Source organism: Trachypithecus francoisi, unplaced genomic scaffold (assembly GCF_009764315.1).
Source record: "Trachypithecus francoisi isolate TF-2019V2 unplaced genomic scaffold, Tfra_2.0 Lachesis_group0, whole genome shotgun sequence".
Taxonomy (NCBI): Eukaryota; Metazoa; Chordata; class Mammalia; order Primates; family Cercopithecidae; genus Trachypithecus; species Trachypithecus francoisi.
This window is the reverse complement of record NW_022681453.1, coordinates 116,329,352-116,617,709: the sequence shown is the minus strand read 5'-3', so window position 1 is coordinate 116,617,709 and position 288,358 is coordinate 116,329,352. Positions and strand designations below refer to the sequence as shown.

Here is a 288,358-nt window from a genome sequence, read left to right as displayed (position 1 = left end):
ATTCTTCCTTCTAATCCCCTCAAATGTTGATCATTAAAAACACTGTAATGTGAAATACTTTGTAACATGCATGCGTTTACTATATACTTAGTCTTTTTTTTTTTTTTGAGACAGAGTCTTGCCCTGTCAGCCATGCTAGAGTGCAGTGGCACGATCTTGGCTCACTGCCAGCTCTGCTTCCCGGGTTCCCGCCATTCTCCTGCCTCAGCCTCCTGAGTAGCTGGGACTACAGGCGCCCACCACAACACCTGACTAATTTTTTGTATTTTTATTAGAGACGGGGTTTCACCATGTCAGCCAGGATGGTCTCGATCTCCTGACCTCATGATTCACCCGCTTTGGCCTCCCAAAGTGCTGGGATTACAGGTGTGAGCCACTGCACCTGGCCTACTATATACTTAGTCTAAGGATAACATCACAATCTGAAGCTTTAAGTTGGTGAGCAGAAATACAATTTAAAATCATAAGCTGGTCAATAATTTGTTCTTCTGAAAAAATGGTGTCTTTGGTTTCACACAACATGTTCTTTTTCCAGATCGTTTATTTCTGAATACTCTTAATATAAAGTATACATGGTATGATCTCATTTATTTACTATCTCCTCACCTCAGTGAACATAGACATACATGTTACACATATAAGAGCTATAGAAGGGTATATATGAGTTTTAACAGTAGTTGTCTCTGGAGGTAGGTGCTGTGGTTTCAATGTCCCCCTCAAAACTCATGCTGAAATTTAATTGCCATTGTGATGGTATTAAGAGGTGGAACCTTTAAGAGGTGATTAGGCCATAAGATCTCTGCCTTCACAGATTCATTGTTATTATCATGAGAGTGGGCTTGTTATAAAAGCCAGTTCAGCCCCTTCTTGCTCACTGGCTTTCATCTTCTCTTGCCCTTCTGCCTTCCACCATGGGATGCAGCACGAAAGCCCTCACTAGATCCCAGTGCCATGCTCTTGGACTTCTCAGCCTCCAAACTTGTAAGTCAAATAAGCTTCTTCTTTTTTTTTTTTTTTTTTTCTTGAGACAGAATCTCACTCTGTTGCCCAGGCTGGAGGGCAGTGGCATGATCTCAGCTCACTGCAATCTCTGCCTCCTGGGTTCAAGTGATTCTCCTGCCTCAGCCTCCTGAGTAACTAGGACTACAGGTGCACACCACCACACCCAGCTAATTTTTGTATTTTCAGTAGAGATGGGGTTTTGCCATGTTAGCCAGGCTGGTCTCGAACTCCTGACCTCAGGTGATCGTCCCGCCTCAGCCTCCTAAAGTGGTGGGATTACAGGCATAAGCCACCATGCCAGGTCAGTTTATTTTCTTTATAAATTACTCAGTCTGTGGTATTCTGTTATAGCTACACAAAATGGACTAAGATAGTAGGTTTGCGAGTTTTCTGGTTATTTTTGCTTATAAGTTTCCGATTTTTCTGTAATAAGAAAACAAATTGTTTTTAACAACAAGAGGAGAGTTGTGGTTAAAATGTGTAAATCTGAGAAATACTGGAAGTATCCAGAGAATATCTAAGCCTTGCTCCTTGCCATGCCATTTTCTATGTGATTAGTGTAGTCTAAGATGCAAATCTGAATGTGTTACTCTCCTGCTTTGTGTCAATCTGCTCCAAAGGTATTTTAGTGTCACTGTTCATACTTACTGTGTGCAACTCAGTCATCTTTCAGTTCCCAGTGACAGAAATCTCATTCAAAATAACTGAGAAAAAATGAGGAATCTGTTGGCTCATGCAACTGAAAAGCCCAGGAATGGCTTTAGTCAGGCTAGATCTAGGAGTTCAAAGATGGCATTAAGGCATTGTCTTCCTGATCCACCCCTTGGTTCTGTTTTTTTCATGTTGGTTCTATTTCTAGACAGGCTCCACTCATGTGAAGGCAACATAGCCATTGGTTTCTTCAGGTCCACATGGTCCTTAGAATTCAAGATCCCTGAGGAAATGAGAAGACTTCAATTGGCCTGGTGTGAACTGGGTGCTCATCCTTGAGGCCAATCACCGTGGAATGGAATGAGGAGCACCACAGAAGGGAAAGGAGTATTTCTTAAAGGGATTCTAGTCAGACAGTGACTTGCCACCTGTATCCCTCTCTAGACTCTTCTCTTTCCCAGCTGTACCTTAACTAGCTTCAGTTTCAGGGGATGCCATGATCACTCTGTTGTCTTATTTTGCACATCTTGCTGCACTGGCCCAGAATTCCCCTATTCTTCACTTGGCTAATACCCACTCATTCTTCAAGATCTAGCTCATGATACTTCTATGGGATGCCTTTCCTGACCTTCCTAATCTGGGCTGGGTATTCACTTATGTGATCTCATAAGCATGTCACAGATACTCGACATTACACAACACCATTGCCACTGTTTGCATGAATACTTGTCTCTCTTACTAAACTAGCTTTTTGAGTTTTGTGATTGCACAATGCTTAGCACATAGTAATCACTCCACAAATGTTTGTTGAATGACTGAAAGATAATATTTGTGTTGTTACGACCCTGTTTTGCTTCTCCCATTTAAAAGATGCTTCAGGATGGACGTGGCGGTTCACATCTATAATCCACAGCTTTGGGAGGCCAAGGCAAGAGGATCACTTGAGCCCAGGAGTTCAAAGCCAACATGGGCAACATAGGGAGACCCCATCTTTATGAAAATTATAAAAATTAACTGGATATGGTAGCATGCAATTGTAGTCCCAGCTACTTGGGAGGCTGAGGTGGGAGGATCACTTGAGTCCGGGAGGTCAAGGCTGCAGTGAGCCGTGATCGTACCACCGTACCCCAGCCTGAGTGACAGAGTGAGGAGACCCCCATCTCAAAATAATACATAAAATAAATAGAAGTTGCTACAAAAATCTTGACTTTTTATTTAGGAGTAAGACATAATCTATCCAAACAAAACATCACATAACACATGTAAGTTACTAAATTTGTGACATGAAATGCGAATAATATTAAAATTGAATTATGCTAAGTATCATTGGCCTTTGAATATGTTATAGTCCTATTTGAAGCATTGGTGGATCTGATTAACTAGGGCAGGGGTTCTTAACCTACAATCCACAGACCTCTAAGGGATTCACGGATATAATTCAGAAGATACATGAACTTGGACGGGAAAAATTAACTTTAATTTCACTAGCCTAAAACTAAAATTTAGTATTTCCTTCAATGACAAGTGCAGACAGCAATCCACAGTTGTACTAGCAGTAACTGACTTTGTCAACAGGAATCAGGTATTTCCATGTTACATCACAGTTGGTGCAGAGATCTATGTTTTATGCTACTTCAACATCATAGCAGTTATTACATCCACTCGTAGATCTGGCTACACCTATAACTACCGTACACCTATAACTACCACATAACAAATTAACTTATTTTGGTAGCTTACACTCAGTGTAATTGGTTTCCTTTGTAACCCCATGCATTTCCTTTTCTGCAATTAAAAACATTATTCTGGCTGGGCACGGTGGCTCATGCCCATAATCCCAGAACTTTGGGAGGCCGAGGCAGGTGGATCACCCGATGTCAGGAGTTCAAGACCAGCCTGGGCCAACATGGCGAAACCCTGTCTCTACTAAAAATACAAAAATTAGCTGGGCATGGTGGCATGCGCCTGTAATCCCAGCTACTTGGGAGGCTGAGGCAGGAGGATCGCTTGAACGTCAGGAGGCGGAAGTTGCAGTGAGCTGAGATTTTGCCACTGCACTCTAGCCTGGGCGACACAGTGAGGGAGACTCCATCTCAAAAGAAAAAACAAAAAACAAAAAACAAAAAGACAGTAACAACAAAAACAAAAAAACCCATTATTCTGAGGCGTCATGACACAAAAAATTAAAGTCATCTGGGAAATCACTGAAAATGAAATAAGTATGATGATCTGACCCCCCTGAAATTTAACTTTTCTTTCTCTCTTTCTGTCATGTTAAGAAGAGATCATAGGCCTTTTGGACAATCCTAAAACTATAAACCTCAGAAAATATGTCCTCTCTCAGACTGAAATATCGTCTGATTGGAAAAGCCACGAAATTAGTCTCAAGGGGTCTGTCTGCTCAGTTGGACAAATGAAATAAATGCATTGGGACCTACTCAGAAACTCACAACTAACTGCTTTAGCCATTGGTTTAAGGGCTTGCCAAAGAAGGCAAATTTAAATTCATCTCCTTGTGTAGTTATCTGCATGACATCCACTAGAACAGGATTTTAGTTATCAACACTCTTACAGCACGCTGTATAAAGTTATGAGAACTTTTCTAATGTTTGGTGATAAGGATCTGACAAAGAGGTAAATTCCTCATTGGAATTTTTGTTCCCTAGGAATTTCTCCTTGATATTGGTCTTGATTCCAATAAGAAACAGATGGTTCTTTATATTAAGATATTATGAGGAGATACTACAAAAGTATAGGTATAGGCCACCCACAGAGGAAGCACAGTAGCTTCTGAAACTCCAGGCTAGTAGCAGCAGAACAGACATCATCCTTGGCCAGAAAGGAAGAGTGCAGGGACTGGCAACCTGGAAAGCAGGGAAAGGGTTTGAGAGAAGTGACCTTTGGCTGCTAAGGCAGCCCCCCAACCCTAGGAGAAGAGCTGAGAATAGGCACCCTACCATCCTCTGATCTCTGGCCAGGACACTCCTTGGCCAAACCCACTCAGAAGCCAGGAGGCATAGGAGCCCACTGCTGTGGTCCATTTGGGTCAGCTTTGGGGGCAAGGGCAGAGTAGAGTGGGAGGGGAAAACAAGAGATACCCAGCATACATAGCAATTTGCTGCCGTAGCACTTCACACACTATTTAATGGTGCAAGAGGGTAGAATTGTATTTTTATTCATGGTTGTGCCTAGTAAAATTCTGGTACATGGTAAGTGCTCAGTATTACTGAGTGAATGAACAAAGACCTGAAATACTGCTGAAACAGTAAAAGCAAATTACTACACAATTAGGAGGAATTATTTTCAGACATAGGATATTTAAAACATCACTCAAATACTGGAGCATGATTCAGCAATAAATTCTATTACATAAACCAGGTAGATAAATGTCACAGCTTTAAAATATAGTTAAGTAGAGTTGATCCTTGCTATTCGTGGATTCTGTATTTGTGAATTTGCCTAACCTAAAATTTTGTGGTACAGCAAAAAACTTGCTGTACATATATCCTCAGCTGAGGTTGAACAAGGCCATGTTCCAGCTTTCATACTATAAATGTGTCCTTTTTACTCTAATGCCATGGTTTTTGCATTTCTGTTCTTTTTTTTGATTTCACTGTTTAAAATGGCCCCCAAGCCTAGAGCTAAGGGCAAAAAGCTGTTCCTAAGGGCAAAAAGGCTGTTGTGTGCCTTATGAAGCTTATGTGTCAGATAAGCTTCATTCAGGCATGAGTTACAGTGTTGTTGGTCATGACTTCAAGGTAAATGAATCGACTATATTAAATAAGGTGTCTTTAAACAGACATTTACATGTTGACTGCTTGATGAAAATGTGACCAGTGGTTTGCAGAAATCTAGCCTTGTATTTCCCCTAGGTTCTGTATTTGCTAATTCAGTGTTCGCAGTGACTTTATAGAACATAACTACCTTGAATAATGAGAATCAACCATACTTGCTGTTTTCCAGTTCCTAATAAAGATTTAAAAAAAATTCAATTTACAAAAGACACAAGTTGATTTTTCTTGTCAGAAGCTAATTGATCCTCATGATGTAAAACCAGAAAGAGGGGGGAAACACCAAAATTCATCACCGCTGAATAATTTCCATGTGATATATTAAAATGTATTACTTCCTGACTAGTATTCAACTAAATCTATATTATTTCAATTAAAGTTATCTAGGCCATATGGTTTGAAAATTTAAAGATCCAGTAAGAGGGAAAAGGAAAAATACCTTATTTAATACATTGACTTTAAGAACAATCATATATGCATTATTCTTACTATCTGAACTTAGCCTCTGGTTAAATCCAATCCTGCTTAGGCCAACTGATACCCTCTACAATAAGCCCTACATGATCAAAAAGCTTCATGCTTCTACTTACAGCAGAATAGCGAATGTGAAGTTCTTAAAAAAAAACAAAAAAACAAAAAAACCCACCATTCTATTAACAATTATAAACAATTTTCCATGCTCTGATACAAGAATATTTAATGTTAGCCAAGAAAGATAGCCATCTATTCCACTGAGGATTGTAATAGAGGCAGCCTTTTGATTTTTGTATTTGTTTAAAGTATACAACTTGAATAGTAAAATAGAAACTGAGCTGAAAATTCGAATTCACTTTCTAACCATAGTAAGAATGATATTTCCCCCCAGGGATCACCAAATATTTATAAAAATTTGTACTAACATTCTGTAAGAATCCACACATATCAGTAAGAAGCTGACTTTCCTGTTGGCCATGCTCCAAATGTCTTTAAGACTAGACAAAGTACATGTATTATAAAAAATTTCAGGATAAACATTGAGTGCCTGGGTATTATCACAGTAATAGTAAAGGTTAATGAAATAATTTTTATTTCTGAAAAACACCATGTTTATATCCCAAAATAGGTATCAATGTTACTGGTGATAAAGAAACCCAGAAGCCAATATTATATATACATGCTTACTGTGGAAATGAAGTAGTAGAGCTCTGCAAATGGGAGGGGAAAATACCCAGGCACTTCACCAATGAACATTTGTTAAAAAAAACTCTTAAAGTGATTGCAGCCTTGACATAGTTGCATTAACATCAAATAGCCACATTTCTGTCCATTTACAGGGACTACTATAAAGAAGCAATCAAGCTATGTTTAATAAAATGTGTCAATGATACATAAAACGTATTTTTCACAATTAGAAAAATTTAACATCTTTAATTCAAACACTCAGATGAGAAACAGACTAAAGCAAAGACTGACATACACTACCTATTTCAACCACAAAGCAAAATGCTCTCACTGTGACTGAAGGAAAATCATTTAATATTCATTATTAGTTTATAAAAGTATAACTCCAAGGAATGATTATGCTCATAAGTAAACAAGAGTTTTCAAAGACTTGTAACTAAGATGTATAAGACATAAAGTCAAACTGCAAAACTAGTTCAAAGCAATTAGAGTCCGATAGTTCTTACATTTTATTATCTTTATTTTAAATTTGATATTTTAGAATAGGAAATTATCTTTCACAGCAATGCCTCCTGGTCTGATAATACAGTATCTCATTTCTGAATGTAAAGATTTAAAATAAATCAAAATGAACATTAAGGCGTACAAAGCTACTTTAAGTCTGCTCTTATTTAATAAAGATCAGTTTTTGCTCATATTCAAAATACATGGAATGTTGGCACAAAACTAAAGCTGCTGTAGAAAGATCACAGATGTTCTGTGGGTTACTGAAACTTCCATTTCTCTAAAAACATACCCTTACATGGTCTTAATTTTATGAATTTAAGTGTTGAGAAATATCTAAATAATAAGTAACAATTAAAATAAAATGTTTTATTTGCAAATTATGTACAGAATACACTTTACGTTACGACAATGAAATGGGGAGGGAAGTGGGAGAGCCATCACTTTCCAACACATGCTGTTCACTTTCTCTGTTGGAGATGACCATCTTTCTCTGAGTCAGACGTACAAATCAGTGTGGATTTCCTACATTGGAAAAAGAATTTAGCTAAACCAGAAGTGTTGCTGCATTGTTACTAGTTGGCTTGTTTCCACAAAATAGTTTTGAATTCTGCTAACTCAGAATCTTAAATCTGGTATAACTTTATAATGAAAAATAAAAGAACTATCAAGAACAATGAGTTTACGCATCTTAAAGAAACTGTGAAATGGCTACATAACTATGCATAATGTGAAATGTTGGAGTTTCTTTGTTCCTTTTAAAGTTATTTTTGATTAGTCTAACAGTAAAAAGCCATAAAACTATCAAAAATTGCCATTAATGTAAATTTAACTGTGGAAAGTACATCTTTGATAACTGTCAAAATGAATAAGATCTACTTACTGTAAAATTATCAAATGGATAAAACATATTCATGGCTTTAAACTGTACCAATAATAGTGCCAATATTCTATAAAATGAAGGACTGAATATAACTGCTTGAATGTCAAATATATTTCAGTAAATAGATTTAAAGAATGCTACAAATGCCATGTGTTCAATATGGTAATCAGCCAACATAGAAAATCCAACCTTTTGTACTTATTCATTCAGTCCCAAAATTAGTCAGATTATGATTTTTCATGTGAAGATTTAGGTGTTTCTCCATCATTTTCCTCTTCCTCCTCCTCTTCACAATCCCCATCTGTTTGCTGTTCCAGTTCCTCTTTTGTTATCATTTCAAAATCATTTCCATTTCCACTACTGTGTTGGGATCGATCATCTTCCCTCCTGTCACTGTCCGTGTCTGAATGCCGTTCTCCCCCTGAGCCTTCTGTTCCATGATTTCCTGGTCCTACTTTCCCCTCCTCATCTTCCTTTTTCTCACTGTCTGACTTTTCCTCACTGTCGGACTTCTGTTGCTTTTTGGTTTCAGACTTCTCATCTTTCTTTAAGTCTGCTTTTGGTCCTTTGTATTCATGTGTGTACAGAGGCCGGAAGGAGTCAATGAAACCCACATCAGCAGTCAGATTTGGCAAGAACCAAAAATGGTGCCTTCCTCCAGTTATGAGCCAAATGATGAGAAATAGAATGCATCGAGCTGTGGGGAGAAAAATTTCTCTAATTGAGTAATTCAAACGTTGCCTCAGAAGGGAGTATTTGTTAATAAAAAGCTGGGAAAAGTTTTATTACCTGCACATTTCATACACCTTAAATATGAATATTTAAATCCTGATTAGTGCTGAGCGTGGTGGCTAAACCTCTAATCCCAGCTACGTGGGAGGATTACTTGCGCCCAGGAGCTCGAGGCTGCAGTGAGCTACAGTAAGCTATAATTACACCACTGCATGCTTGAAAACAAAACAAAAAAATTCCTGACTAGTTTAGCAGCTATCGCAGTATTCTAGGGGCACAGCATGTTGCTCTGAACTTGAGGTCACAATGCAATAACGTCACTCTGAAAAAAATTACTTCTTTTTTCCATCTGGGTGTTGTTTCATGGATATACACTTCTGATTTATGCACTTTGTGATATTATGCTTCAATACACATAGCAATCAGTTGGGAATTTAAGTATTCATAAGATCATGGTGTAGGAAAAGAATAAAATAAAGAGATGAAAAGGTGTTTAGGAAGGAAGCCTTTAAGAAGGAAAAGCAGGGCTACATCCTACTTTCCAAGGCTCTAGGCCCTTTTGCCTTTGTAAGGAACTTACTCCACAAAAAATATTAAAATTATATTTTCTATACATTTATGACTATTTTCTATACATTTGTATAAACATGAATAAAATACCATATAGGTTTGCTAGTACATACATGTATATACATTACTACTTCTGATTTAAAAGAAATAAAAATGAAAATATTTCTGTGGACCCCTATATGTATCTTGGTCCAAGGCATGTGTTTACTATGCCTAAAGGATAAATTAGCCCTGGATAAGGAATCCCAGTATTAAAAAGTTTCCATCTTTTAATCCTTGTTGTCTTATTTATTTATTGAGGACAAGGTCTTGCTCTGTCACCTAGGCTGGAGTGCAGTGGTGCAATCATGACTCGCTGCAGTCTCAACCTCCTGGGCTCAAGCAATCCTCCCACCTCAGCCTCCAAGTAGCAGGTACATGCCACCGTGGCTCCGCCAATTTTTGTATTTTTTGTAGAGATGGGGTCTTGCCATGTTGCGCAGTCTGGTCTTGAACTCCTGGGCTCAAACTCCCAAAGTGCTGGGATTACAGGTATGTACCTATCATCCATTTATCTAATCTCTTCCTCTCTCTCATCTGTCTTTTCTCCCTCTCTCTCTACCTACCTACCTATCTACTTTCATAGACAGGTTCTTGATATGTTGTCCAGGCCAGTCTTGAACTCCTGGCTTTAAGTGATCCTCTCACCTCAGCCTCCCGAGTAGTTGGGATCACAGTTGTGAGCCACTGAACCTGACCTTTTTATTTTATTGATTAGGTAAATTATTTAATTTTTGCTTAAAGACCAATCCTCTCAGTATTAGGAAAAATACAATGTTAAAGAAAGCAAGATCACTTAAACACGTAAGGTTTATTCTTTTATTTTATAACACTGTATTTTGACAAAACTGTAGAAAAATGGAATTTGAATTTTAAATTTTTTAGTAATGAGTTATTACAAACCCCAATATTTAGTTTTCTCTGAATTTACCAATTATGTAGAGCTGAGTGATTTTTCCTGTTTTTTAAAAGGTCATGATAATTATGTGACTGTTACAGACTAATCAATTATGATAGGATTTTTGGTTTTGTTTTCTTCAGACAATTCTGTCACTGTTTTCATATAAAGGCTGAAATAAGCTAATCTATGTGTCTTCCATTATTTTGCTTTGTATAAATGGAAGAAAATTGTTATAACTGTCTTGACTTTTAAAAATAGCTATTTTTATTTTCACAAGAATATAAATATTCTGAAAGACTCCTGTACATATTAGAATCTTTCGTGGTATAAACAGAAAAGGTAAATATGCTTAAGATTATGATTTAAGAATAAATTCCACTGATAAACAGAGATAATGAATTTAAGGAGGCTGTACATTTTTTTCTCCAATTATGATGCAATGATAGGTTTTACAGGATTGAAAGGCAGATGGTTCATAATATGAAATCTTGTATCAAACCAAAGAAAAAGCAATACAGAAATGGCACAATTAAACCTAATTTCTTATCACATACAAATGGTACGGCAGAATGCTCATGTTTTACAGTTTTTCGCTATGTGGCACTACATTACCAAGAGTGAAAAGGGAAGAATTATGGGGAAGCTGTGACATGTACTATAATAACATTCCTACACTAAAAGTGACAGATTTTAGAAAACTGCCAAAGGTCTTATTTTAAATGGCATTATTAACAATGCATATTCAAAGAAACGCCAAATATAATTTTGACCAATACATAATATTTCAAGACCCTGACTCTTAAAAAAAAAAATCAGCTTGGCATGGCAACATGCTCCTATAGCCCCAGCTACTCAGGAAACTGAGGTGGGAGGGCTGCTTGAGCCCAGGAGTTTGAGGGTACAGTGAGCTATGATTCATTCTGTCATGGTACTTTACCCTGGGCAACAGGGCAAGACCCTGTCTCCAAAAAATGAACATATATATAAATATAGATATAAATATATATATTAATAAAATATATATAAAGACTTCAAAGATAATATAAAAGAAATAGCTAATTATTTGAAAGTATATTTGGAATTGCATTTTCTAAGAGAATCAACATAAAAGGTTGGTTTGTTTCCTGGTATAATTCAGAAGACTATTTGGTTCATAATGAATATTTAAATCCACAGCATATTTACAATGAAAATTTATTTAAAGAGACTACTGAAGAAACAATATTTTAAACAGCAAAACTATATAATAACCATAAATTATTGTGTAACACTGGTTTAATTTAAAAATAAGCAAGTAGAGTAGTTCTATTCAGTGGAGCTAAACCTTTGCTGAAAATTTCCAAGGAGTTTCTAAATTTCAGGAATTTGAAAGGCAAAAAGCACCAATTTTATTATGTCTAATATCAGATCAAAGTTTATGACTTTTCCTTCTTGATGCAGGTATTACACTGACACTAAATTCAAACAGGCTTAGATATTATTTCTTGGCCACAAATGTGCCCGTGTTCCATGCAAAAACAGCAGGGGATTTTTCTGCTGCTAGAGAAAGGAGGCTGGGCACGGTGGCTCACACCTGTAATCCCAACACTTTGGGAGGCCAAGAAGGGCAGATCACCTGAGGTCAGGAATTCGACACTAGCCTGGCCAACACGGTAAAACCCTATCTCTACTAAAAATACAAAAATTAGCCGGATGTGGTGGTATATCAGCTCACTACAATCTCCACCTCCTGGGTTCAAGCCATTCTCCTGCCTCAGCCTCCGAAGTAACTGGGATTACAGGCTCATGCCACCAAACCAGCTAAATTTTTGTATTTTTAGTAGAGATGGGGTTTCACCATGTTGGCCAGGATGGCCTCGATTTCCTGACCTTGTGATCCGCCCACCTCGGCCTCCCAAAGTGCTGGGATTACAGGTGTGAGCCACTCTGCCCGGCCCTATATTGCTTTTTAACTATGAAAGATGGCTGGGTGTGGTGATAATTTTATAATCCCAGCACTTTGGGGGGTCAATGCTGGAGGATCAGTTGAAGTCAGGAGTTTGAGACCAGCCTGGGCAGAGTGATACCCTATCTCCCCCACAAAAAGCCAGGGATGATGCTATGCACCAGTAGTCCTAGCTACTTGGGAGGCTGAGGCAGGAGGATTGCTTGAGCCCAGGAATTCAAGGCTGTAGTGAGCTATGATCTCACCACTGCACTTCAGCCTGGGTGACAGAGCAAGACACTGCCTCTAAATGAATCAACTATGAAAGACCCCAATCATCTAGAAATGTGGAAAATTCATTTACTTAGGTTTTCCTATTTGATTTTTAAAACATTAACTCCTTACTGCATCTAATATTTTGGTACCTGGGTGAGAATTAATGATTTTTCCCCAAATGGCAAACCAATTGTTTAGAATAATTTATTAAATATATGCATAGATTATTTGGGTGTTTCGTTTGTTCTAAGTCAAAATTAAAAAATGTTTTACTGGAAGTATTATGTCTAATAAATGATCTACCATTGCAAAAATATTAAAAGCCTTTGCCGTTACTAATTCTTAAAGCACATCTATTTGCAGATTAAGATATAATAATGTATGGTATATTTCAAAATAACTAAGTAAATTTCAAATGTGTCACAATAAATGATAGGCAAGAAAGGTGAGGGATATGCTAATTATGTTAATTAGCTTGAATTAAACATTCCACATTGTACACATACACCAAAACATCACATTGTACCCCATAAATGTATAATTACGATTTGTCAATAAAAAATCTTAATAATTAAAAAAAAATTTTAAAGATGTATTAAATCCTTTTTCTGCAGACAGAACAGATCTTATCAAGCCTGAGTTTTGAGATTTGACTCAGAATGTAGGACCATATACTTCTTGATTTCCCTCCATTAATTTTTCTTAAGCTTTACTGAAGTTCCAAATTATAGTCCAACTGCTCAGTAGCAACCTTCTTGAGGTCAATTTTATGACAACAATACTTACCAACAGCAAGGAGAAGAATACTGGCTACAAAACAGCCTGCACCCACACTGAGGTAATAAACACCTACTCTCATTTCTGCTGGCCAAAGTGGGAAGAGGGTGGCTGCTATTACTGCAATCACTGGAACAAGAAATGACAAAGTTAAACTTTTAGAATAAAAACTTAAATGGTATGGCTGCAATAACAGAAACAAATCCCTAGGGGAAAAACTAAGAAACATAAACACATTGAAATACAAAATTGCCATTTTTATAGGTAAAAAATGGTCAATTATGAGGAATTTCATATTGTTCAACCTAACATTTTATACTGTTCTTAAACTAGGTTAGGAGTTTTTATTAGTGTAAATTACATATAATTAGAAAAAAAAGTGCTATGTAGAAATTCAAAACTGTTACCTCCTTAATTTATCAACTGCCCCCATTTTCAAGCTATATCTACCTTATTTAAAAAAAATTAAGATATCTGCCTACTGAGTAAGGGAGCTAAAAGAAACAACAGAACAACAAACCCAACAAAAAATGATTCCCAAGACCCCTCTCTGGAGATTCTTCTTCTGGGGTGGAGCACTGACATCCACAGACTGAAAAAGATTCCCCAAGTGATTTTACTACAGCTGTTTTTTGGTACTTAGGGAAACTGTTTACAAGAATCTCCAGTTTTTTTGCAAGTAAAGTGAGGATACAAGAAATAAGTATAAGAAATCAGAAGCCTGGTTATTAGGTCTTTAGAGTAAGACCAGGATTAAAATTCTAGCTCCATCACTAATAAGCTATGTAACCCTGGGCAAGTTACTTAACTCTTTGAGACTAAGTTACCTTATATTTAATAAGTGTCTGTTCCTATTTTTCAAAGGTTGTTGAGGATGAAATGATATATTGTATGCAAAATATTTAGCAAAGTGACTAATACTCTATTATAAAAGAGTTATTTTGCTTTTTGAAACAGGGTCTTCCTCTGCCACCCAGGCTGGAGTGCAGTGGCATGCTCTCGGTTCACCACAGCCTCGACCTCCCAAGCTTAGGTGATCCTCCCACCTCAGCCTTCTAAGTAGTTGGGACTACAGGTGTGAACCACCACACCTGGCTAATTTTTTGTAGAAACGAGGTTTCGCCATGTTGCCCAGGCTGGTTTCAAACTCTTGGATTCAAGCCTTCTCCCTGCCTTGGCCTCCTAAAGTGTTAGGATTACAGGTGTGAGCCACTGAGCCCAGCCTAAAAGAGTTATTTTGAATGGGATCCTACGATATCATATTGACCAAGCTTATTTTAACTACTACCTATTTTTTTTTTCTATTTGTTAAATCATTCTTTCCCCACAAAACCTCCTGGAATATACACCGTTAAAAAAACAAATCAACGGTAATCCCAGCACTCGGAGACAACGAGGCAAGTGCCCAGGAGATCGAGACCAGCCTGGACAACATGTTGAAACCCCATCTCTACCAAAAAAATACAAAAATTAGCTGGGTGTGGTGGAGTGTGTCTATAGTTCCAGCTATTTAGTAGACTGATGTGGGAGGATCACCTGACCCCAGCAAGTCGGGCTGAAGTGAGCCATGATTGTGCCACTGCATTCCAGCCTGGGTGACAGGAATGAGACCCTGTCACAAACAAACAAATCAAAAGGTATAGATAAGTCTTCATCTAATTCTTATTCCACTTCCCAGAGGTTAAGTACTATTAAGCTTACCTGTATTCCCAGAGACTACCTATATATAATTAACTAGTTACAGAGACTTTTTTTCTAAATAAGTAAATGAGCTTATATTATTCTTACTCTTCTGTAACTTTCTTTTTTTTTTTTTTATCTCTTCTAGGTATAATACCCTTGCACATGTACATTTGTGCAACTGTGATTACAGCATAGGGTAAATTCCTTAAAGTGGAATTTATTAGGTCAAATGGTATAAAGCATTTCAAATTTGAAAGATATTTGCTAGATTATACTCAGGTATAGTCTAAAGGATTTGGAAAAAAACAGATAATGTGTCAATGCACACACTTCGTGCAACTGTATGGGAACAGCCATGGAATAAATTCCTAGAATTGCTGGGTCATTGCAGACACATATAAAATTTCAGAGATACTGACAAACTGTCCTTCACAAAAACTAAAACACTAGACATACCTATCAACTGAGAGTGTTGATTTTTTTCTAAGACCTTTAATGTCAAGGTTTGCAAGCCTCTTAATCACTACAGCTTTAATTTGCATATATTATGAGTGTGATTAAGTATCACTCATGATGACTGGTCACTGTATTTATCTGTTAACTACTTTAACCATTTTTCTATCAGTTTGTAAAGATCTTTGTTTTAATGTGTCTCAAATATTTTCCTTAGTTTATTATTTACCTTCTGACTTTAAAGTATTTTTAAAATGACAACTATTTTATGTTAAATTTAGGAACATTTTCTTTTATAGTATCTGCATATTGTTTTCTAAATTTTAGATTGCACTTTAAAGCTACTAACATCTCACTACTTACCAAGAATTAATCCCATGACAAATGTTTTAAAGTGAACTGGGTCATAGATCCATACATACACCTAGAAGAATCAAGAAACCTCAGTGCTTAAAAGTTCTAATGTCACATTAGAAAGTAACGCTTAATTCTACATTTTAGGTCCCCTAAAGCAGTCATCAACCTCTTAACGTATGAGAAGTACTTTCTAAGGTAATAAATTTCAAATATCTTTCCTTCAGCAGTAGTGGTTCTTCTGGCACTAGAAAATGATTATAGGAAAACTATAAATTCTATAAAGCACTTAAGTAAATTTGTATATTCTCACATACATTTAAAAATTTGTTTGGCCAGGCTTGGTGGCTCACGCCTATAATCCCAGCACTTTGGAGGCCAAGGCAGGTGGATCACTGGAGGTCAGGAGTTCGAGACCAGCCTGGCCAACATGGTGAAACCCTGTCTCTACTAAAAATACAAAAATTAGGCAGGTGTGGTGGTGGACGCTTGTAATCCCAGCTACTCGGGAGGCTGAGGCAGGAGAATTGCTTGAACCCGGGAGTCAGAGGTTGCAGTGAGCTGAGATCACACCACTGCACTCCAGCCTGGGTGACACAGCAAGACTCTGTCTTGGGGGGAAAAAAAAATTGTTAATGTGTGCAAATCATTATTTATTCAAACAAAACACCCAGCAACTGTCAACCTTAATTTGTCCCTAATGTAATGATGAACCAGTTTGGGATAAAAGCACAGTTAAGATAGATTCCAGCCAGGCCCTATCACAGATCCAGTATCTCTCAACTCCACCCTTTTCTCTCCTGATAAGACACAAAGAACAATTATTAAAGATCATGCTTGGTGAACATAGTTTCTATGACTGTAATAATTTCATTGCCCACTCTTCCATGGAGGGCCCATAAGCTGGGCACCACTACGTCAAAGCTTATGAAGTAGTGGTTCCTTCCTTTTATCAGGCTATTATTTTATACAACGGAAATTTACTTCATTCAGATCGGAACTCATTTGATCATTCATCCACAAAACTCAGTTTTATTTCTTAGTTACTATAAATAACAGTACTCTTCCCATGGGTGCTTGCTTTTCAGGATAGCAAGCACCCATGCTTTTGCTCAGGCTGCTTCCTTCCCCAATAGACCTAAACTCCTTCCTGGTACACCTGGCAATCTGCCAGTCATCTAAGCTCAAGTGTCCTTTAGACCCTTCTTATCCTTCCTGACTAAATTAACTGTTCCTAATTTGTGCTCTTGCACCATTAAATGCTTACCACACTGTACTATACTAACATGTTTAAGTGCCTGTATCTTTGCTAGATCATAAGAGATTTTATCCTATTTATCAAGCTATTCCCAACACCTATAAAAATGTTTGGCACATAGCTGATGCTCAATGTTTAAGTGAGGGCATTTGAGCCTTCACATTAAGAAAGACCAAAGGTTTTCTTTTTTTTTCCCCCGAGATGGAGTCTCGCACTGTCGCCCAGGCCAGAGTGCAGTGGCGCAATCTCGGCTCACTGCAAGCACCACCTCCCAGGTTCACGCCATTCTCCTGCCTCAGCCTCCCGAGTAGCTGGTACTACAGGCACCCGCCACCACACCCGGCTAATTTTTTGTATTTTTTAGTAAAGACGGGGTTTCACCATGTGAGCCAGGATGGTCTCAATCTCCTGACCTCGTGATCCGCCCGACTCAGCCTCCCAGAGTGCTGGGATTACAGGCATGAGCTGCCGCGCCTGGCCAAGAAAGACCTACAGTTTTCTATTATAATGATTCTTAACCAGGGGTTCACATCAGAGTCACCTGAGGAAAGTTTATTATAAATATATAATCCTCCCCCACAATCCCACTCTAGATAGTCTCATGCAAGTAAGAATTTCAAACACACAGCCTAGGAGCCAAGACTTTATAGATGTTACTTTTGTATAGGTATAGCAGGAACGGATATCCTAAAATTCGTAACAGTTCAATGCCCAGTATATAACTCATGTTTATGTACTGGTGAAGTGACTGAATTAAGCAGTCTTTATGGAAGGCTACCACCATACAAATCTTCCATTACAAATGATAAGCACAAAGCATCAAGTAATGTTAAAAATTTTAAGCCCCTCAAGTGATGTGTCTGACTTACATTCTGTAAGAGATAGAGACTTGTAGGTATCTCCTATTCTGCTCTTTTTTTCTTTGATAATAATGGAAACCCTACATTTTAGCTAGGCAAATAATCACCCTGTATAAAAAGTGCATTTCCAAGATTTTACTTCTTGTATGCATGACCATGTGACTATGTTCTGGTCAATGGAATTCAAGCAGAAATGAAATTGCCAGCTTTCTGGACAGTGTCCTTAAAGTGGTCTCCTTAAAGAGGAGACATATTCTTCACCCTCCTTTCCTCTTTTCGATGTAGATATAAGGTTGGCAGTCATTTTGGACCATGAGGTAACCTTAGCTAGAAGCCTCAGATAGAGGAGATAAGAAGAGCTGGGATCCACCATGGAGCTGACATATCTGTACAGCTTACCTATAGATTTCACTGATGAGAAAGAAATATGCATCTATTTTGTATTAAGATGCTTTTCTTTCAGGTTTCGGCCAGGCGTGGTGGCTCACGCCTGTAATCCCAGCACTTTGGGAGGCCGAGGCGGGTGGATCACCACCAGGTCAGGAGATGGAGACCATCCTGGCTAATACAGTGAAACCCCGTCTCTACTAAAAATACAAAAAAAATTAGCCAGGCGTGGTGGCGGGCGCCTGTAGTCCCAGCTGCTCGGGAGGCTGAGGCAGGAAAATGGCGTGAACCTGGGAGGTGGAGCTTGCAGTGAGCTGAGATTGCGCCACTGCACTCTAGCCTGGGCGACGGAGCAAGACTCTGTCTCAAAAAAAAAAAAAAAAAAAAGAAAGATGTTTTTATTTCAGATTTCCTGTCACTCACAGTCAAATCTGACTTTTAAAAATCTAAATCAAGCCGGGCGCGGTGGCTCAAGCCTGTAATCCCAGCACTTTGGGAGGCCGAGACGGGCGGATCACGAGGTCAGGAGATCGAGACCATCCTGGCTAACACTGTGAAACCCCGTCTCTACTAAAAAATACAAAAAACTAGCCGGGCGAGGTGGCGGGCGCCTGTAGTCCCAGCTACTGGGGAGGCTGAGGCAGGAGAATGGCGTGAACCCGGGAGGCGGAGCTTGCAGTGAGCTGAGATCCGGCCATTGCACTCCAGCCCTGGCGACAGAGTGAGACTCCGTCTCAAAAAAAAAAAAAAAAAAAAAAAAAAATCTAAATCAGAGAAATTATTGACTTTTAAAAATAGAGTAGCTTTTATATATTTAAGTACATGATAAGATTTCTCAAAATTTTTCCTTTTATTAGTGAAGGCATCAAACATGTTTCTAAAAACTCCTATAGAAAACTGAACTTCTAGTTATAGGCTTACTCTCACCTCATTTCCATCCAGAAAAACTTGATCATCATGTGGCTCAAGTTTGAATTTTTTCTTAGTTTCCTTCTTTTTAGGAGTTCCTGGAGTTTCCTCCTATGAAAACACAAGTTGAATAGAAGAAATAATACTTACAAGCAAGCAAGAAATAACGTTCATACAGTCAAAAAATTTTCACTGACTATTTGTAACACAGAAATAAGAATTCTCAACCATGGTATTTATAATAACTCTAATATAGTTATCTCAGGTGGGTATTGCATAATATTTAAATATGCTCATAGGCCAGTAATGATCATGTGCACATAATGATTTTTAAATTTTTACTTAATTTTAGATTAACTCACCTTTTTGGGTTCTTCCTTTTCACCATCCTTTTTTTTCTCTTTTTCTTTTTTTGTCTTCTCATCCTTTATATTTTCTTTCTTGCTCTTTTTATCTTCTTCTTTTCCACTTTCAGCTTTTCCTTTATCTTTTTCTTTCTTTATGTCTTTATCATATTTCATTTTCATTACTTTTAGGGCCCGGTGAAAAAACTGCTTCTTTAAAAGCCTTTGGGAAAAACAGGTATGGCATTACACTCCCAATATAGATATAGACCAAAAAGCAAAAATATCAAGACCTGAATAAAATAAGCAAAGGAAGACATAAATTAGCAAACATAAGAGAAATTACAACTAGTATGCCCGTGAAAAAGTAGTCAACGCTACCACTAAATCAAAAAACTTTACAGTTAATTATATAAAAGTTGTCAAAACTCAGTGATATTCAATATAATTTTCATTTTTAATAAAAGATGTAACTTAATTATAAAAGACATTATAGGTTTGAGATTATCCGTCTAAAGACTCTTTCTGGGTTCATTTAGAGTAATCAAGACTCAGCTTCACTTTATGTTAAGTCTCAAATGCAAGAGCTGACATAATAAAGAATGGAGAAAATAAACAGTTTAAGAAATGTTAACAGATTAAAAGTGATGATTTGATTGATCCAAATAATGTCTTTTCAGCTCTCTTCGTGTTCTTTTTTCTCCAAGTACTTTACAATTCAGTCTGCCACTGTAATGATTATCTTCAATTAAGTAATGATTAAATATGCTAAGGTGAGATTTTTGGACTCTTTCTGAAAAGGACTTGCACAGCATCAAATTGAAAAATGTGCAATATATTTGGCAAAACATGATGCATTCCTGATTTCACTACTTTCTCTCTAAATAGATTGTTCTCTTTTTAGCAGTTATTATTATATTTCATACTCTCATCTTAGGGCCTTCACACCAGCTGTTCCCTTTCCTTAGAATGTTCTTCCCCCAAATAAGCATGTTCTTTTGTTTCATTCCCTCACTTTCTTCATTTTCTCTCAACCACAACTACTCTGTTTAAAACCTAAGCCCACCTTCCCATTCTCTCGTTTCCTGTTATCCTATCCATAGCACTTATCTTCTAACTCACTATATAATTTGTTATAGTTGTTTGCTCCTTCACTAGACAGTAAACTTCTTAAGAGAGAGATCCTTGCTTTATTCATTTTTTATCTTACCCCAAATTAAGTCAACCTTGCTTGGTAGTTTCTCTTTAACCTTATAATCCTACTCAAGAAACTGGGTTGCCCTTATTTTTGTCATCTAAAAGTCACTTTTTCAAATCTCATGTTCTAGTTTCAGAATTCCTGACTGGTTTCTTCATTCCTGCTTTGATAATGTACAACTACCACAATACGATCTAGAAGCTAGGTCTCACCACCACCACCGGTGCCTGCTAATGGTGACTATCTAGCTACCTTTCTACTTACACCTCACTGGTGCCTGCTCCAGCACCATCGCAGCACTTATTAACTAGATGCTTTCTTCCTGCCCAGATAACCACTTCTTTTTGTCATTGTGTTCAGTCCCCTCAAGCACCTGTGTTTTACCTGCCTGGCTGGGCTTCCATCTGCTCCCCAATTAGGTCCAGCCTATGAGCACTTCCACAAAGCTAATTTCTAGGTCTCCTCATTTGGCCCACACTACTTATTCAGAAGACCTATTTTTAAATTCTGCAAATATGATTGTGCATATAATTGTGCAAATGTTCAAAGTGCCCCCTAAAATACTAATCGTATCTGCTATGAATACATATACATATATAAACAAACAAGAATCTGAAATGAGACCTTAATGATTAACTACTTAGGAGTACAAAGTGGGATTTAAGAATAGTAGTGGGATATTTGAAAATGAATTGCAGTCTTGTAGTTTTTACTCTTCTTCAGAATGTCTTACAAAAAAATCTGCAATGAAAATATATTCTACTTTTCTTTGTGCACTTATGTGATTTCCAGATTTCCTATCAGGAACATTTATTACCACTACAAATGAAAATAAAAATACATCCTGTTTATCATATGTTAATTGAAAAACCAGCATTTTATAATGCAGTTCATATACATGTCCACATATTAAGAGTACATGTGCACACATACAGGTACCTGAAGTATATATTCTCAAATGGTAATGTGGCTATCTATGAAGCAACATTATTAGTAATTTGGATTTTCTTCTAAATCATTTGCAACATTTCCCATTTTCTTAAATTTACTTTATTGGAAAAAATTATTCTTAATAAAGAAATAATTTTAAAAACAAACAATGCAACTTTAGTAGAAAAAAGCCTTTTCCGCCAGGCGTGGTGGCTCACGCCTGTAATCCCAGCACTTTGGGAAGCTGAGGAGGGTGGATCACAAGGTCAGGAGATCGAGACCATCCTGGCTAACACGGTGAAATCCCATTTCTACTAAAAATACAAAAAATTAGCCGGGCGTGGTGGCAGGTGCCTGTAGTCCCAGCTGCTCGGGAGGCTGAAGCAGGAGAATGGTGTGAACCTGGGTGGCGGGGGCTTGCAGTGAGCCGAGATCGCGCCACTGCACTCCAGCCTCGTGACAGAGCAAGACTCCATCTCAAAAAAAAAAAAAAGAAAAAAGCCTTTTCCCTGATGAGTAGATACAGAACGCAATAGAAACAGCAGGATCATCTGCTTCTGTCAACTTTCCTGCACTGCTGCCCACCCCCATGAAAGAAAACTAGACTATTAACTTTCAATTAAATTGTGTTGAAAATAATTTCACAATTAGGTCAAAAGGTGAGACTGACATTAACATCCCTATAATATCAGAGCCTCCATTTGGCTTTAAACACATGGTACAGAACACATTACTAACATAAAGCTCTCTGACATTTTTACAGAACTACTCAAACTTTCCTATCTTGGTGTGTTCTATGCCCTTTGCTTGGAATGAATTTCCTTTATTCTCTTGTTTGTTGGGTAATCACCTATTTATGTTTCAAAATTTACTTAAAACATTTTCTTTGTGATGTCATTCTTCGTAGTTTCACCATCTCTCTCTTCCTTATAGAACACACCCATTGTAATTAGTTATAAATCTTCCCTAACAGATCAGAGGATGTTCTGATGTAGGGACCAAGTCACAGTCATGATTGTATTCCTGGAGCCTAGAATATTTGTTGAGTAAGTGGTTTTAAAACAGCTCTAAAAAGTTTTAACAATTGCTTCTGTATTTTTTCCCCTCAACTCCATCTTTTTTCAGATTTAACAAACATTTATTAAATGCCAGACATGTTGGGGACTTTCACCAATGTGGCAAAGGTGGGTTTTTATTAAGTGCTCACACTGTGGTAATTGTTATGGAGTTACAATAAAGTATAAAACAGTCTTACAATTGCTTTCAGATTTAGCTGGGAGGAGATTTAAAAAAAAATAACACATATGTTATTCTAAAATAGTTAAGGGCCAGACTGGGAGGTACTAATGTGATAAACTCAGACCTTTAGATACAAAGGCTGATGAAGGCTGGAGGGCCTCGGGAAGAGTACATGGTAGAGGAAGGACTTGAGGGATTTGTTTGTGATTTTGAGAGGCACATGGGACAGAGGAAAGAGAACCATTTAGGCAAAGTGGCAAGTTATCATAGGAGTAAGACCAGAAGAGAAGATGAGTGTGGCATGTGCACAAGACCGAGGACGACATAACTGGATTGGGGGTCAGCGATACAAAGTCTTGTGGAGACTTAACCTAATATGTATGAGTTCATTCATGATATAGCCCATAAAAAGGTATAGATCACATTAGAAAAGATTGTTTTATCATCCTACATTTTCCTATTTTGTTTTTCCTCAGACTCCCTCATGCCACTTAGCTGCTTCAGAAAAACTGACAGTATTGGAGGATGCCAGAAAGAGAAAAAAAGAAACTGGACAAGAGTCCCTTTGTGATTTTGTCTGCTACTGGGCAGCAACTCATGAGGACTGGCCAACAAGACTCTACGGTTGTGTAAGAAGTGGCTCTGGAGACCTTAAAGTTATGCTACTCTCATTTATCTTAGTGCAGAAAGGACTCAATCTGACGTCAGTGGGAAGAGCATATACAATGAAAATCGAGTATCTTTGGATACTCTCTGTACTCAGGTCTTTTGAGCTTTTCAAATAACAAAGTACCAAGGCTCCTAAAAAGCCAAAAAACGTGGATTCACACTGGCCACTCTACTCAGAGATTTGGGCTTACAGATCTAATAGCTCCATTAAATGCATCTTCATTTTGTTGGAGGAGACAGTATTTGTATTTTTAGTAGAGACAGGGTTTCACTGTGTTAGCCAGGATGGTCTCCATCTCCTGACCTCGTGATCCGCCTGCCTCAGTCTCCCAAAGTGCTAAGATTACAGGCGTGAGCTACTGCGCCCGGCTGAAACCTATTGTTTCTAAAAGGTCTGTTAGTAACCTCTAGTCTTTGGCAACTAAGAATTTTAAGAAATATTCAATAATTCTTTGACTTGACAGCTTAAGAAACCAGGTGGTGAAATAGTGGTTTTTAAGAGGGTTCTCAGGTGGCTGATACTTTAGGTGCCATTAAATAAAATATTAGTACACATTAAATAATCTAAAATCCCCAAAGATAAGCTTTAGTGTTATGAAAACAAAATTTAGTTAACATATATTAAGAAAATGCTTAGTATTAAGTAAACCAAGAAAAAAAGAAAAAAATGGAAAGAAAAACCAGCATACTTCTTTCCAAAAGGAAGGTGACTTTATCTTTTAGGTAAACCACTCACCATCAAAAGTTTTTTCAAAACAGAAAAAAATCTATTACGAAAAATATATGATACATTACTGAATTAGCTGTATTTCATCTTGAAATTCTCAGAAAAAGACAAGGTAGATGTTGCAGCTGCCTTGATTTTAGAATACTACATTAGCAAACACTGAACCAAATAGGAAAGGGTATGCTGCTTATGGCTCAGAGTGCAGGCACTAAAAAAATAGCGGTAACACAGCTAATAGGAATTCCTGCAAGTTTTGAAAAAAAGACTCCCCAACCAATTTGCTCTATAAAAGAAAGAACTTCCTTTTCTACTGTAGGCACTGGTATATGATTTTTGTTGCTGACCCTTCAGTAGGGCTCACAAATATATAAAAGTAATAAAACATAAATAAAAATTATACACAGTTAAAAGTATAATAGTCTAATACCAAACACATTTCCAAAGGTACTAAAGAAATCAGGTTACATGTGAAAACTATATTTGAGTTATGCTGTAGTATCACTACATTTAATGATGTAAGGAGCTTCAGGATACGAATAAAATTTAAAATTATTATGTTATTCTTCATTAAGAAATAAACAGTACCTGTTACAGTAGTCAACCACAGACTCCCTGGTTGTAAATAAAGCTTCCTCTCCCTTCTTGGCCTTTGCCCACTTTGAATCCAAAAGACAATCCACTGCTTTTGAAGCTGAAGAAAAAATTCATTATTTTAAATTTAGTATACATGGGAATTTACGTCTATCTAAATAATATTTTACAAAGTGAAATTTCAACACTCTGGCAACAAAAAAGAAAACCAAACTCAACAGAAAATTAAATCTAACATGATCATGATTAATAGTTCCCCAAAACCTCAACTTGTGAAATATATTAAGTATCTTTTAAAAGTAATGTTGGGAAATAATGGCATTCAGAAATATCAACTAAAGCAAGATAAATTAATGGGGAAATATTCAAAAATTTAAAATATCTGTACGTAACTATCACTCTTATTAATCACAAGGATATGTAGATAAACCAAAATATTCTATGCTCCCTGCAAGTAATAAAAATTCTCATCAAGTTTTACTCTAATACACTGAGGAAGAAGCTCTGTCAACAATCTACTGCTGTCACAAGAAACAGCTAAACATACTATCTGAAGAGATTAGCACATCTACTTTTTTAAAGTTGTAATGAATGTCAAATCATTAATAACACTAAAGAGATAGACAATAAAGGAATTTTCCTCTCTACTGGCAATTTAGTTTTTTTTTTCTTCTAAGAGACAGGTTCTTGCTCTGTCACCCAGGCTGGAGTACAGTGGTGGGATCATAGTTAACTTCAGCCTCTAACTCCTGGGCTCAAGCCATCCTCTCACTTCAGAGGCACATGCCATCATACTCATCTAATTTTTTTTTGTAGAGATGGGGTCTCACTGTGTTGCATAGGCTGGTCTTGAACTCCTGGCCTCAAGTAATCCTCTTGCCTTGGCTTCCCAAAGTGTTGGGACTATAGGTGTGAGCCACGACACCCAGCTGCAATTCACTTTTAATTGATGAGAAAGGCAAACTCAACCCCTACTTAGAAGCTCTAGTGTTATAAATGACATCAGCTTATAATGACATTGTTCGGGGGAAAACAGCCAAAGCTCTTAGTTCCAAGTACACATACTATCTAAACAAAAGGTAGTATTTTAAAACACTGAAAATAAATCCTATTTAAAAAAATTTCCAACAATAGTTATTAGAAAACATGTTTTTTTATTATAGACATTTTCAATCATAAAAGGAAAGAACAGAATAATCAACTGCCATATGCCCATCACCAGAACAATCACATTTGGAAAGCACTTTTAAAACTTCTACATATCCCAAATGTAGGTTAACTTCACAAGATATGTACACTAATATGATTTTACTGATATAATCCTACCAATAAAATAATCAACCCGGTGACCCATCATATTGGTGGACTTTGTTGGACAGTTGAATCGAAGATACTTGGCCACAGCCTTCTCTTCTTTAGATGGTTCACCAACTTCCTGCAACATATGAATATTAATTTAGTATAATCATTTACTTGAGAAATCCATGCGCTGAAGAATAATTTACAAATCTATTTTATGAATCTTTTCAAGTGGAGTACAGGCTTTGCTTTCAAGCTTTCCCTGGAGCAGAACTGATAATGTGTTCAAAAGACAAAATGGAGATTTAAAGAAACTACATTTTTCAAATATAAGTTGATAGAGGCAAAGCCTTTCTGCTTCTCGGCTTCGACTATGAGGCATTTGAGTTGTTTTTTCCACAATGGTAACTACTTTGTACCAGCTCACTTTCATTCTTATATGGTCTTTTTTTTTTTTTTTGAGATGGAGTCTTACTCAGTCGCCCAGGCTGGAGTGCAGTGGTGCGATCTAAGTTCACTGCAACCTCTGCCTCCTGAGTTCAAGCGATTCTCCCGCCTCAGCCTCCTGAGTAGCTGGGATTACAGGTGCCTGCCACCATGCCCACCTAATTTTTGTAGTTTTAGTAGTGACAGGGTTTCGCCAGGTGATCTTGAACTTCTGACCTCAAGTGATCTGCTGGCCTCAGCGTCCCAAAGTGCTGGGATTACAGGCATGAGCCACCGCTGCTGGCCTATAGTCTCTTTTTATAAGCCACAAGGCAGTAATTAAAAAGATAAGATGTTGCCAGTAGTGAGTACCCAAATGTCAAAGTAAGTAGAAACAAATGTCATAAATAAATGTTAAAATAACAGCCAAAGATAGGTACCCTGAACAATGGACAACAGATCGCAGGAGGAGTTCTCAGATTAATCAATGACAGCTGCCCCAGTGTGGTAGCCATAAGAACTACTGAGACAATGACAATTTGTATTCTCTTTGCTTTCCCACTGTGGTTGCAGATACCAGACACTCCTGGGACTATCTTTCTCCTCTTCTCCAGTAAGGATGAGGCAAAAATAAAAAATGCAAAAAGAGATATTACTATCTCATTTGAAGAAGTGATTAACAGAAGTGCACTGACAAAGAGTCATTTTGGAAAGGCTGTTTTAGTCCTTCTCTGCTTTCTTTCTTCTGTACCTTTTCCCAAATTTTCTATTATTTTCTTTATTGTTTCTCATTCCCTATCTTCCCTGTATTCCCTTTCGTTCTGAAGTTCTTTGACAATTCCTCCTGTGAACTTATTTTCCCTGCTCACGTACTGAAGACAATGAAGGCTGTCTATCTTTGTATACATCTTATGTATAAACTTTCAAAAGTTGTCTTATTGCTGTAAGCTACTGAAACAAATGCACTGTTCTTAATTACTGTCTTTAATTACACGCTTAAGCATAATACACAGAACATTCAATATTTCCAGCAACATATAATCTAAATGTGAATGATTTCAGGAAGGTCTGCTTCTTTAAAGAATAAAATGCCAAATAATAGTAAAAAAATTATCTGGCAAGAATCTAAGATGCCAAGAATTAATGCTAAACACAGTTGTTTCAAGCGAAAAAAATCTAATGATGCAAAATAGAAAAAAGAATCTATCCAACTTATCTATGTCAGGTTTTTCCAAAGTTAAGATAAGTGTGAATTCAGTTACGTTTGAGGAAAATAAAGAACAATCAACAAACGTTTAATTTTATCCCAAAAAGGAATAATGTGTTAGATGAAGTGGAGGTTTGTGTTTTGATTACTGAGTCTCCTGGCAGCTACTTCTCTCATTTCTTCCTTCGTATTTCCCAAGTCCTCTACTTCCAGTAGCCAATTACCTGTGTAAGATCATACCAGGTATACAATTTCTACAGTCTGCAACTACCAGCTGTGGGCTATTTGTGGAAATAAAAATTAAAAGCCCAAACCACTCAACCCAAAAGAAGACTACTGTAAAAATCAAGTATTTATGAAATTAAAACTTTTATATATGAAAATATGTGTCACAAAAAGTAGAATCTTCTTTTTTTGTTTGTTTGGTTTTTTTGAGACACAGTCTTGCTCTGTCGCCCAGGCTGGAGTACAATGGTGCTATCTCAGCTCACTGCAACCTCCACCTCCTGGGTTCAAGTGATTCTCGTGCCTTAGCCTCCCGAGTAGCTGGGATTACAGGTGCCCACCACCATATCTGGCTAATTTTTTGTAGAGATGGGATTTTACCATGTTGGCCAGGCTGGTCTCGAATTCCTGACCTAGGTGATCTGCATGCCTCAGCCTCCCAAAGTGCCACGATTACAGGCATGAGCCACCACACCCAGCCAAAAAGTAGAATCTTAAAAAATGGCAAATTAAAAATTTAACACTCCAAGTTCAGGAATATCTACAAGATTCATAACGATTTATTTGAGGTCTGACTACAAAATATACTTTCTGATATAATAAAAGGTAAAAATTCCTCATTAAAATTTTTGAAACCATACTAAAATATATTAATATATGTTGGTATCAGGTATATTAAATGGTAATATTTAATTCTGTTTGTAAAATACACTACACTTCGCAGAGCCTCAATTAGTAAATAATATTCTACATATCCATACATCTGAAAAATACTATAAAAGTTGAAAATACTACTATAAATGGTTTATAAAAACCAATTCTATTATATAATCACACCACACGTGCTCAATTTTTTCCTCATCTGATACATCTGTTGTCAACTTAAAGCTGATCTAATTAAATAACTTGTTACTGGGAGGTGCTTGATTAAAAATTGTGGGGGAGAAGTCTGAATAAACGTGACCTGTTCTTTCGGACTTACAGAGTACTTACCCTATCATCTTTGGATGCTACAGTTAACAGCATAGATTTGCAAGACATTATATGTACACTCTATTACATAACTATTAGAAGCAGTAATTATTATTTCACGAAAAGAGAGGCAGAAAAAATATTTTTGAAATACACGAAGTAGGATGGGTTGGGTGGCTCATGCCTGTTATCCCAGTACTTTGGGAGGCTGAGGCAGGCAGACTGCTTGAGCCCAGAAGACCAGGCTTGAGACCAGCCTGGGCAACATGGTGAAACTCCTTCTCTACTAAAAAAAAAAAAAAAGAAAAAAAGAAAAAAAGAAAAAAAGAAAAAGGTGGTGCACATGTGTCGTTCCAGCTACTCAGGAGGCTGAGGTAGGAAGACCATCTGAGCCCTGGGAGGTTGAGGCTGCAGTGAACCAAGATCATGCCACTGCACTCCAGCCTTGGCAACAAAGTAAAAGCACACAAAGTAGGAGTGAGATTATCAATGTGGACAGGAACACTGGAAGAGGAAGCTAAATTTTGAAAGATGAACCAGTTTTGGGTAAATTGATTGAAAAGCCATAAATATTGTGGCTGAGAATGACACAAAATTGGCTGTAGTAGAGACAAACTAGGAAGTATTGGCAGATTAAGTGTGTAAAAGTAGAATAAAGAGTCATCAAGGTAGGTGAGGAAATTTCTACTTTATCCTGTAAGCAGGAGAAAGACCACTAGTAGTTTCTGAATAGGACATAATTAGAAAAATGATTTAGACATGATTTTGGTGGCTGTGTGTAGGATGAACTGGAAAAAAATGCATAAGGCAGGGAAACGGATGGAAGACTACTGTAATATCCAAGTAAATTGTGGTGTGATACCAGATTATAAGTGGGAAAGAAATGTAGATATTTGAAACGTTTCAAATGTAGAACAGATAGAACTCAATGATAAAGGATAAACAAAATGGCTAGGTAAAGATGTCAGATTTCTTTTTTTTTTTTTTTTTTGAGACGGAGTCTCACTCTGTTGCCCAGGCTGGAGTGCAGTGGCCGGATCTCAGCTCACTGCAAGCTCCGCCTCCCAGGTTTACGCCATTCTCTCGCCTCAGCCTCCCGAGTAGCTGGGACTACAGGCGCCCGCCATCTCGCCCGGCTAATTTTTTGTATTTTTTTTAGTAGAGATGGGGTTTCACAGTGTTAGCCAGGATGGTCTCGATCTCCTGACCTCGTGATCCGCCCGTCTCGGCCTCCCAAAGTGCTGGGATTACAGGCTTGAGCCACCGCGCCCGGCCTAGATGTCAGATTTCTAACTTTATCAACAGAAAGGAAATTTGGGAGGAAGGTAATTGTAGAGAAAGACCATATCAAATTTAGGCATGTTACATATATACTCATACTAACACTACTATTCTTGAATACAGACATAAATATACTAATCTACTTACTGCTGCTAGAGGCATCACATGTAAAATCTGATTAAATATTAGGATACATAAAAATTGAGAATTACATATTATGCAATAGGGAATCTGATATGTATGCACAAAATTAAAAAATCTCATTTTAACAATTAATTTCAAGTTCACCAAACTCTTCCAAAACTGCATCCTGTCCTTTGTAAAGGCACTACCAAGTGGCAATGAAAGGAAGAGAAAACACAGACTTGGATAATCTCTCCCAACCAGACACAGAATTAACTTGTTTATTGATACTTTCTTAAAGTATTGCAATTTATTAACTTATGATAACTTATCCATATTGTAGACTGCCTTCAATGCAACAATATAGTTTGTACCACTGCTTGGGCTTTGAAGCCAGGAAGACCGATTGCTGTAGAAGAGTACCATGAGAGGCAGGGGCTCAGCGGCTCATCCCTGTAATCCCCACCACTTTGGGAAGCCGAGGTGGGCTGCCTGAAACCAGGAGTTTAAGACCAGCCTGGGTAACAAAGTGATACTCCATCTCTACAAAAACTTTAAAAAAATTAGCTAGGTGAGGTGGTGCACACCTGTAGCCCCAGCTAGTTGGGAGGTTGCAACCAGAGGATCACTTGAGCCCAGGAGTTTGAGTCTCTAGTGAGCTATGATGCCATCACTGCATTCCAGCCTGGGCACCAGAGTGAGATCTTGTCTCTTTAAAAAAAAAAAAAAAAAAAAGATAAGAAAAGAAAAAAGAGTACCATGAGAACATGAACTGGATAGTTGGGATTACAAGCACAAGCCACCATATCCAACATGCATGGAGTCTTCACTTTCACTGTTCTCCTGATGCAGCATAAGGGGGTACAAAAGTTTTACCTTCTTTCTGTTTATACGCTGGACCACAGTACCTCCCCTCTTTTTCTTTTGATGTAAACAGAATATTTTTATAACTTTCCTAGAAGACTTCTAACAAAGTGAAGGCCTTTTGGGAATAGTAGCACCCACTAATAAAGAGAAACCAACCCATCAATCTTCAAATGAATGGAGAGAACTTCTTAGTTCAATGAATGAACACAACTGTCTTAAAATGAGGAAGCTAAGAGTCAATAAATTTAGGCTGGACCGCTTTTCCTTTCTTTGCACCCAATACCAATACTTTGGGTGTTGTAACTTAAAATCCAAAATTATTTAAATTGGAAGTTTGGTTAGAACACTCTTACAAAATTCTTTAATAAATACTATGTTTTACTTTAAAATACAGCAACACATTAAAATACTATGATAAAATAGAGTTTGCCATTTCTAAGTTATTTTAGTCAATATTTAACCTTTTTGAGAAAAAAATAAAAGATCAAGAGTAAATATGACACGGGCATTAATCTTACAGAATTTGTGATACAGAGGAACTTTTAAAAATTACTACATCCAATAAAAATTAGCTTAGCTGATCTGTCAACCATGAACTGAGCAAAAAAGAAAAAGGCTTGGTTCAAGCAGCATAAAATATTTGTGAAAAATACAAATAGGAGTTTAACAATAAAATCTGAAAGATGGAGGGGACCTTAATCATTAGTAACACAGTGTGCTATAGAAATAAAGCTGTACAAGAGTATCTAGACAACAGCAGTGCCCTTCTGTAATAGCTCCAACTCCCTTCTATTGTATTCTTTCCTTAGCAATGGGTTTGCTAAACTGCAAAACCCTCCATTAAGTCTTTGGGGGGAGTTTTCTGATTTAGGACTGGCTTCCTGAGTTCCTTCTCTTCAGAATATTCGGAGTCAGACATCAGACCTGTATAGCTGGCTATATAGTCCTAAATTTTCTCTTTTCTTCCCTGTCCTGAAATTAAGCATATAAGCCCATAATATCTTAAGGTTTTATTGCTTGCCAGGAAGACAGATGGGTGCAACAACAATAACTAATGGAGGGTTATAAAAGTTCTAAGAATTAGCCATTTAAATGTCTCAAAACTCAACGGGATATTTTACATATAAGCAGAATACTGAATGGGACGATTCTCTTTAGCAAGGACAAGTCATGTTAAGTCTTTACGTTGTACAATTCAATAATAAAGAAGTCAGGATTAAAGTATTTCAGAGCAACTTATTTTTTATCTATTGTGACATGGAAAGAGTATTCAGTTGGGAATCAGAAGACCTGGTCTAAATCTGGTTTTACTATCTTGATTGATGATCCTGGATTAAGTCACAAAACCTCACTGGACCTCAGTTTATCTGAAAAACGAGGGTGTTGGGTAAGATCAGTAAGCTGTAGGATCACTACTCTGCTTTCATGTAAGACTGAATTCATGAAAAAGGCTTCCAAACAAACCCTACTAGATCCTTTCAAACTCTAAAATTTCTTGATACCAGGATTGTAAATCAACTACTGGTATGCAGCAGCACATTGTTCATCTATATGTAGTTACTGTATGAGTACATGTAGCTCACTTCTGGTTTTCAGTGACCAGTAATGTGAGTCCAAGAAGGAAATGTGACAACAGTCCTCTTGCTAGAAACTTCAGTGGGACACGAGAATCTGAAATTACACTGAATTACACAGAAAAAGCAAATTAGCTACTTTTTTTTTTAAAACCCTGAACTTATCGGTTTGTATCAAACATTTCTCCCCAATGTGCAAACTACAATTAAAGATCACTGAATCACTAAACGTAAACATCTTTCTGAACATAAAACACCAAGCAACAAATGACAGAAACTCAGCTGATATTACAGACTTTTTTGCCTAAAAATTCCACAACAGGATCTTTTTTGTAAGTTAAACTCTGAACTTTTCATTACATTTGATCTTTTTATCACAAGTGATTATAGAGCTTCTGATTATCTGGAATGATAAAACTGAGGTATTTTCTAGGCTAGTATATTTTCATAAGTGTGTTAGGCTGCATAAAAGCAGTACTCTAAGATCTCTCACAAACATTTTACACAGCCATGTAGAAAATTTCAAGGACAGAAAAATAAATGTCACTTAATTTTGTGTATGCCAAGTAGGTTTTTAATAATTGATCCTCAAATAATAGAAAGTAAACAGCTATACTCTACATAACTCCTAACCTAACAGTTTATTTACTGAATAGAGGGTTGCTAATCTTTCTTCAGTATATCAAAGAGTACTTAACAAAAAACAAAATAACAATCCAATCTAAATCCTTCATCCTGGGTAAGGAGTAGAATAGAAGGGAGGGGTTATGTGCCAAATACTTTTAATAACTTTTAATAAATAAGTGGACTCACCTATTATTTTCACAGCAACCTTAAAGTTTTTCTTTTTTCTTTCTTTTTTTTTTTTGAGGTAAATATCCCTTCTTACACATGCAGAAAGTGAGGTAAAAATTAACTTGCTCAAAGTTACTCAGCCAATAATTGGTGGAGCTGGGGTACAAACAGGCAGTCTGGCTCAAGTTTGAGCTCTCTGCCACTGTCACATTACTCCACAGCCTCTGTTTAATATAAGATCACAACTAAAATAAGAGCAGCTATTCAAAAGGTGAATTATATAACCCTTAAAACAATATTAAAAAGCAACTGGAATTGTAAAACAATGTGTATTGAAGGGCATAAAATTGTGCTGTCAAGTGTAAATCTAAGAAGTTCTGTAAGTACAAATCTGACAGACAATTTCAATACACAATCTAATAAAATATTGTATGCCCACGTCAGAGGAATAACACTAACTCTTGAAAGATTAAGAACAGTATAATTAGAAACTTCTACTGATCTTAAGACCTAGTCTGATCTGTCTGAACTTGAAATCTGCCTCTTTCTAATTCCCTTCCGTACCCTATTCGGAACTACTTTATTTCTGCCAAATTCCAAAATTCCAAATTTATTGATCACGTGTGTCTTTTTCACAGCACTTAAAAAGTTTCCAGAAGAACTTTAACTTGTATAGCTCAAAACACCTGTAGTGTAGGCCAATAAATCGATAAACTTGAAAAAAAACAAAAAACAAAAAGACGGGATAAAATGGAAGAAAGAAAAAATCATTCTAAGCAATGAAACAGGAACAGAAAGGCAATGATGAGTGTAACAATTTATGATTATAGTAACAATTTACTACATGTGATCAATTTATGAGGCCTTATGAAGGTTTCTCAGCACATCAGCTGATGAGACGACTAATAAATATCCTGAGTCCAAGATGTTCTACATAATTAATCCTCTTGGCAAAGAACAAGAACCAGGGAAAATCGCAAGGAAGAAATGCACAAATGACATGCATGTGGAGTGAGGCAGGGATGTCATGTAGGTTACTACGAGGATGACATACTGGCATGTGAAGGGTTTCTGGGCGCCACCAGCTCGTTGAAGCACCAACGAGGTTGTGGTTGTTTACACCACGTCGCCTGGAAAAAAGCTGGCAAGCTTCAAGTGGACTATTAAGTTAATAATATTGAGGGGAAAGAAGAGCAACGCAACTGAACATCTGGATGAGCAGATCGCTGCCTAGGCTCGGAGGCAGCTGACTTAAGTCCAGATCATTCTCCCTTACGGTCTATGCGCACAAAGGACCAGCTGCTTTAGGTCAGTCTGCCGCCTCCTGCTACCCCAATTACCGTGGCCTTAATTTCAGGACAGCTAAGGCCAGAGGATGGGGTGAAGGCAGGGGAGGAGCCCTGGGAAGGCTCAATGTCTGCGCCCCGGAGGAGGCTGACCTCCCAGGTCAGGCCCCGGACGGCGCGACCACAGGAACTCGGAGCCCACAGCCGCTCCCCCGCAGCCGGATTCCGAGCGCGGCGCCTCCCTCCTTACCCTGCTGCTCCACCACCACCTCTGTCTCTGTCTCCGCCGTCGCCAACACCGCCCCCCCCCAGGCCCCTCACAACGACGCAGTCTGCAGCCAGCTGCCTCGCGGCGAAACTCCACCCCACCCCACCTCGCCCTTGCTTTCGCTCGCCCTTTTAGGGGCTTTCCCCGCTCCTTCCACTTTCCATCGCGCTTAAGCCCCCTGCCCAGAGCTCGGCTTTGCTACCTGGATCCGCTTCTTGTGTCTCCTGCGTTCCGCCATGTTGGCCGCTCCGCCCGGTTCCCTCTGACGTGGAACGAGGAGGGGGGCGGTGGAAACCTCGCGAGAGCGCGCCCCTAGGCCCGTTATGTAACCCGCCGGCTGGCGCCCGGGGAGTGAGTAGGTCGGCTGGCCGGCTGGGCCTGCGGTCCTTAGCGGTGCTTTCTCTGCCCTCTTCCCTCCGCTCCTGTTGTGTGGGAAATGGAGAATCGTTAGGACCTGGGGGAAGCAGAGAAGTGGATCAGAGAACAGGAGGGCTGGGAAGAGACCTGGTTTCTCAAACCTGACTGAGCATCTGAATCACCTGAGAAGCTATTAAAATGCAGTTTCCCCGACCCCACCCCCTCAGAGTCAGAGACTGTGCGTTTAGGGTGCGGCCTTTCTCAGAGGGATCGACTGAGACCTACTGAATTCTAGAAGTCTTTACCTGAGGCAGTTCCTGCAATGTACTGTATATTTCATGACATTCCAGGTAAAAGATGACACGACCGAGACCGCTGAGTGGCAGAGATACGAACTGACTTGGCTAAGGCTCCACAGGTGGTAGATGGCAGAGCCAAGACCTGAGCCAATTATCTTTTCCCCTGCACTGTGCGCGGTAATACAGCTCGTTTAAAACAAGCTGGAGTCTCCATTCCGTTTTCCGCGTTGCTTCTCACAACTCACCGTTAGAATCCAGAAGTAAGAGAACCCAGGGAAGCGTAAGGAAGATGAATAGGACAAAGATTCTAAAAAGGTGGGAAGGAAGAAGGCTGCAGTCTATTTCAGGTCTGGTGAATTTCAATCACTGTAGCCTTTATTATTTTGGAGCCACCTATATCAAAAGACAAGGAGCTTAAATTGCTGATAAGTGCTTAGATAGAAATTCCCATGACTGACTTTATGGAAACTTTAAAGCGTTTTTAATTGTAGAAAATTGGGAAAATTCAGAAAAGAAAGATGTTCTTTCTTTCTTGTCTTCTTTTTTTTTTTTTTGAGACTGAGTCTCCCTCTGTATTGCCCAAGCTGGAGTGCAGTGGCTCAATCTCGGCTCACTGCATCACCGAACTCCTCAACTGATCTCCCTCTTCAGCCTCCTGAGTAGCTGGGACTACAGGCATGCACCACCACACCTGGCTAATTTTACTTTTTTTTTTGTGGAGATGGAGTTTTCTTATGTTTACGAGGCCGGTCTTGAACTCCTGGGCTCAAACAATCCACCTGTCTCTGTCTCCTAAGTAACTGGAACTACAGGCGTGAGCCATTGTGACCGTTCAGTTTATTTTCTTATAGTATTTATTCCGACTTTGTGTGTGTGTGCATGTGTGTTTGTATTTTTTCCTGTTTCCCAAATTGAGATCATATGCAATATGGCAGCTGCTTTTTTCATTTAATGTTAGGTTGTAAACGTTTATTATACCATTGAACATTTTTTCCAGGTTTCCCATATTATATATCTAACCTAAGAGCAATTAAATGTGTAAGTAAGGCAAATTGCAGCATCTTGATGCCTAATTTTTTAATAAAGTAAGATTGCTGAAATTTTTTTCTTTTGGACTATGCAGTTCTGGTCTCAAGAGAGTCATTTAATTCCTTTCTTCTCTATAATCTATAATTTGGGTGTGTGTATAGTCAGAGATGGGGTGAGAAAGAAGTAATTATTCTTGCCAATTAACCCAAAACATGATATAGAAAACGAAATGTCTTTATTTCCTTCAATCCCTCTACCCACCTAGAATGATCAATCTGTTTTGTGCTGTTTTATGTGGAGAACACTGGACCATTTTATATAGACCTGGTCTATAAATGAAAATATTATTGCATTCAGTAGGTATTGAGTGCCTACTAGATAGATGTCAAATGTTAGGTTAGGACTATGGTGGGAAATAAAAATCCTTTATGGACAATGACTCACCCTCAAGTTACTGCCTTACTATTTTCTTCAGCAGAGCTTTAATTTAGTGTCCTCTTGTTCTCACCATCATTCACTCCTTAAGACTACAACAATTTACCTCCACCATCCAGTAAGAATTATTTTACCTTCTCTCAGCTAGCATCTTACTCAGTATTTGACAATGTTGACTGTTCTTCTTTACTTCTTTTCCTTCTTTGGCATGTATATCAACTTCTTTCCGATTTCTCGTTGGCTTCTCTCCTTTTACCCAATTCTCAAATGTTCCTGGCCATCGTTTTTATGTGTTCACCTTCCTCTTGTCTCTTCTATTTGTGCATTCTGTTTACAGATTAATTCCAGAATATTGCATTCATGTTTAATTCCAGATTTCTTTTGAATATTTCCACTGGATGTCCAACTAAAAATCACCATTTCCCCAGCAAAACCTGCCTCTTTTATTATAAAACCCAAATAACCGCATCGTTGTTCACTCAAATACTAATGCTAGAAGCCTTGGATGTATCCCAACCATGCCTTTCTGCCAGTCAGTAACCAATCCTGTTGATTCTACAGCTGAGATGTTTGGAATTTTTCCCTCCCTCATCATTCCCAACGCCATTGCCTTGTTCAAATCTTCATCATTACCTATGTGAACTAGTATTGCAATGGCCTCCTAATTGTTCTCCTCAATTCTATGCTCTTTATACTCCAGACCTTCTATTCCTTTGTTAAAAATCCTTCCATGACTCCTCATTGTGTATAGCAGCATGAATGATGGCTAATGTTCACACATATAACCTCAGATTTCTGGGTCAAATTTTCGGTCTCCTTTCCATTTAATATTTATATAAAAATAGCTCAAATCATCTTCCCAGCACACCATCTGTATCACTGATGGTGGTAGTAAGGAGTTTCTCCTAGCCACTTCTAGTTCCAACTTGGTTTTGAATTTGCAATTTTACTCTTATTATTTGACTGTTATTTCTCTCCCAAACGAGGATTTTTTTGTTGTTGTTGTTGCTGAAGACAGTTTCTTGCTCTGTCACCTAGGTAGGAATGCAGTGGTGCAATTTTGGCTCACTGCAACCTCCGCCTCCCGGTTCAAGGGATTCTCCCACCTCAGCCTCCTGAATAGCTGGGACCACAGGTCATGCCAACACGCCCACCTAAATTTTTAAATTTTTTGTAAAGACGGGTTTCTCCATGTTGCCCAGGCTGGTTTCTAACTCCTGGGCTCAAGCAGTCTGCCTGCCTCAGCCTCTCAAAGTGCTGTGACTACAGGCATGAGCCACCACACTTGGCCCCTGTTTTCTTTTGCCAAAGCAAAACTATTAGTTACAAGAGACTTTACTGGAGGTTTTTGAGGAAATGAGTTATATTTATTCATTTATTAAACAAATGTTTATTGAGGGCTTATTATGTGCCAGTCCACGTTCTAGACACTGAGGATATACTAGTGTTCAGGAGGCAAACATCCTGCCCTTGTGGAGCTTATATTTTGGGAAGAAGAGAACAGACTGTAAAACACAAGAAAGCAGATTATGTGGTACAATTGTCCATCAGTATCGGCTGGGGATTACTTGCAGGACCCCTGTCAAAAACCTGAAACAGTGAATGACAGTGAGTAAATCAGGATTAGTTCTAGATTTTTGATGCTTAAATCTGCAGATGCTTAAGTTCCTCATATAAAATGATACAGTATTTGCATATAACCTATGCACATTCTCCTGTATACTTTAGATCATCTCTAGATTACTTATAGTACCTAATACAATGTAAATGCTATGTAAATAGTTTTTATACTATATAACTTTAAAATTTGTATTTTTATTGTGGTATTGTTATTTTCTGTTAATTTTTTTCCCCAAGTATTTTCAATCGGTTGAATCAGCAGATGTGGACCCTCGGATAGGGAGGGCCCCGTATATGTTAAAAGCCTTAGGAGAGAAACAAAGCAGGGTAAAGGGACTGCTTGCAGTGGGAAGGAGGGGGTAATTGTAAGTTAAATGGTCAGGGCAGTCCTCTTTGAGGACATTCACTTTGACCAAAAAAGGCATGAAGAAGAAGAGGGAGCAAGTCCAGTGGGTATCCTAGGAAACCGTACTTAAAGTGGAGTGAAGAGCATTTACAAAAGTCCAGAGGTGGGAGAGTGCAGGTGTGTTTGAGGAATAAATGGTATGGAGGTCAGTAGCTGAAGCAGATTCAATAGAGGAAGGGGAGTAGGGGATAAGATCAGAGGGAAATGGAGCTAGATTGTATAGGGTTTTGTAGGCCATAAAATGAAGGCTTCAGAGGGTGTGTCACGATGGATTAGGGTTAGAAAAATGGCTTAAAATGACTTCTATTTAGAAAGGATCCTGATTGCTGTGTTGTGAATAGACTGTGAGAGGAGATACAGGGATAGAAGTGGGGATTTAGTAGGTTATTGTGGCAAACAGGTGAGAGATGATGGTGGCTTAGACTTGGGTGTTTGCTATAGAGGCAGTGGGATGTCTTAGATTCTGGTTATATTTTGAAGGTAGAGTCAATGAGATTCTGAATATGAGGGAAAGAGAGGAATCAAGGATAACTCCAAGATTTTTGGTTTTACCAACCAGAAGAAGGGAATTGTAACTTACTAAAATGAGAAACATAAGAGTGAAAGAAGTTTGGCATGAGAATATAGAAATTTGGTTTTTAGTGTGTTAATGTGAACAAGCCTAATGGACATCCAAGAGGAAATGTGGGTTGCACAGCCAACTATATGAGAAGTAAAGTTCAGGGAGAAGTCTTGGCTGGAGGTATAAATTTGGGAGTTGAATGGAATCAGAATATATCACCTCCCAAATATGCCACTTTGGCATAAGGATAATTTTCATCTGAAGGCAATTGAGAAAATCAGACACAGCAAGAGCTCTCTGTCCTTATCTGCCTAAAAGAGCATAAATTCTCACAAAGGTGTCCCCATTCTTCTCCCATACCAAGACAAGGAAAATACCCCTTATCACCAGAAATGGAGACAGCACCAAGATGAGTCTGCACAAAGAAACCTTACTATCATCCTTATCTACCATTAGTTTCCCCTGTATTTTTACCTTCTCACAGTTTACCACCTCTATAAGCCCAAACCCCCTTTTCTTTCTTTAGTTACTTCTCCTCAATTTATCACCCTTCGTTAAGATGGCATATAAGCCCCGAAGTCTAACCACTTCTTTGATTTTTCACTTATTTTCCATGAAGCCTTCATGAATGGTAACAATATTAACATCAAGTAAAATTGGTATGCTTTTCTTCTGTTAATCTGTCTTTTGTCAGTTTAATTCATAGGCCTCAGGTATAGAACCTAACAAGATAGGGAAATGTTTTTCTTCCCCTACAGTTATCAGTGCATAGATGGTATTTAAGTCCAAGAACTTGAGGGATCACTTGCCTCCCCCCACCCTCCAGAACATCTCACAGGCTTCTGCTTTTCATCCCACCTCTCTAATCCTTTCTTCTCAATCTTTCTTTCTGGGTTCTCCTCTTCCACTCTTCCTTCCAATGTTAGAATGCTGATAGCTTTCCTATCTATTTATATGCTTTAATCCATAACATAGAGCCCACAACTTAAATAAGGAATATTAGGTATTGCTATCTAGGAGTTCCTTGGCCATCCCTGTAGGCCCTCCTCATGTCCTTTCCTACTGCTTCTGACTGCCTGCCTACTTTTCTTCACTCACTCTAGAATACTGCCCACCCTTCTGAATCTCTTCTCCTTGCCCCTGGGCTGTCACTTCTCCCTAGGGTTGCCTCTGAAATTCAGAATTTTCCTTGCTTTATACAGTAGACAAATTGGGCTCTTTATTCTCTATTGGATTCCTTTGGACATGTTTTTGTAAATTAAGAGATTCAATACCATGTTGTACTAAACAAAGCATTCTCCAATCTAGATCTCTTTCTGGAGGACTGATGAATAGGTAGGAACTTGAAAAATTCAGTTTCCTGGGAACTTCCATCTCAGTAAGTGGAAGGGGATAATATAGAAATGTATTCCTATTGATCAGACTTATGTAAGCTGGGAGCTGATAGGTTTCGTTTTTTGTTCTAAGTAATACTTTCTCTGGGTCCATTTTATATGTTAAACATATATATGTGACAAAATCGGAAAATTCTGGGGAACTAGAGCAAATAACAGACAGACATTTTTTGGATGTCGTTTGTATAAAAGCATATTAGAATATGTAGTTAATGTTAGTGATTTAATGTTATCACAAAGAAAAAATAAATTTAAAATAGATCTAATATAAAATGCAATGTCTAATATTATTTAAGAGGTAAATTAATATTTTAAAATAAGTTGATATTTCCACTCAAGAAATGGCGTAAATTTAGCCAGGCATGGTGGCATGTGCCTGTAGTCCCAGCTACAGGGAGGCTGAGGTGGGAATATTGCTTGATCCCAGGAGTTTGAGGCTGCAGTGAGCTGTGTTTGTGTCACTGCACTCCAGCCTGGGGGACAAAGCAAAACTTTGTCTCTTAAGAAAAGAAAAAATATAAATGGCATAAATAAGACAATAAGTATATACCATTGAAAAATAAACACAAGCACTGTTTTGAAAAAGTGTAACAAATTTTAACTTGCTAATATTAGACTAAGAATATATAAAAACAGTCACTTCATCTTCTTAATTAAAATGGTAATTATTTTGTCATTTTGAACAGAAAAGGTAGTGTGAAGGACCATGTGCCACGTTGGGCCTGCCTGAATAACTGCCAGACCCTACAGGACTAACCAGCTCGGGGAATCTCTACCTTTGGAGAGCCAGGAGGCCACCATGACAACTTTGAGTTCAGTAGATTCCTAGGGGAGCTGTGATCCAATTGCCAGGAAGCCAGGATCAGAAAGTTCTTGCCAGCACTGCTACCATTGCCTCCTACTCTCACAAAGATCAAGACTGCACGCTAGAGTGATGCTGTGGAAAAACCATCTCTATGACCTTGCTGGGCAGCAGCAGCGGGAAGATGGCCTCCTCTTCACATCTGTCCTCCTGATATTCTACCAGTGCATCTAATTAGAACTGGAACTCTAGTTGAGGGAGTCTGGGAAATGAAGACTAGCTTTCCATCTTTTGCTGTGTGCCAGTTGACCATATCTAATATCACTGTCTTCTTTCTTAGGGTAACCACTTCACTCCTACCTTTTCGCCTTCCTAAAGAACCACTGTGAGACCACTCTTCTCCTGTCACTCCCCTACCTCACCATGTATGCTTCCACACCCACGTTGTTTTCTTTTTTCTTTTTTTTCTTTTTTTTTGCTTCTCCTTCCCACCTGGCCTATCCTTCAAGGGTCAGGTTAACATGTTACCCCCACAATGGAAGCTTCTCTGACTTATTTCTTCAGCAAACTCAATTGACCCTTTTTCTGGGCTCCTACAACATTTTGTAAAAATCACTGCTATAGTACATATAATTGACATCATAAGTTGTTGTTTTTCTTTCTGCCAGACTGTGAGCCTTTCAAAGGCAGGTACTATGTTTTAGTTTTCTGTTCTCAATGTCTAGTCCAGGGTCTGGCTCAGAATGAATAAATGTTGATGGAGTGAATAATAAATGATGAAAATGGCATAATCTTAATCCTCTGGAGCTTTAGTAAGTGAGGGAAACGTATTTATAAGGCAGACAAAATTCTACTGGGAAGTCTTCATCATATCCCAAAGGCTCTATTTTCTATATAGTCCTCTGTGGAATTTAGAGACAACCAATTTGACAAGAGGCTCCCCTAGATTTGGTTGAGGAAGCCCTTCCCTGTGAAAGAAGAGAGATTCTGTGAATTAGTCATTTGCCTAGTTTCTTGTAAGTGTGGACTTACCTGAGAACAGAGACATGTAAGCATCCACCTCTCAACCTATCTCCAATCTAGCAATTTGAGAGGAAGTATAGGGTTTGGCAAAGCTAAATCTCCAAAACGAAAACCTCTTGGGCAAGTAAAGGCAGCTAAACCTCATAAGTTGTTAGTATATGCAGACTTTGTTTCTGTGCAAGCCCATCTATTAAGATGGACAGGCATGATGGCTCATGCCTGTAATCCCAGCTTCTTGGGAGGTTGAAGTGGGAGAATCTTGGTTGAGCCTAGGAGTTCAAGCTATGATCGTGCCAGTGCACTCCAGCCTGGATGACAGCAAGATCCTGTCTCGAAAACAAAAACAGAAGATGGAAAGGGGAGTGGGATGGCAAAGGTCAAGAAGGAAGATTCAGCACAGAATCCAGGGAACAGAAGTTATGAGGGCCAAGGAAACCAGGACTTCCAGACCTGGACCTCACTTGCCGATTGGGAGAAAAGTCCTCAAACCTATTCCTTCTTACACTGGCCTCAGATGATTTTCTGACAACTCTTATGCTCATGTGCTGTTGTTCAGCTGGTGTTTGATAATGTGAATGTCTCTGAAACGAAAAGAACAATAGGCCAGTAAACCTTATAGCCTGGATATTTTATCTTTTAGGTAAATATTTAAATAATTTGGCAGAGGCTGTTGTAAGTAGTAATTATGGGTCTATCCCTAAATTAAGGCTACTAGTTATTCAGTTATTTTTCCTTGAGTATTTATATAAGAAACTACTAAACTATAACATTTTCTAATATTCCGTGACATATAAGATGTTCCACTTCCTGTGGCTCCAGTTATTCTATTTTGTTTGTTTGTTTGTTTTTATTGTACATATTGCCTCTAGGTTATACAAGTTTTTTCCTTCCCCTGGTAAATGAAATCACTATATTTAAAGTGATATATTGGTATATTTTAGGGCAAACAGCAAAATAATAATAATAATAATAATAGGTTCCTTACCTAAGCTATACCTCCTAAGGAAAGGGATTTGGGGGTCTTGATTTTTCATCTGCCAAGTAGAAAACCTTCTATCCATTTTCACCCAGGAATTGACAATCTGAAGGTCACTGTATTTGGTGCTCAAATGTCATAATGAAACAGTCCCCAGCCGAGATCTCTTCAGATTATTGCAAGGGCAAACCAGGATTACTGAAATATTTTCACATACAATTGTTATATTGACCTTCAACTTCTGATAATAAAATAAATGCTGAAATTTTAGAGTGTGCTTTTAAGAAATGCCTGACTAAGCCTACATTTGACTAATCAAAGGATAAGTTTACTTGTCCAGTTTTAAATTCAAGAATGAATATAATTTTTGTAATTAATATGTATTTTCACACTCTCTACAAACCAATATTGTAATAAGTGAATTTTGCTGTCATAGTTTTTATATTTATTTTTATTTTTCCCAACTTGTCCTTTTGAAATGCTTTCAGACTTATTGAGAAAGTTGCAAAAACTAATATGAAGGATTTTCACATACTCTTTACCTAGCTTCTACAAATGTTATATAACTATAGTACCATTTTTGAAACAGGAAATTAACTTAGTATTAGTAAGTGATCTATAGACCTTATTCAGATTTTGTTAGTTGTCCCATTAGTGGACTTTTTCTGTTCAAGATCCAGTCCAAGCTCACCAGTTGCATTTCGTTTTCATGGTTCCTTGGTCTCCTTTAATCAGAGACAGTTCCTTAGTTTTTCTCTTTCATAACTTTGACTCTTTGAAGAGTACTGGCCAGTTATTTTGCAGAATGTTCTTCGATTTATGTTTGATATTTCCCGATGATTTAATTCAGGTTATACATTTTGTCAAGAATATCATAGAAGCGACATTGTACCCTTCTCGGTGTGTCTTGTCAGGAGGAATGTGGTTGATGTGTCTCATCATTGGTAATGAGGCACTTTGATCACTGAGTTAAGATGGCATCTGGCAGGTTTCACTGCTGTAAAGTTACTGTCTTTCCTTTGAAATTAATATGCATCTTATGAGGGGATACTTTGAAACTATGTAAATATTCTGTTTTTCATTATACTTTTGTCTATTAATTTTAACATCAATTAATTATCTCTGCCTGACATTATTACTGTGGTGTTTACCAAATTGTGATTTTCTATTTCTGTCATTCCTTCTACATTTATTGAGATACTACTGTATGGAAGAGTTTATTTACTCATTTACTTATTAAATTATCAATTTGGCCTGATCCTCTAGAGACTATCAGAAGTGGTTTGTGAGTGAGAGTCAACATGGTGACCTTTGTGTACTGCGCTTTCCAGCTCACCCCATGAAACCTGCTCCCTTTTGTGATAACTGTGCAGCTAGATGATTTTGGGGGTGAGGGATGGGATGGGGGTGCAGTGTCTGGAAGAGAGCTTGTGTAGTTTTGTGGAGAGAACCTAAGGAACATCCATCTACCATGGTTCTGTTGGCATCCAATGATTTATACCAGGGGTGAACAGCTTTCCAAGAAAAAGACTTTGAATTCTGTGAAAGCATATAAAACATGGTTTGATGGACTAGTGTGGTCCTCATGGGGGCAAGAGTTTTGGAAAGAACAGTGTGGGACATAAGAGGAAGGAGCACTCTGTAAGAGAAGGAGGAGCCCAGCCTGGCAAGTTAGACCCAGAAATAGAGCAAGGGCGTCAGCAAGGAGATTTTAAAATCTAAAATCTCACCAAGGAGATTTTAGATTGTTGCTATAGAATTTACCTCAACACAGACTTCTAGCAGTAAGTATTACCCTTGGCAAAAGTCATTTAGCGTATTAATTAAAGGAACTGTGAGAGTAAATGGTCTGATACATTAGATCCACACAACCTTACTGTGGGACCCCGTACTGCTGTACCTGAGTGTAATCTAGATGGAGTATTGTCCTTTTCATTTTGTAAGGTCAACTGTTTGGATCTGTAGCCTCAAGGACATTTCAGTTCCAGCTTTACCAGTACAGCTGCAGGACTGTAGCTCATTGACACTAGATGTAGCTCTAGGCATTGTTGAGTTTCCACTCCACCAGTAGACGGGATAGCCATGGGCTCAGGAGTTGTTTCAGTTCTGAGTGATACTTCTATGGAACCACCTGCCGCAGAGGCTGTGGAGTCCTAGTTCAGCTCACCAGAATGAGAAATAATGACAATGACTGGCTCAGAGGCACATGTAATATCCCTGAAGTTTTTAGCAAATTGATCTCTCAGAAAAAAAGGCCCTTGCCGGATGACAGCCCTTTGGCCTTGGACTTCCCAGCCTCCAGAACTGTGAACCAATAAATTTCTGTTCATTATAATTAAAAAAAAAAATGGATCTCTTACATACAGTTAAGCAAGTAGGAAGGAAGGTACTATTGAGGCTTAGATATTAATATTATGTTAAACAATTTTAAATTGGGAGACCATTAGGCTGGAGTGGCTTCAAGCAGGTTAAGTTCCTATATAAGTAAACTGAAGCCCAATATGAGTGTGAGGCACTCATATTGCTGGAAGAGTGTAAATGGATGCAATCTCCAGAAAATGCAATTTTGCAACATCTGTGAAAATTTTAATTACATAAGCCCATTGGCCCAGAATTCTACTTGCACGAATGTGTCCTACAGATATGCCTGTACCCATAATGAAATTGTATATGCCTTACATGATAAAAAGATTGTAAAGAGACTGAAAAAGTCTGTCAGCTGGCTAAATGAGACTGGTTAAATAAATCATGATAGGTACATATAATGGAATGTCATACAACATTTTAAAACAGTGAGGAAGCTCTATAAGTACTGTTGTGAAATAATCTCTAGATATTTTAGGTGAAAAATTTCCAATGTAGTAGGTTAACATTTGCAATAAAAAAAGAGGTTAAAAAGAATATATGTACATTTTTGCTTGTTACAGAAAGGGATTTAGTGGCAGGAGGACAAAGTCGGAACAGAGGTTTTTCACTGTGTACCTTCTTGAGCCACGCATGTAACCATATGCCCTAATTTTTTTAACTACAAAATTTAAATTACAAAATAAACACACAAAAAACCCGATGCAACAGCAGCAGCCACAGTGGCTGAAGATGAGAGGACTCCTGTGCCAGCCAAGGTGGAAGCAGAAATTACTCCCCAGTCCCCACTGACTGCAGGAACAGGAGGGCCACACACCCATTTGGTGGCCACAACACTGAAAGCTGAGACAGCAGGACTGGTCTGGACCTGAGGAGTCAAAGACAACACTTGCAGCCAGGCCTGGCACTTGCGCAGGGGCAAAATGTCCCAAGCTAGAGGAAATGGATAAGAATTGCATACACATCACCTGTATTGGGAATGAACAAATGTGTTCTGAATATTTGGAAAAAGCAGACTTTCTAGGGGTAGGGAGTTCTAAAGCTTTGGTGCACTTGAATGGATAAACTTCCCAGAGCAGAGTTTTCCAAGCATGGCTCCCTGTGGTTCACCTCTACCAAGCTTAACCTACCTTCTGCTTAGGCAGAGTGAAGAGGCACCTCAGCATAACTCAGATCACAATGGAAACATCTCATTTCTTAAAAGCTGTCAAGGAATTGGTGTGAGGTTTAAAAACGTCTCTGAGCTTGATAGAAAGAAGGTAGGCAGTGATATAGTTCATGCTCCCTTTCCTCCGGACACTTATCATTTTCCTTTCTCAACCTGGTTTGATATTACGATTTCTTTTGCTTCATTTATTAAGTTCTCTTACAGTACTTGTTCACAATTGAGTGAAGAGCTGTTCTCTGCTCATAACCTTGGAAATGGGGGAGTGTTTCGGAAATGACACAACAGAGCATTAAGCCGTGAAACAAGAAAGGGCACTTCAGATAGAATTACAACAATCATTTGAGAATCTCACTGAAAGCTAAAAAAAAGCCACACACATAGAGGAGTGGTTTTAAATTTTTTTTTTTTTTTGTACTTTGTTGAGTTTCCTGCTTTCAGTTTTCCTAACTTAGCCACAGAAAGTGTAGGCATGAAAAACATATTGGCTGGATTTCCTATAAGACTTTCGCTTTTTAGAAAACAAGGAAACAAACTCAGATTTTGTCATTCTAGCACCTAAGGCATAGTTCTTGCCTCTTTTCATTACTACACACACTCACATACACCACATACACACACATACACATACACGCACACACATATGTTTGTGTTTGGATAGATAGAGATATATGTCATAGACTATTAACTGCTAGGGATCTTATAGATCATAAGTTGATGTCTTCTTTCAGAGATTAGAAAATGAAGGATTAAACAAGTAAAATGAGTAGAATGACCCAGTTGGAATTTAAATCTAGATTTTCTAGCTCCTAGTGAAGGGCTCCTTCACTTGCGAAGCCCTGCCAACGGGCTTGTAAAGTCCCTCTCCTTTTAAGGAGTGTTCCCTTGAACTTAGTACAGTATTATGGTTTCTTGATGGTTCAGACAAGTCCTTGACATGGTGTTCCTTTGGCAGGCACATGGGAACAGAATGGTGTAGCAGTTGCTGTATTATCTCTAGTAGCATGTGACAAAAGAGCTGTTTTGGACATTCAAGCATTCATCTTTTTCCTGAATATCATTTACTCATGCATGTAGAACCTGTGTTAGGTTCTGAGGTGCAAAGATACTTAAAAGAATATTTACAATAAGATCCCAGAGGGGAAGAGAGAGGAATGAGCGAGCATTGGATATACACCAAAATATTAACCACAGTGGAATTAAAGGCTACACTTTCCCATCTCTCTCTCTCTTTTTTTTTTTTTTTTGTTAATCTTAAATGTCTACATTCTGTATAATGAACATTCATTGCTTTTAGAATTTAAAAAACTTGGCCGGGCATGATGGCTCACACCTGTAATCCCAGCACTTTGGGAGGACGAGGCGGGCGAATCACCAGGTCAGGAGATCGAGACCATCCTGGCTAACACAGTGAAACTCCATCTCTACAAAAAATTAGCCAGGCGTGGTGGTGGGCACCTGTAGTCCCAGCTACTCAGGAGGCTGAGGCAGGAGAATGGCATGAACCCGGGAGGTGGAGCTTGCAGTGAGCCGAGATCGCGCCACTGCACTCCAACCTGGGTGACAGAGCGAGATTCTGTTTCAAAAAAAAAAAAAAAATTAGAAAACTTATTTTTAATTTTAAAAATTGACTAAGACACGCTATGATTTAAATATATTTGTCCCTTCAAAATTCAAATGTTGAAACTTAACCCCCAAGTGGATGGTATTCAAAGGTGGGACCTTTGGAAGATGATTAGATCCTTGGGAGGCCTGAAATCATATGTCTGTATTTTTTGGTTACCTCATTCAATAAATTCCACTTATGATTTAGGCCAGTTTGAATTGGGTTTTGTAATAGTGTGTATGTGTATAAGTCAGGATCCTAGCAGTACACAAATGGCACACTTAATGACGTAACTGAGGAGATAGTGAAGGACCACACACAGATACAGGGATTAAGAGAAACCCATGAGAACTATAAATATGAGGGAGCCTTCTCATCCCTAGGCCTGAAAGGACAAAGGGAAAAACTGGTTTCCCAGAATGTAAAACTTGGGAAGAGATGTGGCTGTAGCTTCAGGAGAGGGCTACCTGACAGGAGCTGTGGCCTCCATGAGCAAAGCAGCCTGGGAAAGCAGGAAGGGGACCAAGAAATCAACACTCCCTCCCCTGTTTCCTCCCACTCCTCAAACTCCTCTTGGTGGTTCCATTGGCTGACCTTGAGTGGAAGTTAGAGAGAAGGGAGGCCATTTGAACAGTCTATTGAAGTTAGCCTCTTGGACACTGAGCATGATGGAGAGGGTGAAGAGAGGATCTGGAGGGGCCATTGAGAACATTCATCATCCTGTGATTCTAATACAGTCACGCATTGCTTAACAACAGGGATGTGTTCTGAGAAATGCCTTCTTGGGAGACACGTCATTGTGTGCACACCATAGTATACTTACACAGACCTAGAAGGTGTGGCCTATTATACACCTAGGCTACGTGCTACAGCCTGTTGCTCCCAGGTCACAAACCTGTATAATATGTTACTAAACTGAATACTGTAGACAGTTGTAACACAGCAGTATTTGTGTATCTAAACACATCTAAACATAGAAAAGGGACAGTAAAAGTACAGTATTATAGTTTTATGGGACTAACGTCGCATATGCAGTCTGTCATTGACTAAAATATCATTAAGTGGTGCGTGACCGTTTTTTTTTACAAAGTACCCTGGTATACTAAAAAACAGTTGATAAAGAAATGACTATAATGATCATTACAACAGAGTGATTACCTTAAATTATTAAGTCACTCAATCCCACTTATTGAGCATTCATTGTTTTGAGCACTTTGAAATAGTGCAAGGAATTTAGAAGTTATATTTGCTCATCTCAGGCGGATAACAACCAAAAAGGGTACATAAATCCTGGAATAAAGACTTTTTTCCCCATATACTCCCAGGACTAAAAATGTTGCCTTTTAGTCCTGTTTAGAATTGTCTTTTGGATTTGCTGATAAACCCTCTTATGTCTGTATGACTTATACAATCAGATATTGGCTGATGCATTCAGATCCCTGTGCTGTGAATCTTTATTTATTTGCTTTCTCAATTAAATGAATGGTTTTGGTGACAAACCACTGGTGTTAACACAAACAGCTAAGCTGATCATTTAGGAAAAGCTCAACATTAAAGGATTCTAAGTCTGTTGTTAGGCTATGGCAGTAACTCCAATCTCATTAACAGTTAACCACTCAATCTCAATCATCACCTAATTCATAAGAAAAAAACTACCATAAATAAAAAGTTCTTGACTGGGGGCAGTTGCTCATGCCTATAATCCCAGAAATTTGAGAGACCAAGGCAAGAGGATTGCTTGAGCCCAGGGGTTCAAGACCAGCCTGGGTAACATGGAGAGACTCCTTCTCTTGGCCGGGCGCCGTGGCTTAAGCCTGTAATCCCAGCACTTTGGGAGGCCAAGACGGGCGGATCACGAGGTCAGGAGATCGAGACCATCCTGGCTAACATGGTGAAACCCCGTCTCTACTAAAAAAAAAAAATACAAAAAATTAGCCGGGCGAGATGGCGGGCGCCTGTAGTCCTAGCTACTCGGGAGGCTGAGGCGAGAGAATGGCGTAAACCCGGGAGGCGGAGCTTGCAGTGAGCTGAGATCCGGCCACTGCACTCCAGCCTGGGCGACAGAGCCAGACTCCGTCTCAAAAAAAAAAAAAAAAAAAAAAAAAAAAAGAGACTCCTTCTCCACAAAAAATGCAAAAATTACCTGGGCCATGGTGGTGCATGCCTGTGGTCCCAGCTACTTTTGAGGCTGAGGTGGGAGGTGGGAGGATTGCTTGAGCCTAGGAGGTGGAGGTTGCAGTGAGCGCCATTGCACTCCAGCCTGGGTGGCAGAGTGAGACCCTGTCTAAAAAAACAAAAACAAAAACAAAAACCACACACATGTTCTTTCTGCTGTTTGGAAGGAAGCTATTTCTATTTATTCGGTGTTTGGGGACCTAAATATGTGTCTGAAAAGAAAATGTTGCTGTACTACAGAACGTGATTGAAGTCCTGAAAATATCAGGAAACTGCTCTCATTTGTTATTTGCCAAATTGTGCTAGTGCTTTCTGTAAACACTTGTAATCTCTGTTTTTGCAGGTGAAAGAAGACTGAAGCTGAGTTCTATTATCAAAGCAAAGTGCTGTACTGTATTTGAAATAACTCTAGCAAATACTGTGCTTCCTGCATAGAACCTGTTGGATTACTCACACAAATGTCAAAGAACAGGTTGACATTTTAGCAAGTGATCAACCTGGCCCATATAGTTTTTACACTTTGCAGGGTTCAGAGAGCAGTCGAATGTTGTTTTTAGCCTATGATCCAAAGCAGCTAATGACAGAATCTACCTTAGAACATAAACAGGCTTCTGATTTATAACACAAGGCTAAACATTGCCTTGTAGATATTGTGTGATGTGTCCAGTTACATTAAAGAAATAGCTTTGCAACAGTGTGGAGTCAAGACTTAGGCTTAAAACAGAGAATATGAGGATTGAGATAAGTCCAGAGAAGCACCAGGATGGAGTGCAGATGCAAGAGAAAAGCTATGTCAATGCCATATTATAAATATAGCTCATAGACAGCATATCCTAGTGTGTGTCTGAAGAGGCCTGTGCCCTTGAGGAAAGGGGAGATTATGACCTTGTCCCCCAGTGTCATTTGCATAAATTCCTAGAGACCTTGGGGCAGTGAGTAGGAGATTGGTTGAGATGATCATTATAGGAAAATTGAATAACTTAACGTATGGATATCTTACTGTTACAGGAAATGCTTAGGAAGTGAGGTACTCTGAATTTAGAATGTGATGGCCTAAGGGATTCGGAGTCAAGAAGCAGGACATGGGATGAAGATACATCCGCTGTCAAGCTGGTCATTACGACAGGGAGAAATATCCTTCCACAGATTGAGATTGGTGAGACTTCCAAGAGTTGAATGATGGTCCCATTGGACGAAATTCTTTGGGGTGAGTTTGCTTGTGTGGGAAAGACAGAACTCAGAGCCCTAATTTAGGCAAACTGCAAGATGGGTTCAGCAGGAGAAAGTGGCTGGAAATGGAGAGGGACCAGGAGCCAAGTGGGTGACTATCTGCCAGGCGCTCTCCTGAGGGTACGCATCTTCCCTTGTGGTGTGACTAGAAAGAGGGATTCCAAAGCATGGTCCCTTCTCCTCCACCTGGCACACATCAATGCTTCCCTCTTTTCCTGTGAGCCAAGATAGAAGGTCTGGTCCAGAATGGACGACATGGGTGGAGGGGTGAGTCAGTATTGCTTTTCATTTTGGTGACTGGACTCAGTTTAAAAGATGGATGTCTTAGGGCAGTAGATAGCATGGTTTTCCTAGCTTTGTTGTCACAGGTGATAGAAGCTGGACCATAAGTTAGGGTCACAGCTCCCTTGATTCTCCTTCTTTGTTCTCCTTCCTCTTTCACAACTCTCTGTCCTAGGTACTTTTAGTCAGGCTACAGATGGAATTTTGGGCATTTGCTCTAGAGAGAATTTTCCTGGGTAGCTTTTGTGTTAAACAGACTTCATTACGCATTTTTCTTTGCTTGGGGCCTCTCTCTCCTGACACAGATGCACGGGTCCCTTGTAGCCCACAGCCCCTAGTGTCACACATTAGTGGCACAGGCTAGGTTTTGACATTGGTTTCATGTACCCAGTGAAGATCACTTTCTCTAAAACAGTTTAATGGCAGGACGTATATGGTTATGAGCACGGAGGCCTCCAGTGCTGGAGCATCCGTTGCTGATCCCCAGAAGGGAGACATACTCTCTTTTTGTGTTTCCAAAGGCATACTCTTAGGAGGCAGATGGAAAGATATGCAGTTAAGAAGTAGGGTTTTTAGGTTCTGTTAACACCTGGTTTATTACCTTTTCTGGAACTTTCTCACCCTTTCTGCAGTGAAATAGGCTATTTCTCTATGTAGGAGTACACCTGTGGGGGAAAAAATGTGTGGAAACCTAACTGTTCCCAAAAAAGGAGCATGAAAAGAAGGACATCTAAGATTGCTGAATACTTTTTAGAGGACAAAGAACTTAGAATGTTGAGAAGGGACTTACAGAGAACGGGCTGATAAAAGACTTGAGCGTCATCTAGTATTTACCCTTTTTTCCTCAAACTTGAGTTAGCTGAATACACACACACACACACACACACACACACACACGAGTATTGCTGCTTATGATAAATGCTCTAATCAACAAAATTTACTGGATCATAAGCTCTGCAAAGGTAGGGCCTGTGGTGTTCTCCTTTTATGCTTAGCCTGTAGCACCAGGCCTGGCACATAGATTCTTAGTAAATATCTACTGAGTGAATGAATTGTTGAACAGCTCGTACTGAAGAACTGATTCTGATAATCTGTGGAATACTTCAAAAGAGAATGAATACAACACATATACTAAAAGAGGAGGCAGTCTGCAGCCACTGCCACCTCCGCCACCACCAGCTACGCTGGTGAGCATCCCCAGGCAGCTCGTTGGAAGTAGTTTTCAACCATATCCAGCCCTTGCCAAATACATCCTATTTGTCACACATCCAATGTGAGGTCCCTTCAGCTATAAGGTGGGCACCATGGTGGAGAAGTTTGACTGTCTCTACTGCAGGGACCCCTTGCAGAGGAAAAAGTATGTGCACAAGGGTGACTACCACTGCTGCCTGAAATGCTTTGACAAGTTCTGTGCCAACATCTGCATGGAATGCTGCAAGCCCGTCCGTGTGGACTCCAAGGAGGTGCACTATAAAAACTGCTTCTGGCATGACCCCTGCTTCCACTGTGCCAAGTGCCTTCACTCCTTGGCCAATGAGACCTTTGTGGCCAAGGACAACCAAGATCCTGTGCAACAAGTTCGCCACTCAGGAGGACTCTCCCAAGTGTAAGGGATGCTTCAAGCCCTTTGTGGCAGGAGATTAAAAATGGAGTACAAGGGGACCATCTCGCACAAAGACTGTAGCAACTGCAAGCAAGTCATGGGGACTGGAAGCTTCTTCTCTAAAGGGAAGGACTTCTACTGTGTGACTTGCCATGAGACCAAGTTTGCTAAGTATTGCGTGAAGTGCAACAAGGCCATCATCGCATCTGGGGGAGTCACTTACCAGGATGAGCCCTGGCATGCTGAGTGCTTTGTGTGTGTTACCTGCTCTAAGAAGCTGACTGGGCAGCGTTTCACTGCTGTGGAGGACCAGTAACACTGCGTGGATTGCTACAAGAACTTTGTGGCCAAGAAGTGTGCTGGATTCAAGCACTCCATCACTGGGTTTGGTAAATGCTCCAGTGTGGTGGCCTATGAAGGACCATCCTGGCACTACTGCTGCTTCCACTGCAAAAAATGCTCCGTGAATCTGGCCAACAAGCACTTTGTTTTCCAGAAGGAGCAAGTATATTGCCCTGACTGTGCCAAAGAGTTGTAAACTGACAGGGGCTCCTGCCCTGTAAAATGGAATTTGAATTTTGTTCTTTGTGTCCTTACTCTCTGCCCTATACCATCAGTGGGGAAGAGTGGGCTTTCCCCTCCTTAAAGGTCTCCTCCTGTCTTTTCTCTCATTTGACGGTATTACTCAAATAAGGGCACACAGTGATCATATTAGGATTTAGCAAAAAGCAACCCTGCAGCAAAGTGAATTTCTGTCCAGCTGCAACTAAAAACCTAAAACGTAGGCAGATTGACTCTTCTGCATGTTTCTCATAGAGCAGAAAAGTGCTAGTCATTTAGCCACTTAGTGATGTAAGCAAGAAGCAGATGAAATAAAGACCCCACTGAGATGCCTCTTGCGACTCAGCTGGGACCTACCGTGTAGTCATGCGACATGCAAGAGTTGCAGTGGCTGCTTCATCTCGCCGCTCACCCTCTTCCGTGAGCAGGAAAAGAACTTACTGACGTGCATGGTTTAACTTCCTCAAAACTCTAACCTTCCTTCTGTTCTTTTGTGCTTTCAAATGACTAATATGCACTTCCAGAAAATTAACATTTGAACTTAGCTGTAATTCTAAACTGACCTTTCCCCGTACAAATGTTTTATTTCCCCATGAGGCATGTTTTCTGAGCATTCCTACCATAAAGCATGGAACATGCAGGTGATTTGGGAAGTGTAGGTAGATCTGAGAAAACGAACCTGTTTCAGAGGAACACTGTCACAGCAAATACTTCTGGAAACTTAACAAAACTAACCCTGCCATCCTTTTTATTGTTTTTAATTAGGAATATTTTTGTTTTAATTGATAGCAAAATAGTTTATAGGTTTGGAAACTTCCATGAAAATATTCTGTTTATTTTATTTTATTTTTATTATTATTTTTTTGAGATGGAACCTCACTCTGTCGCCCAGGCTGCAGTACAGTGGCATATTCTCAGCTCACTGCAACCTTCACCTCCCAGGTTCAAGCAATTCTCCTGTCTCAGCCTCCTGAGTAGCTGGGACTACAGGCCTGTGCCACCACACCTGGCTAATTTTTGAATTTTTAGTAGAGATGGGGTTTCAACATATTGGTCAGGCTGGTCTTGAACTCCTAACCTCAAGTGATCCACCCACCTAGGCCTCCCAAAATGTTGGGATTACAGGTATGAGCCACCGTGACTGGCCTGCATGAAAATATTTTAGCCCTTTCAGATGTTCCTGTAGTGTTGAAATTCATCCTACAGAAGTACTGCGAAACTCTACAGGGGGAGTTGAGCAGGTGCCAGGGCTCTCATCAACATGGATATGACATTACAGAGCAGTGGCGAGTTGAATCCCTTGTAACGCAGTTGTCTGCTCTTTGTTCATGTGTTGATGAGGACCACAAAGTCCCTTCTACTGTGATTCCTAGGAATTTTCCTCAAGAGGAAATGCGGATTTCCACCTACCACTTACCTGAAATACAGGATCACCTACTTACTGTACTCCACATTATATAAATGTAGTATAATGAGACAATATCAAAAGTAAGCAGGTAATGACAATGTGTACTAACATTCTTGTAGGAGTGGTTAGAGAAGCTGATGCTTCATTTCTACATTTTGTCAATAGCTATTATCATCTAATGTTTCAGTGTATCCTTACGGAAATAAAGCAGCACATGAATTTAAAAAAAGAGGAGGATTAGTCCAGGAACTACAGAATGATTAACTTACTTTTATACTGTAAAAAAGTTAGTATCCCCATGATGTTTCCCCAAAATAGTTTGAAAATAATTAGAAGACTTATGAATTATAGTGTGCGTCTCTCCCCTCTTACCACGGACTGACAGCTAACATATCGACATACCTCATTTTACTGTGCTTTGCAGATATGGCATGTCTTACAAATGGAGGGTTTGTGGGAACCCTGAGTTGAGTAAATCTGTTGGCACCATTTTCCCAACATCATATGCTCACTTTGTTAGCATGTTTTTAGCAATATTTTTAAATTAAGGTATGTACACTTTAAAAGAGATAATGCTATTGCACACTTAAACTACGGTATAGTATAAACATAACTGTTATATGTACTGGGAAACCAGAAAATTCCATGATTGCAGTGGTCTGAAACTGAACCTCAAATATCTCTGAGGTATGCCTGTATATTAAAAAGGTGGGAAGAATTTTTTTTTTACAGTAACCAGGTGTTTGATGCTTTTGTTTTGTTTGATGAGAATAACTTCTAGCGCTATGAAACAAATAGCTATTTAATTCAACAATCAGTTTAGTAAACTTTGTAACCCTAGCTAGCAAAATAAAGTCACCTATTAGGAAATGAGCCAAAGAGGAAGGTGAACTATTTTTAAAATGTAGTTTAAAATGTATATATAGTTTAAAAATCTAAAAGCATTCATATTTTTTCAAAATGGCATTCAATGATGGTCAGGTAAACTATTTCCTTTATTAGGGAGATGAGTTTCTCACACCTGCACAATGACATCCTGTGGCTATTATCAGACATATCGGAGACCTTGGACCTTGTGTTGACTTATGTGGAGGATTCCCTTTCCAGAGGATAAGCTGGATACGTACAGTAAATTGACTGCAACTCTCTATAAAACAGATCTTTCACATATCTGTAGTAAAATAACAGTGTACATATTTACCATAATGAGAAACTGCATTTGCTTGAAGTATAATACATTTTTAGTATTAGTGGGCAGAGTAAAATATTCCATATATTTTAAATAACTAATGGAAATAATTTAATGGAATTAAAAATTTTTCATGTATTTAAAAATATACTGTTGTTTTGTTTTGTTTTGTTTTTGAGACAGAGTCTTGCTGTGTTGCCCAGTCTGGAGTGCAGTGGCATGATCTTGGCTCACTGCAACCTCTGCCTCCCAGGTTCAAGTTATTCTCCTGCCTCAGCCTCCCGAGTAGCTGGGATTACAGGCATGAGCCACCATGCCTAGCCCTATACTGTTTTTTAAACATTGGTATCCATACTTACTCTATAACTCTTATAGCTATATGTTGGCTGTTTAGTAAACAGATTTTTAAACACTTTTATTATGGAAAACCTCAAATATATACAAAAGTAGAGTGAACAGAATAGTGAAACTCATGTAGTCAAAATCCAGCTTCAATAAGTATCAACTTATGACTGAACTTATTTCATCCATAGTCCCAATGATCTACCTACACCCTACCTGCTCAATGGATTTTTGGAAGCAAATCCTTGTCATGATATTACTGGGAGAAACACTCTTTCTTGGGACTCTTTTGTTTCTACACATTTTGCTGGGTGGACCAAGAGACTGCAAGGCCCTAACTATTCTTTTACCAGAACCATTTCTCAAGGTTGATTATGCAGCTGGTAACCTTAAAAAATAGGTAATCCTTCCTTCCACACCCATCATCACCCCCAAACAAAGAGCAGGCTTGCTTACTGCTTGCTATGAAATTGGTGGTTTCCCCAAGTTGTGTTCCTCAGCTGTGCAACAAACCCAGTGTATGGGCAGGTAGCCTCTGGGCCCCTCTGTATTGCTCCTGTAGCACCTGGGGGCAAAAGGAACCAATACACTTATGCTGATGTTCATGCTGCTACTGTGTCATAAGTAATAACGTTCTTTGTCTCTGACCCAAGAGGCTCATGTGTTTTGCCAGTCTCCATAAAATAAAAACAGGCTAATTTATTAGGTTGGAGGCAGAATCAAATCTAATCCCAGACACAACAAATTTTAGTATATATTTTTAAAAAATAAGAAGTCTTTTAAAAAAGCCCACAATGCTATCGTATTTCAGTATATATTTTTAAAAAATAAGAAGACTTTTTAAAAAGCCCACAATACTATCCTATTTTAAACAACAGTAATTTTTAATATCATTGAATATCCCAAATTGTGTTCAGATTTCCCTGTTTCATTTATTACAGTGTATTTGAAAAAGGATTTAAATAAGTTTCATGATTATATTGGGTGATTTAAATTAAAAAAATTTTATTTTAGTAAAATGTATTTAAAATTTGTAATTTTAACATACAAGTTGGTGGTATTAATTATATTCAAAATTTTGTACAACCATCACCACTATTTCCAAAACTTTTACATCTGGGTGATTTGAATCCTAAGTTTTTTTTTTTTGAGACGGAGTGTCACTGTGTCACCCAGGCTAGAGTGCAGTGGTGAGATCTCCGCTCACTGCAATCTCCACCTCCCAGGTTCATGCCATTCTCCTGCCTCAGCCTCCCAAGCAGCTGGGACTACAAGCGCCCGCCACCATGCTTGGCTAATTTTTTTTTTGTATTTTTAGTAGAAACAGGGTTTCACTGTGCTAGCCAGGATGGTCTCCATCTCCTGACCTTGTGATCCGCCCACCTCGGCCTCCCAAAGTGCTGGGATTACAGGCGTGAGCCACCGTGGCTGGCCAAGTAACTTTCTTTTAATCTACAGGTTTTCCTTTTCCCATTCTGTTTGTCCTTGCATTTATTTGTTGGAGAAAATCAGGTCATTTCTACTATAGTTTCCCACAATTTGGAGTTCTACTATTTTTATAACTGCAGTGATGTTTAACATGTTCCTTTGTTCCCTGTATTTCCTGTAAATTGGTTTTTTGATCTATAGGTTTATTCAGACTCAGGTTAATTTTTTTTGGTAAGACTTTCATTCATATGGGATTTCATGGATTTCCATCAGATGGCACATAATATCTGGTTATTTCTCTTTTCGAGATGTTAGCAGTCATTTATGATTATTGCCTAGATTACTTACATTTTAGGGGTGCATAATGGTGATATTCAAATTCTATTATTTCTCCTTAATAGCTATAATACTTCCCTAAAGGAAACAGCTGCATAGTACTTCATTGTATGGATATTTACTCAATCAGTCTTAACATATTTTGTAAGTCATTGTACCCTATTTGTCAAACATAATTTTATTGTGATGATTTTCCAATGAGAGAAGTTTTTGTTGTTTCTTTTTTATTCATAAAGAGTACAGAGTACGCTTCAAGTCTAAAGTGGCATTTGAGAAAAAGTTAAAAACTATTCCTATATGATAATGTAAATAAAAATCCTCACCCTCCAAAATAATCTGTTGTAAAGTGTCCCTTTTGTTAAAAGGTACCCAGGAGTCTTTAATCTGGGAAGAAGGCAATCTTGGGAGGGACAAGCAATTTCAGGTTTATTTTCTTCCAATGAAGAGTACCGAGAGCTGGGGAGGGCCTCCTTTGCATGTGTTCTTCTGGTTCTTTTTTAAATGCATGGATCTAAAATTAAGCACAGTGGTTTTTTCTGGTGATAGTACATGCCAAGATGGCATATCGGAACATTTTCCTTAGAGCAACATTGAGACATATCTGTGCAAATCAATCAATTACCAACTCAATGGACTTATTTAGCAGGAATACGAAACTCAAAAGTCATCATAGTGATTGAACCTCATTATCACTTTGCCACTAAAAATACTAAGCATTTCTTTTTATTCCTCACCACAGCATCTGTAACTCACACCTGGCATTTTGTGAAACTTCTGTATGCTGGGTAGTATAGCAGGTGAAATGTCACATGACCAGTTCTTCGGTACACTGAGGATCAGATGAATAAAAAGAGGGAAAGAGGAAGTGAAGCATTTTTCAAGTTATTTTTAGTAAAAATCTTGCCACTCATTATTCATTGGTTTATTGCCATCTTAAATAACTTATAAAAAAAGACATATTTTTGAAATATGGGAGGATTTTCTCTCTGTCCATGTCTCTCTCTCAGCAAAGGGACCAAGAGAGTAAAGTAACAATTCACAAATATATGTGATGGTTTGATACAGTTTTTAATGTCAGAAGAAAAACCTGTTGTCTTAGTAAAAATGAAAGAAATGGAAGCTTAACTAAATTAGGCTTGCAGGAAAACGGTATTTCAAAAGTCCACCTTCCAAATCAAAAAGTGAATGTGGTTAGCGTGCAATTTGTGTTTACTAAATGCAACTTAATTTGTTTGTTTTAGTACTCCACTATTGTGAAATAAATTACTTCAAAACGTACTGGCTGAAAACAACACATGTTTATTATCTCACAGTTTCTGTGGGTCAGAAATCCAGAGTGGCTTAGCTGGGGGCCTCTGGCTCAGGATCTCTCATGAGCTGCCATCATGGGCTGGAGCTGAGGCACCTTCAAGTTTCCTTACATGGCTGTTGGCAGCCTCAGAAGATCCATTTCCAAGTTCATGTGGAGCTCTCCACAGGGCTGCCTGGAGACAAAGAATCTGGCTTCCTCAAGAGTGAGAAATCCAGAGAGAGAGATAGAGCGAGCACCCAAGACAGAAGCCACAAAAGTGACATCCCATCCATCACGCCTTCTGTGTTCTGTTCGTTAGAAAAGCCTCAATACCCCCAGCCCACCCTCAAACGGAGTAGATCACACAAGGGCTTGAAGACCAGGATGCAGGTATCTTTGTGGGCTGCTTACCAGAATTTTTTCATTTTAAATAGAAAATACATTCTCATGGTTTAAAATTCAAAATGTACAAGAATGTATATAGTAAGAAGACTTCTTCATATCCCTGTCAGTCAGTCCCCTCCTTGAGCAAATTGTCATCATTTTCTTGTTTATCCTTTCAGAGACATTCTGTTAAACATCAAGTTGAATACGTGGGATTCCACAGGGTGTGAGCAGAGAGCACTCCACCTTGCCAGCTCAAACCTGCTTTGCAGAGATAACTCTTCCCCACCCCTTGGATGAAATCTTAAGTGGGTACTACGACTTTTCACCTCCCTCTCAGATAATAAGCAGTCCTCCAGTCACTTTCAGTCATAACATAGTTTTATTTCATAAATAAAATACCTAGTCCTGAGTAATAGTCAAACTCGATTTTTTATTTTTATTTTTTTGAGATAGAGTCCTGCTCTGTCGCCCAGGCTGGAGTGCAGTGGCACGATCTCAGCTTACTGTAGCCTCCGCTTCCCGGGTTCGAGCAATTCTCCTGCCTCAGCCTCCTGAGTAGCTGGAACTACATTCACGCGCCACCATGCCTAGCTAATTTTCTTTTGTATTTTTAGTAGAGATGGGGTTTCACCATGTTGGCCAAGCTGGTCTTGATCTTCTGACCTCATGATCTGCCCGCCTTGGCCTCCCAAAGTGATGGGACTACAGGCGTGAGCCACTACACCTGGCCAAAACTCGAAAATATGAGGTTAAAGCTTCTCCCCTTCCCTAGCTTGTGCCTGCTTCAGGCTAGAAATCTGGATTGAGAAAAGTTGGAGCCGTGGTCAGCTTCTCCATTTCTGTTCCGTACTTCTCCCCGTTCTCTTCTGCCTCTTTGTGGTTGCCTTTATCTCTCTCAGGGTTTGGGAATGGAAAATGAGTGAAGAAAGGGAGGGAGCTCTTTTTTCAGTTTCAGCTCTTTTGGTTTCTTCAGAGATTTCTTCAGGGAAACATCCATCTGCAGCTTTCTTGATGTTTGCAAATCTCCCCTTCATTAGCATTTGCTCCTAAAGATGCATCTCCAGTCATTTGGTGCTGGAATCATTCAGCCCTGACAGGGAGACCCCTTGGGCAAGTCTCCTCCGTGACAGCTCCAGGAAGGCTGAGTTTCTCTCCTCATTCTCCATCCATTCCTGGGAAATCCTCACACATCCCTTGTAATATCCTAGGCTCGTTGGAAAACTGGCTAAGACTATTCTTCCTCCTTGAGAGCTTTCAGTTTCTCATACTATCTCGCTCAATTCCTTTAGGAGTTATTGTATCCTGGGGACAAAAAATGCTCATTGTATCACTCCAGGAATTAGAATCCAAAAGAGGGGATGTATCTGCTGGTTGGTCAAATGCTTGTCTTATAGGAAATGAAAGAGTTTTCTTGTAGAACATACTTCCCACATGCTGAGAGACCTTTTAAGACAAAATAATTATAGTAATTAATTCTATGATTTTTTTTCATTAACTCAGCATTAAACACACATGTCAGAGAGGCTGAGGTAATTTCAGGCATGGAGCATCTATTAATATATAGTTTGGGGAGGTCACAGTTGTAGGATGTGGTGGGCTTTTTCTTTCTCTCAGAATCATACTATTTACAGATGTAAAACAGGGTATCAAGGTGGCTCTAACCAGGGGTAGCTGAGCAATAGGGGAATTACTGAGGGGGAGAAAAGTGGATGGCGAGGTCAGGATGGTAATAGTGGTGGCATGTGAGGAGGAGCACAAATGACATAGGTCTTTGGCTTTGGCTCTGAAGGCAATGGGGAGCTATTTTAGAATCTTGAGCAGAAGAGTGACACGATCCATCTTATATATTAAAAGGACCACTTTTTACTGTTTTGTGAATCAACTCTGGGTGGGCAAGGGGAGAAGCAAGGAGAGCAGTTAGAAGAGAATGCACAATTTCTCAAAGATTTAGAACCAGAAATACCATTTGATCCAGCAGTCCCAATCCTGGGTATTTACCCAAAGGAATATAAATCATTCTATTACAAAGATACATGCACACATATGTTCACTGCAGCACTATTCACAATAGCAAAGACATGGAATCAACCCAAATGCCCATCAGTGATAGACTGGATAAAGAAAATGTGGTACATATACACCATGGAATACTATGCAGCCATAAAAGGGAACAAGATCATGTCTTTTGTAGGGACATGGATGGAGCTGGAAGCCATTATCCTCAGGAAACTAATGCAGGAACAGAAAACCAAACACCGCAAGTTCTCACTTATAAGTGGGAGCTGAACAATGTGAACACATGGACACAGGGAGGGGAACAACACATACTGGGGCCTGTCAAGGGATGGGTTGTGGGGAGGGAGAGCATCAGGATAAATAGCTAATGCATGCTGGGCTTAATACCCAGGTGATGAGTTGATAGGTGCAGCAAACCACCATGGCACACTTTTACCTATGTAACAAACCTGCACATGTACCCCATAACTTAAAATTAAAATTAAAAAAAAGAAGGCCATTACAGTCATCCAATGAGAGATGATGGTGCCTGAGACCAGGATGGAGTAGTGGAGGTGGTGAGAAGTGGTGTGCTGAGGTTGGCTAGCTCACAAGAGCCAATTATTAAATGTTTAGGAAGTTTGCAAGCCAGTTGTTAAATACATCATTATTAAAAATTAAGTCAAAGCATCACATTAAATAAACTATGCTCAACAAAAGTAATACATGCTTAAGACTCATCACTTTTTAATTGTTTTTACCTAATTTTTACTATTATTATTACTTCTACTCCTGACGCTATTTACACCTATTACATCTGAGACTGTATCTGGTAGAAATACTCCAAAGTGGGACACTGCTGTGCGTCTCTCCCCATTTCAGGATAGTCACCCCCAAGTGTCATGGGCCCGGAGCGAGGAGGGCAGCACTCCCAAGTGAGATGATGATTCCTTGGAGGGTGACAGTATTCAGTGACATTAGGAGTTTGTCAGCCATGGTGGGAATAATTTACACCACAGAAATTGGAGATACTACAAATTGGGGCTCATTTTGTTTTTGAAGAGAACTACTTGTTAAACACTTACCAGTGCATCCTTGCTTATCATCTTCCCAGTTATATCTAGGAATGTGTACCACCATCCCATCCAATGTTTTCAGGGTCCCTCACTTCTATTATGTCCTCAACCACAGAGGGAAAACAACTTAATAAAGAAGTTAAGTAAGTATTATTTATATTACAACATGATAAAAGTAACATATTTGTATTAAGCTTCATGCCATTAATACATAGTTAGTTATATAAAATCACCATACCTGTGATTGAATTTTTAGTGCTGGCCCTAGCTTTAATCCCATAGTTCCTCGAAGATGCTCTTCTGTGAGTAATGGCAAAGTTTCTCCATCAATTGCATGATCTTTAAATACCTTCATAAATACAAAAGGTGTTAACTTTTTCTGAATGTCTTTTTTTTAAAAAAGTTCTTTTGCCACCTAGGTATTGTAGTTTTGGAGAAAACATTAAGACTGCTTGAGGATGACAGAAAAATTTGTAAAACCTTTTTTTAGTTGCTCTCTTTTCTGTGCTCAGTAGCACACTGCTTGCGCTCTTTAACAACCCTTGGAATCAACTGTAATTATCTGTTTATAGAACTCAGTTCCAACCAGGAATAGTGATTATTTGAGGGCCAGGTCCATGTCTCATTGACCAATGTAACCCTAATACAGAGGCTGGCCTATGGTAAGAATATGTAAAATAAATATTGCTGAATAAATGAATGAATGAGTAAATGCTCTAAGTAAAGGAATGTGGGTAAAACCTGTCACGGATAAATTTCATCTCTCACATTTACAGCTGTGGTATCTGCTGGCCATGCCTTAGATGCATGGTAAAGGCAGGAGAGGGAAATGCTGCTGGGAGCTTTCCCTGGCAGACCTTTCCCGCAGGTCTGTTCGTCCTGACATTGCAGTGGACTTCGCATGCCATCCTTCCTCCGAAAGCCAGGAAGTGGACTTCGCATGCCATCCTTCCTCCGAAAGCCAGGAAGGCTGCTGGTGAACAAAGATTCCAGGCAGATAGAGGGATACAAAATCTAGGCAGATTGATAGGACCATAATTTCATGATCTTCAACTTCAACTTGCCTGGAAATCCTTCCATATTCACTATTGAGCTTTCTCTCCCTTCTACTTCAAGCTAGCTCCACCCTCATCAAACTTTAGACTTTGTAGGCAGAGCCCTCCCTCATTTTCAGCAGATCATAGCGCTTCCTAACTAAAAAAAAAAAAAAAAAAACACAAAACAAAACAAAACAAAAAAACACAGTAGATAAGAACTCCCTCTAATTGTGACCAATGAACCAAAAACCTTTATTTTCTCCCACTGTCATGATACAATGGAAGAGAGGTCTCTCCACCATTTAAAGGCGATCTCTCCACATATACTGTGGGTCCTCACCCCTTGCACTTCCAGAGGGGATAGATAATCCCCTCTTTTCTCTTCAGTCTCTCCTCTTCTGCTGGCTCTTTCCCACTGGCATTTAAATAAGTCTCCACCATCATTAAACAAATAAAAATAATGAAAATATTCAAACTCCATTTCCAAATACTGTCTCATGTCTCTTACTCCCTTCACAGCCAGATTTCTCCAAAGGGTTTCGACGCTCCCTGCTTTCACGTTCTCATTTTCCAGTCATTCTGCAGTCTCAGGGCATCTGAGCTCTGCCCCAGCCATTCCATTAAGCCTGCTTTCCTCAGGCTTCCTGGTGCCTCTGTCGTACCAAACATGCAGTCATTTTGCAGCTGTTCTATTTCTGAAGTTCCTGGCTGCATCTGACATTGTTGACTGTGCCTTCATGAACAGTGCTCTTCCTTTCCGTCGTGAGGCTGCTCCCTCCTGGCTACTCCTGTTCTCTCCTTCAAGGTCACCTTTGCCAGCTCCTTTTTCTTTGTCCATTTTCATAGGTTAGGGTTTCTTAGTCTTCTGACTCAGGTCCCCTTTGGCCTTCCTGATGAATTTCAGCTTCACTCGGCTTCAGTAACAGGCTGTATATGCTGAAGGCTCCCTAACTTGAATCTTTAACTCAGAAGCTAAGTCGTGCCAATGTGGCCTGTTACATAGTTTTCGTTGTGCTGTGACAGGGCAGCACTGAATTCCAATGCAGAGCCCCACAATTACTTTGTTCCCCCACCCACAAAAGCACATATTCTCTCTCCATACCACGTGGCCACTTCTGGGGGATGGCAGAGGGGTGGTGTGGGCAATTCAAGACTATCTTTCTTACCCCCTTCAGTGCCTCTTTCAGTGACGTGAAGTTAAAACCAGGTACTGTGGGCTGGGCACAGTGGCTCATGCCTGTAATCCCAGCACTTTGGGAGTCCGAGGTTGGTGGATCACTTGAAGTCAGGAGTTCGAGACAAGCCTGGCCAACATGGTGAAACCTAGTCTCTACTAAATGTACACAAATTAGCCGGGGGTGGTGGTGGTGGTGGGCATTTGTAGTCCCAGCTACTTGGGAGGCTGAGGCAGGAGAATGGTGTGAACCTGGGAGGCGGAGCTTGCAGTGAGCTGAGATTGCACTACTGCACTCCACCCTGGGCGATAGAGCGAGACTCCGTCTCAAAACAACAACAACAACAACAACAACAACAAACAAACAGGTACTGTGATCGCTCACCTGATTTTTCGTTCTTATGAAGGTGTTTTGCGTGTGTGGATTTGGCCATCTTGCCCTGCCTCCTCAGGTTGTGTTCTTATCTGCCTGCCCCCACTGCTCCCACCCTGGATACAGCTCCATTATTGCTCATCGGAAGAGGCTTCCCCTCTGTCTTATCCTCTTCAACTTGTTTTCATAAAAGCAACCTGAGTGACCTTTCTGCAATATAAAGCTAATCATGCTGCTACCTACTTAAAACCTGACTACCTCCGGGATAAAGTCACAATCCTTCACTGGGTCTTCAGGGCTCTGTGACCTGGCCCTGTCTACCTCTCCAGTCTTGTCTTGCTGTCCTCACTTCTCCCACCTTGGCCCTGGCCCTCTGTAGCACTGAGAACTACTCTCAGAGTCCCAACCATATTAAAGTTTTCTCTGGCTTCTGGCCCTTACCTGGAAATTCTTCCTTTACCTCCCTCCCACCTCACCTCTCCTCTTGACTTTCAGGTCTCACTTTAGAGCCTCTTCCTTTAGGAGGCCATGAGTCCCTCGTATGTGATCCCCCCATGCTCTGTACCCGCCTTTCACAACGCACTGGTATGGATGGGAGATCACTCACTCGTGCCCTCTTCTGGACTATGAGTGCCACAAGAAGAGGAACCCCATCGGCCTTGTTTCCACTGTGCTCCAAGCCTCAGAGGGCATGACTCAGGACCAACTGAAAAGTAGAATCTTCTTGGAAAGCTCCTGTACTGGGAACCTTGTGTTCTAATAGATTTTAGTCTTTTACAAACTATATGTATGTATATAATTTTTTCCCACAAAATGCACCAGAGTGGAGAAAGGACTGAAACGTCCAACTCAAAACGTACTCTCCAGAGCCAATCCCAGTATTCATCTATGCAAATGTCACACCTCTGATTGTCCTTTGGCCTGGTAATTAAGACTGACCAACTATGATGCCTATTGCTAGAATGGACAACTGCTAAGGAATTCAGAAGGTGATTCAGCAGGAATATCTCCATGCTCTGAAACTTGTGGTCTTTGCTTTAGTTTCTACTACAGAAAACACCAAAGACATCTAAGGCCACCCTGTCCCCTGTCACCAGAACTTGCTGCTGGCCATTTCCAATCCATCTCACACCATTTGGAATTGATTGTGCTACTTCTCTATCTTTGTAAAAAGAAGTTTCACTTATTTTGTGTTGAGAATTACAAGTGGGAGAAAGGCATTATGTCTTCCACTGTACAGCGTCCATCCCAAACTGGTCAGTGCACTGCTCCACAGTGGCCAGGACACTCAGGAGCCACTGGTCCATGGCGTCCAGACGAGGATCAGAGAGCACTGGGGAGAGGGGGTCATGGGCCATGGCAGATTTTAAAGCAGACTTTAGCACACCATTCTTTAGGTAGTTTCGTCTGTTCCAGGTAGAAACCTGAGTGATGCCACACTGATAGAGAGAGGCAAGAATGCTTCTTTCATCCAGCAAGGGGTTCCCAAAGCTTTTGTTGTTATCAAGAAGGAGGAGCATACTAGCACCCTCATTATCTTGAAAGTTCTTATAGTAATGGCAGTCAGCATTGTCAATCAGGTAATTAAAGACAGCTGTGTTAATGCTGCCCAAGAGGCACAGGCCAAAGTCATAAAGGGACGTTTTCTTCACAGCCTCAGAGAGGCTCTCATCATACTCCCATCCGGCTTGCCTTTTCGGTAAGTCCTGGCCCACGGATGTCGGTGTTTCTAGAGAGGGCACACATGTGGAAGCCAAAGTGTGACAGATTTTTCCATTGTGCCTCCATCAGCACAAGCTGGTTCTGTTTCTCAGCAGTAATAACACTTCCCATAAAAACAAGTATTATTTCCTACAGTTCGGAAGGGGCTCAACAGCTGCTCCATGGGAACAGGCTTCATCTCTGTCTGAAGATGAACAAATCTGCCCACCATCAACAGGGTTCTGGGACAACCACAATCCTGTCCAAGTGAAAGGCCGCTGCCTTTGCACTGTGTCTATCATAACCGGCATATGGTTCCCTTCCACTACATAGGCTTGGCTATAGTACTTAGGTTTGAAAACAACTTTCTGTTTCCTTTCAAGGATCAGTAAGCCTTTCAACTGTGTCCCTTTATAACCCACATCAGCTTTGATAACTTGCTTGGTGGCCATGGCATGCATGATTGCCCCCAGCTCTGGTATCTCTTCACAGTACACTTCCTGGGGATCCACCCATTGGGCTGTAATCTCCCAGGAAGACTGCAAGGTGTGGTCCAACTTGGATGACAGCTCCATCTGCAAGCCAGCCCTCATTCGGTGAAAAGTCCTCAGGTGATCAAGTGGTGAAACGCCCCTTGGCAGCTGATGTATCTAAGTTGTCAATCAGGAAAACTTTGGTGAAGATAAAGATGACAAGGAGAATTGCTAACAGCATGATTCGCTGCTTTAGCTTCATGTTGACCTCTCTGATTCTCCCCGACCCACTCTCTGACTCACTTGTCAAGGAGAGCCGGTGGTAATGGTTAGTAAGGAGATTCCATCATTATACACATTGGTCCATTTGTGGATGCACCTTCCACAGTTCCTGTTGGGCCCTAGGCTCGCTCGTGGCTGCCCATGCGGTGCAAAGCAGCATGGCTCCCAAGGAGGGGCAGCCCCAGGCTGCGCTGATCCCCCCAGCCACTGCTGCCACCACTGCAGGCCCCACCATTCCCTGGCCCCCTCTCTCAGCACTGAACCAGCTGTCCCCCACAAACTGCATTAAGTAATTATTTCTTTTCCTATTTTAATTAAGCAAATTATAGAAAATGGCTAATGTAAATTAAAGAGCCAACTGCAGTGGCTCACACCTGTAATTTCAGTTACTTGGGAGGCTAAGGCTGGAGGATCAGTTGAGCCCAGGAGTTTGAGACAAGCCTGGGCAACATAGTAGACCCCCATCTCTTTTAAAAACATTAACTGGGTGTGGTGGTATGCACCTGACAATTTGTGAGCATCCAAAGGAGGAACCACGTGGGTAAATTTTCAAGCAGAGGTAGGTTGGCAGCCAGGGACTGAAATATGTGAGGACCTAACCTTCAGCCATGGTGGATGTACTCAGGGCCTGGGGTGAGGACACAGACATGTCCCTGTCACTCAGATGTACCCCTTTCTTTCTCACCAGAGCAGTTTGGGCCATGTGTATGATATAAATGTGCATATATTTTCAGTAACTTCAGTTCTTTTTAGAGAGAGGATATTTTATCTGCTGAGTCCTCTGAACTAGACATTTACTTGGAACGAAATATGTTGCAGGGTCTCCTGATTGTTCCTTAACAGCTGAGCCACCAATCCTCTCTCTACACCTATTTAAAAGAGTTCATTTGCACTCAGGGCTTTGAGTTTTAGTTTTTATTTTTTTTTCTGCTGAATTTCTTTTTCTACTTACAGGAGATGAGTGGTGAGAGCTTGCTGAGTAGGCATCTAAGGCAGAGATGGGGAGTAAGAGGATAGCTGGGGGACAGTGGGTTTAACGCCAGCTAATCCCAGCACCTTGGTCCAACTCATTTAAAGAAAGGGGATATGGGACTGGGCGTGGTGGCTCATGCCTGTAATCCCAGCACTTTGGGAGGCCGAGATGGGCGGATCATGAGGTCAGGAGTTTGAGACCAGCCTGGCCAACATGATGAAACCCTGTCTCTACTAAAAATACAAAAAATCAGCCGGGCATGGTGGTGGTGTGTGTCTGTAGTCCCATTACTCGGGAGGCTGAGGTGGGAGAATTGCTTGAACCCAGGAGGCGGAAGTTGCAGTGAGCGGAGATCACACCATTGCACTCCAGTCTGGGCGACAGCAAGACTCCGTCTCAAAAAAAAAAAGTGGTGGGGCCATGAGTAACACCTGATGGGACATTTTAGACAAGGGTCCTTGTGAGAGTGGGGTGCAAGCAGTGCTGCTTCAGGGCTGTTGCATCCAGAGGGCGTCCCCCCATTTCTGTATAAAATAACGTCACAGAGCATAGCCGGCGGGGGTGGGGGGGGGCAGGCACAGCAGAGCAGTAACATCTTTCAGTTGATGCCACCTGCTGTCACTTGGAGGGAGTATACTTTAATGGTGAAACTAAAGCAGAACTTGATCCTAAACAAATTTGAGACATATCTAGGGATAATTGGTACCACTTCTTGGGGTGGGGAAGAGGGTGCTGACATCCTGTCAGTGAGAGATAATGAGTCAGCAGAGCGAGTTTGGAGTCCTCTTGTTTATGTGACTTCTGTGTACCCACAGGGGACATTTGGGATTTTAAACTATGAAAAGCATGTAATATTATTTATTGCAAGAGCTATTATTATAAATTGCACTTTTCTGACTATGGATCACTAATAATAATCAGCGTTCAAATTCAGTGTGCCAGATCTCAGCAATCACATGCTTATTAAATAAGGGGTTGCTCTTCTGGTTGTTATCAGAATTTAACAACTTAATTGAACCTGTGGTTGACATGGCACTTGAAGTGGTATAGATAAATTTTAAAAGTGGCTTATCCATGACTAATGACTAACTTAAAAAAATAAGGTTATAACCACTGAACAGGGGAGAGTAGGCCAAAAACTTTTTATCAGGTTACACAAAAGACAAAAACGGGTGACTTGAAGAAGACAACTTGCTGATCATAAGTAACTTGAAGTTTGGCCCTCTCTTGGGTGTAATAAAGAAATTTGTGTGTATTGAGTACTTACAAGGTGCCATGCACTCTGATGCTCACAAAAATCCTCTGAAAATGTATTATTATGATTATCTTCATTTTACAGATAAAACAACTGAGGCACAGAGAGGAGAGGCAACTTGTCCTAGGCCACACAGCCAGAAAATAGAAAAGCCAGGATTTGAATTTGTACTTTCTGGCTTCAGAAGCTATACTCTTAGTAACTACTTTATATAGCTTTACTGTAAGTCCCATAAATGGAATTAAAAAAATAATAATAAAAAGAAAAAGAGTTAACAGCATCTCACTGTAGACAAACATTTCTTTTTTTTTTTTTTTGAGACGGAGTCTCGCTCTGTCGCCCAGGCTGGAGTGCAGTGGCCGGATCTCAGCTCACTGCAAGCTCCGCCTCCCGGGTTTACGCCATTCTCCCGCCTCAGCCTCCCGAGTAGCTGGGACTACAGGCCCCCGCCACCACGCCCGGCTAGTTTTTTGTATTTTTTTTAGTAGAGACGGGGTTTCACCATGTTAGCCAGGATGGTCTCGATCTCCTGACCTCGTGATCCGCCCGTCTCGGCCTCCCAAAGTGCTGGGATTACAGCCTTGAGCCACCGCGCCCGGCCCGTAGACAAACATTTCACAAAACAGACCTGGAAAACAATCAGCTCTAGTATGAGTTAATTATGATGTAGTTAAACCTTAATGTCCTTTTCTTGCTTGCTTTTCCTTTAACATGCAAACCAAAGATAATGATACTAGATTTAGTAGGCATTTTATTGCTTCAAATTGTATTATTAAATAACTCAAAGAAGTAAACTATACGCATGAAAATGTAGCATTGACATAAACGTCAACATTTTACCAACCTATGACTTTTGTCATAAATTTTTCAATACTAGTGAGGCTGCTTTGTTTCTAACCGCCCTGATACTTCATTATAGTTTTTTAAAATGGTATTTTACACCAGATTGAATATGTTGTATGCATTTTTATATATTGTCCCAGAATAAATACAGAATTTAAAATAATGAATTTCCTACTTTTCAGATATTGCCTTCTTGTCCTTTTTAGAAAGAAGTATATATTCCTGTTACTTACAGTGAGTAACCTAAACTTCTTACCCAAAAGTCTGTGCTCAAAAAATGTTTGCTGTATGGATAAGTGGGAAATGTAGTTGTTATTTCCCCTGCTTTTTGGATGTTCAGCTTCTGAACCTTCTTCTAATTTTGGAAGAATTCCTACTTCTTAGGAGTCTTGATAGGAAAGAAGCTAAAGACAGACGATGGCTTTCCCAGCCTCCCCCGATGCTGGGCTGTGGGTGTATGACCCAAGTTCCACCAATCTGAGACCTGTCCCAGGGTAGACACTGGCACACAAAAGAGAGATTAGCAGGAATCCTTTCTGGAGGCACAGTGCAAGTTTGACCTAATTCATTATGCAGGAAAGATATTTTCAAACTGTTTTGCTTGCATGGAAATACTTAAACATTAAGTCACCTGAGCGTAGTCTGAACAACCTGGAAGGCTGCTAATGAAGCTGTGCACGTCATCCACGGTCCACTTCTGAATATCTTCATCCAACGAAGGATTCCCCCCAGTTGTAACCAATGCATGTGTTCCTTTAAAATGGAAAGAAATTGTGGCATAAAATACATACAGGTTTATGTATAGTTACATTAATTTCCTTGCGTTCTATCACCCCAGAGTGGTCTCAATTTGCAAACTCCTTACAAGATATTAAGAGTTACTAGGAGATGTTTTCTAAAAGCTTCAGCTGCCTTCTTTCTTTTCTTTCTCTGAAAAGATCTTTACTGATAGCATTTATTGTAAGCAATACTTCAAATAGTTCCGGGTTTGCACCAGCTTCTCTCAGATTCCAACAGAAATGCCCCATGGATTCTATTCTCCAGATTAATGTTACTATGTTCTTGTGATAGGTGATTATCATGGTCTCAAGATGAGACAAGAATTTAGCTACATTTTCATCAAAATGGAAAATTAACACTTTGTAGGGAAGCAGTTGGTGTGGTGGCTGTATTACATACCCTTCACAATCCCTGTGTCTTCAAATACTTTTTATCTAAAAGAGTTCTAGAAAACTATTCAGTGTGTGTTTCTGGCATGAAGTGCGTTAGTGTTTTTAAATTTGAAAGTATCAACAGTATTGGACACTGAAAGGTAATATTTCTGCTTAATTGCCTGTTTTTTCCCTATACTTAAATACCGGGGAGGTAGAATTCACACTTTGAAGCAAGAAGCCTCTCTGCTTTGTGCTGAAGAAATGAACACTAAATTACATTAAAATCTTAAATTAAAATTTTATTATGTTTCCCAAGATATTTACCTTCCCAGCCTTTGTTGAAAATTCTCTATATAGCAAAATATAAACAGAGGCTAGTTTCATTGATATGGCTTATTAGCACTGATGGAATAAAATGATGCTAAGAAAAGGTAATTCCAAGCAGGGTTAAGAAAAAGAAAGATAAAAAGAGGCAGGATGGTTACACATTATTATGTAGTAACCTATGGACTTGGCAACCTGTAGTTAATGAGGATCTGCCATTGGCCCCTGGACACCCACCTAGCAGAGACGGCCGAGGAACTGGGGGGCAAACCCCATTCTTTTCATCACAGGTTGCAAAGATCTGCTCTGAAGCCTCCTCTTTCCCATCGTCCCAGGTCTTTGCTTTCAGCATAACCGTGTGAGACCCCCAGGGTTTCCTATGGGTGGGCTCGGGCTCTCCACAGGTGTTGTCAAGAGCTGTCATTGGTGTTTCATTCGCTTCACTTGACTTCTGGTTGCTGGATGCCTCACTTTCTGGGTCTTTTGCATAATGATCCTCTTCATAGGGAACTGCATGAGTCTGACCTAGGATTTTTTCCTCTGCTTGACTTTTGGAACTCTCAGCATCACTGTCTGGAGCTTTTTGATTCCCTGTACTTTTCTTGAGTCGACGACATCTCTGTCCCCAGCTCTCCTCAAAGTGTGGTGCAGTTGCCACTAGCGTGGGGTTTCCCTGAAGGTTCCTGAGGGTGCTTCTGTGAAAATGCAGGTCACCGGCAGGGAGCATGCTCCTGCCATGGTAGGGAGCGGGGGCAGCTGGGACACCGGAGCCATAGAGGAAGGGTATCCCTAGGCCTGCTAGTCCCTTGGGATTAATTTTTTCCATTCTCCTTTGCTGGTAAATAGCATACATTTCCATTTCTGTCCTAAAAACAGAACAATATATTTATACAGCCCAAGAACACCATTATAAATGTAATTTTAAGGACCCCTTCCCTTCCCTAAAACAGTCCTCACACTGTTCATCTGAAGTTTGTTTGATGGAAACATGAATCCCCCACAAGGCCACTGGGAAGGAGAGTTTTGGGTAAGATCGGAAGCTTTGTCTGAGTCTCACAATGGAAGTCCAAAGGCCAGTCTTTAGAGTGTTACCTCTAATCAGATGAGGCAAATTTAGCAGGGATGGAGCTTATGCAGCACAGCTAGTTCCTTGCCAGAGATTAATCCTCAAAAAACCTAATGTACTGGGAAGAGGTTTTCAACCCCTGCAAAATAATCTTAGAGAGACTCAAGAAAGACAATTAGACAATGCAAGTCTCAATATTAATAAATAAATGCAAGTGGCTGAGGAAGAGGGGAGGGAAAGGCTCGGTGGTTTTGCTTACTTCACTGCTTTTTGGTCCTCAACTGAACCCCTTTGGATTCAGCGATGAGAAAGTTGACTCTCTGCTTTCTCTTACCCTGGGGCCATACCCTATTCATTGTTACACTTTTCTTTCTCCCGGGCACTACAGCTGAAGGCCACTGTTGGGCTGACTTGGGGTTGTCTGAGCTCTGATGGCATAATCTGAAGTCAGGTTGGCAAACTTGGCTCCTATCTTTGCGCAAGATTGAAGTCATTTAAGACAGTAATGCCAATATGAATTTCAGAGGAGTTGTAGGCATTTTAATTATGGGACACTGAGAGTCTATTGCAATCTGTGTACTAATACTACTGTTAGCTTCACTGTGTGATTTCTTTTTTCTTTTTTTTTTTTTTGAGACGGAGTCTTGCTCTGTTGCCCAGGCTAGAGTGTAGTGGCGCAATCTCGGTTTACTGCTACCTCCACCTCCCAGGTTCAAGCAATTCTCTGCCTCAGCCTCCTGAGTAGCTGGGATTACAGGCACCTGCTACCACGCCTGGCTAATTTTTTTGTATTTTTAGTAGAGATGGTGTTTCACCGTCTTGGCCAGGCTGGTCTTGAACTCCTGACCTCATGATCCACCCACCTTGGCCTCCCAAAGTTCTGGGATTACAGGCCTGAGTCACTGTGCCCGGCCATGATTTCTAATCTTGCTTTTGTCCTTAACCAACCTGCATGCATGTTTGTATTCGTTTCTTTCTCTCTCTTTTTTTTTTTTTTAAGTGAAAGCAAGTTTATTAGGAAGGTAAAGGAATAGATAATGGTTATTCCTCAGGCAGAGCAGACTATGTTTCTTTTTGTAATCTGCCTGAAATACTTTATGTAAGTAATTTGTGTGTGTGTATTTATTTGTTATATATATTCACCTATTCATTTGTTATATGAATATAACAAGTGAATAAATGAGCAAATGAATGAATAAAGAATAAATAAAACAACATTGCCAAATTACCTGGCAGTATGATGCCTTTGAATCATTTCATTCCTTCTGGCCACTGCCTTTATGGATTCAGGTGGTAAAATGCCCCAACCTTAAAAAAGAAAACCACCATCCCACCCCACAAATAAATTAAAAACATGCATTTGAAAATAATAAAATAAAATATAACAATGTAAAACAGTATCTGAAAAAAACAAACAAACCCGCAATTGCACACAGTTTTGGAAATGGTATCAGATCATTGCTGTTCGGTATCTTAGTGTCACATTGGTGATAGCACGACAAATACCAGATAATTTTTTGTTCTTTAATTGTTGGTCTCATGACTGGTGGTATTTTCCTGCCATACTTTAATAGGAAAAAGATGAAGTGATTTGTGAATCTCGTGATCTGTGCCTTTTTTGGTCTTTTAAAAGTATATGTAATTTTTGGGTACAACGTGATGTTTTGATGTATGTATATATTGTGGAATGATTAATTAAAGCTAATTACCATATGCCTCACCTCAACTATTTATCATCTTTTGTGGTCAGAAGATTTACAATCTTTTTTTTTCTTTTTTTTTTTTGAGACAGAGTCTTGCTCTTTTATCCAGGCTGAAGTGCAGTGGTACGATCTCAGCTCACTAAAACCTCCACCTCCTAGGTTCAAGTGATTCTCCTGCCTCAGCCTCCCGAGTAGCTGGGATTACAGGCATGTGCCACCACACCCAGCTAATTTTTGTATTTTTAGTAGAAACGGAGTTTCACCATGTTGGCCAGGCTGGTCTCGATCTCCTGACCTCATGATCTGCCCATCTCGGCCTCCCAAAGTGCTGGGATTACAGGTGTGAGCCACCGCACCCAGTCAGAAACAAGTTTTTATACTCACTTTCCACCAAGCCAGTAGAGCTCATTAAATTTCTACTAATAATTTATCTTGAAAGAAATCATACTAGATCTTTTTTAAAAATGAGGTTCTTTGTTATCTGTAAAATCTAGGAGTTAGATGAAGTGATCACCAGGAATCCTTCGAACCATAAAGCTCTAGTTTTTTTGTAGTTCAATGGCTTCGAGATACTCTCTTTTAGACAGCTGGCATGCACGAAGCTACCAATTCGTGGCATACTGCCCATGGACACAGAGAAAGTCTGTGCAAGAAGTCCAGTCTAGACAGCACAATACTAACCGCCTGGATTTTAGAACCCTCTGAGGTCTATCCTCAAGAAACCTCCTCCTATACTTTCTCTTTCCCAAATAGGCAACATCAAACTTAATGTTAGTTCAGTTGCATAATTACTGCTACCTAACATCCCTGTTTTGTAAATAGATCCCTGTCTTAGTTTCTATTTTGCTAACTTACTTAGTAGCTCAGTTTTTGTAGGACTGAGGCCTTATCTTGTTTTCTCTTACACTTCAGCCTTGAGGTGGGAGACGTGACCTAAGTCCAGGCTAGAGTGCAATGGCATGGCCTTGGCTCACTGCAACCTCCCCCTCGCAGGTACAAGTGATTCTCCTGACTCAGTCTCCCAAGTAGCTGGGATTACAGGCATGTGACACCACACCCGGCTAATTTTTGTATTTTTAGTGCAGACGGGGTTTCACCATGTTGACCAGGCTGGTCTTAAACTTCTGACCTCGTGATCTGCCCGCCTTCGCCTCCCAAAGTGCTAGGATTATAGGCATGAGCCACCACGCTTGGCCTGCAGTGCAGCTGTTTTACTAGACTATTGGCCTGCTGTCTGTAATCATGGACCACAGATTACTGGGTGATTGCTGCCAGGTGGCCTCCATCCAGGATCTGCTGTTGGACTGTCTCCTTTGGTCCTTGAACCAATTCACTGGGTGGGCCCAGTTCCAGATCTGGCCCTTGCCTGGATGCTTGCTCTCGTTGCAGTTAAATGGATTCGTGACCTGTGGTAGAAACAAGCTCAAATCCAGGCAGGCCAGTCTCTTCACTGATCCAGGCATGAATCCTATTTCTTTTTGTGTCAGGCTTTCCCTTCACATTGCTCCCATCTATTAAGAGGTGCTGGAATTGTGGAGCAGAGATAAGCATAAGCTTATGAATATAGTTTTGCAGGGAGAGAAGATACACCAATTTGAGCTTCAACATTGTGAGGAAATTCTCACCTCCTAGTCTCTCCTGAGCCCTCACAAGTCATGTTTTCACCAACACGACTCTACTGAAATTGCTCTATCAAAATCTCTGATGACCTCCACATAGCACTAAAATAATGATATATTCTCAGTTTTCATCTTACTTGCTCTGCAAATGGCACACTTGACACAGTTGCTCACTCTCTCCTTAAAAGAGTCCAATATAAAATGATTGTAAATCTTCTGACCACAAAAAGTGTTAAATATGGCCGGGCTTGGTGACTCACACCTGTAATCCCAGGGCTTTGGGAGGTCAGGGCAGGTGGATCACTTGAGGTCAGGAGTTCCCGACCAGCATGGCCAACAGGGTGAAACCCTGTCTCTACTAATAATATAAAAATTAGCTGGGCGTGGTGGTGCACGCCTGTAATCCCAGCTACTTGGGAGGCTGAGGCAGGAGAATCGCTTGAACCGGGGAGGCGGAGGTTGCAGTGAGCCAAGATTGTGCCATTGCACTCCAGCCTGGGCAACAAGAGCAAAACTCCATCTTAAACAAACAACAACAACAAAAAAAGGTGATAAATATGTGAGATAAGGCATATAGTAATTAGCTTGATGTAAACATTCCACACTTCCTTCCTGTGGCCTCCAGGCCACCATGCTTTCCTGGGTTTCTTGCTACCTCACTGGTTCCCCTCGCTTGTTTTACTTCTCCCATGCTTGCTCTTCCTCATCTCTGGACTCTGTTAGTGGGTCCAGAGATGCTCCTTTTGACTCTTATATCTACACTCTCTCCGTAGGTGATCTTATCTAGCCTCATATATGCTGATTACTTCCAAAATTATATCCCCAAGTTGTCCTCAGAAGTTCTCCCTGCACTTCAGCTGCCTTCCTGACCTCTCCACTTGAGTGTCTATTAGACATCTCAGATGTAATATGAGCAGGCTGAGCCTCTGATCTCTCTCTCTCCGCAAGAACTCTGTTCTTTCCCAAGTAGCTGGGATTACAGGCATGTGACACCACACCCGGCTAATTTTTGTATTTTTAGTGCAGACGGGGTTTCACCATGTTGACCAGGCTGGTCTCAAACTTCTGACCTCGTGATCTGCCCGCCTTCGCCTCCCAAAGTGCTAGGATTATAGGCATGAGCCACCACGCTGGCCTGCAGTGCAGCTGTTTTTTCATGACCAACGATCTACTCTGACCCCAAATTCTTTTCTCATTTAATGGACATACTTTTGGTTGGGTTTGCCCTCTGGGATCAATGTTTGTACTCAACTCAATGAGTAGCAACTCCATCTTTCCAACTACTCACACCAAAATTTTTGATGTCATTCTTAGTATCTCTTTCTTCCACCTTCCACATACACACTGTGAGAAAATCCTGTTGTTTCTACAATCAAAATAATTACAGAATTTAACCACTTCTTATTATTCCTACTGCCACCATCCATGACCAAGCTGTCATAATCTTTTAGCTATTCTAATAGCCTGCTAATTCCCATCAGTTTATTTCCAGAACTCTGATCCCATCAGGTTTGTCCCCACCTCAGAAGCCAGAATTATTCTGGTAACATTTCAGTCAGACCCTGTTGCTCTTTTGCTCAAACCCCTTGACGGCTTCCGTTTTCACTCAGAATAAGAGCCAAATTCTCACTATGACCGTCAGGCCCATGTAAACTGCCTTAAGCCCCATTAATTCTCAGATCTAATCTCCTCATAACTTTATCAGTTCCTCATGTGTAAGATAAGACAAATAGAGGCCGGGCATGGTGGCTCAAGCCTGTAATCCCAGCACTTTGGGAGGCTGAGACGGGCAGATCACAAGGTCAGGAGATCGAGACCATCCTAGCGAACACGGTGAAACCCCGTCTCTACTAAAAAAATACAAAAAACTAGCCGGGCGAGGTGGCAGGCGCCTGTAGTCCCAGCTACTCAGGAGGCTGAGGCAGGAGAATGGTGTGAACCCGGGAGGCGGAGCTTGCAGTGAGCTGAGATCCGGCCACTGCACTCCAGCCTGGGCGACAGAGCGAGACTCCGTCTCAAAAAAAAAAAAAAAAAAAAAGATAAGACAAATAGTAATACTGCAGTTCTTCATGTTATTCATGAATAAATTGACACTTAGAGGAGTTAAGCAGCTTACACTTGGTCACACAGTGGTAGCACCATGATCTGAACCTCGGTGGTGACGACAGAGACTACAGACACAACCACCACACAGTCCTGCCTCCAAAATTTAGCAGTAAAATGATGGCAAACTTAATGCATCCATCTAGTTCAAAATGACTCCACAGATGAGAGCCAAACTTCTGTTGCTCATACCTGGGTAGATCCGACTGGACAACACATTTGGCATATTTGTGTTTGGTAGAACAGAGGATCCAAATTGGGAAGGAACGCAAAACTGTCTTGGGTCAGTTGGAGCTACAGTGGAAGGCAATACATCTCTGAGAACAAAAAGATATAAAATAAAATAGGTAAAATGAGGTCGGAGTACACAATTTCCATGGCTGAGACAATGAGATTTTGCTATTGCCGTATGGGATTCTATCATCTCTTCCGAAAATGAAACACAAAAGTCCTGGAGTCTTTATGAGTTTATGGAGAAATATGGTGGAAAGATCAGGAAGTACTCTACTAATGCAGGATTGACCCAGCTGACAACAAAACGAGAAAGCAGGAAAGGAAAGTTTTAGGGATGTCTGGAAAAAAATATTTAAGTAAGTCAACACTGCTCTCTGATTTTTCATGACCAACGACTACTCTGACCCCAAATTCTTTTCTCATTTAATGGACATACTTTTGGTTGGGTTTGCCATCTGGGATCAATGTTTGAGTACCTGGGTGGACAACTTATTTTTCTAAACTTCAGTGGTCTCTAGAAGTTCCACTTTATTGTTCACACTCCATAAACAAGAATAAATGATGAGTTCTGCTTTCTCTCCTGAATGTCAAAATATTCTTAAAAAAAAAAAAGAGGGGGGGAAAGTTAGGTTATTTCCAGAGTTTGCAACCCAAATACTTATAATTTACTTTTTATTGAAAAGAAAGAATTGTTTCTTCACAGGAAATCCAGGGTACCCAGTTACTATGGACTTGTTTCCCCTCCCCTCCAAAAAATTAGCATGTTGAAGCCTTAACCACTAATGTGACTGCACTTGGAATAGGGCCTTCAAGGAGGTAATTTTGATTAAATGATACTATAAAGGTGGGGCCCTAATCCGATAGTACTAGTGTCCTTTTAAGAACAAGAGATACCAGGGATCCCTTTCTGCAAATGCACACTAGGAAGTGCTATGTGAGGATACAGTGAGCAGGTGTCTGCCTGTAAGCCAGAAAGAGAGACCTCACCAGACACCAACCCTGCAGCACCTTGATCTTGGACTTCCAGTTCCAGAACCAAGAAATAAATTTCAGTTGTTTAGACCATCCAGTCTGTAGTATTTTATTATTTTTATTTATGTATGTATTTATGTATTTACTTATTTGAGACGGAGTTTTACTTTTGTTGCCCAGGCTGGAGTGCAATGGCATGGTATCAGCTCACCACAACCTCCACCTCCTGGGTTCAAGCGATTCTCCTGCCTCAGCCTCCTGAGTAGCTGGAATTACAGGCCTGTGTAACCATGTCTGGCTAATTTTTTGTATTTTTACTAGAGATGGGGTTTCTCCACGTTGGTCAGGCTGGTCTCGAACTCCTGATATCTAATCTGCCCACCTTGACCTCCCAAAGTGCTGTGATTACAGGCGTGAGCCACTGTGCCCGGCCGTCTGCAGCATTTTATTATGGCAGCCCTATAAGACTAATACTCCAGTGTTTGCACAATGACTGTCACATAGTGAGTGCTCATTAGTTATTTGCTGAGTGAGTAGGTCAAGCGGGCCTCAGAGGAGAAATGACAGCAGATGTCCTGAAGGTGAGGCCAGCAGGTCAAGACCTGACTTGAATTACTGCACCACAGTTCACTCAAATAACATTAGGCAATAAAACAACACTGGACTTAACATCATTCCAAAACGTAATGATTGTCCAGGTGGTTCTTTGATCAAACTATGATATTGAAGAGAAATACCTGTCCACAGTTGGAGGCCCAAATGGTGAGGGAATCAGTGGGATCGTCTGCTGCCCTGTTGGTGTCAATAAAGGGTTCACAGCCATCACCAAGTTTGTCATCAATATCTCTCGCCACTGGTGGAGTTCTAAAAAGAACCAGACAGACACTTCAACAAATAACTCTACTTTTTGTGAACTATTTGAATTATTCTTGAGCACAATAAAAGCCTTTTGTATTTTCACACTTGGGAAGACTAGCTACACCAAGCTTTTCGTTACACAAAAACCCCACATATAATTGTAGAACTCAGTGTTTTATCAGTATGCCCTTGGAATTTGTTGCAGGGTTCACAGGTAATACCATACCAAACTGCAAGCGATAATAAAATTAAACCAGCCTTGCAAGATTCCAGAAATACCAATGTCCTTTCTTTTTTTTTTGAGATGGAGTTTCAATTTTTGCCCAGGCTGGAGTGCAATGGTGCAATCTTGTCTCACTGCAACCTCTGCCTCTGGGGTTCAAGCGATTCTCCTTCCTCAGCCTCTGGAGCAGCTGGGATTACAGGCATGTGCCACCATGTCCAGATAATTTTGTATTTTTAGTAGAGATGGGGTTTCACTATGTTGGCCAGGCTGGTCTTGAACTCCTGACTGCAGGTGATCCACCCGCCTCAGCCTCCCAAAGTGCTGGGATTACAGGTGTGAGCCACCGTGCCTGGCCCCAACTTCCTTTCTTACTTTGATTCTTACTTTTCCAGAGGTACAAACTTACTTTGAGTCTTACATTTCCAGAGGTACAAATGCATAAATTCTCCCAATGTTCAATCTTTGGAAAAATATTCCTATTTAGTTGATAAGATTTAACACTAGAAAAGGAGGGAGGAGAATATTTTTAATGTCTAAAAATATATCTAATTAGAATGGATACAGAGTGCATGGGACTGTATTTAATTAGAACGAGTGACCAAATTATAGCCAAATTTACATAAATACAAATATTTATATGCTTTACCTTCAGAAACTAGTGATTAGAAAAAAGGACTACTTTTAAAGGGATGACGTTTTTCCTGACATTTCTTCTTTAATATCCTTTGAATGATTTTAAATACAAAAACAAGTACTAGTTAAACAGGTCATTTAAGCTTCTCCTTCATTCTCAACTCCCACTTTTTAAAAAATCTGGGAGCTCTGAGACAGACAGTAGAACAATGATTACCTGGGAAAGGTAGTGGGATGGAAGGAGGAAGGGAGGATGGTTAATGGGTACAAAAATATAGTTAGATAGAATGAATAAGATCTAGCATTTGATAGCACAACAGGATGACTAGAGTAAACAATAATGTATTGTACATTCAAAAATACTATAGGGCCGGGTGCAGTGGCTCATGCCTGTAATCCCAGCATTTTGGGAGGCTGAGGTGGGTGGATCATTTGAGGTCAGGAGTTCAAGATCAGCCTGGCCAACATGGTGAGACCCTGTCTCTACTAAAAATACAAAAATTAGCTGGGCATGGTGGCAGGCGCCTGTAATCCCAGCTACTCGGGAGGCGGAGGCAGGAGAATTGCTTGAATCTGGGAAATGGAGGTTGCAGTGAGCTGAGATCATATCACTGCACTCCAGCCTGAGTGACAGAGCAAGACTCCATCTCAAAAATAAATAAACAAAGAAAAATAAAATAAAAATAAGTATAATTGGATTGTTTGTAACACAAAGAAATGATAAATACTTGAGGTGATGGATACACCATTTACATTGATGTGGTTATTATGTACTGTATTCCCATATTAAAATATCTCATGTGTCCCCATAAATATATACACCTATGAACCTATGAAAATTAAAAATGAAAAATAAATAAAGGTTTGTTGTTGTTGTTGTTGTTTGAGACGGAGTCTTGCTTGCCTCCCAAAGTGCTGGGATTACAGGAGTGAGCCACTGCACCTGGCCAATAATTGGGTTTTCTTATCATTTTTTAAAAATCTGAGATACCTGCAACTATGTTTGAAGAAAAAGATATTAGGAAGAAAATGTTTTGCTTTTCAAAGTAGTGACCTTTCTTTCCTTGTGTGTATATTTAATTGTGTGTTTGATTTAATTTTTAAAATAGAGGTTAATTCATTCACACGGTTCAAATACTAAAAATATAATGGTATTTAAATATACAATCACTTTATTAGCTTCTTATTCAGACCTAACCCCACTGATCAAATTGGAAATCCAAGTCCAGGGACCACCTGACATCGGCTTTTGCCATTCATACATACATATTAAAGTTCTTTATCTCCATTTATTTTCACTGTATTTCTATGAGGTCAGTATACTTTTCTCTCTGATAGTGGTCTCAGAGAGTTTAGTTACCATGGCACAATCAGGATTAGAATAAAAAATCTCTGCTAGGTGCCTGTAAGCCATGGAGGATGCCAGCAGAGAACACAGGCTGGGTCAGAGGTGGGCCGGGCTCACAACTCTGGCGAGGACCCTGGCCCGCGACTTGAAATCTTAGGTACTCCCCATGGGATTCGGTGCACAGCCACCTTCTTCCCTCTAGACCATTTACAACAGAACAACGGGGGACATCTCTTGGTGTTGCATTTTGAAAAATTGTTGAATTTTGATTTGTGTCATGAATTGATGGTCTCTAGCAGAAGTTTGAGTGAGATAGAATTTTTGATGTTACAGGCTGTATTTTGTGTTTTGTTTTGTTTTTTGAGACAAAGTCTCACTCTTTTGCCCAGGCTGGAGTGCAATCGCATGATCCTGTCTCACTGCAACCTCTGCCTCCCGGGTTCAAGCAATTCTCCTGCCTTAGCCTCCCCAGTAGCTGAGATTACAGGTGCGTACCACCACACTCGGCTAAATTTTTGTATTTTTAGTAGAAACGGGGTTTCACCATGTTGGCCAGGCTGGTCTCAAACTCCTGACCTCAAGCGATCCACCCACCTCAGCCTCCCATAGCGCTAGGATTAGAGGTGTGAGCCACCACGCCTGGCCTATAGGCTCTATTTTGTACAGCAGTTATCTAGAACTTACCTGTCTAGCATAAAAGAAACTTTACCCATTGGACAACAATTCTTCATTTCCATCACCCCCTAGCCTCTGGCAACCACTATAATATTTTCTGCTTCTATGAGTTGTACTATTTTAGACACCTCAGAGAAGAATCATGCAGTATTGTCCTGCTGTGACTGGCTTTTTCACTTAGCATAATGTCCTTCAGGTCCATCCATTGTGCATGTCAAAATTTGTTAAGGGGGTAAATTTCATGTTGAGTGTTCTTACCACAAAATCAAACAAACAAAAACAAAGGGACACAAGAAAACTTTAGGAAGTGTTGGCTATGTCTGTTACCTTGATTAAGTGATGGCTTCATGGATTATGCATATGACAAAACTCATCAAATTGTACACATTAAATATGTGCAGTTCTTTTATATCAAATTTTCCTCAGTAAGGCTATTTAAGAATATATAGGGCTCAGGCTGGGTGCAGTGGCTTACGCCTGTAATCCTAGCACTTTGGGAGGCCGAGGTGGGTGGATCATCTGAGATCAGGAGTTCGAGACCAGCCTGGCCAACATGGTAAAACCCCGTCTCTACTAAAAATACAAAAATTAGCCAGGGGTGGTGCCTGCAGTCCCAGCTATTTGGGAGGCTGAGGCAGGGGAATTACTTGAACTCAGGAGGCAGAGGTTGCGGTGAGCCAAGATCGCATCACTGCACCCCAGCCTAGGCGACAGAGGGAGACTGTGTCTCAAAAAAAAAGAAAATTACATAAATACATGGCTCAGCTTGTATCCTATGTGATGTCTGAGACAAGTTAGGAAGAAGGAGAAGGAAAAAGGAAGAAAGAGAGGAGGAAGAATTCCTTAGAGGTTCACCACCTCTCTTCCTCATACATGTTACCTTTGGGAAAAGCCGTGGAGATGAATCACCGAAAGGAGATGAGATTGTCTTACTTTGGAATCCCCAAAGGAGGCCCTAGGACAATAACTTAAGTACAGTAGTTCATTTGGGAGGTAATCCCAGGAAGCCCGTGTGAGGGAGCAGAAAAGCAAGACCAGGAAGGGAAAAGTCAATAAAGGGTGAGTGAATTAATGTGTGGGTTTTCACTGTGGGCAACTGGTGCTCAACCCTGCTGGGAGCCCTCTAAGAAACCTACGGTACACATCTCAGAATTGTCCCCATGAAGGGCAAAGAGTTGGCCCATCAACTTCTGTTGGCCACTGGTTGAGGGCACAGTTCTCCTTTGCATATGGGTTATGCTTGAGCTAGACACAACAAGCTCCTGTGGTACAGGACAAAACCTTCAGACTGAGAAACAGGGAGATGCAGGTGCTTCAGATGGGAAATGACTTCCATGGTTGCAGGTGAACTCAGAAGGAGGCCAAGAAGATGTAAGGTAGGGCAGCAACAGTGACTAGTGCTATTGAGGCAATGTGGCAGCCTTCTAATGTCATTCCACTAGTTAATTGGCACAAATGCCTTTCTTCTGAAATACCAGGTTTGCCAGGCTTGGACATATCTATATGAGGCCCTGTAGGGTCCATTGTCTGCAACAAAACAGCAGGATTTTTTTTTTTTTTTTTTTTTTTTTTTTTTACCATTAGTCACAGTTATGTGAAATAAGTGGGAGAACTCAGTGTTATTTGGCCAATGGGAAAGGACCAGTGTTATCTAATGTATCATCAAAGCTATCCTTGCTACCATATCTGTTCTTGATTCTGTGGTTCTTGGGTCTGGCTTGCTTTCTTTTTACAATGCCACAGGGGTGGTTCATTGTTTTTTAATCACTCCACCAAATTTTAATCTAAAACACAAGCTATTCCGAGTGCCTGCAGAAATGTCCACATGTCATGGAAGTCCCTGGGCAAGACGATGAGTCATTGGCATCAGCAGATCCTGTGTGTTACAGTTTTGGCCTCCACTTGGCTTCCTTAGTTTCTTTTAATCCTTGTACTTACGAACTAGTACTTATTTACTTATCACTATCATATCGATGGATGCCCGAATTTTCCTTAAAGAAAAGGATGGCCTAGTTTCTTTTGCATCTGTTATCATGCACATACCTCAAATTACATAGTTTTAACTTTCATTTTTCAGAGAAGTTTTAGGTTCACAGCAAAATAGAGTGGACAGTACAGAGTGTTTTCATATCCTCCTCCAACATACACATGCACAGCTTCCCCACTATCAACATCCTGCATTAGAGTGTACATTTGTTACAATCAGTTAAGCTACACTGATGCATCATTGCCATCCAAAATTCATCGTTTACGTGTGGATTCACTCTTGATGTTGGACATTCTATGGTTCTGACAAATGTAGAATGGCATTTATCCACCATTATAGTATCATACAGAATAGTTGCACTGCCCAAAATATAATTTTGTAGCAAATAAAATCAGAATACTTTTAAGGCAACGTTCTAAGGTTGATCTGATCTTTCACTTCATCAGTCAGGTAGATACTTGAAACTCCAAATTTGTGTTGCCTTAAAACCATTGTTTTGAGGGTACTGAGTCATATGATCAAGCATGAGTCTTTAAATGTGAACTTTCATATTTTCAGGGCATCCCTTTCTATTTTAGACACACGTGGAAAAATTGTAAACTAAGGTCACTTTGCAGTAGCAGATGAAATGCTCCAGTAAAAGTGCAGACTGGAATATAAATTTTCAGTGCAGAGCGTGTCTGGTAATCCCAAAGTGAGGGAGTGCAGTGGTGCTTAGGTCTGCATTCAGGCTGGATTTCTCTGACCCAGAGCTCTAATCCTGGATGCCCAGCACATTAGGAGGATGAGGACTCCTTAATCTCTGTCTTCAGACTCTTACCCTCAACAAACCCCTCCAGGCAGCACATAGACGATTTACCTAGTGCTAATTCTGTCTCAACTGATTAGGGCAGTAGTAGTAAGACATGAACTTCATGAACTAAAGCCCTTGCCAAATCAGCATATATTCACAGAATGATTTCCCAGTGCCCAGGAGCCAGGTGCCAATTTTATTATATTTGTCTGTTATTGGCTATACTGTGATCACTCATTAAAATCAGTGCAATTTGAGTTTAGAAAATCCTGGATTTGAGCAATTGTATGTAGAATATTTATGGTATATATGATGCATGCTTTCTGGTTACATACACTAAAATGAAATAACTTTTCAGTAACTGCTATATCTGGTAAGTTTTTGTGTGCGAAATATAGATCAGTAGAATTAAATGTTTCCACAGTTCTGGGATAAATAAATGTAAGACAAACACATGTAAATTCTCAAATTAAAATGAGAGCAATTTTTACAATTCAGGCCTGGCTTCTTCTGAGTTTTCTTGGCCTTCTCTTAGGCAGTACCCCAACAACTCCAAAGTAATTCCTTCTACTTATGTTTTGCAGAGGTCTTTGTAGCCCATCTCCTCCAACTCTGCTCTGAGCACAACCCAAATAGGCCTTCTCCTGGGTCTCTCCATATCTTGCTCCCCTACCCATCTCTGCCAAGGACAGAGGAGAACTTTAGAAAGACAGTTCATACTGAAGCATTTGGCAGTGCCACTAAAATGTATTTCACTTTTCCTAAAGGCATAAGCTTTAGTACTTTTCTAACTGCATTTCACCACAGCACATACCCTGGAAAGCACTGAAGACAGTGGGTTATGTGCTGGCTGCTCTCACTTCTTATTTCTTTTTACTCTGGAAGCTCATTTTCATTAGATCCATCCATGCCTTCTTGAAATGTCAGCTTCTAGGCACAATTACAAATATCGTAACGAAAAAGGTAAACCTGTGTCATCATTAAATAAGTCGAAATTATGTAATTTCTACTGGACTCAACCTAATTTATGTGCAACTACAGTTTGTATAAATTATGTTCGCTGTCTTCAAAAGATTGTGAAGCAAAGTCCATTATACAGAAATCTGTAGAGACTACAGTGAAATTCTAGCCATACTCATATAACAGAACTGAATAGTAGGTATTTTAGGTAGTCTTAAAGAATGAATTAAGGAATATCAATATAGATTTTGTTTCATGATTATCATTGATTGTTCCTCAATGTTTTTCTGAAATTTTCTACTCTGACATTTCATGGTTCATACATCACGACAATTTTTGGAATATAGATATCTGCAGCAATAGGGGACCATTGAAATAATAATGTATAGTAAATATACAGCAGTAACACATAGAGGAAGGTACTTAAATCTCTTTGAAGATAATAAAACAACAGTAAATTTAGATACAACTTTGAACTGACTTTATCTTAAATACACTTCATTTTACTTTCACTTAAAAAACTCCAAAAACTAAGACCAGGCAGTGTTTATTTGGCAGGAGTGGTATATCATCTGTACTCGTTAGTATCTTCAGTTAAGTAGGAATTTATTAGCTCACATATTGTTAGTAATAGAGCTAATAAAGTGTACACATAAACCTAAGCATTTCTTTTAAGATAAAGATGTCCTTTTATTTTATGTGTACATTTTACTCAGAGTAACTAGCCTCAATTAGACTAATCAATGCGTGGAGTTATATACTTACATCCTCTACGAAGACTTCTTGTCTTTGATATTACAGATGGAAGAACCATACAAAGACTTTCTGGCCTCCAACTTCAGAAGCTCCGCTGGCTGCAGGTTGAAAAGTACATCTGACAACTCTTTCAAAAACAGTCTTAATTCAGTTTAACCTTGCTTTAAATACAAATTCAACTAAGTTGATTAGTCCTATTTCATGACAGAAACTTTGCCCTCTGATATCCTCTACAGATAGGCTAAAAGATGTTAAGCCTAAGGAAAGTGCCCTGCAAGGTACATAAACCTGTCTCAGGGCTTAGCCTTTAGTGTAATCCTTCCTTAGCCTTTAAGATGCTTTGTGGGCATTCACTTAATACCACCGTTCAACTTGACACAAAAGAAAAATACTATGCCAAGAAGTAATAAGCTTTTCTTTGATGGAACAATATAGCCTATTCCATATTTCCAACAGGTTTCAAGTGGAAACATTTCTTTTGCAAGGAGGAAAAAACCTAAGTTATTTTCCACAGAGCTGAAATATTTGATGAAAGATGGCAGTCTATTTTAAAAGAAGCTTCTATAATGGAAAACTGTACTTTAATTCTCACAGGCAGTGAGAAAAGCTTCACTGTCCGTGTGAGAGCTGTGATCTATATGGGAGGGAAAACACAGAATTTTGAAAATGTGACCTGTTATATTTGCTAGAGAAACATTTTTGGCTTGAAAAAGAACATCCATATTTTTTGATTCCTAGTAATTTACTAGTGGGAAGTACAAAATGAGAATTGAATATAAGAAATTTAAGTTGTGTTACAAGTAATGCTTTAGGCTTCCAGTTTGAAGGTAACCTGCTTTGTTGACACACATTTTTATCATTGGCTGTTGAACTCATTAAAATAGCACATAGAACTGATTGTATTTATTCCAGGGTTATTGTTGATAAAGCTGTGGTCAACAGCAGGGACTTAGATGACCAACAGATTCAATAAGCCTCAGCACCACCACTCATTAGCTGTATGGCCTGGCCAAGTTACTGAACTTCTCTGAGCCTTAGTTTCCTCATCTCAGAAGAGCCCTTCTTGGGAAAGGGAAGGCAACAAGGTAGACAAAATGTTTGAATAGTTCTCACTAAACCTCAGCCATTATGTTAGGTAACTGTATTGCACGGAGTCCTCTGTTGAGCATCCACGGGAGAAATTTTTCTCAGCTGGTAGTACTAGGGACAATTGTTTTGTCGTTGTCATTGTTGTTGTTTTTCTGAAAAATAAGGCCAAAATAAAACCTCAGGAATCATGTAACTAGTGTGTTGCATTCTTTGTGTTGGTTAGTAGGAAGCTCAGGACCTGCCTTTAGGCATGCATTTTATTGTATTTTTATTTATTTATTTATTTTTGAGACAAGTTCTTGCTCTGTCACCCAGGCTAGAGTGCAGTGGCACAATCATGGCCCACTGTAGCCTCTACTACCCCATACTCAAGCAATCCTCCCACCTCAGCCTCCAAGTAGCTGGGACCACTGGTGCACAACCACACGCCTGGCTAATATTTTTTCTGTATTTTTTTGTAGAGACAGGCTTTCGCCATGTTGCCTAGGCTGGTCTTGAACTCCCGGACTCTAGCAATCCACCCACCTTGGCCTCCCAACATGCTGGGATTATAGGCATGAGCCACTATGCCCAGCCTAGACATGCATTTTAAAACCATAAATTATCTATGGCTTCATCTTATTTTTCTTAACATTATTTTCCTTTTTCCCTAATTTTCGTTAAACTGTTTTTCTTGTGTTGTATAAGCATTTTGAAGTCTCTCATAAATTTCTTGGCATTTATATTATTAATGCATATAGTTTTTGTTTGTGTGTTTGTTTGTTTTCTGAGACAGAGTCTTGCTCTCTCGCCCAGGCTGGAGTGCAGTGGCGCGATCTCAGCTCACTGCTAGCTCCACCTCCCGGGTTCATGCCATTCTCCTGCCTCAGCCTCCAAGTAGCTGGGACTACAGGAGCATGCCACCACGCCGGGCTAATTTTTTTTTTTTTTTTTTTTGGTATTTTTAGTAGAGATGGGGTTTCACCATGTTAGCCAGGATGGTCTTGATCTCCTGATCTCGTGATCTGCCCACCTCAGCCTCCCAAAGTGCTGGGATTACAGGCGTGAGCCACCGCGCCCGGCCCTAATGCATACAGTTTTTTTTTTTGTTTGTTTGTTTTTGAGACGGAGTCACGCTCTGTCGCCCAGGCTGGAGTGCAGTGGCCGGATCTCAGCTCACTGCAAGCTCCGCCTCCCGGGTTTATGCCATTCTCCTGCCTCAGCCTCCTGAGTGGCTGGGACTGCAGGCGTCCGCCACCTCACCCGGCTACTTTTTTGTATTTTTTAGTAGAGACGGGGTTTCACCATGTTCGCCAGGATGGTCTCGATCTCCTGACCTCGTGATCCGCCCGTCTCAGCCTCCCAAAGTGCTGGGATTACAGGCTTGACCACCGCGCCCCGCCCGCATATAGTTTTTTTAAAATCACTCTGGTAGTCTCAAATTAGAAGAGCTTGTATCTGAAAGACTTCTTATATATTGCTTGACAGAAACTTATAAATGTATTGTTTTCACACAAGCAACATCATAAAGAGTAATTAGGTTCGTGCTTGCCCATAAACATCAATCTAACAGTGTAACAGCAGTACCCATTCCAATATAGAGCCACCCATTTATATTCTGTTTCTCTGGAAAATGTGATCAGGGTATCAGTGGGGTTCATTAACGACATTTTCTCCTAACTCAGCCCTGGACAAGTTCCCAAGACCCTCACTTGAGGTTGTTACTCCCCTTACTCCCCACACCAGCTCCTGCTATGAGGGTGGCGCTGAGACTGTGTTAAGGAAGGAACTCTGGCAGGTGGAATGAGGGGAGTAAGAGGCTTCCAGAGTCTGAGGCTCTGACTGGAAGTGGGAGAGAAAAGGTAGGAATTTCCTTGGATTCAGTTAGTGCATACCAGTCTGGCTATGCCGATTGTTAAAATACTGACATTTTCCCACTCTGGTAGGAAAATAGCCACTGTCCTGAGCCCCTAACTGCTCACCCACCCCTGTTGCTACTGGACACCCTCTCCCCTCAGTGCAACATCTAAACGGGTAGTTCCTAACGCAGCGGGCGCAGGCACCTCCTGCTTGGGCACCTCAGCCAGCCTCCAGTTAAACTGGTCAGTTCTGGAGGTGACTGCCCGCTGAATGAGAGAGATCACAGTGCAGAGGAGTGGCAGGCCCACAGGTCTCTGGCTATTTTGGAAATAGTTGGAAGAAGCTCCATCGGAAGAGAGGAACAGGTGACGATAAGCCACCAGCAATGGCCTTGGGGATTATTTGTTAGTCATTCTGGAATGTTGGAATTTGCGCCCTACACTTAGTACAAAGAAAAGCCTTTTTACTTTCCTGCAATTGATCTAGTATCCCTCCAAAATCCTTCTCTCTGGGTAAGAGGTGAAGACTACATTTAGTCAAATCTGGTCAATTCAAACTTATCCAACAATATAAAGAGACAATGTTTTGCAGGTAACATAGTCTCTTCCAAGATGAAATTATCTCTTTTGGATTTTTAATTTATCTCCCTTTCTTCCCCAAGATGACACGTGAGATGACACATGTCCTGGTGATGGGAAAGTGGAGGATGGGGTATTGGAGAGTGTTGAGGGCCCACGTACTGCCCTTTGAGTCTCCTGATGCTGCCTCAGGCTGGGGGCTCTGGCTTCAGATGTAGACATCATCATGGTCTGCTTGCCAGGAGGTCCTCCCGGCTGACTAAGCATCATGTTGTCCCCTGCTGTGACAGGGACACAGTAGAGCTCTGGGGTCTGTCCTGATGCCTATTCATCCCCTGACTTGCATGGTCCTCGCTGTAGCCTTGGGCACAGGTTATTTTTGCCCTGGCCTTGGTAACCCACCCTAGCAAGCTTCCCAGAAACAGCTTCTCCAGAATGACTAACAAATAATCCCCAAGGGCATGCAGGCACTTCTACGTCCCTTCCACACCACACAGAGTCACCCAAGAAAGGTAACTCAGCCTGTCTCTGCCTGGCCTTGGCAACCCTAGGTTGTGCCAGGGCACATTGCTGAGAGGTTTTCTTCCAGGAAGCCACACAAAACGTGGGGCAAGAGCCCTTCTGCACTTAGCTTTTCCCTCTACTCATCTAACACAGCTCCCCTCTTCTGGACTCCAGAGTACCCATGAATGTTCCTGGATTCAAAGAATAGCCCACCTTTCTCCTGACTTGCTGAAACTACTTTATATACAGCTGTGGTCCTGTTTCTAGTCTCGGCTCTCGGTATGTTAACCAGTGGAGATGATCTGAAATTGTTACCCTCTCTCCACAAGGTTTAGTTTTGAAGACAAATGTCTCAACTAAGTAGGTGAAAAAAAAGCAATGTGACTCTCAAAGCCAGGCCACCTCAGTCTCTTTGATGACAGGAATTCTCACCTTCTCCCTCCCTGGGGAATGACCTCATGGTTCCATCTCTGAGTCATCTGAAGCAGCAGATGCCTTTGTGTCTTCACATCTTTAAATTATCTCATCTTTTGGAAAAATGTAAAGTTAGCTTGCAAATTTTATTATGACTTCCATCAGTAACTTCTGTAAATAGAGTAAGGATATATTGAAAAATGAAGATTGATTTAGAACTATTTTATATGATCATTTGTTTTGATATGGGCACACTTTTGACCCACAATGTACTTGAAATGATTTTCTCCTACACTGTGGAGTGCTCGTTTTCTAGGAGATAAACATGTAAATATACAAATGGAATGTAATCGGATTCATTGCAAAGTAACTTTTTTCATGTAAACAAACGACTTCCAAAGAAAGAATAGGAAACATTTCCTCTTCATCTGTACTTCTCTTTCTTTGCCCAGATGTAGATGGTGCTTATTTCACAATCTAAGGAAACTGTGAAAAATTGAAATCTCTATCTCAATGAGATTGTGGTTCACTTTTTAAAAATATAGTAGCATTAAATAAATTATTCTGATATTGTTGTATGTGTTTTGTAATGCTTCTAACAATTAACAGAAGGCTGTATTTGATATAAGTCTTATGTGAATGAAAGCCTGCTTAAGGAAATAATTGACATAGAAATAACAAACAGTTTATAATCAATTGCATATAATCATCTCAATGAAGTATACTGTTGTTATAAAGGCAATTCTATTGAATCAGCTCTATCTCACATAGATTATACAAATGAACAACAATTTGGAAATGGTAAGGTAAGAAAGACAGTCAACAGAGAGGTTTTCATTATCATTTTCCTTAATTGCCTTAATTTAAAATGGTCTCACTTTCATTAATATTCCCTTTTAAAAAAATTGCTAAAATTTAAAAAGCCACAGGCCCTGAGTAACAAAAATAATAGTTAAATTTTCTGCATGGTAAAGTGGTTTTAAAAATCATTTAATTTTAAGTAATGCTGTCTAATGACCACAAAGTGCTGAGCACCATGAGCTCTGTATGCTGAAGACATAGTTCTTGCTTCTAGTTTATAATCTATGCCTTCTTTTTTTTTGTCAAAGGACCCTTGTTTCTGCTATGTGATTCCCTTGTTCTTCCTTCTTCACTACTGAGATAGCACAAAAACTAAGCATGCAAAATAACTGATAAGGTATGGAAAAAGGAAGTTGGCTGAGAAACAGGAAGAAATGACATTTCATTCTCAAATGGGCAAATTTTAATTTAGAAGGATCATCTAAACAATTCCACTTGTAAACTGGCTGTTGTTGGGATTATTTCTTTTAGCATCAAGAATGCAAGATAAAAATTTCTCTGGGGAATCTGAATCTAGGCTTCTGGAATTAAACTTCCAGAATTGAATGCATTTTTATTATGTGGATATTGTCACGGAATTTGTTTCCAAAAATGATTTGCATTTCTCCAAATAAAAACATTCCCCACAAAGCATGATTATGGAAAATGGGAACTGCAATTACCATGCTCTTGTGGCTCAATAAAATATTGAGCTCTTTTGCTGAGCGTCATTATGATTCATGGGTAACGTATTTTCACCGTCATAAGAACACTTGCAGAATTAGGCTAGAATTACCCCATGGACTGCTATTAACCAAAGCTCCAGGATCCAGTGCCAAAAATAAATCCTTGTAATAATAGACCTCAACAGTTGTACAAAGTAGGCTTTCAAACACCAGTTTCTGGAAACTAAATATTAGTTGCTGTAACAAAGGGCCTATCATGCTTAGATATCCAGCCCAGACTAGTTATATAGACAGATTTCCTTTTAATAATATGATAATGTTTACAGAAGTAGCATAATGACACTACTGGTAACATTGTTTTTCTCTGTTTAAACTTTTTTTTTGGTAAAGAGACTCTAGTTTTATAAATATTATCCTATTCACACCCCAAATACCCAGATATTTTACAAAGCAGTAATAGCATTTGAACAAATCCTGAAAAGATACAATAATTGCATTTCATACACTCTGGATTACTGACAAAATCAGAAGTGAACTCTGGGATCTCTCTGACTCTTGATGTGAGCAGTTCTCTTTTTCAAAGCAATCTCAGATGTCATTGTTTTATAACTAAATAATGAATCACTTTTATGAGTGTCACATGGCATGAATATCTTTTCTTTTCTTTTCTTTTTTTTTTTTTGAGACAGTGTCTCGCTCTGTCTCCCAGGCTGAAGTGCAGCTGTGTGATCTCAGCTCACTACAACCTCCACCTTCCAGAGATTCAAGCGATTCTCCTGCTTCAGCTTCCCAAGTAGCTGGGATTACAGGCATGCGCCACCACACCCAGCTAATTTTTGTATTTTTAGTAGAGGCAGGGTTTCTCCATATTGGCCAGGCTGGTCTCCAACTCCTGACCTTGGGTGATCTGCACATCTTGGCCTCCCAAACTGCTGGGATTACAGGTGTGAACCACCGTGCCTAGCCGTCCATTTTTAAAATTGTGATAAGTATATATAACATAAAATTTACCATCTTAATCATTTTTAAGTGTGCAGTTCAGTAGTAAACACATTCACATTTTCACATTTTACGCAGCAGATATCCAGAACTCTTTTTATCTTGCAAAACTGAAACTCTATGCTCATTGAACAACAACTCCCTTTTCCCTCTCCCCACCAGGCCCTGGCAACTGCCATTTTACTTTCTATGAGCTCTACAATTTTGACCACCGTAGGTACCCCCATATAAGTGAATCATACAATATCTGTCCTTTTGTGCCTGGCTTGTTTCAGTTAGCATAATGTCATCAAGGTTCATTCATGCAGTACCATGTGTCAGAATTCCTTTCCTTTTTGAGGCCAAATAAAATTCTATTGTGTGTATATACCACATTTTATCCATTCATGAATCCAGGGGTGGACATTTGTGTTGCTTCTACGTCTTGACTACTGTGAATGCTGCTGCTATGCATGTGAGACATGAGTGCATAGATATCTCTTTGAGATCCTGCTTTTAATTCTTTAGGGTATATACTCAGGAGCAGAATTTCTGGATCATTTTTTAAAGTTTTAATTTTTAAAAATTCCATTTTTTCACTTTGGAGGAACTGCCATACTGTTTTCCACAGGAGTGGCATCATTTTATTTTTTATTTTTATTTTTTGCAGGGATGTTGCTAACATTTATTTCTCTGGATTATCTTTTTTTTTTTTTGTATGCGTTTCTGTCACATATATTTTATAGATACATAAAAGGTAGCAATTACACATAGTAAGTAATAAGTAAATGTCTGTTGTACCAGGATTGGGGGAAATACCCCAAAAGCCCTCCTTTTAGTCCTTTGTCAATTTTCCAGGTTTTTTTTTCTTTTTTTTATACTTTAAGTTCTAGGATACATATGCACAACGTGCAGGTTTGTTACATATGTATACTTGAGGAGTGGCATCATTTTATATTCCTGCCAGCAATGCACAAGTGTTCCAATTTCTCCACATCCTCACCAACACTTGTTATTTTCTGTTGTTGTTGTTTTTAATGATAGCTATTGCGTTGTGTATAAGGGGGTATCTTGTTGTGGTTTTGATTTACACTTCCCTAATGGTTAGTGATGTGGGGCATCTTTTCACGTGCTCATTAGCCATTTGTATCTCTTCTTCGGAGAAACAGCTTTCAAATCCTTTGCCCACTTTAAGATCAGCTTGCATTGTTGACAAAACCTGAGTCCTGTCCTTTTGCTCTCCTCCCGGACAGCATGAGCTTCACCACTCATTCCAACTTCTCCGCCAAATATGGGTCCCTGGGCTCTGCCCAGCCACTCAGCTACGGCGCCCAACCGATCAGAACAGTGGCCAGTGTCTGTGCAGGCGCAGAGGGCTCTGGTTCCCGGATCTCCGCGTCCTGCTCCACCAGCTTCCGGGACGGCTTGGGGTCCGGTGGCCTGGCCACAGGGATGGGTGGGGGGTCTGGCAGGAATGAGGGGGGGCATCCAGAATGAGAAGAAGACCATGCAAAGCCTGAACCACTGCCTGGCCTTCCACGTGGACAGGGTGAGGAGCGTGGAGACTAAGAATTGGAAGCTGGAGAACAAAATTTGGGAGCACCCGGAGAATAACGCACCCCAGGTCAGAGGCTGGGGACATTACTTCAAGACTATTGAGGACCTGAGGGTTCAGATCTTTGCAAATACTGTGGACAATTCTCGCATCGTTCTGCAGATTGACAATGCTCATCTTCCTGCCGATGACCTTAGAGTCAGGTATTAGACAGAGCTGGCCATGTGCCAGTCTGTGGAAAGCAACATCCATGGGCTCTGCAAGGTCATAGATGACACCAATGTCACTTGGTTGCAGCTGGAGACAGAGATTGAGGCTTTCAAGGAGGAGTTGCTCTTCATGAAGAAGGACATGAAGAGAAAGTAAAAAGCCTACAAGCCCAGATTGCCAGCTCTGGGTTGACTGTGGAGGTAGATGCCCCCAAATCTCAGGACCTCAGCAAGATCATGGCAGACAACCAGGCCCAATACGATGAGCTGTCTCAAAAGAACCGAGAGGAACTAGACAAGTACTGGTCCCAGCAGATTGAGAAGAGCACCACAGTGGTCACTGCACAGTCCTCCAAGATCAGAGCTGCTGAGATGACGTTCACGGGGCTGAGATGTACAGTCCAGTCCTTGGAGATCGACCTGGACTCGATGAGATATCTGAAGGTCAGCTTGAAGAACAGCCTGAGGGAGTTGGAGGCCCGCTACACTATGCAGCTCGACAGGGTCCTGCTACACCTGGAGGTGGTCCTGCTGCATCCTAGGCAGAGGGGCAGCATCAGGCCCAGGAGTGTGAGATCGCCACCTACCATGGCCTGTTGGATGACGGGGAGGACTTCGATCTTGGTGATGCCCTGGACAACAGCAACTTCCTGCAAACCATCCAAAAGATAGTGGACAGCAAAGTGGTGTCTGAGATCAATGACACGAAAGTTCTGAGACATTAAGCCAGCAGAAGCAAGGTACCTTTTGGGAGCAGGAGGCCAATAAAAAGTTCAGAGGTCAAAAATAAAAAATAAAATCAAGTTGCTTGCCTTTTTGTTGTTGTTGAATTGCAGAAGTTCTTTGTATATTCTGGATATTAACCATTTATCAGATAAATGATTTGCAAATATTTTTTCCCATTCTATAGGCAGGATTGAAGCCTGGGTGAGAGAATGAGACCTTGAATATAAAAAAAAAAAAAAACTGGACATGGTGGCACATGCCTGTGGTCTCAGCTACTCAGGAGGCTGAGGTGGAAGACTGCCTAGGCCTGGGAAGTCAAGGCTGCAGTGAGTCATGATGACACCACTGCATTCCATCCTGGGCAACAGAACAAGACCCTGTCTCACCAAAAAAGAAAAAAAAAAAAAGTTTAGTCTTCCCCAAGACCAGAAAGAGTCCAAGTTTATCTTCAAGAAACTGAAAGCTACTTGAAAGCATCAATCATTGAGCCTTTTTCTAAGCTGGTTGTTTATACCTTTGAGGGATGATTTAGGATCAACAGCACCACTAAAGTTGGCAAAATAGAATTTGCGTTAGCTGCAAAATATCCTGCATCAGTCATCAGTGCTAAATTTATTGCTCTGTCCATGTATAAAATGGTTCAATGCCTGAGGAGCTCCTTTAAGATCAAGGAGATATGTGTTGTCATCTTTAACCATGAAAACATTTCCAGTGCCCTTCATTCTTTTGAGTAGATCCAGATTTCTATGTGGTTTCATTTTCTTTTGGTTGAAGGAATTTCTTTAATATTTCATGTAATGCCTGTCTGCTTGTGGGGAATTCTTTCAGTTTTTGTCTGTTTGAAAAAAATACCAATTTTTCCTTTATATTTTCACTTGGTGTAGAAGTCTAAATTGACAGGATTTTTCCCCAGTACTTTAAAGGTATTGTTTGGCTGGGCTTATGCCTGTTATGCTAGCATTTTGGAAGGCTGAGGCAGGAGGATCACTTTGATTTCAAGAGCTCAAGACCAGCCTAGGCAACATAGCAAAACCCTGTATCTTAAAAAAAATAAAATAAAATTTAAAATTAGCTGAACGTGGTGGTGTGTGCCTGTTGTCTTAGCTACTTGGGAGGCTGAGCTGGGAAGATCACTTGAGTCCAAAATGTCGAGGCTTCAGTGAACCATGATTGCATCATTGCACTCCAGCCTGGGCAATGGAGTGAGACCCTGTCTCAAAAATTAAAAAATAAAAAACAAAACAAACGTATAATTCCACTGTTTCTTGCTTCATTGTTTCTAGCAAGATGTCTGCTATCATTCTTATCTTTGGCTCACTGTATATAATGTGTCTTTTTATTCCTCTAGCTGCTTTTAAGGTTTTAAAAATTTATCACTGGCGTTAGGCAATTTGATTATAATATGCACTGTTTAGTTTTTTTGCATGTGCTTCTCGTGTCTGGGGCTCACTGAACTTCTTGGTTCTGTGGGTTTATGGTTCTCCTCGATTTAAAAAAAAAATTTGGCCATTCCTGTATCAAGTAATTTTTATTCCTCCTTTTTCCTTTAGGGACTTCAATTACACATATTTAGCTCAGTTGAAGTTATCTCATAGCTAGCTAATGTCGTCTTCTTTGTAAAAAAAACTTTTGGCTGGACACAGTGGCTCATGCCTATAATCCCAGCACTCTGGGAGGCTGAGGGGGGTGGATCACCTGAGGTTGGGAGTTCGAGACCAGCCTGACCAACATGGAGAGGAAACCCCGTCTCTACTAAAAATACAAAATTAGCTGAGTGTGGTGGCGCATGCCTGTAATCCCAGCTACTCCAGAGGCTGAGGCAGGAGAATCGCTTGAACCCAGGAGGCAGAGGTTGCAGTGAGCCAAGATCGCACCACCACACTCCAGCTTGGGCAACAAGAGTGAAACTCTGTCTTGGGGAAAAAAAAAAAAAACAACTTTTTTCTCTCATATATATTTTTACATACTTTCCTTAAAAAAGCGTTTCTATCTTAAATGTGGTACCAAATGTGCAAAACAGAACATCACCCTTACTTGCTCTGGTGATATGAAGAAAGCATTCAAACTACAGCATAGGCGTCTGTATATAAGGTGGAGCTGGGAAGGGTAATGGTTAAAAGCATGGGCTCTGGAGCCAGGCTAGATGGCTCACATCCTGGTTCTTTTCCTTACTAGCTCTGCAATCTTAGCCTCTTTCTGCTTAGGTACTCATCTCTAATATGAAGATGGTATTAGTACCTGCCTCTTAAAATTATGGCAAGGATCTCAGTTTATACATATAAAGAACTTTGAATTGTGACTGATGCATGGTAGACACTCAGTAATCATCAGCTATTGTCACTGCATTTTACAACTACCTTAGCAGGAAGCCCAGATTAACTGAACTAGACTCTCCAGAGAAGGGGTCTGGGATCTGTATTTTTAACAAGTATTCTAGCTAATTCTTATATTCATGCAACTTTAGAAATGCTGACCCAAATAATATTGCTAAAGATTGAATCAAACAAATTAAGGAGCTCTTCCTCTCTGTAGAAGTCTTTTCTCACCTGCACTGCAAGAAAAGAATAATCAGCCGAGTTTTCACTGTATGCAGTAGTTGTGCCACAGCCTTTGAGACATACAGGAAATCACTGTTGCAAATACTTTCCTTTCTTTGAAAGCAACAAAATAAGTAACAAATTATCAACAAACACTAAGTTCAATAGGTAAGATAGAAAATCATGTGTTCACAAAGAACTTTCCTTAATCATCACCCTCTGAAAACAGCTGTTCTATGAATCCCAAATAATAAAAGGAAGGATAGAGGGCATTACTTCTAGGATCCTCTCCCCACCCTTCCCCACAGCCCTCAGCAGCCTCCCAGTAAGTCTGGAGATATATATACAGTTGACATTCCTTGTCACCAACACTTAATCAGTAATCAAATTGTTACGACACACCAAACATTTCACATGCACCATCCTATATTATCTTTATAATAATCCTCTGAGGTAGCCACTATCATTTGCTTCATTCTAGAAATGGAAACTGAAGCTCAAGAGGTCAAGATCCTAGTAGAGGCACAGCCAGAATTTGAACCCAGGCCTATTTGTCTTGAAATTTAGGTGTGTAACCACTATTCTATTCTGCCACTTCCAATGGTATGGTCCTCAGTCAACCACACTCATTTTACCCCACAAGGTAAGCAGTTTGCTTGGGTTTCTAAGACAGTGCATAGCTTGGCCTTTATTAAAACTTCTCAAATAATAAGTTTCAACTAATTGGTATTCCAGTCTCTTCTAAATCTGGTCCGAATACCTCATCCCAACGTTTCCACTCCTCGTTACTGTGAACTTTGTTGCCCTATTCTGCACACAGACCTTGCACATTCTTGACTCTGGGCCCTGCTTCCTCTCAGCTTCTCTGGAAAGCTTTCCCTCTTTCTCACCCAAGTTCCACCCTTCCTTCACGCCTTAGCTCCAATTCTACTCACTATGAAAGCTTCTCTGAGTATCTCAGTAATTTCTCTTATCACTTTATTATACTTACAGCTTCAATCTACAAGATGCACCCCTTAATGAAATATTATTTTGTACTGATCTTTTATTGTTGTCACATGTTATTCTTAATTTCCCAATTAGAATGTATTGGAAATGTGGCAATGTAGAATGTAAGGAAAAGGTTCGTGTCTTATACCGCTGGAATATCCTCCCCATAAAAATGCATACATCCAAAAGTACTTATTGGTGTAGGTCTGTGCTGGGCATTAGGGATAAGCCTGTAAAAGTCTTTGCAAAGGAACAAGACATAAGGTTATTTTTGCCTCCTTCAATGATATGGCACATAATAGGTACTAAAAATAATTAATTAGATTAAGTTTGGGGATATAGTATATAAAAAGAACCACAGAATTTCAGAACTAGAAGAGATCTCAGACCAGGGATTTTCACTAGGGATGAGGTGCCTCCTCGCGTATTTTAGAAACCTAGGGAGGGTTGGGAGACAGAGGCGGGCGGATCACGAGGTCAGGAGATGGAAACCATCCTGGCTAACACGGTGAAACCCCATCTCTACTAAAAACACAAAAAATTAGCTGGGCTTGGTGGCGGGCGCCTGTAGTCCCAGCTACTCGGGAGGCTGAGGCAGGAGAATGGCGTGAACCCGGGAGGCGGAGCTTGCGGTGAGCCAAGATCGCGCCACTGCACTCCAGCCTGGGCGACAGAGCGAGACTCCATCTCACAAAAAAAAAAAAAAAAAAAGAAAAGAAAAAAGAAAGAAAGAAAGAAAGAGGGTTACTTTACTTTCTGGTTGTAAAGTAAACCAGAAGGTTTCTGGTTGGTTGGCTGTTTGGGGAATGTTATGGGATTTGATGTTTGATGGGTGGTCCTGGGATAAAGTATGCCTTGTAGTGTGTAGACTGCCCTGCTCAACGAAGAATTGTATTGCCTCACACAAAATTTTAAGACGATTTTCTGGGAATTCATGGAGATAAATTAGAATTAGCAGAGCTTAGAACGGAACTCCACTTTACATGAAACACAGAGCTTTCTCTTGTGTGATTTTATATACATTGAATTTTCCAGTTATTCAATTCCGATATAAGTTCAGGGGAAATTGTTTTTTTCTGTTCCAAACTTTATTAAGAGTTACTCGTTGCAAAAACATCACATCAGGAAGAGCAATGCCATTTATGCTATTTGAGTCACCACATAAACACACCACATCATTCTATGTTCCTAGACATTCTATGACTCGCTCTCTCTATCTAAAACCTCACAATATACTACTGTGAACAATATAATAACTTAATTCTGATTTCAAAATGTTAAATATTTTGAAAGTCAAAAATATTCCATTGGCCGGGCATTGTGGCTCATGCCTCTTATCTCAGCACTTTGGGAGGCTGAAGCTGAAGCAGTCCTTGAGCCCAGAAATTAGAGACAATCCTGGGCAACATGGTGAGATCCCAGTCTTTACAAAAAATTTAAAAATTAGCCAGGTGTAGTGGTGCACACCTTAGTCCTAGCTACTCAGGAGGCTGAGGCAGGGCAATCACCTGAACCCAGCAGGTGGAGGCTGCAGTAAGCCATGTGTATGCCACTGCATTCTAGCCTGGGTGACAGAGCAGGACTGTCTCAAAAAAATTGAAGAAAAATAAAACACACACATATATATACGTTCCATTGAATATAAATTAAAATATATTGTTATATTAAATATAATTTAAATATATTGAAATGTAATAAAATAGTAAAGTAATATACATAAATTAAATCAAACATTATAAATATAAGCAGGCACAAGTGGCTGACTTTTCTGTCTTTCTGTGTAGTTGTGCTGGAATATTTGCATATTAAAATGCACGACTTTTTAAAGATTACTTTCATTGGTTTTCTCCTTCATATTACAGTTAGGGCATTATATTGATTTTTTTTTTTTTCCACTCTGTCGCCCAGGCTGGAGTGCAGTGGCATGATCTTGGCTCACTGCAGCCTCTCCCTCCTGGGTTCAAGCAGTTCTCCTGCCTCAGCGTCCTAAGTACCTGGGATTACCAGCATGTGCCATCATGCCCAGCTAATTTTTGTATTTTTAGTAGAGATGGGTTTTCACCAGGTTGGCCAGGCTGGTCTCGAACTCCTGACCTCCAGTGATCCGCCCGCCTCACCTTCCCAAAGTGCTAGAATTACAGGCTTGAGCCACCGCACCCGGCCTATATTGATCTTTTAAAGACTTTTTTAAAAAGTAGTTTTAGATCCAAAGCAACATTGAAAGGGTAAGAGATTTCCTTCCCATATGCCCCCAGATCCCCTACATACATAGCCTCTCTCATTATCAACACCGCCCCCTCACCACACACACTAGTATGTTTGTCACAACTGATGAACCTAAATTGTCACATTGTAATCACCCAAAGTCCATAGTTTGCGTTAGGTGTACAGTCTGTGGATTTAGACAAATGTATAATGACATGCATCCATCATTATAGTATCATATAGGGCATTTTTGCTGCCCTAAATGTACTCTGATTTTTTGGAGGTGTGCAGGCAAGTTATATTTTCTATGAATTGTTCTTCAGGATGTTAAGGAGATGCTGCCAAACGTTTGTTATTAGAATAGGGCACTGGGTCCCAATTGGGTAAGAACCACTGCAGGAGGATCAAGCCTGACCTGAAGTCATCAGCGTATGCTTATCCCTGCTACATCCCTTGTTTCACTGCAGTGTTTTTTTGTTTTTGTTTTTTTTCTTACCTTGCTGCCCTCCTTGAGAGTGTTCATGCCCCTGGGTAGAGTCTGTGATCTCTTGAATCTCCAAGTGCCACCTGCAGTACCAGGCATGCTGAAGTGAAATGGCACCATGAGTGATGAGATGGATGCTGAAATGGTGACTACAAAGTGCAATAAAAATATTGGGCAAAGAAAGAGAGAGCTTGCCTTACATGCAGCTTACAATGTAATTTTAGATACTCATAAGGATGTTATCTGGAAAGGATAACAATGACAAAAGAAATAATGCTTTTGGCGTGGGTTCAGTCCTAGGAAGTAGAGTTCAGGCTAAACTTTCATGCTTCCTGTCCTTTCCACGCATGTAAGAATTATATTCAGAAAGGAGGTTTTAAAACTCATCTCCTGAAGGGAGATTCTAATAATTTGTGGGTTTCGGTCAAGGTTTAGGACACAATGAGAGACGAAATGCTTGAAAATATATCTGGGAAGTGTTGAGGGAAACACAGCCTGGCACTTACATTCAGCAAGCACACCACCAGTCCCATCCCCACCCCAGCACAGACACACACAGGAGTCACCATTTTGCACAAAAACTGTGTTTTCATTTCTTTGTAGTGTCCCCTCCTTAGGTCTCTGATCAAAAACGCAGCAGAGATTCACAAAAGTAATAATAACATGTCCTCAACTTTTAGCAGAACAAAATCTCCCTTTATGTAACAGAAACAAACCCTGATCAAAGTTATATGCTTCATGCTACACACTATGGCTGGAAACTCAGGCTCTCTTGACTGGAGAAAGAAACATACTTCAGAGAGAAAGACAAATTCCAGCTGGTCCAACACGCTTGAGAGAAAAAAATAAGAAGTGTGATTTCCTTCAGTTCACCCACATAGGGAGAGCCCTGGGGAGACAGGCAACCAGGCTCCAGCCAATGAGCCAAAACCAGTCTGTGAAGACGGTAAGTCAGACTGGGCATTGTGGCTCATGTCTGTAATCCCAGCACTTTGGGAGGCCAAGGCAGGCAGATCACCTGAGGTCGGGAGTTCCAGATCAGCCTGTACAACATGATGAAACCTGTCTCTACTAAAAATACAAATTAGCCAGGCGTGGCGGCACGTGCCTGTAGTCCCAGCTACTCAGGAGGCTGAGACAGAAGAATCACTTGAACCCAGGAGGCAGAGGTTGCAGTGAGCCAAGATCGCACCACTGCACTCTAGCCTGGGTGACAGAGTGAGACTCCATCTCAAAAAAGAAAAAGAAAAAGAAAAAGAAGATAAGTCAATAAAAAATACAGTATGTCAATTGATTTTTGGGGTGAATTATGAATTCTTATAGGTGTAACAGAAAAAGAAGTAACTTTTCTCTTCTGATCCTAGGATTAATTTTATTTATTTATTTATTTATTTTGAGACAGAGTCTCACTCTGTAACCCAGGCTGGAGTGCAGTGGTGCGGTCTCCGCTCACTGCAACTTCCACTTCCCGGGTTCAAGCCATTCTCCTACCTCAGCCTCCTGAGTAGCTAGGATTACAAGTGCCTGCCACCACACTCGACTAAATTTTGTATTTTCTTTTTAGTAGAGATGGGGTTTCACTATGTTGGCCAGGCTGGTCTCAAACTCCTAACCTCAGGCAATCCGCCCATCCTGGCCTCCCAAAGTGCTGAGATTACAGGTATGAGCCAATGCACCTGGCCAATTCAGTAACTCTTATCACTAGTTCTTCCTACTTTCTATTCTCCCGCTGTTGCCTTTCTAAAGATGTGCTAAGAAAAACAAAAGTGAGGTCTTATCTTTTCCGTATATAAACGCAAAAAAATGGTATTTCTGACTCTACGCCTGCTTCAGAAACCATGGTAACAGTCTTTTTGCCAGGAAGCTGCAGCTGGAGTTTCACCCTTTCTAGACACTGAGGAAAAGGCTGCCCATATCAAGGCCCTAAATCAGAGAAATTCCTCTGATTCGAATCCTTCTCACCATACCTCCTGAGACAACATTCTCATTTTGTGGATGATGTTTTATTTTTGTGAAACTGACAAGCTAACCATATTATATTGGATGTGGAGAGAGGGTGATTATGAAATGTGATATAGTGCCCATTAGAACAACACAAGTTTGAACTGTGTGGGTACACTTATATATCACCCTTGAGACAGCAAGACTAATCCCTCCTCCTTAGCCTATTCTTTTGTTTTTTTAAATTATACTTTAAGTTCTAGGGTAACTGTGCACAACGTGCAGGTTTGTTACATATGCATACATGTGCCATGCTGGTTTGCTGCACCCAATAACTCGTCATTTACATTAGGTATTTCTCCTAATGCTATCCCTCCCCCATTCCCCCAACCCACAACAGGCCCCAGTGTATGATGTTCCCTGCCCTGGGTCCAAGTGTTCTCATTGTTCAATTCCCACCTACGAGTGAGAACATGCGGTGTTTGGTTTTCTGTTCTTGCGATAGCTTGCTCAGAATGATGGTTTCCAGCTTCATCCATGTCTCTACAAAGGACATGAACGCATCCTTTTTTTATGCTCCTTAGCCTATTCTCAATGTGAAGAGGATGAAAACCTTCATGAAGATCCATTTTCCTGTAATGAATAGTAAATGTATTTTCTCTTCCTTACGATATTCTTTTTCTTTTCCTTTTTTTTTTTTTTTTTTTTTTTGAGATGGAGTCTTGCACTGTCGCCCAGGTTGGAGTGCAGAATGATCTCGGCTCACTGCAAGCTCCACCTTCCGGACTCACACCATTCTCCTGCCTCAGCCTCCCAAGTAGCTGGGACTACAGGCTTCTGCCACCACGCCTGGCTAATTTTTTGCATTTTTAGTAGAGACAGGGTTTCACCGTGTTAGCCAGGATGGTCCATCTCCTGACCTCGTGATCTGCCCGCCTCAACATCCCACAGTGCTGGGATTACAGGCATGAGCCACTGCGCCTGGTTGACACTATTTTTTTTTTTAGATGGAGTCTCACTCTGTCACCGAGGCTGGAATGCAGTGGCATGATCTCAGCTCACTGCAACCTCTGCCTCCCGGATTCAAGGAATTCTCCTGTCTCAGCCTCCCAAGTAGCTGGGATTACAGAAGGATGCCATCACATCCGGCTAATTTTTGTATTTTCAGTTGAGACGGGGATTCACCATGTTGGCCAGGCTGGAATGCTTGACACTCTTTAGCTAAGGAATTGTCATTCCATCACTGTCATCATTCTAGCTCTAATACTGGAAGCACTGTGATTAAGGATGCAGCCGTTGTGGCTGGAAGTCTACTTTACATATCTGAAAGGGTAAGGCTTTTTCTTTGTATGCTTGCTCTGGGCGACTCCAAACAGCAGGGATGAAGGTTATGTGAAGTTGTTTTTCACATAGTCGGGGCTTGTGGACACCTGGTTTGCACATAAGTGACCCCCTCAAATTCTTGGAAAAATGGGGTAGTAAATTTTGGGAAATTACAAACTCTTCGAGCATCAAGATGAAAAATTTTGGCTGGGCGAGGTGACTCACACCTGTAATCCCAGCACTTTGGGAGGCTGAGGTGGGTGGATCACCTGAGGTCGGGAATTTGAGACCAGCCTGGCCAAAATGGTGAAACCCAGTCTCTACTAAAAATACAAAAATTAGCCAGGCGTGGTGGCACACGCCTGTAATCCCAACTATTTGGGAGGCTGAGATAGGAGTCATTTGAACCCAGGAGGCAGAGGTTGCAGTGAACTGAGATCACGCCAGGCTGGGCAACAAGAGCAAGACATAGTTGCAAAAAAAAAAAAAGAATTTCAGACAAAAATGTGATGAAGGCTACCCCCAATTTAGGGAGACTGGGGTACCTTGAAGCAAAGACATAACATGTCTTGAAAAATAAAAGAAAAATTAGTCTCGTCCTGGGAGAAGAGCTCCAGGGCAAGAGGGAAGAAATATTCTATTCCCTGACCATATTTTTTTAGATCCCATATCCCAACTTCCTCAAAAGAGCAAGCTATCTTTTGAAAGGGGCCCAAGGAATATAATAGCCAGTGTAAGGTTGGGCCACTGATGTTTGCTGACAAGGGAAAACCTCTTCTTTGGGTTTAAGGACTATTGCAGTGAAAAGAGAGCTAAGAACACTACTATAATGACAGGAAAGTAACAGCCACAAACCAGGCCACCAAGAGCCAACAAGGCAACATTAACCACAGCAGTGCTGAGAAAGCTTCAGGAGCAAGAGTGGGAGGGTGATCTTGGTGCCAACAGGCAAAGAAAGGGAACTTGGGGCCTTGTAACCCAGTGCCTTCCTGGGAAGACAGGGGGTTCAAACAAATGCAATTGTCCCCAAGGATAGGGAGGTCTTGGGCAGGAAGGGCCACCCACTGTTAGGGGTTGAATTGAACCTCCTTTCCCCATTCACATGGGGAAGCCCTAAGACCCAACACCTCAGAATGTGGCCTTATTTGGAGATGGAGTGTTCATAGAAGTAACTGAGTTAAGACGAGTTTATTCGACTGAGCACTAATATGACTGATATCCTTATAAAAAGGAGACAGTTGGAGGCAGATGTGCACACAGGGAGAGCACTTGTGAAGATGAAGACAGAAAGATCAGGGTGATGCATCTACATGTGAAACATGAAAGATGGCCAGCAACCATGACAACATTTCCACCACAGCCATCAGAAGGAACCAACCCTAACACAACCTTGATCTCACACTTCTAGCCCCAGAATGTGAGATAACAGACTTCTGTTGTTTAAGCCATTCTACTTTATGGTTATGGCAGCCCCAGAAAATGAATACACCTGGAAAAGCCCTCAGAGCTCGAGGTATTAGAATGTTTTAGTTGCAATGTTGGGGGACCAAAGCAATGGTGGCCGTCATGATCACAATGAGATTATGCCCTTTAAATTGTGAGCCAGGTGCAGTGGCTCACTCCTGTAATCCCAGCACTTTGGGAGGACGAGGCAGGCAGATCATGAGGTCAGGAAATTAAGACCATCTTGGCCAACATGGTAAAACCCCATCTCTACTAAAAACACAAAAAATTAGCTGGGCGTGGTGGTGTATCCCTGTAATCCCAGCTACTCAGGAGGCTGAGGCAGGAGAATCACTTGAACCAGGGAGGCGGAGGTTGCAGTGAGCCGAGATCGTGCCACTGGACTCCAGCCTGGCAACAGAGCAAGACTCTGTCTCAAAAATAAATAAATAAATAAAAATAAAAAATTGTGTTCACTCCTCAGGCTGTGTTCTGATGAACAACTGGGATGGCCTCCCCACTGAACCCTATGAAATACTATATGCACAAGTATTCATTCACTGGACACTTAAAGACAACTACTACGTGCCCAGGACCTTTTCTTTCTTTTTTTTTTTTGGAGACACAGTCTCGCTCTGTCGCCCAGGCTGGAGTGCAGCGGCCGGATCTCAGCTCACTGCAAGCTCCGCCTCCCGGGTTTACACCATTCTCCTGCCTCAGCCTTCCGAATAGTTGGGACTACAGGCGCCTGCCACCTCGCCCGGCTAGTTTTTTGTATTTTTTAGTAGAGACGGGGTATCACCGTGTTAGCCAGGATGGTCTCGATCTCCTGACCTCGTGATCCGCCCGTCTCGGCCTCCCAAAGTGCTGGGATTACAGGTTTGAGCCACCGCGCCCGGCCGCAACTTTTAAGATTTAAAAAAACAGGACAAGGGCCAGGTGCTGTGGCTCACGCCTGTAATCTCAGCTCTTTGGGAGGCCCAGACAGATGCATCGTCTGAGGTCAGGAGTTCAAGACCAGCTTGGCCAACGTCGTGAAACCCCGTCTCTACTAAAAATACAAAAAAACTTTAGCTGGGAGTGGCGGCAGGCACCTGTAATCCCAGCTACTCGGGAGGCTGAGACGGAAGAATCACTTGAACCCAGTAGGCGGAGGCTGCAGTGGGCCAAGATTGCGCCATTGCACTCCAGCCTGGGCAACAAGAGCAAAACTGTCTCAAAAAATAATTAAAAAAAAAAAAAGATAAAATTTTCTTTAAAAACTCAGTCATGGCTGGGCACAGTAGCTCGCGCCTGTAATCCCAGCACTTTGGGAGGCCGAGATGGGTGGATCATGTGAGGTCAGGAGTTTGAGACCAGCCAGGCCAACATGGTGAAACCCCATCTCTACTAAAATTAAAAATTAGCTGGGCGTGGTGGCGCATGCCTGTAATCCCAGCTACTCAGGAGGCTGAGGAAGGAGAATCGCTTGAACCCAGGAGGCAGAGGTTGCAGTGAGCCGAAGTCACGCCACTGCACTCCAGCCTGGGCAACACAGTGAGACTCCATCTCAAAAAACAAACAACAAAACCTAAAAACAACAAAAACTCAGTCACCTCCTTTGGTATATATATTTCAATGAAAAGATTCATTGAACCTGATCTCCAGCATTGCTGCCCCGGCCCATCCTCCAGATGTAAGGTGGGGTCCAGAGGAGGATGTGCCTTAGCAGATGTCAGGAAACTGGGCACACAAGGTTTCATTTCTTTCAACAACACCTTATGGCTCCTGCATGAAATATTTAATTGAGAGCACTAAATGCTATAGAATTTCCCTTTCAACACTGGAAATCCTGCATAAGACAATCATGAAGGTCATTAAGGTTGCCTTTCCCTTTTTCTTGACTTTTCCTCAGAGGCGAGACTGCAGCAGTGATTCATGGGTCCCTTCAAGCTAGTTTTGTTACTGGACTCCACTACAGCATTTGGAATTCTTGATTCTGAGAAGCATTTTCTCTAGTGTGTGCTTTAGAAATACAAAGGAGGATGGCTGTTGGACATAAGCCTTTAGAAAAATCTATGAATAATTCCAGACGTATACGAAGGGAGACAGAATGGAACAGTAACCCTAAATATATAAATTATGTAGCTACAACCATCAGAAAACTGTGCCCACTCTTGTTTCACCTATACCTTCTAAGACTACAGAAGGTACACCTTTCACCTTCCCCACACTGGAGTATACAGAAGTCAGTGCCAGCTATGGTAATTATTTCATCCACAAATACTTTAGTGTTTCTAAAAGAGAAAGACATAAAAAAATTACCATAAAATTATAACCTAAAACTTTTAACAATGTTTAATATTACCTGTTATCTGTAATCCCAGTACTTTGGGAGGCGAGGCAGGTGGATCACCTGAGATCAGGAGTTCAAGATCCAGCCTGGCCTACGTGGTGAAACTCCATCTCTACTAAAAATACAAAAATCAGCTGGGTGTGGTGGCACACGCCTGTAATCTCAGCCACTCAGGAGGCTGAGGCATGAGAATTGCTTGAACCCGGGAGGCAGAGGTTACCGTGAGCCAAGACTGCGCCACTGCACTTCAGCCTGGGGGACAGAAACTCGGTCTCAAAAAATAATAATTACCTGTTATCCAGTGTTCAAACTTCCCTGATTGCCACATAATTTTTTAAAAATTTGTTTTGAATGAGAATCCAAAAAAGGTCCACAAGTTGCATTTGGCTTATGTGTCTTGAGTTTCTTTTAAGCTATAGGTTTTCTTCTCGCTGCTCTGGTCTTGAAGTATATTGCTTAATAAACAGGTTATCTTTCCAGTTGAGTCTGCCACAGTCTGGTTTGGCTTATCCTACTCCATGGTGTTCCGCAGGCCTCTGTATTTCCTAACACTTGCTTATTAGATTTAGATGCTTGATCTGATTCAGGTTTGAGTTTTTGGCAGAACAGTCTCACGGGTGGTGTTGGATCTTCCATCAGGACGCATGTCATCTTCGGTTATTTCTCTTCCTGTGATGTTAGTGGCTACTGAAAGTCATACCTGTATCTTATTGGAGATTTGCCAAATGATGATATTCTATTATTCTTTGTGTATGTTTGTGTGTGGAGAGGGAGTGAGGGAGAGGGAATGAAATTTCCCTCATTAAATATTTGGTAACCTAGGGTACAGCTCACACTAGAAAGTCAGGTTCAGTGCTTCTTTTCAGAATAATTAATTGGCTTATTAACATCCTTTAAAGATGACCAAGGTGTTTATTTTTAAAATACTATGAATGTATCAATTTTAAATTTATTTAATATGCTTCAATCCATTGTATTAATGTTCAAATTATCCTATCTTTGGCTACCTGCAGCTGTTTCACATTGGTTCTTGTGGCTCAGAAATAAGCTTTTTAATTGCTTCTGGGAAAAGGGCATAGAAACCTTTTCTAGAACTTTTGCTCATAGAACAGTGGTATCCATACTTTTCTGATTGGGAACTCTCTTCAGAAAATATTTTTATACATGAATTCCTTTACATATTTATAAGCTTTATGTATTTATGCACATGAACTGTGATTAAATATGCTATGTATGTGATAAAACACCCCCAAATAGAAATTTTAAATGATGAAATAAACAATGTTTTAGAAATGGTAGCCACGTAGGAGATCACTGGATACAGCTCTCTCAACCAACACAAGACAGCGGGGATAGAAACTCAGCAATGGAAGAGGGCACCCCCTTGCCTGCCCCTGCAACTTTGCCTGGTGAGGAGCCAGGCATCATAGAAGGATCCGGTCTTTTGACCTCTAGCACTGGGGCCTGGAGCACTCAGCCTGGTTTCCTGCCAAGTTTGGCATGAGCACAGCAGAGATTCCTAAAGTGTCCTGGCCCCAGACCAGGTCCTTTCAACATCCAACAATCTGGTGAGCAGGCCCAAGTCGGGTAATGATCATTCAGGAGAGGAGGCACACAGGCTGACCTCATAGGTGGGGAAACAGAATCATATATGTCTTCTCTCTGAGAAGGAAACACCTGAAGTTACAAAAGTGCAGCTTTTTAAAGAAGGGAGTCAGCTTTAATTTAGAATAATAAGGCAAATTTCTGAAAGTGCTTTTTCATCTATGTTAATAAACTAAGCTAAAGGATAAACATGTGTATGACTTAGGGACTAAAGGACCTGAGTGATCTGGTTGAGACAGACTCTCAAAGACTCAAGTAAAGATTTTGCTTCATCACAAGTGGCAGATATCCTCTGTTGTGTTTCTATGACTTTCAGTTTAAAACATGAGGAAAATTGTCAAATTGTTCTGATAATCCATTTAAATTGCAAAGTTTTGTTCTTGCCAGTAACTCTGAAATATGTTTCAAAAATTATGAAACATCAGAAAGGCTGGTGTGAGATGTAATGGTGATTTATGCAAGAAACCTGTCATTATCTCTCTAATGTACGCAAACATAAAAATCAACTCTGATGTTTCCAACAAAAAAGTCTTTTGTTCTTGAAAACAAAAAAACAGCATTTGGTTTTCCAACTGGTGATCACAATTCCCTGCTTCTCTTTTCTAAATGTTTAAAAAGCAAATTTGAATAAAACAAAAATTTCTCTTCTGGCAATTTCTAAGTTTAAATATGCAAACTTTCATCATTTGAATTTGCAATTGTATTAAAGAAAGTTAAGAGCTGGAGGAAACTTAGAGTGGATAATCTTTAAGAGAAAATAGAAAAGTCTAAATGGTTCATCATCTGAAATTTTACCCTCAGGGAGTCTTTTACTTAATCAAGCATTGTTGACCCTGTAAGAATGCAAATAGGCCTGGGAAGCAGAATATCTTGTTGATGATATTTTGTGTGAATCAGTAGTGTCTTCCCCCTGATTGGAAGGACACAGGCAGCGACACTTTGCAACTTTTGGGTGACAGCCTCTTCAACTGATGGGAAATCATCTCAACTACTGATTTTCTTTCTATGCTAGCATTTAAGCCCTGTTTTTGTGATGCCAAGTACCTTTTACTAAGTACAAAATTTGAGCCAGGGGCTGTGTCATGTGCCAATAGTCACAGCTACTCAGGATGCTGAAGTTGGAGGATCCCTTGAGCCCAGGAGTTCAAGTCCAGCCTAGGCAACATACCAAGACTCTGCCTGTCTCTAAAAAAATAATAATAAATAAATAAAAATGGACACATTTTAGGATCTATATTAGAGATCTATTCCAAAAGTTTAGTTCTCAAAATTGGAAACAAAAGGCCCAAGCTGAAACCTAAAGCCCCTTTATGTTATCACAGTCATCCTCACCTGAAAGGAAGGCCGAACAGATCTTCAATCATGTGACACTGATCCACTACTGCTACTGTTTCAGGTATACAATACCTTGGAATTCTAAATGATTGTTCTGCAAACACTCAGCATCACCAATGTATCCAAGAAAGGAGACATAGGAATTACATTATTACAGAAAATCCCCCAATTCATTGGATTTCTAACTGGATGGGGTTCTTAGAAGCTCCCGTGTTGTTAACAGCGCCATGCTCCCTCTGTTATACAAACAAGTAAAAATGGTTCCAAACTATAAAATACTTGTAGGGAGTCCAGCAAGAATTTACCTTTCCTGTGATGACTGCTTCTGTGATTTTTTTTCGAATATAAAGTATCAAACATTTTAAAAAGAGGTTTTTGTGCGTGTACTTCTCCTCTGCTCATCAGAATGTGCCGGGTTTTCCCCTTGGCTGATCCAATCCCATGTATTTTCACCACAAAAAGCAACTTGCTGTGGAAAGTTGGCACAGTACTAGGATTTCAGTCTCTTGGGAGCAAGCTTACCAGTTAATAAATACATTTTATTGAGCATTTGCTTTATGCCCAGTACTGTGTTAAGTAAAACAGGGAACTCTAAGACTTACAAGTACGCAGGTGGTCATTTCATTCAAAGAACTTCTGATGTGGTAGAGAAAGATGAGTTCCACGAAAAAGGACACAACAATCAAACGTCAGTTGGACCATGTGGATCTGGATGAGTGTCTGGGGATACTTTGGAAAGAAGACGGATTTGTGCTGGCTTTTTAAAATTTGTATTTTATGTTTTGAGTATATAATATATTCACATGGTTCCAAATTCCAAGATCTTCCTTCCTTTCTGTCCTTCAACTCCAACTTCTGTCCTCACAGGCAATCAGTGTTACTGCTTTCTTGTATATTTTTAGAGATATTTTATGCATATATAAATAAATGTGAATACATATAACCTACCCCTTTAGAGTTACAAATGGTAGTTATTCTGTGTCTTTAAACATAGGAAAGAAATTAGCGACCTCTCCGAGACTTATTTTATAACGTCTTCCCATTAATGAAGACAACGACCCTATTTTCAAATACCATTGCCTTAGGAGTTAGGATTTCTACATATGAACATTGATAGACATACCTTTTTTTTTCTTTTTTTTTTTTGAGAAAGGGTCCCACTCTGTCACCTAGGCTGCAGTGCAGTGGCGCAAAAAAAAGGTATGTCTATCAATATCTACTACATTAGAAATTAAAACAAATTTTAAAAATATCAACTCATAATAAATCCATTACATGTTGACATTTTTTTTTTTTTTTGAGACAGAGTCTCACTCTGTTGCCCAGGATGGAGTGCAGTGGCATGATCTCAGCTCACTGCAAGCTCTGCCTCCCGGGTTCATGCCATTCTTCTGCCTCAGCCTCCCGAGTAGCTGGGACTACAGGTACCCACCACCACACTCAGCTAATTTTTTTGTATTTTTAGTAGAGATGGGGTTTCACCATATTAGCCAGGATGGTCTCGATCTCCTGATCCTCCCACCTCAGCCTCCCAAAGTGCTGGGATTACAGGTGTGAGCCACTGCGCCCAGCCATAAGTAGCATTTTTTTTAAATAAAAAATAACTATTTAAAAAATTAGTGAGAGGGCCAGGCACGTGGCTCAAACCTGTAATCCCAGCACTTTGGAAGGCTGAGGCAGGTGGATCACGAGGTCAGAGATCAAGATCATCCTGGCCAACATAGTGAAACCCTGCCTCTACTAAAAACACAAAAATTAGCTGGGTATGGTGGCGCATGCCTGTAGTCCCAGCTACTCCAGAGGCTAAAGCAGAATCACTTGAACCTGGGAGGCAGAGGTTGCAGTGAGCCGAGACTGTGCCATTGCACTCCAGCCTGGCGACAGTGAGACTCCATCTCAAAAAAAAAAAAAAAATCAAAATAAAATAAAATAAAATAAAACGGATATGTGCCAAAGATGATAAGGATCATTTGTATATTTAATTGATATTTGTCCCCAAGCCTCAAAGAATGTATGAATACTAGATGTTAAAAATCTTTATTACGACACAGACTGCTCTGAAAACCAACCTACTAGATGACACTTAGAATTGCCCTAGCAATAAATGAAACAGTCCCCTGTGGACACATTTCTTGAATGGCAACACAGTTTCCACTGTTTTCCTGGATGAAAACAGTCATTAAGAGCCCTTTCAGGGCAGAACATGGTTTTCCCTCATGCCCAAGTTACTGGATTAATTTAATCGAATTAAGTAGCAGAAACTCACTACTGTGCATAAATGATACTGCTGCTAGCCAGAATTTGGGAGTGACTGCATTGCTAGAAAAGTTCTAGCTTCATTTAATGTACAAACTATATAAAACCTAGTTAAGAAACAAAAACGTCAGTTGGTTTTTGTTTGTTTGTTTGCTTTTTTGAGACAGACTCTTGCTCTGTCACCCAGGCTGGAGTGCAGTGGCATAATCTCAGCTCATTGCAAGCTCTGTCGCCCGGGTTCACACCACTCTCCTGCCTCAGCCTCCCTAGTAGCTGGGACTACAGGTGCCCGCCACCACACTTGGCTAACTTTTTGTATTTTTAGTAGAGATGGGGTTTCACTGCGTTAGCAGGATGGTCTTGATCTCCTGACCTCGTGATCCACCCGCCTTGGCCTCCAAAAGTCAGCAGGCTTTGATTGTGCATTGGCTCTTGAGATTAACTGCATGTTTTCCTAGTGAGAAAAAATAAAATAAAATATATTGAAAGCCAGAGTAAAATCTCTCCTTGCCCACACTCCACGAGTTATTTTTAATTCCTTCTGTTTCCACTCAATCACGGTTAATTTCATCCCATTAGTTTAGTGCAGAAGTCATGTGACTAATAGGTATAGAACTAGAATTAATCTTTTTTCCATCAATAATTAACCCTGAAACAAAGGGGTAAATGCTTTAATGAAGAAAGTAAAAGGAAAAAAAAGTTTAAACAGTTTTCTTTGGGGAGATATGTCTTAATTTGGGCTTGAAGACTTGCAGGTGATTTGGGGACAGGGAAGAATGAAACAGAAAGAGGAAGAGCCAGTCCCGGATATGTGTCAGAGAGGTAGTTACTCCTAATGGGCAGTGGTGGTTCACTTTCTCTGGGGGTCCCATGAGGAAATATGTAAAAAGCTCTCAAAAGCCGCTCCTGGTGGCTCACACCTGTAATCCCAGCACTTTGGGAGGCCGAGGCAGGCGGATCACGAGGTCAAGAAATGGAGACCACCCTGGTCAACATGGTGAAACCCCGTCTCTACTAAAAATGCAAAAATTAGCTGGGCATTGTGTGCACACAGAGGAAAGGCCATGTGAAGATACAGCGAGAAGGCAGTCGCTGCAAGCTGAGGAGAGAAGCCTTACCTGAAACAAACCCCACCTTGGTCAACAGGCCTTTGATTTTCAGTATTTTATGAGTCCTGATCACACAAATAGCAAGTCATTGCTTGAGGAAATCCATGCTCAAATTTGCCCTTATAATACCACTTAACTAGCAATTAACTGCACAATTATGGAGAATGTGAGTCCAAGATCTTACATTTTCCACAACTGTGATGAATACATTTGTTGTTTAAGCCACCCAGTCAGCCATATTTTGTTACAGCAGCCTGAGCCAGCTAACATACTACCTAAATGAGTTCTGAAAACCGCTCAGGCCTTATCCACATTGATTCTATTCCCCTGTCAGAGAGACATCTCCTCTTCTACAGATGGCCAAGGAATTCCAAATCCTCCACTTTAGGGAGACCTGAACAAAGGTTTTGTTCACATCCAGGTGCCGCTTCAAGGCATGATTCTGCCTTTTAAAATTAATCTCCCTGAGGCAGAAACAATTGGCAGAAATGATTACCCTTTCTTGACTCCATAATCTACCCTGGGACCAATTCAATGACCTGGGAGCTCCTTCTCAGGTCTTTACTAACCTGTTAAGGAGAAGACTACGTGGAATATATCTCACAGGAATTTCACAATTGTTTAATTTGTTTTAATATATTATCTTTCTGGGATAGATATTGGTGAACTTGTGTAATTTTCATAGACAAGAGTTATAATTTTCAAATCTCACGTTTTCCACAAGAGGAAAAATAGTTAGGTAGGAAGTGTTATGGGGCGAATTTGAGCATGGATTTCCTCAAGCAACAACTTGCTATTTGTGGGATCCTCAATATCTATGGGCTGTATGCCTTAATATCTTCTTATATAACATGGAATAATACAGTGCAATGATTAAATGAGATGGTGTATGTCAGCTGCTCATTATAATGTCTGGTATATACAAATGTTGGATTTTTATATCATCATCATATTCCTCATAACCACCATCACAACTATTAGGTAGCTGGCATTTGCTCTAATATTCCCAATCATTAGGGTTATTTATTTATTTATTTATTTTTTGGAGATAGAATCGTGCTCTGTCACCCAGGCTGGAATGCCGTGGCACCATCTCGGCTCACTGCAACCTTCGCCTCCTGGGTTCAAGCAATTCTCCTGCTTCAGCCTCCCAAGTAGCTGAGATTACAGGTGCCTGCCACCACACTCAGCTAATTTTTTTTTGTATTTTTAGTCGAGATGGGGGTCTGCCCATGTTGGCCACGCTGGTCTCAAACTCCTGACTTCAAGTGATCTGCCTGCCTTGCCCTCTCAAAGTGCTGGGATTACAGGTGTGAGTCACCACACTTCACCAGGGCTATTTGAATGCCCATGAGAAGTTCTAGAAATAAGTGCCAGCCGGGCAGGAATAATGGTTTCTCTTTGCTATGGGGCCCTCTCCCTTTTGCACTTCAAGTCCTCTCTGAGGTCCCAAGGTAATACAGGGCAAAGACCAGTCTTCGGTGCAGAATCTTAAGTGCAGCCAATGCCATAGCTTCAGTCCTTCCTGGCCGTGTCCACAACCCTTAACAGTTAGTCCCCTCTAGTCCTCATGCAGCCGTGCATTTTCTTTTTTACACAGTGAGTTATTATAGAAGATAGAATAAGCAGCCTGCCTGTGTGGTATTCAACTCCCATTTCGGAGATGTTCATCCTCAGTTGCCTCTTCTATTGAACTTGTCTCCTTATCGGCAGATTGTAACAAAGAGAGCACATTCGAGTTTTAAAAACCTCCATACACGTCCGGGTGCGGTGGCTCACGCCTGTAACCCCACCACTTTGGCAGGCCGAGGCAAGCAGATCATGAGGTCAGGAGACCATCCTGGCCAACATGGTAAAACCCTGTCTCTACTAAAACTACACAAACTAGCTGGGCGTGGTGGCGCAGCTGGTGTAATCCCAGCTACTGAGGAGGCTGAGGCCAGAGAATAGTTTGAACCAGGGAGTTGAGAAGTTGCAGTCAGCCAAGATCACGCCATTGCACTCCAGCCTGGCAATAGAGGAAGATTGTCTTAAAAAAAAAAAAAAGAAAAAAAAGAAAAGAAAAAGCCTTGATAAGGGGTTTTGATGCTCACAACATTTTCCTCACCTGGATATAACTTCCTATATGCCCTATGCCAAACATCAGGACTCACAAAATCCCGAAAATCAAAGACCTAGCTAAATACATCCTTATTACAAATGCTGCCCAAGGTAGAGGAAAGGCAGAGGAAATCAGAGTTTTAAGGGTACTGTACCTTTTAACTGTAGTCACAGAAAAAGATACCAGCCCAGAGAACTCTGAAGTCTGTGTCCGGAATTGGTGAGTTCTTGGTCTCGCTGACTTCAAGAATGAAGCCATGGATCCTCGCCGTGAGTGTTACAGTTCTTAAAGATGATGTGTCTGGAGTTTCTTCCTCCTGGTGGGTTGGTGGTCTCGCTGACTTCAGGAGTGAAGCTACAGACCTTGGCAGTGAGTGTTACAGTTCATAAAAGTGGCACGTCCGGAGTTGTTCGTCCCTCCCTGTGGGTTCGTGGTCTCACTGGCTTTAAGAGTAAAGCTGCAGACCTTCGCGGGGCCGTGTGGACCCAAAAAGTGAGCAGCAGCAAGATTTATTGTGAAGACTGAAAGAACAAAGCTCCAACTTGCAGGAAAATGACACAACTCCGTTGCTGCTGGGAGAGCAGGCAGCCTGCTTTTATTCCCTTATCTGACCACACCCACATCCTGCTAATTGGTCCATTTTACAGAGAGCTGATTGATCCGTTTTGACAGGGAGCTGATTGGTGCGTTTATAAACCTTTAGCTAGACACAGAGTGCTGATTGGTGTGTTTACAATCCTTTAGCTAGACATAAAGGTTTTCCAAGTCCCCACCCGTCCCAGAAGTCCAGCCAGCTTAACCTCTCCTTAGCACTCCCTGGGGCACTTTGCGGCATCTAGCCTGAGGGAGCTCATCCCAGACCAAGAGAAAAAGAGAGAAAGAGAGAGAGAACCGCCATCGTGGCGAACGACCCGGCCAAGAGGGAACGGCAGTCCACGCACGGGATCCAGCCCCTGATCAAGGCGCCGGCTGCCCCCAATGTGGGGCCCTCCGAGTCCGCGCACTCCGGGAACCCCCGCTGGCCCGCGCACATCCCCAGTTCCCGCCCGCGCCTCTCCCTCCACGCCTCCCTGCGAGCAGAGGGAGTCGGCTCCTCCCTCGGCGAGCCCCGGAGGGGGGCCCCCATAGCGCAGCGGTGAGATGAAGAGCTCCTCGAGTGCGGCCAGAGTGGACACTGAGGCCGAGGAGGCGCCGAGAGCGAGCGAGGGCTGCTAGCACGTTGTCACTTCTCATATCTATCCTCCTCTGGCCTTTAAGCAAGATTCAACATAGCTTATTCCTATTGCATTACTAGCTGCCTTTTAAACCTTCTCACAACAGTCTAGAACAGCTGCATTATACAGGAGCTCAGTGAGACGAGTAATATTTGTATAAGAATGTATATGAATATTACACAGTGCTGGGTTCCAACAGAGCTCATCTGTGATGAAGAAGTCACCCTTTTAAGAGTTTCTAATGTTCCCAAAGCAAGGAACAGAAAAACGGAAAGGCACATGCTTTAATCAAATGCTAAAGAGGTGGAGAAATACATGCTTCACAGTGGTTTTATTTTTGATAGGGAAAAATACGATAGTGATAGGGAAAAAATACGATAGGAAGATAAGGAGAGTGTCACTAGGTTAGCATAGGATTTTGAAGAGCTAAAGTGAAAGAAGACCTTCCAAAGTGGGGATCCCACTTGTCAACCTTGATTCCTCTGATATGTGGTGTGATGAACACAATAAATTATACACTGAATTTCAAGCCTCTTCTAGCAGGTTTTCCCTACTGCAGAGACTACAAAGTTAAAATGACTTTTCCCAGCCTCACTTGAAGCTAGGTTCAGGAAGTGATTTAGATTCTCCTGATCCTTCACATTTATGCAAGCCTTGAATTTGCAACTGAGGTACATAGGGTGACAGACAGGTCACATGACATCCAATTTCCTGATGTCTGTGACTTTGAGCCAGCAGCTGTGACACTACTTCTAGTTTCAACAGGCAGTATCCTCACTATGAAAGGGCCGCAGCTTTCTGGGTAGCACAGTTATGTGGGGTGGCTTTGGGAGTACTTCCTGGAAACACAACTTAGAATCCATTTCTCCATGATTCCATAGCTATTTAATACACGCGGCAATTCTCTTTTACTAAGCTAGCCAGTGATTCCTGGTCTCTGCCAAAGATTGCTGCCAATACCGTGGTGTTATGGGATATTTGGGGTATTGATTTTCTGGCCAGAAACCTCTGTGGCTGGTGGCACCTTGGCCTGAGTTCTTGTCCTGCTTCCAGGAAGAATGAGATATGCAGACAAGTGAAGGGTGAAGAAGATGAAGAGGAGTTTTATTTAGTGTTGGAGACCCACAGTGGGTAGCTCCTCTCTGTAGGCAGGTCATCCTGTTGAATGTTTGGCTCTCAGCAGAGAGGAGGCACTGGAGAAGGTGGCTCCTCTTGGCAGGCCGGTCATCTCTGCAGCTCTCAGCAGAGAGGGTAACTCCTTTCTGCAGCTGGTTGTTGTGTCTGTCTCTCTGCCCTCTTCACCTTCTGGCCGTCCTCTGCCCTGCTCTGGCTGAGCCTAGGGCTTTTACAGACCTCGGAGGGGAGGAAGTGCATGCTAATTGGTCCAGGGGCAGCCATGGGTGGGTCTGGAAGAGGCACTCCAAGTCTCCACTCTAATCCACAGGACTGGCAGCCCAAGCCCCCAGCCTTCAGGCCCTCCCTGGCCTGAACATGGGGCCTTACCAGGGACCTGCCCCCTTCTGCCCAGGAATCAATCTGCCTCCCACTGCCATTCATGGCCCCAACCCCACTCTGAGATCAGAGTACGTGCTGGGACCACAGAGGCACCAGGCAGTGGGAGTCTGGTGCCTGCAGGCTGCAAAGATGCCCAGGTCCTGCACCTGGGAGGGTGGCTGCTCCTGCGAACTTGGAAGGAGTAGGGTTCCTGCTTGTCCCTGGCTCCTGCCTGCTCTGTGGAGCAGGAGGCCTAGCTCTGTAGCCGCAGGTCGGGCAGTTGCTGCAGCACCTGGGCAGGCAGATCCTGCCTACTCCTAGCCCCTCCAAGAGCACAGGGAGGCTCAGATACACAACTGCAGTTTGGGTGGCTGTAGCCCCACTCAGGAGGGCAGGGCTCCCACCAGCTCCATGGAGTGTGCAGTCCCAGCCATGCTTCCCTGCTGTAGCCAGCATCACTGGGATGGCAGAAGGTCCTGGTTGCTACAGGAGGAATGGGATAGACCCCTTGCTGACTTCATCGCAAGGGTACGTGCTCAACTTCTCAATTTGCTTAACGCTTTCCCAACTGGGCAGAGCTCTGTGCCACTCCACAAGGGCTGCTAGGATAAAGGAAAATATAACAGGAGGGTGGTAAGTGACCCTTCATTGTTTGTTTCAAGAATACCCAAGTCAGTTTTGGAATAAAAGATTGAACTCTTTAATTCTTAAAGATTGAACTCTTTAATGAACTGTTCCCCCACTTTCTCTTGTCCAGCCACACTGGCCTTTTCTTTTTCAGATTCACTGTACCCCTCCCTGACGCAGAACCTCAGCCTAGACTAGTCTTTAACTGACCCCTCCTGTTTTCTTAAATCGACCTTCCCATTGAACCTCAGACCTCGGGATGCCTGTATTATGTGCTCGCTGGACAAGTTCTACTGTCTTCATAACATGAATCACAGCCAGAATTAAATAACGACTCATATTTAAGTTGAAAATAGATGTCTGTCCTGCCAGGCAGGAACGTCCATGAGGTCAGAGACCTTGCCTTGCACACTAGTATATCCCCAGTGTCTAACAATGCTTCACACATGGTTGGTGCTCAGTAAGTATACTGAGTGAATGCACTCCGTCTCCCTGCTCCAACGTTGCGGCATCTCTAACTGAACATCTGCCCCCATGATTGCTGCAGCAAGGGAAGACAGCTGCAAAAATTGGGCACTGACTCTTAAATGCTTCTGCCTAGGAGTGTCACACCTCAATTCCACATTTTGATGGCCAAACATCTTGATGGCCAAAGCAAGTCACAAGGCCACCTAAATTCAAAAAGATAATCCAGAGAGAGGAGGAGAATGGCAGGTACTGGTGTGTAACGGTAATGTCTATCGCAGCCTCCTACCCAAGAAACTGACCTAAACATTAAGGTTGGGATAGGACGAAGGGTTGATTGTTCTGTAACTGGTGACTTGAGTTTTACCTCCTAAAATAAGTGCATTGCATTCTTTGCTCTAAGGAATATTTTTTCCATTTCACTCTCACTGTCATATTGTCATGTTCTTTACTGGCTAATGTGCATTCTTTTTTTTCTTTTCTTTTTTTTTTTTTTTTTTTGAGACAGAGTTGTGCTCTTGTTACCAGGCTGGAGTGCGATGGTGCAATCTCGGCTCACTGTAACCTCCACCTCCCAGGTTCAAGCAATTCTCCTGCCTCAGCCTCCCGAGTAGCTGGGATTACTGGTGTGTGCCACCATGCCCAGCTAATTTTGTATTTTTAGTAGAGATGGGGTTTCACCATATTGGTCAGGCTGGTTTCAAACTCCCGCCCACCTGGGCCTCCCAAAGTGCTGGGATTACAGGCGTGAGCCACCGCACCTGGCCGAATGTGCATTCTTATTTTGGCAGTCCTAAGCTCAGGGCTTTACCAGAAATGCCCCTGTGACAATGAACTTTAGGTCAATAACAGAATCTGCTTACCTGGGCAGGCTCTTCGAGTATTCATTTCCTTCACAGGACAAGCAGATTTAGTCCCCTTGTTACATGTGAACCATGGATGTTCTGCTGTTGCTCTCCCTCATTTGCCTTGAAATACAGTTGCTCTTGGAGCTTTGCAGAAAGGGCCTGCCTCAGCATCAGTCACACATTTATGAACATCTGTGACCTATAATGACAGTACCGGGTATTAATAGGTGCAAAGAAATACACCTCATGGCTATTGTCCTTAAGGAACTAACTGCCCAGTTGAGGAAACAAGATGTTAATACCTTAAACATTACTTAAATTCATGGCCATATATGTTTAAATACAGGTCAGTCAATACAAGAATTTCAGAGGTGAGAAAGCTCCACACAGCCAGTTACATAGTCAAAGTCTATGGAGATGTGGGAGGTGAGCTGGCTTGGGGGTGGTAGGACTCAGGTTTTGGAGGCTGGATGGCCCTCCCGAGCCTGGGCTTCTTCCGGGAGAGCCCGGGCTTCTTCTGGGAGAGCCTGGGAGAAGATCAGGGAGGAACAAGAGCACAACACAGACAGTGGAGCGAGAGCACCTACCATCAGCAGCTGGGTGGGGGATGCCGTAGAGCAGCAGGGTAGAAATGCTGAGAGCAGAGCACTTCACCCAACAGTGGCCTTCCCTTTGTCTTTGTCAGGTTATCTCAGTTCTGACCTCAGGTTTTCCCCAGCTCATGATGTAACCAGGCAGCTTAAATTCAAAATGCATTTTAAAACTTTTTTTTGTTTTTTTGAGACAAAGTCTTGCTCTGTTGCCAGGGTGGAGTGCAGTGGCGCAATCTTGGCTCACTATAACCTCCGCCTCCCAGGTTCAAGCCTCCCCAGTTTAAGCAATTCTCCTGCCTCAGCCTCCTGAGTAGCTGGAATTACAGGTAGGTACCACCATGCCCAGCTAATTTTTGTATTTTTAGTAGAGACAGGGTTTTGCCATGTTGGCCAGGCTGGTCTCAAACTCTTGACCTCAAGGGATCCACCCACCTCGGCCTCCCAAAGTGCTGGGATTACAGGTGTGAACCACCGCACCCAGCCTGTATTTTGTTTTTAATTCCACAGGTATTTCAAAAAATCTCTGAGGAGGCTTAGAAGCTGCAGCTATGGCACCAGGAAGCAAGAATCATGCAGAATCCATTCTGAAGACATGGCCTTGGCTATGGCAATTATATTAGGCTTCGAAGGCAGCAGGGGCCAAAGTTCTAGCAGAGAGCCCAGCCTGCCACATCAATGGGGTTAATCGTGCAGAATGTGGTGTCTGCACTCAGTGGTAACAAGGAGAAAATAGAGAATAGAATTATTTTTGTCTCCTTTTGCCCAGTTTTGATTAAAAAGAAATAACTAAGACAAAACATCCATAAAGATGATGTGCTATGAAAGGCTTGAGTTGAAGCAAATTTCTGGGAGTGCTAGGTAACTGTTTTCTTATTCTAGTTCATATTAAGAGAAAACTTTCAGCTTCCCTAAATGCTTTTAATGTATTTAAGCACCTTCAATGTAATTTGTAATTTCTAGACTTGAAATAATTTGCTTGAATTTAGGATTTTTTTTTTTTAGGAAATTGTTAATTCACAAAATGCCTGTTATCCTTTACTTAAGTTGTAAATGACATAGCTAGTACATATTTTCCATGTTTTCATTTTTCTCCAGAAGGTTGTAAAAAGCAAGAACAGCTTTTAGTTCTTTGAGATTGACATTGTGATTTCTCATCTCCTTTTCCCAAAAGACTTAATAAGAAAAAAAAAATTAATTTAAATTGTTTCTGTCAGATTCAGAAAACTGTAAACATAGTAAGTAAGAGTTTTGTTCAGGAAACGCATCTCTTTTACCTTTTGTCTGCTGTGTACCTCTGAATTTCCAAATAACATGCTTATCCTGTTATTTCAGGTTTAGGTATTACCTGTTGTCTTCTTTGTAGGGGAAATGAGGATTTATTTCTGCTACATGTTTGCAAATTTCCCCCTCCCTCAGCATTCCAATGTGGTTATTCCTGAGTTTTAACATATAGTGCTTATATTATTATGGCTATGTAAAAGTTGTTCACAGCTTAACCACAAAATATACCAAAAATGTATAAGTTCACTCATTCAATGTGTACAATTCAATGACTTTAAATATATTCAGAGTTGTGCAGCCATCACCACAATCAATTTTAGGACAATTCCACATTTCTGTGTCTGGCTTCTTTTGCTTAGCATATTTTCAAGGTTTATTCATATTTAGTCATGTATCAATACTTCATTACTTTTTTATGCCTGAATAATATTATTACTGGATCTTTGGAGTGTCTGTTTTCCTCCTGGAAACTCTGTGGCTGGTAGCACCTTTGCCTGAGTTCCGTGGCTGGTAGCACCTTTGCCTGAGTTCAGGAAGAATGAGGTACATAGACAAATGAAGGGTGAAGAAGATGAAGAGGAGCTTTATTTAGTGTTAGAACAGCTCAGAGGAGACACACAGTGGGTAGCTCCCCTCTGTAGGCAGGCAGGTCATCCCCTCAGTGTTCAGCACTCAGAAGAGAGGAGGCCCCAGAGAGAGTAGTTGCTCTCTGCAGGCAGGTCATTTGGTGGTCTCTGCAGATCTCTGAAGTTCTCAGCAGAGAAGGTGGTTCCTCTCTCCAGCTGGTTGTTCCCTCATCTACTCAACTCTGGCTGAGCCCAGGACTTTTATGGGCCTCAGAGGGGTTATTGTTGGAGGATTAGGTAGATTCCAAACCGCACCAACAACTGGGCATGGTGGCTCATACCTGTAATCCCAGCACTTTGGGAGGCCAAGGTGAGTGGATCACTTGAGGTCAGGAGTTCAAGACCAGCCTGGCCAACATGGTGAAATTCCGTCTCTACTAAAAACACAAAAATTAGCCATGTGTGGTGGCAGATGCCTGTAATCCCAGCTACTTGTGAGGCTGAGGCAGGAGAATCACTTGAACCCAGGAGGCAGAGGCTGCAGTGAGCCAGGATCGCACCACTGCACTCCAGCCTAGGCAACAGAGCTAGACTCCATCTCAATAAATAAACAAATAAATAAATAAATAAACAAATACAACAGCAACAAAAACCCACTTCACCATCAACATTTTCATTTTGCCCAGAAACTGCTATCTAGAAGTTCTTCTGTTCTCTGAATGTTCTCTTGACTTGTGAACCATACGTCATCTCACAACACTCTAAGTATAATAGTGATTTGTAAAAGTCCCTTCTTCTCCCCACATTGTCTTTATTTTCTAAGTTTTGTTCTTCTTACTGTTTCTGCACCTCGTTTTTATGTCAGAATTTTTCCTCAAATATCCTGAGATCCTTGGTGCTCCATGCATATGTAGATTATGCATTATACTGGAATGTCTGTACATAAGTAGGGCCTGTCAATCAGTGGATTTCTTTGTAATGTGCTTGGGCAGGGACAGATTCATTTAGCTGAAGGACTTTCAACATTCATTATCTAGGTCTTTTCTCTGAGACTGGCCAGTTTCTTCAGATAGTTGTCATCCACTCTACCTCTGTTATGTGGCAAAGTGGGTAGTTACACTTGGTTGCCAGGGTGTTCTTGGAGGAACAGAAGAGGGAATAGGGAAGGGTTTCATGGCTCAGTTACAGACTTTACTTAAGCTCCTTTCAGATAAGGTACTAAAATATGACCAGTGTCTGAGTCTAGATCTTCTATGTTTCTATGTGTCGTGAAAATAGACATTCTTTTGCCAGATGGGGAAGGGGTAGCCTCCTGGCTGCCCGAAGTGAGAAATAGCATTTAACAATTTAACCTCTTACAAATGTTTCACGAATCATCCCGTGTGCAGCCCTACTCACCCCTTTCTTTCCTTCGGAGTTACCTTGTGCTGTCAATTACTGAGACTTTTGGGATTCTGACATTTAAAAAATTTGTTCTCCCAATCCATACAGGCACTTACCTTTAAAGTCATTTAAACTCATCCTCTTGCTCTCTAGTTTTCAAAGTTGTGTGACATCTATCTAGTTCTCCTTATCCTTGCAGATTTGTGATTTTTTTAAAAAAAAATCTCCTGTTGATTAAATGCGGTTTCAAGAGAAGTGGAGGTAAACACATATTTACCTCTGCCATTGTTTTAGTAGAACTTCCACATCATTCTTTTAATAAATTCCCTTTCTGCTTAAATTAACTAAAAATAGTAGAGTTAACTAAAGTACTACAAAGATATCTACAATAATGCCTTTTTAAGACAAGAGTTATGAATGAGGCTGAACTAAGCTCATCAGACGTAGAACTCAAGATACTGCATGCCACCGGAATGCCTTAGAACTGAGTGACTAAAGCTTTTTTTTTTTTTCCGATTACCTAGGATTTTTATTTTATGCTTATTAAAAATATATTTAGTAGTTAGGCATGGATTTTCTAAAATCATGTCACATTTGTGGATACATAAGAAGGAAGATAAAAGTAGAAATTGATTAATGTGTTCTTAAAACTTTACATTTAGAGTTCTAGGCCTCTAAATCACTTTTTTTTCTTTTTCTTTTTTTTGAGATGGAGTCTTACTCTGTAGCCCAAGCTGGAGTGCAGTGGTGCCATTTCGGCTCACTGCAACCTCTGCCTCCCGGGCTCAAGCAATTCTCATGCCTCAGTCTCACGAGTAGCTGGGACTACAGGTGCACACCGCCACGCCTGGCTAATTTTTTGTGTTTTAGTAGAGATGGGTTTCATCATGTTGCCCAGGGTGGTCTTGAACTCCTGAGCTCAGGATATCTGCCCGCCTCGGCCTCCCAAAGTGCTGGAATTACAGGCATAAGACACCGCACCCAGCCTGAATCACTTTTTAAAAATACACTTAGAAATGTTTTAATCGTGGTAAAAACTACAGAACACAAAATTCATCATCTTAACCATTTTTAAGTATACAGTTCAGTAGTGTTAAATATATTCACTTTGTTGTACAACAGATTCACAAAGACGAACTTTTTCAACTTGCAAAACTGGAACTCTATACCCATCAGACAACTCCCTACTTCCCCTTCCCCCAGCCCCTGGCAACCACAACTGTTACTGTTTCCATGAATTTGACTACTTTAGATACCACATAGAAGAGGTATCATACAGTATTTATCTTATTGTGACTGGCTTATTTCACTTGGCATAATGTCCTCAAGGTTCATTCATGTTGTAACGGGCAACAGAATTTCCTTTCCTTTTTAATGAAGTAAGTCTGTGGAGAAAGAAAAATGCATCTCCCTTTGACAAACAACACTGAAAATATGATTCACTCTGAAACATTACACCAAAAAATTAAAGACTGGCTGGGTGCGGTGGCTCACACCTGTAATTTCAGCACTTTGGGAGGCCGAGGTGGGCGGACCACCTGAGGTTAGGAGTTTGAGACCAGCCTGGCCAACATGGTGAAATCCCGTCTCTACCTAACATACAAAAATTAGCCGGGTGTGGTGGTGGATGCCTGTAATCCCAGCTATTTGGGAGGATGAGGCAGGAGAATCATTTGAACCCAGGAGGCAGAGGTTGCAGTGAGCCGAGATTGCGGCATTGAACTTCAGCCTGGGCGACCGCGAGACTCTGTCTAAAAAAAAAAAAAAAGAAAGAAAAGAAAAGAATTAAAAAAGACCTTTAAAAGCATTTCTCAAAAATGTTAAATTATACAAAACCCAAACCTAAGGATTGAAAAGAAAGATACTCCTTACTTTGTCAAAAGTAATAAATAAAAACAGCTTACATGCAAGAGAAATGACATGTCCAATATGTGTTACTCTTGGGGTTTCATGGCAAACAACCTTAACTATTAAGAATATAGTAAATATGGAAAGTATCTGCTCAATTAATATTGATGAGTTGAATTGAAATTTCAGTCATTTCTTTTTCCTAAGGGCCCTGAAGTGAATGCTTTTGACCCTGGGAGAAGGGACAAGCCTCTAGTTTTTAGCTGCTGTATTGTGGTGGTTGTGCTGTGATCTGCAAATTTTCCCAAATTCCTTTTCCAAGGATTGATTACCTTTATAAAGTCCAGGGCAGGGATAAGGAGGAAGCGGAAGGTTTATTGAAGCTGAGATTTTAAAGATTGACTTGGTATGGGAAGCCTGAGGGCTTACTAAAGTTTTTATATGAAGAGGAATGTCCCAGACATATTTTGAAGAAAATATTATTGTTTTAAATATGAGCATGGTAACCTAGTACTTAACTACTATATATGAAGAAATGTGCAGATGTTTTCCCCTTTTCCTTCAGAAGTCTTCCTTCCTCTGTCATGGTCCTTTCTTGTTGCCTTGTTAGCCTCCTGGTTACTTTCTACTCTCTTGTTCCTCTCCTCTCCTTTGCATCCTCTTCTGTTCCTTGGTTCCTGTGTTTCTTGGCTTCCTGGCTCCCCTGTTCCTTACTGTACTGACCTTCACAGAGAACTGACTGGGCCTCAGAAGCTGGGTGGGGTTTCACCTCGGTAAATTACCACATCCTGGCGCGCCCTCCAGCACTGTTTTCTTAGGACTTGGGGAGTTGGAGTCAGTGCATTTCGGGGGAGGATAAAAAAGTGAAACTATTACTGAGCTAGCTCCCCAGAGAATAGCCTTGTCTAAATCTCTAAATGGTGAAATTGTCTGAAAATGACCATGGAGGTAAATCTTGGGTGGGGGCCAGAAGAGCAGCAAACTGAGAAAGGCCTGGGGTGATGGTGGAATCAGGATGCGGCAGCCAGGGCTGCAGGTCATGTTTAGATATATGAGTTAGCACCCCTTTCCTTCTTCTTTTCCACCTAACCTACCGAGACTCTAGTCAGCTGTGCTGCTGTGCATGGGATAATTGTCTAGTTCCATTGCTGTCTGTTGCTGGGTAAACCAGGGCTGGGCCCTGCTCTAATATGAAAGGAAAATTTTAAAAGAAAAATGGAATGTCCAGTTGTGATTTCCAAAGCAGTGCTCCAAGTCATGGAACATTCCATCCCTCAGGAGTGGAGGCAGGCTCTGCAAGGTCCATTTTTAGGATTCCCTGGGTAAAATGTTTCTTGGACCATTCTGGAACATAATGTTGCAGGAAGAGCTGTTTTATTAGAGAGGAAACCATGAAAACTGTAATTTCAAGAATACCTCTGCTGGGCATGATGGTTCATACCTTTAAGCCCAGCACTTCGGGAGGTTGAGGTGGACGGATCACCTGAGGCCAGAAATTCAAGACCAGCCTGGCTAACGTGGTGAAAATCCATCTCTATGTCAAAACAAAACAAAACACCTCTGTGTATCCCTTTAGTTTAACTCCTTAGCCCTCCCATAAAATATAAGCAAATTTCGGGAGAGATAACAGATCGACCTTTACGAATCCTTTTTAGCTTCAGATCATACCAGACCTCACCCCTAACTTCCACACCCCCCAACCCACATCCCCACCTCCAATGCTAGGCTCTTCCAGCCCTTCCTGCCTGGGAGCTTTTGAGCTTGCTCTGTCTTCTGCCTGGGATGCTCTTCCCTCTCTTAAAAAGCTAACTCCCAGTCCTTCAAAACCCAGGCAATGTCACTCACTGTTCCAAGTCTGTTCTCCAAGGCATGCTTAGTTTACCTGTGGGTTCCCTGACTACCTCCCATCTCTTAGCTCTTGTCCCACTCAGTCAATGGCATACAGGTCCATCTTCCCGCCAGGTTAAGATGCCATCAAAGACAAGAACTGTCTCTTGTTCATCATTGAAACTTTTGCATTTAGAACATTAACTGGCCTACAGTAGATTCTTTAAAACTATTTATGGAATGAATGAATTCTTTACTGCCAACATGTTTCAGTGGGGTGGTGGTGCAGAGTTGGGGGTAGAGAAAATATGAAAATGCAAAGAGAAAAAGGAGCCTGCATGCAAAGGAAAGAGGTGGGGGTCACCTGAAGGCGGAGGTTCCTGAAGGCAAACTCCTCTGAGGACAGCTTTGCAAATGGCCAGTCCCTTTTAAAGGCATGCTAAGTCTTCAGATAACTCTAACTGACAGCTGTAATTTAAGATGTGTTACACACGAGATGTACTTGCCAAAGTCATGCTTGATGACTTATATCTCACACAATGAAATAGGGCAAAATTAAAAACTCAAATTGCTTTGGGTTTGTATTAGTTCCCGGATCCTGGGTTACATCATTCTTACTGTTATGTTAAACATTAACAGCAATAAAAAAACAGAAAAAGAAAGGTGGCGGGGCTGGGGGTTGGGGGCACTCACATAGGGGAGGATATTTTGATTGAACACAGGCTTGACAGAATCTATTTTCTTCTTAGAAATCCTAGAAAACAGAAAACAACAGGAAGATGTCTTATTGGGAAATACCCCCATCAACTTCACCATGAGTCAAACAAGGAAGAACAATTCCTCAGAAGGAGAAACTAAGCCCCAGACTTCATCTGTCAACAAATTTCTCAGGGGCTCCAAAGCTGAAAGCAGAAAAGAGAACAATGACCTTAAAACAACTGATTCACAACCCAGCAACTGGATACAGAAGACAGCCCCCTCAGAGACTGGTAAGCTGCTGGCTGCTGGTGTTTTGCTGTTGTATTTGTTTTGTTTTTACTTCCACATTTAAAACATTTTTATTTTTAATTTTTGTGGGTACATCATAGGTGTATATATTTATGGGGTATATGAGATGTTTCAATACAGGCATGTAATGCCTAATAATCACACTGTGGAGAATGGGATATCCATCCCCTCAAGCATTTATCCTTTGTGTTACAAACAATCCCATTATACTTTTAGTTTTATTTATATATTTATTTGGAGACAGAGTTTTGCTCTTGTCACCCAGCCTGGAGTGCAATGGCATGATCTCAGCTCATAGTAACCTCTGCCTCCCAGGTTCAAGCGATTCTCCTGCCTCAGCCTCCCAAGTAGCTGGAATTACAGGTGCACACCACCATGCCCAGTTAATTTTTGTATTTTTAGTAGAGATGGGGTTTCACTGCCTTGGACGGGCTGGTCTCGAATTCCTGACCTCTGGTGACCCTCCTGCCTTGGCCTCCCAAAGTGCTGGGATTACAGGTGTAAGCCACCATGCCAGGCCTCTTTTAGTTATTTTAAAATGTACAATAATTTAATTGCACATTTAAAAATAACTAAAAGAGCATTAACAGGTTGCTTGTAACACAAAGGATAAATATAGTCACCCTGTTGTGCTATCAAACAGTAGATCTTATATATTCTATATTCTATTTTTTTCTATACCCATTAACCACCCACACCTCCCCCACCAACAACACACACACCCTTCCCAGCCTCTGTATTTCTTCGTTTTTTAGAGTTTTCTTTTTTTTTTTTTTTTTTGAGACGGAGTCTCGCTCTGATGCCCCGGCTGGAGTGCAGTAGCCGGATCTCGGCTCACTGCAAGCTCTGCCTCCCGGGTTCCCGCCATTCTCCTGCCTCAGCCTCCCGAGTAGCTGGGAGTACAGGCGCCCGCCACCTCGCCTGGCTAGTTTTTTGTATTTTTTTAGTAGAGACGGGGTTTCACCGTGTTAGCCAGGATGGTCTCGATCTCCTGACCTCGTGATCCGCCCGTCTCGGCCTCCCAAAGTGCTGGGATTACAGGCTTGAGCCACCGCGCCCGGCCCGTTTTTTAGAGTTTTTTTCTAAGGTGATCTTATGGGTTAAACTAAAGACTTTAAGACTTTTGAGACTAAAGACTCAAACTATGAGTCTCTGTGCTAATCATTTATTATGTTACTTGAATGCTTTAAATGATTCATCATTTTACTTTTAAATTGTTAAAAGCAACATAACACTACAGAAAGGTTTAGGGAAAATACCAAACTTCCTTTCATTATAACACAAATGATCCTCTCTTTAAGATTCTTCTCAGTCTTTTTTTTTCATGTGCATGCATTTATGTTCTATCAGTCAGCAGGTAATCCCTGCGCTAAGTGTTAGAAATACAGCCATGAAAAGGACCAAATGCAGATATAACTTCAGGTGGTGATAAATGATATGAAGAAAAATAATGCAGGCTAAGGAGACAAAGAATGATGGGATGGGGTGCTATTTACATGGGGGTGGAAGAAAGAAGTCTTCGATTTGGAAGCATTTGAACAGCAATCTGAATAAAATCAGCTGTGTTGAATGAATGACTAAAGCCAGCCACTTAGGTATTTGTGGAAATAGCTTTCCAGGCAAAGGGACTACACATGCAAAGGCCCCAGCTAGCACCGAGCCTAGAGTGTTTGAGAGAGAGTCAGGAAGTCGGGGTGCTGAAGCAGGATGGGAGACATGGAGAGGAAGGGGTAGTGGAACACAAGTCAGAGAGGTCGCTGGGGCCAGATTGGCATCTTTTCCACAGCTGTAATAGCTTACAGATAACTTCCTGAGTTTATATGGAGCTGTGATCCTACTTCTGGAACATATTATTATATTGCTCAGTTCCCACTTTGCTACATGATGCTCACATGCATAATTTTCACGGTTGCATAATATTCCATTACATTCGTATGTCTTTATTTTTTTTTTTTGAGGCGGAGTCTTGCTTTGTTGCCCAGGCTGGAGTGCTGTGGCGTGATCTTGGCTCACTGCAAGCTCCACCTCCCGGGTTCACACCATTTTCCTGCCTCAGCCTCCCGAGTAGCTGGGACTACAGGCGCCTGCCACCACACCCAACTAATTTTTTTGTGTGTTTTTAGTAGAGACGGGGTTTCACCGTGTTAGCCAGGATGGTCTCGATCTCCTGACCTTGTGATCCGCCCACCTCAGCCTCCCAAAGTGCCGGGATTACAAGCGTGAGCCACTGCACCCGGCCACATTCATATGTCTTAATTACTCAGTGAGTTCCTTGTTTGTCCTTCAATGAGTATCTTTGGATTTCCTTCTTTCCCACTCCCTGTTTCACTATATTTCAGCTATTTTTAAAGTATAAATTTCTAGAACAGGGATTGCAAATTCCAGGGTTACGAAAATAAATATTGTCAAATCTCTCTCTAAAGTTACGTGTTATGTGCAATGTCATCAATATATTATCTATTAGATTAAAAGTATTTTAAAAACATTTTAAGCATATGCAAAAATAGAATAAAGAATCCCCATGGTCACCTACCTTTAGTAATTATCAGTTAGGCATAGTGGCTCATGCCTGTAATCCCAACACTTTGACAGGCTGAGGCGGGAGGATTGCTTAAGGCCAGTAGTTTAAGACCAGCCTGGGCAATATAGCAAGACTCCGTCTCAGCCGGGTGCGGTGGCTCACGCCTGTAATCCCAACACTTTGGGAGGCCGAGGCAGGCAGATCATGAGGTCAGGAGATCGAGACCATCCTGGCTAATATGGTAAAACCCAGTCTCTACTAAAAATATAAAAGAGTAGCCAGGTATGGTGGCAGGCGCCTGTAATCCCAGCTACTCGGGAGGCTGAGGCAGGAGAATCCCTTGAACCTGGGAGGCGGAGGTTGCAGTGAGCTGAGATCACGCCACTGCACCACTGTACTCCAGTCTGGGTGACACAGTGAGACTCCGTCTCAAACAACAATGACAACAACAACAACAACAAACACTCCGTCTCTAGAAAATAGTTAAAAATTAGCTGGGCATGGTGGTGTGTGCCTGTGGTCCTAGCTACTCTGGAGGCTGAGGTGGGATGATTGCTTGAATCTTAGAGGTTGAAACTGTGGTGAACCATGATTGCACCACTGGACTCCAGGCTGGGTGACAGAGCAAGACCCTCAAAAAAACAAAAACAAAACCAAAAAAACCCTTGGCCGATTTTCTTTCTTTCTTTTCTTTCTTTCTCTCTCTCTCTCTCTCTCTCTCTCTCTCTCTCTCTCTCTCTTTCTTTCTTTTCTTTCTTCTTTCTTTTTTGAGACAGAGTTTCGCACCATCACCCAGGCTGGAGTGCAGCAGTGTGATCTCGGCTCACTGCAACCTCTGCCTCCCGGGTTCAAGTGATTCTTCTGCCTTAGCCTCCCAAGTAGCTGAAACTACAGGCGTGAGCCACCATGCCCAGCTAATATTTTTGTATTTTTAGTAGAGATGGGATTTCACCTTGTGGGCCAGGCTGATCTCAAATTCCTGACCTCAGGTGGTCTGCCTGCCTCGGCCTCCCAAAGTACTGGGATTACAGGCCTGGCCAGGAGCCACCATGCCTAGCCAATTTTATATCATTTATACCTACCCTCCCTTCCATCAGATTGTTTGCCATCAAATGCCAAAAAAATACAGTTTTAGCAGCAAGTTGATTAAATGTATTTTAAGTATGTTTTTATATATAGGAAATTAAAGTCTCTTTAAAAGAAGACATCTCTATCAGAAAATTGTTCATTTTTGTTCTAGAGTGTGATTTAGAGCATCAGGAATGAGGTTAATGAATAAATGTAATCGTGATTAAATTAACAGTGCAAAACCAAGCCAGGGTCATCCCTGCTATGCAACACTGACCACCCAAGCTGCTTAGTTCTTCATTTCTATTTCTCCCAAAATTCAATGGCTCCTGGAGTCATGTTAATTCTGTCCCCAAATAGCTCTCCCACCTGGTTCTTCCTGCCCATTGCTGCTGCCTAGCTCTCATTGTCTCTTGCCTGGACTACAGCAATAGCTTCCTAACTGGTTTTTCTGCTTCTAGTCTTGCTCTCTTGCCAATCTGTCCTCCACACTGCCACAGTGCTCTTTCTAAACCACAGATATGGTGGTGTCTCTCGCCTGCTTAAAATCCTTCACTGAGTTTCTCTCATCTATATTCCCAAGCATGGCCTTCAAGATATTGGTGATCAGTTGGATACTGGATATCTCTTCATGACCTTTGCCTTCTCCCACCTCCCACCACAGCGCCGCCCTCATCCTCTGCGTGTGGCACTCTGATTTACTTATAATTCCCTGGACTGGCCACATTCTTCTCCTCCCCAGCAAGTGGTTCTTTGTGGCTAGAAAGATGTTCCCTCGTGTCACCATCCTCCCCTGCAGCCCTCCCTGACATATCCCTCTCTCATGTCCACCCACCTGGATGACTCCCACTCTTCCTTTAAGGTGCAATCCAGGTACCAGTTTCTCTTGGAAACTTCCCGAGACCCACTTCCTCGACCTGGAATCCCCAGACTTGGGGTACTTATTGTCAGTGAAGTGTGCAACCACACACCCCTGCGTGCCTCTGCTTCTCATCTATATGGTAATGGTGGCTTTCTTGCTGTCTCTCTCATGAAACAGTCAGCTCTTTGAAAACAGGAACTTGTTATCTTGGTTCCTGGTACAGTACCACCCATGTTAACAATGTGTAATAACGTCTTATGAATGTCGAGTGTTTTGGTTGACAAACCTTGACAGATTTCAGCGGAAAGGAACTTAGTGAGAGCACGAAGGACCAAGAGCTTCGTTCGGAGCTAACACAGCTAGGAAAAGGCCTCAATCTCCACAGAGCCGCTCCTGTGTGGTTACTAATGCGCCCCCCATGGGTGCCTCCCACCCCACTCCAGCCTGGCTGCAGCAGCCCTGATTCACCTGTTCTACACAGTGAGCTGTGACATAAGGTATCCTGTGAAGAGAAGGTTTCATATATTTTTTTCTTTTTCTTTTTCTTTTTTTTTGAGACAGAGCCTTACTCTGTCACCCAGGCTGGAGTACAGTGGCGCAATCTCAGCTCACTGCAACCTCCACCTCCCGGGTTCAAGAGATTCTTGTGCCTCAGCCTCCCTACTAGCTGGGACTACAGGCTCCTGCCACTGCTCTTGGCTAATTTGGTTTCATAGGTTTTTTTGTTTTTTTTGAGATGGAGTCTTGCTCTGTTGCCCAGGCTGGAGTACAGTGGGATGATCTCGGCTTACTGCAACCTCTGCCTCTGGGTTCAAGCAGTTCTCCTGCCTCAGCCTCCCAAGTAGCTGGGATTACAGGTGCACGCCAGTATGCCTGGCAAATTTTTGTGTTTTTAATAGAGATGGTGTTTTGCCATGTTGGCCAGGCTGGTTTCGAACTCCTGACCTCAGGTGATCCACCCGTCTCAGCTTTCCAAAGTGCTGGGATTACAGGCATGAGCCACAGTGGCCGGCCGGTTTCACAGATTTTTTAAAAATTGAAATCATGATCTGTGAGGAGATGTCCAGGGGTCTCATAAGTTAGTACTTACTTTTACATTTAAGTGTTTTGATACAGATTTATCATGATGATTTATTTTGGTAATTGAGTAACTGTAAAACCAATATTCATTCATTCAATTGTTTGCTCTTTCAACAAATATTTACCAAGTACCTCTCTGGTAAAAGGACCTGCAGATTACCATGTCCCTGGGAGGTTCCAGTAAGTGTAAATCACTATGCTCTTGAGAAATGAACCAGGCATTTCATAGATGAGTAAACCAAGGCTCAGAAAGATTAAGTGACTTGTTCCTCGAACAGACCCGTGATTTGGACCAGGTCTTCCGACTGCTTACTTGTCAGTCACATCAAACATGACAGAGCACCCAGTAGGATGTGAACTGAGAAGAGATTTCTGTGTCTGTCAGTTTCTAGGTTATTGCTGGTGACCTTTGAGAAACAATTGATTTAGATAGAGGAGTGTAGCAACCAGAAGGTAGAGGGTTAGCTTGCAAATGCGGGGAAGGAGTTGGGCCGGCAAGTGCAAACCACTCTTTCCAAACATTTGACAGTAAAGGAAATGCTTGACAGAGCAGTGTCTTGAGGAGAAAACAGAAGAGTGGGTTTGGTGGGGCTGGAACTTGGGCATGATTGTAGGTTGAGATAAAAAGCTTTTTTTTTTTTTTTTTTTTTTTTGAGACGGAGTCTTGCTCTGCCACCCAGGCTGGAGTGCAGTGGCCGGATCTCAGCTCACTGCAAGCTCCGCCTCCCGGGTTTATGCCATTCTCCTGCCTCAGCCTCCTGAGTAGCTGGGACTACAGGCGCCCGCCTCGTCGCCCGGCTAGTTTTTTGTATTTTTAAGTAGAGACAGGGTTTCACCGTATTAGCCAGGATGGTCTCGATCTCCTGACCTCGTGATCCGCCCGTCTCGGCCTCCCAAAGTGCTGGGATTACAGGCTTGAGCCACCGCGCCCGGCCGATAAAAAGCTTAAAAACAAAAGAGAAACAGCAATAAGATGCAACGCAGAAAAAATTTTTTAAATACAAAAATAAAACACACACACCATAGGCTTTGGAACAAACTATTCTGGATTCAAATTCAGGCTCTGCTTCTTCCTAGTTAATCATTTCTCTAAGTTTCCAAATCTATGAAATGGATTGTGACTCCTTTAGACAAAATGTACTGTACTTTCTGGCACCTAAGAGGCTGTCCCTCCCTGTCTCCTATCCACAACTCTGCTCTGCCCCACCCAAAATTAGGGTTGCCAGAGAAAATAAATGCAATAGTTGAGACATATTATAAAATGATTCCTTGTTGATTTGGAATTTAAATTTAACTGGGCATGCCGTTGATGTTTTTCCTAAATCTGGCAACTCTACCCAAAATTAAATACCTTGTATCCAATGTGCCATAAAAATAGAAGGTGAGAATGAAAGGTTACATGGTGGATGCTGCTGCCTCCTACTGGTGAAATGTGGTAACACCAATCATCCCAACAAGGATGTGTATCTTACATGTCGTTTTCTTAGACCAAACAGGAAGCCACAGGACTGCTGTGGATTAGAGGTGCAGTTTTTATTATCCTGCTAATCATTTGGTCTAAATTTATTACCACCGCAATCCTACTATCTTTTACTTTTCACTGGTACCAATGTATTTCTCATTAGCTATGTGGTCTTACACCTTTTTGTCAGGGTTAATATTACTGCACATTCCAGAACTTGTTATTTCCTATTGGATTTCAATATACATAATCTATATGTTTAAACTTGTATATTTCACTTATAAAACCACTTTAAAATCACTGTCAGTACATGTCTATTCACTTTTCCTTACAAAAGTATGATATATTTTATGTATGTCTTAAATGCTGGCACCTGGCAGGCCATGGTGACTCACACGTGTAATCCCAGCACTTTGGGAGGCTGGGTGGGTGGATCACCTGAGGTCAGGAGTTCAAAACCAGCCTGGCCAAAATGGCGAACCCCCATCTCTACTAAAAATACAAAAATTAGCCGGGCATGGTGGCAGGTGCTTGTAGTTCAGCTACTCGGGAGGCTGAGGCAGGAGAATTGCTTGAACCTGGGAGGTGGAGGTTGCAGTGAGCTGAGACCATGCCACTGCACTCTAACCTGGGCGACAGAGTGAGACTCCATCCCACCCCCCACAAAAAAAGAAAAGCTGGCACGTACAAGTAGGCGAAGAACGAGTACATAACAGGTGCTCAATAAAATGATAGCTTTTATTATTATAGTGCTATGTTTTTTCTTTTTTCTTTTCTTTTCTTTCTTTCTTTTTTTTTTTTTTTTGAGACGCAGTCTCGCTCTGTCACCAGGCTGGAGTGCAGTGGCGTAATCTCAGCTTACTGCAATCTCTGCCTGCTGGGTTCAAGAGATTCCCCTGCCTCAGCCTCCTGAGTAGCTGGGACTACCGGCATGCACCACCACGCCTGGCTAATTTTTTGTATTTTAGTAGAGACAGTGTTTCACCATGTTGGCCAGGATGGTGTCAATCTCCTGACCTCGTGATCCGCCCACCTCAGCCTCCCAAAGTGCTAGGATTACAGGCATGAGGCACCGCGCCCAGCCACTATCATGTTATTATAGTGTTATTACAGAGGAAGCTGGTGAAGGTGCCACAGTAGTCCCTAGTAACAAGAAGGACAAATGAGGCTTTCCAAATGCACTTTCTGGCAGGAGTTGAGAAAAAGCAAAAGCTCTCCCAGGCCTAGTTTCTCTGGATATGTGTTTGCCAATTGAATGGTCTAGGAATGACCGGCAAGAATTCCACTCACCCCATGTAGCCATTTGAAGCTCCTTGATGGTGATTTCAATGCTCTCCCTTCTTCACCTGCTTGGTTTGAGTAGGCAAGTATCTCTGCTTCCTCCCTAGTAGTTGCATTCACCAAAGATATGTGTGCCCTTCAAGTAAGCAAGCATCTCAAAAGCTGGTCTGACAGGTTTACTTCTCACCTAGGAATGCAGCTCTGTCTTCATGCTGAGAAGCCCAGGTCAGGTCATGATAGAAAAGCCACTGAGTTCCTCAGGCTCCTGAAGCAGTGTCTGAGTGCCTGGTGGCAGAAACAGTGGTTAGTTAAGCTTTGTCCCTAGTAAATGGCTCTGCCTCTGAGTTGAGGTTTTTATAAAAGAGCAATTCAGAGTTATGCAGTCTTTTCATTTATCTGATTGTGCTCACTATGCATCCTTAATACATCCATCATTAACAGCAAATTCTTTTTTATGCTTATCACACAGCTAAGCCTCTCAGTTCAGAAATGGAATTGAGATCCAGTATGGAGAAATACGAGCAGTTCCTGCAGAAGTTGGGCAAAAAGGCTGTCAACAAGTGTCTAGATTTGAATAACTGTGGATTAACAACAGCAGACATGAAAGAAATGGGTCTGTATGCAGTGGACTTTGCATAGAGGAAGACAGGGCCTTTCCACTGAGATGAGCAGATAAAACACACTCAGCTACCCACCTAGTAGCCCCAAGTCTGCTAAGTGGTCCCAGACAATTGCAGAAATAGCACCGCTATTTTTTTTTTTTAAAGATAAAGGCCAGGCGTGGTGGCTTACGCCTATAATCCCAGCACTTTGGGAGGCCGAGGTGGGTGAATCACAGGGTTAGGAGTTCAAGACCAGCCTGGCCAAGATGGTGAAACCCTGTCTCTACTAAAAATACAAAATAATTAGCCAGGCGTGGTGGCAGATGCCTATAATCCCAGCTACTCGGGAGGCTGAGGCAGAGAACTGCTTGAACCCGGGAGGCAGAGGTCGCGGTGAGCCAGGATCGCGCCACTGCACTCCAGCCTGGCAACAGATTGAGACTCCTCACACACACACACACAAAAGCAAAGCAAGTTAATTGATCCTTAAGTTTTGAAGACTTCAGCTGAATTTAGGAAAAGAGACTGTATGAAATCTTACAGACACACTCCTGCATTTTCAGACTGCAGTTATTTGGCAGAAATAAAAAACATCCTAAGAAATAGAAAATGTAAACATCACAATTTATCCAATTGTACAGCTGAGGGCTCTTTGCCAAAAGTCAGCATGCCCACCCCTGTCTATTCTCTTACCATATAAAACGATGTCCTGTGTGTATAGGCATTGCATTTTATTTACTGTAAATCCCAAGGCACATACACATATCTGTATTTTCTTCTGTTCACTTCTAGTTGCCTTGCTGCCTTTTCTCCCAGACTTGGAAGAACTGGATATCTCCTGGAATGATTTTGTAGGTGGAACCCTCCATTCTATCACTCAGCAAATGCATCTGGTCAGCAAGTTAAAAATCTTGAGGCTGGGTAGCTGCAGACTTACCACTGATGACGTTCAAGCACTGGGTATGATCAATGCATTTCTTAAAAAATTGATTCGCGGTGGCTCAAGCCTGTAATCCCAGCACTTTGGGAGGCCGAGACGGGCGGATCACGAGGTCAGGAGATCGAGACCATCCTGGCTAACACGGTGAAACCCCATCTCTACTGAAAAATACAAAAAACTAGCCGGGCGAGGTGGTGGGCGCCTGTAGTCCCAGCTACTCGGGAGGCTGAGGCAGGAGAATGGTGTGAACCCGGGAGGCGGAGCTTGCAGTGAGCTGAGATCCGGCCACTGCACTCCAGCCAGGGCGACAGAGCGAGACTCTGTCCCAAAAAAAAAAAAAAAAATTGATTCGGCCGGGCGTCGTGGCTCACGCCTGTAATCCTGACACTTTGGGAAGCTGAGGTCGACAGATTGCCTGAGCTCAGGAGCTCGAGACCAGCCTGGGCAACATAGTGAAACCCTGTCTCTACTAAAATACAAAAAATTAGCCATGTGTGGTGGTAGGTGCCTGTAATCCCAGCTACTTGGGAAGCTGAGGCAGGAGGATTGCTTGAACCCAGGAGGCGGAAGTTGCAGTGAGCCAAGATCATGCCACTGCATACCAGCCTAGATGACAGAGCAAGACTCCATCTCCAAAAAAAAAAAAAGAAGAAGAAGAAGAAGATGGGTTCACTCAATGCACCTTTGCAAGCTGAATCCTCAAGGGCAAACTATCTCTGTTGCCTGCTCCATTGGGGATCATGGTCAAGGGCATTATGCTGTATTGGGCACTTGTATAACTGCTAAAAAGTCATGTAAACCATGTCTAGGTCTGTGCTAAGCTCTGTGGATAGAGAAAAGAACAAGGCTGACCAGGTCCCTGCTTTCTTGTAGTTTATTTATTTATTTATTTATTTGAGATGGAGGCTCACTCTGTTGCCCAGGCTGGAGTGCAGTGGTGCAATCTTGGCTCACTGCAACCTCTGCCTCCCGGGTTCAAGCAGTTCTCCTGCCTCAGCCTTCCAAGTAGCTGGGATTACAGGTGTGCACCACCATATCCGGCTAATTTTTGTATTTTTAGTAGAGATGGAGTTTCACCATGTAGGCCAGGCTGATCTCGAACGCCTGACCTCAGGGAATCCACCCGCCTCAGCCTCCCGAAGTGCTGAGATTATAGACGTGAGCCACCATGTCCGGTCTCATGTAGTTTAAATGGAGGTTACAGTAAAACATGCTCACACTGGGTCTCAGTTACTTCATGTGTAAAATAGAGGAGTTAGAGTAGACAAGAATTAAGTTCTTTTACAATTCCAAAAGAATACTTCTCTCTTCTATTTTCCCACCCACATTTTGAAAAATTAAACAAAACAAGATTTTTAAGTTAATAGTTTAACTAGAACTAGAACCTCCATTAAGTTAGTTTATATATAGAACATATAATTAAATCTGTACAATGTCATTCTACTTATCCAACTGCTGTACCAAAATGCTTGCTGGTTTATTACATGTCTTTGATACTTTTTAATCTTCTTTTGTTGTAAAGTTTCTTATTTTCATGACTTTTTTTAATCCTTTACATCTATTTAAAGATTTCTGTAAAAACAACACATTTTATGCCAAATATCTCCGCTTGTCAGTCCCTCCCTGGAAATGGGGGCAGCTGACATCCCCTGGCCCATGCCTCCTGTAGCTGAGGAGAAACATTACACATCTCAGGTTGGCCAGATCCTACTTCAAATCCTAGTGCTCACCCCGCCCCCCTGGCCTTTTTGTTTTGAGACGGCTTTTCATTCTTGTCACCCAGGCTGGAGTGTAGTGATGCAATCTTGGCTCACTGAAACCTCTGCCTCCCTGGTTCAAGTGATTCTCCTACCTCAGCCTCCCAAGAGCTGGGATTACAAGAGTGCACCACCATGCCCGGCTAATTTTTTGTATTTTTTTGTATTTTAGGCGTGCACCACTATGACTGGCTAATTTTTATAATTATTTTGTATTTTTTGTATTTTTAGTAGATCCTACTTCAAATCCTAGTGTCTATCCCCCAGCCCCCCCTCCTTTTTTTTTGAGATGGCGTTTCATTCTTGTCGCCTAGGCTGGAGTGCAGTGGTACAATCTTGGCTCCCTGGTTCAAGTGATTCTTCTGCCTCAGCCTCCCAAGTAGCTGGGATTACAGGCGTGCACCACCATGCCCAGCTAATTTTTTTGTATTTTTAGTAGAGACAGGGTTTCACCATGCTGGCCAGGCTGGTTTTGAACTCCTGACTTCAAGTGATCTGCCCGCCTTGGCCTCCCAAAGTGCTAGGATTACAGGCATGAACCACCACACCCGGCCCCTACTGCCACTTTTAACTAGCTTTGTGAACATGGACAAATAATTTAACTTTTCTGAGCCTCAGTTTTCTTTTCTTTTCTTTTTTTTTTTTTTTGAGGCAGAGTCTCTCTCTGTCGCCCAGACTGGAGTGCAGTGGCCCGATCTCAGCTCACTGCAAGCTCCGCCTCCCGGGTTTACGCCGTTCTCCTGTCTCAGCCTCCTGTAGCTGGGACTACAGGCGCCCGCCACTGCGCCCGGCTAGTTTTTGGTATTTTTTAGTAGAGACGGGGTTTCACCACGTTAGCCAGGATGGTCTTGATCTCCTGACCTCGTGATCCGCCCGTCTCGGCCTCCCAAAGTGCTGGGATTACAGGCTTGAGCCACCGCGCCCGGCCTCCTCAGTTTTCTTATATCTGAAATAGGGATAACTTCCCTCTCAAAAAATTGTTGCAAGGATTAAACAATTTCTTTAAAGTACCTACTGCATGCCTGGTGCATAATAGGTGCTCAATAACTGATAGTCCTTCTTTCTCCATTCTGTCATCTAAGATCACCTTTCTTTGGGTTTACAAGATCAGTTTAGCCCCACATTAAGCAGCTGGTTATTGTGTAGCAGACTCACAATTTTAACATACCATTACTCACGTGTGAAAAGACAACTTTCTTATTTTCTATGATTAACCTGATCTTTTTCCTGATCCTCCATCCTTAGAAAACAAGAAAATGAAATTTCTGCCTGGGACCTGTTCCAAACTTACCTGGTTGAGGAGGGAATCTGTACTGCTGTTGTTCTGATGTTTGTGCCCTTTTCCTCTCCCAGAGTTATTTCTTCTCTGGAAGGACTTCTGCATCCTCTCCCATCAGGAGGGGCTTACCTATCTATCATCCATACTCTGTCTTCTTCACTCAGTCTTAATGTAGATGGGGTATAGGGAAAATAAATGGTTTCTTGATAAGAGAACATAAATCAAGCCGGGCGCGGTGGCTCAAGCCTGTAATCCCAGCACTTTGGGAGGCTGAGACAAGCGGATCACGAGGTCAGGAGATCGAGACCATCCTGGCTAACACGGTGAAACCCCGTCTCTACTAAAAACTACAAAAAACTAGCCGGGCGACGTGGCGGCGCCTGTAGTCCCAGCTACCCGGGAGGCTGAGACAGGAGAATGGCGTGAACCCGGGAGGCGGAGCTTGCAGTGAGCTGAGATCGGGCCACAGCACTCCAGCCTGGGTGACAGAGCGAGACTCCGTCTCAAAAAAAAAAAAAAAAAAAAACATAAATCAGAAGGCATTTCAAAATTGTTACACCCATTATAATAGTTTAGTACCAGGTGGCAAATGCATGGCACTCCAGTACCATGACCACTGCAGACATAACTAATCAATCATGAGCTCTTTCTCCCTGATCCTGGGAAACACCTCAGAACTATAGAAAGTCACCCCCAATTGACTGGCAAGTGCACACAAAATGATGCCTGTTCATTGCTGGCTTAAGATGCTATAACTGCTGGAGAATATGCATTTTAGCATGGGGTTCCTGGATATCTAAAACCTTAATCCATGGAATGAACAAACAATGGTAGAAGTTCAAACCCAGGGGCGGGTAGTAAAGAGGCTTCTAGATACAGGGGACTTGTCAGAATGCTTAATTATTTGCACATTGAGAAAGTACATTTTCCATGTATGTGTGTACCCCCAAGGCAGGGAAAATCATTCCTAAGGGCTGATCTGTCTGGTCACTTCTCCTATTTTCTCCCAGCCTCCACTCTGCAGCCCTGGGAGCTTTCCTGTGTGTAATGGTTTCAGAAATGTTAGTTTTCATCCCTGTTTCACTGCACCCTTCTTTACCCCTTAAGGCAGCATGGCTGTTATAAGATGCTAGTGCCTGATGCTCTATTATTAGTTTCTCTCTGTAGTGGTCAGTTCAGGTTGCATGTGATATTCCTTTTATATATATATGGGCATGTGATATTCTTGACTTTGGAGAGAGCTTTACTATATATACAGGCATGTGATATTCTTGACGTTGGAGAGAGCTTTACCTCTGTGGCGGCCAGTTATCTGCTTTGCCTCACTTCTATCCCTGGTCAAACTTCTCAGAAATGCTGATGCCAGAGAGGGGGGCTAAGGGAAAGCAGATGAACCACCACAAAGGCAGCTTCCTAAAACCACCCTACCAATAGGTGGATTTTTCTACAACAACAATTGTTTAGCTCATACGCATGACTTCAGAATTTTGGAGGGACTAGAATGACTGTATGTGTAAATCTAGAGAAGCGCGCCCTGCTATGAAGGAACTGGGTTCTTTCCTTCTCTCTGTTCCTCTGTGCCAAACAGGACAGTACCTGGCCCAGTTTCCACACTCCATTAATCATGGTTGTGCTAATTCTGAAATGAATTCCCTGCTTTTCTGACTAGTGACTAACAGAATTTTCGGGCCATTTGCTAATAGGAGAAGCACTTGAGATGATTCCTGAACTTGAAGAGCTAAATTTGTCTTGGAACAGTAAAGTGGGAGGAAATTTGCCCCTGATCCTTCAGAAGTTCCAAAAAGGGAGCAAGATACAAATGCTTGAGCTTGTGGATTGCACCCTCACGTCGGAAGATGGGACATTTCTGGGTAAGTGGAATTTGAAGAGAAAAAAAATTGAAGATGCTCATTGGATAGCTTGGGAATCTAAGTTTGCTGTGTTTTGTCTTATCCTGAATTTAAAGAAGAGTATGTAGGAGGGGAGTGGAGTTTTACGTCACTATATCCCCAGGTGACATAAAACTCCACTCCCCTCCTACATACCCTTCTTATTTGGATTTCTTTTCTAGGTCAACTGCTACCTATGCTGCAAAGTCTTGAAGTACTTGATCTTTCCATTAACAGAGACATTGGTGGCAGTCTGAACAGTATTGCTCAGGGATTAAAAAGCACGTCAAATCTTAAAGTACTGAAGTTACATTCATGTGGATTATCACAAAAGGGTGTCAAAGTATTGGGTGAGTTAACAATGGCTGGATTTAAGATTACAAGTATAAATATATATGATATACATATAAATATATATATTGAAAAGTTACTAGGAAATATAGCAAAATATAAATAGTGGTTGCGCTGGGGAATAAGATTATGGGTAATTGAAATCTCCTTTAGGCTGGGCGCAGTGGCTCACACCTGTAATCCCAGCACTTTGGGAGGCCCAAGCAGGTGGATCACTTGAGATCAGAAGTTTGAAACCAGCCTGGCCAACATGATGAAACCCCATCTCTACTAAAAATACAAAAATTAGTTGGATGTGGTGACACGTGTGCTTGTAATCCCAGCTACTTGGGAGACTGAGGCAGCAGAAATCGCTTTAACTCAGGAATCGAGATTGCAGTGAGCTGATAGGGATGACAGAAGAGACTCCATCTCAAAAAAAATCTTTTTTATATTTTATTTATTTTCTAAATATTTGACAGAGAACATACACTTTCATGATTATAAAAATGAGCCTTTAATATGACTGACTCTGAAAAGACCAGTATATTTTAGGTTGAGATAAACCCTGGGAAAAATAAAGTTTCTTTGCTGCTAGAAGTACTAGGTTTTCTGTTCTGAAAGTGTCAGCATTAGTTTATGCTCCATAGTAGGAAGGAATCGGTATTGATAAAAAGAATGGCTTCAATGGCGTCTGCAGTTAAAACTTATTCCCCTGTATATAGTATCCATATTTACGGAGAATAGGAAATGACATTGAACTTACAGAACCTGTAATATTCACTGGCAGCTTGAATAAGTCTAAAAATCTATGTAAACTCCAATGCTCAAGTGTAATAGGAGAGGATGCTCAAGTGTAGTTGCAGGATTCATGTCAAAACCCTTGGCAATCTACGCAGATCTTAGGGAGCGTGTGTGTGAAATCATGGTCGGGTCCACAGAGGGCCAGATGGTAGGAAGTTTACACTTATTCCTCCTTTTGTCTTTTGTGAACACAGTGTACTCCCTCAGCCTCCCTTACTGCACCACGGCCCCACCCCTGTTCCACACCTTCTTACCACCTTGCAATATGTCAGAATGGTAGTAGAGATGGGGTTTCACCATCTTGGTCAGGCTGGACTTGAACTCCTGACCCCGTGATCCACCCCACTTGGCCTCCCAAAGCCCTGGGATTACAGATGGGAGTCACCATGCCTGGTCCAGTTTTTCTTTTTTTAAGAGATGGATCTCACTATTCTGCCCAGGCTGGACTCGAACTCCGGGGTTCAAGCAATCCTCCCACCTTGGTCTCCCAAGCAGTTGGGACTATAGGTACACCATTGTGTCCAGCTATCAGAATGGGATTCTGACTTTCTTTGTAGATGCTGCTTTTAGGTATTTGGCTGAGCTGAGGAAATTAGATCTTTCCTGCAATAAGGATCTAGGTGGAGGTTTTGAAGACTCGTCGGCTCAGTTGGTCATGCTAAAGCATCTGCAAGTCCTAGATCTTCACCAGTGTTCACTAACAGCAGATGACGTGATGTCACTGAGTAAGTACATATTACAGAGCAAAGGAAAGACTTTTGGAATCTTGGCCTATCTTTGGAAACTTGGAAATTTTAATATGTACACTTATAAATTTACTTTTTATGAAGTTATTGGAAAGATTAATTCCTAAAAGTTCCGTGAATGTCTCAACATAGTACTTGGCATGTATTAAACACCCAGTAAATGTTAGTGAATCTCAATTCCACCTATACATGCCTGTAAATGATAGATTTGGCACTTAGGGAAAATTTTGAATTTATGTTGCTGTTTAGAAATAAATCTCTTAGTGTCACAAAGCTGATTACAAACAGGTTACATACCTGTAACCAAATGCCAACACAAAAGGTATTGAGGATTTCTGAATAACAAGTGAAGTCAAGCCACTCAGATACAAATGAAGTTACAGAAAAAGAGTCAGCGGGGTGGTGCGTGATGGCTATACGTTACCGCTTTAGGCAACTACACTTATTTTCCTACTGCAAACATAGTTCTGTAATTACAACATGTAATATATAAATGCAATTTCCCATAACAAACAGAGCAGGCATAGCCTTGAGATTAAGGGTTTTATCCAGTCTGTGGCCACAGTAAGCCTTCAGTGTACATCCAGAATCTGACCATGGCTCACCATCTAGACCTCCACTACCCTGGTCCAAGCAATGATTATCTTATGCTTAGAGTATTGCAAGAGCCCAAATGGTCTCCCTGTCCTCTATCACTCTGACTTCATTCACTCCCCCTCCTCCTCACTGACTCCACCCTGGCCACAGCCCTTGCTGATTCTCAGACACGCCAGGCATGCTCTGGCCTTGGGCCCTTTGCCCATGCTCTCTCTTTCCAGGTCATGGGCAAGTCCAGGCTAGAGGTATCTCATTTAGCATCTCCCCACTGCTCAAGCACAGGCACCTGCACATGATTGGCACCAAGTAAATGCATGTTGAATATGTGAATGAATGAAGAATGAGTGCACAATGAGAATACAAATAAGTTTTTGGTTGTTTATAGTCCAATTTGGGGAGGAAGACCGTAAGATAGGTTTCTAGGTCTAACACATCTATCTTTTTAAACCTGCTAAATTATCTCTCAGACTCTTCTCTCAATATTTGGGAAAATGAGAAGAGTTCAAGGCTTTCATGAAGATTTAAAAATGACAAAATAATCCCTTTTTGAGCTTTGCATGGAGCATTATGAGTTCTTACCATTGCCTTTACTTATCATAGCCTGAGCGTCATACCTAGGAAGACCTTCACGAGTTATCAGCCCGCCAGATTCCCTTGGTACAACTAAATAACATGAATACCACATCTCATTTTGTTACTCAGGGCTGGAGGACCTCAATTGTTCCCACTGGTATAATGGAGGACTAGGCTTTCCTTACCTAGGTTCACAGCCACTGACATGGGTGAATGGCCCTGGAAAACTAATAATTATTTGATAAGTGTAATGAATTGCATTGTTCTCCTTCTGCTTAATTTTGAAAAGATGGAAATGAAAATACATCCTGCTTTATACTTTATGCTGTTAAATAATTGAACATTCTTTTATCCAATCATTGTAAATCGCTCCAAAGAAATGGAATTATAGATCCTTTAAGCAGTAACTACTGATGAATCCTCTAAAGGTGTGGGACACTGTGCCAGAGGCTGCAGAAAATCCCAGCTATCAGGGAACTTCGGTATGGCAGGGGCAGGAGTAAACCAACACATATTCAAACTGCATGGCGAAATACAAAGTGCTGAGGGGGTTGGAAGAGGGAGAAGTAGTTACACCTGTTGACTTTACAAGTGCCTGCCTGCCTTCCCTGCCTTTCCCCTTTCTTTCCCCGACCTCTCTCCCTCCTCCCACAAACATTTATACCTCTGATGTTTCAGGTACTGATCCCCATTCTGGGAGTGAGATAGTTCCTATAACACAGAGCTTGCCTTCAGTGAGGGAAGACAGAAAACAAATATATCAACAAGAAAATATCACATAATGCTGGGTGCTGTGAAAATAAAATATGGTGATGCGATAGTGACCAAGGGGTTACTTTGGTGTGGGTGACCCTGGAAGGCTTCGAGGAGGTGAGCCAGCCTTGTAGAGATCCAGCATACTGCATTTTCTGCCTTGGTAAGAGTTGGGGCAAAGGCTGGAAAAGCAGCCAAAAGATAGTGAACGGGGGTAATTCCTAGCCGGGCCCCTCAGGACCCAGTGTGGTTACCAACAGGTGTCTGTTCTGATTGCTGTTTTCATTGCCTTACTGGTACTTACATTCTGAGAAAAGAATTATAATTTCAAACATTAATTGAGCAGTTAGTATGTGCCCGGCATTATATCAAGCACTTTATCTTTACCAAGTCACTTTACCTTCCCAATGACCACTGAAATAGAGAAGACTAAGAGTTCTAGAGTTGAGAATGCTAAAGTTCAGAGAGGTTAATTAACTTGTCCAAAATCACACAGTTCTTTAGTAGCAGATCCAAGATCTAGTTCTCTGTCTCCACAGCCTTTGCTCTTCTAGCCTGGAAAGGAGCTTGGAAGCAAGAAAGCCCAAGCAGCATGCTGGGAAGATGGCTGGTTTGCGGTGTGTAAGGGAGGGAGGGTCGGGTTGGGGAGAGCTGTATTGACTGATAGATTAAACAGAGTGTGGGAACCAAACACCTGGAAGACTCTGTGAGATGGTGCCTAAAACATGTCACTGCTGATATTTTTAACAGCCCAGGTCATTCCTTTACTCTCAAATCTTCAAGAACTGGATTTATCAGCCAACAAAAAGATGGGCAGTTCTTCTGAAAACTTACTCAGCAGGCTCCGATTTTTACCAGCATTGAAGTCATTAGTTGTTAACAACTGTGCTTTGGAGAGTGAGACTTTTACAGCTCTCGGTAAGAGATTTCCCAGATCCCTGCAGGAGCCATGCAATAATGTGAGAGGGAGACCTCTTTTTCTCTGCATTTCATTCCAAGGTTCAGCCAAATTTGTGAAGTACTAATTTGTCTTCTTTTTCAGGACATATGCCTTCTTAACAGTGACCTTCTGAAAGTCCAAAAAAAAAATGATTCTAATATGTGCAGGATTTTTTTTATTGTTGTTGTTTGTGTTTTGAGACAGAGTGTCACCCAGGCTGGAGTGCAGTGGCGTGATCTTGGCTCACTGCAGCCTCCGCTTCCCAGGTTTAAGCGATTCTCCTGCCTCAGCCTCGAGAGTAGCTGGGATCACAGACAGGTGCACGTGACCACACCCGACTAATTTTTGTATTTTTAGTAGAGACAGGGTTTCACCATGTTGTCCAGCCTGGTCTCAAACTCCTAACTTCAAGTGATCCACCCTCCTGGGCCTTCCAAAGTGCTGGGGTTATAGGTGTGAGCCACTGTGCCTGGCCATGGTATGTGCAGATTTAACATTTAAAATTTAATGTGTGTACAACCAACCTGGGACCACCACATCCATGGTAACTTGTAATTTTGCGGAAGTGTCAGTATGAGTTGGGATTGCTGTGGATCTGATAGGAAAGTAAGCCATTTACTAGAGTGTGAGCCTAGCTAACTGTCAAGCAATCACTCCCCACAGGATTTATGTGCTCCCTTAGGAATCTGTGTATGCCTTAAGGTCACGGATGTGCCCCAGCCTACATCAGGAACCTACTGAATCTGAAAGTTGGTGACAAAGTTTCCATTTGATGACAAGTGCAGTGTCAGCAAGTAAAGGGAGCTGGCGTTGGGGACCCTGGCACTGTGTGCACAAACTACTGGTTCCCTGGGTGATCGATTTGGAGAAGTGCTACCAAGTGTCTTTGTTTCACAATATCTCCCCTTACTTGCTGACATTGCACTTGTCACCAAATGGGCAGAACTTAACAACTGACATTTATGGAGCATATCCTATGTGCCAGGCCCCTTTCCAAGAACTTTACATGCATTCACCAATTTAACTCTTACAACTGCATAAGGCATGTGCCGTTGTTCCATTTTATATTTTGCAGACAAGGAAACTGAAGCACAGAGATGTTAAGTACATGAGGTAACCTAAGGTCATAAGAGCCAGAGCCAGGATTTGATTTAAGGCAGTCTAATTCCAGATGTTTTGGAGACAGAAAATGTACCATACTCTTCCTCACAGAATAACTGTAATCAGTTTGAGGAAGCTCACAGGCACCCCTTCAAGCATATCTGTAGAGTCTCTGATGGGTCCATGGGCCCTAGAACAGCAGGGCTGAAAGTTACATATCCTGGGACTTTTCCCCATCCAGAGATGTGGACGATGAGATGAATGATGCTGAGGGAGTGCTGGGAGGAGGGCACGGTGAGGACCAAGTCTATGGGAGCTGAGCAAAATACTCGGGCTGAGCAAAATACTCAGGCTGAACAAAATACTCAGGCTGAAAAGGAGGGCAAGAATGCCCTAAATATAGTGTTCTTCAAATTTGGGGGTAAATAACATGCATTTATTTTTATTAATGTATAATAATAAATAGCTACTCATTTTTATGAATTTAATGCATTTATTTCATTAATAATAGCCCTTGTCTGGTTGACAGTACAATTCATTTTTAAGGAAGTGCCAACTGATAAAAAAAAAAAAAAAAAAACACTGGTGAGAAGGTTAGAGAGAAGGACTCTGTTTTTAGCATTATCCAGGAAGCACACAAATCCAACAACTCCAGCCACGTGTATGGGGGCAAAAAAGAGTTAACATAGCAGACTTGATGCTGCTATCCCTGGAAAGGCCTACTGTCAACCAGAAAGACCGACCCTTAGCTGATATCCCAGAACTTAGAATCTGGGGGTGTTCGTACCATTTCCTAACTGATAAGGGTGGTTTACTATGCCTAACCTGTTTGCACAAACAACATGGTTTATGCTGAACATGCGCTTTTCTTTTGTGAGCATGGAATTTTGGTATATGCTGGGTGGAGGGTACCTAGATGACTGACCCCCCAGTAAAGAACTGTGAACTTGGGCCAGGTGCAGTGGCTCACACCTGTAATCCCAGTACTTTGGGAGGGTCTTGCTTTGCTGCCCAGGCTGGAGTGCAGTGGCACTATCATGGCTCACTGTAGCCTTCTCCTGGGCTTAAGCGATCATGCCATCTCAGCCTCCCCAGTAGCTGGGTCTACAGGAATGTGACACCACACCTGGCTAATTTTTGTATTTTTGGTAGAGACGGAGTTTTATCATGTTGCCCAGTCTGGAAAAATACGTTTTTTTAAAGGAACTGTGGCCATTAGAAGGCACAGCTGTTTCTAATTCTAGCTGCACAATCAATGAATCATGATCAACGAGGTATTACACTAAATTATATCATCTGACATAAATTTACTATTCAATTTGAATTAAGCAAATGAAGCAAATATATATTTCTGTGCATTGCTTTTAGAAGAAAAAGTTCCATTTCTCCTTAATGTAGATCTCTGTACCATGAGTAAGGGATTTTCTTACTAGATATTATAAAAGAATGTATATTTTCCCCTCGAACACATTATTCTCTAGAAGGAAGGCAGAATAGTTTAAAGTACAATTAACTTGGGAATAAGATATTCTGGTTAATTTTAACTTTGGGGGCAACTGAGAAGCAGAAAATCTTTTACTTTTCTTTAAAAATCTTTCCAAAGGCCGGGCGCGGTGGCTCAAGCCTGTAATCCCAGCACTTTGGGAGGCCGAGACGGGCGGATCACGAGGTCAGAAGATCGAGACCATCCTGGCTAATACGGTGAAACCCTGTCTCTACTTAAAAATACAAAAAAAACTAGCCGGGCGACGAGGCGGGCGCCTGTGGTCCCAGCTACTCGGGAGGCTGAGGCAGGAGAATGGCGTAAACCCGGGAGGCGGAGCTTGCAGTGAGCTGAGATCTGGCCACTGCACTCCAGCCTGGGTGGCAGAGCGAGACTCCGTCTCAAAAAAAAAAAAAAAAAATCTTTCCAAAATACATTAGTTGCCTTCCTTGCCTGCATTTATTGCAGTGAAGTAAACACAAGTGGGTTTTGGTATTTCAGACTCTTAGGGAGACTTGACCCTATCTCAATCTCAGCAGTGACTGTGCAGTGGAATATGTACCAACCAGGACACATTCTGAAATCTTGACTAGCCGTCCAAGCACTTTGCCTCTTTCTCCTTCCTACATGTGAAATGAAGGAAAGAAACCCCAGTTGGACAGTGAATTCCAATTTATCAAGTTTTGCTTTGCTAAAGTTTCCAATATTTCCCCAAATAAAAACAGACAACAGGCTGGGTGCGGTGGCTCACGCCTGTAATCTCAGCACTTCGGGAGGCCAAGGCTGGTGGATCCCGAGTTAGGAGATCCAGACCATCCTGGCCAACAGGGCGAAACCCCGTCTCTGTTAAAATACAAAAATAATTAGCTGGGTATGGTGGCGCACACATGTAGTCCCAGCTGCTTGAGAGGCTGAGGCAGGGGAATCACTTGAACCCAGGAGGCGGAGGTTGCAGTGAGCCAAGATTGTGCCACTGCGCTCTAGCCTGGTGACAGAGCAAGACTCCATCTCAAAACAAAACAAACAACAACAACAACAACAAAAAACAGACAACATAAATTGAGGCCATAAATTTAAGGCAGAAGAAAATGGCCTCTACAACTTTCTCAACTCCAGTTATATTAATGTGTTGTCCTAGACCAGTTTCCTCAAATCCAAAGCTTATGATCTGTAGGAAAACCTAAATTATTGCTGTTCTTATCGTTATCACTTTTAGCTGAAACCTCTGTTCACCTCTCTGCTCTGGAAGTATTTAACCTTTCTTGGAACAAGTGTGTTGGTGGCAACTTGAAGCTGCTTCTGGAAACACTAAAGCTTTCCATGTCTCTTCGAGTGCTGAGGCTGAGCAGCTGTTCCCTGGTGACAGAGGACATGGTTCTCCTGGGTGTGTATCTACTTGTTCCCAAGCGGTCTTGGCACACAGAGCAGAGGGTGCCCCTGCAAAGCACTGGGTGGGGAGGTGGGGGAGGCACTAGACTTGGGGTGAAGCCCTCTGTGCAGATTGCCTTCTCCCCAATATCTCCCGAGAGTTCTAATTAAAATGAACAAAGGCAATTCTAAAACCACATGACAGTGGGGGGTGTTTCCTAAAAGGATATGGATTTAGATAGAGTGGGGCGGTTCCTGGAAGGCAAACAACTGTTCCACGCCTCCCTGGTCCGTGAGTTTTCCCACTTCAGACATCTACATTTCACCCATCCCCATGGTTCCAGCAGTATTACTTAACTTTTCCTTTAAATTGACTCTTTAATTTAAATGCTTTTATTTAAACAAGAAGCTGATTATCACTGTAACTGAAATGCAGGTATCACTTCTCATAGATATTAGACTGCTGATGGCTTTGATTAGAGACTCCTTCTCTCTATTAGAAAAAGATGAGAGGGGTTAAAGGCATACTGTAGTAACAATCTGACCCTTTTTCCACGTCAGTCTAGAAAGATGGAAAGATAATTGAATAAGGAATAACTTTTGCACTGTGGGATTGAGGCTACCCAAATATTCCCTAAAATCATTCTATGTGGCCGTGCGCGGTGGCTCACACCTGTAATCCCAAGACTTTGGGAGGCCGAGGCTGGCAGATCACTTGAGGTCGGGAGTTCAAGACCAGCCTGACCAACATGGAGAAACCCCATCTCTACTAAAAATACAAAATTAGCAGGGCATGGTGGTGCATGCCTGTAATCCCAGCTATTGGGGGGCTGAGGCAGGAGAATCGCTTGAACCTGGGAGGCAGAGGTTGCGGTGAGCCAAGATTGCACCATTGCACTCCAGCCTGGGCAACAGGAGTGAAACTCCTTCTCAAAAAACAACAACAACAACAACTCATTCTATGCTTCCACTTTCCCATTATAAAACAATAACCAGAGAGTACTCTCTCTGTCTCCTGTCTAGCCTTGTCCTCACACTCCAATCACTATTCAGCCATCAACAGCCAGAATTCCAAAGCAATGAGCACGCCTCCAAATGAAGGGTCAGAATAGTCACTCCAAGTAGTTGTATGTGTGTTTTTAGTGTATATACTAGTCAGTTTTGCTATGACATGGCACATGGGCCTAAAAATCATGTGTTATGCAAGAATTATTCAGTAATAACCACAGGACTTATGGTTGGAAGCACCGCACTCAAATACTTCATCAGTGGCATATTTTAAAAAACAGAAGCCATGAAAAATAGCAATACAGTTTTACATATTAAATAGTTAAGAAATGAGCAGATATTAGACTTTCCCCTGAGAAAGACCTGAAGTTTGTCTGTGGAAGTGGCCTGTCCACACTTCAGTTGGTGGAAAGAGGGTGTGTGGATAGATGAGGGTTGTTGTCCTCATGACGTGTGTACATGTCTACATTTTCTTTTTCTTTCTTTCCTTCCTTCCTTCCTTCCTTCCTTCCTTCCTTCCTTTCTTCCTTCCTTCCCTCCCTCCCTCCTTTCTTTCCCTTCCCTTTCCCTTCCCCTTTCCCTTTCCTTTCCTTTCCCTTGCCTCCCTCCCTCCCTCCCTCCTTTCTTTCTTTCTTTCTTTCTTTTTCTTTCTTTCCTTCCTTCCTTCCTTCCTTCCTTCCTTCCTTCCTTCCTTCCTTCCTTTCTTTCTTTCTTTCCTTCTTTCTCAGAGTTTCACTCTGTCACCCAGGCTGGAGTGCAATGGCATGATCTTGGCTCACTGCAACCTCTACCTGCCAGATTCAAGACATTCTCCTGCCTCAGGCTCCCAAGTAGCTGGGATTACAGGCGCCTACCACCACACCTGGCTAATTTTTGTGTTTTTGGTAGACACGGGGTTTCACCATGTTAGCCAGGCTGGTCTCGAACTCCTGACTTCAGGTGATCCACCTGCCTTGGCCTCCCAAAGTGCTGGGATTGCAGGCGTGAGCCACCATGTCCAGGCTGTTTATTTCTATATGCAGCTCAGTTCAGCTGGGGACAGTCTTATATGTTCACCTAGTGTTTCCTGTGGACAAATCGTGCATAATGCAAACAAGAAATTTGCATTATGCTCAAATTGTTTCCTGACATTTCAGTCTCATTGAAATAAACTTGTGTTTTCAAAACAAGTGTTATAGCAAAAATGATTGTAATTAGAAGATGGAACAAAACATTGTGATTTTAATTTGCATTTCCCTAATGACCAGTGATGTCAAACATCTTTTTATGTGTGTATTTTCATTTCTTAGCTCCTTTGGTGAAATGTCTGTTCTAAATCTCTTGCCTAATTTTAAAAATTGGATTGTTTGTTTTCTTGTTGATGAGTTTGGAGAGCTTTTTAGATTTTTCTGAATACAAGTAAGTCCTTTATCAGAAATATAATTTGCTATTATTTTCTCTGGGTCTGTCCCACTGGCTTTTTCATTCTCTTAATAGTGTTTTTTTTGCAGAGTAAAGCTTTCAGTTTTAATAAAGATCTATCAATTTGTTAATTTGATGAATTTTTTGTATTGTGTCTTAGAGTGTTTTGCAAATCTAATTTCTCAAAAATGTTTTCCATATTTTTTCTTGAAGCTTTGTATTTGCCTTTTATATTTTGACCTATTATCTATTTTGAGTTAATTTTTATACAAGGTATGAGGTATAGGTAGAGATTAATGTGTCTGCATGTCACTGTCCAATTATTGGAGTGCCATTAGTTGAAAAGACTATCCATTCTCCATTGATTTGCCTTTATATTTTTGTCAAAAATCAATTGGCCATATTTGTGATGGCCTACTTCTGGTCTCTCAATTCTGTTCCGTTGATCTCTGTGTCTCTTATTTTACCAATATCATGCTGTTTTGATTGCTGAAACTTTATAGTAAGTCTTGAAATGAAGTAGTATTTCTTTGTTCTTTTTCAAAATTGTTTTGGTTATTCTAGTTACTTGGCATTTCCATATACAGCTAGCATCAGATTGTAAATAGCTATTTTAAAAATCCATCTGGAAATTTGATTGGGATTACATTGAATTTATAGATCAATTCAGGGAGAAATGACATCTTAACAATATTGAGTATTCCAATCCATGAACACAGTCTATCTCTGTATTTAAGTACTCTTTGATTTCTTTCACTGGTGTTTTATAGTTTTTATATTTTGTTAAATTTGTATCTGAGTATTTAATTTTTGTGCTCTTACAAAATATACTGTTTAATTTTAGATTCCCAATGTTATTGCTAGTATGTGGATATACAATTGATTTTTGTATATTGACATTTTACTGCAACCTTGCTAAACTCATTTGTTAGCTGTAGGATATTTTTGGTAGATTCTGTAGTATTTTCTATATAGACAATCATATCATCTATGATTACAGACAGCTTTTTTTTTTTTTTTGAGATGGAGTCTCATTCTGTTGCCAGGCTGGGGTACAGTGGCACCATCTCATCTCACCACAACTTCCGACTCTTGAGTTCAAGTGATTCTCCTGCCTCAGCTTCCTGAGTAACTGGGACTACAGACACTTGCCACCACCCCCAGCTAGTTTTTGTATTTTTAGTAGAGACGGGGTTTCACCATGTTGGCCAGGATGGTCTCGATCTCCTGACCTCGTGATCTGCCCGCCTCGGCCTCCCAAAGTGCTGGGATTACAGACGTGAAACCACAGCACCCAGTCTAGAGACAGTTTTATGTCTTTACCTCCACTGCATATCTTTTATTTCTTTTTCTTGGTTATTTAGCTGGCTAGGATTTCCAATAGATGTTGAACGAGATGAGAGCAGACATTCTTGCCTTGCTTCCACTCTTAGTCCGTAAGCTGAGGAGGAAAGCGTTCCATTTTTCACTATTAAGTATGACGCTAGCTATAGGTTCTTTTGTAGCTACCCTTTATCAGGCTAAAGAATCCTAATTTGCTAAGAGTTCTTGTAATGAATTTTGTCAGATTACTTTTCTGCATCTATTGAGATGAGCATTTAAAAAACTTTATAGTTCATTAATATCATGAGTAATAATATTAATAATAATTAATAATATTAACTGATTTTTAAATGTTAAATCAGCCTGGTCATGATCATTATGTATTATCTTGCTTATATAGCATTGGATGTTATTTGCTAAATTTTTTTGAGGATATTTGTGCCTGTGTTCACAAGGGATAACAGCCTACTGGTTTTCTTATAATGTCTTTGGCTTTGTTATGAGGGTATAGATAGCCTCATACAATGAGTTGGGAAGTGTTCCTTCCTCTTTTATTTTCCAGAAAGATTGGATAAAATTGGTATTATTTCTTCCTCAACTGTTTCACAGAATTCACCACTGAAGCCATCTAAACTTGGAATTTTCTTTGTGGGATATTTTAAATTACCAATTCAATTTTAAAAATAGAGATAGAAAAAAAATAGAGCTAGGACTCTTCCAGTTGTCTATTTCTTCTTTAAGTTTTGATAGTGTCTTTTAAGGAATTGGCCCATTTCATTAGGTTGTTGAATTTATGGAATTAAAGTTGTTTCCTTATTATCCTTTTACTGCCCATTGTGATACTTCCTGTCTCATTCCTGATATTGACAAGTTGTGTTTCTATCTCTTTGTTCTTGACTAGTGTGACCAAAGGTATTAGTTTTCTGTTGCTGTGTAACATGTTAATTTGTGGATTAAAACAATATCCATGTATTTGTTCACAGTTCTTTTTAAAAGCTTATATAAATGTAAGGGGCACCAGTGCAGTTTTGTTCCATGGGTATATTGTAGTGGTGAAGTCTGAAGTGCTGATGTAACCATCACCCGCATGAGTAATGTGGGAAGTAATTTCTCATCCCTCACCCGGCTCACAGTTCTGTAGGTAAGAAGTCTGGCACAGCTTGTGTAGGTTCTCTGGGTAGGGTATTACAACACTGAAATCAAGGTGTCAGCCAGGCTGAGTTCTCATCTGAAGACTCTAGGAATAAATCCACTTTCAAGCTCATTTTTGTTGTCAGAGTCTAGGACCTTGCAGCTGTAGGACTGAGGGTCCTCTTTTCTTGCTAATTCTCAGCTGGGGGCTGCTTTCAGCTACTAGAGGCCAGCCACATTCCTTGATACATGGCCCCTCATTTGCAAGCCTGGAGTGGATTGTCTGTGCCTCTCACACTTTAAATCTCTCTGACTTCTGTAACTTCCTTCCTCTTCTGCCACCAGTAGGAGGAAATTCTCTCTGCTTTCAAAGGGCTCCTGTGATTAGGTTAACTCCATATGGATAGCCTCCCTTTCTTAAAGTCGGGTGTGCCATATAGCCTAAGCTAATCTTGGGAGCAAAATCTATCTCATTCAGTCCTGGGAACACAATGGAAACCTTAAGGTGGCTATTTAGAATTCTGACTATCACAAGGGTTTATTGATGTTGTGAGTCTTCTAAAAAATAAGCTTTTGATTTTTATTTATTTTTCTGAATTAGACACCATTAAATATATTTAAGTTATTTTATTTAATGTTTATAATTAAAATTTGCTTCTTCAATTAGGTTTTTTTTTTTTTTTATTGAGACGGAGTCTCGCTCTGTCACCCAGGCTGGAGTGCAGTGGTGCAGTCTTGGCTCACTGCAAGCTCCGCCTCCCGGGTTCAAGCCATTCTCCTGCCTTAACCTCCCAAGTAGCTGGGACTACAGGTGCCCACCACTATGCCTGGCTAATTTTTGTGTGTATGTGTATTTTTAGTAGAGACAGGGTTTCACCGTGTTAGCCGGGGTGGTCTTGATCTCCTGACTTCATGATCCGCCCGTTTTGGCCTCCCAAAGTGGTGGGATTATAGGCGTGAGCCACCACACCAGGCCTCAATTAGGTCTTTTTTATTTTTGTCTGCATCAAATTTTATTTGCCATGTCTTCAGCCATTGTATATATTTTTTTAATCTTTACTGACAGTTTTTTCTCGGGTCAAATTTATACTTTTACATTTCATCAGGGTATATTTTACAGATCAGGCGTGGTGGCTCACACCTGTAATACCAGCACTTTGGGAGGACGAGGTGGGTGGATCACCTGAGGTCAGGAGTTTGAGACCAGCCTGGCCAACATGGCGAAACCCTGTCTGTAATAAAAGTAAAAAAATTAGCTGGGCATAGTGGCGGGTGCCTGTAATCCCAGCTACTTGGAAGGCTGAGGCAGGAGGATCGCTTGAACTTGGAGTTGGAGGTTGCAGTGAGCTGAGATTGCACCATTGCATTCCAGCCTGGGCAAAGAGCAGACTCTATCTCAAAAAACAAAAACAATAACAGCAACAAAAAACAAGTATTACTATATGTCGTTTTAGCAATTGCCACTTTTATATTTTTTCTAATAGAAACATTAAAAATTTGTTAATCACTAGCTTATGCACATTTTAAAAATAATTAATGGCATTTATTTTTTCACATAGTAAACTATAAAGAGTATATCTATGGCTTATGTTTCCACTACCTAGATTTTTTAAAATGTAATAAATCTAAAATAATAAAATAGGATGAAAGAGAAAAAGCATGCACATTGTCTTTAACACTTAGTTAGGTCTCAAGAATATTGTGAGTAATGTTGCAAGACAGGAAGGAAGAGAGACACACATTGACATGGACACCTAGAGACAGAGTGCAGCTGCTGTGTGCACGGGTGGCTGAGCTCTCAAATTCACTGTGGAATGAAACTGTAGGCAAGTGAAAGTGATGGAGTTGGAACATCCTCCTTGATTGGAAAGCCATGTGTGTGAGGAAAGACTGAAAGACCAGGGCATGTTCAGTCCTAGAGGGATAAAGTTTGAGGGAGACCTGGCTGTTGTCTAACACTGCAGGGCTGACATGAGGAAGAAGGAGCTGAATGTTTCAGCTGACTGATGGGGGCACGGGGTGAAAGACACCAGAAGATAGATTGGGGCCCTGTGGGGGGGCTTCCTCCTGCTAGGAGCTGCTCTATAATGCTGAGGCAAACTTGAAAGAACAGTTCAGGCAGAATTGTGGTGATCATCAGTAGAGAGGCTGTGAAAAGGATTTCTCTCTGATCATTTATTAGGAGGTTGGATAAGGAGACTTCCAAGATCCCTTTCATCTCCAAGATTCTACACAACTCACCTGATCTCTGCAATCCATTCCTGGGTTTGGTTGAAAAGGGAAGCATGTTCTATTTGCCTTGGTTATCTCTCCTGCCTCCTCTTACAGAAGTCTTTATTTCATCAACTTATTTATTTTCTGATCAAATAGCTCAGATTGTACATTAGTCATCATTTTTAAGTGCCATTGTAGGTAGTACCCATATAGGGAAAACTGTCATGTGTATTGGGGTCTCTAAGGTGAATTGGAAATTATCCAGGTATGTTCTGCATATGGAAAGTGCTCATTTAAATAATTGCTGGATGAAGAATGACTGAATGAATGAACAATGAACAATTAAACAGTATAAGCAGCAAGACGATTATTTACAAATGGTCCTTAGTTAAAGCCAACGAGCCATCACTCTTTATATTTAATTAGAGAAAGACTGTAGGAAGAGCTGGGACTCCAGTGGAGCAGAGAGCAGGAACTTGACAAAAAAAATTATTGGATTGGGATTTGGAAAAAGAAATTTAAAAAGCTGTAGATGGGATGTACAGAGAGGAAATCTGTTACCAATTTCAGATGTCCTGAATAAAGCTGCTAATAACAAATCATTACTAATTACTAATCTTGTCATTACTAGTCCTGGAGATAGTGTTATGGGAAATGGGAATAGCCATGGCAGACGGTATTCTTGTATGTTAGCATTTAGAGTGATTTTGTTTTCCAGCATCGGTCATACAGACGGGTCATCTGGCCAAACTGCGAAAGCTGGACCTGAGCTACAATGACAGCATCTGTGATGCAGGGTGGACCATGTTCTGCCAAAACGTGCGGTTCCTCAAAGAGTTAATCGAGCTGGATATTAGCCTTCGACCATCAAATTTTCGAGATTGTGGACAATGGTTTAGACACTTGTTATGTGCTGTGACCAAACTTCCTCAGATCACAGAGATAGGAATGAAAAGATGGATACTCCCAGCTTCACAGGAGGAAGAACTAGAATGCTTTGACCAAGATAAAAAAAGGAGCATTCACTTTGACCATGGTGGGTTTCAGTAAGCTGACTTCCCACATCCTACTAAGCTACAAACCATTCTCCAAAGGAAAAGAACATGAACGAATTCCAGTGTCATGAACTGAATATCAACTTCTGGGCCATTTAATGGGACTTATATTACAAGAGCTTTGTAAATATATGTATATAATATCTAATATAAGCATGCCATTATTCTCTGTCTCATGAAACAAAGACGGCATTTTTCAATGGATTTGTTTTGGATATATAATTAGTTCATTTACTGTTTAGAAGCCTTGCCAAAAGCGTTTAGATTCTGGTACTGCAACTGCTTTTCTCTTGCCCAGAAATGTTGTGCCTCTTCTTTTCCTACAAGTTAAATGTTCTAAATATAAAGGTGTGTGTGAGTGTGTGTGTGTGTGATTCTAATGTGAAAGGCACTAGCTGTCTAAGAGTTTCATGTATCATTACTATCACTATATGTATCTTAATGTGGTCTATGTAGGTTTTTATCAGAAAGCGTACCCTTCTATGGTTTATTATTTTATGTTCTGGTGCCTTTTATCTCAGATACAAACCAGAACAATAATGATAGTCACTGACATATAAATCTTAGTAAAAAGTGTTTGAAAATTTAAAACTCACTGTGAAAAACACATCTTGTTAAAATACATTAAAACTTCTTTTTATTGTTTAAAAAAATTGTTAACATATTGCCTCCAGGCATTTCTTTGAAATGGAATTGGCTCATAAAACTAATTTAGTTCATTAATGACAGTTTTCATGTTGCTCTAAACTATTTTTGAAATCTTTGATTTTCTTTTACTAGAGCATGAAAGTCATTGCATGGCAGAGAGGTTTGTCTACACATTTCTATTCTGACATGCTCTAGTCAAATTATGTTTTGCTTTCTTCTTACTACACTAATAATTAGTATTGCAATCACTGCCTGAAAGACATGCAAATTTAAAATCAACACTATTCCAAATTAAAACGTTTTCAGGATGAGGAGGTTTTGAATGCTGTAAAGGGGATATTTTGGGTTACATCGTATGAAAGAATACCATGAATACCATAAGCATTCCCATGAATTCCATGAGTATCTATGCATATGCAAAAACCTATGCATGAATGTTCATAGCAGCTTTGTTCACAATAGCAAAAAAACTGGAAATGATGAGTGAAAGGTTAAACAAACTGTGGGACTATGAAATACTCCTTCAGCAACAGGAAGGAACAAACCACTGATCCATGCCCCAGTTGGATAGACTTCAAGTGGATTATGCTGAATAAAAAAGCCAATCCCAGTTACACACTGTATGTTTCCATTTATGTGACATTCCTAAAATGACAGTTATGAATCTGGAGAACAGGTTAGGCACTGGGAGAGGAGTAGGCAGTAGGTATGGCTACAGAGGAATAGCACAAGGGAAACTTGTGGCAATGGAACAAATCTGTGTCTTGATTGTGATGGTGCCTACACAAAACTATATGTGACAAAATTGCATAGGATTACACACACACACACACACACACACACACACACAAATGAGTGCAATGTTAATCTTCTGGTTTTGTTATTGTGCTATAGTTATGAAAGAGGTCAGCATTGAGGGAGGCTGAGCAGTGCATGGACCTACCTAAATATTTATTTGGAACTTCCTGTGAATCTATAATTATTTCAGAATAAAAGTTTTAAAAGTAGACTGGCTGGGTGCAGTGGCTTATGCCTGTAATCCCAGCATTTTGGGAGGCCAAGGCGGGTAGATCACTCGATGTCGGGAGTTCGAGACCAGCCTGGCCAACATGATGAAACTCCATTTCTACCAAAGAAATATAAAAGCCAGGCATGGTGGCATGCGCTTGTAGTCCTAGCTACTCAGGAGGCTGAGGTATGAGAATTGCTGGAACCTGGGAAATGGAGGTTGCAGTGACCCAAGATTGCACCACTGTACACCAGCCTGGGCAACAGAGTGAGATCCTGTCTTAAAAAATAATTAAAAATAAATAAAAGTAGGCAAATAGTATAACGAACTCCTGTGTACTCATCACCTTATTCTACAGTTATCAATGTATGGCCAATCTTGTTTCACTTGTACTCCTACCCACTTTCCCCTCCCCCTCCCATATTATTTAGAAGAAATTCCAAGGTGTTATATCATTTTATCCGTAAATATTTCAGTAAAAGTAAGAATCATTTATTTTTACACATAAACATAATTTTATCAATAATTTTAATGTAGTAGGCATCTAATTCCTAGATACTTTGCCTTCTTAATCTGTCTAGGTCCATTACCCCAATTTATCAATTTATAGGATTATTTCTTTTTCCCCTTTCCTGGTTTTCCTTTTACATCCTTCTTTCCTTTCTTATCTTTTGGAGAAGTCTTTCCTTTCTTTCGTGGTTTTAGTAGTTCACCGAATTTCCCAAATCCTTTCCGTACCATTGTTCCACGCCACCACGCCTGAATCTGAAAACAAAATAAACCCATATTCAGCATCGGCTGGTATCACAATGAACTGGAGATTGTTAAATCTCTTTATTCTGATACGTGGTCTTGAAGATGTGGAGAATGGGATGTGATCAGAACTCTAAATTTTATTTTCTATATTTCTCAATTGGCCAGGCATTCAGACAAATTTTTTTAAAAATGCATTTATTGCTTTTATGTGCCAGGGCCTGCTCTAGACTTTTGGGCAACAGCAGAGAAATAACTGTCTCAACTTTATGGAGCTCACATTCCAGTGAGGGAAGAGACAGTAAAAAATAAACACATGAATGTTTAATTTGACAGACGGTGATGAGTGCTATGGAGAGCGACCATGCATGGTGAGGGGATCTGAGTGCCTATGCCCTGCCTTCCTGCTCCTTACTGGGCTGTCTGTGCTCCTGCCTAAAGCCAGCCCTCACTTGTTCCCTGGATCCTATTCCCTCCTACCTACCCAGCAACACCCCTCCTCTAGTAGCAGACTTGTCCAGTGGCTCCCCACTTCTCTCTGAATAGAAGCCAAAGTTCTTATATGGCTTACAAGGCCCTCTCTGATCTGCCTCCCCAATCCTGACCCCTCTAACCTCTTAACTCCCCTTTCCCTGGCTCACTCTGCTCCAGCCATGTAGGCCTCCTCCCTGCTCAGACACACAGGCATAGTTGTGACTCAGGGCCTGTACAGTCGCTGCTTCCTTTGCCTGGAACTCTTCTCAGTATTCAGATGGCTCACCTCTCCGCTGCTTCAAGGGCTTGCTCGATTGTCATTGCTATGGACTGAACTGTGTTGCCCCAAATTCATATGTTGAAGCCCTAATCCCCAGTGTGATGGAAATTGGAAAAGGGGCTTTGGGGAGATGATTAGATTTAGATGAAGTCATAACGGTGGGGCCCTCATGATGAGATTAGTGGCCTTATAGGGAGAGACATCAGAGAGTTAGCACTCTCTAGTGCAATTTCTCTCTGTCTCCGTCTCTCTCTCTCCCTCTCTCTCTCTCTCTCTCTCTCTGTCTCTCTCTTTCTGCCATATGAAGACACAGGGAGAAGTCAGCTTCTACAGGCCAGGAAGAGGGCCTTCACCAGACTCCAATCATGCTGATACTCTGACCTTAGACTTCCGGCCTCCAGAACTGTGAGAAAATACAGTTCCGTTGTTTAAGCCATCTGTTCTACGGTATTTTGTTGTGGCAGCCTAAGCTAAGACTGTCATCTTTTCAATGAGGCCTACTCTGACAATCTTATTTAAATTACCCACTTCCCCACCTCCAAACACTACTGGCAATTTCAGTTCCCCTTAGGGTGACCTTGTTTTTTTTTTTTGTTTTCTTGTTGGTTTTTTTCCCCACAGTAGCACTCTCTAACGTAGTATTTAATTTTATGTTTTATATTTCATGCTTTTATTTCCCTCCTACTAGATTTTAAGTGCTGTGAGGACATAAATATTTGTTTTGTTCACTGATGTATCTCAGTGCTTAGAACAGTGTCTGGTACATAGTAGAAGCTCAATAAATGTTTGTTAAATGAATGAACAAATGAAAGAGGTGGCTGGGGGTATGTATGCTGTTTTATATAAGGTGAATCAAGGAAGGGCTCTCTGATAAGAGGACGTTTAAGCAGAGATGGAACGAAGTGAGGGCCAGAATCTTGCCCGTATCTGAGGGAAGCATCTCTGGGCACAGGAAAAGCCAGTGTTAAGGCCCTGAGCCAGGAGCACGCTTGGTCCTTGGAAGAACACCAGGTATCTGCTTGTGACTGAAGCCCACTGAGAGTAGGAAAGATGAGATGGGTAGTGAAAACAGCAGACTGATCAGGATCCAGGGAACAGCACTACTCTCTAGAGGCAGTTTAGAAATTTATGGGACTTTTTATTGTCTTAAGGTTAAGCAGTCTTCAATTGTGTGGTCTGTACCCTGGTCTACAAAGCCTTTCCAACGGTGTGCAGGCATGGATAGGTTGAAGACAGTCCATTTCCTGAGCTTCAGCTTCCATATGCATCCCTTCCTAAAATCATCCCGAGAACATAACTGCAGATCCCCCATCCCAGTTGCCCCTTTGGTGCTCCACAGAAGAAGGGCATGCCTTGAACCCACCTGAATCTTACTATAGTGCATTGCCCTGGATTCCAAAAATCATTAGGACACACACACACACACACACACACACACACAAGACAATTCAAAGTACAAGTGTTGATGAGAAAATGAATGACTGTAAGGACTGGTTAACCAATCCTTTTGCAAGACAGGTGGTTTCTAATTCTACCTTCAAGAAAAATAAGGGAAACCTAGTTGACATGTCAGCTAAGACCTGCTATCAATTTGGGGGATATAAATCTGGAAGAAGTTCAGAGATGTATGAAGCATTGTTTTTTTAAAATAAAATATTACAGGCAAAAAAAGCTTCTTCCGTTCTCATTAACTCATCTGTGTGAACAAGTTTTCTCAAGGCTTTCATCTACAAAATGAAAAACAGGAGTAGAATCTGTAATAAATCCTGTGTTATTCTAATAATCATCAAGATTTATGCATGAATATATAAACTACACTAAAAAAACCCTCTCATTTTGGTACACTGTTCTAAAAAATCCTATATGTCTAATAATTTTTAAAATTTGTAAGAAATTTTATGTTGTTTTAGGTGATTTTATACTACTAATAGTTATAATGTATATACATTTTTAAATTTTTAAAATTTAATTTATATAAATATTTTTGTTGCCTAGAAGTACAAAAGAACAATCTATGAAAGACATATGTGTATATATATAACCTTAGGATCAATTTTGAGGGGAAAGTAGAATGGAAGTACATGTTTAAGAAGAAAAGATATAAAAATTCTGCCTATAAAATAATAACTTGTTTAAGTATTTGTAAATTGGTGTTGACAAATCATAATGATATTCAGTTTCCACTGGATATAGTTAAAATATTGTTCTAACAGCTCTATTTTAAAATGTCAACATTTAAAATTCACTGGAAATTACATCCTTTGCAATGATTTAAACTTGTGGCCAGCAATATATTAAATATCATTTTAAGAATGTGCAAGAGGGTGCATGGTTTTTCAAAATGCTTTCAGGAAGTATTCAATTAAAACCACAACTTTCATTCTTTCAAGTGTAATCCATCCTGAGCATATACACATTGAAATAATTTTTTATTTTAGTTTTTGAGATAGCTGTCACCCAGGCTGGAGTGCAGTGGCACAATCTAGGATCACTGTAACCCCTGCCTCCTGGGTTCAAGTGATTCTCCTGCCTCAGCCTCCAGAGTAGCTGGGATTACAGGCACACACCACCATGCCCAGCTAATTTTTGTATTTTTAGTAGAGACAGGGTTTCACCATGTTGGTCAGGCTGATCTTGAACTCCTGACCTCAAGTGATCCACCCACCTCAGCCTCCCAAAGTGCTGGGAGTATGGGCATGAGCCACCACACCCAGCCTGAAATATATATTTGTATATAAATTACTTTTCTTTCTCCTTTAAATTGCTACTCAGGGATTATTTCAATTAAAATTATGTGCTTTTGTAGGTTTTTATTATTTCTGAATTTATTTTGGAATGGTAAAAGAGGTATCACAAAAGATTTATCATAAAAGGGAGGACATTAGGTCTGAGAGGGTTGAGGGCTATTGAGAGAGGATTTTACGGACCAAAGACTTGACTCCTACTCTGAGTGAAATGGAGGATTGCCAATTTCAGTGGAGTGATGAGCTCTAGCCCATGTTTTAACAGCATCAGTGCTACTGCTGAGCAGAAGGTATATTGTAGGGGAGCTGGCATGGAAGCAGGGACACCAGTCAAAGGGCTTATGTAGTCATCCGGCTGTGAGGTGATGGGGACTTGGGCCAGTTGGAGAATAAAGAACACTGGCTGAAGTGGAAACATTCCAGAACTGTTCTACATCTCCACGGGCTCAAAGGGCTAGAACAGAATTACAAGGATCTCAGCCCTTTGATCCTAATTAATGGCAGCTCAGAACCCTGGACTCAGCCTCTCATCTATAAATGCTTTCATTTCTAATTTTTAAAATTTATTTTACTGCTTTTGTGAATACAAGCTTTTTTCATTCCAATGAAATAGTCCAAGAATTTGAGGTTGTTTGAAATTTTGAAGTTTTGGTTTCCTTTGCCTATTTGTTGGCTTCTTATTGGACAAAGAAATAAGGGACATAAAAGACAAAAATACTAGGGCTGACATTAAAAAATCTTCTTACCCTTAGCCCTGGTGACATAAAAGTTACTAAGTAATTTCTCTTTTCAGAAGCAGGACAAGGGTGTAAGGAGTTGCTCCATAGGATAATCTGTAATGTGTTTACCATTAGACTCCCTCTAAAGCAACTGTTATCAACAATCTGGGCTGATTTTACCTTTGTTGCCATTATATTCCTATTTCTGTTTTCCTTGAGGTATTTCCATATGACCTCATTGCCTTCAGCACACACTTCTTTTGGGGGTTCTTCCATGGGATTGTCCATCAGTGTCAGAACCTTAAGATTCAGTAGGGAATCCAAATTCTCCGGAAGATGGGTGAGCAAGTTGTCCTCCAGCAGTAATTCTTTCAAAGCTGAAAAGGTTTTTTTTTAAATGGTGGATCCATCTTAGAACAAACAATATTAACTTGTCACCTAATCCTGCCCACATAGATGAAGGATCCAATTCTGCATTTGCAAAAAGAATGAGAGGAAGGATGCACAAGATCCGACAAAACTTTTTCTACCATCTAATAAAAGTTCTAGCTCTGTTTGCTCCTTCCCATAATGAAGAGAAAAGAATTCAGCCTCCAGATAGTCCAAATGCTTTGTTTGTTTAGAGCAACAGTTTTTAGCTGAAACTGACAGCCCACTGGGAAAAATCACTCTCAGACCCTGCTGCTCCTAAGGTCAGCGGGCTATTGATTTTTTTTTTTTGAGACAGAGTCTCTCACTTTGTTGCCCAGGCTGGAGTACAGTGGCATGATCTGGGCTTACTACAACCTCTGCCTCCCAGGTTGAAACGATTCAAGTGCCTCAGCCTCCTGAGTAGCTGGGATACCAGGCACACACCACCACACTTGGTTATTTTATTTTATTTTATTTTTTGAGACGGAGTCTAGCTCTGTCACCCAGGCTGGAGTCCAGTGGCGCAATCTCGGCTCACTGCAACCTCCGCCTCCTGGGTTCAAGTGATTCTCCTGCCTCAACCTCCTGAGTAGCTGGGATTACAGACACCCCAGCTAATTTTTGTATTTTTAGTAGAGATGGGGTTTCACTGTATTGGCTAGTCTGGTCTCGAACTTCTGACCTCATGATCCACCTGCCTTGGCCTCCCAAAGTGCTGGAATTAGAGGCATGAGCCACCGCACCCAGCCTACAACTTCTTTATAACAATTCAAAGTTGTTGAAGCCAGTGTCCATAAATATTAGAGACAGAAAAATAGAAAACACTGAAAATTTTGAGAATATTTCACTCCTCCAGGGACCAAGGACAGGATAAAAGTTTATGGTCAGGAGCATTACTAAGGAGTATTGCATACAACCCCTTGCCTCCAGTTTTTTTTTTTTCCCCCTGAGATGGAGTCTCGCCATCGCCAGGCTGGAGTGCAGTGGTGTGATTTTGGTTCACTACAACCTCTGCCTCCCAGATTCAAGCAATTCGCCTACCTCAGCCTCCCAAGTAGCTGGGATTACAGGCATGTGGCATCACACTCAGCTAATTTTGTATTTTTAGTAGAGATGGGGTTTCACCATGTTGGCCACCATGTTGGCCAGGCTGGTCTTGAACTCCTAACCTCAGGTGATCTGCCCACCTTGGCCTCCCAAAGTGCTGGGATTACAGGCACGAGCACTGCGCCCGGCCTTGCCCCCAATTTTTGAATGTCTTATGAGTAGGCATCAGCTTCCACTCTAATATTTCTTCATTCTTTTTTCATTAAAGAATAGCCATAGTTTGGGCCGGGTGCAATGACTCACGCCTGTAATTCCAACACTTTGGGAGGCTGAGGTGGGCAGATCACGAGGTCAGGAGATCGAGACCATCCTGGCTAACATGGTGAAACCCTGTCCTTACTAAAAATACAAAAAACAAAACAAAACAAAACAAAACAAAAAAAACTAGCCGGGCATGGTGGTGGGCGCCTGTAGTCCCAGCTACTCAGGAGACTGAGGCAGAAGAATGGCGTGAACCCGGGAGGCGGAGTTTGCAGTGAGCCGAGATCTCGCCACTGCACTCCAGCCTGGGCAACAGAGCGAGACTCTGTCTAAAAAAATAAAAAGAAAGAAAAAAATCGCTATAGTTTGAAAACATGTGCATAAGCCTAGGGATTCAGAAAAAAAAAAAAAAGAAACATTTAAAATCTGATCCCAGTGGGTACTCAGCAAAAGCACGTTAAGTGAATGGATGAATGTACAGACAAAGAATGGCTTAGTCTAGTAGAAAATGTTTGGCTGTTTAAATAGGAATCATACATAGTTTTCCAGGTCAATCATGTAGGTCCAAGAAAATCCCTTGCTAATTTCACCACTGTGGGCCAGTACTTTTTCTTTTATTCAAGTGACTCAATGACCTAGATGAAATTTACTGCAGGATCCCAATTCCAAATTCTGGCATACAGTAAGTGTACAGTAAATTCTTGTTGGTAGTGTAATGAATGTATGGGTGAATGCTAATTTTCTTAGCAGTTGCTATTTACTTTTCCATTCTAATAAATGACTTAACTGCCTTTGCAAGACTCTTAGCTATACTAATCAGGACACCTGGCCTCCCCCATGTCACTGAGTGAGCTCTACAAGGAAGTAATGGGATAGACTCAGTTCTCCCAACACCCAGATTGGTCTTTAGCAAAGCAAGAAAGCCATTCGCCATGGGAAATACTGGCCACAAACTCTACTAGGCTGTGAATCTACTAAGTTTCCTCACCTTGTGCTTGGCAAATGGCATCTGGAAGTTGCTTAAGCAAATTGTGCCGGCAATCAAGAACTTCTAGGTTAGGCATTGACCCCAAGGATACGGGCAGGTACTCCAGATGATTGTTCTCTATATATAGCTCTTTAAGACTCTGAAATAACATGAGTATACCATAATAATATACCTTGATTAATTAATTATAGTGACCAGAATCACCTGTGGGTGCCTATGCATTTTTTTTTTTTTTTTTTTTTTTTACTTTCAATGGGGAGATAATGCATTGGGTTAAAGGGAAAAAGCATGTCTAAAGGACCATCATCAAGACATAAAATTATTTTTGAGTAAATCCATTAGACTTGGTTTCCATTTATGCAGGGAAAACAGACTACAGACATCTAGTGCTTATTTGTTTCACCAGAACTTGATGAAAGAATAATTTGAATAATTAACTACATTTATCATTAACTCTTTTTTAATAGCTAATTATCTGTGGCAGTTGCTACAGAATGATAATTGCTTCAACTATCAACGCAATATTGCCTCATGTGAAAGTAGCCAAAATGCACAGGGAATGGGTTTGAATGTATTCAAAATAACTATTTTCAACTTCACTGGGCAAAAATCTAATGTTTGTACATGTACAGGTACAAAGGAAAAGATGATGAAAGGTGTTCTGTGAACACAGGGCAAAGGAATGGAGAATTAGGAATAGACTCCCTGTGTCATAGTGAGAATTACCTATGCTGTACATAGCATTGCATGGCTGGGGGTTATGTGGCAGCCCACGCCTACTTTATCATGGTTAAGAGTGCAGCAGGTCAGACGCGGTGGCTCACACCTGTACCCCAGCACTTTGGGAGGCTGAGAAGGGTGGATCACCTGAGTTCAGGAGTTCGAGACCAGCCTGGCCAACACGGCAAAACCCTGTCTTTACTAAAAATACAAAATTAGCCAGGTGTGGTGGCGGGCGCCTGTAATCCCAGCTATTTGGAAGGCTGAGGCAGGAGAATCACTTGAACCCGGGAGGTGGAGGCTGCAGTGAGCTGAGATTGTGCCATTGCACTCCAGCCTGGGCAACAAGAGTGAAACTCTGTCTAAAAAAAAAAATGTGCAACAACAGGAACATAAAAAAAAAAATAGTTCTTTAAAGGATGAATACATGAAGATACCCTAGTATGGCTACTTTGAATGAAGTTATCCTGTTGCTTTGCAAGTATTCCTCACAGCCCTGTAGATTCAGGAAGCTGGTGCAACATGATTTCCCTTTTCCAAGCAGGGAGAGAGGTCACACTTCCTCTTACAGGAAATCCTGGGCACCAAAATGCAGGCTCCTAGCATGTCACTTGTATGATACTCTTTAACTTCAAAATAGTCCAGTTTTCAGGGGGCTACTCATAGAAAGTGGAAATTAAATGGAAAGAGGTAGATCCAATTTCTGTAACTGAAGCACACCAAATCACACAGTGGAAAGAAGTGTGGCAGGACATATCCAGCAGCAATCACAATGAAATGTTGAAGGGTTGTTCACGGACAGTGGAAACCTCAAAATGTAAAAATGATTGCTTGTTTGAAGCTGGAAATGAAGCTGGAAATCTAGTATGGATGATGCTACATCCAGCCTGTGGAGACCTCATATTTTCTCAGTTTCAGTCAATTTAAGAGGCAGTGGCAGGTGCCTCTTAGCCTGCTCATTTGGGGAGGCTTACCTGCAGTTTCCTAATGTGTTCTGGCACATAGGTAAGTTTGAATCCCTGGTCTTGCCCAATGTATAATTTCTCTAAAGATGCTAAAGAAAGGACTTCCTCCGGAAAGGAAAGGAACTCATTTCCTGTTAGTCCAAGTATCTTCAGTTTTGAAAGTGAGCCCAATTCTGAAGGTAACTAGAAGTATTCCAAAAAGGTAAGTTTCAGGTCAAGATTATTTTTAACAGTCAGCAGAGATAAATTGGGCTTTTGGTTTTGAGGCAGACTGCTAAACAAGTGGAGTAACTTAGCCTCTCCTACTGATGAAAAATTTGTGCACGTATCTGCATTACAGTATTTATACTTTGGATCTAAAGTCTCTGATTTCACTTTTATGCACCACTTTAAACTGGAGCAATTTTTTGTGGCCGGGCGCGGTGGCTTATGCCTTTAATCCCAGCAGTTTGGGAGGCCAAGACCGGTGGATCACCTGAGGTCAGGAGTTCAAGACCAGCCCGGCCAACATGGCAAAACCCTGTCTCTACTAAAAACTACAAAAATTAGCCGGGCGTGGTAGTGGGTGCCTATAATCCCAGCTACTTGTGAGGCCGAGGCAGGAGAATCTCTGGAAGGCAGGAGGCAGAGGTTATAGCGAGCCGAGATTGTGCCACTGCACTCCAGCCTGGGCACCTGAGTGAGAGGCTGTCTCAAAAAAAAAATTTGGAGCAATTTTTAACCTCCGTTCTTGCCATTTATGGACTGTAGTGTGGCAACTGCTTGACACTATTGAAAGAAAAATACTAAAGTCATGTGTAATAATGCAATAATAATATTCATAATAAATTCAGTTACTGGAACTAATACATTTAGTGATATGACTAATAATGCAATAATAATATTCATAATAAATTCAGTTACTGGAACTAATACATTTAGTGATATGACTCTTCATCCTGAAAGGCTTTAATAATTTTGAAACTTCAGTTGAAATCTCAGTTGGAGGCAAACATATATTCACACCATTTAATCAGTGTTCAGTGAACTCCATTATGATCCTATCGTGTCGTGTTCTGCTTTTCAGTGAATAGCCAGGCTTGTGTACCCTATGTGGGAACTGGGTTGGCATTTCACAGAGTGCCACACTTTCAGGGCTGAAAGGCCTTAAGAAGGTTCTCTATTTCAACCTTCTAATACAGTGGTTGCATACATTCTATAGCGAGCCATCCGTTTGTATCTAAACACCACCTCCTGGGAAGAAAAGCTCATTGTCTTCTATGGCTACTTCTAACCATCAGATTTCCCACTTTAGTACAGCCAAAATCAGCTTCACCATTTTATCTGCCTATCGGTTTCTTTCTGGACCATGGGAACCACATGGGAAAAAATGAGATGCCTTATTTTCTTGTAGAAAAAAAAATCCCAGTTATATAGCTCAACAGCTCCTTAACTCATATGTTCCTTTATCTGGCTTAATTCCTAACTGGGAAATCCTTCCCCACAGTTCCCTGCTGGAGCTCATGGACATTCTTCCCGGCCATTCCCTAGTCAGTCACCCGACTTTCATTCTGGCTAGAGCACAGCTGAGCTGCTCCCACCCCACCTCTCTGTCGATAGCTGGAACAGACAGGTCATTGGTGAATGGGCCACTTACAGTTGGAGAAAAAAGAAAGTTAACTGTAGGACAACCTATCTGTAAAAGTTTCACATACTTGGAAAAATAATGCATTTTTCTCTTTTTTGTGTAGAGTAAGGACTCATTTTCCTAAAAATGCTGTAACAGTTTTCCAGTTTTATTTATTTACCTGTATATTTTAATTAGATCAAGTCAGTCTCTGGAGAAACTGATGTTTAAGCTTTCCTCTTTGGCTATTTCAAAATTCTTCATCAAGCACTTAGAGCCCTTCAATACAAAATGCCTGCCTTCTGTGCAGTCCAAAACAATGAAAAAATATTTTTCAATCTAACCATTTTATTATAACCTAGAAATGTCACTCTTGTTGCTGTTTACTTAACTCATAAAGGCTTAGCTTTTCTTTTTCAAAGCACATTGAATGTTCAAAAAATTTTTTCAGAATACTTAAGATCCAGTAGTTAGTTTCATCATAGTCATAGTAAAGTATAATGAGAAGAAATCTAGATGTATAGAATAGAAAATCTGTAGAGCATTAGATGAAGACAATTACTGATGACACTATAATTGACATATAGCCATTTTGGGATCTGGTACATTGTTTTTTTTTGTTTTGTTTTTGTTTTTTTTTTAGATGGAATTTCGCTTTTCTTGCCCAGGCTGGAGTGGCAATTGTATAATCTCAGCTCACTGCAATCTCTGCCTCCTGGGTTCAAGCAATTCTCCTGCCTCAACCTCCCGAGTAGCTGGGATTACAGGTGCCCTCCACCATGCCCGGCTAATTTTTGAATTTTTAGTAGAGATGGGTTTCGCCATGTTGGCCAAACTCCTGACCTCAGTTGATCCACTCGCCTCATCCTCCCAAAGTGTTGTGATTACAGGCGTGAGCCACCGCACCTGGCCTGGTTTTCTCCTTTAATAGAAGTATACTCTACAAATAAAATCCATCTAGGTGCACATTGAAAATCAGATATTTTTGCATGCACACAGGCAAGTAGAAGCTACTGGTCAGGCTTTAAGAGCTAGTAACCCATGGGTTGAGTCTTTGGGGAGGGAGAGATAATGAGCTGGTTTAAAGGCCATGTTTCATTAAGGAGAGAAATGCACTGGAAGGTGGTATTAGCATGAGAGGAAATTGAGAAGGGAGGACAAATGCACACACACACACAAAGCCCATCAGAATAACTGAAGAGGAAAAAGCAATGGTACATAGAGATTGTCATGTTCAATACAGTAATATTTAACATGCCTACATTTCAGTGCAGTTTGACTTGTGGTAAAACTTGGTATTGGATGAAGCTTATTTTTAACAAGCAGTCTGTGTGTGATTCGCTCCTTTGATTTCTTAAAATTTCTCTCAGAACAGGATTTGGTATTATTCATGGCTCAGTATAATGTGTCATCCTTCCCATATGTACTTTATATTTTAAGTCTTTCACTCCAACTGCAGAATGACAGACTTATCCACCAAAAGGAATTTCTTACATCAGCAGTGGAATAGTTCAGTGGAATGGGCTCTCACGGAACCTCAAAAATCCTCCAAGGTGAGTTGCTACATCAGTAGAGATTAAGTCCTAGAATTTCGTCCTGAATCTACAAGCTACCATTAAAATGTTTACTTCCTGAAAGGCAGCTTTAAAACCCCATAGCAATTCAGGGAAAAAAGTTCTAGAAATAAAAAAATCAAATAAAAGATTTTTTAGCAGCTGGCCACAGTGGCTCATGCCTGTAATTCCAGCACTTTGGGAGGCTGAAGTGGGCGGATCACGAGGTCAGGAGTTTGAGACCAGCCTGGTCAATATGGTGAAACCCTGCCTCTACTAAAAATACAAAAATTAGCTGGGTGTGGTAGCAGGCGCCTGTAGTCCCAGCTACTCAGGAGGCTGAGGAAGGAGAATCGCTTGAACCTGGGAGGTGGAGGTTGCAGTGAGCCGAGATGGCACCATTGCATTCCAGTCTGGGCGACAGAGCAACAGTTCATCTCAAAAAAAAAAAAAAAAAAAAAAAAGATTTTTAATAATAAACCTGTAAGGACCAGGACTTTTGTAATGTATGGGGAACACATGAGACTGGTGTCCATGGCCAGGTAAAGCAGACCTATTATTTGATTACAGTTGTTGATGTCCAAATTCCCCTTTTTACTCCCTCTACAGTTGTCTTTTGCTCTTAACAACTGTTTTTTTCTTTTTAAATCAAATATTATAGGACAGGCATGGTGACTCACGCCTGTAATCCCAGCACTTTGTAAGGCCAAAACGGGCAGATCACTTGAAGCCAGGAGTTTGAGACCAGCCTGGCCAACATGGTGAAATCCAGTCTCTATTAGAAATACAAAAGTTAGTTGGGTGTGATGGCACACACCTGTAGTCCCAGCTACTTGGGAGGCTGAGGCAGGAGAATCGCTTGAACCCAGGAGGCAGAGGTTGCAGTGAGCCGAGATAGCACCACTGCACTCCAGCCTGGGTGACAGAGTGAGTGAGACTCCATCTCAAAAATAAATAAATAAAATTAAAATAAATAGAATATTATAAAATAATAAAGAAACATAAACCCATGCATGCCCAACTGCCCAAATCTTTTAATAAACCAAATGAAACACTGCAATTAAGTTCAGCCCCCTTAGGATCTCTTCCCCATTTGCTTTCTTGGTTTTTAAAGGCCCATTCCTACATTGCCCAGTATGGTCTTGAACTTCTGGCCTCTAATGATCCTCCCTCCTTGGCCTCCTAAAGTGCTGGGATTAGAGGAGTGAGCCACCGCACCCAGCTGCTTCTCTATTTTGTTGACTTCCTTCTCTCTTCCCAGAGGCAGCCACCTTCAGGAATTTAGTTTTCTTCCAGTTAGTATTTTATATTTTCATTATATATAAAAATATCCATAAAATATGTGTTGTGTGTATATGTGTGTATGTATATATATATATATATATATATAGTTTTGTGTGATTTTAAAATTTATAAATGGTATCACAATGTTCTGCAATTTAATGTAGAACTTTAGGTTTTCCTTTCAACAAACATCACAATTTTGAGATCTATCCATATTGGCACATACAGTACCAGTTCACTTAAATTACTATATAACTTCATTTTATGAATATATTGAAGTTTATTTGCCCACTCCCCTACTGACATTTAGATTGTCTCCCATAATTTCATGATTATCAACAATGCTAAATGACCATTTTTGAATATGCCACCCTGCACACACGGGACAGTTTCTCTAGGGACAGATCTAGTTTTGCAGTTTCCTATGGATGAAACTTTAGGCTTCTAAGGCTGTATGTATTAGAAACATCTGCTGTTAATGGAAACTCTGTCGGGAGATGGTCTTTGTTAAGAATATAGACCCTGCGCTGGGCGCGGTGGCTCACGCTTGTAATCCCAGCACTTTGGGAGGCCGAGGCGGGGGGATCACGAGGTCAGGAGTTTGAGACCAGCCTGGACAACACAGTGAAACCCCGTCTCTACTAAAAATACAAAAATTAGCTGGGCATGGTGGCAGGTGCCTGTAATCCCAGCTATTCGAAAGGCTGTGGCAGGAGAATCGCTTGAACCCGGGAGGCGGACGTTGCAGTAAGCCGAGATCACCCAACTGCACTCTAGCCTGGGCGACAAAGCTAGACTCCATCTTGGGGGTGGGGAGAATGTAGACCCTGGAGCCTGGCAGCTGTGGGCTGGAATCGCGGCTGTATCACTTACAGGCTGTGTAGCCTTGGCCATGTTAGTTAAGCTCCCTGCCCCTCACTTCCTTCATATATCATTGAGGACACAGTCATTGTGAGAGGTAAACGAGATGATCCATGTAAACACTTAGCTCAGTGACTGGCACATACACCCTCTAAATAAACATTAGCTACTATTATGATTACTGCTGCTATTAGGGAAAAAGAAAGTAATACAAAGTATCACCTTGTTGAATATTTAGTAATCTTGGATTTTCGCCCATAAAGTCAGTTTAAATTTGCTGTTTAGACACTGAACCAACGTAGGGCAGGAAGGACCCTGGATGAGAGCATAGTCACAGCCAGAAAGGGAATCCGTACCTGTCCTATTTTATTGTCATCCAGTCCCAGGACTTCAAGGTTCTTCAGCGCACAGATATGCAGCGGGCAGTGGTCCAGATGGTTCTGGCTTAGGTCCAGGAAGCGCAAGTTGACCAGGCGCCTGACGCAGCCCCGCAGCCTGTGCAGGCCTGTGTTTCCCAGGTAGAGCAGGTGCAGCGAGGTCCACCTGCAAATGAGGTGTGGCACCTTCTCCAGGCGGTTCCCACTCAGCCCTATTTCCATCATCTTCCTGAGCTCGGTGAGGCTTTTCGGGATGGAGTGGAGGAGGTTATGGGATAAATCGAGCACCGACAGTTGGCTACAGTGGCACAGGGACGCGGGCAGAACGGGAAGGTTGTTAGAAGCAACATAGAACTTCTGCAGCCCGGTCAGGTGCCCGATCTCTTCTGGGATGGCACCGATTTTGTTCTCGTCCAGGTCAATGATCTCCAGATTATGGAGAACACAGAGCTCCTGGGGGAAAACTTCAAATTGGTTTCGCTTAAGGTAGATCTCCCTCAGCTTGGTTTGGTTCACTATTTCCTTGGGCAGACATTTCAGGTGGTTTCCGGTCAGTCCCAGCAGCTCGAGATGGTGGAGGTTTTTACAGATGACGACGGGAATTTCCTTCAGGTCGGTCTGGTAGAGCCGGAGCTCGCGCAGGGCGTGGAGGAAGCTGACGATGAGAAGGGAGGAGGAGAAGATGGGGTTGTAGCTCAGGTCCAGTCTCTCCAGGCTGCTCAGCAGCCCCAGCGCCGGGCACAGGCTCCTCAGGTTGTTCTTGTCCAGGTAGAGGACCCTGATGTTCTTCAAACGCTGAATCTCCTGGGGAATTTCTTCAATCTGGTTGTTCTCCAAATGCACTTCTTCTAATTCTGTGAATGTGAAGATTTCCAACGGAATGGCAGTCAAGCTCTGATTAGAGGCATCAGTGAAAAATGTTCTATCATTGACGTGCTGTGGATCATTTCTCTGATGAATTTTAGGTGAATGTTCTACTGATTTTATGTCTTTTGACATTATTGTGAAGAAAAGCTCAAATATTCAAAATCTGAAATACTGTGAAAAGGATGAAAAAAAAAAAATCAGAATTTACCTGCCACCAGACTTGCTATCCTGAAGAAAAATAAAATTAAAACCTAGTTGATTAAACTTACTGCTTGAAACTATGACAGAACATAAAATTTAGGTTTTTGCATTTCATGTTAGAAGAATTAAAGTGTAGACTCCTTCCCCTAACACGTAGACTCACATTAAAAAAAAAAAAGAGAGAGATTAACTTCAATTTTATTTATTGATTAATTTTTGAGACGGAGTTTCGCTCTTGTTGCCCAGGCTGGAGTGCAATGGTGTGATTTCGGCTTACTACAACCTCTGCCTCCTGGGTTCAAGCGATTCCCCTGCTTCAGCCTCCGGAGTAGCTGGGATTACAGGCACCCACCACCATGCCCAGCTAAATTTTTTTTGCAATTTTAGTAGAGACAGGGTTTCACCATGTTGGCCAGGCTGGTCTCAAACTCCCGACCTCAGGTCCACTCGCCTTGGCCTCCCAAAATGCTGGGATTACAGGCATGAGCCGCTGTGCCCAGCCTAATTTCACTTAAAAAAAAAAAAAAGCCTATTCTGAATGTTTCCAGTAGGATGTAGAAGGTTGCAAAAGATTCTTGCTCTTACCATAACACTGAGAAAACACCAGGGAAAAAACCTCATATTTTAAAATGTAGTATTTTTCCCTAAAGCCACCAGAGAGCCGAAGATACAAAGAAAGCAAAAAAACAAAAAACAAAAAACAAACAACAAAAAAACAAAAAACAAACCAAAAAAACCCCCCAAAAACACTATATTCTAGAGCTGCACCAGCCTTTCCTAAATAACTAGAGACCTGTAAGTAGACCCTCTCATGGCTGATGGCATTTGCAGGTTTGAGGACTGTCAGGCAGAGAAACAACTCTTTAATAGGCACAGGCAAAGGAACTTCCGGGAGAAGAATAAACCTGCCAAACTTTTAACAGTCATGTGTAGGCTGGCATAGTGGATTAGAATCTGGAGTAGCCCCAAATGCAAAGTCCGTTCTCCCCACTAACTAGTTCTTCCCATTAGTCTTTGGCTGGCTAAGTGGCCACAGGGAAAATTGCAGGCCGGACTAAAGAACAGAGGTCCTGTAGTTTCACGGCCTTAAGTACTGAAGCCTGGCTGGAAGGAGCTTAACTCTGTCTAAGCGAGACATTTGGAACTGCAGTTAATTGAAATGAACTAAAACCCAACCCAGAAACAAATTAAAGTCTAATAAATGGAGAGACAAATCATGTCCATGGATTAGAATACTCAATAATGTTAAGATGTCAGTATTCCCCCAATTGGATCTATAGTTTTATGTAATGTCAGTCAAAATTTTAGCAAACTTTTTTTTTCTTTTTTGGTAGAAGTTAACAAGCTGATTCTAAAATTTATGTGAAAATGCAAAGGAACTAGGCCGGGCGCGGTGGCTCACGCCTGTAATCCCAGCACTTTGGGAGGCCGAGATGGGCGGATCACAAGGTCAGGAGATCGAGACCACGGTGAAACCACGTCTCTACTAAAAAAAAAATACAAAAAATTAGCCGGGTGCGGTGGCGGGCGCCTGTAGTCCCAGCTACTCCAGAGGCTGTGGCAGGAGAATGGCGGGAACTCGGGAAGCGGAGCTTGCAGTGAGCCGAGATCGCACCACTGCACTCCAGCCTAGGTGACAGAGCGAGACTCCGTCTCAAAAAAAAAAAAAAAAAAAAAATGCAAAGGAACTAAAGATAATCTTTAGTGAAAACAAAATCAGCAGACTTACACTACTAGGCTTATAAATCTTATAAATGCAAGATGTGAATATTGTATTTCAGAAGGGTAAGTCTTTAGTATACACACACACACACACCACACACACACACACAGAGTCTGTGGGGGAAAGGCAGAGAACAACATGACATGATAGTGGCAAGGTTGGCAGTAGCGTCTTTGAACTTCTTTTTAGCATGAAGGCAGTCCTTCTGGAGTATCTGGACTTCTCATCCATTGCAGAGGCCTAGTCCCTAGATGAAGGGGATACATTTCTAGTTCCATACATAATACTACTGTTCCTCAAAACACAACACTATGTGCTTCAGGAGCTTGTTGCTTTATGCCTGGACTCAAAACCAGCTCTGAGACAGTGTTATTTAAATAAAAGGAAATATTTGACACTGATTTTGTTTAAAACTAGCTGTCTCCAACATTTTTGTCATTTAGTCATCAGGCAGATGACTGACATCAGGCAGACATCAGGCAGACATCAGGCAGAATTTATCTAATACTATTTAGTCCTGTAAGGTAAAATCTCCAGTTTCCTACTTGCAAATTTCTGAAAATTCTCCACAGTATGTAGACTGAGGCGATAATACAAATAAAAATAGGGAACACCTAGAACAATGATTATGTACTCTAGGCTTTACTTAAAGTAACCTAATCAATCTTTACAACAATCCTATGCAGGAGGCATCACTGTTAGCCCATTTCACAGATAAAGAAATTGTATAACTGAAAGGGCTCTTCTCAGAACATCGTAGGAAGTGTGAGTAAGAGCAGAGAATTGGACACAACCTCACCTAGAGTTTTAACATCACTCGTTTACAGGAAACCTGGCATTTATTAAAATCATTCTTCTTGGGTGTGAGATTTTAGACTTGATTTTACTGTGCAGCATTACAACAAAGTCACTTGGGAGAAATTTATGTGGATTAGAATTAATATGAGGGTGTCTGGGCTTCCAGACACATGAAATAACTTATTTCTCTTAACATTCATCTTTCTCCATAATAAGACCTGCTTAGAATATCTAATTGTGTGTGTATGTTATCTCACCTTAATCATATATCCCATCAATTTGACGGCCCCCTGAAAGCTATATATACGCCCATATTTCACATTCATTTGTGGATTTAATAAAAGGAGATTGTAAAGCCCAGATTTGCAATAGCTTTGCCAGTAATTCCACCACAGTAAACGAGAATGGGGAAGATTTGGTCTTTATTGGCCATTTTTTCCCTAGGGATTGCTACCCAAATGTGATCTAATTTACTCATTATTACAATCCAATATTATGGTGGGGTGGTTTCTAAATTTAATAATTGTTGCATCTTCATTTGAAGGAGCCAAGATTTGCATAGTTTAACAATTAGCTTTCTTTGTGTAACTCCAACACCTGAGAAAATCATTTAAGAAACTAATCAGCCCTCTCAAATTTACAGTGAGTGTTCATGCTTTTGTTTCCAAGTCCGTCTATGCGCAAACTGGACAGGTAAGACTAGGTTCCTGAGGTCAACATGGTGCGCGACTCTCTCTGTTAGCATAAAAATCCATTTATAGTTAAAAGAATTTCAAGATTTTGCTTAAAACCTCATTCAGCAGATCTATTCCTTCTAAAAACCGGTGAACCACAAACAAACTAAAAGTAACCTTAATTGACTTCAGACTGGAAATTCATGTAATGGTAACAAAGAGTAGCAGAATATGCCACTCCAAAATATGCCACTTTGATATGAGGATTACTTTAAGCTAAAGACACTTGAAAAATGGCAGATGCAAGAAGTGTATTCTAATCTTCCCTTTCCCTCCTTGAAAACAGGAGCTAAAACCTCCCATGAAAAACATGCCTTCCCTATACCAGAAAGAAAATTCTTCAACAGGGAGTCATAGCTGAGAGAATTCTGTACAAATACATCTTGTTAAAAAAAAAATTCCTGGAGGCAGAGCAAGATGGCTGAATAGAACCCTCTAGCAATCATCCCCTCCAACAGGAACACCAAATTGAACAACTATTCACAAAATAAAGCACCTTCATAAGAACCAAAAATCGAGTTTGCAATCACAGTCCCTGGTTTTAACATCATAGCAAGGAAAGAGGCACTGAAGAGGGTAGGAAAGACAGTCCTGGATTGTCAGAACCATCCCTCCTCCATCCCCCAGCAGCAGCCACATGGCACAGAGAGAGAATATGTGTGCTTTGGGGAGGGAGAGAAAAGTGACTGTGGGGCTTTGTAATGGACTTCAGTGCTGCCTGTCACAGTGGAAAGCAATACTGGGTAGAAATTCAGGTGGTGCTCATGGAGGGAGCATTTAGACCAGCCCTAGCCAGAGGGGAATTGTCCATGCCAGTGGGTGGAACCTGAGTTCTGGCTAGCCCCAACATTGTGGGATAAAGTGCTCTGGGGGTTCTAAATAAACTTGAAAGGCAGTCCAGGTCACAAGGACTGCAATTCCTGGGCAAATCTTGATGCTGTGCTGGGCTCTGAGGAATTGCTCTTGAGGTGCTAAATGTACAAGACCCAGTGATCGATGTGTGGTCTGCAAGAAATACATTTCACCTATAAAGACACACATATGCTGAAAATAAAGGAATGGGAAAAGATATTCTATGTGAATGGAGAACAAAAAGAGCAGGAGTAGCTACACATATATTAGACAAAATAGATTTCTAGACAAAATAAATTTCAAGACAAAAGCTATAAAAAAAGACAAAAAAGGTCATTATATAATGATAAAGGGGTTCATTCATCAAGAGGATATAATGATTGTAAATATATATACACCCAACACTGGATCACCTAGTTATGTAAAGCAAATATTACTAGAGATAAAGAAAGAAATAGACTCCAGTATAATAATGGCTGTTGATTTCAGCATTGGACACTTTCAGCATTGGACAGATAAAGACAGAAAATCAACAAAGAAGCATTGGAATTAATCTGCACTATAGATCAAATGGACCTAGATATTTACAGAACATTTCACCCAACAGCTGCAGAATACACATTCTTTTCCTCAGCACATGGATCTTCTCAAGGATAGACCACATTTTAGGTCACAAAACAAGTCTCAAAAATTTCAAAAATATCAAAATCATATTAAATATCTTCTCTGAGCATGGTGGAATAAAACTAGAAAGCAATAACAAGAAGAAATTTGGGAATCATACAATTACGTGGAAATCAAACAACATGCTCCTGAATAACCAGTAGGTCAATGAAAAAAATTAAGAAAATTTAAAAAATTCTTGAAACAAATTAAAATAGAAACACAACATAACAAAAGCTGTGGGATACAGTGAAAGCAGTACTAAGAGGAATGTTTATAGAATTAAGTGCCTACATCAAAAAAGCAGGAAAACTTCAAATAAACAATGTAATGACGCATCTTAAAGAACTAGAAAAGTAAGAGCAAACCAAATTCAAAGTTAGTAGAAGGCTGGAGTGATAGTTCACGCCTGTAATCCCAGCACTTTGGGAGGCTGAGGCAAGTGGATTACCTGAGGTCAGGAGTTCAAGACCAGCTTGGCCAACAAGGTGAAACCCTGTCTCTACTAAAAATACAAAAATTAGCCAGCCGTGGTGGTGTGTGCCTGTAATCCCAGCTACTCAGGAGGCTGAGGCACGAGAATTGCTTGAACCCAGGAGGCAGAGGTTGCAGTGAGCTGAGATCATGCCACTGTACTCCAGCCTGGGCAACAGAGCAAAACACTGTCAAAAAAAAAAAAAAAAAAAAGAAGAAGAAGAAGAAAAGAAATAATAAAAATAAAAGAAAAAGCAGAGGCTAGGTGCAGTGGCTCAAGCCTGTAATCCCAGCACTTTGGGAGGCCGAGACGGGCGGATCACGAGGTCAGGAGATCGACACCATCCTGGCTAACACGGTGAAACCCCATCTCTACCAAAAACTACAAAAAACTAGCCAGGCGACGTGGCGGCGCTTGTAGTCCCAGATACCCGGGAGGCTGAGACAGGAGAATGGCGTGAACCCGGGAGGCGGAGCTTGCAGTGAGCTGAGATCCGGCCACTGCACTCCAGCCTGGGTGACAGAGCGAGACTCTGTCTCAAAAAAAAAAAAAAAAAAAAAAAGAAAAAGCAGAAGAAAAGAAATAAAAATCAGAGCAGAAATAAATGAAATTAAAATAAAGAACAATCCAAAAAATTAATAAAATGATATGAAAAGTTGAAGTTTTCTGAAAAGATGAACAAAATCAATAAACTTCTAGCCAGATTAGGAAAAAAGAGAGAAGACCCAATAAATAAAATTAGAGATGAAAAAGGAGACATTACAACTGATACAGCAGAAATTCCAAGGATCAACTATATTTTAACACACTGGGAAACCTAGAAGAAATGGATAAACTCCTAGATATACACCATTTACCAAGATTGAACCATGAAGAAATCTGAAGCCTGAATAGACCAATAACAAGTAAAAAGATCAAAGTCATAATAAAAAGTTACCCTAGCAAAGAAAAGCCTGGGATCCAATGGCTTCAATGCTGAATTTTATCAAATATTTAAAGAAGAACTAATACCAATCCTACTCAAGCTATTCTGAAAAAATAGAGGAGGAAACACTACTTTCAAATTCATTCTATGAGGCCACTATTACCCTGACACCAAAACCAGATAAAGACACACCAAAAAAAAAAAAAAAAAAAAAAAAAAAAGAAAAGGAAAAGAAAACTATAGGGCAATGTCCCTGATGAACCTTGATGCAAAAATCCTCAACAAAATGCCAGGAAACTGAATTCAACAACACATTAAAAAAATCATTCATCATGACCAAGTGGTATTCATTTCAGGAATGCAAGGATGGCTCAAGATACACAAATCAATCACTGTGATACATCCTATCAACAGAATGAAGGACAAAAACCATGTGATCATTTTAATTGATGCTGAAAAAGCATGTGATAAAATTCAACATCCCTTCATGATAAAAACCTTCAAGAAACTGGGAGTAGATGGAAGATACCTCAATACAATAAAAACCATATATTACAGGCCCATAGGTAGTATTATACCGAATGGGGAATACTGAAAATCTTTTCTCTAGAATCTGGAACAACACAAGGATGCTCACTTTAACTACCATTATTCAATGTAGCACTGGAAGTCTTAGCTACAGTAAGTAGACAAGCGAAAGATATAAAGAGCATCCAAATTGGAAAAGAAGAACTCAAATTATGCTTGTTTGCAGATGATATAATCTTATATTTGGAAAATCCTAAAGACTCCACCAAAAAAATTATTAGAATGGATAAACAAATTCAGTAAAGTTGTAGGATACAAAATCAACATACAAAAATCAGTAGCATTTCTATATGCCAATAGCAAACAATCATAAAAAGAAAATAATCTCATTTACAGTAGCTAAAAATAAAATAAAATACCTAGGAATAAACTCAACCAAAGAAGTAAAAGATCTCTACAGTGAAAACTATAAAACATTGATGTAAGAAATTAAAGAGGACACACACACGCACAAAAGGAAAGATATTTTATGTTCTTGGATTAGAATAATAATTATTGTCAAAATGTCCATTTTATCCAAAGAAATTTACAGATTATATGCAATTCCTATCAAAATACCAAAGACCTTCTTCACTGAAATAGAAAAAACATCCTAAAATTTGTATGAAACCACAAAAGACCCAGCGTAGTCAAAGCTAACCTGAGCAAGAAGAACAAAACTGGAGGAGTTACATTACCTAAATTAAAATTGTATTGCAGAGCTACAGTAACCAAAATAGCATGGTACTGGCATAAAAATAGATACATAGACCAATGGAACAGAATAGAGAACCCAGATATAAATCCATACATCTATGGTGAACTCATTTTTGACAAAGGTATCAGTAACATACATTGGGGAAAAGATAGTTTCTTCAATAATGATTCTGGGAAAACTGGATATCCATATGCAAAAGAATGAAACTAGACTCCTATCTCCTGCCACATACAAAAATCAAACCAAAATGGGTTAAAGGGTCAGGCGCCGTTGCCTCGCGCCTGTAGTCCCAGCACTTGGGAGGCAGAGGCAGGTGGATCACTTGAGGTCAGGAGTTTGAGACTAGCCTGGCCAACATGATGAAACTCTGTCTCTACTAAAAGTGCAAAATTAGCTAGGCATAGTGGTGGGCGTCTGTAATCCCAGCTATTCTGGAGGCTGAGGTGGGAGAATCACTTGAAGCTGGGAGGCAGAGTTTGCAGTGAGCCAAGATCATGCCACTGCACTCCAGCCTGGACCACAGAGGGAGACTGTCTCAAAAAACAAACAAAACAAACAAACAAACACCCAGAGACCCTAGTAGGCACAGACACAAGCGCCTGTATGTTGAGAGGAACACACCAGTGGAGGAGCACACAGGTGGCTGGACATTGAGAGGAACAGAGGAGCAGAAGAGCACACCAACAGGCACCAGCGGACACTGCCAGACCATCCACAGGTAGAACGATGCGTAGACTGAGGGGAATTTGGCCAGAGTAGTCAGCGGAGAGTCCAGGGGAAAGTCCAGGGGACTCCAGGGGAAAATCACCTTTCCACTCCATTCCCTTTCTGGCTCCCCATCTCTGAGAGCCACTTCCACCATTTAATAAACCTTGCATTCATTCTCCGAGCCCATTGTGTGATCCGATTTTACCGGTACAACAAGGCAAGAACCCCAGGATGCAGAAAACCCTCTGTCCTTGCCATAAGACAGAGGGTCTAACTGAGCTGATTAACACAATCCGCCTATAGACAGCAAAACTAAAAGAGCACCCTGTAACACACGCCTACCAGAGCTTCGCTTCAGAAGCTGTAAGCATTCGCTCCTAAACACTGCCTTGGGTTCCGAGCTCAGGTGCCCCACAACCTGCCCATCTGCATGCTCCCCCTAAGGGTTTCAGCAGAGCACCAAGAAGCAAGCCACACTCCCATTGTTACCGGTAGAAGGTGTCCAGGTTCTTGGCGTCTTGAACAAAAGAATTGGGCAAAATGCACAAACAAAGCAAGGAAGGAATGAAGGGATTTATTAAAAATGAAAGTACACTCCACAGTGTGGCAGTGGGCCGAGCACAGGGGCTCAAAGGCCCCGTTACAAATTTTTTGGGAGTTTAAATACCCCTTAGAGGATTCCATTGGTTACTTGGAGTACGCCCTGTGTAAATGAAGAGGATGAAGTAAGGTTACAAAGCCGTTTATGGAGTACACCCTATGCAGAGGATATTTCCTGTTATAGCCGAAGTGTGAATCGGCCTTATGATCCCTACCTCCAGATCCTATTTTCCTGCCTCACCATCACATGCCCTGCAAGGGTGATAAGGAAACTATTACCGTTTCAGTATCAAGGAAATGAAACCTACCAGATCATCACATCTGGACAATGAGACACCAGATCCCTCACCTATCGTGATTCCCTAAGCTACCACCTGATTCCTGTTGACCAACTCCTCTTCCTTACCCCTCCCTAATTCCTGATTTCCTGCAAGTGGTCACATTTCTTTCTTGCTATATAAACCCCTGATTCTAGTTGGTTGGGGAGACAGATTTGAGACTGATTTCCCATCTCCTCGGCTGCAGCACCAGAGAATCGCTTGAATCCCGGAGGCAGAGGTTGCAGTGAGCCGAGACTGTGCTCCTGCTCTCCAGCCTGGGCGGCAGATTGAGAATCGGTCTCAAAAAAAAAAAAAAAGAAATTTCCAAATTGTCTGGAATAAGTATATTAAATTTATTTTTTAAAAGGTTATTAAAAACTACAAGAAAATTTTGTTTGCTTTCATCTGAAATATAATGTTCCTCATGTTAAATCTTGTTCTTCCCTGGCAATTGCCTTCTTCCCTGGCAATTCTCATTGTTTCAGTGACTGGCATTCTGTGCCAGGAGCAGCAGGATCTAGACGCAACCCCTGGCCTTTTAGTAACACATGTAGATCTGGCCCCGACCGCCTCCCGGTTGTCTGTACTGATCTGAGTACATTCAAGTACCTGCGCATGCCCAGAACGCACCAAGCATTCTGCCCTCTGGCAGCCTCCTTCCGGCCATCCAGTTATCACCTCCTTCAAGAAGCCCTCCCTTTGGGGAGGTAGCCCCGCCCTTTGGGAGCACAAAACCCTTTATGCTCCCAAAGCCCTACACCTTTATCATGTGCTGATGCTACTCTCTGCTTCTTCGCTGGCTGGGCAGGCCGGTGAACACTTTGCAGGAGGGGGCTTTGTCATAATCTTCTTTGTAGCCCCCGCCCTAGCTCAGCAGCGGAGCCCCTCAAATCTCGGGAACTCCTCCCTGCAAAGGAGCCAGGACGCCCTCCCTCAGGCTGCCTTTAACCAGGGCAGAGTGACAGAGGACCTCCACAGAGTTAGCGGTCACTGCCTTAGTTAGCAGTTAGGCCTTGGGCCCGGGCAGGCACAGCTGGTGGGACTCGGCGCAGGTTAGCGCGGAACTGGTATAGCCGCCTCACAGCTGCAGGCGGACCGTAAGCGCGCGGGCGGTCGCCATGGCAGCGCAGCCGCCGCGGCCAGTGCGTGAGAGGAGCATGGGGAGCCCCCAAGAGGCCGCCCGTGCGCCGGCCAGGTCCCCGGCTTGGACCCCCACTCAGGCCCGTACTCCGGGCGCGGCCCTGGTGGGCCAGCGCGGTAAGAAGTAGGGAGCCCGTCTGCGCGGCCTGGCCCGGACGAAACGCGCAAGGGACGCCGGGGTCCCACGGCCGGAGTCCTAGCAGCCCGCCAGCCCAAGGCGGCGCGGAGGGAGAGTGCCCCTGGGAACCCCAGCTGTGACCAGAGGTTTGGGGCGCCCCGAAACGAGGGCAGGAGAGGAGTCCCCGCCGTTTGTGCGATAGGTTCTGCAGATGGTGTCTGTCGCCGTGCTCTCGGGATCTCCAGGGTCTCCATCCGGGAGGGTGTGGCTGGGGGGCTCTTCTCAGACCCCTTTTTGTGAAAGTCCCAGAGAGCAGGTCACAGGTGGGCATGAGGGTCTTGATACCGTTTCTGACTTTGCACCTCTGTGCTATCTCCATTTTAAATATTTCTGCGCCCATGAATGATCTTTAGCGAGTTAAGCATACCCTGAAGGGCCACCCCTTGCACGCCATTTCCGTTTTATATGCTTGTTTTAAAGTATGTTTGTGGATACGGAACTGTGTTCGGAGGCTGGCTTAATAGTACTCACTGGATCCAGGAAATGGACAGTGTTAGGCTCTGCCTTTAGCATGAGAGGAAATTTAAGCTGGGATAACAATTTGTTCAAATGTACACACTGCGGATTCTGAGTGGGGCACCCACGTTCTGACTCATGCTCATCTCTTGGATTTCCCAGTGCTTGGCTAAGTATAGAAAAGCATGTTTTGGAGGGATCTGCCTCCTAAATAAGTCCTTTCTCTGGAAATTGTAAAACATGCTGCCAGAGTCGTGGATGAAAAAATGAAATTTGGGTTACAGGTTCTTTACATTTTTCTGCGTAGCTGGGTTATTTCCTAGTTTTTACTTTACAATTTGAAGGCTATTTTCCTTCTAATGTGAATACAGTATAGGAAATCAATTCATTGGTGCCATAAAATCCTGGCATACAGAATACATAGGTGAATTTTAAGTCAAAGGAAGGGTAGCAGAAACTTCTAAATACTGTAAATCTGTGGCTAGCTTGTTAAATAAGAATATTTCCATAATTTTGTTTAGCTGTATTTAGCTCGTAGTCTAAGATTCCTTCATGCCTTCGCGAAAATGAATTGTAGTCTGACACATTTCTGTGCCTTGTTTGTGGTGTGGGCAGCGCTGAATCTCGGAGATTCTCAGGGCAATCTTTCTCTTAATGCCAAGGAAGAGAGTAGGGAAGAAAGAAGCCTACTGGGAGCCCAGCTCCATCTTCTATTTGGGATTTACTTGCTTTGTTTCCTGGGGAGGACGCTAAAGCAGCATTTTGTAGATTGCATTCCAAGTGAGGTTTGTGTTTGTGTGTGTGTGTGTGTGTGTGTGTGTGTTTGAGATGGAGTCTCCTCTGTCGCCCAGGCTGGAGTGCAGTGGCGCGATCTCCGCTCACTGCAATCTTGCAACCTCCACCGCCGGCCTTCAAGCGATTCTGTCGCCTCACCTTCCCAAGTAGCTGGGATTACAGGCACGCGCCACCACACCGGCTAATTTTTGTATTTTTTGGTAGAGACAGGGTTTCACCATGTTGGCCAGGCTGGTCTCGAACTCCTGGCCTCAAGTGATCCACCTGCCTCGGCCTCCCAAAGTGCTGGGATTACACGCATGAGCCACCGCACCCGGCCGGAAATGCAGCATTCTTATCTTCCCTATTCTCAAGCTTAACAGTTTGAAGAGTGTGCACATGTTTTAAATACTCTGAGAAGTGTTGTGTCTCTGTATAGTTTTGTTTATTTTAGGACTTCTCAAACATACTTGATAATAAAACCTATTCTGTTTGGAACTCCTTTGATCATCCTGTAGAACATGAATATTCCACAAAATACAATTTGGGAAATATTGTGCTACAATATCATTTAAATACATGAAAATTTTCCAAAATAGGTGAAGCTTTTTCAATATGTGCATCTATCCACATGACAGAAATTATGCTATTTAAAATTGTCAGAGATTATCTAGTGACATGGGAAAACTGCTTACAATATAACGTTAATTGAAAAAAACAGCATATAAAATTATATCCAAAGATTCCAATTTTGTTTAAAGAATACTTAATATGCATATGAAAGAAAAACTATAGGAAGTATGTATGCCTAGACCTCAATTGTGGTTGTTCTTTGGCAGTGGGATTGCAGAGTAACATGTATTTTCTTTTTTTTTTTTTTTTTTTTTGAGACGGAGTCTTGCTCTGTCGCCCGGGCTGGAGTGCAGTGGCTGGATCTCTGCTCACTGCAAGCTCCGCCTCCCAGGTTCACGCCATTCTCCTGCCTCAGCCTCCCGAGTAGCTGGGACTACAGGCGCCCGCCACCTCGCCCGGCTAGTTTTTTGCATTTTTAGTAGAGATGGGGTTTCACCGTGTTAACCAGGATGGTCTCTATCTCCTGACCTCGTGATCCGCCCATCTCGGCCTCCCAAAGTGCTGGGATTACAGGCTTGAGCCACCGCGCCCAGGCCGTATTTTCTTTTAATATTAGAAATTTCCGGTCGGGCGCAGTGGCTCACCTGTAATCCCAGCACTTTGGGAGGCTGAGGCAGGCTGATCACTTGAGGTCAGGAGTTCAAGACCAGCCTGGCCAACATGGTGAAACCCCGTCTTTATAGCCGGGTGTGGTGGTGTGTGCCTGTAGTCCCAGCTACTTGGGAGGCTGAGGCAGGAGAATCGCTTGAACCCGGGAGGCAGAGGTTGCAGTGAGCTGAGATTGCACTCCTGCCCTCCAGCCTGGGCGGCAGATTGAGAACTGGTCTCAAAAAAAAAAAAAAGAAATTTCCAAATTGTCTGGAATAAGTATATTAAATTTATTTTTAAAAAGGTTATTAAAAACTGTAAGAGTGAGCTGAGATCCGGCCACTGCACTCCAGCCTGGGCGACAGAGCGAGACTCCGTCTTAAAAAAAATAAAAATAAAAATAAAAACTATAAGAAAATTTTGTTTGCTTTCATCTGAAATATAATGTTCCTCATGTTACATCTTGTTCTGCAGATCCGTTTAGCAAACTCATTATTCTTCAGAGTGCAAAGGACACTCAGTAAACAACATTTCTGAGATATAGAGTCTTAGAAGAGAAGCCAGCTCCTAAAAAGCTAGGCTGGTTGAGCAATGAGATCTCAGTGCACAAATTTTTAAAAGACATCCACAAAAGGTAGAAGTATAGAAACAAAAACAGTGGCCTGTGCTTCTAAGAAAAGTAACAGCATAACTTCCACCCCAGGCCGGGCGTGGTGGCTCAAGCCTGTAATCCTAGCACTTTGGGAGGCCGAGACGGGCGGATCACGAGGTCAGGAGATCGAGACCATCCTGACTAACATGGTGAAACCCCGTCTCTACTAAAAACTACAAAAAACTAGCCGGGCGAGGTGGCGGCGCCTGTAGTCCCAGCTACTCGGGAGGCTGAGGCAGGAGAATGGCGTGAACCCGGGAGGCGGAGCTTGCAGTGAGCTGAGATCCGGCCACAGCACTCCAGCCTGGGTGACAGCGCGAGACTCCGTCTCAAAAAAAAAAAAAAAAAAAAAAAAAAACTTCCACCCCAGAAGACGTAGGCCTTGCAGAAGATGCTTTTGAGGTATTACTGAAAACAGTAAGGTCATTAAGGAAAGCTGCATGTATAACAGAAAGGAGATCTCAATTCCTGCTTTGTTTCTGTCTTCTTAAGAACTTAGGGAAAAGTCACCTTTAGAAAGAGGAAATGGAAGGCTGGGTAGGAGAAGAGCTTCTGTGAGCCAGGCCTCGATTTGGTATGAAGAACTGACAGTTACATTCAAACTTGGGATGGTGTAGAGGGTATCCAAGAAGCTTGTGGTAGTAGGTGATTTTTCAGATCCCTTTTGAGTTAGGTTATTAGATAAAATTGTTTTTATATGAAGCTATTTTAAGAAACCTTTTCCTCTGATGGATGCTGAGATACTGAAAAAAAAAAAAAGAAAGAAATGTTGAGTCACTGCAACCCAATAGGGCACAGTGGAAAGAGGTTGTGGAATCAGTTTGATTCTGCACTCTGCCCTTATTAGCTGCATGGTTTAGGAAAAAATATGTAATTTCTTTGGAAGTCATTTTCCTCAGCTACCAGGCCTGGCACATAATGGAGCTTAGTTCTCCCTTAATGTCACTTCCAACGTAGGGTGCTCACTTGAGCCAGTGTCTGCCAAGCCTCAGTGGGTGGTTCAGTGGCCCTAGTTCTCCAAACAGCGTTTTAATTATCTATCCCATTATTTTTCTCTTCTCTTTTTCTAACCTTATTTCTGTTTCCTTTTCTTCCCTACCCCCACTATACACACATACAGCTCATATCTTTGAAATAAGTATAGTTTTTATGGTATTTAAAAAAGTTTCTAGAATAATTTATATGTGATGGAGGATGCATATATTTTTCAGAATCTCCAGAATCTGGTCTCCAGGAACATTATTCTAACCTGTGTATGGAAAAATCCCAGAAAATTAATCCTTTTATATTGCGTATACTCCAAGAAGTGGATGAAGAAATTAAAAAGGGGTAAGAAAGACAAATACTTAATTACATTAATAGTGTTTGCTTATATTCATATGTGTGAAAATCCTAACATATTGAGTGATTTTATAGCCATTTGAAAATGCTTGGTAAAATGGATACACCGTTTGATTCAGGTAAGTAAGCAGACGAGCAACACTGTTAGTAGGTCTTAGAGGTGGTATAGCATTCAGGAAAGATCACTAGACCGGGAGTACCCAAGCTTGGGCTCCAGAGTGATCTTTAACTTCTGTGGGCGGGGTGAATCTTTTTTTTGTGTATGTGGGCGGGGTGAATCTTTTTTTTTTTTTTTTTTCCTGAGACTAGTGTGTCCCTCTGTCGCCCAGGCTAGAGTGCAGTGGCATGATCTTGGCTCACTGCAAACTCTGCCTCCTGGGTTCAAGCAGTTCTCCTGCCTCAGCCTCCTGAGTAGCTGTGATTACAGGCGCCCGCCACCATGCCTGGCTAATTTTTGTATTTTTAGTAGAGACAGGGTTTCCCCATGTTGGCCAGGCTGGTCTTGAACTCCTGACCTCAGGCGATCCGCCCGCCTTGGCCTCCCAAAGTGCTGAGATTAACAGGCGTGACCACCGCGCTTGACCTGAGCTGGGTTTGTCTAAGAAAATCATTGAAGTTTTCAGTGTTATTATCTATAAAGTGGGGATACTGTTTGTGTGAGTGTGAGTGTGTGTGAGAGAGAAATTATATGGAATCTTTTAAAGCACTTTGCAGTCTGCAGAATGTTCAGTAGTTTTAAGTTACCTGTTATAAATATACTATATAAGTCTACTTACTATATGCTTGCTTCCAGTAACTGTTATCTGTGATATGACTATACATGAAGGAAACATACTTTAATTCTTTACTGGGTTTCTATTTCAAAATCTTTTTTTTTTTTTATTTTAACAGGCTAGCAGCAGGAATCACATTAAACATTGCTGGAAACAATCGCTTAGTGCCAGTAGAAAGAGTTACAGGTGAAGATTTTTGGATTCTTTCCAGAATTTTAAAGAATTGTCTGTATATTAATGGTATGTTTCCATAAGAATCAATACCTCCTGCTTTTCATTGATCTGATTTTAAGTATTCTTTATAAGGAATATCAGCTCTATTCATCTGTGCTTCAGGTTTGGATGTTGGATATAACCTTCTAAGTGATGTTGGTGCATACTATGCTGCGAAACTGGTTCAGGTATTATTTTACTACAAAATGTCCTTAGTTCCGTTTATAGTGAAACCAATTAGTCTAATGACACACACATAAAACACTAGTTTTACCCGATGTTAAGGGTTCCGACTCTGTGCTAGAACACTTGAAATATACTGGAAACCCACTGTGAATTTGGTCTCAATGGAGCCAGTAGCTAGAGCTCCTGAGTTCTTTTGCAAACTTGTACACCATGATCAAACATATACACCACATCCATCTTTCAGATTGATCAAAATGAAAGTTTTTCTTTCATTTATATTGTAATTATATTTTGTTTACATGAGAATGATTTTTTTTTTTCCTTAATGGTAGTTGTTTTTGCTAGGATACAGTTTTTCTTGGTTATAAAGATTTTCTTTCGAGGAAAACACTTTTTCAAATAAAGTATATACTGTGTGTGTGCATGTATATATATATATATATATATATATTATATATATATATATATACTGTGTGTATGTATGTAAAACTGATCAGTTTCCAATAATAATAATGTGTAATAGCTTATTTTCTCTTACAGAAACAACTTAATCTCATTTACTTAAACCTCATGTTTAATGATATTGGGCCTGAAGGTGGAGAATTGATTGCTAAAGTGCTACATGTAAGCATTTATGTATTTCAAACTAACATTTTATTTGGAAATTCTAACTTCTGATAGCTTGGAACCAACAGCATCCGATGTTGAAGTGAACTTATTTTAATATTGTAGGAATGCATATTTTTATTATACTTTATTCAAGTGTAGACATTGCATGAACACTTTTGAAGTCATAGTTTTACTAAGATTTAATTCACATACATAAAATCTACCCTTGAAAGTCTTATCGGCCGGGCGCGGTGGCTCAAGCCTGTAATCCCAGCACTTTGGGAGGCCGAGACGGGCGGATCACGAGGTCAGGAGATCGAGACCATCCTGGCGAACACGGTGAAACCCCGTCTCTACTAAAAATACAAAAACTAGCCGGGCGACGTGGCGGGCGCCTGTAGTCCCAGCTACTCGGGAGGCTGAGGCAGGAGAATGGCGTAAACCGGGAGGCGGAGCTTGCAGTGAGCTGAGATCCGGCCACTGCACTCCAGCCTGGGCGACAGAGCGAGACTCCGCCTCAAAAAAAAAAAAAAAAAAAAAAAAAAAAAAGAAAGTCTTCAGTGGTGTTTTAAGTATTAATATATTCACAGAGCTGTGCAAGAATCACTACTATCACTATTTTTAAAACATACTTATCACCCTAAAAAGAAAAGCCCTCAACTCATAAGCAATCCCTCTCCATCTTTTCCACCCCCTACTCTCCAGCCCCTGGCAGTCACTAACCTACTTCATCTCTCTATATATTTGCCTACTGTGGACATTTCATATAAACAGAATCATACAATATATGGCCTTTGTGACTGGCTTAATGTTTTCAAGGTTCATCTTGAAAACCCAGTCACAAAGATTTATGTTTTTTAAAGACTTTTATAGTTTTAGCTCTTTAATTCTTTGATCCATTTTAATTTTTGAATATAGTATGAGGTAGGAGTCCAACTTTATTCTTTTGTATGTGTATATCCACGTGTCCTAACATCATTTGTTAAAAGACTTCTTTCTCCCATTGAATTGTCCTGACAGCTTTGTCCAAAAATCAGTTAACCATCATTACAGGGGTTTATTTCTGTACTCTCAGTTCTGTTCTTTTAATCTGTATGTCTATCCTTATGCCAGTACCACACTATCTTGATTACTATACCTTTGTAGTAGATTTTGAAACGAAGAAGTGTGTCCTTGTTCTTTTTTCAGGATTGTGTTGGCTCCTCTGTGTCGCTTGCATTTCCATATGAATTTTAGGTCAGTTAATCAATTTCTGCAAGAAAAGCATCTGGGATTTTTTTTTATTTTTATTATTTTTATTTATTTTTTTTGAAGATGGAGCTTTGCTCTCCTTGCCCAGGCTGGAATGCAATGGTGCGATCTCAGCTCACGGCAACCTCCGCCTCACAGGTTCAAGCGATTCTCCTGCCTCGGCCTCTCGAGTAGCTCGGATTATAGGCATGCGCCACCATGCCCGGCTAATTTTGTATTTTTAGTACAGATGGGGTTTCTCCACGCTGGTCAGGCTGGTCTCAAACTTCCGACCTTGGATGATCCGCCCACCTCGGCCTCCCAAAGTGCTGGGATTACAGGCATGAGCCACCGCACCTGGCCAGCAGCTGGGATTTTTTTTTTTTTTTTTTTTGAGACGGAGTCTCGCTCTGTCGCCCAGGCTGGAGTGCAGTGGCCGGATCTCAGCTCACTGCAAGCTCCGCCTCCCGGGTTTACACCATTCTCCTGCCTCAGCCTCCCGAGTAGCTGGGACTACAGGCGCCCGCCACTTCACCCGGCTAGTTTTTTCTATTTTTTAGTAGAGACGGCGTTTCACTGTGTTAGCCAGGATGGTCTCGATCTCCTGACCTCGTGATCCGCCCGTCTCGGCCTCCCAAAGTGCTGGGATTATAGGCTTGAGCCACGGCGCCCGGCCGGCAGCTGGGATTTTAATAGGAATTACAGTAAATCTGTAGGTCACCTTGGGGAGTATTGCCATCTTAAGTCTTCCAAACTTTGAACATGAGATGTTTCATTTAAGGCCTTTCATTTCTTTCAGCAATGCTCTGTAGTTTTCAATGTGCAAGTCTTACATTTCTTTTGTTAAATGTATTCCTAACTTTTTTAATTTATTTTTTTGATGCCATTGTAAGTGGAATTGTTGTCCTTAATTTCATTTTTAGGTTGTTCATTGTTAGCACATGGAAATACAGCTGATTTTTTGTATATTGATCTTGTGTCCTGCTATGTTGCTGAACTCTTGTGTTAGTTCTTTTTTTTTTTTTTTTTTTTTTTTTTTGAGGCGGAGTCTTGCTCTGTCGCCCGGACTGGAGTGCAGTGGCCGGATCTCAGCTCACTGCAAGCTCCGCCTCCCGGGTTTACGCCATTCTCCTGCCTCAGCCTCCCGAGTAGCTGGGACTACAGGCGCCCGCCACCTCGCCTGGCTAGTTTTTTGTATTTTTTAGTAGAGACGGGGTTTCACCGTGTTAGCCAGGATGGTCTCGATCTCCTGACCTCGTGATCCGCCCGTCTCAGCCTCCCAAAGTGCTGGGATTACAGGCTTGAGCCACCGCGCCCGGCCTCTTGTGTTAGTTCTAACAGTTTTTTTTGGTGGAATCCTTAGGATTTTCCCTATGCAAGATGGTGTCACATACAAACAGAGTTTCACTTCATTTCCAATTTGTATGGTTTTTCTTTTTGTTTTTCTTGGCTAATTGCCCTGGCTAGAACCTCCAGCACAATGTTAAATAGAAGTGGTGAGAGGACATCCTTTCCTTCTTCCTGATCACAGAGGGGTTTGAATTGTGAAAATTATTTGCACTATTATATGTTTGAAGGGGTGGCCTGCCCCTCCACACCTGTGGGCGTTTCTCGTTAGGTGGAATGAGAGACTTGAGAAAAGAAATGAGACACAGAGACAAAGCATAGAGAAAGAAAAAGTGGGCCTAGGGGACCGGCACTCAGCATACAGAGGACCTGCACTGGCACCGGTCTCTGAGTTCCTTTAGTATTTATTGATAATTATCTTTACCATCTTAGAAAAAGGTAAGTGGCAGGATAATAGGATCATCATAGGGAGAAGGTCAGCAGTAAGACGTATGAATAAAGATCTCTGTGACATGAATAAGTTTAAGGAAAAGTGCTGTGCCTTGATATGCATATGCAAACATCTTCATAAACCTTTTTAGTGCATAAAGAGCAGCATTGCGCTAGCAAGTCCCACCTTTCGCCCTAAGGCAGTTTTCTCCTTTCTCAGTAAACAGAAGGTACAATCGGGTTTTACATGGAGATGTTCCATTGCCCAGGGATGGGCAGGAGACAGATGCTTTTCTCTATCTCAACCGCCAAGAGGCTTCTTTCCTCTTACCCTAGTCCTCCTCAGCACAGACCCTTCACGGGTGTCAGGGTGGGGGACGATCAAAGAGACGACCTCTTTCTCTTCCCACGAGGCCATATTTCAGACTATCACGTGGGGTGAAACCTTGGGCAATACCTAGCTTTCCTAGGCAGAGGTCCCTGTGACTTTTGTCAGTGTACATGTCCCTTGGTACTTGAGATTAAGAGAATGGTGATGACTTTTAACCAGCATACTGCCTCAGGCACTTGTTTAACAAAGCACATCCTGCACAGCCCAAAATCCATTAAACCTTGAGTCACCACAGCACATGTCTCTTGCAAGGACAAGGTTGGGGGTAGGGTCACAGATTAACAGCATCTCAAATACAGAACAAAATGGAGTCTCTTATGTCTACTTCCTTCTATATAGACACAGTAACAGTCTGATCTTTCTTTTCCTCACATATGTCCTAATATTTACTCATTAGAATGATGAAATGTCTGTAATTTTGTGAAACATTTATCACATTATATTACTTTAAAAGTGATATAGGAGGAATGGGGAGTGACTGGTTAATGGAATAGGACTGGCTTCAGGGATGATGAAAATGTTTTGGAACTAGCTACAGGTGATGACTGCACAACACTGAATGTACTAAATGCTACTGAATTGTATACTTAAAAATGGTCAGTTTTATGTTATGTGAATTTCACCTCAATTTAAAAAAGTGAAGTGCTATAATTTTCTTAAGATAAATTTACAGATTTTTCCAGTGAAAGGAAAGTTTATTAATATATGCTTTATTTACTGGTTATTGCTTGGGCATCTGTTTCTTGGGCATTATTTCCACTCAACTGTTAAACTAGATTTTTATCTATTATGGTAGATTGAATGTTACCTTTAAGGAATATATCCTGTTCTGGCTGGGTGTGGTGGCTCATGCCTGTAATCCCAGCACTTTGGGAGGCCGAGGTGGGTGGATCACAAGGTCAGGAAATCGAGACCATCCTGGCTAACACGGTGAAGCCCTGTCTCTACTAAAAATACAAAAAAAAAAAATTAGCCAGGCGTGGTGGCGGGCGCCTGTAGTCCTAGCTACTTGGGAGGCTGAGGCAGGAGAAGGGCGTGAACCTGGGAGGCGGAGTTTGCGTGAGCCGAGATCGCACCACTGCACTCCAGCTTGGGGGACAGAGCGAGATTCAAAAAAAAAAAAAAAAAAGGAATATACCCGGTCTGTCTCCATGAAAATTGGAGGCTGCAAATAGTAATAGTCTCCTAATTCATGTAATGTATAGAATTCTGTGGATTAAAAATTTTTAAATAAAATTTTTTTTTTCCTTTTCAGAAGAATCAGACTCTGAAATACCTAAGAATGACTGGAAACAAAATTGAAAATAAAGGTGGAATGTTTTTTGCTGCAATGCTGCAAATTAATTCATCCTTAGAGAAATTAGATCTGGGTGACTGTGACCTGGTGAGTAAAATGGTTATGAGAAAATCATCCAGATAAGCTAAATGATCAATGACTAATTTTGCCTCTTATGTCTAATATCAGAGAAGAGGTATTTTTCCCCTAGACATAATAGTGCAGATTAATAAAATCAGACTATAGTAAATAACAGAAAAATACTTAATAAAAATATTCCTAAACATCCATCTACATAGCTCATCTTAAACTGTATGGAATTTTTAGAAAAAGATCATGTTCACTTTAATTAAACAAATACTACTTTATTCATATAATTTTTTTACTTTTGAAAATACATGGTTAGGCTGGGTGCAGTGGCTCACGCCTATAATCCCAGCACTTTGGGAGGCCGAGGCAGGTAAAAGACCAGCCTGGCCAACATGGTGAAACCTCGTCTCTACTAAAAATACAGAAATCAGTCGGGGCCTGGTGGCGGGAGCCTGTAATCCCAGTTACGCAGGAGGCTGAGGCAGAAGAATCGCTTGAACCAGAAGGCGGAGGCTGCAGTGAGCTGAGATCATGTCACTGCCCTCCAGCCCCGGGGCGACAGAGCGAGACTGCCTCAAAACAAAAATAAAATACTTTTTAGTAGTTACTTATATTGTAGCACAAAAACTTAAAATGATGATGCTAAAAGCTGCTCTGAAGCTGGGTGACATGACATGTACCTGTAGTCCCAGCTATTTAGGAGGCTGAGGTGGGAGAATCTCTTGAGCCCAGGAGTTTGAGGTTACAGTGCACTACAATCGTGCCTGTGAACATGCACCGTACTCCAGCATGGGCAACATGGTAAGACCCTGTCTCGAAAAATTATTAAAAAATATAAAAGTTGCTTTCAACCTTCACCTGGCCTGATAATGAGAAATGTGTTTTTTTGCATGTCTTCAAATTCCAGGCTTCACTTTCTCTGACATGTTTTCAAATCTTCAGGCCTACACTTGGGAACCTGTTGTATAGCCTCAGGTTAATCAATGTGACATGAAAATAAGATGGGCCAGGGGGCTCTCTGGTTTAATAGATTCTGAAGGATTAACTTTTTATTATATTTTTGGAGACAGAGTCTCACTCTTGTCGCCCAGGCTGGAGTGCAATGACATGATCTCAGCTCACTGCAACCTCCACCTCCCAGGTTCAAGCGATTCTCCTGCCTCAGCCTCCTGAGTAGCTGGGATTACAGGTGCCTACCAACACACCTGGCTAATTTTTTTTTGTATTTTTAGTAGAGATGGGGTTTCATGATGTTGGCTAGGCTGGTCTTGAACTCCTGACCTCAGGTGATCCACCTGCCTCGGTCTCCCAAAGTGCTGGGATTACAGGCGTGAGCCATGGCGCTCGGCCAAGATTAACTTTTTAAGGTGGTAGATGCAGCCAATGTGGTTCTGGGAAAACATTAATTCGGTATTGATCATCTCCACATACCAGTCACTGTGCTGGATACTAACGATACAACAGTGAATCATATGGCCTGTGCCCTTATGAAACTTATATTTTATTTGGGAAAACACCAATAAAGAAATAGAGGAAAGTGCTACAAAAATGACTGAGTACTCTGATAATGGGGAGAAGTAATTCTGCTACAGGATGGTTGCCTAAGACTTGAGGAGGTAATATTTATGAGTTATGAAGGAGAGAAAAAACTGTCATGGAGAGTGTCCATGTCAGAACCTTCCAGGCAGAGCATCCAGATGCACGGACATTAAGCTAGTGCTTAAGTGTGGCATGGGTAGGATTCCTGGTGCAGAGGGAGGTAATTTTCATACTCAAGTATTTATTTTTACAGATGCTTTGTTTGTTTCAAGGGATTATGGTTTTCCATTTATAGCAGTTAACAAAGTTTTATTTTAAAATAAATGTAAGTGAAAAAGTGAGTTGATTTAATGGGAAAGTATTAAGTAAATAGTGTAAAGTAAGTTTGGGCGTGGTAGCTCATGCTTATAATCCCAGCATTTTGGGAGGCCAAGGCAGGCAGACTGCCTGAGCCCAGGAGTTTGAGACCAGCCTTGGCAACATGGGAAAACACCGTCTCTACAAAAAATACAAAAATTAACCAAGCATGGTGTTGCATGCCAGCTACTAGGGAGGCTGAGGTGGGAGGATTGCTTGAGCCCAGCAGGTTAAGGCTGCAGTGAGCTGAGTGTGCCACTGCACTCCAGCCTGGGCGACACAGTGAGCCCCTATCTCAAAAAATAAATAACAAAAATAGTGTTAAATATTTTGCATACTCAGATATGGCAAAAATCACAAGGGAGGTACATGAATAATAAAATAGCAAGTCTCACAGGTTTTAATAACTGAGAAGTCAGAATAGCTGAGCAGACAAAGTTAAGAGTGCCTCAAAGTAAAAGTGGAGAAGCTTATAGAGGCCAGATATGGCAAAGTTGTATGGGTGTAGGTCATGGGTAAGGGGAAGAAGTGGGGGTTGTGTTATAAATGCAAATTATGGAAAAAGCAAATCATAGAAATCTGGAAAAGCTCTGAGGGGTAATGATCTGGCAGTTTTAGATTACTAATTTCTCTGTGGAAAATTAAAGAAGCCATCTGACCACTTAGAAGTCCAGGTGAGAAGTGAGGAGGACTTGGGCTGGGGTGGTGGCCACGGAGATGGACAGGAACAGACTAATTTGAGACATCTTTTGGAGGCAGCAGAAGCTGTAAGACTTAGTGATCAACTGGATGGGAAGGTTAAGAGGAATGGCAGAGTGAGAGGAAGCCCATGGTTTCCGGCATACCAGCTGGGTGTACATGGTGGTGTCCATCACACATATGGGGGAGGACTAGGCCCTTTCAGTCAGATAGAGCAAGAGAGGCCTATGGGATCTGTGAAAAATGTGATTGGTAACCTTTTCCCACCACACACACACTTAAAGTACTAGTATGAATATAAGAGTGCTTGCACAATGAAATGTGTTGCATAAGTAGTATGAGCTCTAGCTGGGATCCACATAGAAGCCTGAGGGGTGAGGAATAAAAACCTAGAGGGAAACACTCAGGAAATGGACATTAAAACATTAAGAAACTCCCCACGCCATGTTTTAGATAGATTTTAGGGCCAGGAGAAAAGAATACAGTAACAATTCATTTTTGAATTTGACCAACTTACAATTCAAAGTGCAAGGAATGCTTAAATTTTAAAAATAATTTTATCAGAATGCAGATAGCTGATCTTGAAATATTTATGTAGCGAGATTATTATATACTTTGTCAGTTTCCTTAATGAATTTACCTGTTTTTAGGGAATGCAAAGTGTGATAGCATTTGCTACAGTACTAACTCAAAACCAAGCAATTAAGGCAATAAACCTAAACCGACCTATACTGTATGGTGAACAGGTATGTATTCAAAGTGATGGTAGTTAATATAACAACATGAATGAAACTAAGGTACAAGTTTATGTCAAGGTACATGAATACACTGTAGTTTTAGAGATATGTGTATTATATCTTGTAAACTACTATTTATAAAAATGTTTATTTAAAGGAAAATTATATCAATTCTTGGTAAGACGTTTATAACTAAATATGCTTTTAGATATTGCTTACTTAAGCAGCAAACATGTCATCTTTTCTCTTGAAACTCAAGTTCTTTTTTTTTTTTTTTTTTTTTGAGGCGGAGTCTCGCTCTGTTGCTCGGACTGGAGTGCAGTGGCCGGATCTCAGCTCACTGCAAGCTCCGCCTCCCGGGTTTACGCCCTTCTCCTGCCTCGGCCTCCCGAGTAGCTGGGTCTACAGGCACCCGCCATCTCTCCCGGCTAGTTTTTGTATTTTTAGTAGAGACGGGGTTTCACCGTGTTGGCCAGGATGGTCTCGATCTCCTGACCTCGTGATCCACCCGTCTCGGCCTCCCAAAGTGCTGGGATTACAGGCTTGAGCCACCGCGCCCGGCCGAAACTCAAGTTCTTAGTGAGTAAACCTGCGAGGGTCAAAGTGGTCAAGATGAAAGCATAAATAATGAAGTGTTTTTTTTTTTTTTTTTTTTTTTGAGACGGAGTCTCACTCTGTTGCCTAGGCTGGAGCACAGTGGCACGATCTCGTCTCACTGCAAGCTCTGCCTCCTGGGTTCACGCCATTCTCCTAATAGTGAAGATTTTAAAGGCCACATTATAAGACCCCAGTGTGAACTGTTTGTTACATTGATGTGGCTGAACCATTACACCTTTGAAATCATGAGTAATAAAAGCAAAATGTGTGTGAAAAGCAGTCTGGAAAGTTTGGACTTGATCCTATCTATAGATAAGCTGCTTGCTGGAGACAGAAAGATGAGTAAAAACATGGTTCCTACTTTCATGACTTCTTGCTCCTTCTGGGTGGCTTTCTTCTCCTATCACTTGTAAACAGCTAGAGAATAAGAACTCACGTTATTATTGGTATAAACAAAAACGTGTATCTAACTATTAGGAAAAGTAAATGGTCTAAGCACTTTATAAAGTTCAATGTTTAAAATGTAATGTTTGGCTGGGCACGGTAGCTCACACCTGTAATCCCAGCACTTTGGGAGGCCGACGCAGGCGGTTTGAGACCAGCCTGGCTAACATGGCAAAACCCAGTCTCTACTAAAAATACAAAAATTAGCCAGGCATGGTGGCAGGCGCCTGTAATCCCAGTTACTTGGGAGGCTGAGGCTGGAGAATCGCTTGAACCCAGGAAGCAGAGGTTGCAGTGAGCTGAGATCTCACCACTGCACTCCAGCCTGGGCGACGGAGCAAGACTTCATCTTCATCTCAATCAATCAATCAATGTCAATGTTTGAATTTTGAACTTTATTTATTTATTTTTTTTGAGATGAGGTCTCACTCTGTCACCCAGGCTGGAGTGCGGTGGCAGGATTTCGGCTTACGGCAGCCTCCACCTTCTGGGCTCAAATGATCCTCCCACCTCAGCCTCCTGAGTAGCTGGGATCACAGGTAAGCACCACCATGCCCAGCTAATTTTTTTGTATTTTTGGTAGAGACAGTGTTTTGTCATGGTGTCCAGGCTGGTCTTGAACTCCTGAGCTTAAGCTGTCTACCTGCCTTGGCCTCCCAAAGTGCTGGGATTACAGGCATCAGCTACCATGCCCAGCCAAACTCTGAACTTTTTAAATGATCAAAGCACTTTAGATAATTTAAAATTATCTACTTCATTGTTCCCCCTCAGTATGAATAACTGAGAATTAACGATATTTTTAAAGTAGTATTCTCATATTCAGAAGTGTATTTTACATTCTTTGCCTACATAGATATCTCCCTTTCAGTTATCTTTGCACTTTTCGGTACCAGAATTTTTGCAGTTTTACATCACCTTGTTTCATGTACGTAAATCCAATCTGTTCAACAAGACCCTCAGAATCTTCAAATAGATTCCTATTTTTAAAATATGTAAAAGACTAGCAAAATACAGCTCAAAGTAGGCATGCAGTGAATTGCTTCACTCATGATTCATTCACACCACAAATATTTGAATGCAACCTTAAACCAGACACAATGCTAGCCAGGTGCTAGAGGTATTAAAGTCAAATAAATTACATAGCACTTGTCTTCAGTGAGTTTTCCATCTAGGTGGAAGGAGCTTGACAAGTCTGGAGAGTGATATGCTTGGGGTGCCATGGGGACATAAGGAGGGTAATCGAAATCAAAGCAGGGGAGGTGAGTGTGATAGGGAGGTTCTCAGATTGAGGACATGACAGGAGATTTGAAGGCTAAATAAAAAATTTCTAGATTGTATCTGTGCAGAAATATGTTTATATATAGGAGATCACATTATAAGCATGATCCCTTTTAAAAATATGTTGAGTGGTGTCATTCCTAAATCCACCTGAGGATGCTTATTATTAAAAGCCCAGGCTCCCTTGTTGCTCTCAGCCTGGTGTTTCTGGCAGCCAGCTAGGTGCTAGCCTGTTTTGTTCTTCTCCAGGACAGCCACTACCTTCTCTATCCCCAAGGCTACGATTCTGCTCTTAAATTGCTGTTCCCAAATACAAACCTGCAAATTAATTACATTTACGGGTTTTACTGTTTTACTACCATGGAGGAATGGGATAACAAAAAGCTGTTAAGATGTTGGACTTTACCTTTAACGCTCATTGGCATTATCCGGGGAGCTTGAAAAATACTGATGCCAGGTGCCATGCTAGACAAATCAAGTCACAAACTCAGTGAATGGGGCTAAAACCCTTTACTATTTCTGACAATAGTTCCTCCCTTAATTAGGATACTCCTGCTTTCAAGCTTTATAGCCTAGAACTACAATCAAGGCCCAAACACAAAAACATAATGAGTTTGTCTTCTGTGCCTGGCACTAGGTAGAGCAATAGTGGAACCCCCTAAGTGTGGTTGGTTTGCATTTTTTTACCTTCCTAGACTACACAGCATCCCTTTAGCATGGCTGGCTTGCATTTTTGAAGATACTAGTCTACATAACATTCCTTTGGGTATATCTTTTCAGTGTCAAAGCAATTTCAACAAATACAGAATTACAGAATATTGAACAATAATAAATGCTTTGTAGTCTGCCTATGGAACACTTATTTTGTGCTAGGCACCTTTTTTCAGTTAACTTATTTCTGTGAGGGAAGCATAATTTCAGCTACTTTACTAAAATGGAAATTGAGGCTCAGCTGGATGAAAATATTTGCCCAAAGTCATATAGCCAGTAAAAGGTAAAGCTAGTATCTGACAGATTCGATTTTTATAAAGCTCATGTACTTTCTGCTATTGCTATGTGGTTTCATTTAAAGTTTTTTTTTAAAGTACCTTTATGTATAACAAGAACACATATAGTTATCTATGTTCATCATCAGCATTTCCAGTGACTTATTATGTTATACAGCAATCATGCAAGAGTACTTCTTGTCACAAAATACTTTGGGCTATTCATTTGAAAATATGCTTTGATTTTGTTAAAAACTTAAAATGCCTGGTAGTCAAATCTTCACTGATGCTATGTATCTTTTGCCTAGAAGCAGCAAGATTGTGGAACTTAAAAAAAGGTCTTTTGATGATCAGAAAATAAGAATAAAACCTCTTAGGAATTTGAGATGAATATAAAAGGGAAGGATCAGATATATCACAGGGTTAATGAGTGTATTCTTAATATAAAATAAAGATTGGGAAATGTCTTTGTATTTTGTCTGAAAACCGTCAAGAGTAGAGATCAAGAGCAAAGTTTAAGAACATAAGGAAGGTACAAGAAAGGTTTAGAGACTTGAAAGATGGATTACAAGCTCAATACATGATGGGACCATTTTTTTTTTCCTTTCGAAATGACTGATTATTGTTCCTTTAAAAACCCAAATTAACCAGCATCTTTTACATCACTTAGGTAGCAGGCACTTGTAAAATATAGTGACTATATTTTACCTTCTGAGAAGGTAAAAAATATCATTTGTGGCAAAGATAATTTTTTTAAGATAGACTAAACAAATGCAAATTGTAGACTAAGTTTTAACCAATATAATCTTTTTTAAAAGCTAATTTAAATAACAGCATATGTCTGATAAACATGCACTACTTCAAAATTATATTTTAGAAATAAGATTTTATCCACTTTTAGGAAGAGTCCACAGTCCATATAGGCCGCATGTTGAAAGAAAATCACTGTCTTGTTGTACTACACATGTGTAAGCATGATATAAAAAACAGTGGTATACAACAGTTATGTGATGCACTGTATCTGAACAGTAGCCTGCGCTACCTTGATGTCAGCTGGTAAGTGATAATTTACACATTAATAATTCAAAGTTAAACCATGGGAATAATCTATATATAAATATTCATGGTAATTGGGATACTTTGTTAGACATTATTTCCAGTGATTAGAAACTGCAACCAACTGTCAACCCTTTGTCCTAAGCTTTAATATTTACTGCTGCTATCTTTTAGTAACATAAATGAGCAATTTAGTTGTGTAAACAAGAATGAAAGCAATATTTTATGGTGAATTTTCATTAACTTTCTTGGAAATCAAGTGATTAAAATAAACCTTTACTAAAACACAAAGTACTGTTTAAGTTTTCAAGCATCTTATCACTATGAATAAAAACACTATTTCATATTTTCAAATATAACTATTTTTCCTTTCCCAGCAACAAAATAACTCATGATGGAATGGTGTATTTGGCTGATGTACTGAAAAGCAACACTACCCTGGAAGTAATAGATCTTTCCTTTAACAGAATAGAAAATGCAGGTGCAAACTATCTCAGTGAAACTCTTACTTCACACAACAGGAGTCTTAAAGCGTTAGTATGGTTTTATATTTAATCAAAATAACAAAAAAGCAAATTTTTAAATACTAACCTCAAACCCCTTAACTCCTAAGATGATGATGAAATACGAAAACTCAGCTTCTAAACTGACATAGTATTAAGTTACAGTAAACATTTAAATTTCTATTTTTCGGCCGGGTGTGGTGGCTCAAGCCTGTAATCCCAGCACTTTGGGAGGCCGAGACGGGCGGATCACGAGGTCAGGAGATCGAGACCATCCTGGCTAACACGGTGAAACCCCGTCTCTACTAAAAAAATACAAAAAACTAGCTGGGTGTGGTGGCAGGCGCCTGTAGTCCCAGCTACTCGGGAGGCTGAGGCAGGAGAATGGCATAAACCCAGGAGGCGGAGCTTGCAGTGAGCTGAGATCCGGCCACTGCACTCCAGCCTGGGCGACAGAGCAAGACTCCGTCTCAAAAAAAAAAAAAAAAAAAAAAAAAAAAAATTTCTATTGTTCAAATGTACTGTCTTTTACAATTAGACTGGTTCTACTAATGATTCCTTCAAATTAATGAGAAAATTTGTATTGCTTATATTATTTATCTTGAATTCTAATAAAAAAATCAGAAGCATTCAATATGATCAAGACTTTTAAAAATAAAAATTAACTAAAGAATAAAATACTTGGATGCATTTATCCAGAAAAATATATCTGCTATTCACCCAAACATTTACTGAAAAATATAAAACAGAAGACTTTCAAAATGAAAAATATAAAACAGAAGACTTTAGGTACTCACTCTAGTGAGTACCTAAAGATCTAATTAGAAAACTAAGTTTCTTGGATTTTAGGAATTAAATGGGTCAGTATTTCTACCACTACATTACAACATACTGAGGAATAATGCTAAGACTACACAAGAAAATGTTTGTAATAAATGTTGCTAATTTTTGTATTCTTTCCTTGTGGAACTATTGGTTTCAGGTTGTCAGTAGTCAGCAACAACATAGAGGGAGAAGGACTTGTTGCTCTTTCACAATCAATGAAAACAAATCTCACATTCTCTCATATCTACATTTGGGGAAACAAATTTGATGAGGCTACGTGTGTAGTAAGTTTTAAGTTTTTTCCTTCACTGAAGGCTTTTTCTGGGATCATCTCTGTAACATCGGATATTATTTACAGGTGCCTCAGAAATGGTTACACAGTGAGACACTGCAGTTTTGATAATTAACATAAGTCCTAAAATTAGCTACTAGAGAGTTTGGTGGTTGAAATAACAAAAGATACTAAAACTATGTATTAGTATTACACATCACTGAATGACACAGTTCGAATTCCTCTAAGGTTAAAAAAAATCATAATTATTGATCAGATGTAGCAAAATTTCTGATCTGCTCCCTAATAATTATACCAAAATATGGAACGGGAGAGATAGAGTACAAGCTATCAAAATATTTGGCATGTTGCTCACATAAATACATATAGCCTTTGATACTAATTTCAAAGCAGAAATAATGGTAACAGTTTTCATTTGGAAAGAATGAGGGGAAAAAGTAGATGTTAAAATTCTCAAAATTTGCAAAAGGACTAACCAAAATTCCACCACTAAAAAGAGTAATAAAACATACAGTATTGTCTAAACCACCCTCCCAAAAAAACCAACCCTTAATTTTAGAAAAACATCCATAATCCTTTAGGTTCTACACACCAGAAGCTGAGTAAGTTGAGTTTGGAACTGGAACTAATGATGAATGACAAGCTAAAGCAAAAACCAACTTGACTTTTAAATCTTTTAATGTTTAAATTTCCATCTTTCTCCATAATGCCAACCTTACTGACAAACCAGTTCAACATGTTTGTATGACTCTGTAACATAGATACTAAGGATCGTGGCTCATGCCTGTAATCCCAGCACTTTGAGAGGCCAAGGCGGGGGGATCACGAGGTCAAGAGATTGAGACCATCCTGGCCAACATGGTGAAACCCTATCTCTACTAAAAGTACAAAAGTACAAAAATTAGCTGGCTGTGGTGGTGCGTGGGCCTGTAGTCCCAGCTACTCGGAGGCTGAGGCAGGAGAATCGCCTGAACCCGAGACAGAGGTTGCAGTGAGCCGTGCCACTGTACTCCAGTTTGGCAACAGACCAAGACTCTGTCTCAAAAAAAAAAAAAAATATATATATATATATATATAATATAAATTCTACAATTAAGAAATAATAGGTCAGCATCCAATTCTATGGAATTGTCTCTCTTAGCCTAAATCTGTAGATTAGATTCAGGGGGGTCATGAACTCTATATAACTGGATGTCCAAATCTGGGATTCCCTTAATTTTTCTGAGGAATGGTAACTAGCTATCAGCAGATTTTTAAGAATGTATACAACAGCCCTCCTATCCAGCTTCCCTACCTATTCCAATTTATGAACATCTGTGGGACTTGAAAATTTTGACCATTAAGAGCTTTGGTCCACAAAATTGGTAGTATAGAAAATTAACTCTGGGAGTCGGCCGGGCGCGGTGGCTCAAACCTGTAATCCCAGCACTTTGGGAGGCCGAGACGGGCGGATCACGAGGTCAGGAGAGCGAGACCATCCTGGCTAACACGGTGAAACCCCGTCTCTCCAAAAAATAGAAAAAACTAGCCGGGCGAGGTGGCGGGCGCCTGTAGTCCCAGCTACTCCGGAGGCTGAGGCAGGAGAATGGCGTAAACCTGGGAGGTGGAGCTTGCAGTGAGCTGAGATCCGGCCACTGCACTCCAGCCCGGGCGACAGAGCAAGACTCCGTCTCAAAAAAAAAAAAAAAAAAAGGCCGGGCGCGGTGGCTCAAGCCTGTAATCCCAGCACTTTGGGAGGCCGAGACGGGCGGATCACGAGGTCAGGAGATCGAGACCATCCTGGCTAATACGGTGAAACCCCGTCTCTACTAAAAAATACAAAAAACTAGCCGGGCGACGAGGCGGGCGCCTGTAGTCCCAGCTACTCGGGAGGCTGAGACAGGAGAATGGCGTGAACCCGGGAGGCGGAGCTTGCAGTGAGCTGAGAGCCGGCCACTGCACTCCAGCCTGGGCAGCAGAGCGAGACTCCGTCTCAAAAAAAAAAAAAAAAAAAAAAAAAAGACTCTGGGAGTCACAAAATGACAAAACATATCTAATACATTAAAAGTTAGAAATAAGTTTTGCAACATTATAATTTCATTCTGTGTAATTAAATGAATAAAAATCTACCTATAATACCTGGAAAATATTAAAATTCAGCAATGTTATTCAGAATATTTTATTTTAAACTACAAATTAGCACAGCTAATTTGAATATTTAAATTTCTTTAAGCACTGTAAATTGAATACATTTTTTCTTAATGATACAGTTTTTTCTTAAAAATCCTAGGCATATTCAGACTTAATTCAAATGGGTCGTCTAAAACCAGACAATACAGATGTGGAGCCATTTGTGGTAGATGGACGTGTATATCTTGCAGAAGTCTCCAATGGTCTTAAAAAGCATTATTATTGGACATCAACTTCTGGAGAATCTTATGACCACTCATCTAATGCAGGTTTTGCTCTTGTTCCAGTAGGTCAGCAGCCATGAAAAAGTAGCTCTAAAATAATTTTCATACATTTGTCTTATTTCACAGAGGTCAATATTCTATGGCCTATTTGTTTTCCTTTATAAATTAAAACAAGTTACTTTTTTCAAATGTGTAAAAGATAATAACTTTGTATAACTGTCTACTGTGAAAAACTGAGTAGGGTAATTTTTTAAAAGAAATTTTACAATATAGACTAAAGTTTTAACTCTGGAGAAAGAGGCCAAGGAACTAGACTAAATTTCTTTTTATAATGAAAATATAACCAAGTAGTGAAATAGCATGCAAGTAAAGGTCATTATAGGTATCTAACTGAAAGTTATTAAGTAGTATTAATAAAAAGGTTTGTGGTAGCAAATTACCAGTGACTTTCAAAGGGTTTCAAAGTTCAGAAGTTGAAAAAGTATTCTACCTATCCTATTTACGTGTTACAGACAGGTATTAATAACAATTTCATAAATACAGGCAAATATATATAAACATATACATACCCCTTTCCCAAGTCAGTGCTGCTAGCTTCTCCCATCCTCCTCTCATAGATAACCACTATCCTGATTTCTAATACCAAAGAATAGTTTTGCCTGTTCTTGACCTTTATATAAATGGAAGCATACAATATACACTCTTTTTGTGTATGACTTCTTTTGTTCAACATTATATTAGTATGATTCATTTATGTTGTTTAATGTAGCAGTAGTCTGTTCACTTTTCATTGCTTTATAGTATTCCTCACATGCTGGGTAGTAGGGAGTCTACTAGATTCTGGAAAGAGTTTGATTTCCCAGGCTACGGTCTCTTCCTGTGTGCTACAGAAGGGACCCACAAGTTCCCATATTCCCCCAAAGGGAGATTCAGAAGATGGCTGAAGGGGAAGCAAGTAGGCTTACCTTGAGCTCACAGTGGGGTGCAGGTGGTAAACCTGTAATCTGACCTAGACTGCTGCCTGAGGCAGAGCTGCAGTTGACAGGGCCCCAGAGAGTTTTCCACATCCAAGAGAACTGAGATGAAGTCAGTTCAGCAAAGGACAACTGGGCTCTGACCAGACTAGGAAAGACTTGGTTACTTATTTTATAAGCTGCTGCCTGCAGCAACAGAGGTCAGTATAATGCCCAGAGAATGGAAGGGCTCAAGAAAGACTCTGTCTACCCTGATGGCCACTGTCTTGTAAGATATGTCTGGACACCACTTTAGAGAGACAAAGGGCAGAAATAAAACAGCATTTCTCCAAAATATTAAGCATTACCTTAAAATCCCTTAAGATATTATAAATTCTATCCCCTTTATATCAGACTAGGTTTTAAACTGGCTAAAACTAAAAGTTAATTTTTTCCAGACTTACCACTGGGTATGGGCTCAAGAGGAAGGACATATAAGTTCCATAGGAAAACTCTCATTTCCTCTGCACATCTAAATTATAAAGAGCAAATCTGCAACCATATTGTATGTATTGTTTCACTTTTCTCTTAGCAATCATCCTTTAAGACCCAGCTCAAAGACTGCTCCATCTTACACTGTTGCAGATCATATTACACTCATCATTTTACAATGTTTCAAATTTGAAAGCAAAAAATAAAGCAGTATGTGCTTTTCACATATTTGGGAAAATAATGATGATTTGTCTTAAATGCTCTCCTTTTCAAACTTTTCTATAGTATTACTTATTTATTATGTCTTCTTAATATCTACTACAACTATATCCATCTGGTTTCTGCTCCCAGTGTTATACTGTACCTGCCTTCTAAAGGATCACCATGCTCCAATTATCCAACCCAATGTTGTCTCAGATTTACATCCTACTTCTCTGTACCATGTGACTGCCAGAAAGCCACTTTTGCCTCTGAAAAATGTGTGCCACCTTGGTTTTCTTCCTTTCTGTTATCACTTTCCATCTTCTTTTCCATCTGTTTAAATGAATTTTCCCCCAAATTCTGTCCTCATCTTTTTTCTCCGATACCATCTTCCAGGGCTGCCTTAATCATTTCTATAAATTATTAGCTGCAAGATCTGTATCTCTAGCTTTAACCTGTCCTGGTTCAGGCCCCACTTCCAACCACTACCAGAAATTTCATGCATATCTCACCACCAATCAAATTCGGTACATCAAAATTGCTTCCCTTCTCTAAACATGCTCCTTGACTTATCTCGATGTCAATGGTATCACTATCTTCTCAATCACCAAGGATCAAAGCTTAGGTGTCCAATTTGGGGCTGCCTGATGACAAGGAAAAGAAAGTGACTCAGCCTGTTTAAGAAAAAGGGGATTTAACATAAGGATACAACAGCCACAATCAATGGCATCCAGGGGCAGAAAATGAATCATGGCTGCATCACCTCAGTAGGATTGCAAAGCCAGAAAGTAAGGCCACTCTTCTGATCTCTTTAAGGCAGTCTCCTGGCTCAGCAAACCTGTTTCATTCCTTAGTTTTGCTCTATAGATCAGGTTTCCCTGCTTACTCATCATTTCCTTTAGACTTTAGCTTGCTTCACTGACTTCGAGGCCAGTTCTGAAATGATCTTTTCATTTATAGGTATATCATTACCTGATTGTCTCAGAATTTCATAGCTCAAATTTGTGAGAAAGAATCTTAACAGCTCAGTCTGGCCTATGAATTGTTTTTCCCTGGTGAAGTGTTTGTTGCTGTGGTCACAAGTATGGAATCATGTGTTACATAAGTGGCTGTCTAATCCCCGCCCTCCAGCAGGCAACTGTGGTTGGCATGTGAGAACATGGGTTACAAACCTGGCTATCTAATCTCACTCCTTCAGCACAGACTATGGGTAGAGGACTATTTCAAGATGGTGTAGGTGTAGTACTGGAGATGCCTCTGACTTCTATCTCCTCTCCACTTAACACTTTCTCTCCATTCTGCCTAGTTCACTCTTCATCAGCTATGTGCAAATTCTTCCATCAGCCATCTCCTTGTTTGCCTATCCAGGTAAGCAATGACCGTTTCTCTGTCCATTTTACTCCTGATGACTGCTCAGCATTTCCTTTCTTGCCTTCCCCTACTATAATACTCAACATCCTGGCTTGTCTTATTGCAAGTTATATTTATGCTTGGCATCTCCACTTGACTGTAAACTTAAGAGTAGTTTATCATCTTTGCAGCTTTATGCATTCTGATTTGAATTTTTTCCCAGCATTTGAAACACTGGCCAGATACTGTTATCCAAATATGTGGATGTTCACATCCATAGTATTTATTTTAGTAAATTTTTCTTGAAATTAAATACTGTATTTACATAGTAATTATCTAATTTCTTAAACAAATACAGATGGTCTCCGACTTATGATTTCTTGACTTTGCAATGTGTGAAACTAATACATATTCGGTATACTCCTTGACTTATGATAAACCCATAAGTCAAGGAGTCTCTGTACAGCAAACCTCTTTTGAATGAACAGAAGCACGAGTTGCAGAGGACAGAAGAGCAGACTATATTATTATCTCAAAAAATTAATGCTGTAATAACTACATATCAATATTGCCCATAAATAATAAGTAAAAATGTAGAATTTAAAGAATTTTACTTGATGGTATTTAAAGTTCTAGGAATTCGGGGGGAAGGAGGAGGGATAGCATTAGGAGGAATACCTAATGTAAATGATGAGTTAATGGGTGCAGCACAGCAATATGGCACATGTATACATATGTAACAAACCTGCACGTTGTGCACATGTACCCTAGAACTTAAAAGTATGTAAAAAAAAAAGTTCTAGGTACTCATATCTAGGTAAAATATTGAAAATTATATTCAAGAGCATCATTTTAAACTGCTTCCCAAAGGTAGAACATCAAGAAATGTTTAAGATAGTAGTTCATGGTTGGGCGCAGTGGCTCACGCCTATAATCCCAGCACTTTGGGAGGCCGTGGGCAGATCACCTGAGGTCAGAAGTTCGAGACCAGCCTGGCCAACAGAGTGAAACCCTATCTCTAACAAAAATTAGCCAGGTGTGGTGGCATGTGCCTGTAGTACCAGCTACTCAGGAGGCTGAGGCAGAATTGCTTGAACCCAGGAGGCGGAGGCTACAGTTAGCCGAGATCACACCACTGCACTCCAGCCTGGGCAACAGAGTGAGACTCTACATGTTTGGTATACATTAAAATCACCTATGGGGCTTCTCCAGCATATATATGCCCTGGGAACTGTCTGATTCAATAGGTGGGGTGGGCCTGGATATTGGTATTTCTTAAACATGTTTCTGATATGCATTAAATGGCAGAACTATTTAGAATACTTTAAAAAACTGGTACATGTACATTATTTCAATTACTCACTTGCACAATTTCTGTAGGACTGAAACAGAGAAATAAACTACTGTTGGAATGGAACTTATAGAACCATTACCTTTCAAAAAAGGTCTTCTAAAATTTGTCTATCAAAATCATCCTGTGAAATTAAACATAAAACAAATGCCATTTAAAAACAGCAAAAAAAATTTTATATAATCTAGGGTTTCTTTTAAAACAGTCTAAAACCTAACATACAGTAGGCATGATCTGATACAAATACAAAACAAAATTAAATTCATTTAGAAAACAGTTTTTCAGTAAGATACTCACCTTCTAAAGACTTCCATAAAAATATGTAATACTTAAATAATTACTAATAGACCTTTCCCAAAACTCTGCGTTGTAACAAATATAAAGTTGGACTTAAAATGGTAGTTATGAGTGTTAGAATGATACCAGATACAACTAAATATATGCATAGTATGATAAATAATAGCATAGCATTAAGAGAAGAATGCCAAAGAAGAGATACCGTCTTCAAGTTTTCTCTGCACATCATTCTGGAAGAGCAGAAAATGATGACAACTCAAGCCATGTCAATTTAAATAAAATTACTTTAGCTAAGAAGCAGAAAATGTGATCAAGAAAAGCTCAATCAATCTTAGCCACTTCAATTATATCAAATAATACTAAAAATAATAAATTTGAAGGCTAATCCATGCAAAGGCAAAATGCTGATTATACCAGAGGAAATTTGGCAACTATTGCCCTTATAGAATTATGACATCATTGTAGCAGTTTTTTGTTCATTAGATGCTTGGATTAATGAAGATATAAATAAATTAAACATAACCTCTCTATTTTAGCAAACTTCCTAAAGAGGCTGAGTCTTTTAATTTTCTTTAATTTCTTCACATTCTAATACAGTCCTATCACATTTAACCCAGAAGAGATTAGGTGAACATTCTAATGCTTTATAAATTTTATTTAAACCCACTATTTTAACTTAATACACATGCATAAATTTCTTAGATAAAATAATCAAATATTAAGTCTGTATCATACAAAGGTGGTATTTCAAACTCTATTCAAATAAGTCAGTCCCATGTCCCACCAGTGGCAATTTATTAGGAAAATAACCTGTGTGCTGTGAAATGGTGAAGATCTCTACAGATTACAAGCATTAAGTATTTTTATTATGTCTTCTAATTGGTTCCTGTGACTTGGGTCCCAAATAGAGAAAATTAATGAATTAAAGAAATCAATACCAATAAAAACCATATTAACTGTACTACAGGTGTAGTTTAAAAGCAGAAAACAAAAGTCACAGCATGGCAGAAATAAGAAATGATGTCATCTCACACTGAAAAATAGCCTTGTGGGGGGAAAAAAGAATAAGAAAGAACGTCACCATGCTGTTTGATCGGCACTATAAAAACTGACTTCGTGGAACTGATAATTTCATATCCAAAGATCAGGCAGTGAAATAAATTAATATGTGGGAAAAGTGGCATGGGGATGAGTGGTACAAATATCAGGATAATAACAAATTTTCTACATTCGATTGGAAGGAGAAGTACCATTGTGAAACTACAACCACAACCAAAAGTTGTCGTTTAATTTATAAAATTAACAAACCCCAAACTTATAGAAAACTCAAATATAAAATATTTAATTAAAGTTGGCTTTCTGCTAACTCAAAATGTTTACTTATAATTGAGGTTAATTTCTTAACTCTTTATGCAATATAATGTACCAAATTTAGAAGCCGAGTGATTTCTAGTATGCATTAAGTTTATATCTAGAAAATTCTTTCTGGAATTTAATATTTATTTTAAAAGTGCATAACAGGCATAAGAGAGGCTTACCAAAATATTTCAAAACTCAAGTACATTTTCCTCATCTCCAATATTTTAGAAACCGAATAAAACATAAACTGAATCAAATTCTGAAACTGTCTTTGACAAGATAAAAACACCAAATATCTACTTAAAATTCATTTTGAAAATATAATCTCAGATAACTCAAACCAAAAGTACTGACCATTGGTTTTCTCCAGAATACTGAGTTCTAAATGAACAAAACTTTATATGCACTTTTCTAGATTTTGAGAAACATTTGTTGTTTCATTAGAAAAGTTACTTCTAACAGAATATATTAATAGAGAAATAGCACAATTCTTATTCAGCACCTAAATTTTCACGAGCGGAAACATGAAATTTTACTTTTTCTCCATAGTTTACGTATTGATCCGTGGGGCTTACAAATAGTAACACACTCTTGGGCTGATACTATCATGGATTTTGCTTAAATTCTGAGGGCAGGAAAATTTTAAAATCCCACAGGTCAAAACTGAATCACATTAACTGGCTGATTAGTAAATCAAGGGCAATTCTAAAATGCAAAATAAAAATGGAATTAAGGCAGCTTTAAAAGAAAATAAAACTCATCCACCCAAAATAGTGCTACATAATTCATTCCTTAAAAAGCTGTGTGGAGTATAGACATAAAAGCCAAAAATAAAAACAAACATTGCAGTTGTGATGCAGCATCAGGTGCTTTTACTTCAGTGAATGAAAAATAATGGTCACAACTCAAATGAATGGGAATTTATGCACCTTATCAGAGATGAATATATGCACCTTACCAGAGATGTTTGCTACCAATGACATCTTAGCAATTCCATATTCCTCACAAAGTCAGTATAATTGTTGTAAAAAAATTAATTGTGGTTCTGAATACCCATTCACAGTTGACCTCAACAATGTATCTGATGTAGGAGACTGAGTATCCGTGACAGGGAGAAGCATGTGATGGTCCTCAGTCCCAAGTGGAAGAGCTAATGGTAAAGTCATATCAGAAGGCTTCACATCCAGAGTTTCTGATAAAGGACTTTTTTGTAAGGAATCTTGTTCATTCAAAGTATGATCCTCTACACTGGAGTCTAGAGTTTTATCTGCACCTACAATGGAAGGAAAAAAAAATCTACATTATCTTTAAAAACAAGAAAGACTAATGTACTTACCATTCCAACCTCCATACCTTTACTCAAGTGGTTTCTCTTTTGTAGATATGCCCTCCTCACTATCTATGTAAATTTAATCTGGGCCTCAAGGTTAAGTTCAAGCACTAACTCCATTAAAAAAAAATGGACTTGATTAAGAATGAAACAGGGTGAGCTATTTTATCTGCTTAATCATACATTTGCAATTTTCATATACTGTCTTGTGGCATCTATCTCTCTTATTACCATTTAACATTCTACTCAGGTATGCCTTGAATCCTCAACCAGACTGTAAATTCTTTGAGAATAAATGTCAAGTCATACTTCTTTAACTCCCTCAAAGTATTAAATAGTGATAAGAAATACTCTATTCATTCACTGAATGTTTTTAATAAGTTGTTCATATTATTCTGTGAGTTCAGAATAGTATGTATGGCACTTTCATATATTTTCAGAGGTGAGAAATTCTGCTTTACTCAAGGGAACAATTAGCACACTGACTAAAGATGTACTTTTGCCTTCAAATTTTCCAACAGCTTTAACATGCTTCCGTTACTCTCAAGTGTTGACATGATTTCGGTTTCACCATCCTTGTTAGGTAGACAAAACTGCTTTCGTAAAATTATAATTATCTGTATTCTTCCCAAACTACTCTTCACTTCAACTAGTCAAGATTTCCTTCTTGTCCCACTGACTCTTTACAATGTTCTCTGCCTGGAAGGAATTCTCTCTTCCCATCTCCATCTTTGAACTCTTCTCCATCCTTCAAGTTCCCTAAAATTAAGTTTTTTTCTAGTACTTACCTCAGAAAAACAGTATCTTCTTTAGCACTTTTGTGTCGATTATGCCCTAAATTTTCCCTTGTAATTATTTATTTGGGTTTCTGGTCCTGCACACCAGGTTGTAAGTGCTTTGAGTACCAGAACTACGCCTTGTTTAACTTCATATTCTCTGAATGTACACTTTGCAGAAATCTAACAAGTGGTTAAATTAATGACTTACTGTAGTTTTCAAATGTTTCTAACTTAATACTTACGATGTTTAAGTATTTACACACCAGAAGGGCCTAGTGTTATTTCTAATAATGACAGAATAAAATGGTAAGCACAGGGAAGCTTTTTCAAGAATTCATTTTAACCAACAGACTCAAGACTTGTTGTCTGGCTTTCCATTTTTATATATTATAGCAGTGTAGGGTTACCTGTTTCCCTATTTCCTCTTAAACATTTCTGGACTAGTGTTCATGATAACAACCCCCCCCCTTTTTTTTTTCATAATAACCGTAGTAAACCCTGAGTTATCCAGACTCCAGTATGGGATACAGTGACACAGTTTGCTTATATGTTCCTTCACGCTTGGGACTGTTATTAAGTCAGATTTTAAAAGGAGGAAATGTTTCAAGTTTTTTTTATAAGAGGCTCAATATGAAAAGAAATCCAAAATGAATGTTTCTGTAAAAAAGCTACTTTCCTCATATGTATAAACCTAGTTTTTGAAATAGACATTTAACTTAAACTGCTTAAATGTACATCTCATCTCAACATTTTAAGGAATAGAACTCATATAAGCACCAAATTAAAAAAAAATAAAACAAAAAAACAAGCATTTACCAGAATGGACTTTTGTTTTGTGCTTCTTTAAATTTTTAATATCTGTGTAAGAATTTCCACATAATTCACAGATAAATGGTCTCTCTCCTGAAAAACAAATTAAAAAGTTTAAATTTCAATATTTTAAAAGCTGCTAGCTAAGACAAAAATATCAATGTTTATGAACACAAGGCAAAAATTATTATAGTGTTTAAATTTGGTTTCAAATTGTCACTTTAATCACCTGGTTATAGTATAGTGAAATTAAAGATTCTATACAACCTAGTCACTCCTTTATACAAAAAATCTGTATCTCAAGAAAAATTGAGCATTTTCATGAACAGAAATGTACTTGCAAACTAAACCTACTCTTGTATTTCTATGAAACATTTAGTGAGTGTCAATTATATTCCAGACACTGGCTAAGAGATAAAGCTGGGGGAAAATAAGTGTAATAATCATGGTTTCTGCTCTCAGGTACCTGACAAATTAGAAAATCCTTAAAAATACTGCCAACATGCTACAATATTACACTTCTTTGGAAATAAGAACTGTTCAGTGCTTTATGGTGTAAACTAAAGCATGTGCAAATATCAAGTCACCAAAAAGTTACTAAATCTCTATTAAGTACTCACATTATTCTAGGTAGGAATTACGAGGAGGAATTTTTAAAAAGAGAATGTTAGAACAGTATTCTTTCAAAATGGCATTTCCCTTTCTTTCAAAATTTTTTACGTTCAATATTTTCTTTATACAATTTACAAACTACTTTTTACGATAAACATGTCAAAATTAAAATTTGTTCCTAAAACTTGCATACTAAACACTGTTTAGTAAGAAAATCTGATGTTATCTTGGTATTACCTATTCCTTTTCATTTCTTGGTATATCTGTGCAATTTAATCCAAATCATTTAAAAACTATTGATTATCTGGCATATTTCTTGGAAAACCAACACAATTCTTTAACAAATTTAATTCATACTCCAAACTAAAAAAAAAAAAACAAAAAAAAAACAAAATAAGCAAATAAGTTGATATTTATACATTAAGATATTGCTATAGGTATAGTATGACTAAATACCATATAGTCCATAATGGCTTAAAAGTCAAGGTTTACATAAAAAGAAATTAAGAGAGAACAAAAAATAATACGTTCTCCCTAAACACAGACCTGTATGGGACCGAAAGTGTTTGTTGAGCTCTCCTGAGGAAATAAAACTTTTCCCACAAATACCACATATGTATGGTTTTTCACCTAGATGGAAAATAAAAGATAGCGAAGTGGTGTACTATACCAATATAATATTTATCAATTACAAATCATCTAAAGTAAGCTTTTCTGAAATATTATTTAAATTAAAACCCCTCTATATTGTACTTTAGAGGTATTTTCAGTGATCCAAATAAATGAATATTAGTAATTATTATATACTGTTCATAAGTTTTCATATGTTAAAACTTTATTCCTAAAAATGTCCCTTCTAGTAGAGATGATTTGGGTATGGAATTTGATTTTTATATGATTAAGAACATGTCAATTCATAAACCCACATATTCTTGCTATCTACTATATTAATAAAGGAGAATAAAAGCATGTAGGGAAGTCTTTTAAAAATGTACCCTAAAAAAGCAGTTTGTTTCCAAACTGCTCTTTTGTGTCTGAATTACTTAATTTGAAAATCTCAGAATATCTGTGTAGGAAAGGTCCTAACAAGTTAAAAACATCAATGTTCAACCCAAACCCACTCCCCAACCCTAACTATAGGAGATGACCTTCAGGAAGCTGAAAAGGTAGTTTTAAAGTCACAAAATGCATCTCAATGCAAGTTTATATATCAAAATTATCTCACTGATTTTAATGTGTAAGTTATATAATTTATTTCACCCACCTTGTATTATTCTAGAAAATAAGTCAGCTTTTATATTTAACCAATATGTGAAAATCATAAACAGCTCATAGAAGTGCAAACACGTATCTAACTACAAAGTTTCCGATCTACTTTGCTAAAGGCCCAAGTCCTCTTTTTCTTTTATTTATAACTTTATTTTAAGCAGTCTCTCCCTGTCAGACTCACCTGTATGTTTTCGAGAATGAGTGATAAGAGAACTAGAGACAGCAAATGCCTTCCCACAGGTATCACATACATAAGGCTTTTCTCCAGTATGCCTACGGACATGGTAGGTCAGTGTGCTGGCTTGAGCAAATCTCTGTCCACACCTATCACAGACATATGGCTTCTCTCCACTATGCTTCCTATTAGTAAATAAATGTAAAGTTAAATAAGTAGAACAATTTGGAGATCAGTCTATATAGCAAGAATTCATGAAATTTTTTACACATTTTATTTTATGTCATCTTAACAGGCCAAGACTATCAGTAGTTGTTTCAGTGTAAACACTTGCAAAAACAAATATTTATTATCAAAACATTAGTTCTGAGATCAGTTCAAAAAGTTTTTCCATGATCTTCATATGGTTGTCAGTGGGCCCCTAATACTGCAGGCAATTATTTCCACGAGTCTAGTCACTCTTTGACTCGTGAAAACTCTCTCCTCAAACCATCAGCATTTTCTCACCCATTGTTACTCTCAGGTGACACCCCCTGCTTCCTATTTCACTGAGAAAAATTCATATAACATGAGGGTAACAGTTCGTCTGGATCCATCAATTCCAATAGTATACTTGAGATCCTACTTAATTATATCAGTTCTGCAATTTCCCCAATCCTACATCATCCATGTTTCTCACTCCATTGGATTATGGTATACAAATATACTGATATCTCCCATATTAAAAAAAAAAAACAAAAATAAACAAAAAAACAAACACCCTTGACCTTACTTGCTCCTCCTTTCTCTGATCCCCTTTACCAAAACCTTGAGACTCCAAGTATTCTACTTCCATTTCTTCTCTACTAGCATCTACTCATGATGCTTTTGTCAAGAGCACTGCTGACTTCCACTTCGCTAAATCCATGTCAATTCTCAGTCTTCATCTTCCTATCATAGAATTTTACAACTGACCACTCCCAACCGGAATAACTTCCTTCACTTAGGATTCCAGGGCAGCCCACTTTCCTGGTTTTCCTCCTCTACTGGCTGCTCCTTCCTCGTTAAGTCTGCTGTTTCTCACCCATCTCTCAGAACCCATAAAGTTAGAGTGCTTCAGGACCATCTTTTGATTTCTTCTGTCCACATTCACCTTCTTGGTGACCTTAGCCAAGGTTATAGCTTTAAATACTGTCATATGCTGATGACTGCCAAACTGGTATCTTCACCTTAAACCAGTCCCCTGAACTGCAGACTTAGATAACCAATTATCTATTGTACATCTCTGTTCAGAAGTGTAAGTCATCTCAGATTTAACATGCTCATAACTGTAATCGTAAATTGCTACACTTCCACTTAAACTGTTCTATCCACAAACCTTCTCTATCTCAGTTAATGGCAACTCCATCTTTATAGGGGTTCAGGCCCAAAACCTCAGAATCATCTTTGACTCTCTTCCAGACTTCACATACAATCAATCTGTCTGCAAATTCTGTGATTTCTAACTTTAAAATATATCCAGAATCTACTACTACTTATTTCTTTCACTGCTGCCACCCTGGCCTGAACCACCATCACCCTTGCTTGGCTTTTATCTATAGATTCCTGTTTACCCTGATTCGACTCTTATAATCCTATACCAGCCAGAATGATCCTCTTAAGTTGCATTCTGGACCATTCTGATCTTATTTCTGGATCAGTCTGACCTTATTTCCTAGTAGTCCCCTGACCCCGCTTATTTCCTATCAACTACTATGGCTTCCTTGTGGTTCCTTGAATGTGTTAATACCGTTTGGTGGAACCACAATTAAAATTCTACTGTCCTGAATTCTAATATAATAGTCTATTCATAAGACTATGGTGATTAAGAGACTAAAAGATCAAACAACTCATTTGGTTTTTTACCTTGCATGAATCTTGAGATTGCTAGAAGTTGCAAACTGTAAGTTGCATACATCACATTTATAGGGTTTTTCTTCACCATGATGCATGCGACTATGGAAGACTAGCTGACATTTCTGAGCAAATCCTTTATCACACAATTCACATTTGTATGGCTTCTCACCTAAAGGAACAATAAAATTTATATTTAGAAAAAAATAGTGTTTTGGTTGCATAAGTCATATAAGAGTTCACCAACAGTACTAGCTTTGTTATTAAGAAAATGTTAACTGCTGGAATTGAAAACAAATACAATCTTTTCCAGACCATTGAAAACACCAGTGGAATTAGAAGAAATTAGTGTTTCTGAATTCAAAATGAGAGAAGTACATACAGCATTTAAAAAAGTACAAATCTAGGGCCAGGCTCGGTGGCTCACGCCTGTAATCCCAGCACTTTGGGAGGCCGAGGCAGGCAGATCTCGAGGTCAGGAGATCGAGACCATCCTGGCTAACACGGTGAAACCCAGTCTCTACTAAAAATATTAAAAAATTAGCTGAGCGTGGTGGCAGGCACCTGTAGTCCCAGCTACTCGGGAGGCTGAGGCAGGAGAATGGTGTGAACTCGGGGGGCGGAGCTTGCAGTGAGCCGAGATCTCACCACTGCACTCCAGCCTGGGCAATAGAGTGAGACTGTCTCAAAAAAAATAAAAATAAATAAATAAATAAATAATAAATAAATAAATGAATAAAAAAGTACAAATCTAAATGTACCAATGGGTGCTCATACTTTACAACCAGAGGACATGCAAAATAAAGGTAACTGTAGAAGTTGAGGGAACACCGTATATGTAATTCCAATGAACATGTTCAGAAGTCAACAAAGTCTAGAAAGTATGTAATAAGTGTTGGCAATATCTGAAAATTGGCCTGAATTGTAATTACATTTTCTCTTTATCAGTTTTAATGTCTTTGTTAAATACTTGGTAGGCTAAATCAACATGCTTATTTGGAGGGAAAATGGTATAAGGAGTTGATGCAATAGGGCTTTAACAGCCATTAAATACTTGATTACAATTACAAACAAATTTTCAACAGTTTAACACTGTTAAATACTTTGATGAATAGAAAAATATACCAACTTCTGATCACAAGTAGTGTGTGCTAAGTACTCTCTATAAAAATACACTATTTTAGTCACAGTATAAAAATAATTTTGTCTCCCCACACACCCGTCTCACCTGTATGAGTTCTTACATGCGTTTTCAGCTGGTTACATTGGGTAAATGCCTTTCCACATAAGTGGCAGACGTAAGGTTTAACTCCTTTATGTATTCTCATGTGCCTTCTCAAACTGCTGGCTTCTGAAAATACTTTCCCACATGTGTTACACATTGGCTTGGCCTTGGAATACCTCTGATCCAGCTCTTCCCCAGAGTTCTCTGTCTCATAAGGACTCTTGACACTCGCTATATTAGACATAGAGTGTTCTTTCAGAGCACAGTTTGGCTGTGATTTTCCACGTTTCCGTTTCACTGTAACAGTCTGCACAATATCTTGTGCTGGAAAAGTATTTTCCACAACTGATGTCAACTCGAGTTCTGAATTATCATTTATTTGTGCAACTTGTTCTACTACAGGTGTGGACAGTTTATTTGCATCTAGGAATAATTCAACAGATGCATTCTCTAAGATGTCACTGGGATATTGCACTGTTTTATTCTGCCCTGTTTTCGGGGAGTTGAAAGGCTTCTTCTTCTTTTTTGTTTGAAATGACTTTTTTGCCAACGCCCCTTGTTTAGGATTTGCCTGAACCGAATCTGTAGATACTTCTGATTTCTCTCGATTATTATAATCTCGCAGAGTGAGAAGACAAGTCTGTTGATTCAATTCAACATTTCCAGTAATACTACATATCTCTGTAGAAGAAGGATTAGCAATAAAAGCAAAATCTTCCATCTTTATTTTGCATTTAGTGACCACCTCTTCCACTTTGAGATAGTCAGCAGCCTGATGAATTTCTTTAACATTCCAACTGTAAGGAAACAAGGCTACATGACAATATTCTGATCAAAGAAAAACTTTTTGAAACAGAGCTGCATATATTCTTCAATGTATTTTAAAGACCTAATGAAGCAGAATGCTGAAAAAGACATCACTAAGAGAAAAATATATTTATAAATTCATTCAGAATAATGTTTAGGTGAAAATCTCCAATTTTACAGAACTTCAAGAGATGAAAGATAATGGCTATTCACAGCTGTCAGTGAACCACTGCAGAAAACTTAAATGTTAAATTTTCTGGCTTTAAAAAACAAAAACAAAAAACTCTAGAACACAAAAATAGCTGATGGCAACTCACTACCTCCTCCATTCATCCTGAGACCTCTTCAGATAGCAACCAACTTTTCTGGATTGGCAAGAGGCAAAAAGAGGCAAAGTCTAATGACACTTGTTTCCTACTGTTTTCTCCTGCTCCCCTGTGAGGGACTTTAATTATGTTTGCCAAACTTTGCTGTGCGTGTGAATCACCCAGGAATCTTGTTAAATATAGATTCAAATTCAGTAAGTCTGTGATGGGGCCTGAGATTCTGCATTTCTTTTTTCTGTTTTGAGATGGGACATTCCTCTGTTGCCCAAGCGGGAGTGCACTGGTATAATGATAACTCACTGCAGCCTTGAACTCCTCGGCTCAAGTGATTCTCCTGCTTCAGCTTCCCAAGTAAGTGGGACCACAAGCATGTGCTACCACGCCTGGATTATTTTTTTTTTTTTTTTTTTTTGTAGAGGCAGGGTCTCGCTATGCTGCCCAGGCTGGTTTCGAACTCCTGGCCTCAAGTGATCCTCCCACCTTGGGCTCCCAAAATGCTAGGATTAATTTGGGCTCCCAAAGTGTGAGCCACCAGCCTGCCTGCATTTCTTAATACACTCCCTGGTGATGCCAATGTTGCTAAGAGGAACAAACTTAGAGGAACAAGGTTTTAGAATATTAAACTCTCTCTAGCAACCCTCTCAACTTTTTTTGGTGATACTCAACCCAAATTAGCTGGAGCGTTTGAGATATGAGAATTACAAAGACTTAAGCCACCGTGTTCAATATTCTAGTCAAATGTTTACTAAGCATCTCCCATGTGTGGTACTAAGATATTAATGAATAAATAGTCTCTGCCCTTCAGAAGTTCACAATGTGGTGAAAGGTTGTTTGATTAATGTAGCACTGGCTCTGGCATTACTAGCTGACTTAATTAGGGTAAGTCAGCATCTTTGGGGGCTTCAGCTTTCTTAGCTGTAAAATTAGAGCTGAGTTGGTATTAACACTAAAAATATGACTGTTATAAGTATTTGAGGATAGAAACACACACACATCCCCCTTACTCTCAAATAATTTTCCTACTTGATTTTTTCCCTAAATATGGTTTATCTTTAGGAAGATGATCTCTTTCTCTCTTTGTTGTAAGTATAAGCCAGAAAAGGGTTTTAATCATAGCTGACAATGTAAATACAGTGCTGGTGACACTATTTTTTTTAAAGGACTAAAATTTGAAATAAAAAATAACTAGTGTCATGAACCTCTAAGATCTCTAAAAGTATCCTGCAGTATCTACAAATCTCTACCCATGTTCTCATCATCTTCTAATTAAACTTGCTTTGCCTCAAGTGCCACCTGTCTGTTTCCCCTTATTTAATTTAGCGTCACAACAGCTTTTCAAAAATTGTCTTTTGGGCTGGGCCACTAAAAAAGATCTTTTGGTCTCCAATTGTGTTTACTGCTCCATAAAATGAACTGCCAAACAGATAACAAGGTCAGGTAGCCTTTAAGACCAATATAAGTTAGCAGGAAGTTATACATTAATTGTTCAAGGCCGGGTGCAGTCACTTACACCTGCAATCCCAGCAATTTGGCAAGCCACCGTGGGCGAATCACCTGAGGTCAGGAGTTGAAGACCAGCCTGGCCAAAACGGTAAAACCCCATCTCTACAAAAAATACAAAAATTAGCCGGGCATGATGGTGGGTGCCTGTAATTCCAGCTACTCGGAAGGCTGAGGCAGGAGAATCCCTTGAACCTGGGAGGTGGAGGTTGCAGTGAGCCAAGATCGTGCCATTGCACTCCAGCCTGGGCAACAGAGACCCTGTCTCAAAAAAAAAAAAAAAAAAAGTTCAACATTGAAATGGTAATTCATACAAACTATTTCATAGACGGCTATAATCTCAGTCACAGTTAAGAGCACCAATCAACATTTACTTCTAACAGATTTGCTTTTGTTTACAAGTATTAGATAACATCTTGTGAACAGTCATTGAAGGTCATTTAATTGCATATTGCCAGGTATATGCCAAAATGCTTTATAAGATTATCCTCAGGACATGCCTATGAAATCTATTATAATCCTCATTTTAAATACAAGTGAAAAATCAGAAGTCCAAAGAAATAAATAACCTGTCCAAGAGCACAGAATGTTAGAACGAAGATTTGACCAAGGTAATCTGGCCCCTGAGCCAACTAATTCTATTATTCTACCTGTTTTCTTAATCACTAAGTTGTAAGCCTTTCTATTTTGGTATAAATCCTCTCTTGCATTTCTAGCTGAACTCGAAGAATTAGCTCCCCAGGCCCCAGGAAAGATATGTACCAAAAGAGACTGAACAAAACACCTGGCTGTTCTTCACATGGTTCTTTGCATGAAGTCTCAAAGAAAAGTGCTCTACTGTGTATTCAAATGAAGATTTTTTTTTTTTGCATAGTTAATTGAGAAAGGGAAACCATTAAATTGAAGGCCAGTCAAAATTCACACTGTTCTTTTCCCTTAATCAACTTATCAAGAACTCACTTGAAGATTTCATTATACCAAAATTTAAAAATAATTCCAAAATAGTATGAAAGTTTACTTTTCTCTCCCTCCCCTCCCCACACTGGATACTTCTTGCACAAGAATGTTTCCTTGTCAAAAGGATTAATGAGCACCCTGATTCTAGATTTTTAAATAAGTATCTTTCCATGATAAGCTGCAATATAAAAGGGAGGGAAAGATTTTGCTTACTGTATACATGCACATCTCTACCGAGATCTGGAAAAGAATGAATTAATATATATCAAAAGGTTAACAGGGGTTACCAGTGGGTAGCAGAATTTCAGGTGTTTCTTTTTTTCTTTTTTCTAATTTTTCTCCAAGAAATGTGGAATTAAAGGGGGAGGACAGGGTAAAGAAGAAAAATAAAGAAATTAATGTTCACAGGGAAGTGAATAAGGATCAAGTAAAACCTTATTTAGCCTCAAGGTAGTTATTACCATCTCATTTTGACAGATGGGGAAACTGAGGCCCAGAGAGATTGCATCATGCTCAAGGAGACATAGCAACTGACAGGAAAGATCTAATTCCAAAGCCTATAATCTTCCTATATCAGAAGATTATGAACAGTCTACTCATGTTCCCACTTTCATAGGAGAGGCAGAAATAAGACAGGGGTAATTTAATCAGTTTCTCTTTGCTTTTATTCCCTCCACCTTTTCCCCTACAATCGGTAAATGTATTAATATTAATCTAATTATATGGTTCATTATATAGGGGAGACACACAGTGACTGCAATATCAGATTCCTCAGAACCCACTTTTTGTTAATGCAGTGATAACAGTAAGCATCTTAGAGAAGCATTCTAGCATCTTTGACCTTACTTCAGTATTAGTACTGGTAGGTTAATAGAGATAACGAGTCAGAATGAGGGAGAGAGACCAGAGGAATACAAGGACCAAAAAGCAATGGGAAACTGGAAGTCACTTAGAATTTTTTGTGTTTGCAGCCTGGCCAACATGGTAAAACCCTGTCTCTACCAAAAAAAAATACAAAAATTAGCCAGGTGTGGTAGTGCACGCCTGTAGTCCCAGCTACTAGGGAGGCTGAGGTGGGAGAATCGCTTGAACCTGGGAGGCAGAGGTTGCAGTAAGCAGAGATTGCACCACTGCACTGCAGCTTGAGTGACAGTGAGTCCGTCTCAGAAATAAAATAAATTCATTGTGTTTAATGTTCACGTTTACGTAAGTGAAATCACAGGCTCTGTTTCAGTAGATGAACGTGTCAGAAATCTTACTGTTTATCATCTGTGGTTTCTGTGCTTATGAAATATTGCCTGCTCATCCTAAATCAATGATACTGATTTCTTTATAAAAACAAACATTGTATGCATAAAATAGTTGAAGATTTTGAGTTCAGAGAATGAAGAGAAAAAATACAAAGCTACTTTTGCTGTGAAGACTACTGACTAGTTTTTATAACTGGAAATAAAATGTGTACTTTACCTGTCAAGATTTAAAGTTCCCGTGTATATAAACTCCAACAGTTTCTGAAATCCATCAGCCTTCACCTGACTCTGATCAAGAAAGACATTGTTCTCAGAAGTGCTTCTGTAGATCGCACCAAAATACTCACTAAAGGAGGCCAGTACATTCCTATGAGCTTTAAACTGGAATTCCCCAATCACTATGGTGCAGTCACAAAGAAAACCTGCTTCCCGCTGTTTGTTCAGTCTCTCTAAAAGGTGCTCACAGTGGTGCGAATACTGCATTTTGATATCAGAATGGAACTCTACCCTTGATCTAAAAGACAAAAAGAAATAGTAAATCAGTAACCAAAGTTTTCATCAACGTTCAGTGAGGGAAGGGACAGAGGACATAACTTTTAACAATTTTAGCCCCCTTGAAAATCCTTATCAAACATATATGGTTAAGAATGAAGGGATGGGTGCCTTTCTATCTTTGGTTCCCTTGACCAACTAACACAATCCTTTGGACATATCAATAAGTGATGGTGAATGGCAACACTTCTACCACCTGAAAAAAGCATCGCAAAACTTGACGCTTTCACATCAGTTGAACCCTCAGATTTTCAAGCTCAGTAGACATACTTATGTTACAAAAAATTTTTTTTAAGCCACTAAGACACGATCTCTTGGGACTGATAGGGGCAGAACAGTACGAGTTTTTAAAAACTGCTCTCAAGTCACCGAAACCTGTTAGTTTCCCCAGTGCAGTTTCTCCAAAACGGGAGGTGGCTGCCCATAGAGCCGGGAATGTGCCGGGCCACGGCTTGTTGTCTATCACTCGCGCCGAGGAGGCCACACCTTCTCCCTTCCCACTCTCTCTACGCGAGGCGGCATCCGAGAGTGACAACCACAGCCAGTCCCTCCTCGGCTTCTGCCGCCCTGCCCTCTGCCCAGCTCCCACTCCCGCGAACTGCCACAGCAGAGGTTGTGGCCCAGGCCACTCCGGGGCTGCCTAACCCAAGCCTTCTACCTGCGCCCGCACCCGTACGGGAATTCCAAGGAGCCTGCCCTCCGATGGCCCAGGTTCTGGAGAGACCGGGAATGGCGGGCTGGGGGTGAAGTAGGAACTCACCGACAGCAATCCAAGTGCGGGAACACAGTTTCTTCACTCTGTCTCCACCATCTTGGGAGGACGTCACCGCGCCACGCTCCGCCCCTCCCTTCCTTCCACGGTGGCGTCATGTCCGGCCCTGTCATCCCGTGGCAGAGCGGGAGGCTCTGGGGCCGTGGGGATCCGGCGCCGGCCAGGGCGGGACAGGATGGTCCACAGAGACCCACTCCCCAGCATGCCAGGGGTCCCTCGAAGCAGCAGGCGTCATGGATACGAGAGCTGAGGGCTCGCTAGCTCGCAGCGCTCCGCCTGTCTTCCTCTTCGCGAGCATTCTGGTGTCGGCAGTCAGCGTCTGGCGCTCTGCCCCGGCTCTGCGCCGAGGCCCGGCCGCACTGCACCGCGGGCGTCTCTCCCGAAGCCAGCTGCGCACTGGATGCGGGGGCTTGTAGTTGCTTGTCTTCTCCCATCATCCTCCCCTTTCTCGGGGCCCCCACCGGTGGAAACTGCTGCATGTGTACTCGGATCTCTGCCATGGGGGATTTTTTAGCTGAGACTCGGCACCCCTTTCTCGCTTACGAACCTGAAAACTCTTGGCACCCCCTGGTTTTTTTGTGCCCCAGCCAACTGTGGCTCAGCTTCCAAGATGCCCTTACCTGGTGACAGGAGTCTGGGATGCACGAAAGCGGAGCAGCTGGGCACAGTGGGCATGCGCAACATTAGAGGAAGGTGGGCTTTATACCGGAAAAGGTTTTCCTGCGTCTGGACTAGAAGATTTTTAATACGATTATTTACATCCACTTCAGACGAAAAAGCAAGTGACATAATACAAAAACGCTCAGGAGGCGACAGGACTAACCACTTTTACACTTTGATCTTTCCTTCTAGGCTGTACAGTATTCTTTATGTATTAGCTGGTGAGTCAAATTCATTTAAAACCCGGGGCACGTGTTCCACGTGGCAAGGCTTCCATAAAAACATTTGGTGAACGAATAAAGTAACATAAAAACTTACAGTTCAAACTCTCAAATTGCTATCAAGATCATGTCTTTTGAAAGACCGATATAAATCTCACTCTAACCAAAAAAAAAAAAGTGATCTCGCTTTCTTTCAAGCTTAGAAAAGAACGCTGTTTCCGCCCGGTTTCGAACCGGGGACCTTTCGCGTGTTAGGCGAACGTGATAACCACTACACTACGGAAACCGCTCCATGGGTTTGTACTTCTATAGTCTTTGATATATATGTGTCAATTCACAATTCTCAAGTTAAAAATGACTTATGCCCAATTGAACAGCGCGAAACCATTTCAAAAGCTTGAATCTGCATGCACTTTCTTCCAAAGCGCCTAGGTACCGCGGTAGAAACCAGGCACTCCCGAGTTGCCCTTCCTTTGGGTGCACCCTGGGAAAGAAGGTTTTATTTATACATCCTTTCCGCAGGTTGAGCTGCTCAGAGTCCGGGGCGAAGCAGGGAACTTTCGTTATTCAGCCGCGAAAAAGCCATCCTTTCAGCTGCTGGTGGAAGGACGTGTAAAATTACTTTTGAATTTCCTCCTTTTGCTTATGAAGACCAAGCAGAGGTTCTAAATTGACTGCTTGTTTTAAAATTCTCTACAGGGTATGCAGAATCAGACACCAGGATGCGTTTATTGACATGCAATGTACTTTTAAATTTTTCCAAACTTGAATTTCCTACGACCTGAGAAACTTCACTTTTTCTCCAAAAAGGCAGGCACGTCCTTCAGTCTAAAAATCAAGAGTAGGGAATGAGGCTTGCAGATTACACCAGAAGGATATAATTCGAATATATATATATGTGCGAGGAACTACTATTTTGTTTTAATTGCGTATATTTTGCTTGGAAATCACAGGAAGAAACACAACAAAGCATTGCCCAGCGTACAGAAAAAATAATAAACGTACTTAAAACTCATTTAAATTCTAGCATTTTTCTCCTTATTTTAGAAGTTTAACGTTTCAGAAGCAGACACTGCCTCCCTTCCTGCGACAACTTTCCCCTTTTAAGTCTCATTTTCCCCCAGTTTCAAGGGCGAATTCTAGAACTCCCCGGAACCGCCACCAGTTAACCAGAATTCAGTGGCTTTGGAAAATAAAACTGCTTTTATAGCTCTTTTGGGTATTTGAGAAATGCACTTGTGAAGTGTTAGAGTTGAATCTTTTGATGGGAAAGTCGGGTTTTCCTGATACTAGGATTCCGGGATTCCAGGGGTTGGGGTGGCCCAGTTCCTGCGAGAAGCAATAGCGGGCGGTGACATGAGGAGCACAGTGCGTCCAGCGAGTCCTTGCGCCTGGGGGCCTTCCGAACCCTCGCCTGCGCCCCAGGATTCGGGCCTCACCGGGCCGTGCCGGGGCCTCTGTGACGCAGCGTTTCAGGCAGTCGGCCCCGGCAGAGCCCGCAGCCAGAGCGGCCCAGAGACTGGAGGCGGCGGCGGCAGCGGCAGCATGAACCACTGCCAGCTTCCGGTGGTGATCGACAACGGCTCGGGAGTGATCAAGGCGGGCCTGGCTGGGAGCCGGGAGCCCCAGTTTATCTACCCGAATATTATCGGCCGCGCCAAGGGCCAGAGCCGCGCGGCCCTGGGCGGGCTAGAACTCTGCGTGGGTGACCAAGCTCAGGACTGGAGGAGCTCGCTGTCCATCAGGTACCTCCTTCTCCCAGCAAGACTGGTGGGGCTGGGGAGGTTGTGGGGGGGTGGGGCTGGGGAGGTTGTGGGGGGGTGGGGCTGGGGAGGTTGTGGGAGGTGGGGCGGGGGAGGTTGGGGGGCGGGGCTGGGGAGGTTGCGGGGGGCAGGGCTGGGGAGGCTGCACGGGGCGGGACTGAGGAGGTTGCGGGGGGCGGGGCTGGGAAGGTGGGGGCGGGGCTGGGGAGGTTGTGGGGTGGGGCTGGGGTTGGGTTGGCTGGGGGCGGGGGGACTGGGGGTGTTGGGGTGGGACAGGGAAGAACCCCAAAGGAGGTGCGCAATGGGGACAGAAAGGATAAGGAAGCAGGGAGCAGGAAAGCCCCAGCCAGCTGAAGTTACTACAAACGCGCGGGTCACAAATCTCCATGGGTACCACACATCTAAAAAATTGAACATTTTGCTCTCTGTGGCTATACAAATGTATTCAAACGTATAAAGTTATCGAACGAATTCATTTAAGAATATTAACTCGGCCGGGCGCGGTGGCTCAAGCCTGTAATCCCAGCACTTTGGGAGGCTGAGACGGGAGGATCATGATGTCAGGAGATCGAGACCATCCTGGCTAACATGGTGAAACCCCGTCTCTACTAAAAAATACAAAAAACTAGCCGGGCGAGGTGGCGGGCGCCTGTAGTCCCAGCTACTCGGGAGGCTGAGGCAGGAGAATGGCGTAAACCCAGGAGGTGGAGCTTGCAGTGAGCTGAGATCCGGCCACTGCACTCCAGCCTGGGCGGCAGAGCGAGACTCCGTCTCAAAAAAAAAAAAAAAAAAAAAAAAAAGAATATTAACTCATGGTTCCTTTTGTCACTTGGGTTATTCTCTTCAATTGACATTTAAACTATACTATAATGTGGACATTTCCCAATTTTTTAAAAGTCATAAACTTCCAAAGGAGAGAGAAAATAGAAAGCAACAAAAATTGCAGAGGTAAGTAGCTGTGCTAATTTTTGCTGACACTTACCTTCTGTGAGAGGCTGTGGCAGTTATTGCCCATAAAGGGATATTGGTAATAAACGCGGGGTATTAACTGATGGTCGAAGACAATAGAACTAGAAAAATAAAAAGCTGTCATTGATCTTAGTGCTCTCCCTACAGTTACCCAGTGGAGCGTGGTCTCATTACTTCATGGGAGGACATGGAGATCATGTGGAAGCATATCTATGACTATAACCTAAAGCTGAAGCTGTGTGATGGCCCAGTCTTGATTACTGAGCCAGCCCTGAACCCACTGGCCAACAGGCAACAGATCGTGGAAGTGTTTTTTGAGCATCTGGGTGTTCCTGCCTTCTATATGTCCATCCAGGCTGTGCTGGCTCTCTTTGCTGCTGGCTTCACTACTGGTCTTGTGCTGGATTCAGGTGCTGGGGTTACCCAGAGTGTGCCCATCTTTGAGGGTTACTGTCTGCCTCATGGTGTGCAGCAATTGGATCTGGCAGGCCTTGACCTCACCAACTACCTCATGGTGCTAATGAAGAACCATGGTATCATGTTGCTTAGTGCTTCAGACAGAAAGATTGTTGAAGACATCAAGGAGACCTTTTGTTATGTGGCAATGAACTACGAAGAGGAAATGGCCAAGAAACCTGATTGTCTAGAGAAAGTTTACCAACTACCTGATGGGCAGGTCGTCAGGCTCCATGACCAGCTCTTTTCTTGTCCAGAGGCCCTCTTCTCTCCGTGTTGTATGAACCTTGAGGCCCCTGGCATTGATAAGATATGCCTCAGCAGCATAATGAAATGTGATACAGGCCTGAGGAATTCCTTCTTTTCCAATATTATCCTTGCTGGGGGATCAACCTCTTTCCCTGGTTTAGACAAGCGGCTAGTTAAGGATATAGCAAAGATGGCTCCTGCCAACACCGCTGTGCAAGTTATAGCTCCCCCAGAAAGGAAAATATCAGTGTGGATGGGAGGTTCTATTCTTGCATCCTTGTCTGCCTTCCAGGACATGTGGATCACTGCTGCAGAATTTAAAGAAGTTGGACCCAACATAGTACACCAAAGATGCTTCTGAAATACAGATAAAATGGTTAGAAGAAAATGTTTTGAGTATATGTGACAGAAACTTTGGATATTATGTGTTTCTGGGAGAAGAGAAAATACTTCAACTATTGGGATGCCAATATTTCTGTTTTATTTCTATAATGGGCTTGGGGATAATAATGATGAAGCTCAAGAACAGGTGTCTATTGAGTAGAACCAAGTTAAAATAATGTTTCCCATAGTGTTTCTTCTATAAGTTGATGTTGGTGAGCTTATATTTCCCTTGGAAGAGAGCATTTGTAGTACAATATGCTATGTGCCAAATGAGTGATAAGATTTAAGCTTATTGAAGTTTAGGGAAAGAAGGTTGCTGTGGTGAGGAAAGAGACTCCATAGCAGAGGTACACCATCATGGAAGGGGTGGCATTGGGATGGAGGGCAGATATCCAGGCAAGCATGCTAAAATGAACAAGTTGCTAAAGATGAGAATGAACAAAGCATATTCAGGGCATGTTTAATAGACTGATTTTGTTTGTTTTTAAAATTTTTATTTATGGATGCATTTATTCATTTAGTTTTAGAGGCAGAGTCTTGCCCTGTCTCCCAGCCTGGAGTGCAGTAGTGCAATCATGGCTCACTGCAGCCTCCAACTCCTGGGTTCTGCCCTCAGCCTCCCAAGTAACTGAATCCACAGGTGTGCACCACCACGCCTAGCTTAGACTGATTTTGTTCAAGTGAAGAGCTCATATAGAGAAGAGCAAGCGCTATGACTAGCAAGGTTAAGTGAAGGCCAGGGACTGAAAGGCTTTAAGTGCTAAATATCCAATATGCAAAGGAGAGAAATTAAAGATTTAAAAGCAGAAACCTTAAGGAAACTATGTTATGATGAATGTGGTGATAGTTTGGAGAATAAATTGAACAGGGAAGGCCCTGGAGATTTGGTGATCAGTTAGAAAGTTACTAGTCCAGATATAAAGTGCCAAGTCTTGTACTCAAGATTATAAGCAATAGGAATTTAAAAAAAGAAATTATGAAAACTGACAAGATGTAGTGCCTACTTAGATATGAAGGGGAAAGAAGGGTTTGAGATAATGTGGGATGCTAAGAGAATGGTAGTGGTGTTGACATATAACTCAAAGCATTTAGCATCTACTCTATGTAAGGTACTGTGCTAAGTGCAATAGTGCTAAAAACAGGAGTCAGATTCTGTCCTTAAAAAACTTTACAACCTGGCAGATGCTATGAAGGAAAAAGGGGATGGGAGAGAGAGAAGGAGGGAGAAAGATGGAAAGAGAGACATTTTACTTTTCTTTTAGATCGAGGACAGACAGCGACAACTCCACGGAGTTTATCCAACTGAACACGAGTAAAACTTTTAAGATCATCTTGTCATTTATATGTAAAACTGCACTATACTGGCCATTATAAAAATTCGCGGCCGGTTGCGGTGGCTCACACCTGTAATCCCAGCACTTTGGGAGGCCAGAGCGGGTGGATCGCTGGGGCCCTCGAGTTCGAGACCAGCTTGGGCAACATGGTGAAACCCCGTCTCTACTAAAAACACAAAAACTAGCCAGGTGTGGTGGCGGGTGCCTGTAATCCCAGCTATTCAGGAGGCTAAGGCACGAGAATCGCTTGAACCCGGGAGGCGGAGGTTGCAGTGAGCCGACATCACGCCACTGCACTCCAGTCTGGGCGAAAGAGCAAGATTCCGTCTCAAAAAAAAAAAAAAAAAAAAAAAATTCGTTACAGTTTATGGTGGATTACTCCCCTCTTTTTCCCTCATCAAAACACAGCACTACTTTACAGCAAGTCAATGATTGAAACGCCTTCCTTTCCTAATAGAAGGGAGACCCAGTCCTTAAGATTAATAATGTAGTAGTTACACTTGATTAAAGTCATCCTCTGCTCAAGGAGGGACTGGAGAAGGCATTCTAAGGAGAAGGGGGCAGGGTAGGAACTCCGACGCATCCCACTGAGCCGAGACCAGATTCTGCTTTAGTCAGTGCTGCCTGGGAATCTATTTTCACAAAGTTCTCCAAAAAATGTAATGATCAAAACTAGGAATCAGTATTCTGTGTCCTGGGCCCTAAAATCTTCCTGTGAATTCCATTTTTAAGGTAGTCGAGGTGAACCGCGTGTGGTCTGCAGAGCATAGAAAAAAGGCCCTCTGATACCTCAAGTTAGTTTCACCTTTAAAGAAGGTCGGAAGTAAAGACGCAAAGCCTTTCTCGGACGTGCGGGAGGTCAGCGTCTTTCCTCATGGCCGGAAATGGAACTTTAATTTCCCGTTCCCCGCCCGCTGCCAGGGTGACTATCACGAGAGCCGCGAGAATAAGCTTGGCCAATCCGCGTGGTTGGCGGCCGCTCCCTTTATAAGCGGACTAGCCCGGCAGTACTCTGGGTTGCGGAGGGTGGGCCTGGGAGGGGTGGCGGCCATTTTTTGTCTAACCCTAACTGAGAAGGGCGTAGGCGCCGTGCTTTTGCTCCCCGCGCGCTGTTTTTCTCGCTGACTTTCAGCGGGCGGAAAAGCCTCGGCCTACCGCCTTCCACCATTCATTCTGGAGCAAACAAAAAATGTCAGCTGCTGGCCCGTTCGCCCCTCCCGGGGACCTGCGGCGGGTCGCCTGCCCAGCCCCCGAACCCCGCCTAGAGGCCGCGGTCGGCCCGGGGCTTCTCCGGAGGCGCCCATTGCCGCCGCGAAGAGTTGGGCTCTGTCAGCCGCGGGTCCCTCGGGGGTGAGGGCGAGGTACAGGCCTTTCAGGCCGCAGGAAGAGGAACGGAGCGGAGTCCCCGCGCGCGGCGCGCTTCCCTGAGCTGTGGGACGTGCACCCAGGACTCGGCTCACACATGCAGTTCGCTTTCGTGCTGGTGGGGGGACGCCGATCGTGCCCATCCGTCACCCCTCGCCTGCAGTGGGGGCTTGTGAATCCCCAAATCTGACCGACTGGGCCGGTGTGCTGCAAATTGTCAGGAGACGTGAAGGCATCTCCAAAGTTGGCCAAAATGAATGGGCAGTGAGCCGAGGTTGCCTGGGGCCGTTCCTGCGTGGGTTCTCCGGTCTTCGGCTTTTTGTTGCCTTTTATGGTTGTATTACAACTTAGTTCCTGCTCTGCAGGTTTTATTGAGGTTTTTGCTTCTCCCAAAGTAGATCTCGACCGGTGCCCTCAATTGGGTGTGGGAGGGCAGTGATTTTTTTTTTTGAGAGATCATTAAGCATTTAATGAATATTTAATTAGAAGATCTAAACGAAAATTCAAGTTGTGTTCCTTTAATGGTCATCAGTTTATGCCGAAGATTACAAATTTCTTTGAAAAATTAGACCTTGGCGATGACCTTGAGCAGTAGGATGTAAATAACCCCCACAAGCTTAGCGTTTCAATAACGGAACACTAGATATAATGAAAGACGGAAAAGAAATTTACAGAGGAATATATTCCACCCCCCCCCCCCCCCGCCTCCCAGCCGGCAGTCTCCCTCAAGAATTGGCTCTGATTTCCTTTAAGAAAATAAGCTGATGGCCCACTAGGTTGAAAGAAACAAACGGGCCATTCTGTCCACTCATCACGACAAGGTAATTCCGTCGCAAATCCATACCTTCAATTCCTTAGGACCCATCTTCTGGGAGTAGTTGCCAAGAGAGATAGCAGCCAGGGATGTGAATATAAAGGCCCACCTTTAGGGTGATAGCCTGAATTCTGATGATTGAAAGGGTCCGTAGTTAAGACCATGTCAGTAAATTTATAAACGTGTATATTTACAGCTTTTTAACCTATTACCTAAAGTAGGTCCCCAGGAATTGTCTAGCAGATACATTTCTTAGCACTATTAGAATTAAGAAATGTAAAAGAACCTCTAGAGTCCACTGTTGCTGGTAATGTTCTCTAAATAAGGAAAAATACTTTTCCAATCAGCATAGTTTTGTGGAAAGTAAGGAATGAAATTCTAGTTACGATTTTGCCAAGAACTTGTCTGGAGTCTTGAGGAAGTCGCTCAGCTTCTGTAAGCCTCACTTTACTCAGGGTGATCTAAGATCCCTTTTTCTTTAATTTGTTTTTTTTGAGACGGAGTCCCACTCTGACACCCAGAGTGTCGCACTGGCCGCATCTTGGCTCACTGCAACCTCCACCTGCTGGGTTCCCAGCGATTTTCTCTCAGCCTCCTGAGTAGCCGGGATTACAGGCACACACCACGATACCCGGCTAATTTTTTCGAACTCCTGGCCTCAGGTGATCCGCCTGCTTCAGCCTCCCAAAGTGTTGGGATTACAGGCGTGAGCCACCATGCGGGGACTAAGACCCCTTTTTCAAGACGGCGGGGATTCCTTGAACTGCAGAGAAATGCATGTCTTTTGTTCTTACTCCATCTAGTGGTACTTTTGCTTCTCCACATTTACAACTTTTGTCGTGGTGCAGGGCCTTGAAGCAAGAATGGCAACAGACTGGGAATATTTTTCTTTCATTTTTAAAAAGAAAATAGTGATTTAATACATTCAATTTAAAAATAAGTGCATAGTTGTTTTCTAGCTCATATTTGAAGTCCTCCCTGTGACATGTCTATTACGAACAGTCCAAAGGACAATTCTTCTTAGTATTATAAACATTCAATATATTTTTTCTTTTTGGTAAAATGATTTAAGTTTTGTAATTCTGGAGTAAAGACGGTCGGTCATCCTGGATGACCATACAGGTCATCCAGTGAGATAATTTATGTGAAAATTTTCTGTACATCATAATTATGGCAAAAGTGACTTCTTACTGCCACAGATTTGAGTGACCCTAGTAGATGAAGAAACTGCTGCTGAGAGGGGTTTTATTTACTTGCCTAAGTTATTTACTTGCGTAAGTTAATTTTTTTGCGGAGTTGTGACCAGAAGCCAGGCTTCCCAACTTCTAGTCCAGTGTTCTGTTCACTGTATTGCACCCTAACGCTTTGTTGGTTAACCTGGGACAGATGGCTAGCATTAACTCCATCATCACTTTCTGGTTTAAAATAAAATAACCCCCTTAATAGTTGTAACCTTGGTTTCCACCCCACATCCACTCCCGCCCCAACACTCTTCGATGTGATTTTGTGCTGTGTGTGTTTCACTTTTTTACAAGTACAGTTGATTCTAGTTATTTGCAGTAGTTACATTCTGTGAAGCCTCAGTGAACACTGAATTAGTGAATACTGAACCATTGCTCCCAGAGGAGTTACAGGATTAGGTTTCTGGGAACATTCAGTCACAACATTTTTGTCAAACAATCAGTACATAATCTTGTGTGTGTTTCTGTTAAAGACATCCTAAAGTATGTTGTTAATTCATTAGCATTGAACTCATATTCAACAACACTATCACTTAAGCCTGAATGAAGCCTAGCTAACACAAGTATTTTTTTCCTGTAAGACACATCACAGCTTTTTTGTGCTTAGGAACGCTAGACAGCACTTAAGCACTATGATTGGGGGTCATTTTAAACAGCACAATGACCAACTAAAAGCACAAAAATATGAAAAACTTGCCATTAATTAGACCAGAAATAGGACACTTGTTTATAGTGTCCTTTTCGGACTACAGGGGCAGAACTGGGAACCTGTGTGTTGGGGAAATGAAACTTCAGGGCTCTGCACATGCCCATGAATGACTGTGAAAGCACTGCAGGTATTGCTTTTGAGATATAAACAATTTTGGTGACTAGGTGAATCCACAAATACAGAATCTACGAATATTGAGGGTTGACTGTACTTCAAGGTCTATGTGACACCTGTATCTGAGAGAGACTATAGGTGTCCACATGGTTCCTGAGGTACTTAGGGCTTCTTTCATGCCTTTTATATGATTTAAGCCAGTGATTCTCAAAGGGATATAGTGAGAGAAAGGTTATATGAAGTTTGCAAATGACGATACTTGTTCTTTTTATTTTCAGTTACTTAGGTTGCATTTCACAAAAAGAAGGGTGTGAGAATTTTATGCTTATGAAGGAAGCGTTAGCTCTAAAAATACTGAGAAACATGCTTTTTCTTTTGTCCTTCAGAATGAGGGGCTTCCTTTGTAAGGTCCGGGGTTGGTTATGGGTTTTGTTTCTGAGGATGACATTGAGTTTTAATTCAGCTTGTCCTGATTCTGCAGTCAAAAATTCCATGTTAGCCTGACTCAAGACTTAAGAGAGAAATAGATAACACAGGCACAAGTGTGTGTACACGTGCACCCACCCTCATACAAAGTGTAAAGAAGGAGTGGTTTTAAACTAAGATGAGAATGAAGTGATGAAAGTTAACTGTCATTCCTTCCATGTTCATTCTTTTAAGGTAATAATGTGTGATGGAAGTAAAAACAGCAAAAATACCCAAGAATTAAGCCAGGATTTGCAAATTTAAATGTCTGCAGAGGACAGAAAGGAAACAAAGAAGTGAATCACACTAGGAATAAGAAAATAGAGACTATAGAGATGGTGGGGAGAATGAGCGTCCCTTTTTAAGGAGGCAGCAGTCTTACAGAAATTGAGCCTAAAATTGTCAATATTGCAAGAGAAGACAAAAATCAGATTTTTATGTCAGCACCACTGATTATAGAATGTTGGTAACTAAATTGAAATCAAATTTAAGTATTATATAAGTGCATAGTAAATAATTTGGCTGGCCTTTGTTCCTGAACCCTGGGAAGTAGCCTCTAAACCCTTAGAATTCACCAAGAATGGTGGGAATGTCTTTTCATGGTAGACCCATTGGACTAGACCCAACAGTTTACACTAACGAGATGATTCATGATTGGGGGTTGGTCAGTCATGTGATTAGAGTGTTGGGGCTTTGGGCCCCGTGATACTAGCCCAACCTCTTGAGAGACTTGGAGCCACATGTCTGAGCCATATGACTAGTGATTCATCTAATCATGCCTGTAATGAAGCCTCAGTAAAAACTCTGGACACACTGAAGCTTGGATGAACGTCTGTGGTTGGCAGTACTCAGTGTGCTAGGAGGAAAGTGTGTCCCTGAGAACATGAGGAGAGGGACCATGGAGCCTTCTTTTTGGGACCCTCCCAGACCTCACTCTATGTGTCTCTCCCTTTGGCTGGTTTTGATTTGAATCCTTTTGCTATAATAAAACCATAATAATAACTGTAATAAACATCTTTTTGCTATAATAAAACTGTAATAAAACCGAAATAACGCTTTCCTGAGTTCTGTAAGTCGTTCTACTGAATTATGAAACTTGAAGGGATAGTGGGAACCCCTCAATTTGTAGTCAGTTTGTCAGATGTAAGGATGGCCTGGGGACCTCCTAGCTTAGGTTGTTGATAGCTGAAGTCATTGCAATGGGCCAGTCAAAAAACCTTTTGAGATAAAATCTGGTGCATTATAGGCTATTAATTTGTGACCTTTGGCCTAGGCAAATTTAAGCATTCCTGAATGCTTTCCCTAGAAGGGTGAGGGTTTGGACCATCCTACCAGTTTAAGGCCTACTCAAAATAAATGTATTTGAGAGGAGTTTACACTGTTGGTATCTTTTATAGGTTTCTGGGAATATCACTAAAGAGAAGTTTCAAAATTAAATTTTAATAATATTCTGAAAGTAGTAATGCTAGTCCTTCACGTATAGGGGTTAGGGTATTTCTTCCAGTGGTTCTGCCTGAGAGGTGGGCCTGTCTTTCATGTCCATTCTGTCAGTCTTTATGGGATGTGAAGAGGGTTCCACCATCACTCAGTGGAAATGAGGCAATTTTTCCCATATTTGTCCTTTACTCTAGTTTATATCTCCCCTCCTAGGTAGGTATCAAAGTATATATGGTCTTCATTTGTGTTGCCTCAAATTCTCATTTCTTCCTTGATATACAAAGGAAACAGGAAGACATGGAAATAAGGGTATTATTGTGGTCCTGTACTTTTACCCTGTTCTAACCTAGCTGAGGGAATCTAGCATAAGTCACCCAACTTTACATTCCGCATGTGTCAACCAGATGTACTAATACTTCCCTTAAAGGGTGGTTGTGGGGAGAATATATGAGTAATGTGTGTGACAGCAACTGGTACTATTAACGAAAGGAGAAGCCTGTCTTACTCTTCCCAAGTAATGATTTTACAGTGCTCTGATGGGTATGTTGTAGTGACTTCAGCAGGAAGTGCTTTTGACTTGGGTATATAGTTAAGAGATAATATGGAGTGGAAGTGCTAATGGTTTGTGAATTTTTAAAATAACACCAATTATGAACTTGATGCACACCTGCAGCTAGAATCTTTCTCTAGATGATGTTTGACTATCTTTTTTTTTTTTTTTGTCTTGGGGCCCTAGGTTTTCTCTTTGGTGATATTTATGTGTGTACTACGGCTGTCTATATAAGTGTTAAAAGGCATAATTATAGTTATTAAAAACAATTTAAGGAAAACAGAAAAATGCAAAAATGAAGACATACAAATACTGAAATTTTTGTATGATCAATGATATTATAACTAAAATGAAAAACATTATACATATCAGTTGCAAAAACAGTTATATTCCCCACAATCTTTTTAAAAAATGTGAGCAGTTTGCTAAAGTGAACTGGGTCATTTATTTTCAACGTTGGAAGAAAAAATTAAAGCTACATTTGAACTGTAATGGCACCAAGGAGTTCAACTTGACCTCGTATGCCAGATTATAATCATCTTTCAAGTGTACAAACAAGGAAGCATAGTTATCAAAGAATGAGAAATACATCTGTTCAAAGACCATTTACTGCTTTAACAAGAGGTGAAAGCTTGCCAGAAATGTATAAACACCTAACCCCGTGCTATTCACAGGCTTAACATGTTCAAAGACTTGGGGGCAGGGGGTGGGGGGTAATTTAAAAATATCTTTGAAGTTGTGGGTATTCATCATCATATCTAATAATGCTTACTTTCTAGAGCCCCTCTCCAAGGAGGGCAAAGCAATTTATCTGACTTATTTTCATGACATCCTTGTGAGATAAGGCAACCACTATTATCTCCCTTTTGCAAATGGAGAAACTGAAACGTTGGGAGGTAAAAATCACTTGAAGAAGGTTAGTAGCAGGCCCAAGAATGTAAACACACACATTTAAGCTTTTAACTGCTATTTTACTTTGCAGAAAACTAAACAAACAAAAAAAATTTTTTAAATCACATTCATTCTCTTTTTAAGTTAAAGAAAAATTAATCATCTATCAACTTTTCCTTGGTAAGGAAAACTGTTTGAATGGCTTTTCACAATAACTAGAATCTTATTATACTGGAATGAATGAACTACTTGCAAAGTTGTGATGTTCATTTAACAAACACTAAATACGTAGTCTGCAACATGTTGTATTGTTCACGAATGTTGAGACTTCAAAGGTGAAATATATTCCTCACCCTTAAAGGTCTTCCTGGAGAGAGAGGAGTCTATAAGCAAATTATATGGTGCTGTCTTAGGTTATTTAAAGTTACTAAATTCTTAATTTTACCCCCAAATCTATTTTTTCCTCCCTTTCCCCATTTCTGTAAATGCCGCTGCTACACCCTATAGCTCAAACCAGTCTTCTGGGCACCATTGCTGATGTCTCATTCTCCCGGCACCTCTCTGTATCCTCTGGTCTATTTTTTTTTTTTTTTTTGAGATTGGGTCTTGCTCTGTTGCCCAGGCTGGAGTGCAGTGGTGTGACATAGCTCACTGCAGCCCTGAGACTGAGGTGGGAGGGTCACTTGGGCCCAGGAGTTAGTACAGAGGCAAATGCTAAGTAATCTGTAATTAATAATGCTACTTTTTTGATTACAAAATTACTGTGACAATATCATTTTAAAAAGGTGAGAAACAGAGGGACTACAGATGTGTACCACCAGCCTAATTTTTAAAATAATTTTTTTGAGAGTCAGGATCTTGCTCTATTGCCCAGGCTGGTCTTGAACTCTTGGCCTCAAGTGATCCTCCCATTTTGGCTTCATTGCCACTACCTTAATCCAGTTTACCATCTTTTTTTTTTTTTTTGAGACAGTGTCTTGCTCTGTTGCCCAGGCTGGAGTGTAGTAGTGTGTTCTTGGCTCACTGCAACCTGTGCCTCACGAGTTCAAGTGATTCTCCTGCCTCAGCCTCCCAAGGAGCTGAGATTACAGGCACGTGCTACAACATCCGGCAATTTTTGTATTTTTAGTAGAGATGGGGTTTCACCATGTTGGCCAGGCTGGTCTTGAATTCCTGACCTCAGGTGATCCACCTGCCTTGGCCTCCCAAATTGCTGGGATTACAGGCGTGAGCCACTGCCCCAGCCCAGTTCACCATCTTCTACAAAGACCTGACAGGTCTTTCTACTTCTTATCTTGCCTCCCATCCATTACCAATTAATTCTTCACAATGAAACTAAAGTGATCTTATTAAAAGGTTAACTAAGCCATGTTTTTTCTCTACACAACCCTTTAGTGACTTCATGTTGCACTGGGAATAAAATCCAAAATTCTTATCCAGGCTTTGTATAATCTGGCCCCCTGCTTACCCCTCTGATATGGTTTGGCTGTGTCCCCACCTAAATCTCAACTTGAATTGTATCGCCCAGAATTCCCATGTGTTGTGGGAGAGACCCAGGGGGAGGTAATTGAATCATGTGGGCCAGTCTTTCCCATGCTATTCTCGTGATAGTGAATAAGTCTCATGAGATCTGATGGGTTTATCAGGGGTTTCCACTTTTGCTTCTTCTCTCATTTTCTCTTGCTGCCACCATGTAAGAAGTGCCTTTTGCCTCCCACCATGATTGAGGCATCCACAGCCATGTGGAACTGTAAGTCCAATAAAATCCCTTTTTCTTCCCAGTCTCGGATATGTCTTTACCAGCGGTGTAAAAACAAACTAATACACTCTCTTCTCTTCTTGCACTGTGCTTCAGCCACACCAGCCTCCTTTGTACCAAACTCTCATCCTGGGTTCTCTGCTTAAATTGCACTCATAGTTCCTGGCCTCTTCTCTCCTCCTCAAGTCTCAACTTAGATACTACCTCCTCAGAATCCTCTCTGACCCCCTTTTGAAGCAGGTTACCCCTCTTCTTGTGGGTTGATTACCTTTATAACATGTTTTCCTAATTTGCAATAAATTATTTGCTTATCTGTGTTCTTCACTGGGCTATAAGGATAGGGGCAGAACCCAATTCATTGAGCTCACTGATGGATCCCAGGTGCCTAGTACATAAGAGGTGCTAAAAAATTGTTTGTTGAATGCTTGATGGAGTGCTGTTGTGGCAGAGAACAGACCAGCTAATTGTAACTATGATTCCACCAGCACAGAGGCAAATGCTAAGTAGATATCTATAATTAATAGTGCTTTCTTTTCTTTTTTTTTTTTGAGACAGAGTCTTGCTCTGTCGCCCAGGCTGGAGTGTAGTGGCCGGATCTCAGCTCACTGCAAGCTCCGCCTCCCGGGTTTACGCCATTCTCCTGCCTCAGCCTCCCGAGTAAGCTGGGACTACAGGCGCCCACCACCTGGCCCGGCTAGTTTTTTTGTATTTTTTAGTAGAGATGGGGTTTCACCATGTTAGCCAGGATGGTCTCGATCTCCTGACCTCGTGATCCGCCCGTCTCGGCCTCCCAAAGTGCTGGGATTGCAGGCTTGAGCCACCGCGCCCGGCCGTAATAGTGCTTTCTAATGTTTTTCAGTTGCAAAATTAATGTGACAATATCACAAAAAGGCGAGAAATAGAAAACAATCACGTTTCAGTAAAATTCAGGTCATTATTTATTACATTTCTTTCCAGTCTCTTTTTATATGTATATTTTACACTTATATGTCAAATTCTGCTTTTTAATTTAGTAATAAATTATAAATATTATTCCATGTTATTACAGAGCCTTCAGAACCATTATTTAATATTGTTCCTAATGTTCCATTTAATGGATATATCATAATCTATGTAACACTTCACCTACTGATGAATATTTAACTTGTTTTCAATTTTTTTACTGCTATTGTGAATAATTATGTGCAGAATTTTTTATGTTTTTAGATTGTTCCTTTACTTAATTACTAAGAGTACATGACTAACCCAAAGGGTAGTATTTGGTTTGAAGGAGAATTGTCCAGACTTGTATAGTACCTCTGGGTAATCTACCTATTTTACTTTCTCTTCTAGAATTTCCCAAAACAGAATTTATCTTGATCACTGTGTATATCTGGTTGTCAACAGGACTAGAGCTGGCCGCAGCTGCAAACCTTGAGTAGCTATGCAGATTGAATCATTCAATCTTTTCCAGAGTCCTTCTACTACTAAAATGAAGGACACATTATATCTTCTCTGTCTTATCTTTTCTCATCTTCTTTCCTGCCTTGCTTTCCCTGCCAAAAGTTTTGAGAAAGCAGGAGGTAAAGATGGCAGGGAGAGAGATAATGGCTAAAAACACAGAGTCTGTTTCTCAGAGTTGTGTGTGTGTGTGTGTGTGTGTGTGTGTAATATTAAGTCATGGGGGTCAAGGGTATCAATGCAGAGGCTGGATACATAGATGATGGTGCCTCTCCTGCATCACACCCTCCTCCTGCATTCAATTGCAGCCATGCATCATAGGTGGGATGGATTGACTCTTGCCTGTATCCAAGGATGGTTCTAATCCCCTCTCTCTTGCCATTATGATTGGTTCTGGGATGGCTTCATCACAACAAAGTGCTGAACTTCAGTTTAATGGCTGAGTGAAGTAAGACTTTCCTACCCTTTAATGGGAATGAAGACGTAAGTAACCAGCGTTGTTCCTATCAGTCACTTGCAACTAAGAGGGAGGCCAGTTTGAGGACAGGGTCAACTCACAAAGAAGGGTAAAGCCCAGGGAAACACAGAGAAAGAGAGGCGGAGTTCTGCCTTTGGACTTTTCAAAATGCGTGAGCTTGCCCTGCCTTTGGACTTTTCAAAGACATGAGCTGATGAATCGCCTTGATTGTTTTAGCCAGTTAGAGTCAGGAGTTTTGTTGCTTCACTCAGAAGTACCTTAACTGATGTAGGAAAATTGGCATGACTGCTATCTGATTGCTATCTTACCAAATAATTGTATTGTGGCACTGTCCTAGAAGAGAGGTTAGGGTGGCTTCTGTCCTAGAAGGAAATGTTCTCTACAACACAGGAGGCATGCCTCAGAGACTTCTGGGACCCGCTCTTCTCCCAGTTTGTACCCCTCCTTCCTGGATACAGTGACAGATGGCGTTGTAAAGATAGGACATGCAGCTCTCAAATGCTATGTTTGCAAGTACATTTTCTCCTATTTGAGACCTTTTGCAACTACCAAATACCATGGACATGGTTTGTGATTATTTGTAATATTAAATAGGAAAGGCACAAGGGCTGTCATTCTGAGGGCAGAACAAATCTTGTTTACAGCTCTATGGTATTCGGGATGTAGGCCCCAAAACTAGGAAGTTGGGGGCCGGGCGCAGTGGATCACTCCTGTGATCCTAGCACTTTGGGAGGCCAAGGTGGGTAGATTACTTGAGGTCAGGAGTTCGAGACCAGCCTGGCCAACGTGATGAAACCCTGTTTCTACTAAAAATACAAAAAAATTAGCTAGTCATGGTGGCACATGCATGTAGTCCCAGTTACTTGGGAGGCTGAGGCAGGAGAATCGCTTGAACTCAGGAGGTGGAGGTTGCAGTGAGGCAAGATTGCGCCACTGCACTCTGGCCTGGGCAACAGCAGAGAGAGACTCTGTCTCAAAAAAAAAAAAAAAAAAAAGGAAGTTGGGACCACAGAGCATGCTTGGAATATTTATTCTCAGAGGTGAAAGACTTTTTCTTTTTTGTGTATGTGTCCAATGTGTAGCTTTTGAGTAATGAGATATACAATAATAAAAACTCCCAGTTCTCTCACCTTTCTCCATCTCCCGCTCCCACGTTTTCTTTTCTCAGCAGTAGCTCTCACCATATTTGGTTGCTTATTACAGACAGATTCATGTGATTGATGTATAACTGATAGGATAACATCTATCTAGTTAAATATTTGTCTTAAAGTTAATCTTTAAAAAGTGACTGTTAAAAAGATAATTAAGTAAATGCTATTTGATAGCTGTCCAAAGTGTCATTCCTGTTATGGAATAGATCTTTCTTTAGTATTCATTGCAACAACCTGACTATAGCAAAAATAGCACTGCGGTTGATAATCCTTCTGAGTGTTTGACTTCCACATTCATAGGTCTCCCCTCTCTATCAGACAGAATGGTGTTCCTTAACCAGGAAGATTGAACTGGGCTCAGTGGCTCACGCCTGTATTCCCAGTACTTTGGGAGGCCGAGGCAGGTGGATCACCTGAGGTCAGGAGTTCGAGAACAGCCTGACCAACATGGTGAAACCCCATCTCTACTAAAAATACAAAAAAATACACATATACACAAAAAAATTAGCTGGGCATGGTGGCACATGCTTGTAATCTCAGCTACTCGGGAGGCTGAGGCAGGAGAATTGCTTGAATCCAGGAGGAGGAGGTTGCAGTGAGCCGAGAGCTTGCCATTGCACTCCAGCCTGGGCAACTCCATCTGAAAAAAAAAAAAAAAGAAAGATTGTTTTACCTGTTCATTAGTGTAATTTTCTCTGGTGCAAGATATGGAATTAAAACAGGGTTACACAGATAGCAAGTATCAAAGAAGAAAAGAGGAAATGGTTTGAATTCACCAGTTCTCTCGACTTTTTCCCACTCATTCTTACCTTCTTCCTGGTGTCAACTCTGATCTTTTTTGGTTGTCCAACCTTTATCTCAGAGATTCCATTGCTGATTTTTTAAATAGGGTACAAAGATCCAGCTATAGTATTTTCAATTTTATAGTATTTATGCCACTATTTTATGAAAGTGTTCTGCAAGGTAATTGTTTATTTTTTCATTCTTCATTTATCCGTTCATCCAATAAAGAATTACTGAGCTCCTGCTACGTGTCAAAATTATGCCAGGTGCTGGGAATGCCAGGCACCAGGGCAACTAAACTTCAGTATCCCCGAAGTTTGGCAGTAAACTAGAAGACAGACAGTGATAAGTAAACTAGTAAATATATAATTCCAGAGTATGAAGGAAATGAACAGGGTTCTATGCCACGATGGGTAGGGGAGGAAGACTTAAATAGTATTTTCAAAAATTCCGGTTTGGACAATACATTGTATAGTCATCATGTCTATTGGTAAGAGTAGTTTTGATGGACTGGGGAGGCAGAAAGCCAGAATGCAGTAGATTGAGAATTGAGTTGTAGGAATTGATGGAGGGATGGAAGACAGAGATAGTTCTTTAGTTTATGAAGGAGAGGAGAGAAATAGGGGAGTTAGCTGACAGGGTAATGAGTTGAGGGAGGGTGCTTTGAATAACCATGTTTATGTGCTGATAGGAAGGGGTCTGAAGAACAAAAAAGGTTGATGACTGGAACTGGAGAAAGGTTTCTAGGAAGGCAGTACAACAGAAGAGGGATTTTCCATAGAAAAGAAAAGAGCAAAAGGGAAGGAAATGGGCCATCAGATACAGGTCATAAGTTTAAAGATTTCATGGTAGGGAGTTAAGGGGGTTCATATCTTATGGCTTCTTTTTTCTTTGAATTAGAGCCCGGGTCATGTGCAAGGGTTTCTCTATTCTTCTAATACTCAAACTACCTTTATTGATTGTTTTAAAGTGATTGTCTTATTTTATTAGTACAAAACACTGGGCCGGGCGCGGTGGCTCAAGCCTGTAATCCCAGCACTTTGGGAGGCCGAGACGGGCGGATCACGAGGTCAGGAGATCGAGACCATCCTGGCTAACACGGTGAAACCCCGTCTCTACTAAAAAATACAAAAAACTAGCCGGGCGAGGTAGCGGGCGCCTGTAGTCCCAGCTACTCGGGAGGCTGAGGCAGGAGAATGGCGTAAACCCCGGAGGCGGAGCTTGCAGTGAGCTGAGATCTGGCCACTGCACTCCAGCCCGGGTGACAGAGCGAGACTCCGTCTCAAAAAAAAAAAAAAAAAAAAACAAAACAAAACACTGTATTATAGTTACTATTACTGAATTTTATATAGGATAAATTGAGGGTAAGCAAGATCTGTGACACACTCCCTTAAGCAGTGCTACCTCTGTCCTTGCAACCTTCCTGCTCCATTTTATTTATTAAACTTCTCTCTTTTTCACTGTTTAGTTGTAGAGTGGGAAGGGATAAGACACAGCCATTCTTCCATTGCACTGAAATTAGAGTATTAGCTTGAGTATCTGACCTGATTCCTCCTTTGGAAGCCCACCCACAGTTTTAATTATAATGGTTGTGTTTTCTAATTTAAAAACCAACTCTTAGCTGGGCACCGTGGCTCATGCGTGTAATCCCAGCATTTTGGGAGGCCAAGGCAGGTGTATCATTTGAGGTCAGGAGTTTGAGACCAGCCTGGCCAACATGGTGAAACCCTATCTCTACTAAAAATACAAAGATTAGCTGGGCTTGGTGGCAGGTGCCTGTAATCCCAGTTAGTAGGGAGGCTGAGGTAGGAGAATCACTTGAACTCAGGAGGCGGAGGTTGTAGTGAGCCAAGATCATACCATTGTACCCCAGCCTGGGTGACAGTGAGAAACTCTGTCTCAAAAAAACAAAAACCAAAAAACAAGCAAACAAAAAACAAACAAAACAACAACAACAACAAACAACTCTTGTTTCAACAAATATGAGTGCAGTAATGGGGAGACTGTGACTTGATATGTGAAATTTGCACTGGCCTAGAGAAATCTGATTTATTGTCCCCACAAGTGGAAAGTGCACTGAATTGAAAGATAGAATATCTGGGCTTAAATCTCAGTTTTGCCATGTAGTTTCTCAGTGACCTTGGGCAATTCACTTAAACTTCAGCCTTTATTTCCTCATCTCTAAAATGAGGCTATTAATATCTGCTCTCTCTAACTCACAAATATTTGTAAAGATTAGATTAGGCAAACCATGTGAAAGTGTACTACTATGCAAATTTAAGGTGTACCACTTACTTCCTCAAAAGAAATATTTAGAGTCATCTCTTCATGTTCTCAGAATGGAAATAAAGGAAATTCATCTATAACCATGAAAGTGATCTGATCCTGATGTTAGAATGAAATCTTGGACGAGATATGAAATACAAAGAATGATCTAGGCTGGGCACGGTGGCTCATGCCTGTGATTTCGGCACTTTTGGAGGCCGAGGCAGGTGGATCACCTGAGGTCAGTAGTTCGAGACCAGCCTGGCCAACATGGTGAAACCTTGTCTCTACTAAAAATACAAAAATTAGCTAGGCTTGGTGGCACATGCCTATAATCCCAGCTACTCAGGAGGCTGAGGCATGAGAATTGCATGAACCCGGGAGGCAGGCTGCAATGGAGATTACAGCACTGCACTTCAGCCTGGGCAACAGAGTAAGACTCTGTCTCAACAACAACAAAAAAGAAAAACAACAACAACAACAAAGACCTAAAGAAGAATTTCAGTCAGTTAGAATTCAACTAACCAGCCGGGCGTGGTGGCTCAAGCCTGTAATCCCAGCACTCTGGGAGGCCAGACGGGCGGATCATGAGGTCAGGAGATCGAGACCATCCTGGCTAACACGGTGAAACCCCGTCTCTACTAAAAACTACAAAAAACTAGCCGGGCGGGGTGGCGGCGCCTGTAGCCCCAGCTACCCGGGAGACTGAGGCAGGAGAATGGCGTGAACCGGGAAGGCGGAGCTTGCAGTGAGCTGAGATCCGGCCACAGCACTCCAGCCTGGGTGACAGAGCGAGACTCCGTCTCAAAAAAAAAAAAAAAAAAGAATTCAACTAACCAAAACACTTAACTAACCAGGATTAATTTTTAAATTTTCTGATTCTAAACCCCCAAAAGAAATATTTTAGATTTATCCTGAGAATATACTGTGGCAATCAGGGCTAAGTATGAGGATGACAGAGGGAGATGGAATGGATGGTGTCCTTGACTTGCTCTGCTGCTATTGTTCTGCTGCTAGTTTGACTTGCTCTGGAATTCCCTGTCCTTAGACTTTTTAATGTCATATTATATATATATATATATATATATTTTTTTTTTTTTGGAGACAGTCTCATTCTGTTGCCCAGGCTGGAGTGCAGTGCTGTGATCTCGGCTCACTGCAACCTCTGCCTCCTGGGTTCAGGTGATTCTCTTGTCTCAGCCTCCCGAGTAGCTGGACTACAGGCATGCACCACACCTGGTTAATTTTTTGTATTTTTAGTAGAGATGAGGTTTTGCCAGGTTGCCCAGGCTGGTCTCAAACTCCTGAGCTCAGGCAATCTGCTCGCCTCAGTCTCCCAGAGTGCTAGGATTACAGGCATGAGCCTCTGCGCCCAGCCTATAAATTTCTTCTTGTTTGTTTGAGACAGGATCTCACTCTTGCCCAGGCTGGAGTAAAGTGGTGCAATTACGACTCACTTGCAGCATCAAACTCCTGGGGTCATAAGATCTTCCTGCCTCTGCCTCCCCGGTAGCTGGGACTACAGGTGCATGCCACCACACGGGGCTATTTTTGTTTTTTATTAGTAGAGATGGGTTCTCGCTATGTTGCCTAGGCTGGTCTTGAACTCCTGGGCTCAAACAATCCTTCAGCCTCAGCCTCCCAAAGTGCTGGGATTATAGGTGTGAACCACCTCGCTTGCCACGTTACATATTTCTTTATCATGTGCGGGTCTTTCAGTTGTGTCTAACTGTTATTATAGTCAAAAGCTTCCTAACCAATACATTAGCCTCTACTAATCTTATGTAAGGTAATCTCAATCTTTTATTGTCATCAAAGATAGGCTACTATGGCAGGTCTTTGAGCTCTTCCCGGCTAGAACTGATACTCAAAGGCCCAGGGCTTCACAGGAGTAGCAGACAGCAAAAAATAGATAAGCAAAAAGTCTGTTTTCTAAAATCAGATTCATGCACCCCACTCGCTCCATAATTCTGCTGACCTCCCAATAGCTGACTCTGGTTACCTGAACTTAGGCATATTTCTGCCCTTTGTTGCTTCTGTTGACTTTCTTGAACTCGGCCATATATTGTCTAAATTGCTGCTTCTACTTGATCTTTCCTGTTTGTCTAGAGTCCCACTTGGAGCTGGCTTCTTGTAAATGGTCCTATCCCATTGTCAACCCCGCCTCAACATGATACACCTTTATTTTTTAACTTCGCCTTAAACCACCTACAGAGGATGAGTCATAATGTTTGCTGACTTGATCATACATGTTTCTTTTTTTTTTTTTTTTTTTTTTTTTTTGAGACGGAGTCTCGTTCTGTCGCCCAGGCTGGAGTGCAGTGGCCGGATCTCAGCTCACTGCAAGCTCCGCCTCCCGGGTTCACGCCATTCTCCTGCCTCAGCCTCCCGAGTAGCTGGGACTACAGGCGCCCGCCACCTTGCCCGGCTAGTTTTTTGTATTTTTTCAGTAGAGACGGGGTTTCACCGTGTTAGCCAGGATGGTCTCGATCTCCTGACCTCGTGATCCGCCCGCCTCGGCCTCCCAAAGTGCTGGGATTACAGGCTTGAGCCACCGCGCCCGGCCGATCATACATGTTTCATCCTTCCCTTTGCTTTCATCTCTGAATCCCTCACAACACCTGTAGCTTAGAAACTACTAGTAACCAGAACCTTGCTGAACTGGAGTCTTTTATCAAATCACACATCACATCATATTTCTTTTTCTGTATGAGCCTTGAGACTGGCTTATTCTAGATCCACCCTCAGTTGCCCGGTTACAAACCTTAGCCACTTCCTATTCTCTTATCCCATCACAGTCTCCAATACATCCCCTGCTCATCTTAACCTAAGTAAAAACTGTTCCATTTTCTCCTACATTCTCAGTTCTATTCAGCCCAGCTTCCCTTTCTCCTTATTTGATAACTGGCATATTGTGCATTTCATACCTAGGAATCCTACTGGTTCTGTGTACAATGAAGCAGGAAATTATTCTGGTGCTATTCTGAAGTCATTGAAAGGTTATAAAGATCTACATGTGGGATAAAATGATATAGAACTATATCAGGGTTAATTAATTTGCCAAATTCCACAGTTGATTATGGCAATGTGAGATTCAACCCTAAGTCTACTTGTCACCAAAGTCTGAACTGCTAATCACCGTAATTCCCATTTCTTTCAAAATGGGGACAAAATAACACTTAACTTGAAAGATTAGCCTTATTCAATTTATGGAAAAACTAAACATACATTTACAATATATCCCACCAATCATACTCCTAGACATCTATCCCAGATAAATGAAAACTTATGTTTGTACCTTTACACAATTGTTCACAGCAGCTTTATTTTTAATAGTTCTAAACTGGAAAAAAAAAAAAGTCCTTCAGTGGGTGACTAATTAAACAAACTATGGTACATCTATACCATGGAATATCTCTCAGCAATAAAAAACAAATGATTGATACATGCAACAGCTTGGGTGCACTTCCAGCATTATGCTAGGTGACACAAACCAATCACACAGGGTCACATACTGAATGATTCAATTCGCATGACATCTTCAAGATAACAACATTGTAGAGATGGAGAACAGATTAGTGGCTGCCAGGGTATAGGGGTGGCGGAGGGAAGGGGGCTGTAACTGTGAAGGGATAGCATGAGGGAGATCTTCCAGGCAATGAAATAGTTTTGTATCTTAATTGAACTGGTGGTTACAGAAATCAACTGGTGTGATCAAATGACAACTACACACACATGTTGTACCAGCGTCAATTCTCTTCTTTTGATATTGTGCTATAATTATGTAAGATGTCCCTTTTAGGGGACATGAGGTGAAGGGTACATGAAACTTCTCTGTACTATGTTTGCAACTTCCTATGAATCTATAGTTATTTCAAAATAAAAAATTGAAAAAAGTAGCCTTATTACTTCTCTTTTTCTCCTTACTCTGTCTTCCCCAATCCACCTTGTCACTCAGTCAGACACCAGGTAATATGAGACCCTGTTTTTTCCTTCTTTTACCCCATTCCCATCGTCTAAGCAGTCTTGAAGTTCTGTCCATTCCATCCCTGTGTAGCATCTCTCCAGTCTGACTGCCTCTCCCCACTTTCTCTGCTCTGGGTCAAACCCCCTAGTCTGACCTTCTGCAATAGCTCCTTGCTGACCTCCTATCTTTCACCCAGCATTTCACCAATGCTGGTGACCTCTTTAAAATATAAGTCAGATCCTATTACTTCTCTGCCCAACAACAGTTGTTTGTTCCTTGACACCTGTGGTTTCGAATCACCTCCTTGCTGCAGCAGACAAGAAACTTCATTCAGTTCCTGTTCTGCATTCCTCTTAGAAGCAATAGAACTGGAGGCTCATCTTCCCATTTTTGGTAGATGAGTAGAAAGTTGGCTCAGCAAGTTAGAGTTAGCCCATCAGAACAGGTGGATGCCAGTTTCTGGGCTGCAGAGACCCTCCCTTTCTATCAAGCCACTTCTCTGACCATGGGACATCCAAGTGCATAGATGCTCCCTGTTCCCTATAGGATTGTAGGGCAGGGTCCCTTTCTACTGCAGTGTTAGCCATGAACATGTGGCCCATCTACACAGGGCCGAAACTGTGGGATAATGAGAGTTCAGGGGATTGCGGACACTCTGCTGCTTCTCTGCTTGTAAGCTTTCCTTTTATAACCTTTTTTTTTTTTACCTTCCCTATGTGACACTAGGCTATATGCCCAGGATGTCTGCCTGACACTTCCTCACCAGACTCACCTGCTGATACCCAGTGAGCCTGTGGTATCCAACAATGATCTGTGGTTTTCAGAAAATGTCCCTTCTCTGCTAGATCATGTGCCATTTAGTTTTCGATTACTTATGCTTTTCTAGATCCTGACTGTGTCCCTCCAAGCAGAAACAGAGCTACTGTGTTTCATTTTACATAACGCCCCTTCATTCTTCTATCACAGGACATCTAACATTGGTTTTAAAATCCAGCTTTGAGATTTGCTTCCCTCTCACCTCCCCAGACTGTGAAGCTTTTTGAAAGATGGGATACCTTGTCTTTTAGCTTTGTATTCCTGAAGCTTGCAAGAACCTCGCACAGGGTTGGTATGTAGTACACATTTGTTAAATGAGCAAATTGTGACATGCATGAGAGCACTTTATGAACAGTAAATGCTATACCAGCCTTAGTTATGATGGCAATATTTTAACGAAGCCAGCAGAATAAATCATAGTGGTTGGAAACAGAACTGTCAATATAGCAAAATCAGTTACCAATTTTAAAAACATCAGCTCCTTGATACACACACAGATACACACACAGACACGTCCTCCAGAGTGCATAGTGTGTAGTTAGCTTTCATACTTGGCCTAACACACTGCAAAGATTAAAGGTCTTTTTCCCTTTTCTTCGCAGACATTCACGTTGGGGGCTTGTTCCGCACAATCCACATATTACGCTTCACATTCGCGTCTCTCGACTACGAGATAGCTGTTACAGGACGTGGTGTGGTGCTTGGCTGTCGACAGAGTTAAATAAATATTTTTTAGAGGGGAAAATACTTTTTCATGTGCAAAAACAACTGAATTTCGGTCACCAAATCATTTCCTCCAGCTCAACACCAGCCACCAGAATAAAGACAGGTCATTCCTCACATTGATTGATCTGAGGCTCAGAGCTCTGTCTCCCTTTCCTAGTGGGAGAGTTAGAACATGGCTGGGTTCTCTGACTCAGATGCATTGCTTTTATGGTAGCTTTTTGCCCTAAAGGGGCTTTCTGTAAATTTGAGCTTAAGTATGTACTATTAGAGGCCTAAAGAAGGCTAAGAGGTAGCTACTCTATTTTTCAAAAGAGTATTAATAGCTAAACGTAAAGTTAAAAACTGACTTTGCCATGAGTGTTTCCAGGGACTTTTATGATAAAACAAATTAACCTATTTGTAAGGTAAATTTTGAAATGGAGTTAAGGTAATTAAAAAAAGACATTACTTACATTTCTTCTCGATTGCGGTAGCTAATATTGTGGGCCAAATGGAACCCAGTAAAACATGATTTGCTTTCAACTTTAATCAAAACTAAGAATAATTACTCATAGCAATTTTTCTGATTTTAGGGAAGAAAGTTTTCTGGTTTATTATGCTTTTTCTTCTCTTTACTTCTCAAATTACTTTATGAATGCTAAATAGCTGAATAAGTAAAAAGAAACTGACTACTGTCATAAAGTCATTTTTTTCCATTTTAAATTTATGATCTGTCAAAACCTCAAGAAGGCTGAAAACTTTTGGCTTAACTATTTTCTTTTTTCTCGACAGTAGATGGCAATATCTGTTCACCTGTAGCACAAAGTTGCCTCACATGAAGAACTGCAGACTTAGATTTTTTTTTTCTCCTACTCTGTAAAGTGAAATCAGCCTATTTAAAATTATAAATTGAAGACAGAAACAGTTTGCATGTTTGTACAATATTACTTTTTAAATGTTGGTTGAAGGAGTACAAAAGTATGTGAGTACTTTTGTACTGTGAAAACTATGCCTTCTTTCACTCCAGGGTAGACAGGCAAGCAGCTCCAGAGAAGGCTGCTGAATGCGGTGAACAAAGAGAACCTGTGGGTAGATGGTCTGTGGCAGGAGCAAGAGAGGTTAAACTAGCAGGTTTTAGTTTGTTCTGTTAAAGTTTATGCTCACATCTTGTTATATACCCATAGAGGTTTTTTTGCTTGTATTTTAAAAAATCCTGAAGTGTGCTTTTTGCCTAGAAATGTGTAAGCTTTTCACATTTTTTTTTATCAATAAATAAAGTAAGAAATAAATAAAACAATGCCAATTTTGAACCCAAGGCTCACATTTACTCTTTCCTTCTCAAAGGAGTAGTGGGGGAAGGGGGAAGACTAGGCTTTGGGAGAGGTTTCTCTTAGATCTGATCCTCTTGTTGATCCCCTCAACCCGAGCAGTTACACTTTATAAAGTGCATTTCTTGTGTTGGTAAGTAATGGCACCACAGTTTCAAAAATTTCAAAAATTACAGGTGAAGGCCTAAGCAAAATAGCTGCTCTACAGGTTAAACAGCTTTACTTTTGTGATACAACAATAAATGAACTTTTTAAAAAAGGCATAAGATATAGTCTTATCCTCCACATCTAACATCATCTATTCCTTTGAAAGCCTAATTATTATAACATTGTGCAGTATGATGAGAGAACATTGGCATATCACCTATAACTCTCTAGCTTTTATTTTTCCATAATGAGTGTTATCCTTCATTGGCATATACCTTTTTTTTTTTTTTTTTGAGACGGAGTCTCGCTCTGTCGCCCAGGCTGGAGTGCAGTGACCGGATCTCAGCTCACTGCAAGCTCCGCCTCCCGGGTTTACGCCATTCTCCTGCCTCAGCCTCCCTAGTAGCTGGGACTACAGGCGCCCGTCACCACGCCCAGCTAGTTTTTTGTATTTTTTCAGTAGAGATGGGGTTTCACCGTGTTAGCCAGGATGGTCTTGATCTCCTGACCTTGTGATCCGCCCGTCTCGGCCTCCCAAAGTGCTGGGATTACAGGCTTGAGCCACCGCGCCCCGCCGGCATATACCTTTAATATGTAACATTTGTTACTAAGTTGATTGTTTATTGGCTATAACTTTTGGTTTTGTATTTCAAAACAAGTCATTTATTTGTCAAAATCATCCCATTGACATTTTGCTCTTTGTAAGACTGTGGATGGGAAGACAGTTCTTTGCAGACAAAACTGCTAGGAGGTAGGACAAGAGTCTACCACTGCATTCCTGAACATCAAACCGGAAATAAAATACAATGAAAAAGAAAAAGTGGGTCACATCTGCTGGTATCAAATAGGTTTAGTTTCCATGACATCATGCTGATTAAGACTTCAAAGGTTTTTATGACACACATTAATATTGGGCTACTTTTCATTAAAAAATGACTGTTTCCTTGTTCCTATAGCTGAGTACCAGTCTCTCAGAATCTGACTATAATCCTTTTGAATTCCTTTATTTTTTATTATTATTTTTTATTTTTAGACAAGAGTCTCACTTTGTTGCCCAGGCTGGAGTGCAGTGGCGCGATCTTGGCTCACTGCCACCTTTGCCTCCTGGGTTTAAATGATTCTCCTGTCTCAGCCACTGGAGTAGCTGGGATTACAGGTCTGTGCTACCGCACCTGGCTATGTTTTGTATTTTTAGTGGAGACGGAGTTTCACCATGCTGGCCAGGCTGGTCTCGAACTCCTGGCCTCAGAGGATCCACCTGCCTCGGCCTCCCAAAGTGCTGGGATTATAGGTGAGAGCCACTACACCCGGAGAAATTTCTGTTTTTTTTTGTTTTGTTTTTTTGAGACGGAGTCTTGCTCTGTCGCCCAGGCTGGAGTGCAGTGGCGCGATCTCGGCTCACTGCAAGCTCGGCCTCCCAGGCCCACGCCATTCTCCTGCCTCAGCCTCTCCAGTAGCTGGGACCACAGGCGCCCGCCACCGGGCCCGGCTAATTTTTTGTATTTTTAGTAGAGATGGGGTTTCACCGTGTTAGCCAGGATGGTCTCGATCTCCTAACCTCATGATCCGCCTGCCTCAGCCTCCCAAAGTTTTTTGTAGTTTTTAGTAGAGACGGGGTTTCACCGTATTAGCCAGGATGGTCTCGATCTCCTGACCTCATGATCCGCCCGTCTCGGCCTCCCAAAGTGCTGGGATTACAGGCTTGAGCCACCACGCCTGGCCGATTTCTGTTTTTTAAAGGATAAAAGTGATTCACTTTAAGTAGTTAGATTTTTTTTCTTTCATAACACTCCTTCTTGCACACTGAAGTAGTTAGATTTTTAAAAATAAATGTTTTGGCCGCGTGCGGTGGCTCACGCCTATAATCCCACCACTTTGGGAGGCCGAGGTAGGTGGATCACCTGAGGTCAGGAGTTCAAGACCCGCCTGGCCAACATGGTGAAATCCTGTCTCTGCTAAAAATACAAAAATTAGCCAGGTGTGATGGTGCATGCCTGTAATCCCAGCTCCTTGGGAGGCTGAAGCAGGAGAATTGCTGGAACCCATGAGGTGGAGGTTGCAGGGAGCCAAGATTGTGCCACTGCACTCCAGCCTGGGTAACAGAGTGAGACTCTTCTCAAAAAAAAAAAAAAAAGGTTTTGAGGAGTCAAGGAGGAATGAGCTGTAAGCTATTTCCAGGTCAGTTTGTGTTGGTGGCTGTTCATTTCAGTAGAAAACTCCTCAGGATTCCAAAGATTTACATTGATACTTGAATTTCTATTAGAGAACAAATCCCATGAAAGTTTGTCTGTCTGACTCTCTCATTATTTAAGAATGCTGCAGCATGTAAGGTTTATTGAATGCAGGTACTGCATAAATAATGTAACCACATTCCATGAAGTTTTGATGGGTTTATGGTCAAATGAAGGGAATTATTTTGGCTATTTCTTGGTGGATGTTTTCCATAAAGTGAGCTTGTGTTTCTCTCATTATTTCGTGTGTGGTGATGGTTTTCGCAGTGGAAGCTTACCTATTTTTAGGATCACTGGACATCTGGCCAGCTTTCCTATTTATAACAAGTTTTTCTTCAGGCAAAGAACCAAATTTCATCATTTCTTTTATCATATTAATATGCCTGTAAATGAATGCATTGTGGAACTACTATTCTTAAGAACATAGTGAATATGTATATCTATGTATTTTTCATCACAGGAAACAGCTTGAATTTCTTGATAACACATGGAACTCTCATTTATCTTGTTTCACAACAGCCTTTTGCTGTTTACCTGGTTTTATGGCCTCTACCATGTACAAAGACCCAAGTGTGAACCTAAGAACAGGCCTTATGTTTGTAAGCTCCCTTGACATCAGAATACATTAAAGGTTTAATTTGACATCAGGCATCTGTAGGCACCTTTGAATAAACAGAGCATGATGGTTGTGAGTGTGAACTGGTAAATCTCGGTAATTTCTCTTCGTTTCTATTCACTCTTATCTCAAATTCTCCAAGGTGGGACATTTATCTTCATGTTTCCAAGGTGTTCAATTAATAAACGAGAAGAATTAAGGCTAATATGATCATTTCATGTCTTAATTTAACTCTTTTAAAGAGACTGCTGGGAGGGAAAAGTACCATTTTCATTAAAAAAATTCCTGGTATTTTTTCATTGTATTTGTCATGTTACAGATTGATTTACATTTCTCTGATGACCAGTGATGATGAGCATTTTTTCAAGTGTCTGTTGGCTGCATAAATGTCTTCTTTTGAGAAGTGTCTGTTCATATCCTTTGCCCACTTTTGGATGGGATTGATTTTTTCTTGTAAATTTGTTTGAGTTCTTTGTAGATTCTGGATATTAGCCCTTTGTCAGATGGGTAGATTGCAAAAGTTTTCTCCCATTCTGTAGGCTGCCTGTTCACTCTGATGGTAGTTTCTTTTGCTGTGCATAAGTTCCTTAGTTTAATTAGATCCCATTTGTCAATTTTGGCTTTTGTTGCCATTTTTTTTGGTGTTCTAGTCATGAAGTCCTTGCCCATGCCTATGTCCTGAATGGTATTGCCTAGGTTTTCTTCGAGGGTTTTTATGGTTTTGGGTCTAATATTTAAGTCTTTAATCCATCTTGAATTAATTTTTGTGTAAGATATAAGGAAGGGATCCAGTTTCAGCTTTCTAAATATGGCTAGCCAGTTTTCCCACCACCATTTATTAAATAGGGAATCCTTTCCCCATTTCTTGTTTTTGTCAGATTTGTCAAAGATCAGATGGTTGTAGATGTGTGGTGTTATTTCTGAGAACTCTGTTCTGTTCCATTGGTCTATATTTCTGTTTTGGTACCAGTACCATGCTGTTTTGGTTACTGTAGCCTTGTAGTATTGTTTGAAGTCAGGTAGCGTGATGCCTCCAGCTATATTCTTTTTGATTAGGATTGTCTTGGCAATGAGGGCTCTTTTTTGGTTCCATATGAACTTTGAAGTCATTTTTTCCAATTCTGTGAAGAAAGTCATTGGTAGCTTGATGGGGATGGCATTGAATCTATAAATTACCTTGGGCAGTATGGCCATTTTCACGATATTGATTCTTCCTATCCATGAGCATGGAATGTTCTTCCAGTTTGTGTTCCCTTTTATTTCGTTGAGCAGTGCTTTGTATTTCTCTTGAAGAGGTCCTTCACATCCCTTATAAGTTGGATTCCTAGGTATTTTATTCTCTTTATAGCAATTGTGAATGGGAGTTCACTCATGATTTGGCTCCCTGTTTGTGTGTTATTGGTGTATAGGAATGCTTGTGATTTTTGCACATTGATTTTTGTATCCTGAGACTTTGCTGAAGTTGCTTATCAGCTTAAGGAGATTTTGGGCTGAGATGATGTGGTTTTCTGAATATATAATCATGTCATCTGCAAACAGGGACAATTTGACTTCCTTTTTCCTAATTGCATACCCTTTATTTCTTTCTCTTGCCTGATTGCCCTGGTCAGAACTTCCAACATTATGTTGAATAGGAATGGTGGGAGAGGGCATCCCTGTCTTGTGCCAGTTTTCAAAGGGAATGCTTCCAGTTTTTGCCCATTCAGTATGATATTGGCTGCAGGTTTGTCATAAATAGCTCTTAATATTTTGAGATACGTTCATCAATACCAAATTTATTGAGAGTTTTTAGCATGAAGGGCTGTTTAATTTTGTCAAAGGCCTTTTCTGCATCTATTGAGATAATCATGTGGTTTTTGTCTTTGGTTCTGTAATGTGATGGATTACATTTATTGATTTGCATATGTTGAACCAGCCTTGCATCCCAGGGATGAAGCCAACTTGATCGTGGTGGATAAGGTTTTTGATATGTTGCTGGATTCGGTTTGTCAGTGTTTTATTGAGGATATTTACGTCGATGTTCATCAGGGATATTGGTCTAAAATTATCTTAGTTTGTTTGGATATGAAATTCTGGGTTGAAAATTCTTTTCTTTAAGAATGTTGACTATTGGCCCCCACTCTCTTCTGGCTTGCAGAGTTTCTGCTGAAAGATCTGCTGTTAGTCTGATGGGCTTCCCTTTGTGGGTAACCCGACCTTTCTCTCTGGCTGCCTTTAGCATTTTTTCCTTCATTTCACCCTTGTTGAATCTGACAATTATGTGTCTTGGGGTTGCTCTTCTCAAGGAGTATCTTTGTGGCATTCTCTGTATTTCCTGAATTTGAATGTTGGCCTGTTTTGCTAGGTTGGGGAAGTTCTGGATAATATCCTGAAGAGTGTTTTCCAGCTTGGTTCCATTCTCCCCGTCACTTTCAGGTACACCAATTCAATGTAGATTTGGTCTTTTCACATAGTCCCATATTTCTTGGAGACTTTGTTCATTTCTTTTTACCTTTTTTCCCTCTAAACTTGTCTTCTTGCTTCATTTCATTCTTTTGATCTTCAATCACTGATACTCTTTCTTCCACTTGGTTGAATCGGCTACTGAAGCTTGTGCGTGCATCGTGTAGTTTTCATGCCATGGTTTTCAGCTCCATCAGGTCATTTAAGATCTTTTCTACACTCTTTATTCTAGTTAGCCATTCATCTAATCTTATTTCAAGGTTTTTAGCTTCCTTGCGATGGGTTCAAACATCCTCCTTTAGCTCGGGGAAGTTTGTTATTACTGACCTTCTGAAGCCTACTTCTGTCAACTCGTTAAAGTCATTCTCCATCCAGCTTTGTTCCATTGCTGGTGAGGAGCTGCAATCCTTTGGAGGATAAGAGATACTCTGGTTTTTAGGATTGTCAGCTTTTCTGTTCTAGTTTCTCTCCATCTTTGTGGTTTTATCTACCTTTTGTCTTTGATGATGGTGACCTACAGATGGGGTTTTGGTGTGGATATCCTTTTTGTTGATGTTGATGCTATTCCTTTCTGTTTGTCAGTTTTCCTTTTAACAGTCAGGTCCCTCAGCTGCAGGTCTGTTGGAGTTTGCTGGAGGTCCACTCCAGATCCTGTTTGCCTGGGTATTACCAGTGGAGGCTGCAGAACAGCAAATATTGCAGAAGAGCAAATTTGTTGCCTGATCCTTCAAAGCTTCATTTCAGAGGGTCACCTGGCTGTATGAGGTGTCAGTCGGCCCCTACTGGGAGGTGTCTCCCAGTTAGAGTACTCAGGGACCCACTTGAGGAGGCAGTCTGTCCGTTCTCAGAGCTCAAATGCTGTGCTGGGAGAACCACTGCTCTCTTTGGAGCTGTCAGACTGGGATGTTTAAGTCTGCCAAAGTTTCTGCTGCCTTTTGTTCAGCTATGCCCTGCCCCCAGAGGTGGAGTCCACAGAGGCAGGCCTCCTTGAGCTGCGGTGGGCTCCACTCAGTTTGAGCTTCCTGACTGCTTTGTATACTCAAGCTTCAGCAATGGTGGATGCTCCTCCCCCAGCCAGGTTGCTGCCTCGCAGTTTGATCTCCGACTGCTGCACTAGCAGTGAGCAAGGCTCTGTGGGCATGGGCCAGGCACAGGATATAATCTCCTGGTGTGCCATTTGCTAACACCATTGGAAAAGCACAGTATTTGGGTGGCAGTGTCCTGATTTTCCCGGCACAGTCTGTCACAGCTTGCCTTGGCTAGGAAAGGGAAATCCCCTGACCCTTTGCGCTTCCTGGGTGAGGCAATGCCTCACCCTGCTTTGGTTCACCCTCCGTTTACTGCACCCACTGTCCAACCAGTCCCAAAGAGATGAACCAGGTACTTCAGTTGGAAATGCAGAAATCATCCATCTTCTGTGTTGATCATGCTGGGAGCTGCAGACCAGAGCCATTCCTATTCGGCCATCTTGGAACAGGCCGGAGATTTCAAATCCTCTGATAGTTTTCTTGTGGAGTCTTTAGGTTTTTCCAAATATGAGGATATCATCTGCAAACAAGGGTGATTTGACTTCTTCCTTTCCAATTTGATGCCCTTTATATCCTTCTCTTGTCTGACTGCTCTAACTAGAACATTCAATACTATGTTAAATAACATAGGATGACAGTGAGCATCCTTGTCTTGTTCCAGATCTTAGAGGAGAGGCTTTCAGTTTTTCCCCATTCAGTATTATACTAGCAGTGGGTCTGTCATATATGGCTTTTATTGTGTTGAGATATATTTCTTTTATCCCCAGTTTTTTTTTTTACCATGAAAATATGTTGAATTTTATCAAATGCTTTTTCAGCATCAATTGAAATGATCACATGGTTTTTATCCTTGATTCTGTTGATTGTATGGTTCTATCCATCATTCAATTGAAATGATCATATGGTTTTTATCCTCAATCTTATATCACATTGATTGATTTGCATATGTTGAACCATCCTTGCATCCCAGAGATAAATCCCACTTGGTCATGATGAATGATCTTTCTAATGCATTGTTGAATTCAGTTTGCTAGTATTTTTTTTTAAGGATTTTTGCATTAATATTCATCGGAGATACTGGGTTTTTTTGGTATGTCTTTGTCTGGTTTTGGTGTCAAGGTAATACTGGCCTTTTAGAATGAATTTTGAGGTATTCCCTCTTCCTCTATGTTTTAGAATAGTTTGAGTAAGATTGGTATTAGTTCTTTAAATATTTGGTAGAATTCGGCAGTGAAACCATGAGGCCTGAACTTTTCTTTACTGGGAGACTTTTTATTACAGTTTTGATCTCATTACTTTTCATTGGTCTATTCAGGTTTTGGACTTCTTCCTGGTTCAATTTTGGTAGGCAGTATGTATCTAGGAATTTGTCCATTTCCTCTACATTTTCAAATTTATTGGCATATAGTTGCTCATAGTAGCCACTAATGATTCTTTGAATGTCTGCAGTATCAGTTGTAATGTCTCCTTTTCATTTCTGATTTTATTTATTTGAATCTTCTCTCTTTTTTTCCTAGTCTGGCTAAAGGTTTGTCAGTTTCATTTAACTTTTCAAAAAAAAGAAAAAAACCCCAGTGTTTTGTTTCATTGATTTTTGCTATTTTTTTAATTTCAGTTTTCTTTTTCTGATCTGATCTTTATTATTTATTATTTGCTTTTTTCTACTAATTTTGGGATTGGTTTGCTCTTGTTTTTCTATTTCTTTAAGATGCATCATTATATTTTTTATTTGAAGTTGTTCTTCTTCTTTTTTTTTTTTTTGAGACAGAGTCTTGCTCTGTCGCCCAGGCTGGAGTGCAATGGCGGGACCTCAGCTCACTGCAAGCTCCGCCTCCCAGGTTCACGCCATTCTCCTGCCTCAGCCTCCCGAGCAGCTGGGACTACAGGCGCCCGCCACCATGCCCGGCTAATTTTTTTGCATTTTTTAGTAGAGACGGGGTTTCACCATGTTAGCCAGGATGGTCTCGATCTCCTGACCTCGTGATCCACCCGTCTCGGCCTCCCAAAGTGCTGGGATTACAGGCTTGAGCCACCACGCCCGGCCTGTTCTTCTTTTTTGATGTACACACATATATCTATAAAATTCCCTCTGAGTATTGTTTTTGTTCTATTCTACAGGTTTTGGCATGTTGTATTTTCATTATCATTTGTTTCAAGAAATTTTCAATTTCCTTCATAATTTTTTGATTGACTAATCATTTGGGAGCATATTGTTTCATTTCTACGTATTTGTATATTTTCTAAAATTCCTCTTTTTAGTTTCTAGGTTTTTTTTTTTTTTTTTTTTTTTTTTTCTGAGTCTCTCTCTGTCACCAGGCTGCTGGAGTGCAGTGGTATGATCTCAGCTCACTGCAATCTCTGCCTCCCGGGTTCAAGTGATTCTCCTGCCTCAGCTTCCTGAATAGCTGGGACTACAGGCGTGTGCCAGAATAGCTGGGACTACAGGCACATGCCACCACACCCAGCTAATTTTTGTATTTTTAGTAGAGATGAGATTTCACCATGTTGGTCAGGATGGTCTTGATCTCTTGATCTTGTCTTCCCCGCCCCTTGGCCTCCCAAAGTGCTGGGATTACAGGCATGAGCCACTACACCTGGCCTAATTTCTAGTTTTATTCCATTGTGGTCAGAGAAGACATTTGACATTTTTTCAATTTTTCTTGAACGTTTAAGTCTTGTTTTGTAACCTAATATATGGTCTATCCTTGAGAATGATACATGTGCTGAGGAAAAGAATGTATTCTGCAGCTCTTGGATGAAATGATCTGTGACTATTAGATCCATTTTGTCTAAAGTGCAGATTAAGTCTGAAGTTTCTTTGTTGATTTTTTTTTCTGGAAGGTTTGTCCAATGCTGAAAGTGGGGTGTTGAAATCTCCAGCTATTATTGTATTGAGGGCTATCTCTCTCTTTAGCTCTAATAATATTTGCTTTATATACCTGGGTGCTCCAGTGTTGTGTGCATATATATTTACAATTGTTATATCCTCTTGTTGAATTGGCCCCTTTATCATTATATAGTGACTTTCTTTGTCTCTTCTTATAGTTTTGTCTTGAAATCTATTTTGTTGGATATAAGTATAGCTACTCCTGCTCTTCTTTGGTTTCCTTGGCATGGAATATCTTTTTCCATCCCTTTATTTTCAGTCTATGTGTTTTTTTTTTTTTTTTTTTTTTTTTGAGGTGGAGTCTCGCTCTGTTGCCCGGGCTGGAGTGCAGTGGCCGGATCTCAGCTCACTGCAAGCTCCGCTTTCCAGGTTCACGCCATTCTCCTGCCTCAGCCTCCTGAGTAGCTGGGACTACAGGCGCCCGCCATCTCGCCCGGCTAGTTTTTTGTATTTTTTTTAGTAGAGACGAGGTTTCACCATGTTAGCCAGGATGGTCTCGATCTGCTGACCTCGTGATCCGCTCGTCTCGGCCTCCCAAAGTGCTGGGATTACAGGCTTGAGCCACCGCGCCCGGCCTCTATGTGTGTTTTTATAGGTGAAGCATGTTTCTTGTAGGCAATAGATCAACAAATCTTATTTTTTAATTCATTTAGCCAGTCTATGTCTTTTGATTGGAGGGTTTGGCCATTTACATTCAATGCTATTATTGAAAAGTAAAGACTTACTTTTGCCATTTTGTTAATTTTTTTTTTTTTTTTTTTTGGTCTTCTTTCTTGTCTTCCTTTGGTGAAAGTGATTTTCTCTGGTGATATGATTTAGTTTCTTACATTTTTTCTGTGTGTCCATTGTATGTTTTTTGATTTGAGGTTATCATGAGGCTTGCAAATACTATCTTATAACTCATTATTTTAATCTGATAATAAATTAACACTGTTTGCATAAACAAACAAGCAAAGAGAAAACTATTAAAAACTCTGTGCCTTAACTTTGTCCCCTCAATTTTTAAGTTTTTTTTTTTTTTTTTTTTTTTGAGACAGGGCCTTGCTCTGTCACCCAGGCTGGAGTGCGGTGGCATGATCTTGGCTTACTGCAACTTCTGCCTCCTGGGTTCAAGCTATTCTCCCGCCTCAACCTAGTGAGTAGCTGGGATTACAGGCGTCTGCTGCCACATCTGGTTAATTTTTGTATTTTTAGTAGAGACGGGATTTCACCATGTTGATCCAGGCTGGTCTCAAACTCCCAACCTCAAATGATCAGCCTGCCTTGACCTCCCGAAGTGCTGGGATTACAGGCATGAGCCACTGCACCCAGCCCCACTGTTAACTTTTTGTGGTTTCTACTTATATCTGATTGTACTATGTCTTGAAAAGTTGTTATAGCTATTATTTTTGAGTGGTTCAGTGTAAACTTTTATTTAGGAAAACAGTAGTCTACACACCACAATTACAGTGTTATAATATTCTGTGTTTTTCTGTGTACTTACCATTACCAGTAAATTTTGTACCTTCAGGTGGTTATTTACTGCTCATTAATGTCCTTTTCTTTCTGATTGAAGTACTCCCTTTAGCATTTCTTATAGGACAGGTCTGGTATGCATGAAATCCCTCAGCTTTTGTTTGTCTGGGAAAGTCTTTATTTCTCCTTCATGTTTGAAGGATATTTTCACTGAATATACTATTCTAGGGTTAAAGGTGTTTTCTTATCAGCGTTTTTTTTTTTTTTTTTTTTTTGAGGTGGAGTCTCGCTCTGTTGCCTGGGCTGGAGTGCAGTGGCTGGATCTCAGCTCACTGCAAGCTCCGCCTTCCCAGTTCACGCTATTCTCCTGCCTCAGCCTCCCGCGTAGCTGGGACTACAGGCGCCCGCCATCTCGCCCGGCTAGTTTTTTGTATTTTTTAGTAGAGACGGGGTTTCACCGTGTTAGCCAGGATGGTCTCGATCTCCTGACCTCGTGATCTGCTCGTCTCGGCCTCCCAAAGTGCTGAGATTACAGGCTTGAGCCACCGCGCCCGGCCTTCTTATCAGCGTTTTAAATATGTGATCCCATTCTCTCTTGGCCTGTAAGGTTTCCACTGAAAAATCTGCTGCCAGACATATTGGAGTTTCATTGTATGTTATTTGCTTCTTTTCTCTTGCTGCTTTTGGATCCTTTCTTTATCCTTGAACCTTTGGGAGTTTGATTATTAAATACCTTGAGGTAGTCTTATTTGGGCTAAATCTGTTTAGTGTTCTAAAATTTTCTTGTACTCGGATATTGGTATCTTTTCTAGGTTTGGGAAGTTCTTTGTTATTATCCCTTTGAATAAACTTTCTATCCCTCTCTCTCTTTCTACCTCATCCTTAAGGCCAATAACTCTTAGATTTGCCCTTTGGAGGTTATTTTCTAGATCCTGTAAGCATGTTTCATTGTTTTTAATCTTTTTTTCTTTTGTCTCCTCTGACTGTGTATTTTCAAGTAGCCTGCCTTCAAGCTCACTAATTGTTTCTTCTACTTGATCAATTCTACTAGTAAAGGACTCTGGTGCATTCTTCAGTATGCCAATTGCATTTGTCAGCTCAAGAATTTCTGCTAGATTCTTTCTGATTATTTCAATCTGTTTGTTAAATTTATGTGATAGAATTCTGAATTCCTTCCCTGTGTTGTCTTAAAGTTTTTTGAGTTTCCCAAACACAGCTATTTTTGTTCTCTGTCTGAAAGGTCACATATCTCTGTTTCTCCACGACTGGTCTCTGGTGGCTTATTTAGTTTATTTGGTGAGGTCATGTTTTCCTGGATGGTGTTGATGCTAGCAATGTTCTTTGGTGTTGAGGTAGAAAGCCCCTAAGGGAAAAATTCTAAACATACATGCATGTGACCACCCCCCGGGCTTACACAAACAACTTATCTAGAAAACCCCTAGCCGTTTGAGGTTGCAACATACATGCATGTGACCACCCCCCGGGCTTACACAGACAACTTATCTGGAAAATCCCCAGCCGTTTGAGGTTGCGAAAAAGGTGGGAACCAACCAGAAACTGCCGAATGTTCAACTTTAAATGTTAACCAATAATAAGCTTGTAACTACTGTTTCTCTGTGACTTGTTTGTACCTCGCTATAAAAGAAACCCTAAAACAGCAGCTGGGGTCTCTCTCTTTACCTGCCATTGTATAAAGCAGAGAGGTCCGGGTTCGAACTTGTAATAAAGCGATTCCGGCTATTTGGCTTTGACTCTGGTGGTCACTTATTGGGGTCTCGCAACTTTGGGCACAACATTTGGGGGCTCGTCCAGGATTCCTCTAAGCCCACCAGACCCCAGGTCAATGGGTCGTTGCTGTGAGCAGATTCGGTAAGTCGGCCGGCTTGAGTCTCTGTGTTGTCTGTAGTCTCTGTGTCGTCTGGAAAAATCCCGCGGGGTCTGTATCGGTGGCACCCGTCTGGGGCTCTGTATTTATTAGCCCATCTGTTTCTGATCGGGAGCTAAACCCAAGACACGCTGGCGACTATTGTTATGTTAATTACTTAACTTACTTTCATTTTTCAGGACCTACTTGGCAAGGAAAAAAAAAGAGTACAATACTTCTGGCTTTACTCTTTTCTATATCTCTCTTTTCTCTATCTCTAGGATTCTACTACCATGGGTAATAGCCAGAGTACTCCACTCTCCATTCTTATAAATAACTTTAAAGATGTTAAGGCAAGGGGCCATGACCTTAGCATAGAACTCAGAAAAGGGAAATTGGTAACTTTCTGCCGCTTGGAATGGCCCACCTTCGGTGTAGGGTGGCCAGCTGAGGGGACCTTCTGTCTCCCCATTATCATTAAGGTAAAATCAAAAATTTTCCTGCCAGGGCAGTCAGGACATCCTGATCAGATCCCTTACATCCTGGTGTGGCAAGACCTTGTGGAAAACCCACCCCCTTGGCTAACTCCTTTTGTGCTGACGCCAGAGCCATGTAGGGCTCTGGTCATACAGTCGACAGAACACCCCCGTAGGCCAAAAACACCATCCGCTCCCCCACCCCCTGTGTTAGAAGACAGTCAGGATCCCCTGCTTTTAGAACCCCCGCCTTATCATCCCCCTCCTGGCCCTCAGCCCCCAGCCCCCCCAGGGGACCTCGAAGAGCTGGAAGCAGCAGCTGCTGCTGCAGCTGGGGCCGTCGAAAGTGAAAGTAACTCTGGGGGGCTGGCGGGGCGGACGCGCTCAACGGGAAATAAGCTCACGCCCCCTGATTCCACTGTGGCTCTCCCCCTGAGGGAAATAGGACCCACCGATGACATGGGCAACCCTAGACTCCAGTACTGGCCATTCTCCACTAGTGACCTGTACAATTGGAAAACCCAGAATGTTCAGTTTTCTGATAACCCTAAAGATTTAACAGCTCTTTTAGACAGTGTTATGTTTAACCATCAACAAACCTGGGATGATTGTCAACAACTCCTCAGAATTTTGTTCACAACAGAGGAACGAGAAAGAATACAGGTAGAGGCCAGAAAACTGGTTCTGGGAGATGACGGCCAACCTACCGCCAACTCTGACCTCATTAATGCTGCCTTTCCCTTGACCAGACCTGCATGGGACTACAACACGGCAGAAGGTAGGGGAAGGCTACTCGTTTATTGCCAGACTCTAATGGCGGGTCTCCGGGCTGCCGCTCGCAAGCCCACCAATTTGGCCAAGGTATATTCCATGTTACAGGGAAAAACAGAAAGCCCAGCTACCTATCTAGAAAGATTGATGGAAGCCTTTAGACAGTTTACCCCCATGGACCCGGAGGCACCCGAAAACCAGGCAGCTGTTGTTATGTCTTTTGTAAATCAGGCAGCTCCGGACATTAAAAAGAAACTCCAAAAATTAGAAGATCTAGAGGGAAAACAAGTCCAGGACCTCCTCCGAATCACCCAAAAAGTATACAATAATAGAGATCTCCCAGAAGAGAGACAGATTAGGGCCACTGAAAAAATGACCAAAGTCTTAGCCGCAGTAGTTCAGAAAGAACAGTTACAGTCAGAGGGCGCCCAACCCAAGCGTACTCCTAGACACAACTTAAAGAAAGATCAATGTGCATACTGCAAGGAAACGGGTCACTGGGTAAAAGATTGCCCCAAGAAAAAACAATGCCAACTGGGGCAAGAACAATGGCAGCCCAAAGCCTCATCAATATTAGTAACCCAAGATTACTGGGGAAGACGGGGTTCGGACCCCCTCCCCGAACCTAGGGTAACTCTACAAGTGGAGGGGTCCCCGGTTCAGTTTCTGGTCGATACCGGGGCACAGCATTCAGTCTTGGTCAAGCCTTATGGGAAATTATCTAATAACTTATCCTGGGTACAAGGCGCCACAGGAGTTAAAAGATACCCTTGGACAACTCAAAGAACTGTAAATCTGGGAACGAGAGAGGTAACCCACTCCTTCCTGGTTATTCCCGAGAGCCCTTGTCCTCTATTAGGGAGAGATCTGCTGACAAAAATGGGAGCCCAAATCCATTTCCAACCGGGGGGCCCCAAAGTAACCGATTCTCAAGACAAGCCAATATCTGTCCTCACAATTGCCCTAGAAAATGAGTATAGACTCCATCAGGAACCAGCACCTCCTGACCAGAATATCGGCCCCTGGCTACAGCGCTTCCCAGAGGCCTGGGCAGAAACAGGAGGTTTGGGACTGGCAAAACACCGTCCTGCCATATTTGTTGAAGTTAAACCTGGGACGGATCCTGTTCAGGTACAGCAGTACCCGATGCCCCTAGAAGCCAGAGAAGGTATTACACCACACATCTGCCGGCTCCTAGATCAGGAAGTTCTACGCGCCTGCCACTCAGCATGGAACACCCCGTTGCTGCCGGTACGCAAACCTAACAGTAAAGATTATAGGCCAGTACAAGACCTAAGAGAAGTCAACAAAAGAGTCATGGACATTCACCCCACTGTGCCAAACCCATACACCCTCGTAAGCACCTTAAGCCCTGAAAAACAGTGGTACACCGTCCTGGATTTAAAAGATGCCTTTTTCAGCCTGCCTTTAGCCCCTAAGAGTCAGGAACTTTTTGCATTCAAATGGACAGATCCCGAGAGGGGCATAAATGGCCAGCTAACATGGACCAGGCTACCACAGGGATTCAAAAACTCCCCAACTCTGTTTGACGAGGCCCTCCACGAAGATCTGGCTGAGTACCGGTGACAGCACCCTGAGATCACTCTTTTAAAGTATGTTGATGATCTTTTAATAGCAGCTGAATCCCCAGAGGCCTGCCTACAAGGAACCAAAAGCCTCCTAAAGGCTTTGGGAGATCTAGGCTACTGAGCCTCAGCAAAGAAGGCTCAGATCTGCAAATCAGAGGTAACCTACCTAGGATACCTGTTAAAAGGGGGGCAACGCTGGTTGACGGATGCCCGAAAAGAGACTGTTCTACGTATCCCTAGACCCCAATCAACACGACAAGTAAGAGAGTTCTTGGGGTCGGCAAGGTTCTGTAGACTCTGGATACCGGGCTTTGCTGAATTGGCTAAACCACTATACCAGGCAACAAAAGAGCAGCAGCCCTTTAATTGGACAGAAGAGGCTGAGCTGTCTTTCCAACAAATCAAAACTGCTCTGCTATCAGCCCCTGCGCTGGGACTCCCTGATGTCTCCAAGCCATTCCACCTATACGTGGACGAAAGCCGGGGTGTAGCCAAAGCAGTATTGACTCAGTATTTAGGTCCTTGGCAGAGACCGGTTGCATATTTGTTGAAGAAACTGGACTCAGTGGCTGCTGGGTGGCCTCCTTGCCTCCGGGTAATCGCGGCCACTGCCTTAATGGTCAAAGACGCTGATAAACTGACCATGGGCCAAGAATTGCAGGTCACTACCCCACATGCCATTGAAGGCGTACTCAGACAGCCACCTGATCAGCGGCTTAGCAATGCCCGGCTCACCCACTACCAGGGACTGCTACTAAACCCCCTCAGAATAACTTTCATGCCCCCAATGGCCCTAAACCCTGCATCCCTACTGCCAAATCCGGACTTGGAGAGCCCACTCCACGACTGCTCCGAGATATTGGTCCAGGTACACAGAGTCAGAGAAGACCTACAGGACCGGCCACTGCCAGATGCTGACCTCGTCTGGTTCACCAATGGAAGCAGTTTCATCCACCAAGGACAAAGGTACGCAGGAGCGGCGGTAACCTCAGAAACCAAAGTCATTTGGGCAGAACCCTTGCCCCCAGGAACGCTGGCCCAAAAGGCTGAACTGGTGGCATTGACTCAGGCCTTAAAATTGGGGAAAGACCAAAAACTAATGGTATATACTGACAGCCGATATGCCTTTGCCACCGCTCACATACATGGAGCAATATGTAGGGAAAAAGGGCTCCTCACGGCAGAAGGAAAAGACATTAAAAACAAAAAAGAAATCCTGGCCTTATTAGCTGCCCTCTGGGAACCCAGAAAATTGGTGATTGTCCACTGTCCAGGACACCAAAGAATAACTGACATGGTCTCCTGGGGAAATAACCTGGCTGATCAGACTGCTAAAAATGTGGCTCAAACCCCTTCACAGCTCCTAGCCCTTCAGCTGCCTGACCCGGGGCCCTCAGAGCTACCCTCTAACCCGGAGTACTCAGAGAGCGACCTCCAGTGGATAAACGAGCTCCCTATGGCTCAGATCCACGACAAGTGGTGGAAAGACTGTAAAAACAACATTATTCTCCCAGACAAATTAGGACAACGGGTACTAGAACGAATCCATCATAGTACCCATTTAGGCTCAAGGCGAATATTGGACTTAATAAGACACTCAAAACTAAAAATCAGAGATGCTTCTAAAAAAGTTGAACAAGTGACTAAAAATTATGTAGTATGCCAACTCAATAATGCAGGAAACCAACCCCAAACCATTGGAAAAAGACAAAGAGGAAATAGACCTGGGATTTTGTCAATTATTGAAGTCAATTATTGGGAAATTGACTTCACTGAAATAAAACCAGGAAAATATGGATACAGATACCTACTAGTTTTTGTAGACACTTTTCCAGGATGGACAGAAGCCTTCCCAACCAAAAAGGAAACTGCCCAAGTCGTAGCCAAGAAAATCCTAGAAGAAATCTTGCCCAGGTATGGCTTCCCAGCTATGATAGGGTCGGACAACGGGCCGGCCTTCATCGCCAAGGTAAGTCAGGGTCTGGCTTCCATTCTCGGGGCAAATTGGAAATTACATTGTGCATATCGCCCCCAAAGCTCAGGACAGGTAGAAAGAATGAACAGAACATTAAAGGAGACCCTAACTAAATTGACCATGGAGACTGGCGCTAACTGAGTAGTCCTTCTCCCCTACTCCCTGTTCAGGGCAAGAAACTCCCCTTACAGATTAGGTCTCACCCCTTATGAAATAATGTATGGCAGACCTCCCCTATTGTCCCTAACCTAAAAGACAATCTCATCAAATCTGATGTCGATGATGGTGTTGAACTCTTATTTTCCCTACAAGCCTTACAGAAAATTCATGAAGAAATCTGGCCTAGACTAAGAGAACTATACAAAACAGGACCTCCACCCGTTCCACACCAGATCTGGCCAGGAGACTGGGTTCTGGTCAAGCGACACCGACAAGAAACCTTAGAACCAAGGTGGAAAGGGCCGTTCCAGGTGATCCTAACGACGCCAACAGCACTCAAGGTAGAAGGAATCGCTGCCTGGATCCACTACACCCATGCCAAGCCAGAGGACCCCCTCTCAGACTTCGTCGGGCCCTCCACAGGAAAAACCGCAGCCTGGACAATTGACTGGACTAAAGACAATCCTTTAAAACTCACCCTGTGCTGTCAACAACCGTAATTATGGTGTCCATCTCCTTTGTGACACTCTTGCTTTTGCGGGCCTTCAGCTGGAAAATCCAAGCACAGCAGGCTTCATCCCCATTTGCCTGGCGTTTTTTCCTGACAGAGAATTGGACCAACTACGCTCAGACACAGGTACAAGGCCATCTTCTGGCCACAGCTGATTGCCCCCCTCAAGGTTGTAGCTCTCCTATCTATGTTAATTTTACTGATTTCCAGGCACAACCGGGAAAAGTCACCCCAGCTATTTGCTTTCTCTTTGACCAACAAATCCCCTATTGTAAAAACACATGGGTTGAACAAAGCGTCGGTTGCCCCTATTGCTCATGTAAAATCCACACTGTCAATACTCTCATGGCCTCAGAAACCCTCTCGAGCCAAGTGTGGAATTCCCATAATTTTTTAAAACTGCCACAGGCTACACATGGGTTATCTGGGATCCCTGGGACTCCCGTTGGACCTCCCAACAGAAGGGGGCCATGTACATGACATCTGGGACAAAGTGGCCTAGCAGCCGCCTCTATCTACGGAGCTCACTTGTTCATATCCAAACCACCCTCCACGCTAACATTCAGAAACAGGAAACAGAACTAAACAAACAACTCTCCACTTTAACCTCCTCCCGCCCTTTCTCCTGGTTATCTCTGCTGAGGGAGGGGTTACTTCTCGTGAACGCCACCGGTCTGGGAAACCTCTCTGCATGTTTCTTTTGTGCTACCCTAGGACAGCCACCCCTGACGGCCGTCCGCTCCCAGCCCCCTTCAATAATTCCCTAACAACTTCCAGCCAAGGATCCTCCCCCATCTCAGATGTTCCTTTGTTCTTAAACCCCGAACAAACACAGGTTTTATTTTGCTATTCAAACGCTAGCACCTCCCTTTGCAACATAACCTCTCCTCCCAACTCCACTCTGTATGCCCCTCATGGCTCATTCTTCTGGTGTAATGGAACTCTATATAAAAATCTCACTGTTCAGGCCACTAAGAGCCTCCTATGTCTCCCTGTTACAATAGTTCCCCAACTAACCCTGCGAACCCCTGCTGAATATCTAGAAGGAGACTACGTGCCTTCCTTCAGGACAAAAAGGGCTGTATTTCTTCCCTTAGTAGCCGGTGTCTCATTCACCACATCCATAATAGCGGCAGGGTTAGCAGGAGGAGCCCTAGGCCACGCTCTCGTTACTACCGCTAAGCTCTCCCAACAATTCTCCATAGCAATGGAAGCTTCAGCCGAATCCCTAACCTCATTACAAGGGCAACTGACCTCCCTCGCCCAAGTTACTTTGCAAAATCGGCACGCCCTAGACCTGCTTACTGCCGAAAAAGGGGGAACTTGCCTTTTTCTCAAAGAAGACTGCTGTTTTTACATAAATGAATCTGGGTTAGTAGAGACGCGGGTCCAACAGCTACACAAACTCAGCCTAGAACTACAAAAACAAAAATTCAATTCCGCAGCTGATAGTTGGTGGAGCTCCTCCATGTACTCCCTCTTAATGCCCCTAGCAGGACCATTGCTAAGCCTACTCCTCCTCCTCACCATAGGGCCATGCATACTAAACAGAATAGTGAACTTTGTGAAAGATAGAACCAACACTGTCCAGTTAATGGTCTTTAGAACACAATATCAACCCATCATCAATAAAACAATTGAAACAGACATATAAGACCCAAGATTGGCTCTTGAAGACACAACTAAAAGGGGGGAATGAGATAGAAAGCCCCTAAGGGAAAAATTCTAAACATACATGCATGTGACCACCCCCCGGGCTTACACAAACAACTTATCTAGAAAACCCCTAGCCGTCTGAGGTTGCGAAAAAGGCGGGAACCAACCAGAAACTGCCGAATGTTCAACTTTAAATGTTATCCAATAATAAGCTTGTAACTACTGTTTCTCTGTGACTTGTTTGTACCTCTCTATAAAAGAAACCCTAAAACAGCAGCCGAGGCCTCTCTCTTTACCTGCCATTGTATAAAGCAGAGAAGTCCAGGTTCGAACTCGTAATAAAGCGACCCCGGCTATTTGGCTTTGACTCTGGACTCTGGTGGTCACTTACTGGGGTCTCGCGACTTCAGGCACAACAGTGTCTGGGCATTGAAGAGTTAGATATTTATTGTAGTCTTCACTGTCTGTGCTTATTTGTAGCCATCTTTCTTGGACCTGAAGCCAGCTCAGGGCTTGCTTAAGTCCTGTAGCAACTATTGCATGGCTACCATTGATGTTTACTCAAGGACCAAGGGCTCTTTAGTCAGCAGGTGGTGAACTCCAGGCTTGTGTCTTTCCCTTCAGGGTGAGGGACTCCCTTCTGGCCTAGGCTGGGTCTAGAAATACTGTCTGGGAGCTACAGCCTGGAGTCAGAAATGTCAGGAATCTACTTGGTGCTTTATTTTACTGTGGCTGAGCTGTTGCCCAAGTTACAAGATAAGGTCCTTTTTACATTTCCTGTGGAGCTGAAAAATGCAATTGACATACTAAAGAATGTGCTACGGGTGGGCACGGTGGCTCAAGCCTGTAATCTCAGCACTTTGGGAGGCCGAGATGGGCGGATCACGAGGTCAGGAGATCGAGACCATCCTGGCTAACACGGTGAAACCCCGTCTCCACTAAAAAATACAAAAAACTAGCCGGGTGAGGTGGCGGGCGCCTGTAGTCCCAGCTACTCAGGAGGCTGAGGCAGGAGAATGGCGTAAACCCGGGAGGTGGAGTTTGCAGTGAGCTGAGATCCGGCCACTGCACTCCAGCCTGGGTGACAGAGCGAGACTCCATCTCAAAAAAAAAAAAAAAAAAAAGAAAAAAAAGAATGTGCCAGAGTCCTTCAATAGAAGAATTGATCAAGCAGAAGAGAGAATTAGTGAGCTTGAAGACAGGCTATATGAAAATACACAGTCAGAGGAGACAAAAGAAAAAAAATAAAAAGGAATGAAGCATGCCTACAAAAACTAGAAAATAGCCTCAAAAGGGCAAATCTAAGACTTATTGGCCTTAAAGAGGAGGTAGAGAGAGACATGGGGTAGGAAATTTATTCAAAAGGACAATAACAGAGAACTTCCTAAACCTAGAGAAAGATATCAATATGCAAGTACAAGCAAGTTGTAGAGCACCAAGCAGATTTAGCCCAAATAGACTACCTCAAGACATTTAATAATCAATCTCCCAAAAGCCAAGGATAAAGAAAGGATTCTAAAAGCAGCAAGAGAAAAGAAACAAGTAACATACAAACGAGGCCAGCATGGTGACTCACATCTGTAATCCTAAAACTTTGGAAGGCTGAGGCAGGAGGATCACTTGAGCCCAGAAGTTTGAGACCAGCCTGGGTAACACGGTGAAACCCCGTATATCTCTAGATTAGCCAGGCATGGCATGGTGGTGTGTGCCTATAGTCCTAGCTACTTGGGAGGCTGAGGTGAGAGGATTGCTCGAGCCCAGGTGATTGAGGCTGTAGTGAATTGTAATTGTGCCACTGCACTCCAGCCTGGGTGACAAAGTGAGACCCTATCTCGAAAAATCCAACCAACCAACCAAACAGAAATATACAAAGGAGCTCCAATATGTCTGGCAGCAGTCTTCTCAGTGGAAAGCTTATAGGTTGGAAGTGAGTGGCTTGACATAAAGTTCTGAGGGAAAAAAAAAATCCATAAAAGAATGTATATTCAGTGAAAATATCTTTCAAATATAAAGGAGAAATAAAGACTTTTGCAGACATCCAAAGCTGAGGGATTTCATTAACACTAGACCCGTATTACAACAGATCCTTAAAGGGAGGTGTGAAAGAAAAGGACATTCATGAGCAAGAAGAAATCATCTGAAGGTGCAAAACTCACTGATAATAGTAAGTACATGTACACATACAGAATATTATGACACTTTAATTGTGGTGTGTAAACTACTAATATCTTGAGTAGGAAGACCAAAAGATAAACCTATCAAAAATAATGACTACAAAAACTTTTCAAGACACAGACAGTATAATAAGATATAAATAGAGACCAAAAAAGTTAAAAAGTTGGGGAAAGTTAAAGTATAAGTTAAAGTGTTTTTTATTAGTTTTCTCTGCTTTTTTCTAGTTTGTTTATGCAATCAGTGTTAAGTTGTCACTAGTTGAAAATAATGGGTTATAAGATGTAATTTGCAAGCATCATGGTAAACTTAAAGGAAAACAATCTACAATGTTACCTAAAAAATATAAAGCAAGAAATTAAAACATACTACCAGAGAAAATCACTTTCCCAAAAAAGAAGACAGAAGGGAAGAAAATACCACAAAACAACCAGGAAACCAATTATAAAATGGCAGGAGTAAGTCCTTACTTATCAACAAAAACATTTAATGTAAATGGACTAAACTCTCTAATCAAGACAGAGACTGCCTGAATGGATTAAAAAAACCAGCCCCAACTACCTATTGCCTACAAGAAACAGACACCATGTATAAAGACACACATAGACTGGAATAAAGGGATGGAAGAAATATTCCATGCAAATGGAAAACAAAAAGAGTAAGAGTGCCTATTATTATATAAGGTAAAATAGAGTTCAAGAGAAAAACCATAAAAAGAGACAAAGAAGGTCATTATATAAGGAAAAGGGTCAATTCAGGAAGAAAATATAATAATTATATATGCAGCCAACACTGGAGCACTCAGTTATATAAAATAAATATTATTAGAACTAAAGAAAGAGATGGGCCCCAAAACAGTAATAACTGGAGACGTCAACACCCACTTTCAGCATTGGACAGACCATATAGAAAAGGAAAAAAGAAATGTTAGACTTAATATTCAGTGTAGACCAAAGGGACCTACTAAATATTTACAGAACATTTCTAATGATTGCAGAATACACATTATTTTTTCTCAGCAAATGAATCATTCTCAAGGATAGATCCTATATTAGGTCACAAAACAAGCCTTAATAATTTCAAAAAAATTGAAATCATATAAAGTATCTTCTCTGACCACAATGGAATAAAAATAGAAATTGATAACAAGAGGGACTTAG

General features: G+C 41.1%; 7 protein-coding genes, 2 long non-coding RNA genes, 1 other non-coding gene and 2 pseudogenes across 16 annotated transcripts; 5 read left to right on the top strand and 7 right to left on the bottom strand.

The window, feature by feature from the left end:
- Positions 1-4,794: 4,794 nt before the first annotated feature.
- On the bottom strand, positions 4,795-35,470 carry SEC62 (SEC62 homolog, preprotein translocation factor). Its single transcript, XM_033211673.1, has 8 exons — positions 35,339-35,470; positions 26,140-26,248; positions 24,808-24,913; positions 19,478-19,682; positions 19,134-19,226; positions 15,711-15,771; positions 13,221-13,340; positions 4,795-8,689 (listed from the first exon to the last, which is right to left on the bottom strand). The coding sequence occupies exons 1-8, from the start codon at positions 35,372-35,374 to the stop codon at positions 8,220-8,222; spliced, it is 1,200 nt and encodes a 399-aa protein (XP_033067564.1). The 5' UTR covers positions 35,375-35,470; the 3' UTR covers positions 4,795-8,219.
- Positions 35,471-36,004: 534 nt separating this feature from the next.
- LOC117083709 lies at positions 36,005-45,297 on the top strand. Its single transcript, XR_004437180.1, has 2 exons — positions 36,005-36,139; positions 41,925-45,297. It is a non-coding gene; the product is annotated as an uncharacterized LOC117083709 (long non-coding RNA).
- Positions 45,298-51,746: 6,449 nt separating this feature from the next.
- On the top strand, positions 51,747-55,002 carry LOC117083707 (annotated as a pseudogene).
- Positions 55,003-62,006: 7,004 nt separating this feature from the next.
- On the bottom strand, positions 62,007-121,640 carry SAMD7 (sterile alpha motif domain containing 7). Of its 3 annotated transcripts, XM_033211669.1 has the most exons (10): positions 94,442-94,803; positions 90,009-90,097; positions 89,098-89,213; positions 82,501-82,627; positions 80,750-80,874; positions 76,362-76,440; positions 74,304-74,932; positions 73,220-73,341; positions 64,716-64,826; positions 62,007-62,849 (listed from the first exon to the last, which is right to left on the bottom strand). In XM_033211669.1, the coding sequence occupies exons 4-10, from the start codon at positions 82,599-82,601 to the stop codon at positions 62,661-62,663; spliced, it is 1,356 nt and encodes a 451-aa protein (XP_033067560.1). In that variant the 5' UTR covers positions 82,602-82,627; positions 89,098-89,213; positions 90,009-90,097; positions 94,442-94,803; the 3' UTR covers positions 62,007-62,660. The 3 variants fall into 3 exon arrangements, with proteins under 3 accessions (XP_033067560.1, XP_033067561.1, XP_033067562.1); XM_033211670.1 differs by lacking the exon at positions 94,442-94,803 and having other exon boundaries at positions 90,009-91,371; XM_033211671.1 differs by lacking the exons at positions 89,098-89,213; positions 90,009-90,097; positions 94,442-94,803 and adding an exon at positions 121,236-121,640.
- On the bottom strand, positions 67,141-69,656 carry LOC117083706 (annotated as a pseudogene).
- Positions 121,641-125,615: 3,975 nt separating the features above from the next.
- Positions 125,616-138,817, bottom strand: LOC117083704. The gene is made up of 3 exons (XR_004437179.1): positions 138,660-138,817; positions 133,921-133,981; positions 125,616-125,928 (listed from the first exon to the last, which is right to left on the bottom strand). It is a non-coding gene; the product is annotated as an uncharacterized LOC117083704 (long non-coding RNA).
- Positions 133,917-166,456, top strand: LRRC31 (leucine rich repeat containing 31). The gene is made up of 9 exons (XM_033211668.1): positions 133,917-134,216; positions 142,979-143,122; positions 143,904-144,071; positions 148,791-148,958; positions 149,159-149,326; positions 150,668-150,835; positions 153,530-153,697; positions 157,520-157,687; positions 165,467-166,456. Exons 1-9 carry the CDS (start codon positions 134,042-134,044, stop codon positions 165,796-165,798), a joined length of 1,659 nt encoding a protein of 552 aa, XP_033067559.1. The 5' UTR covers positions 133,917-134,041; the 3' UTR covers positions 165,799-166,456.
- A 1,474-nt stretch (positions 166,457-167,930) lies between these two features.
- Positions 167,931-193,373, bottom strand: LRRIQ4 (leucine rich repeats and IQ motif containing 4). Of its 2 annotated transcripts, none has more exons than XM_033211662.1 (6): positions 193,285-193,373; positions 182,483-183,541; positions 176,832-177,005; positions 175,138-175,276; positions 172,611-172,807; positions 167,931-168,225 (listed from the first exon to the last, which is right to left on the bottom strand). In XM_033211662.1, the coding sequence occupies exons 2-6, from the start codon at positions 183,500-183,502 to the stop codon at positions 168,073-168,075; spliced, it is 1,683 nt and encodes a 560-aa protein (XP_033067553.1). In that variant the 5' UTR covers positions 183,503-183,541; positions 193,285-193,373; the 3' UTR covers positions 167,931-168,072. The 2 variants fall into 2 exon arrangements, with proteins under 2 accessions (XP_033067553.1, XP_033067552.1); XM_033211661.1 differs by having other exon boundaries at positions 193,264-193,344.
- On the top strand, positions 193,321-216,899 carry LRRC34 (leucine rich repeat containing 34). 3 transcript variants are annotated; one of them, XM_033211666.1, is made up of 11 exons: positions 193,321-193,911; positions 198,287-198,404; positions 199,308-199,375; positions 199,526-199,590; positions 200,129-200,212; positions 204,850-204,978; positions 208,206-208,301; positions 212,499-212,653; positions 213,031-213,186; positions 214,139-214,265; positions 216,543-216,899. In XM_033211666.1, the coding sequence occupies exons 1-11, from the start codon at positions 193,773-193,775 to the stop codon at positions 216,744-216,746; spliced, it is 1,341 nt and encodes a 446-aa protein (XP_033067557.1). In that variant the 5' UTR covers positions 193,321-193,772; the 3' UTR covers positions 216,747-216,899. The 3 variants fall into 3 exon arrangements, with proteins under 3 accessions (XP_033067557.1, XP_033067554.1, XP_033067556.1); XM_033211663.1 differs by having other exon boundaries at positions 199,308-199,429; XM_033211665.1 differs by having other exon boundaries at positions 193,788-194,235; positions 199,308-199,429.
- Positions 216,900-219,387: 2,488 nt separating this feature from the next.
- Positions 219,388-237,527, bottom strand: MYNN (myoneurin). Of its 2 annotated transcripts, XM_033211659.1 has the most exons (8): positions 236,894-237,527; positions 235,799-236,095; positions 230,745-231,538; positions 229,529-229,688; positions 227,651-227,829; positions 226,747-226,830; positions 225,595-225,681; positions 219,388-223,942 (listed from the first exon to the last, which is right to left on the bottom strand). In XM_033211659.1, exons 1-8 carry the CDS (start codon positions 237,016-237,018, stop codon positions 223,680-223,682), a joined length of 1,989 nt encoding a protein of 662 aa, XP_033067550.1. In that variant the 5' UTR covers positions 237,019-237,527; the 3' UTR covers positions 219,388-223,679. The 2 variants fall into 2 exon arrangements, with proteins under 2 accessions (XP_033067550.1, XP_033067551.1); XM_033211660.1 differs by lacking the exon at positions 226,747-226,830 and having other exon boundaries at positions 236,894-237,055.
- Positions 237,528-237,676: 149 nt separating this feature from the next.
- Positions 237,677-242,087, top strand: ACTRT3 (actin related protein T3). Its single transcript, XM_033211667.1, has 3 exons — positions 237,677-237,786; positions 238,309-239,531; positions 240,666-242,087. The coding sequence occupies exons 2-3, from the start codon at positions 239,143-239,145 to the stop codon at positions 241,582-241,584; spliced, it is 1,308 nt and encodes a 435-aa protein (XP_033067558.1). The 5' UTR covers positions 237,677-237,786; positions 238,309-239,142; the 3' UTR covers positions 241,585-242,087.
- TRNAV-AAC lies at positions 238,000-238,072 on the bottom strand. The gene has a single exon. It is a non-coding gene; the product is annotated as a tRNA-Val (tRNA).
- Positions 242,088-288,358: the final 46,271 nt, after the last annotated feature.

Excerpts from the sequence above, each read along its gene's own strand:
- SEC62 (XM_033211673.1), bottom strand. The coding sequence starts at position 35,374 with ATGGCGGAACGCAGGAGACACAAGAAGCGGATCCAG. Across the intron at positions 26,249-35,338 it reads GACACAAGAAGCGGATCCAG|GAAGTTGGTGAACCATCTAA; the intron begins GTAGCAAAGCCG and ends CATATGTTGCAG. Across the intron at positions 13,341-15,710 it reads TGTCATGGGATTAATTCTTG|TGATTGCAGTAATAGCAGCC; the intron begins GTAAGTAGTGAG and ends TTCTTGTTCCAG.
- SAMD7 (XM_033211671.1), bottom strand. The coding sequence starts at position 82,601 with ATGACAAACTTGGTGATGGCTGTGAACCCTTTATTGACACCAACAGGG. Across the intron at positions 80,875-82,500 it reads GGGCCTCCAACTGTGGACAG|AGATGTATTGCCTTCCACTG; the intron begins GTATTTCTCTTC and ends TTTTGTTCTCAG. Across the intron at positions 76,441-80,749 it reads GTCCAGTCGGATCTACCCAG|GTTGGGGCATTTTACCACCT; the intron begins GTATGAGCAACA and ends TTCTTTTTTAAG.
- LRRC31 (XM_033211668.1), top strand. The coding sequence starts at position 134,042 with ATGAGTCAAACAAGGAAGAACAATTCCTCAGAAGGAGAAACTAAGCCC. Across the intron at positions 144,072-148,790 it reads TGATGACGTTCAAGCACTGG|GAGAAGCACTTGAGATGATT; the intron begins GTATGATCAATG and ends ATTTGCTAATAG. Across the intron at positions 148,959-149,158 it reads GGAAGATGGGACATTTCTGG|GTCAACTGCTACCTATGCTG; the intron begins GTAAGTGGAATT and ends TTTCTTTTCTAG.
- LRRIQ4 (XM_033211662.1), bottom strand. The coding sequence starts at position 183,502 with ATGTCAAAAGACATAAAATCAGTAGAACATTCACCTAAAATTCATCAG. Across the intron at positions 177,006-182,482 it reads ATGACAATAAAATAGGACAG|TTACCTTCAGAATTGGGCTC; the intron begins GTACGGATTCCC and ends GAATACTTCTAG. Across the intron at positions 172,808-175,137 it reads TGCCATTTGCCAAGCACAAG|CTTTGAAAGAATTACTGCTG; the intron begins GTGAGGAAACTT and ends AAACCTTTTCAG.
- LRRC34 (XM_033211663.1), top strand. The coding sequence starts at position 193,773 with ATGGCAGCGCAGCCGCCGCGGCCAGTGCGTGAGAGGAGCATGGGGAGC. Across the intron at positions 193,912-198,286 it reads GGCCCTGGTGGGCCAGCGCG|AATCTCCAGAATCTGGTCTC; the intron begins GTAAGAAGTAGG and ends TATATTTTTCAG. Across the intron at positions 213,187-214,138 it reads CACAACAGGAGTCTTAAAGC|GTTGTCAGTAGTCAGCAACA; the intron begins GTTAGTATGGTT and ends TATTGGTTTCAG.
- MYNN (XM_033211659.1), bottom strand. The coding sequence starts at position 237,018 with ATGACAGGGCCGGACATGACGCCACCGTGGAAGGAAGGGAGGGGCGGA. Across the intron at positions 227,830-229,528 it reads AATCTCAAGATTCATGCAAG|GAAGCATAGTGGAGAGAAGC; the intron begins GTAAAAAACCAA and ends ATTTACTAATAG. Across the intron at positions 223,943-225,594 it reads CAAAACAAAAGTCCATTCTG|GTGCAGATAAAACTCTAGAC; the intron begins GTAAATGCTTGT and ends CTTCCATTGTAG.
- ACTRT3 (XM_033211667.1), top strand. The coding sequence starts at position 239,143 with ATGAGGAGCACAGTGCGTCCAGCGAGTCCTTGCGCCTGGGGGCCTTCC. Across the intron at positions 239,532-240,665 it reads AGGAGCTCGCTGTCCATCAG|TTACCCAGTGGAGCGTGGTC; the intron begins GTACCTCCTTCT and ends CTCTCCCTACAG.